General features: G+C 42.1%; 2 protein-coding genes, 1 long non-coding RNA gene and 1 pseudogene across 11 annotated transcripts; all 4 read left to right on the forward strand.

Moving 5' to 3' along the window:
- Positions 1-116919: 116919 nt before the first annotated feature.
- Positions 116920-215997, forward strand: PPP2R2A (protein phosphatase 2 regulatory subunit Balpha). Of its 5 annotated transcripts, none has more exons than XM_036315506.1 (10): positions 116920-117228; positions 119013-119087; positions 181450-181547; positions 196551-196716; positions 204574-204686; positions 205841-206018; positions 207260-207424; positions 209009-209178; positions 211326-211417; positions 215000-215997. In XM_036315506.1, exons 1-10 carry the CDS (start codon positions 117222-117224, stop codon positions 215277-215279), a joined length of 1344 nt encoding a protein of 447 aa, XP_036171399.1. In that variant the 5' UTR covers positions 116920-117221; the 3' UTR covers positions 215280-215997. The 5 variants fall into 5 exon arrangements, with proteins under 5 accessions (XP_036171399.1, XP_036171398.1, XP_036171400.1 ...); XM_036315505.1 differs by lacking the exon at positions 116920-117228 and adding an exon at positions 158296-158434; XM_036315507.1 differs by lacking the exons at positions 116920-117228; positions 119013-119087 and adding exons at positions 158305-158434; positions 159977-160045.
- Positions 215457-224487, forward strand: LOC118658570 (annotated as a pseudogene).
- A 12259-nt stretch (positions 224488-236746) lies between these two features.
- BNIP3L (BCL2 interacting protein 3 like) lies at positions 236747-268745 on the forward strand. 5 transcript variants are annotated; one of them, XM_036312273.1, is made up of 6 exons: positions 236747-236927; positions 249735-249918; positions 254991-255063; positions 263788-263891; positions 264011-264160; positions 265087-266013. In XM_036312273.1, exons 1-6 carry the CDS (start codon positions 236828-236830, stop codon positions 265295-265297), a joined length of 822 nt encoding a protein of 273 aa, XP_036168166.1. In that variant the 5' UTR covers positions 236747-236827; the 3' UTR covers positions 265298-266013. The 5 variants fall into 5 exon arrangements, with proteins under 5 accessions (XP_036168166.1, XP_036168171.1, XP_036168167.1 ...); XM_036312278.1 differs by lacking the exon at positions 265087-266013 and adding an exon at positions 266037-268745 and having other exon boundaries at positions 236754-236927; XM_036312274.1 differs by lacking the exon at positions 236747-236927 and adding an exon at positions 248872-249012 and having other exon boundaries at positions 263769-263891.
- Positions 268746-278482: 9737 nt separating this feature from the next.
- Positions 278483-279928, forward strand: LOC118659039. Its single transcript, XR_004968438.1, has 2 exons — positions 278483-279208; positions 279679-279928. It is a non-coding gene; the product is annotated as an uncharacterized LOC118659039 (long non-coding RNA).
- Positions 279929-288358: the final 8430 nt, after the last annotated feature.

A 288358-nucleotide genomic window follows, 5' to 3' on the forward strand; every position in this document is an offset into this window, starting at 1 on the left:
ATAAGGAGGCATTACATCAGCAATTAACTCTCAAATGGTTCAGGAAAAGCAAGTTCTTTGTACAATGTTTCCAACTTTTCTGTGAACTTGCTTTTGTTTAAAACAAAGAAAAAATGTACTTGAAGGTTGATCTTATATTCTTTCTATACTACTCTAAAAACAAGTGAAGGCAAGAGAGTGACTGTGTTTTATAAAGATTCAAATAGAAAAGTGTTCATTTTATCTCTGACATGATACACTGCCATTATTTTGAAAATGCACTTCAGTGGAATACTTCATGCCTTGCAGATAGACACTGGACATACATGGTATAACAGATATGCTTGGATGCCTAGTGACACGATCACATGGACTCCTCTGTTCAGGTCTCTGCTGGATTTCCTCACACAGTCAAGCTCAGGCATTTTGCAGGATCAATGTGTTTGTTTCTGAAGTAGCATCTGACATCATCTTATGGCTCCTTCAACAGGCTACCAGCTGTGTGAGCCTCCCACAGAACCACAAAGTGTATTAACTAGCAACAGAAGGAAAGGGAAGAGAAAGGAAAATGTAAAGAAGAGTTTAATTTCATTTTACTGATTTTGGCCAAATTATAACATCATGCCATATGGTGTATATGTGATGGTGTTGGATCTGGAAAAAGCAAGTGGAGCTAAAGGAAAACAGATGGGAGATGATAAAAATGGGAGATTGTCACCTAAGTAAAGGAATCAGGGAAAAATGAATGCTCACTGGGGGATAATACTGAGATAAGATGTAGAACAACCAATCCCTCGTCAGGCCTTAGTCCACAGCCTCCTGTCCCTGATCCCCCCCCCCCCCCACACACACACACACACATGCCACAGCCCTAGACAGAGGCCCTCTCCAGTGCTCACCTGCCCACTGTGATTATGTGTTATATCCAACAATGTTCCTTGGTCCAAAACACATTCCTTAGACCCCTTGCTCAAGGTATAAAAGTCCACTAAAAGAGTAATTCCATCCACTAGATCACTGTGTTTCTAAAAGTGTTTTTTTTTCTTTTAACGTGTAGATATACACATATAGGAAGAGTACTGATGTAAGACTATTTGTCAAGTCACCTTACTATGAATCAGTTTATAATATAACTTCTGCAGGACAGCGGCCTGCAATCAATCAGGTCTGAGAGAAAAAGGAAAGGTGAATCCCATCTCCTGAGAGCAGAGACTAGTTCAGGCATCCATTCTTTCTCATTCTCTCTTTTTCAGCAACTATGCTCTGCTCCGCCCCCTCCATACACCAAGGGTCAGGGAAAAGCACCATTTCACCAGGATCCTCTGCGTTTTCCAAATCTTAACTTATTCTCTTTCTCCCATCTGGATTTCCCATCCTGCCCACAATTCTCAATTCAGCCAAGATTTTATTTGTCCTTTAAGATTCAACTAAAATGGCCCTGGCAGGGTGGCTCAATTGTTTGGAGTGTGATCCCTTACACCAAAAGGTTGCAGGTTCCATACCTGGTCAGGGCACATGCCTATGTTGCAGGTTTAATGCCCAGAATGGGATGCAATCGGTCCATGTTTATCTCTCTCTTTCCCTTCCTCTCTCTCTAAAAATCAATAAAAACATGTCCTTGGGCCCTGCCAGTGTGGCTCAGTTGTTGAGCCTTGACCTATGCACCAAGAAGTCACTGATTCCCAGTCAGGACACATGCCTGGGTTGCAGGTTCAGTCCCTAGTAGGGGGTGTGAAAGAGGCAGCCAATTGATGTTTCTCTCTCATTGATGCTTATATTTCTCTCTCTCTCTCCCTTCCTCTCTCTAAAAATCAATAAAAATATATATTTAAAATAACATGTCCTCAGGTGAGGATTAAAAATAAATAAATAAATACATACATACATAGAAGAAAGATTCAACTAAAATGTCACTTATGCAATGAAGTCTTCTGTCATCCTCCCACCTACTTCCCTATCTCTTTTTTGCACCTGTCTTTTAACACTTTGTTCTGGCATTTACTTGAATATTTGCCAATGCTATTTCTATCTTGTAAACTACTTTAGTGTGTGCCTCATGTCTTGCTCCTCAGCCGGTCCACCTCCTGCTACACTGCCTGGAACATACAGTGTTTCATAAATGTTTGCTGAATTGAATAGACTCAGTTAATGAGACCTTTGATTTCCCGGGGTCTTATTTACACATTCTTTTTACACCACCAAGTAGGAAGGCATTAAATAAAAAATGCATGGGAACAAGTACCTTCGTGCAGTAAAATACGTTTCAAAAACATTCATTAAAAGGCATTTCCCATTAAAAGGAAAGAAGAGAGCCCAGGGCAGTAACTCCATCCTCACATACCTCATTAGTTAAAATGCATACACTTTTGTGCCATGGATTTGAAAGTCATGAACTTGAAAATCAGTTCCCCTTAGCTTTGTGAGCTCTGAATTGTGTTTCCTTCCCCATTTGCTTAACATCAATGACACCCAGAACAAAGCCAGGAAGGGCTCTGCGGGGGGTCCCATGATGTTATCAGTGGCTGCAAGGGAACCAACGTGGGAGCCTGAACTGGGGCCCGAGAAGAAAGCACATTTTAAAGGACTGAATTTATCACTCTTATTTGTTATTTGAACCTGGCTCTGAAAAGTTTGATTCTGTATTGAAGAGACTCTTAAACAAGTACACTAGAATTTACAAATCTCAACAAGTCCTCTCCTCTGACATCTTTATGCCCAGTCCATTGCCATTGCTATTTCTCACCATATATTTGGAATTTCTCCTTGGGATTACCTCTGATTTGAGTCATCCAAGACTTTCTTTTGAACCTGAAATGGCATCTTCAAGTTGAGTCACTCACCTCCTTTTACCAAACTTTTCTTCAAATGACTTGGAGCTGATTTTAGAAATGAAACCTGCTCTAAAACGACACAGAGTTATAATCACTGAGGTTATGTAAGAGAATGTGCCTCTGAAACTGACGTTTGCAGCAACAGTCACCTCTGGAACGAGCATCACGGGTGCCAAGCTGGTGCTGTAAGAGAGGACGTCATTCTGATATGCCAAATTCTGGCTCCTGCCCTTCATCTATGGAATGGAAATGGTAGTCCATCTGTAAAACAACAATGACCTATGTGTTAACTGTCTTATGTGGTAATCATTTTGCAATATATACATGTATCAAATCATCACATTATACACCTTAAAGGTATACTCTGTTAAGTGTTAATTATATCTTCACGAAGCTGGAAAAAAATAAAGTGAGATTATAGAAAAAAATGATCTACAGGATTAAATAAGGAGAATATGGAAAAGAGCAGAGCATCATATTCATTCATTTACTCGCTCAACTTGCTTTATTAAGCCCTGGCCCTAAGGAGTGGGCAGGGGTGGAGGATACAGATGTGTGGATTCAGTTCTTGTCTCTCAGCGAATGCATTCTGGTTGGGGTGAGAGACACAGATCATTTCCATATTTTTTTAATGCTTTCAAAGAAACTTGCACAGAGGAGCCGGGGGAGCAAATGGGAAGGGAACTGACCCTGGATGTAGCTATTGTGTGTGTGGACAAGCACAAGATAAGCAGGTGGACTTTTGGAATAGGAAAAACCCACTATGTAACTATGCATACTGGTTTGCTTTAAGGCAAATCACTCTGCACCATCCTCATCCCAGGTTAAAACATCCCAGCACCCAGAAAGGCTATATGTAATTTATCTAGAGCGTAGCAGAGGATAACATGAGAGTCCATTCAAAGTGTGACGTAACTAATAAAACATGTCACCATTCTATTTAATCTGGGACACTGTAAAACATCTCAAGTTTTCACCTTCATAGAAACAAAGAACAAAGGTAAAGAATGACTGCCTCGCTAAGTGAAATAAGCCAGTCAATGAAGGAAAAATACCACACGATCTCACTCATTTATGGATAATAAAGACCATTCTAAACTGATGAGCAAAAATAGATACAGAGGCAGAGCAGCATCAAACAGACTGTCAAACTACAGCGGGAAGGCTGGGGAGAGTTGGGGGGCAGGATGGAGGGGTAAGAGATCAACCGAAGGACTTGTATGAATGCATATAAGCATAACCAATGGACACAAGACACTGGGGGGTAGGGGAGGCTGGGGGAATGTCAAGGGGAGAAAAAAAAAAGGAGACCTATGTAATACTCTTTGTAATACTTTAAATAAATAAATAAATAAATAAATAAATAAATAAATAAATAAATAAAAGAGAAAAGAAAAACAGTATAAAAGCTGGAGAACTAAAAAAAAAAAGAATGACTGCCTCCCACCAGGATCTGCCACTGCGGGGTTAGACTCCGTCCCCCTCCCCAGTCCAGCTGTTTTGATTTGTAACCTTTGGGCGAGGAGTTGTGCTGTCTGAAAGTGAGGCCTGTCTCCACCCTCTAGTTGTGCTTCCTAACGGGGAACTGCCAGCAGCCCTCCCTGCCCTGCCGTGGTGCCTCCTCCTTCTACAGTAGTGCTCGCTGTCCTGGACTCTAGTCCAGAATCAATCCCACAACTCCCCTTGGCCCAAACTAGGAGCCTTCAGTCATTTCACCGTTAGTCTGGCACCCATCTGGTCCTTGTTCTCATGCCTGGACTCTGGACTTTCTCTCTCTCATCTAACCACCAACTCATAACACACTTAGCAGGTAACGGTTCAGTGAGACCAGTATTGTATTGCCTTACAATCTTACAGATAAAAAATTCCAGGTTCATAAGAAGTAAAAATATCATCCAAGATCCCACAGTTAGAAAGCTATGAAACAGAGGTTGGAACACAGACGTATGTCACTCCAAATACCCTGCTTTCTCCTCTCTTCCACCCGGCCAGTAACTCATCCCTAGACTCCTGACTGCATTGTCTCACCTGCCTGGCCCCTATGTGCCTCCTCTGTAAAAGGAAGAGACCCTATCAATACTTCTAGAGTGATTGTTATGTGATATGCTCATGTTCACAGTAAATACTGTGGGCAAAGGTGGGGAAGTCCACAGCCAAGGACATTTGAGAAAATGGATTTAAACAAAGACCAGCTTATTTATCTCTTTCAGGACTTCTCAGAGCCTTTAACATAACGACACGTTTTAGGAACCACAGTCTTATTTCCCTTTCTTGACTAGGGAGCACCGCTTTCCTCGGATCCCCAGTGCTCCTTGGAACCACATAGGGAAACACTGTCCTGGATGCTACACAAGAGGCGCCCAGTTCCTATATCCAGTGCCTGGACCCCAGAGCCTCTGATTCTCGCTCTAATACTGCACAGTTGTAAAGAACTCTCGGGAAGATGGCTCCACAATGCTTCTTCGTGGCCTACACTGAAGTGCGAGAGGATCTGTTAAGCTAATTAATGGACTCAAGAATTCCTCAGTTAGTACAAATGTAAACTAGTCCATGTCCTCAGTGAGGGCCAGAGCGAAAGGGGAGCCACAGCTGCAAAGCTCTGTCTGCAAGGCCCTTTCCCTTCCCACAGGCCCCAGGGGTTCCCGGCACTGTTTATTCTGCCCAGTGATTTCTCCCCAAGCACTTAGACTTGGATTCATTTCCATAAACTTGAAGCTGCTATTTTGGGATTTGCTTTTGTTACTCTAAATTGATTTAGCTCACAGTGGACTACACTCTGCTGCATCTTTCTAAAAGGAGAGCTGCCCATTTATCTGGATTTGGCCCAAGTACAGTGCTTTCTGGATGGTGGGAGCTGGACTGGAAGGTTTATGCAGGTTCTTCAAAGCCTAGAGTCCATGATTCACTGATGAAAAATTAGGGAATCACAAAATCTAAGGAGAAAATTAGGGAATCGAGGAATCCTAGACTTTGAAAGGAGAAGGGAGGGGAGGGGAAGGGAGGGGAGGAGAAAGATAACAACTCCATTTCTCTTCCTTCCCATTGCTTAATGCTTCCTATCCCCTCTGTATTTTTAAAAGGTAAAGTTTCTGACGTTGTTAAAGACAGGGTGGCTGAGCAGCAAAATGGGCATCCCTGTTTTCATGGTTAAGAAGCTACTCAAACGTGCCCCTGGTTTTCTACAAACGGACAAGTCACAACAATTTGGTCTGTTTCCTCAACTATAAACTGGGATAGTCTCTCTAGCAATTTCTTCCATCCCCAATTGCCCCAAAGATGAATTTAATCCTATAAAATCACTTTGAACACTTCAGTGAAAGGAGCTGCACAAACAAAAGACTTAATTATAGAGCTGCTGGTAAAACAGTTACTTCATTCTGACCACAGTGAACCCAGACTAGATATTTTATTAGATTTTGCTGCTCTGTTTAACCACCATATAATATATGACACTTCCTGTTTCCCACTGAAAGGACCTAGGGCTCCTTGGAGAAGGAGCTGATGGCAGATCTGGAACATTCTGTCACAACAAGGTGGCAGGAAAGTTAACAAAGGCTGTGAGAGTCATTTCAAAAGGACCACAGGATAAACCAAAATGGGACCATTGAAGATAAAAAGAACAAGGATTGAAAATATCAACATGCTTAAATTTATCAGCTTATAAAATATTTTTAAAATTTAATTCATGAACAACAAATTCATTTTTATAACTATCATGAGGTTTCACACATGTATACATTTGTCAAAACTCATTAAATTGCACATTTTAAATACATGCAGTTTATGTCATTTATTCCTCAATAAAGCTATATTAATCTAATTGGTTACTATTGAATGATGCTAAAAACTAACTCATTATTTTAAAATCAAGCAAATAAAAGAAGAGAATCAAACATTTCTCTTTCCAACCCAAACTATACTTATCATTTCAAGCTATTGAAATATTTATGAATGAAAATGTATGATACCTGAGATATGCATCAAAATAACATGGGAGGGTAAAGAAGGTAAAACAAGATTGGCCATGAGTTCATAGTTGGATAGGAGCCACATTGATGTTCATTATACTGTTCTCCCCACTTTTGTACATGTTTACTATATTCCATAATGAAAAGTGGTTTTAAAAACTAATAGTCTGTATATCCTCTTGGCAAGTTAGCTAACTCTCCATCATACCCTTACCCAGTGAAGAAATGTGTGCAATAACATCAAATCCTTGGGGCTGTTCATGTCTATTAATATTTAGAAAATAATTTGAGGGCTTGGCCAGTGTGGCTCAGTGGTTGAGCATCAACCTGTGAACCAGGAGGTCCAGGTTCAATTCTGGGTCAGGGCACATGCCTGGATTTCTGGCTTGATCCCCATGGGGCAGTGTGCAGGAGGCAGCCAATCAATAATTTTTTCTCATCATTGATGTTTCTATCTCTCTCTCCCTCTCTCTTCCTCTCTGAAATCAATTTTTAAAAAACAACAGAGAGAGAGAGAGAGAGAGAGAGATCATTAAAAAATACTTTGAGGTTTCAAGATGAAAAATTCCACATGGTTGTAAGGTATTATTACCATATCAGAATTAAATAAATTACATAGTAAATTTGGAAATCCAAATCTGATCACCACCTAACTCAAGATTTAGGTTATGTGAAGAATGAGCTTCCTGAGAAATACCCATAAAGGACCAATGATCAAAGACTGATTCAAAAGTCAGTCATTCCCATATAAGACACCCTTTTAAGCAGAACAAATCTGAGGCAAAATTACTAGTAAAATTAAGTTCACTTTAGTGTCTCTCATCTTCCTATTCAACATGCATCTTCTACCTCTCCTATTCCCTCTTCTATGCTTCTAATTAGGCCATGCTAGACCTGAACACCCAAAATTACCATGCCAATCGAGACTTCATTTATTCATTCATTTTATTCTATAACATGTATTGAGTGTCTACTCTGTGCTGAGAATACAAATATGAATAAAGCTCATCCTGGAGGAGCTCAGGGCAGGAAAACATCTAATAAATCATTTCAGTGCAACCACATGAGGTGTGGACAAAGTGGAAGCAGAACAGAGGGAGGTACTGGCTGTCTGTGGGAGGAGCTGGGAAAGTGTTACCAGAACAATGGCACTTAATCTGCCTTGTGAAGGGCAAACAGGAGCTCACAGGAAGTCAAAGGAAACAGGCATTCAAGATGTATTAGACAGGGTTCTCCAGAGAAACAGAACCAGTAGGATATTATGGAGATACAGTGGGGCCTTGACTTACGAGTTTAATTCGTTCTGTGACCCAGCTCGTAACTCAAATTACTCGTATGTCAAATCAAAAGTGAACGAGTGAGACACGTGATGCTGGGCTGATGTTGTGGCGTTCACTCTGACGTTCGCTGTGCCAACTAGCGGTGGGGTATCTGAAGCTGGCTCATAACCCGAATTTTAGCTCGCAACTCAAAGCAAAAAATAGGCCGAGAGACGACTCGTATCTCAAAAAACTCGTTAGTCAGGACACTCGTAAGTCAAGGCCCCACTGTACATGGAAGAGGAGATTTATTATAGGAACTGGAGGCCCAGAAGTCCCATGACCCGCCCTCTATAATCTGGAGAACCAGAAAAGCTAGTGGTGTAATTCAGTGTGAGTCCAAAAGCCCAAGAACCAGGACAGGAGAAGTTGGAGACCCCAGCTCAAGAGAGCAAATTCACTCTTTCTTATGACTTTGTTCTATTCAGACCCTCAAAGAATTGGCTGATGCCTACCCACATTAGGGAGGGCAATCAATTTTACTCAGCTCACTAATTCAAATACTAATCTCTCGGGGAAAACTCTCACACCCTCACAGTCTAGACCAGAAATAATATATTACCAGCTATCTGGACATCCCACAGTCCAGTCACATTGACACATAAAGTTAACCACCACACAAGACTGAGGGAGTGACACAATCAGAGCCATTACAGGCCTGGAGACATCTTGCTTGTGGGTAAAGAAGATAGTTTGAGCCTGGCTGGTGTGGCTCAGTGGATTGAACATCATCCCATGGATCAAGAGGTCCCAGGTTCGATTCCCGGTCAGGGACATGCCCAGGTTGCAGGACCGATTCCAGTAAGGGGTGCGCAGGAGGAGCAACCGATGAGTCTCTCTCATCGATGTGTCTCTCTCATCAGTGTTTCTATCTCTCCCTCTCCCTTCCTCTCTATCTAAAAATCAATTTTAAAAAAACATACTTAAAGAAGATAGTTTGAAAAGCTGGGTAGAGTCAGGTCTTGAAGAGCCCTGTACACTGTGATGGGACCTTGAACTTTTTTCTTAGGAAAGAAATGCCTTGTTCAGATCTGTGTGAGGACTGAATGCTTACTTATCTTTTGGCCATATGCGACCACAAATGGGCTTGTTCTATCTTATAACCTTAGTTCCCAGGACAAATTTAGACCTTTGCAAGGGTCAGACTTAAAATTAGTATTTTCTTTTCTTTTTTATTTTCAGACATAAGCTACAAACAATGCTTTGGAAATGAGCCTGAGGAAGAAAAAATATAAAAGACTCTTTTGCCTAAAATAGGTCCAGGCTGGCAACGTGAGTTAATGTTAACCTTCATCCCCACTTCAGAACTCTGGCTGTTCCTCCTCATAACTGTCCCTGGACAGAAACTTAGAGGTCAGAGTCATGTTCAGGCATAGTATTAAGATTCCTGCACAAAGGAAAAGAGAAAAATGTAGGCCCCAAGCCTCTTGACAGGAAGGTAAAGGGAGCTTGCTTTAAAAGAGGAGGGACCTGCATCCTCATTGTGGGAGGTGAGTCAGGGGAAGATCATTGGTGCAGCACAGAGCTGAATTTCCCCAAGCAGCTTCCTTCCTTCCTCATGGGAACTTGGTCTGAGTCAGTGACAAAGGAGACTGGACATCAGAAAATCAGGACTACCACTGGGAGTTTGCAGAGTCCTCAACTCTGAGAAAGCTCAGGGGCCGCACTGCTCACTGCCAGCAGGGAGGAAGTCTCAGTTGGAAAGGCCCCCTTTGCTTGGGTGGAGAAAACGCCAACGCTCAGGGAGTAGGTTTTCAGGGGCCAAATAATAGCGGTGATTTAGGGCAGGCAAGGACTTGTAAAGAGCCTAGGGACCCCAGCCTTCTAGCTGGACCTTTGAGAGTCACCGTGGATTTGGAGGACATAATTATCCAGCATGCCAGTGGATGAGAAGCAGCTTCTAGGGGCCAGGTTGTGAGTCTATGGAGAGCTGATAAAGTCCCAGAGAAAACAGTGGGGAGTTCCACCCTGTGGATGGGATTTCCTGCCTCTGCATCACAGACTCCTGACGGGAGTCCTTTTGGATGTTCCCAATGCTGGGCCCCGGCTGGAGTGTGGATCACATTAACGCCAGCTCAGAGCTTGTTGGATTGTTGACATTTTTCATTCCTCTAATAATGCCACATTGCTTAAACTCACTCTTTCTCCACCAGACCCTTCTGCCTTTGGTTTCATCTCACTGTCCAACCTTAGTATTTGAAACTGCTTTAGAGAGAGATGATGTGATCCTGGGTATACCATACATGTGGCAAGTTTTGTTTTACCTAAAATAATCTATTTGGTCCTTTGACATAACTTGATTCTTATTTTCTTTCTTTCTTTTTTTTTTAAATATATTTTATTGATTTTTTACAGAGAGAAAGGGAGAGAGATAGAGAGTTAGAAACATCGATGAGAGAGAAACATCGATCAGCTGACTCCTGCACACCCCCCAGTGGGGATGTGCCCGCAACCCAGGTACATGCCCTTGACCGGAATCGAACCTGGGACCTTTCAGTCCACAGGCCGACGCTCTATCCACTGAGCCAAACCGGTTTCGGCTATTTTCTTTATTTTTCATACTCCTTATCATAGACATTTTGAGAATGTGTAACCTTATTAATTTATTAGCAATTACTAGCCATGGATAATTCATTCTTTTTTTTTTTCTGTTGTTCCATCATCGACAGCCTGTTATCTACTACCACTATAGCTTAGGGTTTGTTGGTGAAAACAACATTGTGCATGTGACTGGTTTGGATATTTTCATTGGTTGAATCTATCTGTGGTCCAATTGTCTTAAACATCAATCAGTGATACACAGCAGGCATGATAATCATTCATAAATTAGTCATGATGCACAAGGCTTACATCTTACATCTCATAGTATCTTTAAAAATTCTGCTGTAAATATACTGGCATGTTATATCTATCTGTGTTTTTTTATTTTTAATAAAATAAAGTCAAAATGTTGTGTGGTTTTTAAGTTGGATGGGAATTGAATAAGTACCTTATGTGTACAAGCAACTGTTTTTTTTTTCCTACATTGGTCTATGTTAGAAATACATATGGCTCCAGGATTTGGAATTCCATATTTAAGTTGCTTTAGTACACAACAACCTTGGAAAAGTGTTACTGAAGTAGTGCTTTAAAGCACTCCTCGGGGCCCCCTGAGGCTGTAGGGCACAGCTGAGCCTCCCCTGTGTTAATTTTGCTTCTTCCCATAGTTTTGACACAGTGAGCCCTGCTTAACAGACATACTGAACACTAACCTCTTTCTCAGTACTTGCTTCCTAGAAAACCCAAGCTACACCTCCCTCACTCACCCCTCTTTTTCCTACAGTTCTTCCAGAACTTTCTCACTCCTCATAACAAAATTTTCTGTTCATTTCTTTGGCATAGCTAATTAGCTGACTTTGAGTCACACCTGACCCTGGCCACAGAGGCCCTGAGTTCCATTTTTTCACAATCAAGTTGCCCCATCAAGGTCTTTGTTAAAGAGACTGCTGTCTCCCCTAGGAATTCTAAGCTCAAATATTAAACAATGATTTATTTCCCTCTTCACTCAAGGAGGAGGTATGTGAAATAGGAGAATGCTTCCACCTGGCATCCAGGCCCCACCCTGCCTCCACATCAGCCTGTGTCCAGCCTTGTCCCCCTGACAGCCGGTCTCTGCTTTCTCAGCCAGTCAGGTCACTCTTCCACTTCATTCCCCACTCACCTGTTCACCTGTTTTTATGCTGCTTCTGTCCTCAGACCCTCTTCCTCTGCCTTCTTCTCCTACCTCCCCACAGCTGGCTGCTGCACTCCCTCCTTGCAGATGCAGCCCTGCCCCAGCTCTGGAACTTATCCATACAGGCCAAATTCCATGGGCTAGGGATGTTCAGGGCTAAAAAGACCACACCTGCCAGTGCTTCATCGTGTGCCTGAGTTCTTAGGATGAAGCTATACTCCCCATCCCTCATCCCCAGTTCCTGCTTAAGGTTCAAAGACTTGAAAGTGGAGTCTCAAAAAAGTATTTGTACACCCCAGGTTCACAGCAGCATTGTTCACAATAGCCAAACGTGGAAGCAACCCAGGTGTCCATCAACAGAGGAATGGATAAACAAAACATGGTATGCAATATACACACAATGCAATATTAGTCAACCTTACAAAGGAAGGAAATTCTGACACCTGCCACAACATGAATGATTGTTGAGGACATGATGCTAAGTGAAGTAAGCCAGTCACAAAAAGACAAATACTGAGACCCCAGCCCTGTTATACCTATTGCCAAGTCCTGGGCCAGGGTGTGGACTGTGGCAGTGTCTCCTGAAGCAAGACTTGCCAGATCCCCTTGCACTGCCTGCCTGCTTAATTGTCAAGTGGGACTGCTTCCTACATCCTCCATGCCCACTCCTCATCTACATTGCATACTGCTGTCCCTGAGATGCTGTCTTCAGACTCCTTAGTTAAGCCTACAGCCAGGCTTCCAATGTGGACCCCCCCAGGAAAAAAATCACAAGTGAAGACTGTTTCCTCCCTTTGTGCACTGCTGGTGGGAATGTAAACTGATACAGTCATTATGGAAAACAGTATGAAGGTTCTTCAAAAAATTAAAAATAGAACTACCATATGACCCAGCAATTCCAATTCTGTGTATGTATCCAAAAGAAATGAAATCAGTATCTCGAAGAGATATCTGCATTCCCATGTTCATTGCAGCATTATTCGCAGTAGTTAAGACATAAAAACAACCTAAGTGTTCATCAATAGACGAATGGATAAAGAAATTGTGGTATATATATCCTATATAATAAAGCAGTGATATGCAAATTGACCGTCACACCCTCGCACAAGATGGCCACCACCATGTGGTCACAAGATGGCCAGCAGGGGAGAGCAGTTAGGGGAGGGCAGTTGGGGGTGACCAGGCCTGCAGGGGAGGGAGGGCAGTTGGGGGGACCAGGCCTGCAGGGGAGGGCAGTTAGGGGTGACCGGGCCTGCAGGGGAGGGCAGTTGGGGGGGACCAGGCCTGCAGGGGAGGGCAGTTAGGGGTGAACAGGCCAGCAGGAGAGGGCAGTTAGGGGTGACCAGGCCAGCAGGGGAGGGCAGTTGGGGGTGAAATAAGGTAGGCAGGGGAGGGCAGTTGGGGTCAATTGGGCCCTCAGGGGAGCAGTTAGGTGTCAATCAGGCTGGCAGGGGAGTGGTTAGGGGGTGATCAGGCTGGCAGGCAGAAGTGGTTAGGGGCAATCAGGCAGGCAGGCAGGCAGACAGGCAAGCAGTTGGGAGCCAGCAGTCCCAGATTATGAGAGGGATGTCCGACTGCCAGTTTAGGCCCAATCCCACAGGAATTTTGTGCACCAGGCCTCTAGTACAATAAAATATTACTCAAACTTTAAAAAGTGGAAATCCTGCTATTTGTAACAACATAGATCAACCTGAAGGACATTACACTAAGTGAAATAAGCCAGACATAGAAAGAAAAACACTGTATGATCTCACTTATGTCACACTCACTGCCCAGCTGGTGTGGCTCAGTGGTTGAGCATCAACCTATGAACTAAGATGTCACAGTTCAATTCCCAGTCATGGCACATGCTTGGGTTGTGGGCTTGATCCCCAGTAGGGGCCATGCAGGAGGCAGCTGATCAATGATTCTCTCTCATCATTGATGTTTCTCTTTTTAAAAAAAATTTTTTTTTTTATTTCAGAGAAGAAGGGAGAGGGAGAAAGAGATAGAAACACCAATGATGAGAATCATTGATCGACTGCCTCTTGCATGCTCCCCACTGGGGATTGAGCCTGAAACCCAGGTATGTGCTCTGACTAGAATCAAACCCTGGACCTTCAGTCCACAGGCTGACACTCTATTCACTGAGCCAAACTGGCTAGGGCTGTTGATGTTTCTATCTCTCTCTCCCTCTCCCTTCCTCTCTGAAATCAATAAAAATATTTTAAAAAGTAAAATAGTCACACTCATAGAGGCAGAAGTAGAATGGTGGTTGCCAAGGGCTAGAGGGAGGGAGAACTGGGGAGATGTTGGTCAAGGGTAGCAAAGTTTTAGTTATGTAAGATGAATAAGTTCTGTATCTAGTGTACAGCATGGTGCTATGCTTAACAACACTGTTTTGAGTACTTGAAATTTGCTAAGCAGGTGGATATGAAGTGTTTTCACCACATTTGTGTGAAAAGCAACTATGTGAAGTGATGGATATGTTGATTAGTGTGGTTGTGGTGATCATTTTATAATGTATATGGACATCAAAACATCAAGTTACATACCTTAAACATATACAGTTTTTATTTATCGACTATACCTCAATAAAATTAGGAGGTGGGGGAGGAGAAGGACTGTTTCCTCTCCCTAAATTGACTTTCTTCCTTCTGTTCCAAACTTACCCATCTTTTCTTGACTGCCCTCCCACAAAAATATCTCCTCTCAACTCCTCCTATGATTAAAAGCAGAACCACAATTTAGTACATAATTACATCCTTCCTTTATTTGCTCTCTGCCTTGTGTGCATCACATCCCACCAACCAATTTGTCAACTCATTAAGTGCAGAGACTGAGTCTCTCTACAATACTGTGTTCATATTAGGCTGACTCGTCCATTAAATCATCAGATATTTCAGTGACTACCATGTCCCCAGCATTGTTGTTCTAGATACTGAGATACAGAAGGTGACTTGGCAAAAAATAACACTACCCCTGCTCTGGGGAAGACATTCAGATAATCACACAAATCAATGCAAAATTACACCAGAGAGCCACTATGGGAAACAATATGGTGGTTTCTCAAAAAAAACTAGTAATAGAATTACCATATGATCCAGCAATTGCACGTCTAAGTTCAAAAAATTGAAAGTGGAGTCTCAAAAAGGCATTTGTGCACCCAGGTTCACAGCAGCATTGTTCACAATAGCCAAATGTGGAAGCAACCCAGGTATCCACCAACAGAGGAATGGATAAACAAAACATGGCATGAGTATGCACACAATGAGATATTAATCAACCTTACAAAGGAAGGAAATTCTGACACATGCCACAACATGGATGAATGTTGAGGACATGATGCTAAGTGAAGTAAGCCAGTCACAAAAAGACAAATACTGTGTGATTCTACGTATATGACCAGAGTAAGTCAAATTCGTAGAGACAGGAAGTAAAACGAGGGTTGCCAGGGGCTGGGAGGAGGGGCAAATGGGGAGTTAGTGTTTGATGGGGACAGAGTTTCCATTTTGCAAGATGAAAAGAATTCTGCAGATGGATGGTGGGGATGGTTGCACAGCAATGTGAATGCACGTACTGCCGCTGAACTGATCTGGTTAAGATGATCTACTGTATGTTATGTATACTTTAGCACAATTAAAAATAATTTTTAAAATAACAAACAAAATTACACCAGAGATAAGAGCAACAAAGGCAAGTCAAGGCTGCCTGGAGTAAGCTGAGCATTGAAGGATAAATGGGGGCCGTCAGGGTCAGTGGGTGCCTCTGTCCACCCCCCCCCCCGCACCCACCCCCCACCACCACCACCATACACACACACCGCTAAGGTCATCAGCTTGCACAGAGCTCTGGGCTCACTCAGGAGCCTGCTTCACTCAGGTACAGGAACTATGTATAGAAGTAAGTAAAGGAGTCTTCTACACAACATCCTGTAATGATACCCATGATACATGGCTTGCCCTTCAGGTTTTGTTCTATTTTGCTTTTCAAGGACTAAACCAGTGGCTGTTGAATGTTACTACACACAAGATTCATCAAAGAAGCTGGTTAAATTCAGATTCCTAGACCTTAACTGCCTAACATTTTGAGTCAGTAGGTTTGGGTGAGCCCAGACATATGTATTTTAAATAATGTAGCCCCTCCAAGTGCCTCTAAAGAAAACCACCTGGAGACCACACTTTTGTGAGATACTGACCTGTATTCCTATTGACTTTATAAGCCTACAGTTCCATTATTATAAATTTGCCATTCAATTCTAAGGTTAGGAACTGTAGCAACTTATTTCAGAATGGCCTCGCCATCCAAAGAAAATAAATAGCACCCATCCAAAGAAAATAAATAGCACAGGTAAATTTATATATTCACACAGTGCTTATATTTCAAGCTACTCTGCAGACAAAGTTACCCTCTACAACTTTCTGGGAAGCAAGAAAACATTAGAATGCCCATTCTATAAATTGTTATATGAAGGCAGGCACAAGGCAGCAATATAACTAATCCAAAAGACAGGCGCTTGCATGAAGTATGGCTCGGACCACCCTGCTGTGCTCCAGCCCACCGGTTCCTTAGGCTTTAATTCCCTAGAGGAAAGGCTGTCGAAACCACTTACTTAGAGGCATGCATAGGTACTGTTTACAGGCTCATTAGCCCAAGCTACTAAAATGTGTTCCCAGCAACTATGATTAGATCAACACTGGCACGTTCAGCACTCCTTCATCCTGAAGCCATTATTTTCCAATTTCCCTGCAATGATGATCATAGTTGACCTGTGACTCCGAGGATGTCTACGGAAGAAATCCTGCTCAATCATCAAAGGAAGATTATGCTGTTCCATGTGGTGTCACCATGAAGTACACTTAACTGAATCTTATTTATCTGACAGTGTTATGAGGTATTATTAAATAGCATGTTTGTTATAAACCCAAGGATGCCATTGCCCAGTCACGGCAGACAGTGGTCCGCCTGGCCCTCCGTGCTACTGAATGACATTGTTCGTTTCACTGGGCTCTAGATGGAACTGAATGTAAGGTGGAATGAAAACTCAGGGTTTGGAACCAAGAAGGTTCTGATAATAAGAATGGGCCCTTTTTTGTTTGTTTGTTTTATCCCTATCTTTTACTTTTGCAGAATACCCATTAACCGGATGTATTTACTTCCTACTCTTTCTCAGACATTCAAAGACATTCAATGGCTTGACCTCCATTTTAGTACTCAACATTTCTTACTATGTTATTTGTGTCTTATTTCCCTGGTGAGTCAAGAAACAACTGTGAAACAAAAATTTTAACTTCCACAGCTGAAAAGTCTTTTTAAAAGAAAGGGTCTATTAGGCCATTGCTAGAAAAAGAAGGAGAAGGAAGGAGAAGGAGAAGGAGAAGGAGAAGGAGAAGGAGAAGGAGGAGGAGGAGGAGGAGGAGGAGGAGGAGGAGGAGGAGGAGGAGAGGAGGAGGAGGAGGAGGAGGAGGAGGAGGAGGAGGAGGAGAAGGAGAAGGAGAAGGAGAAGGAGAAGGAGAAGGAGAAGAAGAAGAAGAAGAAGAAGAAGAAGAAGAAGAAGAAGAAGAAGAAGAAGAAGAAGAAGAAGAAGAAGAAGAAGAAGGAGAAGAAGGAGAGGAAGAAGAAGAAGAAGTGCAGGCTTGGGCATAGAGCCTACCACATGAGCAGTATGGCCAGGTAGGAAAGAGAACTCGTCCATCAGGCATTTTGCAAGAGTTTGTATATGTCAAGTTTGGGGAGAAAGATGTAAGCCATCTTGAAAGGATTCACATTAACTAATAGACAAAGAGGATGGGAGAAGATGAAGGGGGCGGGGGCTGGGATCTGCCCAGGGGAGTAGGAAAGCTCCTGTATAAACAAAAAACAGAGGCTCCTGGGTTCCCACAGTGCCTGGCTATTGATAACTCTTAGGAGTTATCAATAAATATGAACAGTTTTTTATTTTGATGATCAGTGGGAAAGCAAGCAGGTCCGTAGACTGATAAAGAAAGTTGACCTCTGTTGTTATGTGCCACTAAATGGACTCTAACTCCTGGAAACCCATGAATGAGTGCTGTCAAATGAGTGTTCACTGTCCTGTCCTCAGCAGCCAGCCGGCGCCTGCAGAATCACGTCTATGGCTTCTTTTGTGAAGTCAATCCATCTCAGATGTGGTCTTCCTCTTTCCCTGCAGCCTTCTACTTTTCTGGCATTCGTGTCTCTTCCAAAGAACCCTGCCTTCTCAAGAGGTGCCAAAGTACGACAGCTTCAGTTTTGTCATTTTTCCCTCCAGCAACGTTTCATGCTTAATTTGCCGTAAGACCTACTACTGATGGATCTTTCTGGCGGTTCAGGGGTTCAGGGGTTCAGGGCATCCACGGAGCTCTCCTCCAACACCATATTTCAAATGAATCCATGATTTTCCTATCAGCTCTTTTCACTGTCCAGCCTTCCCACCCAGATGTCGTACTTGCAGATGTAGTACTTGGGAACATGAATTGAACTTACAGGGCCCCAAAGATGCATTTAGGGAGCGAGTCTTCCCACATTGCCAGGAGATAAGGTTAACGAGATGAAGTTGGTAACGTGAGACCTGGTTTTTAGCTTTTGTGATGGTAATGAATCGGAAGTCCTGTGCAGGAATCCGGTCCAGGAGCTGGAGCTGGATTGGCCAGGCGGGTCAGGGCAGGGCCGCGGTGCTAGCCTGCTGAGCTCCGTAGGGGGCAGTGTGCTCGCGGCGAGGCGGCGGAGGCGGGCGTGGCCGTCCGGCGCCGGCGCCCAGCCAGACCCGACACCCGGGAAAAGGGGGCTCTGCCCGGTCCAGACTGCATTCAGCCTCCCATCCCCTGGCCTCCCTTCGCCTCCCGCCTGCGGTGCTGGAACTCGGATTGGCACAGGGTCGTCTGCAATCAAAGTGCGGCGTGGGAAAGCCTCAGCCGAGTTTGTCACACCATTGCCTACCCCTCGCTCTCAGAACGGATTCTTTCATTTGTTTTTACTTCAAGTACCTGATCCTGTGGTCAGTCATCCCTTCTCGGTCCTGAGAAAAGCATTCTGCCAGGGATGGGTTTAAAGGAAGGGTGGTGTGGCTTTAAGACCCGAATCAGGCGGATTCTATCTCAGCGTGTTTGTCGCACTGAATAAAGGCTTTGCTCACCCCACCCCCGCCTCCACCCCAACAAGCCGAGTGGAGGCTAACAGGGTGATTTACACCCTCGGGGCACTCCGCAAATTCCCCCCTGGCACCTCTGAAAAGAAGCTACTTCCGAGGCTAAGGGTACCATTGCCTGGAGCGCATATTAACGCATCCTTTGAAGAAGGCAGAGGGCTGAGGTCCTAAGCATCAGCCAGTCTTATGAAAAGAGCACGGACAATGGGGTCCTGGGTTCAAGTTCCCTCCCTACCATTTACAGTAAGTTACTCAGCTCTTCTGAGTCCCAGTCTACGTACCAATGGCCCTACCTCAAGGGTGTAAGGTTAGCAGTGCCATGCCCAGCCCGTTAGGAGCTGGTGCCAAAGAAAAAAATCACTAACACAGATATTCTGCCTTTATTTAAAACCTGGATATGTTTCTCATCATTGACTTTTTGCATTAATTTTTATTTTGTTGCATTGAAATGTTATGTGTCTTGATTACGAAGTTGGGGTGGGATTTTAGCACCCTCCCCTTAAATTGGACTGAAGTGAGCTCCTCAGTGGCCTCATCCTAGTCAACGGCCCTGAGGGTTAGATAAAGTAACGTACAGGGTGGGGTACAAGTAGATTTACAGTTGTTGGTGTGGAAAATAATATGATAATTACTAAATAATAAGAATAAACTGTGTTTCCCATACTCGCTACTGTAAACCTACTTTTGCCCCACCCTGTGTGTAAACATACCAAGAACCCATAGGCTTGCAGTAGTACTTGCCAAAGGAATGTGTGGGGAGTCGGGCTGGGTTTGGGGGCTGGGGGCCACGTGAACACAGTGCTGGGGCTGAACACTGCACTGGACCCTTTTACACAGTCTCCTGTTTAACACCTGCAACAACTCTGAGCTCAGTGCTAATTTCCCATCCTCATCGGTGACCTCAAAAGTACATAACTGAGTGTTTGTAAGAAAATGACGCTCCTGGTCCTCGGAGGGCTTGGGTTTGCAGGCCCCATAGCCACGATGCGTCTGCTCTGAGTCATTTGAATTCTCTCCTGGCTGCTCCTTTCCCCACGCAGCCACTGTGAGGGAGGCAGCGAGCAGCTTGGCACGCAGGAGGTGGGGGCAGGGAGCACAGTGTGCTCTTTAGGGGCACCCAGGGGCAGCCGGAGGACCCCTGTGTCGGGGGTGAGAAGAGGGGGATTCACAGGAGCTCATTTCAGGTGCTGTGCTAGCACATTTGTGAGCCAAATACTTTCAAAAATTGGTCACCCGCTGTCTTAGGGGGTAAGAAGAGAGGGTGAGATGAGAGGAAGGGGGAAAACTCATCATCGGTGTAATGGACTCACTGACGTTCTTTACAATTGTTTTCTTTGTGGAAAATAAAATACTACTATTAAGATTCAACTCCTAAAAGAATAACGCCAACATTATTTGTAATCTTGAAAAAACTTGGAGTACAGTAGTTAAAAATATAACTGCTTGATATGTCTTATACATAAGCTATGTCTGCTGAACAGAACTGGTCTTAAAGTAGAATAAAATCAAGTGGAATGCATGGTGTGCTTGCTTGCTTCCAACAGTTTGAATTTAATTCGACTAGTGGGTTGGTAAGGGCCTATTTAAAACAACTTCCACTTCAACTGTTCACACCATCGTCTCCCGTTCTTGTTTCTTTATTCTCTATGACTCTCCTCTGGGAGAAAGAAATCACTGCGTTCTCCTGTGTCAGGGCCTGTGTCAGGGGTTCCCCATGTTGTATCTAATTTAATGCTAAAATGGTGCTGTGAACTAGACATTCATATCATCATTTTAAGGATGAAGACAACAGCTCAAGTTCACCCGGAATCTAATGGCTACACCAGGGCTTAGCCAGGCCTTCTGGTGCTAACCCTTCTCCCTAGCCTCTCACCCCAATCACCATCTTAAATCCTGACTTCAATTCTGTCATAGCCCATAACTACATAAGTAGATAATGGGTGTTCTGCAAAATGTTCTGACCTTGAATTTGCCACACCCCGCTGCTTATTATTTTACTAATCTTCATTTTATTGTATGGCAGGTAAGAGGGGAACATTCATTCTTGAGGTGAGAGTCCTCTCTGTAATCATTAAATGAATGAAGAGGTCCAGGTCCCACAGAGCCCTGGTGTGGAAGCGGTTATCCCCTCCTTAGAGCTGCTCCTGAGCCAGAGGAAGTGCTCTGGTCCTGCTGATGGCAGTGACTACCCAGGGACTGAGCACACGATGACCAGGGCAACACTCCACAGTTCAGAGGGCAGTTTTCACAAGAGCTCCGTGCACCTATGTGAAGAAAAAGACCATGAGTGTGTAGGAGGGAGAATGATCTAATTTATTCTTTCGTTTTAGCCTACAATGGAAAACCTTAGCGACATCACTTCTCTTCCCCTCAGTTAAAATGTCAAGATATTAATGACAGTTTCTGTGTAGAGTGGGAGAAACACAAAAGGTAAAACAGTATGTGCCTTCCCCGGAGCAGAAGAGGTGAGAGAGATTGCAAAATTCCAGCCTCCCTTTCCTCCTTTGTGTTAGAACCTCAGATTTCATTTCCCAGCCTTTCTCGCAGGGGCCGTGTGCCTAAGAAGTGTTGTGTGGGACTTGGGAAAGCCTTTTTATTTGTGTTTATTTATTTTAGAAAAGACTTTTTTATTTTTTAAGAAAAAAATAATGCTCTTTTCTTCTCCCCACTCCTCCATCTTGCTGCCTGAAATGGATGTGATGACTGGGCCATTAGGAGCCAGCATGGACCAAGACGCCACCACAGGGCAGGACCTGGAAGTTGGCACGAGCTTTGGTGGTTTTGTGGAGCTAATCACATGAGTCCTGGAATGCCTGACTCTAACCTTCTACACGAATAAGAAGTGGAATTTTATTTTATCTGAGACTAAATTGAGGGAGGGGAGATGTGTGGGGACGAGTGTTTCTACTTTATGCAGATAAACCTAGTCCTAACTGATAGAGAATTTATGTTGAAACAACATAATCTTATTTTACTGGGAACTTGTTTTGCTCAATGCATAGGAAGAGATCGTGGCCAGAGGAGAAGAGTTGTGTCGTGAGTCACATCTTTCCTGCATTATTAAAATGCCACATTCATTCCAGAGGCCAGAGCAGTTGACTGCTAAATGCATACTTGCTGTGCATTATTAATGGGCCAGGCCCAGGAAAACTGCCCTGGGAAGTCCTGCCCTTCCTGTTTCACGGTAACTTAGTGAACCAAATTAGGGTGTTAGCAACGTTTCAGAAGCCCCGCCCCCATAGCCTCCCCTGCACTGCAGGAGAGAAGTGTGATAATCAGCTGTCACCGGCCCTGATGAGAGGATTGAGTGACATTAACACATGCCAAGCTTTCATGTCTTGAGCCTCTCTTAAACTTTAAACCAGCCTGGCAATAGGTACAGTTGTCCTCAGTTTATACATGTGTAACCTGAAATGCACAGAGATGAACCATCTGACCCTTAGACACACAGTCAGTACTAGTAAACACTTGGGATACTGCTCAGTAAATGTATGGTGAATGAGTAGATAAAAGCCCATGCTCTGTTCACTACCTTGTTGAGCATAAATGTAAATGACAGCTGTCCATGCAAAAAGCTGACCTGTAACATCCTCATTTCTAAACATCTTGGGAATGAATGAATAATGAATATGTGCTGGGGTCCAACCCCAGCAGGTCCAGGGGTCCCCAAAGGTGTGGACGGAGTCGGCGAAGAAGGAACGACACGGAGACAGCGTTCAGTTGATCAGCAGCCTAGCCAGGATCTCTAGCCAAGTTCTGGTCAGGATCTCCAGCCAGGTTCTGTGTCCATGTTCTCTTGCTAGGTTCTCCAGCCAGGTTCTCCAGGTTCTCCAGCCAGGTTCTGTAGCCATGTTCCCTCGCTAGGTTCTCCAGCCAGGTTCTGTCCAGGTTCTCCAGCCAGGTTCAGTAGCCAGGTTCTAGTCAGGTTCTCTTGCCATGTTCTATCCAGGTTCTGTAGCCAGGTTCTGTCTCTAGGTTCTTCAGCCATGTTCTCTCGCTAGGTTCTGTCTCTAGGTTCTGTGGCCAGTTTCTGTCCAGGATCTTTTGCCATGTTCTCTCGCTAGGTTCTGTCTCTAGGTTCTGTGGCCAGTTTCTGTCCAGGATCTTTTGCCATGTTCTCTCCAGCAAAGTTCTTCTGTCTCTAGGTTCTGTGTAGGTTCTGAGTCTAGGTTCTGTGTCTAGGTTCTGTGTCTAGGTTCTGTGTCCTGTTGTCTTGTTACATCTGTATTTATACCAGTTGATTCCAATCCTATCAATCCCTATTCCAAAGGTTAGGGTGTTTCTTATCTCCATTCCAGGGAGTAAAGATTATGTAGCTTAAGCATGATTGTTCGTAGTTAAAGTGATTAATTACCCGCCTGGCACTTAGTTAAGGGGTTTTATTCCCTCCCTAACTTCAGGGGAAAATCCCTACCTGGGGAAACAACCTTTCTCAGAGAGGTGACCTTGGTTAAAACACATAGTGCCAAGAAGGTGAGCAAACATATTAAGAACAGTATGCCATATATGCCAGGTCCCTTGAAACAGCAAGAATGGACCGGCTCCCGGCAAATGTGGGTATTTCTCTGGAGCCAAAATTGGAAGAGAAGATTTATCTGCTCTGGACTCCACACATGTATCAATCAATCCACTGACCAACCTTCTAGATTCCGCTACTGCTTCGCAGGTTCTTCCTGTGCTTGACCGTGGGCTAACCATGGTGCCAGGCACCAGGGGAAAGCAAAAGCATGAGACACACCCTTTTGCCTTCAGGGGTTTGCTGGCAAGAACAAAGCCTCAACCAGTGGACACTTTGGCTTTTAGACACAATTTCACTGCGTGATGTGTGGCCTTAAGCCAGTCACACAGTCACTGGGCCTCGAGTGACTAATCCATAAATAAGGCTTTTATTCAACAAATACAGGGGCTTGGCACTATGCATGGAGGATGCAGAGAGAAAAGATGCAGTACTTTCCTTTAAGGGCCTGAGTCCTATGAAGGAACTCAAAGATAAACATGATATAATGGTGTGGTTAATGAATTACATGCTGTCCTTTTCCTGAAGTCCCTAATTTGGGGTGCATGGAACTACTCCAGCCCAACTCAGAAGTATGAGTGCAGGTGCTTTTCTCTGTCTTTCCCCCACCCCCTGGCACTGCCATCCTACTGGATTGCCAGTCGTCTGGGGATTTATGAATCTTCGGGTGTTGCAGGTGGTGTCCTTGCAAGCACCCTAATGCTCGTGGCACTTCATGGTGCTCCCAGAGTGGCTCTTCCCCTGCCCCTGCCAGCACTTGAGTCCCTCTCCTGCTGCTGTTTCCCAAAACCACCAGGGTTTCTACCCACAGCCAGTCAGTCCTCACTCCCCAAAGCCCCAAATTGACTTCTGTTTTTAAAATGATAGGTTTCCCTATCATTAGGACAAAATCCAAACCTTCGGTAACACAAAATGGAGAATCCAGATTTTAGAAACAGATGGTCTTTCTTCCCAGTGAGGGAGAGAAAACCATTTTACTCAGGTTGGAATGGTTCCAGTAAAGACTTGCCACTCCAGATAACATTCCAACTAAGGGTTCAGGACGATGACTTATCCCAGATAATCAGCACCACCGAACATTTTTTTGAACATTTCCAGCACTGTGTGCCAGGTACTGAGCTAAATGCTTTACAGCTAAGCACTTTAATCCTCCCTCTAGCAAGCCTACAATAGAATCTAATATCAGCTGCATTTTACAGATGAGAAAACAGAGGCACCAAGAGTCACGTAACTTTCCCAAGGTTAAATTGAGTTGAGTCCAGCTCTTCTCACTCGAGAGCCCACACCTCTAACCACTGTTTCAGGTTAGACTGTGACCCTTCTATCTATTGCTTTGAGGATCCCACCAGATATGGCCCTTTGTTTACAATATCCTCCTGTCACCTCTTAGTCTAATCAGGTCCTGCTTACCCCTGGGCCTCAGATTGCATTAGTCAGCTACCGCTGCTGTAACAGAATACCTCAGACTGGATGGGTTAAACAAAGAAATTTATGTTCTCACAGTGCTGGACTCTTGAAGTCCAAGATCAAAGTGTTGGCAGGTTGGGTTTCTCCTGAGGCCTCTCTCCTTGTCTCCCAGAGAGCCACCTTCTCTGTGTCTTCACATGGTCTTTCTTCTGTGTGTCCATCCCTGGTGTCTCCGCTTTGTGGTCAAATTCCCTCTTGTTATAAGGACACAAGTTGGATTGAATTAGGGCCCACCCTAATGCCTCATTTTGCCTTAATCGCCTCTCTAAAGGCCTGATCTCCAAATATAGTCACATTCTATTTTTTTTTTTTAATTAAATCTTTATTGTTCAGATTATTACATTTGTTCCTCTTTTTTTCCCCCCCATAACTCCCCTCCTCCCAGTTCCCACCCCACCCTCCACCCTCACTCCCTACCCACTGTCCTCATCCATAGGTGCACGATTTTTGTCCAGTCTCTTCCCGCATCTCCCACACCCCTTTCCCCCCCAGGAATAGTCAGTCCATTCCCTTTCTATGTCCCTGATTCTATTATAATCAACAGTTCATTCTGTTCATCAGATTATTTATTCACTTGATTCTTAGATTCACTTGTTGATAGATGCATATTTGTTGTTCATAATTTGTATCTTTACCTTTTTCTTCCTCTTCCTCTTCTTAAAGGATACCTTTCAGCATTTCATATAATCCTGGTTTGGTGGTGATGAACTCCTTTAGCTTTTCCTTATCTGTGAAGCTCTTTATCTGACCTTCAATTCTGAATGATAGCTTTGCTGGATAAAGTAATCTTGGTTGTAGGTTCTTGGTATTCATCACTTTGAATATTTCTTGCCACTCCCTTCTGGCCTGCAAAGTTTCTGTTGAGAAATCAGCTGACAGTCGTATGGGTATTCCCTTGTAGGTAACTGAGTTTCTTTCTCTTGCTGTTTTTAAGATTCTCTCTTTATCTTTTGCTCTTGGCATTTTAATTATGATGTGTCTTGGTGTGGTCCTCTTTGGATTCCTTTTGTTTGGGGTTCTCCACGCTTCTTGGACCTGTAAGTCCATTTCTTTCACCAGGTGGGGGAAGTTTTCTGTCATTATTTCTTCAAATAGGTTTTCAATATCTTTCTCTCTCTCATCTTCTGGCACCTCTATAATTCTGATGTTGGTACGCTTGAAGCTGTCCCAGAGGCTCCTTACACTATCCTCGCATTTTGGGATTCTTTTTTCATTTTGCTTTTCCGGTTGGGTGTTTTTTGCTTCCTCGCATTTCAAATCATTGACTTGATTCTTGCGCTCCTCTGGTCTGCTGTCGGGAGTCTGTATAATATTCGTTGTTTCAGTCCGTGTATGCTTAATTTCTAGTTGGTTCCCCAATATAAGATCGAGGGTCTTATTAGTTTTCTTGTAGATCTCATTAAGTTTATCGGCGGCTTCTAAACAGTTCTTGAGAGACCTTAAAAGTGTGGTTCTGAACTCTATATCTTCCATTGACAATTTTGTCCTGTTTCTTTGTCTCCGCATTTTGTTATGCTTCCTTGGTGCACCCCCTAGTGGTCTTTGTTCCCAGTCTTATAGTTAAATCTTGATTGTTATAGCTAATTCCAGGGAGGGTTTGACCTCCAGGCCAAGTGGCTATGAGAATCAGCTGTGTCAGCAGTGAGAGAACTTCTGTCCTCTAGGGAGGTGCTAATCTGGCGTTTGCCTGAGGCTATCCGGCAAATGCCTGTGTGCAGGGCTTGGGCGGGGCGGGTCGCACAGGATCAACAGGGTGGGCCGGAGAGAGCAGTTATGGCGGCTCTCAGTCCTGTCCCCAGGGGCTCTGCCTCTCTGAGTCCCAGCACCCGCTGCAAAGCTCAGAGAGAAAGCTGCACTCGCTCTGACCGAAGCCAGACAGTCCCGCTTCTCCCGTTTGAGTCTGGGTCGCTAAAGACTCGCCCGGATCTGGAGCTCCGAGTCTGCGACTCCCTCCCGATTGAAAACGCAAACCGCGCCCTCCGCCGCCAGCCCGCTCCGCGCACTCCGCACCTCAGAATTTGACTTCAACACTGCGCCTCCTCTGAGTGTCCGTATGCGTTTCTCTTTCCTCCTAGTTGTAGGACTTGCACTCAGCCAGCGTTCCTGTGGTTCTGGGTGATGTCCCTTCCGTTTTTTGGTTTCACTTTTGAAGTAGTTGTTCAGAGCAGCAAACTCCGGCGTTAACCTATGCCGCCATCTTGGTTCTCCCAAATATAGTCACATTCTGAGGTTCAGGGAGTTAACCTGACACATGAATTTGGGATGGAGGGAACACAATTTATCCCATACACAGATTAAATGTCATTTCCCAATGTAAGTCTTCTGTGAGCTCCTGGGTAAGTTAGTTCCTCCTATTACACGCTCCCATAGTGCCCTATACATATTCCTGCTAGCAGTCGGAACTACTATAATGAATTAGTTAAATGACTATTTGTTCGATATCTATTTCCCCCAAGAGATGTAAGTTCCAGCAGAGAAGGGATCGTGTCTGTCTTGTCCTCTCTGTATCCCCATATTGAAGCACAGTGCCTGGCCCCTGGTGGGTACTGTCTTAGTCTGTCCAGGCTGCTATGACAGAAAAACCACAGACTGAGTGGCTTGAACAATAGACATTTCTCACCATGCTGGAGGCCCAAAGTCCAAGATCATGGTTCTTGTTAAGGGCTGTCTTCCTGATTTTCAGATGGCAGCCTTCCTACTGTATCCTCCCATAGTAAAGGCTCTCTCTCATGTCACTTTTTCTAAGGACACTAATTCTATTCATGGAGGCTCCATCTTAATCATTTCATCTAAACGTCATTACCGCCAAATACCGTCATATTGGGGATTAGGGTTTCAACTTGTAGGGCAGGAGACACAAACATTTAGTCCATTGCATGCACTCAATAAAGACTTTTTACAGTATAATGCTGGCTGGTGTGGCTCAGTGGTTGTGCGTTGACCTATGAACCAGGAGGTCACGGTTGATTCCTGATCAGGGCACATGCCCAAGTTGTGGGCTCAATACCCAGTGGGGAGTGTGCCGGAAAGAGGGAGTGAGCAGTGATTCTCATCATTGATGTTTCTATCTCTCTCTTCCACTCCCTTCCTCTCTGAAATCAATAAAAATATGTTTTTAAACAAGTACAGTGTGGAATAAGATGATTTTTTTATTGTAAACCATCATGAAACTTCTAGCTTTTATTAGGATCTTTTACAAAATGAAAGAATATTAGAGCTAGATGATCCTGGGAATTATTTCATTTCCTTACAATAAAGAAACCATTGCCAGCAAAAAAATCCTTAGGAAAACTGACACCATTGTGGGCAGAAGCTTTGCTTAGCTTTCCTTTTCTTTTAAAGCAATGTTGGAATCAGCTCATACTGGCTCAGGGGAGCTGATTTTTATATCTTCAGGAATTTTTCAGGTCAACTGTTAAACATAGCCATTATTAAAACTTAAATTTTATAAATTGTGATTCAGCAAATGCAATTAAAAACAAAGGAAATACTAACAATTCATCACTTCCTAGTTATTTAACTGTATTGGTTAAGGGCTGAGTTGTGCCCACTCCCAAGCTCATGTGTTAAGTCCTACCACCTCGGAATGTGACTGTATTTGGAGACAGAATCTTTAAAGAGGTGACTGAGTTAAAAATGGGTCTTTCCGATGGACCTGATCCAACCTGACAGGTGTCCTTGGGAGAAGAGGAAGCCTGCACACACAGAGACACCGGGATGCACACCTGCACAGAAAAACAGGACAACCCTGTGAAGAGGCAGCAAGAGGGTGGCCACCTGCAGGCCCAGGAGAGAGACCCCTTTACCTTGGACCCCTCGCCTCCAGAACGGCGAGAAAATAAATGATTGTTTTGTAAGCCTCCCAGTCTACGGTATTTTATTATGGCAGCCCAAGCAAACTAACACATTATATTATTTCTATAATCTTTTTTCCTGCACTTAAAGGTACGTTGTTGAAAAATTCAAGTGTAAAATCCATTACCTGCCGTTATTACATCAATATTTAAAAATACACGTTGTTAACCAAAAGTTTAATATTCAAAAACTGAAAATAAAAAAGGACATGATTTACAAATACACAAAAATGCATGCCTGCTCTCACAATGATAGCTACTGGAAGAATGAGGCCTTTAACATGCCACTTCCATTCCAACTGCCTCTTTCCTGCGTGTTGGTAACAGCAGGGGTCTGAGGAGAGCTTCTGCGGTCAAGGTCACATTCCTCTCAGCCTCCCTGCCAGCCTGTAGCTGATAATGCTGTAGCTTTGATGCTTTTTCATTCCTTCACTCTGGTAGCAAACTGTGGCAGGTCTCCCACTTCCACCCCACCAACCATTTCCATCACCCTTTTCTAAAAAGTCTTTGTTGTCACTGCAACCCAGGAAGAGGTGGTTGGCCCAAGCCCAAGCCATGGAGAGGGACAGCAGCTGGTCCAGGCAGCCTCCACTGTCAGGCGGGTGGTGGCAGCGGGGCAGGTGGCGCAGGGTGACTTCCATGCGGGGCTGGCCGAGTAGGAGTGGAACTGCTCCGTGAAGTCGGTCACCTGTACTCCCGCCCCACCTCAAACCAACTCCTCCACCTCTGTCACGACCTGGCCACGTCCCCCACAGAGGGCCAGACCCACCCACCGCCTTTCCTAGTTTCCATAATTTTAAGATTATTGGCTCCTACTGTATCGTCTGGTGGAAATACTCTGGGCTGAGATGCTGTGCTATTGCTTGTGACATCACGTTGGTAGCTTGAAACCCACCATTGTGGGAAAGTTTACACCACAGAAATTGGCAAACAGTATAAACCAGAGCTCCCCACCCCCTTAAAGTCTGTGTGGCACACGTAGCAGCACACCGCTGCTTTTATGGTACAAGGAAAGGATGGTGGGAAGGAGGGACTGAATAGAGAAATGTAAGAATTGTTTTGACTTTTATTTTCATTTACTCATTCACTTCAACAGTCTCTGCTAGTGTCCTTCCCAATATCCATCTCTGCTTCTTCCTTCCTTACCAGTATTACCTTGACTTTGTTTAAGAAAATACCACCCTCAACTAAAAACATTTGCCTTCCCAAATGCCCCCGCAGCTGAGAGGATTCTCCGCTCTAAGTGCATTTCTAAGTGCTTTATCTGCACGCTCGCTGCATGAAGCTGAAAACCACTGACTTTAGGTGTAGCATACAAGCCCTAGGGATGGAGGAGGCATCCAAAACTCCACAAATGAACCATGCTCTGAATATTCACAAATCATCTTAGCCAAGTGTCCAATCTCAGTTTTCAAGAATTAGAAACACTATAAAAATCAAAAACTTTTAAATGAAAGATGAGATAGAAGTTGGAATTTGTAATATTCACTTAAAGGAGATCAATTTCTCATGCTCTTATGCAACTATAAAGCCAAGGCAAACATACACATTAAGTCCAAACCAAGATACAAAAGCAATAATATTTAAATTAGCATTATCTATAATAATAAGAGGGTAATATGCTCATTAGACAGGACGTCCTTCTGGACAACCTTCTGGACAAAGCCTTGGCAGCGGGGGCCGAGACAGAGGCAGCTGCCACCGTGGCAGGGGCCGAGCCCCTTGCACAAATTTTGTGCATCGGGCCTCTAATTAATGTAATATGCTACATCATGTTTTGCTACATTTACTCACCTGTTTTTAAATAAGTTAACACTCTTATTTAAAAATAAGACCCTGAAGCCTGAAGTCCAGCTCTTTAGTTTGTTGAGACTTTCGTAATAGTAAGGCAGAGCACCTCTATTTGCATAGGATGTTGTACAAAATGGCATTCTGAATTTCAAAGCTCTGTTTGCTAGTTCAAATAATCCAACCCCAAGCTAAACCAAAACTTTGCCAGTGGGCAACCTTCAATGCCAATTCCATGCGGTGCCATTTGATCTCTGCAAAGCAGTTTTGTTCACTTGAATGTGAAGTTAACACTGCAGCTTTATTGAAATCTGCACATAATAAGTCTCTAATCCAATTATTATTGGAATTGGTTACAGAAAATTTCTTCATGGCACATGCAGCCCCACACTTAGAGCTAATGAACTGTTGCCAAGCGGGTATGTCCAATGACAGACTCCACACGAATATCTAATTGCTCTGATAGTACAAGACTGATGTCCTGGCCCACAGCTTCTTGAGGACACAAGTGACTGTCTGAGTCACTCCCTACTTTCCCTATTTGAACTCCTGAAAACCCTGTAGTTATATGGACAGTATTTGAGGCAGTATATTGTAAATGGTTGGGACTGTACTCTGCAGTTAGAGGGCCTGGATTCAAATCTTAGCTTCGCATTGTACTTGCTGTGTGCTCTTTGGCAAGTTACTTAACTCCCTTTGCCTCAATCTTCTCATCTAAAATACTAAGAGCATAAGCTTCATAAAGTTGCTGCAAGGATTACATGAGAGAATATACCTAGGATGGCTCAGTAAAGCTGCTGTTATTTTTGTTGTCAGTGTTCAGTTTTGCTTGCTATGAATTCAGTCTTAAACACAAATTCAAATGTGGACACTTCTGATGATGGAACTTGAGCACCAGCACCTTCCTGAAGCCTTTCCTTATATACTCCTGTATTGCATACAATTTACCACTGTCCCCTGAGTCCAACTGCGTTCTGTGCAGTCTTCTGTCATTGAATATGTAAATGTCAATTGCCTTCCTCTGTTGGTCTCCATCAGCTAGACCAGTGGTCAGCAAACTGCGGCTCGCGAGCCACATGTGGCTCTTTGGCCCCTTGAGTGTGGCCACGAAGTTTCAATCTCACTGTACATGTGTGCCCACATGTGGTATTTTGTGGAAGAGCCACACTCAAGGGGCTGCAGTTTGCCAACCACTGAGCTAGACCATAGTTTCCTACTGTCAGATGAATCCTGACCAGTGTTTGTATTCCAGTGTCTGACACATTGTCTAGGATAGAGTTGCCCTGGGTAAATTCTGAAAGAGTGCAGAGGAAGGAGGAGGAGGGGGAGAAAAAGGAGGAGGAGGATGAAAGAGGAAGAGGAAAGAGGGGGAGGGGGGGGAGGATTAGGAGAAAAGAGGAGGAAGGAGGAGGAAGAGAAGCTGGAAGAGGAGGAGCAGCAGCAGAAGAAGAAGGAGGAGGAACTCCTACACCTCCAGCCTTTCCAGGGAGATTTATATTTTGAAGGGAATCCAAACCTTGTAAATAAGTCACTGATTGTGGCCTAGTAGCTGCACCTGCAGGGAAGGGGCCGCCTGGGGGAGGACTGGGCACAGCACAGGAGGTATGCTGAAGCCCCCTGGCCTTGGCTCCCAAGAGCTGATTACTCTCTACTCGTCCAAACTCATTCTCAACTGGGGAACTTGAAATCAGCCACAGTTGGGGAGCACCTTTACCACTGAAACTTTCTCAGGGGCCAACTTTCCCAGCACACCACCAGCAACGAGGTTCTCTGTGACTCTGAAAGCAATGAAATTTTACACACCAAGTAACAGGAGACTGTGTGGGGCACAGAGGGACTCTGAAAGCAGAGACACCAGCTGCCCAGGCTGAGGCTGGTCCTGGGCGAGTGCCAGCCCTCTGCGTCTGAGAGCTCACAGCCACATCTAGGGCCACACCTTATCATCCTCATCAAAGGCACCCTGGAAGCATCCATGGGATTTCTGTCTTGTTATACTGATTGCTCCTAATCTGTGTAAAGTAAGCTAGTAATAATCATGTTAATGGTTCTCCAGTCATAAAACCAAACAATCGAATGAACTATTTGCTTAATATTTTAATGAGAGAATGTGCACGTGACCATGCAGCTTGGTGCCAGTTACATTTCTATTTATATGGAGACCGGGGACAATTAGAACATTTATCTCACTTAGTCACTAGTCACCCTTCCCCCCAACTTTCCCCTCCCTCTTCCCAAAAGAAATGAAAAAAACGTTTTCATTATGAACTGCTATCTGTTGGTGAAAGCAGCTATTTTTAAAAAATGATGTCATAGCGTCTAGAATGCTACATTGTTCTGCTTTCAGAAAACACTCAATGGATCTTTAGTTCTAGCTGTTTCCACATGTTAAGTGAACACTAAGTAACCTCCCCTTCTCATCTCATATCTTCTTTTAATTATTTTCAGAAGTCATTTGACACTTAGGTTACTTCTGTAAGTTTATATTTTCCCTATCCTTTGAACAATATATGTTTTCATATGTTGTATATGCATATACCCATCTCACTCCTTTATAGACTTCAAATTACCATCTTTATAACTCCAACTCAGAAGAATATTCCTGTTATGTAAGCATATACTTGTATATTTAAGCAAAATTTGCTTGTTCTACAAAACTTCTATAAGTCTCAAATGTTATGCCCAGAATTCAAGATCCCCAAGAAACCACGCCAGGGAGCCGGTCCAATGCAAAAGCAGAAGGTCCTTTATTGAGTTAGCTAACCCGACCTGGGCCTCCAGTCGACGCAGCAACCGGAAACCGAGTGCCACCCATGAGAAAATCAGGGCTTTAATAGTGAGGGGAGGGGAACTGACTGTGGGCCCTGCCGATTGGCCAGGCGCAAGTCAGGCCTTGTTACACAGGATGTGGTCATCTCTATGGCGCGCACATCCCTTGCTTGTCATTGGTTAGTTAAAAGAAATCCCGGGCGTGGCCAGCAGGGGCCTGGGCTTCCGGGAAGAAGGCACTCTTCTGAGCACATGGCCTCTGCCCCAACATGGAGGATCCAGGGTAAGATGGAGGGCATAGCCCTCGCCCTTTCATCAAACACTGAATTATTTTCTATAAGATCTTTCAGGGACTTTTAAAAAGTTCTTTTTTACAAAACAATAAAAAGAATAACCTCTTCAATGAAGAAGGAGGAGGAGGAGGAAGAAGAGGAGGAGGAGACAGCACTAATGTTTATTATTTCCCGGCATAAAATTGGAAAACTGCTTTTAAATATCTGTTTTCTAGCTATAGTCCTTCAAACAATGAGAAAATAAATAGCTTTTGCAAGAATAATGTTTTACATGAGAAAAATAAACTTCAAGCTTATCCTTAGCTGAGAAAATAATCTCCATGTGTTGAATGAGTGTGACCCACGTGGCATGTTTAACATGCAGGGACTCTGGTAGGGAGACTCCAGTAATGCGCCTATTATAGGCATGAACTACTGGTAAATTGAATTAGTGCTGGGACAGGGATGCAGGGATATCCTAGGAAACTCACAAGCCAGCCCATTAACCTGGCCTGAATCCTCTCCAATGTACTTCAGTTTTGATTGACCACCACACTTCTTACCCCGGTCCCACCACCTTCCAACTACACACACACCTACACTCCCTTTCTTCCAAACCATTTACTGTACCTTCTGGCATCCCCTCCGCAGTTAACATGATTTTCTGCGTGTGCACGCTGTCCTCTTATTTGAGTGGCTTCCCAGCTCCTGGCTTTCAGGAAAACCTAGGTGTCTCCAAGTCTCTCCTAAGTGCTGTGCTCATCCTGCCACACCCTGAGGACCCGGAATCCAGAGAGACTGGGTCCTCACTAGCTTCCGTAGCTCTCAAATCATTATTCCCTCACTTTTGCATAAAAATTCCTGCCTGTGCCATCTACCCCCACTTACTGACATCATCTACCCACTTCCCAGTTATTCCTGTTCATTCAAGACCTAGCCTGTGACTCACAGTCTTTCTTTAAGCTGAGTTCTGCCTTTATTTGGATAACTTCACTATATATTCAGATAACGTGGCTGACACCTGTTTCTTGGGCTTCTCAGCTTCAGTGTGCATCACTTCTAGTCCACTTCAAACATCCATTTGCCAGGAAGCCACAACTGTTCAACCTCTGAAATGCGCAATTTAAACATTCTACTCTCCTTTCTCATCTCCCATTTTCAGTCCCTGTGTTGTTATCTATTGCAACAAAACCAATTACCCCAAAACTTGGCTGCTTAAGACAATCTATAATAATAAAAGCATAATATGCTAATTAGACCAGACGTCCTTCCGGATGACCTTCTGGATGAAGCCGGGGCTGTGAGGGAAGCCTAGGTCCTGGGTGCCAGAGGGAAGCCAGTGCCAGCAGCCAGGGGAAGGAAGGCCTACTCTTGCACAAATTTCGTACATCAGGCCTCTAGTAAAAATATATTAATTCACACAGTTTCTGATGTCAGAAATCTAAGAGCAGTTTAGCTGGGTGGTTTTGGCTCAAGGTCTCTCAGCAGGTAGCAGCCAAGATGCCCCACAAAGCTGGAGGATCTTCTTCCTTCCTAGATAGCTCACTTATACACTGGGAGAGTTCATGAGGGTTGTTGGCAGGAGCCATGGTTCCTTACCAAGTGGCACTCTCCATATGGATTCTCCAGCATCCTCAAGACATGGCAACTAAGTTCCCCAGAGCAAGCCATCCAAGAGAGAGGTGCCTTTTATAATGTAATACCTTCTGCTTTTTTCCTATATGTTGGAAGGAAATCTTTAGATCAGTGGATTCCAACATGGGGCACACACCCTACATGGGGGCAATTTTATTTTTAAGGGGGGAAATTTGAGAATGAGTTATTAACAGTGAATTTTTTGTATTTCTTATGGTTCAAGGGGCCTCATATACAATATCTACACTAATAAAAGACAAAGATGCTAATTGACTGTACCTTTGCTATGCCCATCAGCCAATCCGAAGAGTATGTAAATTAACCCAACAAAGATGGCTGTTAAATTTGCATACTGCAGGTGGGGCGGGCAGCGCAAGACGCTGCCCGCCGGATCCGGGCCTCTGATCTGTGACCTGGGGATGCAGGGCAAGCAGCGCCAGACGCCACCCGCAGGGTCCTGGCCTCTGATCCATGACCAGGGGAGGCGGGGCAGGCAGCGCTAGACACCACCCACGGGGTCCCGGCCCCAGATTGGGACAGGGGAGGCAGGGTTGGTGATGCCAGATGCTGCCCGCGGGATCCTGGCCTCTGATCTGTGACCCGGGGAGGCGGGGCAGGCAGCGCTAGACACCGCCCACGGGGTCCGGGCCCCAGATTGGGACAGGGGAGGCAGGGTTGGCAATGCCAGATGCTGCCCGCAGGATCCGGGCCTCTGATCTGTGACCTGGGGAGACTGCTAGAGGGCACAGGCCAGGCTGAGGGACCCCCCCCCCCTGAGTGCACAAATTTTTGTGCACCAGGCCTCTAGTTTATCCTATCTAATAATAGACAAACATGGTAATTGACCGTACCTTCACTACGACTCCCATTGGCTAATCAGCACAATATGCAAATTAGCCACCAACAAAGATGGCGGCTAATTTGCATGCTGCAGGCAGATCCTGCTGCGCTGCCCCACCTGGGGCTGGCTGCATTGCGATCCCTAGCCACCACCCTCCCAGGGCGGGAATTGGGCCTGCCATCTGCGACGGGGGAGCGGCCCTAAGCCAGCAGGTGGTTATCTCCCGAGGGGTCTCAGAGGGTGAGAGGGCAAAGGTTGGGCTGAGGGACCCCCCCTTCCAGTGCACAAATTATTGTGCACCGGGCTTCTAGTATATATATAAAAGCCTAAGCGACCGAATGATCAAATGACTGAATGACCAGTCGATTGGTCGCTATGATGCACACTAACCACCAGGGGGCAGAACTCAATGGTAGTCAGTGAGCTCCCACAGCAGGAGCACTGCTCAGCTGACCAACCCATCCCAGTGGCCCATCAGCCTGGCGGCAGCCACTCCCTCCCTCAGTAGTCCTGCAGCTCCAATCTCCAGAGAACGGGCCAAGCACCAATGGACCGGTGCCACTGGCACAATCCCGACAGCAGTGCCTGCCTCCTGGAAGTTGGCCTCAGGCACCGCAGTCCCTCCCTAGAGGCTCTGCAAGGAAGAAATAATATAAAAGTGGCCACCAGGTGGCTCCTGACAACCGGCGCGAACGTCAGTGGGACGATCCAGATCCCAGGCTGGCAAGGGCGTCCCACTGCCAGCCTGGAGGGCCGATCACATCCCAGCCCCCCCACCCCTCGGGATGGGCACCAGACACAGTGTTCGTGGCTGGCGAGCACTGCAGCGGGACAAGCCTCTCCTGATCAGGACTGCTGAGCATGAGCCTGCAGCAGGCACAGCGGGGCTGGGTTGAGCACGAGCAGCAAACAGAAGCAGCAGGTGCATTGGACTGCCGGTTTCGGCCCAATCCCCACAGGCCACCTCGAGGGACCTCACCTGTGCATGAATTCGTGCACCGGGCCTCTAGAATAAATATATATTGTGACATATTTATGCATTTCAGTTCTCTATTAGATGTTTTGAAACTTTATTTGCTATTTTTTCATATCACTTCATATTATTATTATTTTAACAACTTCTTAGTGATTTATTCCTCAGTGATTCAACTGTCCTTCTGTTCTTTTATTTTTCTCTTTCTGTGCCAAGTTTGTTTGGACCAAGTTAATGGCCTTTTAGGCTTCCTCCACATGAATAGGAGTTCACTTTTTGAATAATAAGAATTATATGTCACAGGGGGCATCAGGATTTTAGAGATGCTTAGGTGGGACATGGCCAAAAAAAGGTTGGGAACCACTGCTTTAGATCCAGCCCATACCGAAGAAGGGGGGGCTTAGGCTCCCCCTTTTGAAAAGCATGCCAAAGAATTTGTAGACATATTTTAAGTTATCAGTGTTCTTTTCTTTTTATTCCCAGTATACCTTTTCTTTGATTCACTGATATTTTAACCCCTTGAAATTTCTAATTTCTCTATCAGCCCCATTCCATTTTCACTTCCTACCACTTGTATTCTAGACCTCATCTGGTCAACCAGTTCACCTAGTCTCTTGCCAATCGTCTCATTCCTTTGTCTTACTGCTCCGACCTAAAGGTGGGGGAAAGCTTTGATTCAAACCAACCGTGTACCTGACTCCATCACGCAGATAGTTGAGTGCTGATGGAGTCATCACATACATGACATGCCTCCCAGGTTCAGCTGGTCCTCAACACAACACAGTATTCCTTCTGTTACCCATTGCCTTCAAACCTCCTTCAACACCATGAATCAGGTTCATTTCTGAAGACTTTGCACAGGGCCTCTCCTCCTCCTCCCCCTCCATCTAAATCACACATAGCCCCTGTTCTTGCCCTTCCCCTCCAGATACAGTGGAAGAAGTGAAGAAGTGTTTTATCTAAGACCCAACCTTCCAAGTAATAGACAGTCAAGCAAATGTCTTAAATAAATGACAAAAGGGACCTGAACTCTGTATCAGAACCCTCCCACACCTCAGCAACCTTACTGCATTTCTAATCTCCTCTCTTTCCTGTATCTTCACCTTCCCCACACCGGCTCATTCCCACCAGCATTCATACATGCCCAAGTCCCCTGTCTTACAGAAATAGCCTCCCCTTATAGCCCACATCCTCCTCAGATGAACACTCTGCTAATCATCATACTTGCTTTCTTTCATTTCTGGAACCCACTCAACACACTACTAAGATGGCTCTTGCCAAGGTCACTTCAGTGGTGCTAACACCATCTGCTCACCTCCTCATCTTCCTCAAGGTCCTCCCAGCATTGATACATGTGGCCACGCATCCCTAAAAAGGCTCCCTTCCCCATGTCTTCACATTTCCAACCACTGCTGTAGTCAGGCTCCTCTTCCATAGGCTTGTGAAAGTTGAAATTCCTCAGAGTTTGCCTATAGCCAGACTTCTTAACCTACACAGCTTATCCACTTCCGTGATTCTAAACACCATCTATAAACTGATAAATTATAGGTCTATATTCTTAGCTTATATTTCTCTCCTGAGCTTCTGTCTTAGAACTTCAACTGCTGCTGGAGCAGCTCATGATGCCCATCAGACACATTGTCTTGGGTATCCCATAGCAACACAGAAGCTATATGCGAAGTGATTAAAGAAAGAGCTTGATGGATAGGTGGTAGGCAGTTAGACAGACAAGCAGAGCAAGGACAATGAGCCAAGTACAGAAGGTCACCAGGGTGGAAAGCCCCAGGTACCTAGCAAAGGACAAAATGTAGGGTGGGACCTTGGCCCAAGGGTGACCTTTCCTCCCCCAGCATATAGCTGGTCATGTGTTTTGAACCCCCTGACCTTTCCTCCCTAGAAATAACATCTAGGTCTCATTGTATTTCAGCTCCAGCCCCAGAAGAGTGATAAAACCAGCCTCAGCTGACCTCAGGACCAGCTGCATTGAAAAATGACCTCCTGCCCTGGGGCCAGCCAATCAATGAGCGGAGACCTACACCCTGAGAGAACACACCTGGAAAACTGCTGAATATTCTATTGAGATCTTCCCCTGAGGTTTTCCTTAAAAACTCCACCCTTATAACCCTTAGGACAGGTTGGGGAGAACCAAGATGGCAGTGTAGGTAAACACCAGTATTCACTGCCTCCCACACCATACAAAATGACAACTAAAATACAGAACAACCATCATTCAGAACCACCTAGAATCTTGCTGAATGGAAGTCCTACAACCAGGAAAGTAAAGAAGAAAGTACATTGAAACTATTAGGAGGGAGGGAGGGAGAAAACTGGCTGATCTGATACCCACATGAAGCATTTTTTGTTTTGTTTTTAATTGGGAGAGATATTGCCACTGTGGAGGCCGCTCATGAGGAACAAGGGGTCCAAGGTCCACACCAGACCCTCATCCCAAGGTACCAGATCTGGGAAGAGAAGTCCCCATGACTTCAGGCTGTAAAAACCAGTGGGGATTGTGGCTGAGTGACATGGAGGCTGCTGGAGACCCAGGCAGTTCCTCTTAAAGGGCTGGTGCATGAACTTACTCAGACTCAATCCCTCTCAGCTTCAGTGCTGGGAAGCAGCTTTGCAGGATCCATGGACATATGGGAAGGAATTGAATTGTCTGGCATCAGGGAAAAAACTTGGGGGTGGCTTTCTCCCAGAGAGGGGTGCTCACAGGGGTCATTGTTCCTCTCCCATCACAGAGCTGACTGGCAGCCATATCTGAGTTTCCATCAGCCTGGCTCACATTGTTCAATCCACCCTGGTGATTTCCTGGGATCCCCACCCCATCCAATTTTCAGACCCACCCAAGCTGTTTGCAGCGGCTTTTCCATATGAATGGCATGTCCTGGCTCAGGCTTCAGATTTTTCTAAAATCTCTCAAGCAAGCAGCAGCTGGTCTTAGCATGCCACATACCTATTAATAAGGGCCCCCAAACCTGGCAGTAGCACCACTGGCCTTGCTTCACAGCTTGGCCTCATCTGGGCACTTCCAAGCTCAATATAAGTAGCAGCCATCTGCAGATCACTCTGTAGCTCTTGATGGGTGGCCCCAGGCAATGGCTGACTTTGCACCTCCTCAGAGGCCCCAGAGCCAGTGTACCTGGTGTACAGCTTCAGATCATAACAGATTACAACTCTACACATCCATGAGTGACACACTCAAGGGGCAGACTCAGTGAGCACCAAAGCCCCACTGAAGCAAGATGTTCTCCATAGGGATATCTTCTGCACAGTAGCTCTTCCACTATAGTTGAAGCTGGTCCTCACAGCCAATTGGCCTGGAGGTCAATTCCTCCCAGTGAGACCAACAGCAATCAAGGCTCAAATACAACATGACTGTGCACACAGCCCACAAAGGTACACACCTGGAATGCCCAGCTCAAGTGAGTGGGGAGGCTGAGTCGCTGGGCCCTACAGAACACCTGCTACCCAAGGCCACTTTACCAATTCTAGGAGACATAGCAGCTATGCCTAATATATAGAAACAAACACAGGGAAGCAGCCAAAATGCAGAGACAAAGAAACATGTCACAAATGAAAGAACAGAAAAAAAGCTCCAGAAAAAGAATTAAATGAAATGGAAACAAGCAAACTACTGGATACAGAATTCCAAACAGTGGTTATAAGGTTGCTCAAGGATCTTAATGAGACTTCAAGGGACTTAGTGAGACTTTCAATGATCTAAGTGAGAATGTCAAAGACATGAAAAAAGATCAGTCAGAAATTAAGCATACACTACTTGATATAAAGAATAATTTACAGGGACTCCACAATAGAGTAGAGGATCCCCAAAATCAAATCAATGATTTGGAATATGAGGAAGCAGACATCACCCAATCAGAAGAGCAAAAAGAAAAAATAATCCAAAAATATGAAGGTAGTGTAAGGCAAGCATGTCAAACTCAAAGGCTAACATGGGCCAAATAAACAAGGTTTAAGTTTATGTGGGTTGCAAAAAAAACCAAACACTTCAATTTTCATAGAAATGTAGGTTTATTTTGATAGAGACATGTTGAATACAAAGGGCTGAAATAAATGAGTAGTCATTAAAATAATAGAACATTTTAATAAAAATTAATATTTTCTTCTTGAATATTAACTTACCAGACACTGAATAACTGCACAAATTAATAAGCATAATGCAAATAAACCTATTTTTCTTGTTTTATGAAAATGAAATATTTCCTGTTGTGCACACCACAAGTCAATCCAAGACCAATGATGTGGCAATTGGCTGCTAAAATATTCGCTACTAGGATTAGTGGAGAGAAATGGTGTGCGTGCCTGCATGTAAGGCACATAAGAGAAATGAATGCAGCACGATTATAGTAATCAGTCAGTAGCAAATGTTGTAGTTTGTTATTAATGATTATGTATAACAGGGTATTATAAAAATTAAGCTATGACACTTTTATTAAAATGGTTTTTACATGCCGTTATATTGGCTGGGCCACAAAAATATTTGTTATGGGCCATATGCGGCCTGCTTGCTGCGAGTTTGACATGCTTGGTATAAGGAGCCTCTGGGATGACTTCAAGCATACCAACATTTGCATTATGGGGTTACCAGAGAGAGAGCAAGATATTGAAAACCTATTTAAAGAGATAATGACAGAAAACTTCCCCTATCTGGTGAAGAAATAGATTTACAAGTCCAGGTAGCATAGAGAGTCCCAAACAAGAGGAACCCAAAGAGGCCCACACCAAGACACATCATAATTAAAATCCCAAAGGTTAAAGACAAAGAGAATCTTAAAAGCAGTGAGAGAAAGCAGTTAGTTACTTACAAGGGACTGCCTATACAAGGGTACTCTTTAAGGAGAGGAAAAAGGAGAAGGAGAAAGAGAAGGAGAAGGAGGAGGAGGAGGAGGAGGAGGAGGAGGAGGAGGAGGAGGAGGAGGAGAAGAGGAGGAGAAGAAGAAGAAGAAGAAGAAGAAGAAGAAGAAGAAGAAGAAGAAGAAGAAGAAGAAGAAATATATTATTTATGCTGAAGGTAGAACCACTGGCGTAGAAGAAGCAACAGGAGAGCGTAGTCTGGGCTGCTTTGGATCACTGGGAAGTCAGAGAAAAGGGGACCTTGGAGACAGGGTCCGGAGGTTAGCCCAGGACAAGCTGCCACTGCCCATTGCTCCCCTGGTTGCAAGTCTCATGGGGTCCCTTAGATGTTAGGGATACGTGCCTGTAGGCCAGTGGTTTTCAACCTTCCTAATGCCACGACCCTTTAATACAGTTCCTCATGTGGTGGTGACCCCCAACCATAAAATTATTTTCGTTGCTATTTCTTAACTGTAATTTTGCTACTGTTATGAATTATAATGTAAATATCTGATATGCAGGATGTATTTTCATTGTTACAAATTGAACATAATTAAAATATAGTGATTAATCACAAAAACAATATGTAATTATATATGTGTTTTCCAATGGTCTTAGGCGACCCCTGTGAAAGGGTCGTTCGACCCCCAAAAGGGTCACGACCTGTCACAGGTTGAGAACCGTTCTGTAGGGGAAGGAGAGGGACAAGAGAATAGCACGGGTGTGCTCCCTGGAGGGAGAATGTACTGGAATTACTTTTTCTACCTCTATGATTTACCAAATAAATATTCTCTTACAGTTTGGGTCTTGGCTCTGAATTCTTTCCTAGTCAGAACCCAAGTACTAAGGTTGCTGAACCCAAGTTTGGTCGGATCCCACCAGTCAGACACCTGGTGCCATTCCCGCTGCCCATAACAGTTCTAACAGGAAAAAACAAACAAGAGTTCTAGCATAAACTGTTCTGGTTGAAATTGAAAGGGCGAGGGCTGCGCCCTCCATCTTGCCCTGAATCCTCCATGTTGGGGCAGCAGCCACGTGCTCAGCAGGCACCTTCTTCCCGGAAGCCCAAGCCTCTGCTAGCCACGCCCAGGATTTCTTTAAACTAACCAATGACAATCAAGGGACGTGTGCGTCATGGATATGACCACATCCTGTGTAACAAGACCCGACTTGCACCTGGCCAATCAGCAGGGCCCACAGTCATCTCTCCTCCCCTCACTCCACCCCTCTATTAAAACCCCTTTTTTCTCACGGGGCTGGCACTCTCGTCTCGCCATTTTGTCGGTGGAGGCTGGGAGCGAGACCCGGGTCTATAATAATAAAAACTCTCTGCTTTTGCATTGGATTTGGCTGGCTCCCTGTTGGTCTATCGGGAATCTTGAAATCTGGGCATAACAGAAATAGGAATTTTAGGGGTGAAATACAGATTTAGGGAATTGGAGGTCCATGCAGAAAACACACAGGGCTACAGGGCTGGAAGAGGGTATATTTCCATAACACAAGAGATCTGGGAGAAGTTACACTTCCATAAGACAAGGAAGAGACAACAGTTACATTTACATAAGACAGGGGAACTGGGAGTAGCCAAAAGGTCTATATTTACAAAATAAAGAAGAAGGAAGAAAGCCCAGAAGGAATAGGAGAACAATGAGGGAGGGGGGGGTCTCCCATGTCCCAAGTGACCTTTGAGCTCAAGAGTTACTATAGTAACCAAATCAAAGAGAATACTGACCAATCAGAGGGGATATCAGGGCACAGGAACTACAGCCTTTATAAACAGGTGGGACTGTTTCCCCCTCTCCACATGGGAGTCTGCTGTGAAATTCTTTCCCCTTCCCCACATAAGAGTCTTTACTTGTTTTTTTAATAAATCTCTACCTTTGCTATACCATCTTCAGTCCATGGATTTATTCTTTGACTCCGACAGACAAAGATTCTGGGAAACACCCTGTGTTCCAGTCCAAAAATCACTTATCATAGTGTTAATCGTGCCACTTAGTATCTGTGGAGTTTTGATAAATTACTTAATCTCTCAGAACCTCAGTCTTTTTATCTATAAAATGGGGGTGGTGGGGGTGGAGAGAGGGTAATAACAGCCTAATTAGGTATCTGAATAAATCAATTCATGTAAAGTTCTTGGCATGTTCCTGGCATATGGTACTAGAGATAAAAATGTGAGTTATTGTGAGGATTAAATGGCACAATACATCTATAACACAAGGCTCACAGTAAGTGTTGACTAAATATTACCGGGTATCACATTCCAACCTGAATTTATCTCCCCAGCCCTCTCTATATCACTCTAACAGGTCAGCTCCTCCTCCAGCATTTCCTCTCTCAGCAAACAGGGCCTTTATCTCCCATTTCCCTGCTCCCCAAGCAATCACCAAGTTCTAGCTGTGACAATGTATTACTCCCTTTCTAGCCAGCCCACTTCTTCCGTCCATCCCTGTTTCCATCCCTTCATTGTCTCCTCCCTGGATTACCGTAAAACCTCCCACCTGGTCCCTCTGCCTCTGGTCCTGCCCCTGGCCAATCAATTATTCACACCGCAGCCAGAGTGATCAGTCCAAGAAGCACAACGAATCCTGTAATTTCCCTGAGGACTTTGCATCAGCCTCAGGCCGAAGTCCAGTGCTCTTAATTGGATTACAAAGCCAGTTAGAGTGTAAACTTTGCTTTCCTCTTCAGAGTCAACTCCCAAACTCACATTCCTTTCAGTTTCTCTGCTTTCTCTGGCCTCTGCATCCTGCACATTCTTCTAAAACCTCCTACCTGGCCCACCATCTCCTGCTTCTCCTTTAGCTCTTATCTTGGATGACATTGAAACTGGACAACCAATGGGTTCGGGCTGCCTGTCACTACTTGAGCCAATTAAGCAGCAATAGGGTTGAATCATATACGAGCATTTATTCTAATACTGCCGGCAGGATGGAAGAGCAGCAGGTCATCCACAAAAATCTGCTCTGCAACCCCCCATAAGCCAGCTGCTTATATTGGGCCGGACAAAGATTACATGGGAAGTAGGCAAAAGGAATAAGAATTGGTATACAAAATAGGTATCTCAGGCACGGGGAAGTAGGCGATGCGGCCTGGGGCTAGACTCCATTGTTTGGGCAATCAGGTTGTTAATCTTCCTATGATAATAGACAGCTCTTGAATGAGAATGGACCGAATTTCAGGGTTGACTCCCAGGTCCAAGTTTAACTCCCAGGTTCCAGGGGTGTACAACTCCCAGCCAGGTTAGAATGTTCTTTGTTTAATCAGAATAAGGCAATCATGATTAACAGAGCCTGATTAATATTTCTTTTAACTATAACTGGCCCCCAATATTCTATTTTTGCCGCTAACAACATCTCCTCCAGGAAGTTTATCTGACTGTCCCCAAACTAGACTAGGTGTCTGTCCCAATTTGCTCTCCTAGAACCATGCAGACTCTCCAAAGTTACAATTATTACCTATACTAATAATAGCCTAGGTGACCTCACGCCCTCATATTGTCACAAGATGGCCGCGCCCACAGCAAAGGCAGGGCCCTGCGGCAGCTCCATGCTGTGAGGCCTGGGGGTCCTGCGGCTCTGAGCGGCATGGAGGAGGCTGGTCCTGGCGTCTCCGCCACCTCACGCGGAGCAGGTGGGTATCGGCAGGGGAGGGCAGTTGTGGTCGATCAGGCCAGCAAGGGAGCAGTTAGGGGGCGATCAGGCTGGCAGGCAGAAGCGGTTAGGGGCAATTAGGCAGGCAGGCAAGCAAGCAGTTAGGAGCCAGCAGTCCCGGATTATGAGAGGGATGTCCCCTGAGGAATCCCAGATTGGAGAGGGTGCAGGCCGGCTGAGGGACTCGCCCACCTCCGCCCCCCCCCCCCCCCCCCCCCCCCCCGTCCGCCCATCCCGTGAGGGAGACCAAGAAATTTCGAAGAGGCACAGTGTCTTTAATACACCATTGACATGTGGAGCTACCTTGTACCTGCTCACTAAAGCCTAGTATGCACATTCCTTCCTAAATTGTTGTGCAGGTAGCTGGCAATCAGTCATGGTGAGCATTTACACCGTGAAAATTGGCAAACCTTTCAAATCAGGGCTTTGTTTTTTAAATAAGAGCCGGGTTGTTAAGCATTTCTTAGCATGCCATTTAGTGTACCCCACCTCCAACCGCACTGTAGGAGAAATGCAGATACCAGTATTTGCCCTTTAATAATAAGCGTAAGCATAGAGGGCCATTAAGTGTAACCCAGGGAGAGATCACCGCGGCTCAGTTTCAGGGAAAATCTATTTGGAAGAGGGCCTCTTAAGGGAGGAACTGAGTCAAAGTTGCATAATAGAGAAAAAGAGAGGACAGAGTGGGGAAAAGGGATGATTGATGGGCAAGACTGACTTGTGTTACAGAAAACCTCCACCACGCAAACACCAAACTGACACTGAATTCAGCGTCTCACGGGGTGGGATGGGATGCTTTCCAAAATAAAACTAAAATTATCTTGTCTTTCACACCCCCACCTGAATTATTCCTAGCTCTCTGAAAGCTTTGCAAACCTTGACGAACATGGTCCGCATGTATCTTTAGGAAGAGAATGTTCAGCATCTGTTTGATTGGAGTTCTCTGAATTTTTCTCCAGGGAAACAAAAGCGGGTGCTTCTAGTTATTTAACTAGAAAGCTCACTGTCCAGGTTCTTTTTCCACCTCTGTAGCTGCTTTGCTTGGTACCATCAGGCAAGTTATCTCAATGCTCAATTTCCCCACTTTAAAATTATCAATTCACATTCTTCACTCATTGGTAGATAAACAATATCATCTTTGGGAAATATTCCCAGCTCTTTTAAGAAAGACGCAAACAATTATATGCTTATGAGAAATGAAATAACATTATTTTTATTCCAAATATGAATATATACATCCTTGAAAAGCTCAAAAGGGAGAGAAACCCCTATTAAATGTTTCTGTTGCCAGGGAAGCCTTATTCTCTCCAGGTCTCCTCCTCCAGGTCATACATTTACAAACGGGGTTCCCACATTAGGCTGTGGTTAATCTGGCCTCCCATCACCAGTTCAGTGTATTAGGCTCCCAAGTAGTAGAAATTTAAGGAGTGAAGGGGATGTCCAGGTCAGATGCCATGTTCAGCATCCCGTTCATGCTCTCTCAAATCCTCTCACTTCCCCAGCATCATTCTTCTTCGGTGACACTCCAGCCCGGGATGTGCCCAGCAATTTGTTTTGTTTTGACTTACACTGATGCCTCAGACACCATGGGAGAAAAAGCACTCAAGTTGGCACTATTTGGGAAAGACAGATAAAAATACTCTGTGGCCCTTTAAATTCTGGATTACCAACATCAAACGGGCATTCAAGACCGATTCAACAGGGTTACTATGCTCTTCTGGCCTCCTCAGCACAAAAACTATGTCATACCTTTCTACAACTCTCTTTATCCTCAGTTAATAATCATCTTAGTCAGTTTGAGCTGCTTTAGCAAAAATACCATAAACTGGTGACTTAAACAGCAAACATTTTTGTTGTTGTTGTTATTTGACTATGGGTTTATTTCTTTTTAAAAATCAATTTATTGAGGTGATATTGGTTAATATGATTCTATAGGTTTCAAGTGTACAATTCTATGATACATGATCTGTATATTGTATTTTATGCCCACCACCCAAAGTTGGATCTTCTTCTGCACCATATATTCGACTCCCTTTACTCTTTACTACCCCTCAGCAATCATATTTTTCTCACAGTTTTGGAGGCTAAGAAGTTCAAAGATCAAGGTACTGGCAGATTCTGTGTTTTGTTGTTGTTTTATATAAGAAGTCACCCCTCCTCGATAAGTCTAGAACTCACCTGACACCATACAGAGTTGTTACAATATCATTGACTGTACTAGAGGCCCGGTCCACGGATTTGTGCACTGCTGGGGTTTCTTGGCCTGGCCTGCGGGGATTGGGCCAAAACTGGCTCTCTGACATCCCCTGAGGGGTCCCAGATTGCAAGAGGATGGCAGGCCAGAACAAGGGACCCCACAGGTGCACAATCAGGGCCAGGGAAGGACTGCGGGAGGGCTGCAGGGCGTGCCAGGCCTGTCTCGCCCAGTCCCAATTGACCGGACCCCAGCAGCAAGCTAACCTACTGGTGGGAGCGTCTTCCCTCTGGTGGCCAGTGCACGTCATAGTGACTGGTCGAACAGTCCAATGTTCGGACACTTAGCATATTAGGTTTTCATTATATAGGATTCCCTTTGCTGTACTTTATATCCCATAACTATGTTGTAACTGCCAATTGGTACTTCTTAATCCCTCCCAATTCTGTGTTTGGTGAGAGACTTCCTGGTTGGTAGATGGCTTCCTTCTGGCTGTGTCCTCACATGGTGAGGAGAGAGAAAGGAAGCAGGTTCTCTCTTATTTCTTCTTTAAAGGCACTAATCCCTGCATGAGGGCTCCACCCTCAGGACCTATCACCTCCCAAAGGCCTCACCTCCTAATATCATCACAGGGGGGTTAAGCTTCCATTTATGGCTTCCCAGAAGATACATCCAGTCCCTAGCATTAGCCTTGCATTTAATTCCTAATTTATAACATAGAAGTCACAGACAAAACTTTCCCACCACTAAATTCACAAACCTACCTGCCACTACATCCATTTATTTTCATTCTTCTTGCAAAGAAGAGTCCCTTCTCTCAGAACCTAGTTCCTTCAGGTAAATCCCCTCTCATTTTTTAAGGACCTCAGACTATTGTTTATCACCTCCCTTCCCTTAACCTCTAATCTCTTCTTTAGATTTGATTATTCCTGTAAGACCCTAACATGTGCTAGTAACTGCTATCTTTCATTTTAAATTTTTTTTGTTTTGAAAATAAGTGTGGAAATGTGTGTGTACAGTATGTGTATGAAAGGAGGAAGTGTTACCAGAAAGGAAACCTGGCCCTGAGCAGGTCTGCCTAGGGCCGGCAGGTAGTGTGTGGGTTTTTGACTTCGTGCAGGAAAAATTTCACATGAGTCCAGGTGAGTTTTAGAGGCTGTTTATTAAAGCTGGGGACAGTGAGACAAGAAAGGGCTGGGAAAATGAGCCTAGGCTAGTCTGCTTGGCTCACTAAGAAGTCAGAGAAAAGGGGGCATTGGGGACAGGTTCAGGGGTTTGTCTGGGACAAACTGCTGCTGCTCATTGCTCCCCTGGTTGCAAGCCTTATGGGGTCCCTTAGAGTTTAGGAGATGCACACCTGTGTGGAAAGAAGTGGGGGGAGGCATGGGAGTGCTCCCAGGAAGGAGCACACGAGGGCTGGACCTTCGTTTTGAGGAGTTTAAAAGACTGAGTGTTTAGGGGAGGTCTTAGGGAAGGCTCTCAGTAGAATATTCATCAGCTTTATGCTGATGTACCACAATGAGGTTTAGTCTCTTAACTTCCTCTGTCCTTGGATGTGGTTGTCATATGGCACTAAATGGATTTCTGCTGTCTCCTTGAGTAAGGTGATTTAAGCTATTTACTCTCTAGTTGGGGAGGAGAAGTGCAAACCGTTTATTCTTGTGTCCCTGGTTTAGAGAAAATAGGGTTTACTAGATGGCTGCAAACTGGTTGGCATGTAGGTATTCTAAATGGCTGTAAACTGCTATTTAACTCTCTGTCTCACTTTTCCTATTTCGCTTGTCCTGGATTACTGGCCTGTCTCAGAAGGAAAGAAGAGAGAGAGAGAGAGAGAGAGAGAGAGAGAGAGAGCTCATGTGGCAAAATATTAAAAGTCGTTGGCTCTGTCAAACAAAATGATCAAGTTACTTGCAGGGGAGGGAAGTCAGGCTGACCTCAAAGTTCTCCACAGCAACAGTCAATGCCAGAAGGTTGTGGCGAAATACGTAAAAGATCTTCAAGGGGAAAAAGTCTTACCCAAGGATTTTATATCCAGCCAAATTATCTTTCAACTGCAAACATTAGAAATAGTCTTGAACATAACAGAATTCAAGGAATATCAATTTTATAAACCTTTCCTTGAGGAAATGACCAGAGGTTGAGTATCAGCCAACTAAGAGATAATTGAGAAATTATGGGGAAAAGATTGGCAGCAAGCTTTGGATACATTTACTGTAGATTAAAACTAAAATAATTCTACACAGTAGAGTAATTGAAAGGAATGTAAAAATTATGTGTCCTGACAATACATAAAAAGGACAAATACGTGTCCTTTTTTATTTATAAAACTAGAGGCCCGATGCATGTTATTTGTGCAAGGGGCTCGGCCCTCGCAGAAGCCCCACCCCCAACCCACTGGTCCTTCCAGAAAGTCATTCCTCCATCTGGTCTAATTAGCATATTATCTCTTTATTATATAGGATTTACCATATCTTGTAAATCGGTACATTCAGCAGCCATCTCAGTTGTGTTTGTTTGTTTTATAGAGAGAAAGGGAGAGGAAGAGAGAGATAGAAACTTCAATGATGACAGAAAATCATTGATTGACTGCCTCCTGGATGCCCCCTACAGAGGACCGAGCCCACAACCTGGGCATGTGCCCTGACCCAGAATCAAACGGTAACCTCCTGGTTCATGGGTCAATGCTCAGCCACCAAGCTACACCGGCTGGGCATCGGCTGTGTTTAATTCATGACGCAGATGTGACTAAATGTGTCTGAAAGCTGCTGGGAGTGGACCCAGGGCTGGGCCTAGGGTGAGGCAAGTGAGGCACTTGCCTTGGGCACAGAATTTACAGGGGCCCCAAAAACTCAGAAATCAAGATAAATCCCATTTTAATATAATATTTTTAAAAGTAAAAATTAATTTTAAAACCTCATGATGAACAAAACATCACAGCTTTAAATAAAGACAAGATCCAAACCAGTACTTTCATGACCCTGCCTTACTCACCTTACCCCAATTCTAATGTTAGTTCCAATAAAACTTGATTTATAAAACCAGGCAGCTAACCTATGGGCCATAATTTTCTGCTACTTTTAAAAATGTTAAGCTCAATTACTGAAGCTTTTGGTGCCTCCTTAAATTTTTCCTCACCCTAATACCAGCCCTGGGGGGACCCTTTACCATTATCAAGAGGACCTGGTAAGGAGCCTCCAGGAAGTGAGTAGAGGTGGGTATGTTTGTTTGAAGATAAGGGACTAGCCTTGGAGAGGAAGGGCACTTCTGAGCTCAGCACAGAGTCTGTCACTCAGATTGTTGCTTTGCCTGATTGATTTAAGTACCCCTCCTTTTTGGTTCCCTCGCATCCTACATACACTTTGAAGTTGTATATTCATGTATTACACTACACTGAAACTGCTATTTATTTATAAGCTGTATGTTCTTGGAAGGCCAGATTGTACTTTTTATCCTCAGTTCTAGAGCCTGAACTATAGTAGATGTAATGGGGTGCCTGGGGATTCAGAAGTTAACATTTAACACATGTAATAATAGCTGCCAAACAGTGCGCTGAACAAACTCAACTCCATCTAAAAGCCCTCAGTTGCAGAGCTGTGGTTGTTCTTGCGTGGAGGGGGTAAGAGAAGATGAAATGAATAAATATGCAAAGCATTCAAAGGGCTTTTGGGTGGCTAAAAAATAGATTGAGATCTCAATTCTTTTCTTTTTGAAGTTCAGCATTATTAGAAACTCCATGATGAAGTTAATGCTGGCAGGAAAATCCATGGTTGGCATGGCACAACCATGGGGCAAAAAACTGATCTGGTGGTCTGGATCTACACTCCTGGGGGAGGGCTGGTGCCTAGAAGGGTGGCTAATGCTGTGAAACACCTCCAGATCCAACCTCCTTGGCAACCGGATCAAGCTTTGGAATAAATGCCTAAGTGTGTAAGTGTGGATTAAAAGAGCTCTAAACTTAGAGTCCAAAATTGAGGCACAACTACCGCTAATGGAAGTGTCTACACAAACAAAATTATCAAGTCACTTAAAGGGGAAAGAAGCTTTTCTTTTTTCATCAACATAATAGATGAACATCTGTAGGTGTGAGTGGGACCAGTTTAACAGCAACAGCAAGACTGTGAAAGAAACAACATCAGTGGGACACGGATTCAACTACTGTTCTCTCTGCCTGGCAGAACTAGGACTAGCCAAGCATTTTGGACTGAGCAGGGGTAGCTGATGCTTTTAGAGTTCATTCAGCCCACTGTTTGGCAGCTTTTATTACATGTATTAAATGTTAAGTTCTGAATCCCCAGGCACCCCATTACATCTCCCTCAGAGATGCCTCAAGAGGGAGGAGATGTACTTCCTGCTAAGTTGAGCGTCTGGGATCCTGAATGATTGATTGAAAAAAGAGCAGAGATGTGATCACGTTTGCACACACAAACTGCTGACCCAGGTTGTACTAGCTTCAGTTGATATTTGATAAAAACTTGATGAATGGATGCATGTTGTAATCTCTTCTGCCCCATTGCCTGGGCCCACCCTTTACCCTAGGATACCAGGTAATTAGGAGAGAAGTGACTAGATGATGAGAAGGAAGGAGAAGGTCACTTGGAACTGTTGATTATATCAACCAGCTGCTAGCTTCCCTTAGATGAAAAGTTCTTACCTTTTTCCAGTAGAGACTATATACATACATACCATATTTCCTCAAATCAGCAGATATTTATTGTGCAAAGTACACCTTGCTCCAAAAATTTTGCCTATTGAAGTGTTCTAAAATTCTTTCTTAGCCATGCTTCATTACTATGCAGGATGAATCATAGATCTGCATCTCTCTGTGGTATCAAGTAAAGAGGTCACAGTAGAATAGAGCCCATAATATCTAGATTGTCTTCCTTGTTTAGACACATAAGGTCCTTTTCACAACCACTAATATTCCTGGTACTGTAAATATATAAGGATCATAGAGGCATAGATCCAGGTTTTATGGAGCCTCAAGCTTATACAATGTAGGGGGCCTTCTTTCAGAGAAAAAGTATAGAACTAAAATTAGATGTGAAAATGAATATTTAATCAAAATGGGAAATAAAGCACAATAAACAGCAATTTTTAAAAGCTGATACATCTAGAAAAGCTGACCCCAAAATCCAGAGAGGGTAATACAATATTTTCTATCTATTTGCTGCCTAATAGCCCTCTATAGCACACTTTCCCTACATTTTTTTACTATGTTTTCTTTGATCACTTCTTTATCTGGCAATGATTTGATAATATAATTTGTAGATAGAATAGAAATTTAAGTCCCTCTTTTATTCTAACATGGCTTTTAAAATTTGTTGTGTGTTTGTGTTTTAAACATATTTTTTAATTGATTTCAGAGAGGAGGGGAGAGGGAGAGAAACATAGAAACATCAATGATGAAGGGCCTCCTACACGCCCCCTACTGGAGATGAGCCCACAACCCAGGCATGTGCCCTGACTGGGAATCCAACCGTGACCTCCTGGTTCATAGGTTGATGCTCAACCACTGAGCCACATCAGCCGGCCAAAATTTGTTGTTTTTTAATCATTAATAATTCTTACCACACCTGGATGTTCAGCAATAACTTAAGTACACATGGAAGTAACTGTGAACCACATAAACATATCCCATTAAACTGAGATTAAATGTATCCACAAATCAAGTTCCTTTTCACTGAATCCCCCCAAATGCCCATGGCCATTCCAACACCACCAACGCAGAGGGAAACGTGACAGAGAGCAAGACCAATGGAATGAACAGCAGTCCTATTTGACTATGCCTGAAATGTCTTGCTTTTGAAAATCTTACTAAAGCGTCTGGCCATGTGAACACTTGTCTCCACAGAGTCTTAGAAGAGGACAGAGCAAGTGAGAGGCCCTGAGACTTCAGCTTTGTCACCTGACTGTAAATCTTCCTCTGTGGTTCTGTTAGGCCCCTTGCCTTCTCCAGGTCTTGATGCTGTTCTCTAAGAGTTCTCTTAGAGACTCTTTTGCTGCCAATTGGACCTACAGTCGATTTATTCACTGACCTCATTTTCCCCACATCCCTGGCCCAGGTTCTGCAAAGGGGGCCCCTTCTTTGTCCCTGTTTTGTATCTCACTCTTCCCCCCCCCCCCGCCCCCATTGATTTTTAGAGACAAAGGGAGGGAGGGAAGGAGGGAGGGAGGGAGGGAAACATTGATCTGAGAGAGACACATCGATTGGTTGCCTCCCATATGCACCCCAACCAGGGCCTGGGAATGAACCTGTAACCCAGGTACATGCTCTTGACTGGGAATCAACCCCAATACCCTTCAGTGCATGGGCCAATGCTCAAACCACTGAGAACACTGGCCAGCACTGTGTCTCACTCTTGAGAGTTCTTTTTTCCTGAGCCTAGAGTTCTCACCTTTAACCTGAGCATGATAGTGGGTCCACTTTCCTTCAGAAAGGCCTGTGGTTCTAACATAACCAATGGACACAGACACTGGGGCAGTGGGGGCTTGCCCTGGGTGGCAATGGCTGCAGTGGGGGAGGTATCAACTTGGGGAAAAGGAGACATATGTAAAACTTTAGACAATAAAAAAAATTTTTTTTAAGGAAAGGCCAAAAAAAAGAAAAGAAAAGAAAGGCCTGTGGGTCCAGGATGATCACAGATCTCCTGGGGGACTCATGGCCAGCTGCTGCAGATTCTTCCATCAGTTAGTTATACTTGGCTTGCTACATTAGGACCCAATTGCCTCTTCTTGGAAATGCTTTGAACTATTGTTCAAATCTAACTGGAGCATGCCCATACTCTTTGGGCTTTGTGCCTTGGACTCAAGTCCTCGTAGCTGGTCCTCAGGTGTCCCCAAACATAAATCCTGTGCTGGCCCAGTTTCTGAGCCAGTCACAACTGATGAGACAAATGGTTTACATAACCTCAGCTCTACTCCACTTCCCACCCTCCCTTAGGAAAGAGAGGATATTAAGTCACCTTTCCCACCCTCCTCAACTCACTTGCAACTTTGCTTCCAACATACTTCATTGTTTCAGTCCAATAGACCCATTACTCAAAGATTTCCTAATTATGACACTCAACATATTAATTAATAACATTCAACTCGTATCTTCTCAAATTTTCTGCAATATACAAATTATTGATCACTCCTTCTTCTAAAAAATTTCCCTTGGTTTCCATACTAACTGCATCCTCACCTATCTCTCTATTTCTCAGCTTTCTTCCCTAGTTTCTTTTTCTAATTATTGCTTAAATTTAGACTTCCCCCTTGGTCTGCTTTTTGGTCCTCTTCTTCTTCCAAACAACATCCCTTAGTTGTAACTACAATCTCTAGAGATGAGTCTTAAATTTAATCTGTGGCTCTGGTGTTTCTCCCCATCTCCAGACTGCATTTTCCTAGTGCTTTTTAGACATCCCACATGCACATCCTGCATAGTTTTAAAATCCACTCACAAAAACTGAACTCCTCAAATAACAACAAACCCCACAGAAATACAAAGGATTGTTAAAAAAAAAAATACTGTGAACAACTCTATTCCAACAAACTGGACAACCTAGAGGAAATGGACATATTCCTAAAAAAAATACAAACTTCCAAAACTCAGTCAGGAAGAATCTAAAAATCTCAATAGGCTGATAACTATGGAGGAAAAGATAAGATGCAAAAAAATGAAACTAGACCACCAACTTACACCATACACAAAAATAAACTCAAAATGGATGAAGGACTTAAACATAAGACAGGAAACCATAAAAATACTAGAGGAATCCACAGGCAGCAAAATCTCAGACATATGCCAATGCAATATCTTCACTGATACAGCTCCTAGGGCAATGGAAGCTAAAGAGAAAATAAACAAATGGGACTACATCAAAATAAAAAGCTTCTGTACAGCAAAAGAAACCATCAACAAGACAACAAGAAAGTGCACTGCATGGAAGAACATATTTGCCAATGTTATCTCCGATAGGGGTTTAATCTCCAACATTTACAGGGAACTCATTCAACTTAACAAAAGAAAAATAAACAACCCAATCAAAAAATGGGCAACAGATCTAAATAGATACTTTTCGAAAAAGGACATAAGGAAGGCCAAGAGATATTGAAAACATGCTCAAAGTCACTAATCATCTGAGAGATGCAAATCAAAATGACAATGTGGTACCATCTCACACCTGTCAGAATGGCTATCATCAACAAATCAATAAACAGCAGGCGAGGATGCAGAGAAAAAGAAACCCTCATGCACTGCTGGTGGGAATGCAGACTGGTGCAGCCACTGTGGAGAACAGTATGGAGTTTCCCCAAAAAACTAAAAATGGAACTCCCATTTGACCCAGTGATCCCACTTCTAGGAATATATCCCAAGAAACTAGAAACACCAATCAGAAAGAATATATGCACTCCTATGTTCATAGCAGCACAATTTACCATAGCTAAGATTTGGAAACAGCCTAGGTGGCCATCAGCAGATGAGTGGATTAGAAAACTGTGGTACATCTACACAATGGAATACTATGCTGCAGTAAAAAAAAAAAAAAAAAGGAATTCTTACCATTGCAACAGCTTCGATAAACCTGGAGAGCATTATGCTAAGCGAAATAACCTAGTCAGAGAAAAATAGATATCATATGATCTCACTCAGTTTTGAATATAATGAACAACATAAACTGATGAACAAAAACAGATACAGAGACAGGGAAGCATCGATCACCAGGGGTGGGCAAACTTTTTGACTCGAGGGCCACAATGGGTTCTTAAACTGGACCGGAGGGCTGGAACAAAAGCATGGATGGAGTGTTTGTGTGAACTAATATAAATTCAAAGTAAACATCATTACATAAAAGGGTACGGTCTTTTTGTTTGTTTGTTTTATTCATTTCAAACTGGCCGGATCCGGCCCACGGGCCATAGTTTGCCCACGGCTGGATCAGACTGTCAAACCTCAGAAGGAAGGTAGGGGAGGGAGGGGGTAAGGGGGAGAGGTCAACCAAAGGACTTGTATGCATGCATATAAGCCTAACCAATAGACACAGACACATATGTAATACCTTAATCAATACAGAAAAATAAATAAAGCTGAACTCATCATTTTCCCCCAGCCTAACACGCACCCTGGGCTGAAATCTCTTATTTTCTCTCTCCTTCTTTAATAGCTCCTCTGCCGCTCAAACCCATGCCTGCCCATTCAGTTTCCTCCAGGCCATTAGTTCCTTTCATGCAGACTTTCACAGTGGTCCCCTAATTGATTTCCCTGTCTCCAAGTGTTCCTCAGTTTAATTTTTCCTTTATGCTGTTGACTTTCATTTTTCTCTTCTTTTCTTTTTAAATATAATTTTATTGATTTTCTAGAGGAAGGGAAAAGGAGGAGAGAAAGATGAGAGATTTCAATAATGAGAGAGAATCATTGATCAGATGCCTCCTGCATGCCTCACATTGGGGATCAAGCCTGAAACCTGGGCATGTGCCCTGACCAGGAATCAAACCATGACATCCTGGTTCATAGGTCCATGCTCAACCACTGAACCACACTAGCCAAGTGACTTTCATTTTCCTGCAACACAAAAATCTGTGTTGCAGAAAAATGCGTGTCACTTTCCTTTTCAAAAAAACTTTCATTCTTAACAAAAAAAGTTCAGACTCCTGGATGTGGCCGAACATCTTGATAATATGCCCCAACTTAACTTGCCTGACTTGTCTCCCCCATGCATATCAGGATCCAGTCACTTAACTACTCTGACCCTCCCCATGCCTTGCCCTTGCTGTTTCATCAGCTCCATGCTCCCCGTCTCCTCCCAACCCATCCTCGCATCCTTCAGACCAGCGGTTCTCAACCTGTGGGTCGCGACCCCTTTGGGGGTTGAACGACCCTTTCACAGGGGTCGCCTAAGACCATCGGAAAACACATATATAATTACATATTGTTTTTGTGATTAATCACTATGCTTTCATTATGTTCAATTTGTAACAATGAAATTGGGGGTCACCACAACATGAGGAACTGTCTTAAAGGGTCGTGGCATTAGGAAGGTTGAGAACCACTGCTTCAGACCAACCAATCTTCTTAATTTGAAAGAATCACCCTCTCCTTAGGGCCACTGCATTGGTCCAGAATGATGTCAATTTGAATGATTGTCGTATGGTTCATACATATTTAGATGGAGACCACTCTTCCCCCATGAAACAGAGAGATTTCCAACTCATTTTTCTCCATTCTTGGCACTAGGCCTCTGCTCAGTAAACTCATGGCTATTGTGGAGGCTGTGGTTTAGAATCCTTGGGGACAGTGTGACTCGCTGAGGCATGGACAAGCAGCTCCATCGGTAGCTAGGGCCTTGGGTTTGCCTTCAAATAGACCCAGGTTCCAATCCAAATTAAATCCTTCATTTATGTTATGACTTTGGAAAAATTCCTTACCTACTTCTGATCTGAGTTTCCTCATCAGTAAAACTGGAATAATTGTAACTTTTAAAAGATTCAATGACATAACCGGCACAAGAGTGTGTGGACCTAATTGACTCTCAAATATTGATTGGGCAGTCTCCTGCTGTCTCTGCCAAGCCCACCTTGATTTTTGGTTTTTGGCTTTTTTGTTTGTTTGTTTTTTAACCTGGAAAGATACCATAGTTCAAATAATTACTTTGGAATGAAAAACTTCAAAAATCTTTAAAAGTTTGCAGTAAGGAATAAAACTAGTAGCTAACACAGTAAGGTGATAAGTACTATAAAACCTTTATTATAGTGCTCACCACATTGTATTATAATAATTTATTGGCTGTGTCTCTCCCATGAACTTCTCAAAGAACAAGGCTGTGACCTTTCATCCCTAGCACCCAGCACAATGCTTGGCATGGAGAGATCATTTAACCTACGTTTATCAGCAATTTAGAGAGCAATTTCACAATCTTTCACAAATTAAATTGCACATACCCTTTGACCTAAGTATACTATTTCTAGGAATATATTTTACAGATATGATAGCAAAAGTGTGCAAACAAAAGTCCAAAAAATGCAATTTGAAGTATTGCTCATAGTAGCAAACAAAGGAAACAAATAAAAAAAAAACCTCAAGTGTCCAGAATAAATAAATAAATACATGCACACCAAGGAACACTATGTAACATTACAAACTATGAAGTAGATTTCCAGGTACTGGTATGGAAAGGTGTTCCGTGTATATATATAGATATATAGATATATATAGATAAAAGACCAGCAAGTAGTTAACATATAAATGCGAGAAGTCTGTCAGAGGCTGATAGACTTTGATATTCAGCAAGGGCTGAGAATCAGCATTGTATTACCCTGCTGCTGGCTGAAGGGCTGAAGGCAATCCCCTAACCTGATAATCCTTTATTGTTTACCAAACATTACCATTGATGTCTGTTTGTTTTGCTAAACAGAAAACGTATATTTTAGTAAATAAAAAGCTATGGGTCCGGAGATTCAGGGAGCCACTCCACTAGAGAGTAGGTCTCTGTCTGGCTCCCTCCAATAATTTCTAAATTTATATTTCTTGTCTAGTATAGCCATTTGTTCATCAGCCCCTTCTCCAGATCCTGAAACCTCACTGCAAAAGGTTGTGACAGGCTAACATGCAAAGTGTCCCCTTGGGAGTTCGACCAGGAGACCGGGAGTTCGATCACTCACTATGACGTGTGCTGACCACCAGGAGGGGTGGTGCAGAATGAAGGAAGGCCCCAGCCAGCAGCCGGAAAGCCCCTATCAGCCCTGATTATTGGCCAGGCCTAGGGACATACCCGTGCACAAATTTTGTGCACCGGGCCTCTAGTCATTAAATAAAAAAAAGCCATTTCCAGGCCAAGAGTGGCTCAGTTGGTTGTGTCATCCTGTGCATCAAAGGGTGTTGATTCAAGCCCCAGCCAGGGCACATACCTGGGTTGGGGGTTCAATCCCTGGTTGGGGCACCATACAAAAGACAACTGATCAATGCTTCTCTCTCTCTCTCTCTCTCTCTCTCTCTCTCTCCCTCTCTCTCAAACATATATATACAGAAACTCACACAGATGCAACGCAAGTACACAAAGGCTTGTGTGTGCAGGAACAATTTCTTTTCTTTTTTTAAAAATATTTTTACTGAGGTCAGCCAGGGTGGCTCAGTGATCGAAATCAATATATATAGTTGATTTTGGAAAGAGAGGAAGGGAGAGGGAGAGAGAGAAAAAAACACCGATGTGAAAGAGAAACACTGATCAATTGCCTCCCATACACATCCCAACCTGGAATGGAAACCACAACTTGAATTTGTCTCCTGACCAGCAACCCAACTGGTGACTTCTTGGTATACAGGTGGATGGTCAACCAATGGAACCACACCAGCCATGGTGCAAGAACAATTTTTTGAACAATATACAGGAAACTGTTTATAGTGGCAACCTTTACAGGTTGGGATTAAGAGAAAGAGGAAAAATTTTCATGCTCACCATTTACCCTCCAATACAATTTGAACTGTTAACAATGCACAGGAAGTAATTTTAAAATTTTAATAATAAAATAAATAAGTATCTGTTGGATAGTTTTACTTTGAGCTTGTCTGCGTTGAATTTGGTTATTATTTTCCATCAGCAGGATAAAGAAACTGATGGGGAGGCTCTTCTCTTTCCCCTTGATGTGAGTTCAAAGACCATAGGAGCAATTTCCGGGACATTTGGTTGCACAGCAGGCATCTCTGGCAGTTTAGCAATGTCACTAAGAGCTGCAGATGCATTTATAATCCCATCCTGAAGAGTGGACTGTGGCATGTCTTCCATGATCAATTACAGCCCCATCTTACACTTGGTTAGCGGAAAGCACATCCTCCCCAGGACAAAAGGGAGAATGGAGAAAATCAGCTTTGCAAACTGTCTCTGCAGACTTCACACTCTTTCCCTGGAAGTCATGTGGCTGCCTTAACAGTTGTCCCAAGGCTGGCACTACATGCAGGAGAGGGATCTATAGCAACAAATGGTGGTGATTAATTTTAAGCTGTCATGGAAAATGCTTTTGCACTTTAATGTCAGAGAACTGTATAATTATTATAGGTCTGATCTTCCCTCGACGAAGCTGTGTTTGCTCCCAGGATACAAAATGAACACAGACAGCTTTCTGGTTGGCTCCCAGGATCATCTATGAAAAGACAAAAGGAGGGCTGCCAAACCAGCCAGGACCTCCTGGGACCCTCAGAGGGAGTGTCACGCTCTCATCCACCAGCCTGCCTCCCTGTCCCAGCCTGGAAGCAGCTCTAACTATTCCCCTCTGACCTTATGGTTGTCCAGAATAATCCCAATTTGCCTCTTGGGCCATTTGAAAATCCCAGATAGTAGTGGACACCCCAGAAGAGAAAGGCATGGAGAAGGTCAAGATTCATTACAGAGAAAAGAAGTCAAGGACAGTGCAGAAACAGGTGCAGAAGAGGCCAAGTTCACCAGCACACAGAGGTCTTTAAGGTCTGTGCCATCGGAGTCTGAATCAGAAACAAAAGCTATTCCTCTACTTACTTTTATGCCTAATCACTCCTCACTTCCCACTAAACACAGGCAGAAAGGAGAGAGGGAAAGAGGGGGGGGGAGAGAGAGAGAGAGAGAGAGAGAGAGAGAGAGAGAGAGAGAGAGAGAAAGGAGGGGTCATGAAAATTGGCTAGCTTGTGCATTTCAGTAAAATATCTGCCAGCAAATTAGAACAAAGAGCTGTCAGTTTTTAAAATCATGCAATTCATTAAGGGAACAAACAAAATATACTTAGCCTAAAATAACATTTACCAAGAGGCAGGATTGATTTGTGGAGCTACAACAGATCTAGGAACTAGAAGAGAGTAAAAGGACAGAGAATCAGAGCATTTACATTATGACAATATAGCAAACCTCTTTAAAAGCTTACATAAGATCATCATATTAATAAGAATTAACTAGTATTTATTGAGATTTTGGCCTGTGCCAGGCCAGGCACTTTATAAAGTTGTTATCTGTAATCCTACAACATGGTAAATATAGTCATTCTCATTTTTCTGATCAGAAATCTAAGAATCAGAGAGCTCGCTAAGAGCACACAAGTAAGTGCTCAATGAGTACTGCTCTGTCTGTCTGTCTGTCTGCCTGTCTGTCCACCAGATAGGTTGCTTCCCGGTATGCACTGTCAAGAGCGATACAGGTTGTGGCTAAACAGTCTACATTCTAAGCTAGTCTTGGATTTAGATTTTTCTTTTCATTACATCTTTATTCAACCCTTGATAGAACAGAAGTCTTAATATAAGTGTTTTAAAAGGGTGATCCTTGAAGGTATTCAAATACTGGGTACAATAAGCCAATTGGAGAAACCGATTTGAGCCCGTAAATCAAGAAATATTTTATATTTCGTGTTAGAGTTTGATGGCAGGGGGCTAAGAGCCAATCTCGCTTAAATTATATACTACAGTATCTATGCTGATTCCTGTCCAGTGGATGAATAACATCTTATGTACCCTCTCTGATTAGCTCTCTCCCCTGGGCTCCAGATCATACAGCCAATGCCATTTAGATGCCCCAATGGTACATCCAGTTTATCATGTCCAGAACTGAACCCAGCATTTTCCCCAGACACTCCTCCTTGTTTTCCATCTGAGTGAATAGCTCCTCCAAACTCCCTAGGGCCGCAGGTAGTAACTGGGGTGAGATTCCTAACCTCCCATCCCTATCTCTGACACTCACCAAGACATGTTCATTTTGTTCCTTCATGTCTCAGCTGTGTCCACTCCTCTCTACCCACATGACTACAGCCTGAGGTTAGGGTACCATATGTTCCTCCCACTAATGCAGCCTCCTCCAAACCAAACTCACTCTTTTCAGCCTTGCCCTATCCCAACCAACCTCCATATTGAGTCCAGAGAAAAGGTTGCAGAGAACAAATCCAATGATGGCACTTCCCTGCTTAAAATTGAATGGCCTCCTTGTTGCCACCAGATTTTTTAACAGCTTCATCAGATATAATTTACATATCATACAACTTACTCATTTAAAGTGTACGGTTCCATGGTTTTAATCTATTAGCAGAGATGTACAATCATCACCACAATGAGTTGTAGAACATCTTCATATAGCCAATGCCATTTAGATGCCCAAAAAGAAACCTAAATACATTAGAAGTTGCTCCTCATTTCTCACTAACCCCCTTCAGCAGCTGACCATCAATAATTTACTTTCTGTCTCTATGAATTTGCCTATTCTTCCCTTTTATATAAGTGGAGTCATACAATATGTGGTCTTTTAGAAATAATTTATTTCATTTAGCTTAATGTTTTCAAGGTTCATCCATATTGTAGCATGTGCCAGTACTTCATTTCTTTTTATGCCAGAATAGTATTCCATCGTATGCACATACCACGTTTAGTTTATCTATTCATCAGCTGATTCCACTTTTTTGCTATTATAAATAATTCTACTATAAACATTCACATCCAGTCTTTGTATGGATATACTTCTTTGTTTCTCTGGTCTGGACTTGAGTGGATTTGCTGGGTTTAACTTTTTCAAAACTTTAACCTTTTTTCTTTAACATTCACCTGCGGATATGTTTTTTATTGATTTGAGAGAGAGGGGAAGAGAGAGAGAGAGAGAGAAACATTCATGTGAGAGAGAAACTGATCAGTTGCCTCTAGTACACATCCCGACTGGGACTCAAACCTACAACTTGCATATGTTCCCTGAGCAGAAATCAAACCCACAACCTTTTGGTGTATGGGATGACGCTCCAACCAACTGAGCCACACCGACCAGGGATTAACTTTCACTTTTAAGAAACTGCCAAGCTGTTTTCTAAAGTCACTGCATCACCCTCAGATACTTTAGATCCAAGTTGTTTAACATGGTTTACAAAGCCCTTTCAATCTGGTTGCAGCCTGCCTACCTTGCCACCTTTATCTCCAACTACTGAGTTTGTTTGTTGTTGTTTTTAAACTCAGTCTGTATACAGTACTTTAATTGTGCCCAATTTAGCAGTCCCCTCCCCCTCCAATTCCCTGTCTCATTTGGGCTTTTGTAAGCACTGTTTCCCACGCTTGGACTCCTCCTCCCCGGGCTTATACCCCCTCGTCCTCAGACCTCAGTTTCCATGACACCTCTCCCCTAACCCCCAACAAGACTGGCCTTGCTCTGCTGCTCCTTCGTGTGTGCCCTGAATTTGCTGCTCTAACAACACTGACACACTACATTGTCACTGCCTGTTTGCTGGTTTTGATGCTTTACTAAACTACAAGTTCCCTGAGGGTAAGGATTATATTTTTTTCCTCTACCTAGAGCAGTTCCTGGTATCTTGGAGGTTCCCAGTAAATGTTTGCTAAATGTATAAGCTCCTGGCACATAGTGGGTGGTCACTCCTCTTCCCCGACAGAGTAAAGCTGTGGTGCAGTGGTCCCAAACCCTTTTCCCAAAGGACAACATTCACACACCATCGTGGAAATGCACAGCCTGATTTTAAAAATAAAACATTTGTAGTTCCTTCCTAATTCTGTTTTGCTCAGGCTAATAATAAAATGAGCTGGCATTTCTTGGGTATATATCAACTGACAGTAGAGGGAGCCAAGCCAAGAATGTGTTAGGTGGTGGCGGGTAGGAATCTGCCTGCGATTAAAAATAGGCTGTGTGTAATCATGAAGAATTGAAAATTACTCAAGTGATCAACAATTGGGAAATAATTAAATAAATTTATTTATTAGATAGATAGACAGAAAGATAGAGGAATAATACTGCTGTCAAAATTATAAATATGGAAAGGTCTGTTCAAAATAATCCTAAACATAAAATTAGAACACCAACTAGAATATACACATTGAATACAAGTATGTGACACTGTGTATGAACAATGAGCAGAAAAAGTCATGTCATAGAACCATATTAATAGTGGGCGCTTTACAGTGAAATTTATAATTTTGTTTTTTCAATATTTTCTAGCCTTTGTTGTAAAATTCCTTAACAAATAATTGCCATGTACTATTTGCAAATTTTGAATTTTGTGTAATTGAACCTACTGAGCTTTTTGTAAGGTACCTAAAGGCACCGTTTATAATGTGTTGGGTATATATGATGCACTGTAATCTCTACTTTAAATATATATGTATGTATATGTATACATGTTTATACCTGGGTGGGTGGATGTCTTTTATAGTGCTCTTTGTGAAGGCAAAATATTTCACTTGGTTATTGAACCTTTCCTACAGTACTTGACATGCAAGCACTAAGGTATTATCCCCCCCTTCAGCAATTAGCTGTATTCACAAGCTGAAACTGAGATTTATGAGGTGCCTTGCTTAAGGTTACATAGCTAGCAAGGATCAGAACCAAGATTCAAACCCAGGTGAACCTTAATTCTCCCTTGAAACCCACGCCAGAACGGGCTGCAAGGACTCACTTCAAGCACTCAGGATCTGCCAAGTTCTTTGCTAAGGCACCTTACTCAGCATCCTGCACCATAAGATGATCAGGTAGTAGTTGTTCAAAGAATCGATGGATGGGTGAGATTTTAACAGGTCAACACTGATCAGCAAAAATTCTTGGTACACTCTGTGGTGTCAGTATTCATCAGAACTTCACTACTACTTTAACTTTTCCTCTACAAGAATTTCATGCACTGGTTTATTCATTCAGCAATTAATTATTTGGCAACTACTATGTGTATGCTATGTTAGTAGCTTAAGGAGTTATAGAAATAAGATATTCTTGCCTTTAGTAAACTTATATCTACTACGAGAATGAGGTTTATATAAAAAATTACTATAATTCCTGGCAGAATATGAAATTAAGAGAAGATAAACAATGTTCAGAGTCCAAAGAAGAGAGAAATAATGCTTAGTTGAAAGAATAGAGGCAAGCTGTATGGAAATGTGGTATTTTAGTAGGGCCTTGAATGACAGGTATAATTTCACAAGAAGAGATGGGGGAGGACATTTCAGGAGGAGCAAGGCATTTTAACAAAGGCATGAGGTAAAAACTTTCACAAAAACGAGGATCTAAAAAAGACTCAGTTTCCTTAGAGAAATACATTTCTGCTAAAATGTGTTATCTTTTTCCACAGTCACTTTTTTCCAATCTCTCTGTCTAAAGTGAAATAGATGGTGCTTCAGTCATTTCATCTCTGCAGCCCTAGCTATGTACTAATATACTCTAAGGACTGGTCTGTTAATTTCCTCTTTTATGAACGAGGGAGCAAGTATTATTAGCCCAGCTGTACAGCCTAGTGTAAAACAAAGGTGCAGAGCGACTGGAACTTTCTCAAGGTCACAGGATGAGTCAGCTGGAAAGAAACCCTAGAGCAATGCTGGGCTGCTCCAAAGGAGGCTGCAGGGGCCTGTCTGCGTGAAGGGACAGTGTGTTCCCACCAATACCTTCTGCATTCATGCAGTGTCTTTTTCCTGGGAGCTCAGCATGCCCTCAGACATTTTTAATTAGTTCTCTCAGCACCACTGTGGCCAAAGCAGAATAAAATGTTTACATTTTTTTTCCTTAAATAGACAAACTAAAGTCCACAGGCTATCCTAAACAGTTCATCAAATACCAAGTATATGTGTTAGGGTCAAGCCAACAATTGATCCAAGATCTCTTTGGCTCTTGTGTTGGGACTGAAGACTCATGAGAGAGGTGGTGGGTTGAAGTGGGGCCAGCATGTTAAGACTCGAATTCTGATTTCAGCTCTGTTACTCACCTACAGTTTAATCTTGGGCAATAGTTCAACCTCTTTGAACCTCAGTTTCCTCATCCATAAAATGGAAAGAACATGATATATTTGTATCTGTCTTCAACACAAATTTTTAAATGCAAAGAAAAATATCTAGGAAATGCCCATAAATCCATTAAAAGTGGTTACTTTTGAGGAGGGAAAGTGGAACTGATCAGTTTTTATATCTACGCAATGTACTTCTGTTTCATTTGGAGCTGGTTATAACAACCTAGGCAAACAAAGAAAATATAAAAATGACAGCAATCTCATAAATCACCATGTAAAAAGGGCCTAGCACACTGATTGCCAAATCCCACCTTTTCAATAAACGTTAGTTTCATATTTAAAAATTAATCATTATGCCCTGTGGTGAAAAAGAGGTGAACTATAGGGCAGAAAATCAAACAACAATAAGAGAATAACACAAAGTTTCTAATCAGGAGCTAAATTCCTTGGGAGATAATAAATGGCGAAAAAAGAGCATTGGCCCTGACTTTGAAAAACAGATCTTGTTTTGGAGACAGTGCCTAGGTCAGTGAGGTAGGTTGTCCCAGATCCTGCAAAGCCTTTTGAGCCTTTTATTCTTTTTTTTTCCTTATTCTTTTTGGTGTTGGTGGTGGTGTGGTTTGGTATTTTGTTTGTTTTTTCATGTTGTTTTCAGATTGGTCTTATTCTGTCTTTTTTGTTCTTCAGCACCTGTATAACAGTTAGCAAGATATGAGTGGGGTTGAGCCTCACAGTCAGCCAGCCTGAGGGCTGAGCCCACCCACAAAGGGGACAACAGCTACCAAGGCTCAATTACTGTAGGAGAGCCCACATCAGCCACACAAAGGACATTCATAGAGCACCCAGCTCAGAAGATCAAGTAGACTATACCACTGGGTCCCACAAGACACCCACTACAAAAGGCCACCCTACCAAGACTGGGAGATTTTGCAGTCTTATACAATATATAGAAACAAACACAAAGAAACAGCAAAAAATGGGAAAACAAATAAATAGGCCCCAAATGAAAGAGCAGGAGGAATCTCCAGAAAAAGAGCTAAATAAAATGGAAGCAAGAAAGTTATCAGAAACAGAGTATAAAATAATGGTTTTAAGAATGCTCAACAGCATGAAAAGGCACATAGTAACCATGAAAAACAGTCAGAAATGAAGAATGTACTAGAAAGCTGAAATAAAGAATGTACTAGAAGGAATACACAGTAGGTTAGTGAAGGCAGAGATGCAAATCATCAAATTAGAAGACAAGGTAGAAAAAAAATCACTGAATCAGGGCAGCAAAAAGAAAAAATAATCAAAAATTATGATGATAGCCCAGCTGGTGTGGCTCAGTGATTGAGCATCAGCCCATGAACCAAGAGGTCATGGTTGCCTTCCCAGTCAGGGCACATGCCTGGGTTTCAAGCTTGATCCTCAATGATGATTCTCTCCCATCAATGACGTTTCTATCTCTCCCTCTCCCTTCCTTTCTCTGAAATAAATAAAAACATATTTTTAAAAATCATTATGATAGTTTAAGGGATCATTAGGACAACATGAAATGTAACAACATCTCATCATCAGGGTAGTAGGGGCAAGGGAGGGGAGAAAGTGAGCAAGAGAAGCTGTTTGAATAAGTAATGACAGAAAATGTCCATAATCTGATGAAGGAAAAAGTCATGCAAGTTCAGTAAGCACAGAGAGCCCCAATCAAAATGAACACAAAGAGACCCATATCAAGGCACATCATAATTAAAATAACAAAGATTAAAGACAAAGAGAGAATCTTAGGGGCAGCAAGACAGAGACAGTCAGTTACCTACAAGGGAGCTCCCATAAGGCTGTCAGATGATTTCTCAACAGAAACACAACAGGCCAGAGGGGAATGGCATGAAGTATTCAAAGTAATGAATAGCTAGGACCTGAACCCAAGACTACTCTATCCAGCAAGGCTATCATTCAAAATTGAAGGTGAGGTAAAGAGCTTCCCAGACACGCCCCCCCGCCCCCCCCAAAAAAAGAGGCTAAAGAAATTTATTACCACCAGACCATCATTGCAAGAAATGTTAAAGGATCTGCTGCAAGAAGAAGAAGAGAGAGAGGGAGAGGAATATAGGCATAAAGAATTAAAAATAGCAATAAATAAATACCTATCAATAATAACCTTAAATGTAAATGGGTTAAATGCTCCAATCAAAAGACATAGGGTAGTTGAATGGATTAAAAAAAAAATGACCCACATATGTGCTGTCTATAAGAGATCTCAGAACAAAATACTCACACAGGATGAAAGTGAAGGGATGGAAAAAAATTTTTCCAGGCTAATAAAAACAAAAAACAAACAAACAAAAAACTGGGTTTACAATTCTTATATGGTGGAACCTCAGTTCTGAAACTTAATTCATTCTGGAAGGCTGTTCATAAAGTGATTTGTTCGAAACCCTAGTTAGCAGTAAACGGACTCCTGGAGTCTCCTTTGTGGGCTGAGAGAATGCTTTTTGTCATGCTGATGTATCAGCATGATAGGGTTGTCAGGTAGAAAACTGAAGTTTTGTTTCACAACCAAGACATTTTTTTCATGAACAGCGAGGTTGAGAACCGAATTGTTCGAGATGGGAGACATTTGAGAACTGAGGTTTGACTAATTCTTTTTATAAAAATATATTTTTATTAATTTCAGAGAGGAAGGGAGAGGGAGTAAGAGGTAGAAACACCAATAATGAGAGAGAATCATTGATTGGCTGCCTCCTGCATACCCCCCACTGGAGATTGAGCCCATGTCTCAGGCACATGCCCTGAAAAGGAATCAAACCGTGACCTCCTGGTTTACAGGCCAATGCTCAATTACTGAGCCATGCCAGCTGGGCAAGGTTTGACTAAATTCTGACAAAATTCACCTCAAAATAAAGGCCATAACAAAAAACAAAGAAGCATACCACATAATACTAAAGGGATTGATCCAACAAGAGTATTTAACCCTAGTAAACATATATGCACCCAATATAGGTGCACCTAAATATCTATAATAATAAAAGCGTAATATGCTAATTAGATCAAACTTACTTCCTTCCAGACAAAGCCGCAGCAGGCGGGAGCAGAGGCAGAGGCGGCAGAGGCCCCTGGCCACGGCAGCAGCAGGTGGGGGCCGGGGTCAAGACCCTTGCATGAATTTTGTGCATCAGGCCTCTAGTATAAAATAAACTCCTGGAGGACTTTAAAGGAGAGATGACAGCAATATAGTCATAGCAGGGGACTTTAACACCCTACTGACATCACTGGATAGATCTTCCAGACAAAAAGTCAATAAGAAAACAGCAACCTTAAATGACACACTAGATCAGATGGATTTAATTGATATTTACAGAGCATTTCATCCCATTGCAGCAGATATACATTCTTCTCAAGTGCATATGGAATATTCTCAAATATAGAACACATGAGAGGTCATAAAATAAGTCTTTTTTTAAAAAACCTATCTTTATTGATTTCAGAGAGGAAGGGATAGGAAGAGAGAGATAGAAACATCAATGATGAGAGAGAATCATTGATCAGCTGCCTCCTGTACAATCCAGGGATTGAGCCCACACCCCGGGCATATGTCCTGACCAGGAATCAAACCATGACCTTCTGGTTCATAGCTCAATGCCCAACCACTGAACCACTGAACCACCACAGCCAAAATAAGTCTTAATAAGTTCAAGAAGATTGAAATCATATCCGACATCTTCTCAGATCACAATAACATGAAACTAGAAATCGACTACAATAATAAAAACCTGCAAAACATTAAAACTCATGAATACTAAATAGCATGTTATTAAGCAATGAATGGGTTACAAATGAGATCAAGGAAGAAATAAAAAATAACCTGGAAAAAATTCAAATAGACACACAACCACCCAAATCTATGGGACATAGTGAAAGTAGTCCTGAGGGGGTCTACAGCATTACATAGCATTACAGGCCTACCTCAAGGAAAAAGAAAAAGTTTAAATAAAAAATATAACTCTACAACTAAAATAATTAGAAATAGAACAACAAGAAAAGCCCAGAATAAATAGAAGGAAGGACATAAAGATCAGAATGGAAATAAATGACATAGAGACTAAAAAAAAAAATCAATAAAACCAAGAGCTGATTCTTTGAAAAGATAAGATTGATGAACCTTTAGCCAGACTCATAAACAAAGAGAGGACCCAAATAAATAAAATCAGAAATAAAAGGATAGAAGGAACAACTGACACCATAGAAATACAAAGGATTGTAAGAAAATGCCAACAAGCTGGATAACCTGGATGAAATGGACAAATTCCTAGAAAAATACCATCTTCCAAAACTGAATCAGGAAGAACCAGAAAACCTGAATAGGCCAATGACAACTGATGAAATTGGAGCAGTAATATAAAAACCTTTCAGAAAACAAAAGTCCTGGACCGGATAAATTTACAGCCAAGCTGTACCAAACACTCAAAGAACTAACATCTGTCCTCCTCAAACTATTCCAGAAAATTCAAGAGGAGAGAAGACTTCCAAGCTCTTTTTATGAAGCCAGCATTATCCTAACTCCAAAGCAAGATAAAGGCACTTTATCACACATCAAGACCAAGTGGGTTTTATTCTGGGGATGCAGGGCTGGTACAATATTCGCAAATCCATGAATGTGATACATCACATAAACAAAATGAAGGATAAAAATCACATGATCATATGAATAGAAGCAGAAAAAGCATTTGACAAAATCCAGCACACATCTTATAAAAATTCTCAGCAAAGTGGGAATAGAGGAGTAAAGGCCATATATGAAAAAACTATAGCCAACATCATACTCAATGGGCAAAACTAAAAGTGTTTCCTTTAATTTCAGGGACAAGACAGATGTCCACTTTCACCACGCTTATTCAACATAGTACTAAAAGTCCTACTCACAGCAATCAGACAAGAAGAAGAAATAAAATGCATCCAAATTGGAAAGGAGAAAGTAAAACTGTCATTATTCACATAAAATATGATATTTTACACAGAAAACCCTAAAGACTCCACCAAAAAAAATTGCTGGATTTAATAAATGAATTCAGCAAAGTAGCAGGATACAAAATTAACATCCAGAAATTGATGGAATTTTCATACACCAATAATGAACGCTTGGAAAGAGAAACTATATATATATAGTTTCTCTATATATATACAAAGGATTTCTATGGTGTCAGTTGTCAGCAGTCAGACATCCCTCTTACAATCCGGGACTGCTGGCTCCTCACTGCTCGCCTGCCTGCCTGATTGCCCCTAACCACTTCTGCTTGCCAGCCTGATCACCCCCTAACCACTCCCCTGCCAGCCTGATCACACCCAACTGCCTTCCCCTGCCAGCCTGGTGGCCCCTAACTACTGTCCCCTGCCAGCCCAATCACCCCAACTGCCCTCTCCTGCCAGCCCGATTACCCCCAACTGCCCTCCCTTGCCAACCCAATTGCCCCCAACTGTCCTCCCTGCCAGCCTGTTTGCCTTTAAACTGTCCTCCCCTGAAGGCCTGGTCACCCCCAACTGCCCTCCCCTGCCAGACTGGTCGCCCCTAGCTGCCCTCCCCTGCAGGCCTGTTCACCTCTAACTGCCCTCCCCTGCTGGCCTGGTCACCCCCAACTGCCTTCCCCTGCCAGCCTGGTCGCCCCTAACTGCCCTCCTCTGCAGTCCTGGTCTCCCCCAACTGCTCTTCCCTGCCAGCCTGGTCGCCCACAATTACCCTCCCCTGCTGGCCATCTTGTGGCGGCCATCTTATGACCACATGGGGACAGTCATCTTGTGTGAGGGTGTGATGGTCAATTTGTAATATTACCTCTTTATTATAGAGGATATATCCCACTTACTATTACAACAACAACAAAAAGATACCTAGGAATAAAATTAACCAAGAGGTAAAACACCTGTACTCAGAAAGCTATAGGACATTGAAAAAATAAATAGAGGAAGAAACAAACAAGTGGAAGCATGTACTGTGCTCATGGATTGGAAGAATCAGCACCATTAAAATGTCCCTACTACCCAAAGCAACCTATAGATTCAACACAATCCTCATTAAAACACCAACAGCATATTGCACAGATCTAGAACAAATATTCCAAAAAATGTATACGGAACAAAAAAAAGACCCCAAGTAGCCTTTGTGGGCCTCAGTTTCCTTACCTGTAAATGGTGATAATAATTCTCACCTCCTAGATTTACCATGAGGAACATGTAAAGTGCTTTAGAAGGCACTGAATCTTACATACAGTGTGAGCCACAGAAATAAATGCACACCTTTAAAACTCCTAGTTTGCCTGCTTCTGACAGATTGTCCCATAGGGCATCAATAGGACCACATCAGGGGACCTCCTAAACTGTTTGGCCATAAATTGTTCTTTTAAGAATATTTGTATTGGCCCTGGCTGGTTTGGCACAGTGGATAGAGCATCAGCCTGTGTACTGAAAGTTCCCTGGTTCAATTCCCGGTTGGGGCACATGCCTGGGTTGTGGACTCAATCCCCCGTGGGGGGCATGTAGGAGGCAGCTGATCAATGATTCTGTCTCATCATTGATGTTTCTATCTCTCTCTCCCTATCCCTTCCTCTCTGAAATCAATAACAAATATATGATATATATATTATATATCCATATAAAAGAATATTTGTATTATATACTTGAAAACTGCTATAAATATAGAGCTTTAATGGTCTCACCATAACAAAATGGTAATTGTATGAGGTAAAGGATGTGTTAACTCACCTTATTTTGGTAAACATTTTGCAATATATATGTACACCATACTGTCACATGGTACACTTGAATCTTACACAATGTTATATGTCCATTATCTCTCAATAAAGCTGAGAAAAATATTTTAACAGAAATAAAGCCATGAAGCACATTGAAAATCAGCCAAAGTGGGTGGACCTTTCAATCTTCCTGATCAAGACAGGCTTTTCAAGCCCACAGGTCAAGTGCTGGCCTCGGTGAGCTGGTGCTGTCTGGACGACTGTGCTTACTCTGCTGAAGCCTTCAGTAGCAGATGTGTTTGAAGAGCCATGAACGTAGCCATGGTGGAGGGGAGCTGCTTACTCTCTTCCGGCCTTCGTAGTTCTGGTTCAAAGAATTTTCCCTGTGTGGGCATCGAGCCTGCATGCCCTGTTTGGTAGCTCTGGGTATTTCTAAAGGAAGCTCTAAAACGAGATGATGTTTGTCCGCTTCATATCAGAGACTTGGCTTCCTAAACCTGTTTCTTCCTCTGAAATGAAGCAGCTTACTGACTTAAATGAGACACTGTATGGCACAGTGCTTTGCAAACTAGGAATAAGCCATCGGAAGAAAACACACAAGAGGAGACCCGAGGTCCCAAACACTAGAACTGCAGGATCAATTTTCTTGTCTAAAGAAAGACTTAATGAAAACTTTCCCAAAACTCAGAGGAAAAGGAATATTCTGGTTTTGAACTTCACAGATTTATCTACCCAATATCTCTCACTCTTTCTGTTTTTAAACTCAATTTTTTTCTCTTTCTATGTTGGTTCAGCACTTCAGCCTGTGTTTCTTTGTTTTAATAATTTCCCCCACCCTTCCTCCTCTTCTCTTTGCCACTCTGGGCATTTCCAGGCCCCAGGTGGGCATTTTTCTTCTGCCCTGTGAGATGGTGGAGCATCTTTCTCAGAGAAAGCAGAAGGAGAAGGCAGTGGCAGGTCTGTCCAGGCTCTCTTGCTAATTCCATCTCTTAATGATACCAGAGAAGACACTGACATTTTCTAGGAAATCTTGTCTTCTCTCCTTTATTGAGGATCCCAGGGTGTGAGACACTGTGCTAAGTCTTTTGCCTTCAGTCTTGCTTAAATCCTTACAACAGTCTTGGAGAGAAGACTTTTTATCTATTTCACAGATCAGAAAGCTAAAAGTCTAAGTAAGAACATATATGACTTGTTCAAAGTCACAAGCTAATTAATGACAGAGGTGGGATTCAAATTCAGGTGCATGCGACATGGAAGCCTTTAAGCCACTGGACTGCTCTGCCTCCTGTCCTGCTAAAACATTTACATGTCCTGGAGCAAATCAGACCCCAGGAAGCAGGCTGTCGTCCACCCACCTGAAACACTTTCTATCTCAAGAAAACCCTGGCTAACTCCTGCCTGCCCTTCAAGACTCAGTTCAGAGGATGCCTTTGCTGAGAAAGCCTCGCTGACATCCCCAGGCTGACTGCAAGGCTCTCTAGGTTCCCACAGCCCTAACACATTTTTATATTTCAATTGTTGGTTTACTTCTGGGTCACCCTCACCACAATGTGAGCAGCATACATTCCCAGTGCCTACCTGGTGCCTTGTACTAGAACATAGTTGACCCTCAGTATTTGTCTGTTGAATTAATAAATGGATTAACGTATAATCTTTTTTTTTTTAATATATTTTATTGATTTTTCACAGAGAGGAAGGGAGAGAGATAGAGAGTTAGAAACATCGATGAGAGAGGAACATCGATCAGCTGCCTCCTGCACATCTCCCACTGGGGGATGTGCCCGCAACCCAGGTACATGCCCTTGACCGGAATCGAACCTGGGACCTTTCAGTCCGCAAGCCGACGCTCTATCCACTGAGCCAAACCGGTTTCGGCAACATATAATCTTATATAATAAAACCCTAATATGCAAATTGACCAAACGATCGAACAATGGGTCACTACGATACACACTGACCACCAGGGGTCAGACGCTCAATGCAGGAGCTGCCCCCTGGTGGTCAGTGTACTCCCACAGGGGAGCACTGCTCAGCCAGAAGCCGGGTTCACGGCTGGTGGGCGGTAAGGAGTGAGGGGTCCCAGACTGCGAGAGCCCAGGTCTGCAAGAGGAATGTCTGACTGCCAGCAGGCAGACATCCCCCAAGTGGTTCCAGACTGCGAGAGGGCGCAGGCTGGGCTGAGGGACCCCTCCCAGTGCACGATTTTTGTGCACCAGGCCTCTAGTGAATACATAAACAGTAAGAAAAGCTACAACCAAAACAACCCAACCCCGTTTCTTATAGTAAACCTTCAATTTCACAGACCCTGATTTAACAAACTTCAGATCTAATGGACAAAATTTCCGGTCCGTATGTCACATGTGAAAATTAACCCCTGTTAATTTTAAAATGCCTTTAACCAAGATTTGCTTATAATTAAATTAACAGGGGTTTTTTTTGTTATTAATTCACTGTTATTTTTAACAAATTTTAGCGAATAGGCCATATATTGGAAAAAATTGTACTAATTTTGCTAACATAAGTAAATATTACATATCTGCAACTATCTACATATTTAAATCCAGGAATCGCCACTAAGACAGAGAATTATTAGCACGTGATCACACCTCATAGCCTGGTGATTGGTTCTGTTGTCATGCGGCCTGACTTTCTGCAGCAGTTTTAACACACTCTGGCTGATGTTCCCACCTGCGCTAAGCCCCGCCCCAGGCATGGGCATTTGTTTATTCTCAGTGACTGGTGAATGCATACATTTACTAGACTAATTCAGTATAAATTTCAAATTACTGTAATATATACAGAAAACTCCTGTGAAATTACACTTTTTGTACATACTTAGTTTTAATCACACAAAGGCAAGCCTCAGATGGTGCTGCCCAGCTGACACCCAAGATGCAGGAAAGCCTCAGATGGTGGCTGCCTGCCACCCAGGTCTGGCTTGAGGAGCAGGCAAGCCTTGGATGGCAGCTGCCCTGCCGCCCAGGGTCACCCGAGGCTCAGGTAACCAGGGCCAGCTGAGGCTTGCGCTGCTGGCAGTGGCAGCAGCAGAGGTGTGATGGGGCATCACCTTCCCCTGATCTCCGGGTAGCCTCCCACCCCGGAGGGCTCCCGGACTGTGAGAGTGGGCAGGCCAGGCTGAGGGACCTCCCCTCCAGTGCATGAATTATCATGCACTGGGCCTCTAGTTCTTTATAAAGAAAGGTATTACAAGAACAGAAATGAGAATGGGAGGCTCAAAAACCATGTCATATGAGAAATGTTTCAAGAACCTGAGAATGTTCACCAGGAAAGGTGAAGAGAAAAGAGGGGAGAAAACCTGGGGGTGAGAGTTGGGAGACTGGCTGTGTGGAGAAAGGGATTAGAGGTACTCTGTAACTCCCAGAAAGCTGAACTAGCTAAAATGGATGAAGATTACCATTTACTCTGAGAAGTAGGGAGCCACCCAACACTGGAAGGGTTTAAGCCTGGGCCAGATTTCTGTTATTGGGCATTGCAGGTTTTTAAACAATGGATGAGGGCATCGAGTATAAGGACTTGAAGGCCCTTTTTCACCCTAAGTGTATATGGTTATACTAGTGGCCCAGTGCACGAATTCGTGCACACTGAAAGGAAATTAATTAGAAATATTTTCATATCGCTAGTCACCCTTTATCTATAATTGAAATGTCAACCAAATTCTCAATCAACAATGACAGATCAAAACACACACATGCAATTGGCGCCAGTGAGAGCTTTATATATATCGCACATGCGCGAGTCAACTTAGCCTTTTATATATATAGAATAAACTTGCTTAGTTAGACCTGCTTTCTGATTTAGCTAAACTTTTTCCAGCCCAGTGAAGCACCCCAACTTCTTTTTCAGGTAATTGTTAGCAACACAGCAGTAAATATCAACACAAAGCAGATTATTATTGTAGATCACACAGGGAGAACAAAGGGTAAAATATTTAACTGCAGCAGTATTTGACTATATTCTGTGCAGTGAGAAAACCTGAAGTCATTTTCAAGGTCCACCATTTCTAACTTCTTTTCAGTCAGGTCAAGTTTCTAAACTTTCTAAATCTCCATTTTCCGGCTAATGAAAAGAAAATAGGATTCCACCGAGTCTCCTATCTACCTACTCCAGGACTTCTGTGAGGATCAAATGAGATGAGGCATGGGAAAACGCTTCACAGACATTTGGGTAAAGTGAAAAATGTTTCCACCTGGCTATAAAGCAAATTGTGTTTCTGGGCTTAAGAAACTGCAAGGAGACTAGTCTCCAGGGAGAGGAAGCTGGGCGTTGCTACATGACATCATTACCCGGCACCCACAGCCAATGTTTTGGGGCTAGGCTGGGCTGGTCTGTGGGCCACATTTTACACCATGGAGTCTCAGCAGCTTCGGCTGCGATTTGGTGGGGTGCCGCTCTGGGGTGGTGGCGGGACCTGTGTCCCACTTGGGGGAAGCCGAGTACTGCTTTGTGGGCACCAGGTCTGCAGTGCCGTTTCTCTGTAAATGGCCAGTGCAAGTCACAGCAGCTCCTGCATTGAGTGTCTGCCCTCTGGTGGTCAGTATGCATAATAATGAACGGTTGGGTGGTCAGACACTTAGCATATTCACCTTTTATATATATAGATAAATTTGGTAAAAATGTGGGCTTGCCCCATACATTACGAGAACTGAGTTAATACACCAGACTTTTGCCCCTTTTCTTCCCAAAAAGCCTGACTACAAAATTCAGCAACTAGAAGGAGGAACTGGATGCCAGGAGTTAATGCTACCTTCTTTTCCCCAGTATTTTATTTCTTTACAATACCTAGAGGTTGAGGCTCAGTTCTGTTGTACCTTTGAAGCTTAAAGGACTTAAGTTCTATCCTTGGCTTGGCAAACAGAAGCCTCATCAGTAGAACTCTGAGCTTCCTTTCTAGTTTTACTTCAATGTTCCCCCCAACAAGCCATTTGTTCCAGACAAACTGGCCAACTTAGAGCCCCCAAATACCTTTGACATTTTCCATTCTGCATCTTTTTTTTAAAATATATATTTTTATTGATTTCAGAGAGGAAGAGAGGGAAAGAAATAGAAACATCAATGATGAGAAAGAATCATAAATAGGCTGCCTCTTGCACAGCCTATCAGCCTGCAACCCGGGTATGTGCCTTGACTGGGTATCAAACCATGATCTCCTAGTTCATAGGTCCATGCTCAACCACTGAGCCACACCGGTGGGCTCTGCATCTTTCTTTAGATCACTCACCCTGCATGAATGCCATGCTCTGATCCTCACACTTGCCTAAGCCCCAAGCTGCCCACAGGCCTACGTCCAATTGCTTCCTGCTACTCCCCCACAGGTGAGATGGTTGTAGAGGTGTGCCATGGAGTGTCTCACTGGGGGCTGTGCACCAGCAAAGGCCAAAGCTGGCCAGTGGGAGGCCCAGGGGTGGACCGAGAAGTGGGAACTGGGAACCCCAAATAGGTCAAAGCCATGGGCATGTTGCCTTTGACACAGGATTAGGGGACCCAAACAGAACGTTGATCTCAGTTGGCTTTTTTTCCCCCAGAGTTTTAATTTATATATTTTATATGTAATATTTTAAGTCAATCCTCAAACAGACTAAGATTATATTATCACTGTTTACGTAGTTTTCTTAATTTTTGGCAAGCTGGGGGGGGGGCGGGAGGGGAGTGGTTAATTATTATTTCTCAGTCGAAGTATTTTAGAAATCAATTTATGGCTTAAGCATTCCCTAAAAGGTAGCCTCTTGGCCTTGGAAGGTTTCTATTTTCAAACTTAACAGTATAAATTGAAAATGACGAGATCAGATCCGGGGAGTTTTCACAATTAAAACTGTTACTTAAAAAATCAGTTTATACTTGTCATAAGCATTAATCTATGGTCTATCTATAAACTTTGCCTTCTTATTTTAAGACCGCTTTATAAAGACATATTAGGCACAAAGCCCATGTACAATAAACATCTAATAAGCTGAAGAAAATTGATCCATGCCATTTTTAAAAACCAAACCCACTATTGCTTTCCAGCCTTTGGTGACATGATTAAATAGCTTATCATATTTAAGTTGATTATGTCCTTAAAAAAATACAGTTGTATCATTTGGAGGAGAGACTGCATCAATTTCAGGTCCAATTCCTGGAAATTTCTCCGTAATCAACATGTGATAACCAAGGTCCATGAATTGTCTTTTCTCATCTCAACTCCAATATTGTTCGTCCACACAGAGGTAGGTTTTGTAGAGTAGATTAAAAACAGCAGCATCAATCTTTTCTCGGAGTCAGGGAAGCTTAGACAATGTGTGCTCTTGCACGCCTCACACTGAGGATCGAGCCCACAACCTGGGCATGTGCCCTTGACCGGAATTGAACCCAGGACCTTTCAATCCCCAGGCTGATGCTCCATCCACTGAGCAAACTAGCTAGGGCTTGGCTGTGCTTTTTAAATCGCTGATTAACCAGTACTTGTCATCTTGATTTTTAAAAAAATATATTTTTATTGATTTCAGAGAGGAAGCGGGAGGGAGAGAGAGATAGAAACATCAATGATGGGAGAGAATCATTGATTGGCTGCCTCCTGCACGCCCCACACTGGGGATCAAGCCCGCAACCAGGGCATGTGCCCTGACTGGGAATCAAACCATTACCTCCTGGTTCATAGGTCGATGCTCAACCACTGAGCCGCGTCAGTTGGGCTTGTCATCTTTAAAAGGAAAAAACTGACTCCTGGCTCCAGTTATATAAACGGCCTGATAAGAAGCTTCCACCAGAGGAACCCATCTTTAAAGAAAAAGATTTCTCCTCCAATTGTAGTGATAGCATTGACACTCAAACTGGGACCATAGGTAGCTGGTTCCATAGTGTAAGGATGTGACATAAGATGGTGCTTTTATGAATCTCCACAGGGAGACTGAATGTCACATGTCCTGAGTAGGGAGTGAAATCTGATGGGGTCATCATAATGGTAGGGGGAACATAATAAATAGCCTTTGTATTTTTGGAATGAATAGGAACAAGATACATGCCTTCGATGTGTTTAATCCAGATTTCAGCCTCATCAAAATGCAAGTCTCCTCCAATGCCAGCTACAGGTCCATCTGCATGAGCAATGATTCCACTCTGCTATCGAAAGGACTGGAGTCCCTGTGAGTAAATTGTGTGAAATATATCATAATGTCATCCTCACTGGGATTAATGTGTCTGAGTTTTAGGAGGTCACATTACTCCACCCACACCATGTCAGGTGTGTAATTCTGGATTCTGTTGGTGACATGATGTTTCGTCCAGTCTGGCTTCCCCATCATTGTGCTGAACTGGTGAACACTGGGCACTCCTCATCAAGCTGTCATTGCCAGAGGAGATGCATCCAATGGCCTCCTCACATTTAGCCTCAAGAACTGCTGCATTTCCTGGATTTTCCCACTACAAAGTTCTTTCCATCTGTAGGCCACAGCACCTTCGTGCAACACCACATCCGTTTCTTCGGGACTTGCACTGTTAGGCACAGGAACAGCTCCAGAGCCTTAGGGACCAAAATTAGGAAAAGAAATTTCATTCCCAACTTCTCTTTAATAGTTTAACCCAGTTTACTCTGTACCTGTTCAGTATCCAGCTGACTTTTATTCCTGCCTTATGAATTTGCAGGTACTTCCACCCCTGCATTCCTGCATGTCTTTGACACCAGCTCTCACGGAGCACTCGCACCTCTAAATTTCATATTACTGGTACCTCCTATTTAATGATACCTTCTACCATTACTTACCTTTTCATAAAAATAAACTGACTTACCAACTGTATTGTAAGACCTTTGAGGGCACACAGGCCAACTTCAGTTTCCAGATTTATTATCATTATTGTTGTTTTATTTGCTCTTTATTTTATAGGCTGGCATCTCCATTCCACCACCCACTATCTCCTTTGATTCTGAATCTTCAAGTTTAGAGCAAAAATGTATTCAGGAGTGCATTCATATGAAAATGAAGAGAGGAACATAGTTACTGTTCAGCCAGAAGGAGAAGAAGCCTCGGCATTTAGGATCAAGGTTCACAAATGATTGCATCTCAGATAAGTACCTCAGATCAAACCTGACTGATTGGTTAAAATTCAGACTCTGTGTATCTATAAATAAATATCTAGCCTGGCCAGTATAGCTCAGTGGTTGAGTGTTGACCTATGAACCAGGAGGTCATGGTTTGATTCTCAGTCAAGGCACATGCCTGGGTTGTGGGCTTAGTCCCCACTGGGGGCATGCAGGAGGCAGCTGATTGATGTTTATCTCTCATCATTGATGTTTCTATCTCTCTCTCCCTCTCCCTTCCTCTCTTTGAAATCAATAAGAACATATTTAAATGCGTGTCTAGAACTTGTAGGCTTTTCGTTTTTGTTCTTAAAGCAAACAAATGCTATTGGAAGGAGTACAGCCTATGTATAAAAGGTTCCTTCATAATGAAAGGACTTAATTAAAAACATTTTCCTGGAAGTCATTCCATACTCTGTGAGTGCTGTAACTGTTATTTGTCTTGCCCACTGAATGGGCAGCAGCTGAACTTTTCATACAAGTAGGAGGACCACAAGCATGTTCACAAATAACCCAGCACAACTGGAAGTTGTTTTGTTTTTATATATATATTTTATTGATTTTTACAGAGAGAAAGGGAGAGGGATAGAGAGTTAGAAACATCGATGAGAGAGAAACATCGATTCAGCTGCCTTCTGCACACTCCCTGCTGGGAATGTGGCCGCAACCAAGGTACATGCCCTTGACCGGAATCGAACCTGGGACCCTTCAGTCTGCAGGCCAACGCTCTATCCACTGAGCCAAACTGGTCAGGGCACAACTGGAAGTTGTTAATACCACCTAGTACATAGACATCTGCCATAGAAGTCCTAGAGAGGGAAGATTGTTTTATCTTGTATTCTTGCTTTGGGCATAGAACTGTGTATAAAGGGGCATTGGAAGTTATTTAGCCCAAACTCCCAACAAATTCTGGGATTCTCTTTTACGTTTGGCCCCTGTTTGACCACTCCCAGTGCTGTTAGATCAGTACTGTGAGGCAGTCCCGTCCATTGCTGCACAGTTCTGGGGCAAGGAAACTTCCCATGGGAGATGAGGATCTTCTCCCCTTCCATCTGCTTCCTTCATTGAGTGTAGTGTCTCAAACGGCCAAGGCAGGTCCCACCCGACAGGGCACAAAACACACATGTGGGGGTTATATCACTGACTAGCAAAACCCATGCTGGAATTTGCACTATACGGTGTCCTCTTCTTTATTTCTTTTTCATGTTATTTCAGAAAAGTTAATTTTAGAGAGTTGCATAATTGTTAAACTTATGGGGGACTTAAAAATTAATCTAGACCATGAATTCTCAACGTAGATAAAAATAAACTTACTCTTTTTATGTAAAAAGCACAGATGTACATACAGTACATAAACAGATAGACAGTATATCTGGTTATATTAAAATGTTATGGGAAAGAGCAATTAAGAAAAAATATTCTTGAGAGAACCAAGATGGCGACATAGGTTAACGCCGGAGTTTGCTGCCTTGAACAACTACTTCAAAAGTGAAACTAAAAAATGGATCGGACATCACCCAGAACCACAGAAACACTGGCTGAGTGGAAGTCCTACAACTAGGAGGAAAGAGAAACGCATGCGGACACTCAGAGGAGGCGCAGTGCTGAAGTCAAATTCTGAGGTGCGGAGTGCGCGGAGCGGGCTGGCGGCGGAAGGCGCGGTTGGCGTTTTCAATCGGGAGGGAGTCGCAGACTCTGAGCTCCAGATACAGGCGAGTCTTTAGGGACCCAGACTCAAACGGGAGAAGCGGGACTGTCTGGCTTCGGTCAGAGCGAGTGCAGCTTTCTCTCCGAGCTTTGCAGCGGGTGCTGGGACTCAGAGAGGCAGAGCCCCTGGGGACAGGACTGAGAGCCGCCATAACTGCTCTACCCAGCCCACCCTGTTGATCCTGTTCGACCCAAGCCCTGCACAGAGGCATTTGCCGGATAGCCTCAGGCAAAGGCTAGATTAGCACCTCCCTAGAGGACAGAAGTTCTCTCACTGCAGACACAGCTGATTCTCATAGCCACTTGGCCTGGAGGTCAAACCCTCCCTAGTATTAGCTACAACAACCAAGGTTTAACTATAAGACTGCGCACAAAGACCACTAGGGGGTGCACCAAGGAAGCATAACAAAATGCGGAGAAAAAGAAACAGGACAAAATTGTCAATGGAAGATATAGAGTTCAGAACCACACTTTTAAGGTCTCTCAAGAACTGTTTAGAAGCCGCCGATAAACTTAATGAGATCTACAAGAAAACTAATGAGACCCTCGATGTTATATTGGGGAACCAACTAGAAATTAAGCATACACGGACTGAAATAAAGAATATTATACAGACTCCCGACAGCAGACCAGAGGAGCGCAAGAATCAAGTCAATGATTTGAAATGCGAGGAAGCAAAAAACACCCAACCGGAAAAGCAAAATGAAAAAAGAATCCAAAAATGCAAGGATAGTGTAAGGAGCCTCTGGGATAGCTTCAAGCGTACCAACATCAGAATTATAGGGGTGCCAGAAGATGAGAGAGACCAAGATATTGAAAACCTATTTGAAGAAATAATGACAGAAAACTTCCCCCACCTGGTGAAAGAAATGGACTTACAGGTCCAAGAAGCACGGAGAACCCCAAACAAAAGGAATCCAAAGAGGACCACACCAAGACACATCATAATTAAAATGCCAAGAGCAAAAGATAAAGAGAGAATCCTAAAAACAGCAAGAGAAAGAAACTCAGTTACCTACAAGGGAATACCCATACGACTGTCAGCTGATTTCTCAACAAAAACTTTGCAGGCCAGAAGGGAGTGGCAAGAAATATTCAAAGTGATGAATACCAAGAACCTACAACCAAGATTACTTTATCCAGCAAAGCTATCATTCAGAATTGAAGGTCAGATAAAGAGCTTCACAGATAAGGAAAAGCTAAAGGAGTTCATCACCACCAAACCAGGATTATATGAAATGCTGAAAGGTATCCTTTAAGAAGAGGAAGAGGAAGAAAAAGGTAAAGATACAAATTATGAACAACAAATATGCATCTATCAACAAGTGAATCTAAGAATCAAGTGAATAAATAATCTGATGAACAAGTGAACTGGTGATTATAATAGAATCAGGGACATAGAAAGGGAATAGACTGGCTATTCTTGGGGGGGAAAGGGGTGTGGGAGATGCGGGAAGAGACTGGACAAAAATCGTGCACCTATGGATGAGGACAGTGGGTGGGGAGTGAGGGCGGAGGGTGGGGCGGGAACTGGGAGGAGGGGAGTTATGGGGGGGAAAAAGAGGAACAAATGTAATAATCTGAACAATAAAGATTCAATTAAAAAAAAAAAGAAAAAATATTCTTTAAAATGGCTCCTTAGAAAAGACATAATAAAAAAGAAATTGAGAAATTGATAAACCAGTATCTTCAGACCAATTAAATCAGAACCTATGAGGAGTGGGATCCAAGAAACTATTTACCATACATCCAATATTGAGAACCACTGACCTACACCAACCAGTTATTCATTGGGGCAATTGAGTACCGAAAAAGAGAAATAACTGTCAAGATGACCAAACTAGACAGAAATAGAGTCCTTCATGACTGCTATTCCAACATGTTTTCACTATGCCATGATATCTTTTTCAACTTTTGTTCTACAATTTTATTATGCTTTATTATTCAATTCAGTACATGTTTTTAAACCAATCTTTATCCTGATGGCTTGAGTAAAAGTTGAAAATGTACTAAATGCACATGGTTTTGCAAAATTCAAATATAAGAAGTATATTATGAAAACTAAGTTTCTATTTCTCAACCCTGACTCCAGTCTCCCAGTCACCAACCCCTCTTCCCCAGACACAGGCTCTGTGCCAAATGCCTGAATACCCATCCAACAAAATTCTGTGCCTCCTTCTATGGCTTTTAAATAATGAAGGTGTTTGATGATTAAGCAGAAAAGGATAGTGCTCAAATTAGGGCTCCTAAAGTTTTTACTTCTTTCTCCATTGTATCTTTCTTAAGGTTTGGTAACAAGTACATGCCCTTCTCCAGGAGTGAAAATAATGTCATTTTGAACAACACTGCAATTATACTTTCATTTTATACCCAACCTGCCAATACCGGAAATGTCCCAACTATAAAATAGGACCACAACAGGCTGTCTCATTGTTCTGTTATAAGGCAGCAGTATGGTAAGTTACCTAGCACTTCACAGAACAATTAGCTTATCAGAGGAGGAAAACGGCTTATCACAGATTTCCTTTAAAAAAAACTTTTGCTTTAAAAACAAATTGTTTTAAGCAAAAATTGATCAAAATTCTGTATAACTGATTTATTTGGTAAACTGTAAAAGCCATGGTGGTCTTTTTTTTTTCTTTTCTTTTCTTTTTTAAATTAAATCTTTATTGTTCAGATTATTACATTTGTTCCTCTTTTTTTCCCCATAACTCCCCTCCTCCCAGTTCCCGCCCCACCCTCCGCCCTCACTCCCCACACACTGTCCTCATCCATAGGTGCACGAGTTTTGTCCATTCTCTTCCCGCATTCCCTTTCTATGTTCCTGATTCTATTATAATCACCAGTTCATTCTGTTCATCAGATTATTTATTCACTTGATTCTTAGATTCACTTGTTGATAGATGCATATTTGTTTTTTGTTTGTTTGTTTTTTGTTTGTTTCTTTTTTAATTAAATCTTTATTGTTCAGATTATTACATTAGTTACTCTTTTTTCCCACCATAACTCCCCTCCACCCAGTTCCCTCCCCACCCACTGTCCTCATCCATAGGTGCACGATTATTGTCCAATCTCTTCCCTCACCCCACACCCGTCCCCCCCCCAAGAATAGTCCATTCACTTTCTATGTCCCTGATTATATTACAATCACCAGTTCATACTGTTCATCAGATTATTTATTACCTTGATTTTTAGATTCACTTGTTAATAGATGTGTATTTGTTGTTCATAATTTGTATCTTTACCTTTTTCTTCTTCTTCCTCTTCTTAAAGGATACCTTTCAGCATTTCATATAATACTGATTTGGTGGTGATGAACTCCTTTAGCTTTTTCTTATCTGTGAAGCTCTTTATCTGGCCTTCACTTCTGAATGATAGTTTTGCTGGATAAAGTAATCTTGGTTGTAGGTTCTTGGTATTCATCACTTTGAATATTTCTTGCCACTCCCTTCTGGCCTGCAAAGTTTTTGTTGAGAAATCAGCTGACAGTCGTATGGGTACTCCCTTGTAGGTAACTGAGTTTCTTTCTCTTGCTGCTTTTAAGATTCTCTCTTTATCTTTTGCTCTTGGCATTTTAATTATGATGTGTCTTGGTGTGGTCCTCTTTGGATTCCTTTTGTTTGGGGTTCTCTGTGCTTCTTGGACCCATAAGTCTATTTCTCTCACCACATAGGGGAAGTTTTCTGTCATTATTTCTTCAAATAGGTTTTCAATATCTTGCTCTCTCTCTTCTTCTGGCACCCCTATAATTCTGATGTTGGTACGCTCGAAGCTGTCCCAGAGGCTCCTTACACTATCTTCATATTTTCGGATTCTTTTTTCATTTTGCTTTTCCGGTTGGGTGTTTTTTGCTTCTTCGTATTTCAAATCTTTGACTTGATTCTTGCGCTCCTCTAGTCTGCTGTTGGGAGTCTGTATAATATTCTTTATTTCAGTCAGTGTATGCTTAATTTCTAGTTGGTTCTTTATCACAACATTGAGGGTCTCATTAGATTTCTTGAGGATCTCACTGCATTTATTGGCAGTTTTTAGAAAATTATTGAAAGACCTTAAAAGTGTGGTTTTGAGCTCTATATTTCTGACCTTTGCGTCCTGTTTCTTTGTCTCCGCATTTTTTTATGTTTTCTTGGTGCACCCCCTAGTGGTCTTTGTGCACAGTCTTGTTGTAGTTAAGCCTTGATTGTTGTAGGTAATACTAGAGGGGATTTGACCTCCAGGCCAAGTGGCTGTGAGAATCAGTTGTGTCTGCAGTGAGAGAACTTCTGTCCTCTGGGGAGGTGCTAATCTAGCCTTTGCCTGAGGCTCTCCGGCAAATGGCTCTGTGCAAGGCTTGGGCGGGGCCGTCCCAGCAGATCAACAGGGTGGGCTGAGAGAGCAGTTATGGCTGCTCTCAGGCCCGTCCCGGGGGCTCTGCCTCTCAGAGTCCCAGCAACCACTGCAAACCTCAGAGAGAAAGCTGCCTTCGAGTTGCGACTGAAGCCAGACAGTCCCACTTCTCCCATTTGAGTCTGGGTCCCTAGAGACTAGCCCAGATCTGGAGCTCAGTGTCTGAGACTCCCTCCCGATTGAAAACGACAACCGCGCCCTCCGCCGCCAGCCACCTCCGCACCTTAGTATTTGACTTCAGCACTGCGCCTCCTCTGAGTCTCGGTATGCTATTCTCTTTCCTCCTAGTTGTAGAACTTGCACTCAGCCAGCCTTCCTGTGGTTCTGGATGATCTCCGTTCCGTCTTTTAGTTGTATTTTTGAAGTCATGGTGGTCTTTTAAATGCACATGTTACTAGTATCTTTGTTGGATAATTTGGATAGCTTGATTATTGATTCCTCTCTTTTGTAATGAAATTTTTTAATAGAACATCTTTCTATCTCCTTATCAAGATATTCCTGATGTCCCAAAGTAACCTGAAACAGTGACAGGCAATCATCTATGGAATCTTATTCTAGGCTGATGACTAATCTCCAGAATTCTGCTGCTCTTCTCCACCCAGCCCCCATTCCACTTCTGCCCTAACAGGAGAAAACCATTTTTATTTCTTTGGGAAGATAAAGTTTTAAAACTGTTCTCTTGGTATTTATTCTTACCCAGAACATGCTGACATAGAAGTGATAACAGTTAAATTTAGAAAGTTCTTTCTCAAATCAAGGAATACTCCAGCTGAGAGGAAAAACAGAGCTCTAGCTCGTTATTTCACTTTACAGAGCGGAGAATTGAAGACGAGGGCAGTTAACGGGTTTGTCCAAGGTCATGTGGGCAAATGCACTCGTTTTTCTTAATCAATAGGTATTGGATATCTACCATGTGTGCAGCATGTCCCAAGCACTGGGGTAGAGCAGCGCATGGGCTCTCACTGGGGACATGAGTGACTGTGTCGGGGTGAGTTCTGCCCTCTCCCACAGCCCTCAGAGGATCAGCATGCAGAGAGATAAAAATAAGATAATTTCCAGGAAGATAGAGCTTCATTTTTTTTCCGTTCCTTCTGGCAAGTATCGAAGAACATTTGGGAGAACGCCAGGAATATGAATACGTTCTTATTCATAGCAATGATGCCACTGTCCCAGAGCCCATAGGACATGGGCCTCATGTGATTTTATAGATAGCCTTCCTGCAGTCATGCTCCCCATCTCTTGTGAATTGAGAGAGGGGGGCTAGACATGAATATGGTGCCCATAGGACATGAATGAGAAAGCCGGCCCACTCAGGATTGCAACCGAGACTTTACCTTCCCTACAGCAGTGTTGGAGCGAGTTCAGCTACAAACAGAACAGCCCAGCAATCTGACTTTCAACCAACCACTTACTTGCTTTTGAAATGTCTATTTATTTTAGCTTCATGACTTAACAGGAATAGTGTGAGGTAAGATGACATGAATCACTAAAAGCTTTTCAGATGGTGAAGTGCCAGCCTTGACAAGATAAATAAAACAAAGCATACAGACAGGCACAAGGCACAAACATGCACACATGCATATCCACACAGATACACACACACACACACACACACACACACGCACGCGCGCGCGCACACACACTGAAGCCAAAACTTCTTACAGAAATAAAATCTGACAATAGGAAACTTCACGGAACACTGACTCTGGAATATCTCTATGAATGAGAATTAATTTTGTTCAAAAAATTCAAATAGCCCAGCTGGTGGGGCTTAGTAGTGGTGTCAGCCCATGAACCAGGAGGTCATGGTTTGATTCTGGTTATGGGCTTGATCCCCAGTAGTGGGTGTGCAGGAGGCAGCCGGTTCATTATTCTCTCTCATCATTGACGTTTCTATCTCTCTCTCCCTCTCCCTTCCTCTCTCTGAAATCAATAAAAAACATATTTTTTAAAAATTTCAAATAGATGTGTTACAGGATGGAAGGGGAGCTTGTCTCCCCCAGATGCTGCTGGGGGTGGAGTTCTTCCAATACCCCAAGAAAAGGAATTTTCTGAGACTTGTAAGAGACGATGCAATATGTTAGAAAACTTTATTTCCATGGAAATATACCCCTGGGTTTCCAAAGTCCCATTTTCCTTAGTCCAGTCTTAAAAGAAGAGTAGCTGGGATTTCAGTAGAGCTAAAATCAGTCAGTGTCCAAAGTTTCCTTCCCATGTTGGAGCCATGTCCCGTCCTGCATCAGGCCATAGCATGAGCATGTGGGATCTGCAGGGCCACATGGCTATGAAGGAAACTCAGGCAGGAGCAGAACAAGAGAGCCCCACAAGCCAAAAGGAACCTATAGCGGGGATCAACAACAAGAACCAAGAGAGTGAACCCCAAGCAAATGGTCAGGCCACAAACTTATTTGTTTAGCGGATTATGTATTCCCAAATGTTTGAGCACTTGCAGTGGCCTCGCCCATTCTAGCCAACCATCTCTATCCCCAGGTGTGATTGACAAACAAGTATCTTTTCTATGTCACCCCAGTTTTACTGGGCTTGCATCTACCTTTCATTTGTCGGACCCCTTGGAAGTGCAAAGTTGCAGCTTCCTGGTGAAGCTGCCCAAATGACATGCCTATAATGTCTGGCCTTCCTCCTTTGCTCCTTTTATATTAATAACTAGATAATTATAATGATATGAGATGGATGGATCTCAAAGACATTATGCTAAGAAATAAGCCAGACATGAACAGACAAATACTGTAAAGTTTCACTGGCATGAAGTACTAGAGCAATCAGAGCCATAGAGAGAGAAAGTAGAATTATGGTGGTCAGGGTCTGGTGGAGAGTCAAATGAGCTTTTCTTTAATGGGTATAGAGTTTCAGTTTTGCAATATGAAAAAGTTATGGAGATTGGTTGCACAACACTGTAAATATCCTATATAATAAAAGCATAATAGGCAAATCGACCAAACAGCAGAACGACCTGTCACTATGATGCGCACTGACCACCAGGGGCAGACACTCAACACAGAAGCTGCCCCCTGGTGGTCAGTATGCTCACACAGGGGACCACTGCTCAGCTAGAAGCCAGGTTCACAGCTGCCTCTCCCACTTCTGCTGCAGGCGGATGGTAAGGAACAAGGGGTCCGGGACTGTGAGAGCCCCAGATTGCGAGAGGGATATCTGACTGCAGGCTTAGGCCTCCAGGGATGGGCCTAAGCTGCCAGGCAGACATCCCCCGAGGGGTCCCAGACTTCGAAAGGGCACAGGCTGGGTTGAGGGACCACTCCCTCCCGCCCCCCCCCCACCCCCCCACTTGCAGTGCACAAATCTCATGCACTGGGCCTCTAGTACTTAATACAGAACTGTGCTCTTAAAAATGGTTACAATAGTAAATTTTGTTATGTGTAGTTTTTCACAATTATAAAATTTTTTGAAATATAAAAGTAATACATGCTCTCTCTTTTTTTAAAAAAATCTTTATTGTTGAAAGTATTACATATGTCCCCTTTTTCCCCCATTGACCTCTCCCAGCCCAGGCCCAACCCCAACCCCAGGCCTTTACCACCCTATTGTCTGTGTTTTACATGCTCTCCATCAAGAATTTTCTATCATATATGAGGTATTACAAATAAGTGTCAGGGAGGAAACACCTTTCCTTTATGTTCATTTCTTGGGGCCTGTGAATTAAATTGACAAAAGCCAAATTAACAAGAGATAAGACAGTGTTTGTTTACATACTGGAAAGATCACAAGGACAGGAACTCTGTTTAATAACTTAAATTAGGGGCTTATCCACCTAACTTAATAGGGAAGACAGAGGAGGTGGGAAAAGGCTCCTGTGGGAGGAACAAATGAGTTTCTTTAGGAAAAACAAATGGAGTTTTAGGAGAACAAAATGGGAGATATGATAGTTTGTGATAATGTTTGATTATGCTGGTGAGTGGTCTTCTTCCTCTTCTTTGGGGCATGAAACTCCCCTGAAGAAGCGATTTATGGTAGTTTCTTTCTAGGTCTTCTTCTTGGGAGTGAAACTGCCCAGAAGAGTGGCAATTCTGATAGCCTTATTCCCAGCAGTTTCTGCTTTTCATCAGCGAAGGTGTGTGTGGGGTGGATGGGTTGGGGGGTGGGGGAGGGGGCGTCAGACAAAGCCTCTTCCTGCATCTGTTGACGATCAAATGTTTTCAACTCAAAATAAGTTTATGTCACTACGATATAATTTAGATTTCTTAGTAGTTGTTCTTTCAACTATTAAAGGAAATGTTGTTGTTATGCCCAGAATTCAAGATCCCCAAGAAACCATGCCAGGGAGTCAGTCCGATGCAAAAGCAGAAGGTCCTTTATTGAGTTAGCTAACCCGACCCGGGCCTCCAGTGGACGCAGCGACCAGAAACCGAGTGAGACCCGTGAGAATAGTGAGGGGAGGGGAGCTGGCTGTGGGCCCTGCCGATTGGCCAGGCGCAAGTCGGGTCTTGTTAAATCCTGGGCGTGGCCAGCAGGGGCCTGGGCTCGGGAAGAAGGCACTTTTCTGAGCACATGGCCTCTGCCCCATCACTGTTAATGTTTCCCAAAACTTTAATCAGTAATGCCAGACGAATCTCTTCCCTCCTGCAAGGGGCCCAAAATTTCATATGTATGTTATATGAAATATATGTAATTTGTGGGAAACTTACCTGTTGGTTCAATTTTAGACCACAAAAAGCTGAGGCTGAAAGCTCAAAAGATCTTTGAGATCACTTGTCCTTGGTGAGTGGCAGTGAAGTGAAAAACTGGGGGCTGTATGTTGGTACAAACGTGTGATTTTATGCCTGGGAGGCACCAACTGGGTGGCACTGAGGTTTTTATTTTACTTCTACATTTTAAAGCCAGAAGAAATTAAATTGATTCTTAGAACTCTATGTGCTTTACAGACTCACTGCAAGTATTTGGAATAAGCTGAAGGAGTTTTCTAGGCAGAGTTAGGAATCCTCAAAGCCTTGCTACTCAGTGTGGTCCTGGACCAGTTGCTTAAAAATGCAGAATCTCAGGCCCTAAACCTGCATTTCAACAAAATCCCCAGGGAATTCCTGAAAGGCTAGTTAGAAAGGCTAGTGGAGTTTTCAGTGAATCTTTTCTAAAGTCTGAGACCCCTCTGAGAGAGGGGGTAGAAAACTTCATGTGAAAGTTTTAAAACTTCATATGAAAATATGAAATGTCATCTCCATGGAATTCCTATGATAACAGGGATTGCCTCTGGAGGAGAGTTCTGTGAGAGAGAAACTGTCATGTCATACCCTTTGCACAGCTTGAATTCTTTCTGATAATGTGCCCAGATCTTTACCATGGTATTGTAATCATGAGCCTTTTCTAACCACCACATTTCAAAAGAACATTATAATTTGCAAAGTACTTTCATATACATGATTTCACAAATGCCCTGACCATCCTTACCAAGAAGTGATACATTCAGATAGTTGATGTTGAAGTATAGAAATAAAGATTATAAGCAAACATTGAAAATTAGAACCAGCCTGAGCCCATTTGACTCAGTGGATAGAGCCTGTGGATTGAAGGGTCCCAGGTTCAATTCCAGTCAAGGGCACATACCTTGGTTGTAGACTCAATCCCCGGCCCTGGTTGGGGCACATTCAGGAGGCAACCAACCGATGTGTCTGTCTATCTCTCCCCTCCTTTCCACTCTCCCTAAAAATCAATGGAGCCCGACCAGCATGGCTCAGTGGTTGAATGTCAACCTATAAACCAGAAGGTCACAGTTCAATTCTGGGTCAGGGCACATGCCCAAGTTACAGGCTCGATCCTCAATGTGGGACTTGCAGGAGGCAGCCAATCAATGATTCCCTCTCATCATTGATGTTTTTCTATCTCTCTCTCCTTCTCCCTTCCTCTCTCTGAAATAAATAGAAACATATTTTTTTTAAAAAAAGAAAGAAATGAGTTAATTTTTTTAAAAAATCAATGGAGAAATATCCTCAGATGAGGACTAACAAAATAAGTAAATAAATAAAATAAAGAGAGAGAGAGAAAATTAGAACCAAAAATAGGATCCAAGTGTTTAAAATATTTTATTGTGAAAAATTCCAAACATTTACAAGGTAAACACAATATTATAATAGACCCTCATATACCCATCACTCCCCAACCCCTACTCCATTATTTTATGTATTTTATATGTATATAAAGGTAACATTTACATACAATGAAATGCACAAATTTATCAGGATCCTTTTCCCCCTTAATTCCTATCTTGTTTGGCAAAAGACTGGCTCTATTGCCTCCCAAATGTAAATGCTATTGACGGATTTCCTTTTGTTTCCTACACTGAGTTGAATCATCCTTCCCTTGATTTAGGTTTAGATAGAAGAAGAGGAATGCCTTTTGTTCTCAGTCAGAAAGCATGGGGACATCAAGTCTGCTTGCTGCACTGTGACCTACTCACAAATGAAATCCACGGAGCACCCCTTCAAACCCTCCTCCTGGCCAAGAGTCCGAAGTCTCCTTCCAAAATGGAAACACAGAGGGTGCTCCATCCCTAGCTGCCTTGCAGCCCATCTGAATGCTCACCACTCTGAGTCAGCTCTCTGGGCCATCATAAATACAGTCAATGTTCACTGACTTAGTCCTACTACGTGCCAGGCATTGACTGTACTTGATTTCATCTCAAAGAGATCCAAACTCGGAAGACTCCCATTTCCCTTTAAAAGCTGGAAAAGAAAATATAAATGTGTCTTCCATCTCATTGCAGATGAGTCAGCAGAACAGGAAATTCTCCTTGCACAAGCCCTTCTGATCGCGTGGGTTGGGTGTGTGTGGTATCGAGCAAGGCCTGGGAAGGGAACCGGCTTCTCTCCTGGAACCACTTTGAAAGGTGAACAATGCAAGTTGGCCGGTGAGTTTAGAAGTGTTGACACACACCATGCCAATTAGAATTGTCCCAGCATGTTTTGGGGAAAGCTCAGCTGCTTCCAAATAAAGAACAGGGCAAATAAAGAAACTCTTTGTTGCCAAAATCTAGGTGGCTTCAGAATGCCAGGGGTTAGAGGAGTTACTGCCTGTGAAACTCAAGATGCACCTGAGTGGCAAGCCCACCTCTCAGGGCTGTTTGAGGAAAGAAGTGATTTAAAGTGGAGTTCATGGAGGGCCCTTAAATGCCACCAGAGCCCTAGTGGTGCATTAATGCACGTGTAGTGAATTACAGAATGAAGAACTGGGCTTTGGACATGTCAGCATGAGGAAACCACCTCTGGTCCAATCTCTGACGACACTGCAAAGCCCACTGAGGGGACTCAAGCTCTCATCTGGGTTCTGCTCCTAACCAGCTGGGGGATTTGTAATAAGGCTCCGTGGGTCCTAGTTTTCTCATCTGCAGAAAGACAGCTCTTCTAGTTCTAAATACTGTAGCCCCATTACACTAAAATTGGTTTAGCATGCATCCCACTTTTTCTTTTCCTTCCATTACTTTCTCAATGAGACAATGAGGGGGAAATAGCTGAGTATGGCTGTGAGTGAAACCAGGACACTTTGAAAAATTACTATTCTGTGGGAATTAGGCAGTGTGTGTGTGTGTGTGTGTGTGTGTGTCTGCACACATACATTTCTATTGGGTGGGGCTATGTAGAGGTTGGAAAGCACTGGGCCAGCTCTTAATGTTCCAGCTTTGTAGAAAAATAGATGCAGCAAAGATTGAGGAGTGAAATTTTGCATATGAGAAGGAGGGGGAAGGGGTAAATGTGCTGAGATTCCAGCACTGAATTAAAATAAGGATGAGGAAGCAGTTAGAAGGGTAGGCTGAGAATGAGCCAAGAAATAAAAATATGCTGGGCTTTTAAATAGGGTGTAGCCAGAGCCAGTTAAATCCTACTCTTCCACTCTGACTAGCCTCCTCCCTCACCCCACCCAGACCCATTCTAAATTCTTTCAAGGCTCGGATCCCTTCCCCTCCTCCCACGCAGAGAAACGACATAGGAGCCGGGAGGAAGTGACACATTTTCCTTCCCAAATGGAGCTGCCCCTGCAGCAGCCTCTTGGCATTCGTCAGCAGTCTTATCTCACGCTGGCCATCGCAAGGGGCCAGTTCCTCAAACAATGCTTTCCTCTGGCTGAACCCTGGGCAATGACTTGAACACCTAGGAAAGCTCCAAGCTCAGAGGTTCAAGGCACCGTGCATTGTTTAAGGTCCTTACGAATGCAATTTCCAGTCAATAGAAAAATGCAGAGGGTAGTGCTTAGAGCTCTGTTAGACCTGCTCAGGGACTGAGCCCAGACTCTGCACCTTGTGAACTGCAGGACCGCTGGGAAGTGAAGTAGGGGAATCTCAAGGTTAGTAGGCCTTGAGACCTCGGTTTGCATGACAGCTCTCTTACTTACTAGCTGTGTGATCTTTGCAAGTTACCCAGTCTCTCTGAACCTCTGTATCTGCCTCTATAAAAGGAGGGGGTGGATGGGATTTTGGGTTTGTTTTTTAAAATATTTTATAATATAGAGAGAGGAAGGTAGAAGGAGAGAGAGAGAAACATCAATGTGGGGATTGAGCCCACAACTTCAACCAACAACCTTCGATACATGGGATGATGCCCAACCAACTGAGCCACACCAGTCAGGGTGGAGAGATTGTTAATAATAATAATAAAAAAATGCTTCGAAGGCTTCAATGTGAATTTAATAAGGTTAGCAGATGTGAAGTGCCTGGAATATTGCAGATAAGTAAAGAAGTCCCTCCCATCTTGGACTACCCCATCCCCACCATGGTGTCCAACCCACACTATTACTTGCCTATCCCTAAAATGGCACCTTATATCAGTACCTCACCAGTGTAGCACTTAATTTTATGCAATTGTCTTGTAGTTTAGTCCTATGGGCTTCATTCTCTTAGTGATACCAAAAATGAAAATGGCATTCCAGTCTAACATCTCATTAGTAGCTCTCAAGTAACTGCTGTACTAGCAGAATAATAAAATTACCTGAAAATGGACAGTGAAGCTAAAAGCGTCATGGGTAAAAATAGCCTCTAGAGCAGGGGTGGGCAAACTTTTTGACTCGAGGGCCACAATGGGTTCTTAAACTGGACCGGAGGGCCGGAACAAAAGCATGGATGGAGTGTTTGTGTGAACTAATATAAATTCAAAGTAAACATCATTACATAAAAGGGTACGATCTTTTTTTTTTTTTTAGTTTTATTCATTTCAAACGGGCCGGATCCTGCCCGCGGGCCGTAGTTTGCTCACGGCTGCTCTAGAGTCTAGACCTTTCTGTTCCCACTGCTGATTTTGTCCTGCCTTGTGTATATTTGTACTATATAGGATTTATCTCACAGTGTGGTACTTACCTGTTTAAATACTTGTCTCTCACTAGGCTATAAGCTCCTGCAAGACAGGGACAATGTCTCTTTTATCTTTGTATTTCTAGAACTTAGCTTAACAAAATACATCGTAAGTACATAATAATTGTTTAATGAATTACTTTGAGCAAGCCATTGAACTATTAGATTTTAGTCTATTCTGTTCACTGATGTAGCTTTCAATTTTCTCTAAAGCCATCTTCAAGTGTTTGTGGAAGCATTCATAACCTTTTTTGGGGGCGGGAGGTAGTCTGTTATATAACTAGATGAGGTTGTGGGTAGAGGAGGGAAGTGGGTCTCTTTTGAACTGGACCAAATTCCCTCCCACTCAGTAGTCAGGGCATCTGCTAAGAAGCCAAGTAATTGAGGGAAGAGCCTAAGAGATTCAGCATCTCTTAGGAGGGAGGGCACGAGGGAGAGTCAGAAAGGTGTGCATAAAGAAATGCCAACCTGTGAGCAGGTACATAAACACAGTAGTGACAGTCAAGTGGGGATGGGACAATGAAGGTGCTGTGGTCACCGACTGAATGATACCAGTGTGTTTATAGTTATTCTTTGTTTTTCCTTTCTATTTTGATGAAAAAAATGTTGCTGTTTTTACATTGTTACTGAACAACAGCAAAAACATACGCTATTGCACAACATAAAGACCATTCAAGAAAACTTTTTAAAAAATCTCACCCCAAGATATGTTTATTGATTTTTGAGAGAGAGAGGGAGAGAGAGAGAGATTGATCAGTTGCCTCCCATACCCACTCTGACCAGGTATCAAACACTCAACCTTTTTGAGTGAAAACTCCAACAAACTTAGCCACTAGACCAAGGCTAGAATTAACTTTTACTTTTGACAGTTCTGTCATGTCTCTGACACAGAAACATTCAACTCCTCTGGGACGATGGTGTCACATGTGAGGGTATCACATGTCTGCCTTTCCATTCCCCTAGGCTTTGTATATGTCACTATGTAACTTCTGGTGCCAACACAGCAGACAAGATCAGCAATGCGGTTGCATGGTCCCCTTAGATGCTTTGTTTGGTGACAGAGGAGAGCATAACCTTCAACGCTGCTACCTATAGAGGTTCTGGATAGAGGTCTCCTGGTGAGTCACTGGCAAAGCAAGTGCAGGCCTTTGAGTTGCAGGAGACAGTTCAGAAATTATCAGTGATATTCCAAACTGCAAAGCTTTGGCTGATGAAGGAACATGAAAGAGACATGCACAAATACCATGGCACTTTCCATCAATTTTTATGATGGAGGCCATAGACATTTTAGATTTGGCCACAGTGACTTCTTTGGAAGGGCCAGAAGGTCATCTTGAAGGACATCCAATTTCTTCCTCCTTTGAGATCCAAAGCTGAAAGCCACCTCTCTAAGCATAACCTGGGGGGAGTGGCTCCTACGGTAGCCAGTAGGACTTGTATTTAGCATGGAATCATTCGAGTGTCAGCGATGGGGGTGGTAAAAAATGACATGTATTTTATGACTGCACATTTAGACTTTCTGCAGAGGGGTTCAATCCAATGACAAAGAAGACTCGGGATGATTCTTCATGTAAAACCAAAGCAGCCTGCTTGCCATCTTCAAGGTTTGTAGTAACCATCGGCCTTTCTTCAAACTCTTGTCTCCATGAGCACTTAGGAAAGAGGTCAAACATTTTCAGTGGCAACTTTTAAGTGAGTGGAAACTCTTGGTAAATAACCAGAAATAGAACACATTCCATTGTATCATACTTCAGTTCTCACAACTGTAGTATTGCCACCAGAATACATCCAATTGTATTGTAGTCACCCTAAATTTCTAGCCCACTAATAACAGTAAGGAGGATAAAAAGGAGCACTTACTTTGCAGCAGTGAAAGGTTTTCCAAACATTTATGACTAGATGTCCAGTTAGTCCTCTCATTTCTGTGACATTTAGTGAAGGGTGGACTGTGGACTCAGACTGCCTGGGTTTGAATCTCAGTTCTGTCGCTTACTAGCTATAAGACCTTGTTGAGTTACTCACATTCCCTGTGCTCCCATCTTCTTGCATGTAAAATGAAGATGATAGTACCTATCTCCTCGGGTTGTTGTGAGTTAACATATGTAAAAAATGAGTTAATATATGTCAAGGTCTGACTTAGATCAGTGTCTGGAGCTGCTAGTAAGTTCAAGGTAAATATTTGCTGCTTATGTTACTATTGCATTCCCTTCTGAAAGTTCACTTAGTACCAAGAGCAAAAACTGGCCACGCAGATGCTTTACATGACACCTCTGTTGGACCGAAGATATAGAATTAATCCCATTTCATCAGGGCTAGGACCTAATAAAAATACAATACTCTTTGTGAGTGATAGTTTCTTTAAACAGAGACACTGGGGAGAAACCAAGATGGCGGCATAGGTAAACACTGGAAATTGCTGCCTCCCACAACCATTTCAAAAATACAACTAAAAGACAAAACGGACATCACCCAGAACCACAGGAAAGCTAGCTAAGTGGAAATTCTACAACTAGAAGGAAAGAGAAAAGCACACTGAGAGTCAGAGGAGGTGTGGACGTGAAGTGCAGAGGTACGGAGGCACATGTGGAAAGGGCTGGCAACTGAGGACACGGTTGTCTTTTTCAATCAGGAGGGAGACACAAGCTCCTGACTGCTCTGAACTCCAGTTCTGGGCGAGTCTCTGGGGACCCAGACTCATACGGGGAGAAACTGGACTGTCTGGCATTGGGGGAACTCGAGGGCGGCTTTCTCTCAGAGGTGCTTGCAGCAATTACTGAGGGACACTGAGACCCGGGGGCTCTTAAGGCAGGACTCAGGAGCAGCGATAGCTGCTTGCTCCACCCTGTTGATCCCCTGTGACCCTGCCCCACCCAAGCTGTGTGCAGAGGCTTTTGCATATGAAAGGCCTGGCCCTTTGCAATCTGAAAATTACCAAACAAACTGCATCTGGGCCAGAGAGACCCAGAACTTCCAAAAGAAGGCCCAGGCCCCATAGCAGCTTGCATTGCTTCACAGCTGGGCCTCATCTGGGCACCTCCAAACCCCAAACAAAGAAGAGGAATCTGTAGATCTCTCCATAGCTCCTGCTGGGTAGCCTCAGGCAGAGGCTAAATTAGCACCTCCTTAGAGATCCAAGAGCCAGTGTACCCAGTGGTCAGAGTGGGACCATCCAGATTACAACTCCTCAGATCAATAAGGGACACACTCAGGGGCAGACTCAGTGAGCACCAAAGCCCCACTGAAGCAAGTCTTGCCCCAGAAGAGTGTCTCCAGCACAGAAGTTCTCCTACTGCAGACACAGCTGATTCTCACAACCAATTGGCCTGAAGGTCAATTCCTCCCAGTGATACCTACAACAATCAAGGCTTAACTACAACAAGACTGTGCACAAAGCCCACAAAGGGGTGCACCAAGAATGTCCACCTCAGGTAATTGGGGAGGCTGAGCCACTGGGCCCTATAGGACACCTAGCACACAAAGCCACTCTATCAACACAGGGAAGCATAAAAGATGCAGAGACAAAGAAACAGGTCACAAATGACAGAAATGGAGGAAAGCAAACTACTGGATATACAGTTCAAAACCACACTTAATAAGGTTTTTCAAGAATTTTCTAGAAACCGCCAATAAATGTAGTGAAACCCTCAATAAATCTAGTGAGACCCTTGAGGTTATGAAAAACGACCAACTAGAAATTAAGCATATGCTGACTGAAATAAAGAATATTATACAGAGTTCCAACAGTAAACTAGAGGATCACAAGAATCAAGTCAAGATTTGAAATACGAGGAAGCAAAAAACACCCAACCGGAAAAACAAAAAGAAAAAAGAATCCAAAAATATGAAGATAGTGTAAGGAGCCTCTGGGACAACTTCAAGTGTACCAACATCCGAATTAGGGGGTGCCAGAAGAAGAGAGAGAGCAAGATATTGAAACCCTATTTGAAGAAATAATGACAGAAAACTTCCCCTACTTGGTGAAAGAAATAGACTTACAAGTCCAGGAAGCACAGAGAACCCCAAACAAAAGGAATCCAAAGAAGACCACACCAAGACACATCATAATTAAAATGCCAAGAGCAAAAGACAAAGAGATACTCTTAAAAGCAGCAAGAGAGCCGAAACCGGTTTGGCTCAGTGGATAGAGCGTCGGCTTGCGGACTGAAAGGTCCCAGGTTCGATTCCGGTCAAGGGCATGTACCTGGGTTGCGGGCACGTACCTGGGTTGCGGGCACATCCCCAGTAGGAGATGTGTAGGAGGCAGCTGATCAATGTTTCTCTTTCATCGATGTTTCTAACTCTCTATCTCTCTCCCTTCCTCTCTGTAAAAAATCAATAAAATATATTTAAAAAAAAAAAAAAAAAAAAAAAAGCAGCAAGAGAAAAACAGTCAGTTACCTACAAGGGAGTACCCATACGACTGTCAGCTGATTTCTCAACAGAAACTATGCAGGCCAGAAAGGAGTGGCAAGAAATATTCAAAGTGATGAATAGCAAGAACCTACAACCAAGATTACTTTATCCAGCAAAGCTATCATTTAGAATTGAAGGTCAGATAAAGAGCTTCACAGATAAGAAAAAGCTAAAGGAGTTCATCACCGCCAAAACAGTATTATATGAAATGCTGAAAGGTATCCTTTAAGAAGAGGAAGAAGAAAAAAAAGGTAAAGATACAAATTATGAACAACAAATACACATCTATCAACAAGTGAATCTAAAAATCAAGTGAGCCGAAACCGGTTTGGCTCAGTGGATAGAGCGTCGGCCTGCAGACTGAAGGGTCCCAGGTTTGATTCCAGTCAAGGGCATGTACCTGGGTTGCAGGCACATCCCCAGTAGGAGATGTGCAGGAGGCAGCTGATCGATGTTTCTAGCTATCTATCTCTCTCCCTTCCTCTCTGTAAAAAATCAATAAAATATATTTTTAAAAAATAAAAATAAAAATCAAGTGAATAAATAATCTGATGAACAGAATAAACTGGTGAATATAATAGAAGCAGGGGCATAGAAAGGGAGTGGACTGACTATTCTCACGGGGGAAAAGGGGCGTGGGGGTGTGGGAATTGACTGGACAAAAATCATACACCTATGAATGAGGACAGACGGGGGGAGGTAAGGGCAGAGGGTGGGGTGGGAACCGGGTGGAGGGGAGCTATGGGGAGAAAAAAGAGGAACAACTGTAATAATCTGAACAATAAAGATTTAATTTAAAATAAAATACTGAATGTCAACTGTAAAAAAAAACACAAAACAAAAAACAAAACAGAGACACTAATTCCCAGGGGCTGACTTAAAGGGCCAATATTCTACCAACATAAAAATATTTACCATCCCAAATAAATCATCTCATATGGTCTTTTTCTTTCCAATAAATCGATGGTTCTTGATATTTTGGGTCATGGACTCCTTTAAAAATCTGATGAAAACAATGGGTTCTTTTCTTGGAATAGTGCACATTCACATATGAGTAGAATAGTTTGCAAGCAATGTCATGGGGTTTATTGATCTCCACTGAGGTTTTTCTGTTATAGACATGGGAGAATTAGAAAAAGGAAATTATGGACTGAATCTTCTTTCCAAAATTATTTGAGGCTCATCTCCATGGTGATCGCTTCAAATGCCACGTTCCAGGGCCACACCTTCATAAGACGAACCTTGGAATCTAATTACTTTTGCCATTATACTTTTAATTCCTCCTCTTGCAATGGTTCTCAGCTTTGGCCATATGTTAGAATCATATGTGAAGCTTTTAAAAATTCCAATGTGTGCCCAAGCCATACCCCAGATCAATTAAATCAGAATTTCTAGAGGGTGAGAGCAAGACATTAATAGTGTTTAAAGCTTGCAGATGATGTGGGTGCTCAACCAAGGTTGAGAAACACTCTTCGACTGGCTCTCCATAATTAAGAGAATGAATAATCCAGGTAATCTGGACATTCAAGCCCCTTAGAAACCCTGTATTTTCTGTATCTTTTCTGTGTGGAGTATAACATTTTCCTCTTTAAGTTAATAATTAGCTTGCACCTCACATCATTTAGTATGTCACCGAGAAATGTATTGTTCAACTGTCACATAAGAAAGACTTCATTTTAATCAGAGATTCTGATGGGGAGAAAAGGAAGCAGAAGCAAAAATAAAAGCTGCTCTGGATTATTAAACTCCATCCAATCGCCCAAGTATGCTTTACAAGAGCTGAAAACAAAGAGGAGGTGGTGGCCAAAAAAATTTTTTAAGCTGATTTTAAATAAGTAGATGATTCCATTAAATCTGCATGGGTGCAGAAGTCCAGGAATGAGGCAGAGACATCTAAGGAGTGATGTTCCTTTTATTGTAGGAAATGAAGGGTAAGGTGAAGGCTGAGTAGGTGGGATTAAGTAGGCAAAAAAAAAAAAAAAGTTTTTTCTATAGAGTCATAATTTTAGAGCTAGAAGAGAACACTGAGATACTCAAGCAGTATTTCTTTCATTGTATAGATGAGAAAGTAACCCAGGTTCGTGATGTCCAGGCCTGAGGTTTCAGCTGGTAGTGGCAAGGTCAGGCATGGGCCCAGGTCTCCTGAATTCAGAGTGTTCTCTCACCCTCCACTATGCCAGGCTGACGGGGGCTCCTATCGCCGAGAGACCAGGTGAGCAGAGGAAGCTAATGTAACTAATTACTAAGGTGACCGTCCACTTCCTCATCTAAACTTAGACACTCCTGAGAGTAAAACGGGGACATTAGGCAAACATGAATTTATTTCTCTTTAAATCCCATTTGCCATCTTTCTTGTGTCACCTTATTGATAATTCTACCATCAGTAATACTTCTGTGTGGACAGTGGTTTTTATAAACGTTTCAATGACCTTCAACTCAACTGTCAGCCCTTCTAGGTGAGAATGTCAAGTTGTCAATCAAAAGAAAAGTTGCCTGGTTCTAACTCCTGTTAATTTTCTTTTTCTTGTCTGTTATCTGGGTCCTAGCAATCCTGTAGGGCAACTCAGGGACTCCTGGGAGAGCAGTTTCGCAAACACACCTGTGGTGGGAGTGAGGTCTCACATGTGCATCCTGCACTTTGCTACCCACTTGCTTTCTGCGGAGTTTCTGTGTCAGAAGCCCGCACTCCTTAGGGAGCCTCTCTGAGTTAACTTCTCTCTTTCCCAGAGACAAAGTGTTGCTTCCCCCATGAACACACTATGTCTCCTTCCTTCATTAGGGTTCCTTTCTGAGAAGGCAACGCTTTGATTTCTGCAACTGTCTTGCTTGTTAAAAGACAGATCTGCCCTCTTTGCAGACGAGGCCCTGTTTGGTTAGGGCTGGATTTTTAAATACCCACTAAATATTGGTCAGGGACAATGATCAGTTAGTCAGTTTTCTGTAGGTGGTGTTCTTACCTTCTTGTGTTAAAAATTTATTTTTGGGGACCCACCAAGAACAGAGTGCCATTTCCTTACAGAAAGGGAATGCCGCCTCCAATTGGGCTAATCATATATCTCTCCTGCACCACGAAGGTTACAGACTCACAGATCCTCGGGAAGCCCCTTTATTATCTCTCTGTACTGATATTCAGTGATTCCTATGAAAAACTCTTGAGATTGGCTTTTGGAACTCCTTTCTAGTCAAGATTGGGACCAATCAGGAGCAGGACTCAGTCAAGGTGACACAATCTGTATAAAATATATAGATTTCAGTTATCAATACTTCAATGTTTACCCAACTGTTGCTGCTTCATCTTGAGATTTCCTAACATAGCTGGTTAATTCATTTATCTTAATTTAATAGCCTGCCAACCATTGGTATTCTTCAGTTTGCTGTTACTGTAGACCTTTGCTATATGAAAGAAACTTAAGCCCATTTATTCTTGGATATGTCAGGACTTTTGCTGCAACACTGTCTCCCAACTTTGTTGGAGCTTTTACTACCTTATCGTGTTGTCTTGATTTTCATTAGCTTCCCTACACAAAGCAGTGTTTTCTCCTGGATGAGTTGCTTGAGGCCATGAAGCTCACGTGACTAAAGAGGTTAACTTGTGAAGGCGGGTCCCTGTGCTGGATGGAAATCCTGAGGTTGGAAAGGCTCTGACAGAGAACGTAGTGGGACACTCAAGAGCACTTTCATGTGACCTTCAAAAGAATCACACATTTTTCCTTCTGCCACTTGGTGGGAATTGTGAACATTGCTGGGGTGGATAAGGTTAGATTGTGGAGGCGGGTACTTCAAATAGCATTTGCAGAGTGATGTCTCATCTAATTTCCCTTGCTGAAAGCAGTTTTGAAGTTCAACTTTTGTTGTAGTTTTATGACCTTCAGAATTAAGAAATTATTAAATTTCAATGTTTATTGCAAAACCACCGATGTGCCATGTCAGAGAGGTTTTTTTCATATCTATGAAGCATATGCCTGGTTGGATTCCCTGAGCTTTCAATTTTCTCTAAAGCCATCTTCAGGGGTTTGCGGAAGCATTCATAACCTTACTGGGGGGTAGTCTGTTCTAAAGATGGAGGTACAATCATACCAAGCCATATTTTGAGGCTTCAGTGAGAGTTTACATGTTCTACTCCAAAGGAAATTTTCCTTGGCCAATTACAGTTTGATTGTTTTTAAAATGTATGTGTTGAAGGACTTATCTTCTGTAAGTGCTCTGGATCACAGTACAGTACCAAGATAAACAGTAGAGAAATAATCAGCTTGGTGAGATAATGAAAAGAGCATTATCTAACTAGCTGGGTGACCTCAAAAATCAACCAGTGTTTAATAACAAATGCCTTAACCTCTTAGAACTCTGGTGTTTTCATTTATCTTATGAACATCTTTGAAACAATTTACATGACAAACAAGGCTAGTATACTGTCCCAATGTAAAATATTATTGTTGATTTTGTTGTCCTAATAATATTTTGCAATTTAAGATTTAAAACCTTAATTGTGGTAAAAACTAAAGTGGATAGGGCTTTGGCTCACTCAAAAATTTGGAGGGTGAGAACAGGAAGACCTACGTTGGCACCCCATCACTTCTGGGGCTCTCAGTGCTTAAGGCAGACTGAATCCCAAACTATGATTAGAATTTAGAAGTGCTGTTGTAGAGATAGGGCATTGTGAAGGTTGTGTCAATATCAAAGGTTATTTTCTGTATGGTTAAATGGCAAACTGTTTGTTGCTTTGGGGGCTTAGAAGCAACATGGATTGGACTTGGATATAATAGAATAGGATTCAATAATTAATATGAATGAACCCCTGGATTCTTTAATGTATCAGAACCAAAGGTTTATCCAAATAATTAGTGTGAAGCTGATGAATACAAAGACTGGTGGAGGCACATCAAAGGATCTAGTATTCAGGGTTGAGGGTTCCCTGGCTAAAAATGTGTGTAAGGAAGGAAATGTATGTAAGTAGGGCTCATGGAAGAACTGTGTCATCAGTACTGTCCATTAATCCAGTGGGATAATCAGGGACGTGCAGAATCTCCAGCCACAAGGCTTGGAAGAACCATTAGCACAAGAGAGTTTCTCATGACTTGCTGCAGAATGCCCTGACCTAGAGGGGGAGTGGGTAATGGCCAGATACAATAAACCTAATGTAATGGATGTCCACAATAAGCACAGAAAAAAATGCTTAAGTAAGTCCTAAAGTGCATTATCAGACATTGGAGCAGAGTTGTGGACTGACTTTTGGTGGGGGAATTATGGGAGCTATACAACTGGTTAGAAATGAGTAAGTAACAGCATTGAGCATGTCCAGCCAAACCTTATTGCAACTCAAAAACAACCTTGATTTGTAAGCATAGATTTCTTTTTATATTGGTTGGTCAGGCTTCATTAATTCTAACATGACAATTTTTTAAAAATATATATTTTATTAATTTTTTACAGAGAGAAAGGGAGAGGGATAGAGAGTTAGAAACATCCATGAGAAACATCCATCAGCTGCCTCCTGCGCACCCCCTACTGGGAATGTGCCCGAACCAAGGTACATGCCCTTGACCAGAATCGAACCTGGGACTCTTCAGTCCATAGGCTGACTGACGCTCTAGCCACTGAGCCAAACTGGTCAGGGCTAACATGACATTTTGCCATCTCAATAGAAATCAAGGTTCACATCCAAGGTACAGGCATATTTTAGCAAACATCCTAAAATTGAAAATCTATATATATAAAAGCCTAAATGACCATCGCAACTGAAGAGACTGCGTGGGGCAACCAGGCTGGCAGGGGGGTTAGTGAAGGGTGACCAGGCTGGCAGGGGGGTTAGTGAGGGGTGACCAGGCCGGCAGAGGGTGGCATTTAGGGGCAACCAAGCTGGCGGGGGGGGGGCAGTTGGGGGCAACCAGTTTGGCAGTGGGAGCAGTAAGGGGTGACCAGGCCTGCTGGGGGGGCAGGCCAGTAAGGGGCAACCAGGTCGTGGGCGGGGGGGGGGGCAGTTAGGGGCAATCAGGCAGGCAGGCAGGTGAGCAGTTAGGAACCAGTGGTCCCGGATTGTGAGAGGGATGTCCGACGGCCAGTTTAGGCCCGGCCGTCAGACATCCCCTGAGGGGTCCCCGATTGGAGAGGGTACAGACTGGGCTGAGAGGACCACCCCCTCCCCCCCCTGCATGAATTTTGTGCACTGGGCCTCTAGTGTAAAATAAAAAGTTCAGACTCATCATGGAGATGAGGGTCATCATAACTGGACCATGTCAATGGGAAGAAATGCTTCAGGGTAAAAATAAGCTGATTGGGAAGGAAAGCAGAGTATAATGGTAGGGCAGAGATTTGCTTATGTGGAAGTCCATAAATTCATGGGCAGTGATGTGCTGGCAATGGTTAACAACCAGTTGTTTTGCAGGGGGGGTGGGGGTGGGGGTGTTCAGGCTTTTGGGAGGGAGCACTGACTTCTAGTACTTGCTGATTTCTGGTTTATAAATATTCCCATTGTGGCCAATTTCAACCACACAGATACAATACATGTAAAGAACCTCAAGAGCATAGAAAATAGTAAAATGTAACGAAAATAATTAGGAAGTGATGAGATTTCAGAACTTATTACCTTTGCTTATAATATAAGCAATTAAATATGTTTTTAAAATTTAATTTTTAAAAATGGCTGTTTTTCAATAACCAGCTTGCAAAATTCCTAAAAATTTAACAGCCAGTTCTGAGAGCAATACAAGCTGGCTCCATCACACCACTTCCTGTGAGTGAAAGCAGAGCACCTTTAGGGAAAGATAAGAGGAGAAAGGCCCTGATGGCTTGTCTCAGTGATAATGGTTGACCTATAAACCCGGAGGTCATGGTTTGATTCCCCAATATGCAGGGGATATGCAGGAGGCAACCAATCAATGATTCTCTCTCATCATTGATGTTTCGATCTCTCTCCCTCTCTCTTCCTCTCTGAAATCAATAAAAATAATTTTTTTTAAAAGGAGAAAGCAATAGCAGTGAAATACATTTTAATTTGTGAAGAAATATGGATAAATTTTAGTTTAGACTCTTTTTCATTTAATACTTCAATACAGAATGGAAGTTGTTTTTTTAAATATATTTTTATTGATTTCAGAGAGGAAAAGAGAGAGAGAAAGAGAGATAGCTGATGAGAGAGAATCATCAATTGGCTGCGCCTGCACACCCCCTACTTGGGATGGAGCCCGAAACCCCCGCGGGAATCTAACCATGACCTCCTGGTTCAAAGTTTTATGCTCAACCACTGAGCAATACTGGCTGAACTAGAATGGAAGTTTTAAAGCTACGGCTGTATGAATACCGAAAGGCATGTTGCATAAGGAAATTAAGTATCCATTGTGAGAATTAGGCTAGTTAATGCCTAAAGTTCCTTCTAACCTTGAGCCTATACATTTCTGTGTTTAGGCATAAGACACATACCAGTGTCATAGCTAAACTCAAATGTCAGCTAAAAAACTACAGTGTGGCCCTAACCAGTTTGGCTCAGTGGATAGAGCGTCGGCCTGCAGACTGAATGGTCCCAGGTTTGATTCTGGTCAAGGGCATGTACCGTGGTTGCGGGCACATCCCCAGTAGGGGGTGTGCAGGAGGCAGCTGATCGATGTTTCTCTCACATCAATGTTTCTAACTCTCTATCCCTCTCCCTTCCTCTCTGTAAAAAATCAATAAAATATATTTAAAAAAAAAACTACAGTGTGGAAGTAGACTCATACTTCAAAAAACTTTATTTGGATAACAGTTTATCTATACTATAGGTTATTTATGATCAATAAGAGCACTGAAAATAGATTTCAGAGATAATGTTTAATTTCACAAAGTTTGCATTTTATCCCAAAGAGATATTCAGCTTATATATTTACAGACTTTACCTCCCATGAAAGCATAAAACAAGATTTTGGTTGCAATTTACAAACAGAAGGTATTGGCATGAATTTACTAATCTCTCCTCCATCTTTACATATGCACACTGTTAAATGACCAAAACAAAACGTTCCTGTTTTATGGTCAAACCAGGGATTAATTAACAGTTATAATGGACAACTTTTACTTTAATGTGGAAAATCTATAACATAGATTTTTGTCATCATGTTCTAATACCAGCATTAGAATAACTTTATAAATTAAGTTTATTCTTCCCCTTAATATATGTTGATTATACAATATTTAGAGAAACACAAATGTCAAAAGGAGAAAAAATTATCTATTGTGTCACTGCCAGGAACATTTCTGGGAACACCTTGGTACATTTCCTTCCTGTCTTTTTTGGCTCCATATATTTGGTTTATTTGTTGTACATACTGTGATCATATTGTATCTTCATTTTTTATATCCTGGTCCTAAAGCACAAGCAATTTCTTCTGTTTCTACAGTCATTTGACTACATAATAATCCACCTGGTGGATTCACTATAGTTTTTCTTAAACACCTGCTAGTGTAGGATTTTTGGTGATTTGAAAGTGAGTTCTACGCTTTGAATATTGTGGTGTGAATTGTCATTGTAATCAAGATTTTGCAGAGTTTTGGGAAACTGCCTTCCAGGCCAAGTCTGTAGATATGAAGAAAGTACATAAAAATATTCTTATAATTTTCCCCTGTAAAGCTCTTGAACCTGCTCCATATCAGAAAGCATGGGTATGGTTTGCCAATATTTTAAACTGTATCATTTTCTAATCAGGGACTTATTTTACCGTTGAGTTCATGATGTTTCCTAGACAAACCGTTCCCCACTCCCCATTCCTCCCACCCCCTAGTTCCAACTGCCGAGAACAGCGTTTCTCAACCTGTGGGTCGCGACCCCTTTGGGGGTCGAACGACCGTTCAGAGAGGTCGTCTACGACCATCAGAAAACACATATATAATTACATATTGTTTATGTGATTAATCACTATGCTTTAATTATGTTCAATTTGTAACAATGAAATTGGGGGTCACCACAACATGAGGAACTGTATTAAAGGGTCGCGGCATTAGGAAGGTTGAGAACCACTGGCCTAGAGGAAAGAAGCTTCTAAACAGTGTCACTTCTTTTTTTTTTTTTTTTTTTTTAATCTTTATTGTTCAGATTACTACAGATGTCCCTCTTTTCCCCACCATAGCTTCCCTCCACCCAGTTCCCACCCCACTCCAGGCCTTTGCCCCCCCACTGTCCTCATCCATAGATATAAGATCTTTGTCCAATCTCTTCCCGCCCCCCCACACCCCTTTCCCACCGAGAATTGTCAGTCCACTTCCTGTCATGCCCCTGATTCTATTACATTCACCAGTTTATTGTTCATCAGATTTTTTATTCATTTGATTTTTAGATTCACTTGTTGATAGATATGTATTTGTTGTCACTTTGTTGTTCATAATTTTTATTTTTACCTTTTTCTTCTTCTTCCTCTTCTTAAAGAATACCCTTCAGCATTTCAATAATATATATTTTATTGACTTTTTACAGAGAGGAAGGGAGAGGGATAGAGAGTTAGAAATATTGATGAGAAAGGAACATCGATCAGCTGCCTCCTGCACACCCCTCACTGGGGATATGCCCTCAACCAAGGTACATGCCCTTGACCAGAATTGAACCTGGGACCTTTCAGTCTGTAGGCCGACGCTCTATCCACTGAGCCAAACCAGTCAGGGTCTTTAGCTTTTTCTTGTCTGTGAAGCTCTTTATCTGACCTTCAATTCTAAATGATAGCTTTGCTGGGTAGAATAATCTTGGTTGTAGGTTCTTGCTATTAATCACTTTGAATATTTCTTGCCACTCCCTTCTGGCCTGTATAGTTACTGTTGAGAAATCAGCTGACAATCGTATGGGTACTCCCTTGTAGGTAACTAACTGTTTTTCTCTTGCTGCTTTTAAGATTCTCTCTTTGTCTTTTGCCCTTGGCATTTCAATTATGATGTGTCTTGGTGTGGTCTTCTTTGGATTCCTTTTGTTTGGGGTTCTCTGTGCTTCCTGGATTTGTAAGTCTAGTTCTTTCACCAGGTAGGGGAAGTTTTCTGTCATTATTTCTTCAAATAAGTTTTTAATATCTTGCTCTCTCTCTTCTTCTGGCACCCCCTAATTCGGATGTTGGTATGCTTGAAGTTGTCCCAGAGGCTCCTTACATTATCTTCATATTTTTGTATGCTTTGTTCCGTTTGCTTTTCCGGTTGGGTGTTTTTTGCTTCCTCGTATTTCAAATCTTTGACTTGATTCTTGGGATCCTCTAGTCCAGTGGTCAGCAAACTGTGGCCCCTTGAGTATGGCTCTTCCACAAAATACCACGTGCGGGCGCGCACGTACAGTGCGATTGAAACTTCATGGCTACACTCAAGGGGCCAAAGAACCGCATGTGGCTCACGAGCTGCAGTTTGCTGACTACTGCTCTAGTCTACTGTTGAATCTCTGTATATTATTCTTTATTTCAGTCAGTGTATGCTTAATTTCTGACTGGTCCTTTTCCATTTTTTTTTTTTTTGGCATTCTCACTAAGATCCTTGAAGGTCTCACTAAGTTACTCGGAGGTTTCTAGAAGATTCTTGAGTAACCTTACAACTATGGTTTTGACCTCTATATCCAGTATTTTGCTTTCTTCCATTTCTTTCATTTGTGACATGTTTCTTTGTCTCCTCATTTTGGCTGCTTCCCTATGTTTGTTTCTGTGTATTAGGTAGCTGCTAAGTCTCCTTGAATTGATAACATGGCCTTGTGTAATAGGTGTCCTATAGGGCCCAGTGGCTCAGCCTCCTCAATCACCTGAGGTGGACATTTGTGGGCTGTGTGCACAGTCTTGTTGTAGTTGAGCCTTGATTGCTGTTGGTGTCACTGGGAGGAATTGACCTCCAGGCCAATTGGCTGTGGGGACCAGCTGTGACTACAGTGGATAGCTCCTCTGCAGGAAAAATCCTTATGGAGCAAGACTTGCTTCAGTGGGGCTTTGGTGCTCACTGAGTCTGCCCCTTGAGTGTGTCACTTATAGATGTGAAGAGTTGTAATCTGGTATGATCTCACACTGACCACTGGGTACACTGGCTCTTGGATCTCTAAGGAGGTGCAAAGTCAACCACTGCCTGGGGCCAGCCAGCAGGAGCTACAGAAAGATCAACAGATTCCTCTTCGAGCCAAAACTGGTTTGACTCAGTGGATAGAACGTCAGCCTGCGGACTGAAAGGTCCCAGGTTCGATTCCGGTCAAGGGCATGTACCTGGGTTGCAGGCACATCTCCAGTAGGAGATGTGCAGGAGGCGGCTGATCGATGTTTCTCTCTCATCGATGTTTCTAACTCTCTATCTCTCTCCCTTCCTCTCTGTAAAAAATCAATAAAATATATTTAAAAAACAAAAAAAAACAAAAAAGATTCCTCTTCTTTGTATTGGGTTTAGCAGTGCCCAGAGGAAGCCCAACTGTGAAGCAAGGCAGGCTGCTGCTGCCAGCCTTGGGCCTTCTTTTGATAGCTTTGGGGCTCCCTGACCCAGCTGCTGCCTGTTTGACAGGTTTTAGGCTGAGAGAGGACAGGCCATTCATATGCAAAAGCCACTGGGGTTGTAAATTGGGTGGGGCGGGGTCTCAGGGAATCACCAAGGTGGAGCAAAAAACAATGGCTGCCAGTCAGCCCTGCACCAGAGAGGTCCCAGCGCAGGAACAATGACCGCTGCAAGCACCTCCATCTGAAAGAAAGCTGCCCTCGCATCCTGCCCCAATGCCAGACAGTCCAGTTTCTCCCCGTATGTGTCTGGGTCCCCCAGAGTCTCACCCGGAACTGGAGTTCAGAGCAAGCGGGAGCTTGTATCTCCCTCCCGATTAAAAAAGCAGCACACCCGGGTGCCAGCCTGTTCCACGCCTCCGCACCTACCAGTCTCAATGTGCTTTCTCCTTTACCTCTCTGGTTGTAGTACTTCCACTCAGCCTGCTTTCCCACGGTTCTGGATAATAGCTGTTCTATCTTTTAGTTGTAATTTTGATGTGGTTGTGAGAGGCAGCAAGTACAGGTGTTTACCTATGCTGCCATCTTGGTTCTCTCCAACAGTGTCACTTCTTATTCAGTAGAGGAAGGTTGTGTTTATCTAACTTCAAGGAAAAAGAACAACTTTCAAGTGATTCTTCTCTCATCATCCTATATAATAAAACCTTAATATGCAAATCGACAAACGGCAGAACAACCTGTCACTATGACGCACATTGACCACCAGGGGGCAAATGCTCAACATAAGAGCTGCCCCCTGATGGCTAGTGCATTCCCACAGGGGGAGCAACGCTCAGCCAGAAGCCAGGCTCACGGCTGGCAAGCACAGCTGTGGCGGTGGGAGCCTCTCTTGCCTCTATTCTGCTGGCAAGATTGTGGGTGTCATTGGTGCCGCCCAGCTCGGACTGGAAGTAGAACACTTCCAGGACTTATAGATTCTCCAGGACTTCTCCAGGAAAACCCAAAGCCAGTTTTCCTCCTGTGTGCCTAAGTTAAACTCAGTTCTGCAGGGAGCATGTTACATGTGGCCAGGTGTTGAAGTTTGGCTAGCAGCTCACATAAAAAAATGCTTTCATGAAAGCAGGTGGATTATGTGAATGAGAGAACAGTGCCCTATAGAATTGTCTTGTATAGTATGTATTCAGGGACAAAGGAACAGTTAGAAATAGTTGAGATGAATCTATCTATAAGCAACTTACATATTTAACCAACTATGGCCTAACTAATATAGATCAGAATGACCAACATAATTTGTAAAAAGCCTCTTTCTTCCAGGGATAAGAAGCATGAGTAAAAACATTTATGATATGGCAAGCTTTAAGGAGCCAACATTCCACTGGTTTTCTTCCCAAGCCAGAGAGAGATTTATTCATTCATCCATTAATCCAACAAATTATGTGACTGATGATATGAGGACATACTTCCTATCCTCAAAGAACTCAGTCTAATAACAGACACATATTTAGATAATTTAAACATAATCTAGGAACAGAGAAGCATATTAAATTTATTGAGAATATTTAGGAAGGGCACCCAGCTCAGGGTAAGGTGAGTAGAGAATGGAAAAAAATATCCGTGGCCCAGCTGGTGTAGCTCAGTGGTTGAGCACTGACCTATGAACCAGGAGTCCCAGTTCAATTCTGTCAGTGCACATGCCTGGGTTCCTCTTTGAAATCAATAAAAATATATTTTAAAATAAATAAAGAGCAAATTTTTTGTTGTTAATCCTCCCCTGAGGATAATTTTCCATTGATTTTTAGAGAGAGCAGCAAGAAGGGGGAGAGTCAGAGAGAAACATCAATGTGAGAGAGACACATTGATTGGTTTCCTCGCACACATGCACCAACCAGGTCATGTGCCCATGACCTGAATTGAACCCGGGACCCTTCAGTCCACGGGCTCTCTCTCTACTGAACCAAACTGGCTATGGTAGAGCAAAATATTTTTTTAAAAATCAGGGAAGCCTTCCTGAAGGCAGTTACATCTAAATTGTTTTTGAAAGAACTATTTACTGGCTGAGGAAAGAAGAATGGAATTGGCAGAATGTTGGGTGGGGTGGGTGAGTGGATGGTGATGTTCCTAGCAGAGAAACAGCATCAGTCAAGGTGGAGAGGATGTGGTATCAAGACTTGTATTCTGGCAGTGCTTGTTTGAAATGCTTATTGTATACTGTAAAAATGTCAAGTAGGCAGTAGAGGTGTGTGTGTCTACAGTTCAGGGGGAGGGGGGAGGACAGAGCTGGAGATCTAGATTTGGCAGCCACTGGTAAATACAAGGCATTTGCATCTGTAAATATCTGGAAATGGTATATGCGGTTGTCTGGAAGAGTGAGAAGGGGGTCCAGGACAGAGGCCAAGAAGACAGATCATGCTAATATTTAGAGGGTGATCTGGGAGGAGAAGCCAACAAGGGGAACAGAGTAATGGCTAAAAAGGTTGGAAGGAAACCAATCATGGGTCAAGGGAAAAAAAGGGTCTCAATGGGGATTTGGTGATCAGCCATTTCAAATGCCTTTGGGAAGTAGAGAAAGATAAAACCAAAGAAGCACCTGTAACCATGAGATTTGGTAACATGGAGATTGTTAATAACCTTGACAGAAACCCTTTCAGTTAAGTGGTAGGGACAGAAGCCTTAGTGCAGAGGATAGAAGACAGAATGTAAGATAAGGAAGGGGAGATAGACAAAAGCAACCCTTGCCTCTGGGCTAGTGGGTATGCTGGCCTCTCTTCCTAAGAGCCATTCAGAAGAAAGGGAGGCAGTTTATGGTGTGCTGAAATGACTGCTCAGGGCCAAAAGTGCCGGGTCACTTGTATCTGGGTCCCAGACCTTTGATTATTAGACCCATCTCAGCTCATCTCATGACTCTATACAATGTTCTTAGAAAAGTACTCAGGACATTGTCTGTGCTATAGGAACTTTTGTTATAATTATCACAGTTTTAGGCAAGCTTTAATGGCTTCTAAGAACAAATAATTTATGTAGACCAAATCATTTTTCAGGATGTGTGAAGATTCAAATCTTACATATGGCAAAAACTGAAGCCTAAGAAAAATGATTTGCACATTGGGGTGCAAGTCCCCAGTTTAATGGTCTGTTTTCTCTCTCTTCTCTCTTCTCTCTTCTCTGAGTTCTGGTTAAGGTGGGAAGCCCTCACTAGTGAAAAGGAAAAGAAATAGTAAAGACATATGTAGAGAAGTACATTTATGAAATCAACCAAAATAGAAATACAGCAGTGTGCATTTAAATTTTATAGCTGTTTGTACAGGTAGCTGAAAGATGAGGTACAGGGTGGATTTTTAATTTTGGTTTGTCCATCGGTAAAGTGAAAATTCTTAATGTAGAAATGGAGGAATAATAACACAATGGTGCAGCTGTCCCATCGCGGAGGAATTCTGAAACTTGTTGTACAATTCCACTTTCTGGAGATGAAGAATAAGATAGAAAGTGGAAATGATGTACAGGAGGTGTAAATACTGTAAACTTACCTTGCTCTCCAAATGCCTTATCACTCACTTCAACCTTAAGGTCAAATTCTGGGTATTTTTGCAGGTGTTTTTCATGCGGAACATGTGGACATCTATCTTATAGGAGTATTGTGGAGATTGACATGTAAATGTACAGTATTGTGACTGCATCACTAATACATCTTTCAATGACGTGCACATCCCTTCTTGGCTGATGGATGACTGGTTTCCGGTTTATTTTTTTCTTACACCTCTTAACTCCATTGAAGATGCTTTCAGTACACATCTAATCATAACCGCAGTTAACATTTATCATGCACTCAAATTAAGTCATTTAACCTTTGAAACAGTCCTATAAGGTAGAAAGAATTAGCATCATCTCATGTGTGGAGTATTTGGCGGCCTGGCTCTTAGCCACTGTTTCTACGCTTTTAGCTGGACAGAGCTAGGCCACCATATTCTGCTACTAGCAAACTCAGTTTGCTGTTTAGAAACCACACTCCAGAGCTTCCAGGCGCCGAGGGCTCCCGCCGCAGTTTCCGGTCACCCACATGGAACAGCTCGGCTGCGTCCTTCCCAGCTCCGCGAGCTCTCACCTTAGCTAAGCAGAGTTCGCACCACGGTCCCTTTCCCCCCACCGGCCCCAGGACTAACCCACAGGGTCACTATTTTAAGTAGCAAAACGGGTATTCGCTAAAAAGACACGGGCCCGCCCGAATCCCTGCGAGCGAGGACTTCATGGGGACAGCTGCGCCGCCAGGGCCCGGCACGGCGCGAGGGCTGGGGACCGGGGGAGCTGGGCCGAGAAGAGCGGGGCCGAGGAGGGCGCACCGGGCTCCCCAGCGCGCGGGCCGGGGCGCGGCACAGGATGGTGGGACCAGGCGGCCCCGCGGAGAGGAAGGGGCGGGGCCAGGAGGCCGCCCGGCCGCTCCCCGCCTCGCCCCGCCTCCGGCCCCGCCCGGAGGTCCCGCCCCCGATGACGTCACTGCCCAGGCCAGCCGGCGCCATTTTGAAAGTGGAGTCGCCTGCTCCTGCTGCCGCCGCCGCCGTCGCTGTCGTAGCTGCCGCCGCTGCTGCAGGAGGAAGAGCAAGAACGGGGAAGCCCCTGAGTGAAACCCACCATCCTGCTGGCTCGTCTGCCCGCCCCTCCTTCCTTCTCCCCCGACCCCCGACCCCGACCCCCACAGGTGCCATCCGCCGCCATCCGCCCTCTCTACCCCCCCATCCCCAGGTGAGGGGGGTGAGTTCAGGAAGCGGAGACCCCGAGGCACCCAGCAGGGTCACCATTTGCAGCGCAACATGGCAGGTAAAGGAGAAATCACCCTCGGCCACTGACAAGGCTCCGCTTCCTTTCTCCTCCCTCCGTCACCCCCTAGCGACCGCTGAGCCTCTCGGAGAGCCGCGGGCGCCTCGGGTTTCGGGGAACTGGTCAAGTGGGGTGCGGTGTCGGGGGCGGGGGGGCTCTGCGCGGCCAGTGGTCGCTGTGATGTCGAATCGGCGTTTCACTGAGGGCTGCGCCTCGGCATGGATGGGGGTGGGGTGCGCGCCGGCGAGCTGCGGGGTGAGGCGTGGGTGGGGCGGGGTGGGGGCGCGGGCAGATTTGTCCCTCCTGCTCCGGAGCCGGGTGTGACCTCCGTGCCGCCCTCTCCCCGGACTTTTTGGCGGATCTTTCTTCATTTAATTACTGTTTCCCCCCTTGATGCAAGCCTTCTTGGGTGTCTATATACAAATATATTTTGCACTGAGAAGGAAAAGTGCTTTACAAGTTAAAATGCAATGTGCTCCCCTCCCCCGGTAGGCACGTACATTTTGAGACTATTCACCTGAGTATTTTTGTGTCGAACCATCTCCTTTTCGTTTCTTACCCTTGACGTCCAAAGAGTGCAAGGCCTTTAATACAGCAAGTTGCATGAAAAATGTGATTTCAACTTTCCGTTTTGCATGTTAGCTTTTGTGCAGATGTCCTTTTCCCAAAGGGGTTTCAATTGAGTTAAAATAGTTGTGGAGTTCAGGGATATAAATAGCCAAGAGAGAAGAGATTTAGGTAAAAGCTTGGAAGGGGGGATGATGCATCGGGAAAAACAGGATTGAATATTTAGCAAAGAATAGATGTGAAGGAAGAGGGAGGTAATTGCTTCGAGGATTCCTTTTGTACATTTTGGTGTGGCTGAATATCTCCATCTAGTAGGCTTGATTCTAGACCGAGGTTCAGTTTCTCCATAGATCCAGGACGTTTCCTCTTCAGTATGCAGACCTGAAATAGAAGCATTCAGGGACCAAACCAGTTTTCTTGGCTTATTTCAATATTTAGATAGATAATTAAACCTTTGGAAGAGTTAACAGGTTGGATTGACTTATGGTTTGCTATAAACAAGTTGCTCTTTGAATTATTAGTAACATTAAAATTGTTTTGCACAAGATGATGACAAATTAGCAAAATTAATTCTTTGCAAGGTCCCTTGGGATCTGAGGGGTAAGGCAAAACTGAAGAGAGGCAAAACAGGCTTCCTTTGAGAATCTTCTCACCAGCTTTTTTCCTCTGGAGCCAGTGATTTTGCGGCAGTTCAGTGCAAGAAGTGGGTGGTGAGTGTTGTGTTTGCTCTATGTGCGCTTTGGTGATAGGGTTCATACTCGATCGTTCATTACTCCTCACCCAGGCAGTGATGTTCCTTGAAGTTTTCTACTCGTTCCATGTTTTATGGTAGTTTAACCTTACTGATTCTTCTGCAGACTTTTTGCACACTTAAAGAAAAACTAACTTTGGCTATTTGCTTTTTTTCTTACATTTAAGCAAGACCTACCAGTCCGTATTTGAGGGGAAGGGAAAATGGAAGGGAACTTTTGAACACATGTACAATGGTAATGACAGTACATGGCCTTTTAATTTTTCATACCCAGATCTCTTTTTTCCTAAAGCAGCACCAACTACTGGGGACTAACCCTTTCCCAATTAGTGCTCTGGGGGGGTGGTTATGTATGTGGGCAGTACTAGGCTATTCTATTAGTATCATGCCAACCGTGGATACCATCTCAATGTTTAGTAAACATGAACAGAACTCAGTTTTAACCGGTATGTGTTCTTTTTTCCAGGAGCTGGAGGAGGGAATGATATTCAGTGGTGTTTTTCTCAGGTGAAAGGAGCAGTGGATGATGATGTAGCAGAAGGTAAGAAAGCATTTACTAACGCAAATTTTGAATACAGAATCTTCAAAATCTTGATTACGGAGGATTTCTTTGTAGATGAGTCTGTTATATAGGAACGTTTTGTGTTGTCCAAGCAACGGAAGAACATTTTCCAGAAAATAGTCTTAAATCTTTCATTCTTTAGGCCTCATTATTAATTTTCCATGAATTAAACGAAAGGAGCAGGAGATGATATATCAAACACCATCAAAAGAGAAATCCAGGGTCTATGTGATAAAGGTTTCCTTGTGTAAATTCCACAGATAAGTAAATGGTGATGCATTTTCATGTTGTACATCGTTTTTAGGTAATTAAGGTGAAATAGGTGCCATCAACATTCAGCTCAGAAAGCATCTTGACAGTATCTTGTATTTTAGAGGGAAGCTTTTTAGTTGTGTTTTGTTTGGTTTTTTTAACTTGCCTACTTTGAGAGAGTGGTGTTGATTAGCATATTCAGTGAAGAAATGTTGGCTCAAATGATTCATTTTATTGTCTTATAAGGATTAATTTAGGTGGATAAAAATAACAGTGCTATGGACATATAACATGTCTTCTAGGGAGGTTATTGTGCAGTTAAAAGCTGGATTTGATCAGTTGAAGTAATAGTATAATATTAGTTTTTTCCTCCAAATTTGTTTATTAGTGTATTTCAAAAGTGTGAAGTTTTGAAACTTTGAGATGTGTAGGAGACATTATTTCCCAAAAGTAGTTACATTATTTTATTCAGCAATATTATTTTTAAAGTTCGAATTTTAATATAATAGTATTCTATCTTGAATGACAGTAGGAATTTTCCAACAAAACTCAGATAAATTAAAACATGTACTTTTAAGCCCTGGCTGGGGAGCTCGGTTAGAGCATTGTTCCGATCCGCCAAAGGTGCAGGTTTTATCCCTGGTCAGGGCACATACAAGAAGCAACCATTGAGGCAACAAGTTGATGTTTCCCTTTCTCTCTCTCTAATAATAAATTTAAAAATGTACTTTTAATTTTTAAAAATGTCTTGTGAAAGTTTATAAATCAACTTTCTCAAGATTATATTGTCTTCATATTAAGACCCTGTTTCTGACTTAGAATACTGTTGTTTTGAGGATTTTTTCATGTTATGGTAGGATAATGGCTTTGTGTTTAGCCAGTAGAATACTTGGATATGTCAGTGTCATTTTTAATGCACTGTCTGATCAGAGTTTGGTGAGTCCTGTGGGGAGCCAACTGGCATACATTATACTTGTGATACTTTACAGGACACACTCACATTTCTTCTTTTGAATCCTCATCTGTTTTTCAGATGAGAAACCAGAATCTTAAAGAAGTTAAGAGACTCATTTATGTTCACACAAATAAGGCAAATCAAGGTTTTCTGGTGAAACCTTTTGGTGTTAGACTTGTTTAGAGAAATAAATTCTAAGTTCCAGGGAGGAGTCATGTGTTACTCATTTTGTAACTTTATTACCTGTTGAATAGTAGGCACTCAAATACTGGATCATAGCTCTATGCTGTTGTGTAATACTCACTAAGTTATGAAAGTGCTGTATACTTGAAAAACATTCCTTGGTTGATTTATTTCCATTTATTCCTTTTATCAGAGATCTGTTGGGGGGTGGGGGGGGGCTCCTGAAATCTGAGCACTGGGGCCACGACGTGTCTAGAACACAGCCCTGCCCCAAAGGAGCTCATAGTTTACTTGTTAAATGGTGGGCAGAAAGACTACATGGGTGTTTTTTGTTTCCTCATTTATTTTTTAAAATAGAAAATGTCCAAAATTCCAGGAGTATATGAGGGGGTGCCATAAGAAAATGCAGTTGAGGTTTATATGCTATTTTAGACAAAGGAGAATGGGGGGTGGGGGGCTGGGATTTCAAAGGGAAAATAGGCAGTTTACAGGTAGATGGGAGAGTGAACATGTAAAATTCTTTCTGAGCCACTCAAAAACAGCGGTACCCAGAGGGAAGTGCAATAAACAGGCTTTACTAGGAATCTCTCTGCATGCCACATTTAGTTTATATTATGATGCTAAGGTGACCCTTCTTTTAAGCAGGGTTTTCTATTGAATTCCTTTAGGCAGGTAGAGGGAGGGTCAAAGGTTCTCTTTGATTCTTCTTTTTCCTAACAACCAGCCCAAAATCAATACCCTAAAAGGCATATTTTGGGGTGGCAAAACTTTGGTCCCCTTTGCCCTGCCTTTGAAACTTGGAATAAAAAGTTTCACATTCCAGAAGCTAAGTTGGTGGGTTGCTCCTTTTTTATTTAACCAACCAGTTCAGTTAAACTTTTGTGTCTCATTTCATGAAGCGTTGGTGCAGATGAGCTCCCAAATTAGGCACGTGGATTTTATTTAATCAAGAGAAATTCATAATTCCAGACTGAACTAAATGATTGTGATATGTATGATGGATCAGTTGTTCTCTTCTGCTGATACTTAGTAGCTTCATTTTGCTACTGATTTATTGCATATTTTTCTGAGATTGTTAAACATTACTTTAGCATACAGTATATTCCTAGCATTAACATGCTGAGGCTTAATATGTATATTTTAATAAAAATATGATTTGTTCTAGTATCTATGTCTATACAAATGTAATAATTTTCAATTTTCAACTTACACTCTTTTAATGGGTATTTTTGCATACTATACTATGCATATCATAGTCTATTGTGTTTGCTAAGGGAAGATTTGCTTTACTGAAATGAAATAAGATTAATACATTGGCCCCCTTGGTTTGTACTAATCTCCAAACAGGTTACATTTAGCTCAATCTTTAGCTTTGCCTATTTTCTGTTAATTATATAGCCCAGGTTCTTTCCCATCAAAGGCACCAAATTGTCTCTTTCCCCTCCTACTTGTAGTTGGCTATCATGGCATACCATTTTTACTTCTGTAATGTTATAATCTTTCCATACTCACTTTCACCTTAATACAGGTTCTCAATATCTCTCATCAGGTTTGGATTTAACTTCCCAAATGATTTCCTGCTTCTTGTGTTGTTTTCTTCTAAGTCAGCGGTTCTCAACCCGTGGGTCGCGACCCCTTTGGGGGTCGAACGGCCCTTTCACAGGGGTCGCCTAAGAACATCAAAAAATACATATATAATTACATATTGTTTTCGTGATTAATCACTATGCTTTATTTATGTTCAATTTGTAACAATGAAAATACATCCTGCATATCAGATATTTACATTACGATTCATAACAGTAGCAAAATTACAGTTATGAAGTAGCAACGAAAATAATTTTATGGTTGGGGGTCACCACAACATGAGGAACTGTATTAAAGGGTCGCGGCATTAGGAAGGTTGAGAACCACTGTTCTAAGTTAACCTTAAATGTGTTCCCAGTGTTATTTTCTTTAGAAATCTTCAGTGGTCATTGTATCCATAGGATTTTAAATTACTTTCAGATATTTCAGTCTAGAATATGAAACCCTGCACCACTATGGCCTCTACCTCTCTAAGTTGATTAGCTAATATGGTTTACAGTACAGCTAAATGGATACTGTTCTTCAAACAAATCCTATACACTTTTGGGTCTTTATGTTGTGCTGTCACTCCTCCCACAATCTTCCTTCATAACATTTTGTGTGTGTGTGTGTATAATATATATATATATGTATATTTAGTACCTCAAACCTCTACTGTGATACTTATTGTAGCTTAGTGCAGGACTAATGTGTCTTTGTACTCTACACTGGCCTATATAAAAACTGCTGTGCATAGAACAATGCCTGGCACACAGTAGGTGTTCAGTATTTGTTGAGTGAAGGAATATAAATGTTACTATTATTATGAGGTTATGCAGGGGGAAGACAACAGGTGAAAGGTAGGCTGATGAGATCTTTCTGGTCATGATGGATTTATTTACTTGGTAGGATTTATAATGGGATTGATAACATACAACAGTATAATAGAAGTCAGGAGAACTTGGGGTTTTATCCTAATGACAGATTAGTATATATCACTTTAGATAAACTCTCCACTGGGTCCAGTTTATTTCATTTTAAGATTACAAGACTGGATTGTTCCTTCTAATCTTGTTAATTCTCAAAGGTGTCCAGGAAAGAAACAGTTAAATTGATTGAGATGCTGGACTCTCTGGGAGCCTTAATCCTATATAATAAAAGTCCAGGGACCATAAGAGTAATGACTGGAACAACCGCTCGACCAGTCACCATGAGGTGCATTGACCATCTCTTGGTCCCTCTCCTCCCCAAACCCCGCCCACAGGTGAATGGGGAACCATGGCATGGTGAAGCGGGTGGGTGGTGGCGGAGCTGGCGAGAATGCGGAATGGCTGACCTCTTGGTCCCTCCCCCACGGGCTCACAGGCTCCAATGGATCAGTGATGGTCAACAGGGGAACCTGGGTCGGTAGCGGGAGGACCGGGCTGGCTGTCAGGCTGTTGTGATCCCCAGCTCATCCCAGGCTGCTCAGGGGCTCAGTCCGTCGGGAAAGCGGGTGCCAGTGACTTAACCTCCATACGTGTGCACTGGGCCGGCCACTGATGGGGTGCGCTGCCTGCTCAGGGCCGCTCATGCAGGCACCGCCGCCGCCGCTGCTGCTGGGGCTTGCAGTGCTGATGGAAGCTGCGGGGGCGTGCCTGCGACCTACCTGCTACGTGCACTGGGTCTCTAAAGATAAGTCTACTGAACTTAGTTACTCAAGGCTTAGAATTTTCATTAATTTACTACTTGATATTGTTAAATATTAAGTACTTTTTATGATTTTCATTTTAACGTAAGTATAATTTTCCTTAGCTTCATACTTGATACTCTTAAACTTTTTTTCATAGGAAATTATTTAAGAATGTGATTTTATTGCATGAAGCCTGTTTTTATGATCCTTTGATCCAAATGCAGTGCATCTTTTCAACACTTGGCTTCCTGTTTATTTTTGGTAGGATTAAGACGTTTATGGATGGTTCTTAGGAAAATAATTTTCAATGGTAGAGTGAAAGTACCCCCCCCAAATAAGGACATAAATAAAATTTTGAGAAACAACTAATCTTTGGGGTTTCACATAATATTTAATGGTTTTAAATCCATTCTATATGTAATGCTACATGTTTTTTTAGAGGAGAATGCATGTTAGATTTAGGCACTCAATTAGCAGAAAAAAAAGTGGTAGATTTGTTGTTTGCAGATTTCAAATATTGGCACACTAGAGGCCCAGTGCATGGATTCGTCCAGGGCATGCCTGACCCGTGTCGCCCGTCCAGATTGGGTCCATCTCGCCCAGTTCCTACTGGTTGGAGCGTCTGCCCCCCCCTGGTGGTCAGTGCATGTCATAGCGGCTGGTCGACCAGTTGAATGAACGGTGGACACTTAGCATATTAGGCTTTTATTATATAGGATTAGCTATATTCCAAACCTAATGACCCATAGCAATGGTCTTATTTAACATTTTTACCTTATATCCCATGAGATGCTCCTCCTTTCTTTTAAGTACTAACTTAATGCAGTACAATCACTTGGAGTAATGTAAATTTGCACATAAAGTAACATGAATAACCATATTTACCTGATATTAGGCAGTATCTGTGTCTTCTTTTTAAGATATTAATTTTCTTATTCCTTTATTGATAAAAATATAAGATAATGGCTTTGAAAGAGTTTTAGCTGACATTTTGTCTCAGGTTATTAAAATAAACAAAAACCAAAAATTAAACTTACTTATTTCTTTTTTTTTTTTTTCTTTTTAAATATATAATTTTGGTTTTTTTAAAAAATATATTTTATTGATTTTTTACAGAGAGGAAGGGAGAGAGATAGAGAGTTAGAAACATCGATGAGAGAGAAACATTGATCAGCTGCCTCCTGCACATCTCTCACTGGGGATGTGCCCGCAACCAAGGTACATGCCCCTGACCGGAATCGAACCTGGGACCCTTCAGTCCGCAGGCCAACGCTCTATCCACTGAGCCAAACCGGTTTTGGCTACTTACTTATTTCTTAATACTTTCTTCTAGTGAACTAAAATTTAAGCTTCTTAAAACTTATGGAGTAAGCAGCATGATGAAAGTTTGTTTGAAGCAAAGAATTAATTTTATTAGTAAAAAGGTCCCCATATTTTATGTATTTGCACACATATATTGCCTAGTTTAGTTGAGTTGCAAGAAGAAAGGTAAACTATATTTTAAGTTTCTTATGCTAATAAGTCGGAAAATTGAAGGGTTGGAGATAGATGTCTTAGTTAATATCCTCAACAATAATCTCCCTTACCTTAGGTGGTAATGGAAATTATAATTGAGTAATCAAGAGTCAGCAAGTTTCTTTCTTAGTAGAAGGAAAGGCCTGGTAATATGTAAAATACATTTCTTGTAGATAATTGAATTTAATTATCACTATATAGTCAGTATCAGGAAGAAATGGCATGGCCGTCTTAATTACAGCAGCCAGCATTTATTTAGTGCTTAACTAGGTATTGTTTCAGGTGTCTTATGTACAGGGTGTTCCCCCCCACCCCCCAAAATGTATATACTACTAAGCTGGTAGCCCAATTGTTGATGTTTCTTTCTTTCTTTTTTTTAATTGTATTGATTTCAGAGAGGAAGGGAGAGGGAGAGAGTTAGGAACATCAATGATGAGAGAGAATCATTGATCGGCTGCTTCCTGTATGCCCCACACTGGGGGAATTGAGCCTGCAACCCAGGCATGTGCCCTGACCAGAAATTGACCTATGACCTCCAGGTTCATCAGTGCTCAACCACTGAGCCACAGTGACTGGATGGGCTGATGTTTCTTTTGAGGTTTAACCCATTGGAATTAGTAAGATTTAAAGTGTGTACATATACATTTTTTTTGGAGGACACCCTATATGTTCATTAATCTTCACAAAAACTCCATGAAATAAGTAGACATTGTTGTTTTTATTTTTTCTTTCCCCTCATCTTTTTTTTAAATCCTCACCCAAGGATATGTTTAGAAAGAGGAAGGGAGAGAGAAATATTGATGTGAGAGAAACTTCCATCAGTTGCCTCCTGTATGAGCCCTGACCGGAACTCAAACCTGCAACCTTTGGTTTACTGGGACAACGATCCAATAAACTAAGCCACTCGGCCAGGGCAACACTGTTGTTTTTCCATATTACAGATTAGAAACTGGTCTAGGACGATTAATTTAGTAACTGTGTGTTCTTGAGCAGGTGGTAGAGCTGGGATTCTTAACCTGAAACCTTTTAGTTTCCCTAATGTAATTCTATTTTTTCAAAATTCTAGCTACTTCTTTTAGTTCAGGTGAAATTGTTTGAGGTTGTTAGAATGTGACTTGCTTATAATAAACTTTGTTTATAGCGCCTAGTAGATTATTACTGTTTTGAAGTAAATTTGCAGGCCTGCATTTTCTGCTGATGGAATTCTTTAGCTCGAAAGTGCTATAAATGGGCAATAGGGGCTTTGTGAACCTTCTGAAGTTGTATGTAAAATTGTATTGCGTGTGCTTGTTCGTATGTGCACTTTTCTGGTCAGAGAGGGTCCATAACCATTGTTAAAACAGCTACGTATCATTTACTGCGTTTCAAAGTGTGGTCTGGGCAACCCTTCAATTCTTTCAAAAAGCTTATCAAGTCGAAAGTATTTTCATAATAACAAAAATGAATTTGCACCAATGGTACAAAAGCAACTTAGGTAAATCTGCTGGCGCCTTTACATGAGTTAAGGTTTTGGCACCAAACAATACCAGTAAGTAGTCATGGTCATCTTCCATCACCATGTATCAGCAGTTTAAAAATGCCAATTTTACTTAAGAATGTTCTTGATGAAACAGTAAAAATTATTAATTTTATTATATCTTGACTGGAATACATGTCTGTTTTTGTGTGACAAAATGAGAAGTATACCTAAAGCACTTCTTCCATGGGCCAGAGTACAGTGGTTTTCTGGAGGAAAAGCATTGGTGTAAGTAATTATTATTTGAGTTTCAAGCTGAATTATCTGCTCTTTTCACTGAGCATTATTTTTACTAGTAGAAACTACTGATAAATTCTGGTTATTGAGACTTGGATGTTTGGCAGACATTTTTCTCAGATGAACAATGAATCTTTTGCCTCAATGGACAGTATTTGTTACCCTTGGTAAATTTTGAGTTTTCAAGCAAAAATTAGAATTTTAGAAATTGGTATCTGCCATCCTGAACTTGATAACTTCCCAGTACCTAAAGATTTTTTGGATGAGATCAGTAAAGATATTAATGACTGCGATTTTTGATATTGTGTAGTGAAATGTGCCAGCCTTTGGGAGGTCTGTGTAACTGAATCAGTATTTTACCTGTGATGTTTAAACATCATGCCTAATCCCGACCGGTGTGGCTCAGTGGTTGAGCGTCAACCTATGAACCAGGAGTTCATGGTTCGATTCCCAGTCAGGGCACATGCGGGCTCCATTTCCAGTGTGGGGAGTGCAGGAGGCAGCTGATCAACGATTCTCATCATTGATGTTTCTATCTCTCTCTCCTTCTCCCTTCCTCTCTGAAATCAATAAAAATATATTTAAAAAAAAACCATCATGCATAAGTAAAAGTGCAAATTGGAACATTGGATTTTAATGTAACAAACAGTGAATAGGGTTTCAGATACCACAAACCTTTAAGAAACTACCACATATTGAGTTTTGGTGTAATATCAAAAAGAGATATTCATAACTATCTGCAAAGCCTATTAAAATACTCCTCTCTTTCCAACTATATACCTATGTGAGGCTGGATTTTCTTCATATACTTAACCAATACAACAAGAGTAGTATGTTGAATGAGGAAGCAATTAAGAGAATCTAGGCATCTTATGTTAAATCAGGCATTAGAGACACTTGCAGAAATGTAAAATGCCATTTTTCTTACTAATTTATTTTGGGAGGCAGTAGTTATTTTTCATAAATTTGCTAATGTATAAGGCTTATCATTAATATTTTTCAAATGAATAAATATTTTAAAGTTTAAAAGACTCATGAACCTCGAGATAAGCGATCAGAATGGTGCATGAATGTCTTAAAGCTTTCCTGTGACTTGAGGTTTCAGCTTGCTGTTCTTTAGATACCAAATCAGATCAGTCTTAAACTCTTTCATCTGGTGATCTTGGTGAAGAAAGGATACTTTCAGGACTTTAAAATATGTGTTTTTAAATTTAACTGTCCCTGAGATTAAATACCAGTACATATTTGCCAAAATACTTGAGCTCTAAAAGTTTTCCAGGGCATTTTCCACTCTACTTAAGTCCAGCTATCATTAGCAGTTAATGTATGATTGCTGAACTCCTCAGAGCCTAGTCTAGTGCAATTCTGGGTTGGCCGCCTGGTCATTAGAAAATAATTGGTGCCCTTGGCATTGTGTTTTGAGCCCAACATGTTGAAGTTTGATATGCTGTTTTATTCCCGAAAGAAAGGCATAAAATACGCATAACAACTTTCTATTTCCCAACTCTTTTAACTAGGAGAAGGAAGAAAAGGAGAAGAAACTGTATTTTTCTTTAAATTCTAATTTAAAGTACAACATAATTCTATTTTAAAATAGTTGCTGAATTTCCCATTCTTAGAATGCAATATCAACTATTTGTTGCTTGGTATTTTCAGTATTTTTGTGGCTATTTTCTGTCCTTAAAAAATTTGTGAAAGTATTTAGGACTTTTAAAACTTGATGTGGCAATTTTCTTTCCAGGTTCAAACATTGGGTTTATTTAAAAAGAAAGCTAATCTATTATATTAAGTAACTAGTTTTAGTTAATATTAGCAGTAGTTGATTAAAATGCCATCTAGATCTTTGCCAGTGGCATATGTGGAATCCTTAGCAAATCATTGAATGCTTCTATATACCATGTTGTGCTCCCTTAATTGTAGTTTCTATTGGTTGACTTCCTTGAATGTTCAGATGTCAACTGGAGTCTCTGCATGGTCTTTGTCCAGTTCAAGGGGAATCGTGGACCAACCAATGACCCTGTTTAAGAACCTCAGCTTTAATGTAAAATTTTGCCTATGGTTTTATGCCTACTGAAATCTGGAGGAGTCAAGGATATTTTTATATGGTAATGATAAATTTTAGTCCATTAAAAAGATACTGTTTCTTAGGAATCCTCTTAATATTTTTAAAAAAATATTTATATTAACTTTTTAGAGAGAGAGAGAATGATGCAAGAGTAGAAAAATCAATCGGCTGCCTCCTGCATCCCCAGCAGGGATGGAGCCAAAACCCAGTCCTGTGCTTTGACCAGGAATTGAACCAACAACAGGATGACACCCAACCAACTGAGACACACCAACAGGGCTTCTTAATACTTCTTTATTGTGATGTAATATTAGAGGGATGAATCTTCTCTAAGATGTTGGACTTATGACTTTAGTGTATTCCCTTGGTAAAATTTTTTTTAAATTACAAATTACTGTCGCTTTAATTATAGGCACAAATATTAGAGAAATATATTAGATTTTGAACCAGTTGCCCCTTTTGAATTTCATTTAGAAGGAATCTAAATTCTTCTTCAGTAGTCTGTATTAAGAGAAAAACCAAAGTAGGTAATAGGTGTTGGTAGGCAATTTTTAAACATTTTCTAAAGATCTGGAATTTGCCATTGTAGAGATTCAGGTCTGCTTCGTTTGAAAGGAGAAATAGAACCTTTTTTAGTGTTACCCTTTTCCCCAGCTTCCCGGAGTTAACAGTTTTATGAGCCTGGAGTAGATCTGTTTCTAAGATCGCATAAGAGGAAATTTTAATATTTTCTATTGGTTGATAGACAGCGAAGGCTCTTTTGCAACACACACAGGCTGTTGTAGGCAATAAATAGTTCATGTCAAATTATTTAGGGATGGGATGCAACATGTAAAATGGTTATTATAGAAACTCGTAGTAGAGATGGGATTGCCCTTAGGTTTTATTTTCCTTTGACATTAAAAAGAATTATTTTTTTCCTAGCAGCAGAACTAATTCTTCCAGGGAAATACTTTCTAGCTCCCTATTTAATGCATTTTTATTGTAAAATAAACACTTGACATAAAGTTTACCATCTTAGCTATTTTAAGTTATAGTTCAGTCGGGTATTAGCTATATTCATACTGTTATAAAACATATCTTTAGAACTTTCTCATCTTGTAAAACTGGAACTGGACCCATTAAAAGCCTCCCCATTCTGTCTTCCCCTGAGTCCTTGGTTTCTACCACTCTGCTTTTTGTTTCCATGAATTTGACTAATTTAGATAACTCATGCAAGTGGAATCTTACAGCATTTGTTTTTTTGTGATTGGATTTCATGTCCTCAAGATATATCCATGTTGTAGCATGTGACAGGACTTTCTTTTTAAGATGGTATGTATGTACTATATTTTGTTTTATCTGTTCCTCTGTTGATGGACATTTAGGTTGCTTCCACCTCTTGCTGTGTGCTCCTTGTCATTTTATATATAGCAGGGGTTCTGTGAGAAGGAACAGCTAAAGTACTTCCTATAAGTGATTGGTGGTAGACAGAAAGAGCCCTAGGCAGAATATGAAAGTATCATATTAGAAGACATTAAAGAACACAGATTGGTACTTCTGTGAGACAAATCTATTATCCTAGATTAACAGTTTGAAAATTAGAACTGGATTACTTTATTTTGTAGGCTATTCCAGGATAAAATTAGGCAAAATCCAAAATTTTGACCAAAGTTTCACCTCATTTGTTTTGCAGTTTCTGGTTTAAAAAATAAAAGGAACCCATAGATTTTATAAGTCACTTTCCCTTACTATAAAACTCTGTATTGATAATAAAGACAGCCAGTATATTGTTTGATGTGTGTTTTTTTTAATTAAGCAAAGTCTTCAGCGTTATAGGAAAACTTGATAACTGCATTGCATTTCTTTGTAATGAAATTATTATTTTTTTAAAATATATTTTATTGATTTTTTACAGAGAGGAAGGGAGAGAGAGAGAGAGTTAGAAACATTGATGAGAGAGAAACATCGATCAGCTGCCTCCTGCACATCTCCCACTGGGGATATGCCCGCAACCCAGGTACATGCCCTTGAGCGGAATTGAACCTGGGACCTTTCAGTCTGCAGACCGACGCTCTATCCACTGAGCCAAACCGGTTTCGGCAGAGTAATGAAATTATTGATAAGGAATGATCAAGGTTGCATTTCTTCCTTTGAGGTAGAGATTATTGTCATTTTGTGAACGAGGACACTGAAACTCATTGAAGTTGAGCAATTTAAGTTATTATTATGAGTTAATAAAACTATTCTGTCCTTAGGACTCCCACATTGCTTCTATACGGTTAAATTTCAAACTATCTCATTAAATCTAAATCTCTGGTTCTCGTGGGATGGGTGGAGCTAAGGCAAGGCCTTATTCATCCATAGTCAACTAGTGTATGTTGAGTGCCTAGCACTATGGAGAATGTGAAGGAAATAAAAAGATATGCTTTCTTCATTTTAGGTATATTAAAGAGGTCAATTTTATTAAAATTAAGCATTTTCTATAACACTTGGTGGCTTTTGGTATTAATCTGTTCATATTACTAGGAGATCCTTGGCTAATCTCATGCAAAAATTTTACAGTTAATGCCAGAATGTGAGTGGTAAATTACTTTCTTTCTTCCAAGTTGATGTTGAGATGTGCTGTAGGGGAGGTAAATGAAAAAATCATACCTCAAGTCTTTCTAAGACATAATTAGGTCTTTTAATGGTTTCAAATGATTGTGAGTTGAATTTATTGGTACATATTATTAGAGATTTCTCTGGGTAAATGTTTGTAGTAATTTACAAGCCTTTTTCTCTCTCTTCTCTGTATGCTATTTCAAAACTTTTGTTTCCCAATTCCTTAAAAAGTTAAACATAAATTTACCATCTATACCAGGGGTGGGCAAACTTTTTGACTCGAGGGCCACAATGGGTTCTTAAACTGGACCGGAGGGCCGGAACAAAAGCATGGATGGAGTGTTTGTGTGAACTAATATAAATTCAAAGTAAACATCATTACATAAAAGGGTACGGTCTTTTTTTTCAATAGTTTTATTCATTTCAAATGGGCCGGATCCTGCCCGCGGGCCGTAGTTTGCCCACGGCTGATCTATACTAATAAAAGGGTAATATGCTAATTAGGGCGGACGTCTATTCTAACAAAGCCACAGTGGCCGTGAGGCCTGGGGCTCAGGCAGCTGTGGGCTCAGGCAGCCTTGAGCCCCGGCGACTGCAAGGCCCGGGACTCAGGGAGCCGTGAGCCCTGGCGGCCAGCAGTGACAGCAGCAGTGGGTGATGGGGGTGGCGCCTTCCCCTGATCAGCCCGGTCACCTCCCGCAGACCAGGCCTAAGCCATCAGTAGGACATCCCCTGAGGTCTTCCGGACTTGTGAGAGGGGGCAAGCCGGGCTGAGGGACACCCCCCTCCCCCAGTGCACGAATTTTCGTGCACCGGGCCTCTAGTGTAAGAATTGACAATGTATTCACAAAAACTTGTACACAAAAGTTTATAACATTTTTTGTAATAGTCGAAAAGTGGAAACAAACCAAATGTCTGTCAGTTGATGATGTATTTGAAAAAGATTGTGTAGTCCGTCCAGAGTGACTCAGCGGTTGAGCGTCCACCCATGAACAAGGAGGTCACAGTTTGATTCCTGGTCAGGGCACATGCCTGGGTTGCGGCCTCGATCCTCAGTAGGGGGCATGCCGGAGGCAGCTGATGAATGAAGTTTCTTATCAATGTTTCTATCTCTTCCTCTCCCTTCCTCTCTCTAAAAATCAATATAAACTTTTTTTTTTTTTAAAGTTGTGTAGACCTGGCTGGGTGGTTCCTTGGTTAGAGTGTCAGCCTGTGTACCAAAGGGTTCGATTTTCGTTAAGGGCATGCTCCTGGGTTGCAGGTTCGATCCCTGGCCCCGGTTGGTGTTCGTGTGGGAGGCAACCAGTCTATGTGTGTCTCTCTCACATTGATGTTTCTCTTTCTACTCCCCCCTTCCACTCTCCAAAAATCAATGGAAAAAGTATCCTGGAGTGAGGATTTAATATTGTTAAATCAAAAAAAAGATTGTGTGTTCATATAATGGATAATATGCAGTCATAGAAAGGAATGAAGCACTGACTGATACACACTGCAACATGGATGAAGTTTGAAAACATCATGCAAAGTGAAGAAGGCAGTCACAAAAGACTATATATTATATGATTCCATTAACTTACCAGACACTGAATAACCACAAATTAATAAGTGTAACACAAATAAATCGATTTTTCTTGTTCTCCGAAAGCGAAATATTTCCTGTTGCACACACCAAACAAGTCAGTCCAAGACTAATGACGTGGCATTCGGCTGCTAAAATATTCGCTGCTGGTATTAGTGGAGAGAAATGGTGCACCTGTGCATAAGGCGTGTAAGGGAAAATGAATGCAACACAGTTATAGTAATCAGTCATTAGCGAACATTGTAGTTTGTTATTAATAATTATGTATAACAGGATATTGTAAAAATTAAATTACAAAATTTTTATTAAAACATTTCTTACATACTGTTCTATTGACTGGGCTGCAAAAATATTCGTTGTGGGTTGTGAGTTTGATGTGCTTGCTCTACATCTATCAAGAATAATTGGGGCCCTAACTGGTTTGGCTCAGTGGATAGAGCGTCGGCCTGCGAACTGAGGGGTCCCAGGTTTGATTCCGGTCAAGGGCATGTACCTTGGTTGTGAGCACATCCCCGGTGGGGGGCGTGCAGGAGGCAGCTGATTGATCTCTCTCATCGATGTTTCTAACTCTCTATCCCTCTCTCTTCTCTGTAAAAAAAATCAATAAAATATATTTAAAAGAAGGAAAAAAAAGAATAATTGGGAAATGAGCGGGGACTTTGAACATGCAATAGTGCTCAAAGCATCCTTTGCTATTAGTTTAATTTTCCCTTAGAATGTAGGAGTGGAGTTTGGGAGCATTTGAAGGTCTAATCTCAGGAAAATCCCATAAAGGTATTGACCCTTAACTGCTAAGGCTCTAAAAAGCCCTGCCCTCATTCCCCTTTGTTGCCTAAGGCAACATTGTAAATACAATATTCTTTTACATTATAAGTATTTTCTTATTACACTTTCCTCCACAGTTTAGCTGATGATCTGAATCCTTTACCAAATTTTGAGTAGGATGAGGAATATATGTAGAGCCCATAAAAAATTCTACAAGAGTCCAAAGAGAAAGCAAATTTTACTGTAGTAATGAGGACCCTTTTTTCTCTTGATTCCTTATTTAGAAGTGTGCAATATTGTTGTTTTTAAAAATATGTTTTTATTGATTTCAGAGAGAGGAAGGGAGAGGGAGAGATAATGAAACATCAATGATGAGAATCATTGATCGGCTGTCTCCTGCATTCCCCCTACTGGGGATCAAGCCCACAGCCAGAGAATGTGCCTTGACCAGGAATCGAACTGTGACCTCCTGGGTCATGGGTCTGTGCTCAACCACTGAGACACACTGGCCAGACTGCAGTTTTGTTTTGTCAAAGGAATTGTATTAGACCGATACCAGTACTTCTGGAGCTTTTGAATTTCCAGGGAATCTTGTCAAAATGCAGATTATGATTCTTCTTGCAGGCATCTAGGTCTGGGGTGGAGCCTGTGATTTTGCATTTTTAACCATTTACATGATGCCCATGGTGCTGCTGCTGCTCTGTGGTCTGCAGTCTGCACTTGGAAGGACAGGCAAGGTAGCTTTTAGTCTTTTTTATTTTATTTTTATTTTTTAAAAATATTTTATTGATTTTTTACAGAGAGGAAGGGAAAGGGATAGAGAGAGTCAAAAACGTCGATGAGAGAGAAACATCAATCAGCTGCCTCCTGCACACTCCCTACTGGGTATGTGCCCCCAACCAAGGTACATGCCCTTGACCTGAATCGAACCTGGGACCCTTGAGTCCGCAGGCCGATGCTCCATCCACTGAGCTAAACCGGTTAGGGCAGCTTTTAGTCTTTTTTAGAGAAAGGGGCAACAGGTAGGGTAGTACCTTAATTTCTTTACTGAGTATCCATTGTGCTATTCTCACATCAGTTAACATTTCAGTAAATGAATAAACACCTCCTAGGGAGCTTTGGCCTAACTGTTAAAGGAGTAGCTTCCATCATAGCATTATATGTTAGCTATCCCTAATTGTAGATTAAATTTGTGTTTGTATTTCAAGTTTAGCTCAGATCTTACTAAATGAAAAGCTTTTCTTCTGCTAGTAATTTGCCTTTTTAAAGCAGATTGTCCCTCAGTGCTGTAAAAAGGATGAATTTAGGGAATGAAATCTTAACTTCATAATTGGTGGTTTCATAACATCTAGCACAGGTTTTTAATAAGTATAAATGAGTAACCTTTTAATTTTTATGTTTGTGATTTTGTTTGCTTCATTAGCCTTGAAGTACCTTTTTATTCTCCAATCAGAATTTCTCTCCCTCCCCAGCTACTTAATTTTAGTTTTGTTTTAGGTCGATTTTGATTTTATCTGCATAGCTCATGCACAAGTTAATAGTTTCAAAATGCTTGTGAGGAAAATTGTTTTATGTCCTCTTACATATCCTCAACTTGTGTCTCTTTTCCCAAACTTTTTTGTTCTTCTAGTATTTATTTTCCTACTTCCAAACATTATGCTCATAAAGCTGTTTCTTTATCAGTTTACATCCTCACATATAAATGGTAGCTAAGAATTGAGCTCTATCCTGCTCCTCCTCCTGCTCCTCCCCTGTTTTCTCAATCTTTTTATACCATTAATATTATTTGAACCAATGTTCAGAGTTGTAGCAGTCTGAATAACTCCTCCTCTCTCAAGATAGCCACGTCCAATCCTGAGAACTAGTGAATATTACCTAGTATGGCAAAGGGACTGGAGGTATAATTAAAGGCTTTTGAGATGGATTTATTTAGGATTATCTTCTTAGGCTTAAGTGTAATCACAAGGTTCCTTATAAAGAAAAAATAGGAGATAAGACCTAAATGGGAAGTAGTAGATGTGACACCAGAAGCAAGAGGCTGGCATGATGAAAGGACAGGGTTGCACAAGCCAAGGAATTCAGGAGGCCAGAAGCTTAAAAAAAAAAAAAGGAAGAAAGAAAGACATGGAAAGAGATTTTCCCCTGGAGTTTCTAGAAGTAGCTTGCTTAGCTGACACCTTTAATCCTGTAAACCTGACTTTGGACTTCTGGCTTCCAGAACTGTAAAAGAATTTGTGTTGTGTTAAACCACCAAACTTGTGGTAATTTGTTACAGTAGCCATAGGAGACTAATGCAGTGGAACCTTGGTTTTCGAACTGAATTTGTTCTGGAAGGCTGTTTGAGAAACAATTTGTTCGACAACCGAATCAGTTTTTCCCATTAGAAATAATGTAAATTGAATTAATTTGTTCCAGACCTCCCCTCCCCCATGATTCCTGTTTTAGTTTTTCTTAAATGCAGTACATGTTTAATGCACTGTTTATAAACAAACACTTTTCTTAAATTTATCGAACCACCTCCTACTAGCCTTAATTCAGCCTCTGTTCCAGGGGTGTCTTTTAGGAAGTCAGCATGCTTTTTCACTTATGGTGGCCTCCGAAATGCTGTCACCAGCTAACTGCTTTTCATTTGTCCAGTTCAGAAGTTTTTCTACCTCTTCAATTGCCTGTGATCATTGTTTCTTTCACACCCTTAGCAACATTAGCACTCTTGATGGTCTCTGTATGTTTTAAAATTGTCCTAATTATCCATTTCTCTAGCAACAAAAGCAGAAAACACACACAAAAATATTCACAGCACAATTTCCTGAGATGTAAGTAAGGCAGGGTTTAGCTGTAAACTGACTTTACTGGTCCACTCTCTCCTTTTTTTGTGGTGGGAGAGAAGCTTTTTGTCAAGCTGATGTATCAGCATGAAAGGGTTGTCAGGTGGAGAACAAACATTAAAACAGACTTTTCATGAATAACTTGGTCGAGAACCCTATTGTTCGAGGTGGGAGATGTTCGAGAACTGAGATTTGATTGTCTAAGAGTAGGCATTTATTATGTCCATATAAATCATGTTCACGGCTATAAATTGTTTTCTCTAGAGTTAATAATTTTATCTTTTTTTTTCACTTTTTGGTTTTTTATTCACTCTATCTTACATTTCTGCACTTTTCAATGTAATTTTCTCCATGATCAAAAGAATCAGATAATCTATTAGTTTATCATCTCCCTTCATCCATACTCAAGTTCTCCATCGTGATATTTCAGTCTGGAATGATTTCCTTCATTTTCTGTGAATCTATCACCAAATCATCCTCAAGTCTGTCAGTATATTGAAGCACATCATATATTCTATTAGTTTTACTTTTCCCTTGAGTTCTATCCCTTCCATATTCCTTCAGCCTGGCCTATATGTTTTCTAATTTTATTGTGTGGCTCTTGTCCTTGGATTTTCCTTTGTTATTAGCATTTTCACATCACCATCATGGGAATTCTTTTTGCCTCTTCTTTGTTGGCTCTCCTTGTCTGGGATCCTGTTACCAGAAGGGGGACCTGGCCCTGAGCAGGCCTGCCTAGGGCCGACCTGTAGTGTGTGGGTTCCTGGCTTCATGAAGGAAAAATTTCACAACATGAGTCTAGATCAGGGGTGGGCAAACTTTTTGACTTGAGGACCACAATGGGTTCTTAAACTGGACCGGTGGGCCGGAACAAAAGCATGGATGGAGTGTTTGTGTGAACTAATATAAATTCAAAGTAAACATCATTATATAAAAGGGTACGGTCTTTTTTTTTTTTTTTTTTTTTTTTTTTTAGTTTTACTCATTTCAAACGGGCCCACGGCTGGTCTAGATGAATTTTAGAGGGTGTTAAAGTTGGGGACAGTGAAACAAGAAAGGCTGGGGAAATGAGCCTAGGCTGGTCTGCTTTTGCTCACTAAGAAGTCAAAGAAAAAGGGGCCTTGAGGACACAGGTTAAGGGGAGTTGCACAGGATGAACTACCATTGCCCATTGCTGTCCTGGTTGCAAGTCTCGTGGGTTCCCTTAGAGTAAAGGAGATGCATGCTAGTGGGCGAGAGAGGGTTAGGAGGCATGGGCGTGTGCTGGACCTTCATTTAAAGGGGTTTTAAAGGTTGGGTGTACCCAGCCAGTGTGGCTCAGTAGTTGTCAACCTATGAACTAGGAGGTTACAGTTCAATTCCCAGTCTAGACACATACCTGTGTTGGCAGTGGGGGGCATGCAGGAAACAGCCAATCAGTGATTCTTTATCATCATTGATGTTCCTATCTCCCTCTCCCTTCCTCTCAGAAATCAATAAAATCCTATATAATAAAGAGGTGATGTGCAAATTGATCCTCACACCATAACGCCGTCTCAAGATGGCAGCAGGGGTGGGGCTGGCAGCTGCTCCGCCCGGCTTCCTTCGGCCCTGTGTGCGCACCGCAGGGGCAGGGCATAAGGGCAGCACTCCAAAACTCGGGGCCATCCCGCAGCACACCGGCCATGCAGGGCAGGACTTCGGGACTCAGGGCGGTCCCATGGTGCCGGGGGGTGGGAGGGGTGTCCCGGGTCTTGCGTGATTTCTCATGACGGATCACTAGTGTAGGTAGGTAGGTAGGTAGGTAGGTAGGTAGGTAGGTAGGTAGAATGAATCACAGTCTTAAAAATAAAAAAATATTTAGGGGGAGGTCTTAAGGGAAGATCTCAATAGAGTATTCATCAGCTTTATGCTGATGTATAAAAATGAGGTTTATTCTGTTAACTTTAGCTGTCTTTGGGAGTGGTTGGCAAATGGCACTAATTGAATTCCTGCTATCTGTCTCCCTGAGTAAGGTGATTTAAGCTATTTACTCTCTGGTTGGGGAGAAGTGCAAATCATTTACTCTTTTTAAATGTCCCTGGTTTAGTGAAGATATGAGTTACTAGATGGCTGCAAACTGCTGTTTAACTGTCTGGTCTCCGTTTCCCTATATCACATGTCCTGGCTTACTGGCCTGTCTCAATCCCATCCATGTATTTTTCTTTCTTGGTTTACTCCCTCATTTACTGGTGCACAGCATCCAGTATTTCGTGAAAGGAGTGAATGCATGGGTGGTACAGCTTTGAGACCATGCCTATTTGGAAAAGATACCTTTATTCTATTTTCACACTACAGTAAAACCTCAATATAACTGACCAATTCAGGTGAGGAGGTGTCCATTAAAACTGAAAGTTAGTTATATAATAATAAAGGTAGGTTTAATTAAGTATATATGAAAAGTTTAATTTCACAGAAGTTTACTGAATTGGTCTAGTAAATGCTTGAATTCACCAGTTATTTCCAGTAAACAAATGTACATGGCTGGGGCCTAACTCAGTGCATTAAAACTGCTACAGAAAGTCACAGAACCAATTACTGCGAGAGGTGTGATCACATGCTTATCATTCGCTGTTTTAGTGTGACTCTTGGATTTAGACTATAGTTGTAGATAGGTAATATTTATTTACGTGTGCAAAATTGTCAAAAATGACAGTGAGTTAATAACAAAAAAAATGTTAATTTAATTATAAGCAAATCTTAGCTAAAAGCACTTTAAAATTAACAGGAAGTTAATTTTCACATGTGACATATGGACCAGAAAATTTGTCCATTAAATCAAGGCCCACAAAATCGAGGGTTTACTGTAACAAGTTGGCTAGTTATTGGAAATCATTTTTCCTCAGAATTTGTAAGGTGTGTCCACTGTGGCATTGGAGAAGCCTGATCACTATTTTTTTCTCTCTAAAATGATAACGCCTTATATTTTGTCCTGCTTTCTGGGACAGTTTCTCCATTTTGTTTCCAACTATGTCACTGACCTTTTGCTTTCAATTACTATATTTTTAAAAGCTTCCCCCACTCCCCTTTGGAGTATTTCTTTTCTTTCTTTTCTTTTTTTTTTTTAACCCCTGTTTTATAAATGGAGTATCTTTGAGAAAATTAATTTTATTAAAAATTTTGGCATTCCATTTCCTTTGAATTTTTCTGTTCTTGTGTTAGTAGACTGCAGTATCTGGCCATCCCTGGTTGTCTAGGGATGAAGTGCTGAAAAGCATTATCTGGCTAAGCTAATAATCTGTTGGGCTTTACTGAGCAGGGGACTCGCACTGTCTCAATGTGAGAAGGAACTTCCAGTGTCCTGTCTCAGAAGGTGTGTATGGGAGATGTCATCCTCAAGCCTGCGTGCTCTGCCCACGTTCTGGGAGTCAGGAAGATAGGTGAACAACTCACTGTTCAGTATGTATCTTTTCACTTACTATTGCTTTCAGTTAGGTACATACTTCACTGATAACCTTCTCTGGTTCAATTTCTTCAGAAAGTAAAGGTAGTTAGTTTTCTTCCTCAGAGTGGGGCTTCTTTACATCTTTGGTAGATGTTTCAACCAGTATCCCTTTTTTGAATCCCATGCCTCGTGGTGGACCTTTTCCTGACCTTTTGCAGGATCTTCAGGGTGAATTTGCTTGCCTCTATTTGGCAGTTTCTTCCATATGGTCTTAGGTTTCAAGTTCCTTTATTCTGCTAAGTTACCTCCTTACATTTTCCAGCACATTTGTCCTTGAGTTCCTTCTGCAACTGCCTTGCATGTTCCCTTTATTCTTATTGTCTTTAACAGTTTTTATTCACTTACTGTCATTTTTAGTGGGATCTGGAAGGGAGAGATAAATGAATGTTTTAAAGCTCCATGTTTAACAAGTGTTATCAACAAAATGATTATAGTTCTGTTTCCTTTATGTCTCAAAACACGTGGTAATTACTTTCTCTGCCATGGAAAAGGAAAATTCACAGGATTGTTTTCTTAGATCTAAATTATAATGTATGCTATAGTTTTATTATTTTAATTGATGTCCCCCATCCACCCCCCCTTTCTTTCCCCCTCCACCCAGCCCCTGCTCCATGCCTTCCCCACACTGTTGTCTGTATCCATGGGCTGGGCATATATGCCTATATGTTTTTTGGTTAATCTTTTCCTGTCCCCTCTCCCTTCTGAAATCTGTCAGTCTATTCCCTGCATCTGGACCTATTTTGTTTGTCAATTTATTTTGTTCATTAGATTCCGCATATAAAGTGAGATTATGTAGTATTTGTCTTTCTGTGCTATAATGTTTAATACACCAAACCTTGTTAAATTGTGTAATTCTTTTCCTCAATTACAGCAAAAAATGAGGAAATTTTAAATAAAGCCACTAACTTGCTTTTCAAATCTAAATTTTAGGCATTAAGGAGTCAGCCAAAAGCAGTGAGACTTTAAAAAAAAAATTTATTATTAAATTTTGAAATGTATTCTGATTTATTAAACTCTACATGAACTGAGTCTTTACTGCTGTGTATTCAACTATAGCAGTGTCTGATATATATAGTAGATGCTCATAAAAAATTTGTTCATGTTTAAAATGTCAGAGAAAGCTTTAACTTTATTAGAAATGAAGGAGTTTCAGTTTACTCTTAAAATCACTTTTAGTTAATTCAAATGCTTGTCCCATAGTAAAGACATTTATAAATTAAATGTAAGCTTACAGTCAGTTACTGATTGCAGGGCAGCTAAGATCATAATATTCTATTGGGAATGTCATTTATTCCTGAAACCAAGACATAGAATTAAGGGAGTAGTAATAGGAGCACTCATCTCCTGATGTTAATAACATAGCATTAGTATGCTTAATACGATGCCGCCTCTTCTACCTCTTTGATATTTTCATTCTCTCCCTTGCTTAGTAGTAGCTCAAGCTACAAGGGCTTTCTTGGTGGTCCAGGAATACATGCTGTCTTGTTCTTACCGAGGACTTGAAACTTACCCTTTTTAACCTGGAATATATTTTACCCAGGGTTTTGCATGGTCTTGATTACCCTGTGTAAATTAAATGATTGCCCTTCCAATCCCAAAGTGTACTCAGTGTATATGCTTTTTTGCTCTTATTCAATACCCTTATTATTACTTAAAATAATATTGTTTATTATTTGCTTGCTTCTTTTAGGCTCCATCTCAAAGTTTGAGTTTCACTCATGAAGGGATAAACTGTTCATTCTGTTCTACCACTTTATTCTTAGCATCTTGAATGGTTTCAGGCACTTAATAGTATCTGACACTTAGTCGGCTTTTTGTAATTTTTTGTTGAATTGGTAGATAAATCGTACAAGGTGTTTTCACATATCATCCCATTTTAAAATATTTGAAAGTTCCATTTTTTTATTTTACTAAATGTACACATTTTTTTAAAAAAGGAAATAGAGTAAGCTAAAGAAGTTTAATAACACAAATCGTTCTTCCCAGTTTTGTGAATCAATAAAATAAGGCCCAGAGAAGTACCCAGCAACACACAAGCTATTGATACAGGCCACACTACTGTAAAAGTCCCAAATATACAGTGGTTCCCAAAATTAAAAGCTTATTTCTCTCATGTAACCCAGTGGTATAGAGGAATCTGAAGTGGATAAGCTACTTTTGTCCCAGGTTTCTTCTCTCTTGTTGTTAACCTTTCCATAGAATATTGCTGTTGTCTGCATGGTCAGGTCTGGCTCATCTGTGTTCAGCTTATGGGAGAGAGACAGAGAAGGAGGGCAAGTAGGTTCTTTTTAAGAAAGTGACATGGAAATTTTACTCATATCCCCTTGTTCAAAACTTGTCACAGAATAGTAACAGTTAAAAATCTTCAACTTGGGTGTAATTATGTCTTGTTTGATGGGGGATGGAAAAGGCTTACATCTCCTTTTTAAGAGGCATGAATGCTCCTCCCCCAATTATGAATGCTCTATATATCCTGGTTAGAATAGGGGAGATTATTAGGCTGAGTGATCATTTGGGAAAAACAAGCCACCTTAGATCTTGTTTTTGGTGCTGGCTAGGTAAGAAAAGGCAAGTCTGACATTTTTTTTCGTTATAGGTGGATTTGTGGTTTTAGGACTAAGCTAAATATGAAATGAGGTCAGGCAGATAATATTAGATCTATACAATGAAATATGTCTGCTGGAGGCAGGAGCCAGGGGGTTTCTGTGAAAGGCATTGCAGCCCTTTAAAAAGAAACCGAAGGAAGAGAGTCTCTTGTTTTGCTACAGTTATGAGAATATATGGAGCTGCTGTATTCCCTTCTTCTGTTCCTCTATTTTCTGACTCATTTTGAACATTGTTAAGCCCGTAAAGAAGTTGAAAAATAAATATGACTATTTTTTTATATTCACCAATTATAAACATTTGCCACATTTTCTTTATCTCTTCTCTTATATACACATCTGCACTCATGCCCCCAGATCTTTTGGAAAGTAGGTTGGAAACAGCATATGGTTCTTTACCCCTAAATAACCCACTCAGCCTTTATCACTTTGAACAAGAATACTCTTTTGTATGACCACAATATCATTATAATACCCAAGAAATATAGCATTAATTCAGAAATGTTCTTTATTATTTTAAATATATTTTTATTGATTTCGGAGAAGAAGGGAAAGGGATAGAAACATCAATGATGAGAGAATCATTGATTGGCTGCCTCCTGCACACCCCCTACTGGGGATCCAGCCCACAACCTGGGCATGTGCCCTTCACCGGAATCGAACTTGGGGACCCTTCAGTCCACAGGCTGACACTCTATCCACTGAGACAAACCGGCTAGGGCCAGAAATGTTCTTTTTAAAACAGTTCGTATTTAAACTTCTTCAACTGCCTCAAAAACTGTCCTTAAAATATTTTTTCAATCTGGGATCCAGTCAGCATTTGGCTAATTTTGAAGAGTGAAGGCTTGTTATCCTAATACATAAAAACCCTGGGTCAAAACGACCAGTAACGACTGAGGCTAGACCAACTGGAAGTCAGTTCTGCTGTCAGCGCTGGGTTGCCTAGCACTGACTGCTGAGGGGGCTGCAAATCAGGGCCAGAGAGAGGCCTGAAGAGAGAAGCAGAGACTGGTCCCTTGCCTCTGTGGCAGCTTTTGATCAGCACTTGCCTCTCTCTTTCTCTCCCAGTCTGGCCAGCAGCCAAGCCTCCATTTTTCTCCAGGCCTCAGCTGGGGCTGCTGATCAGCCCCGCCTTTCTGATCAGGCCCCTTAATAGGCCCAGAGACGCTGACTGGCATAGAAACTGACCAATCAGAACCAAATCTGGGTGAAGTGTGAGGAACCAGTGACTGCCTAGAAGGCGGAGCTTTTGATGCTGACTGGCATAGAAACCGACCAATCAGCCCTAACCGGTTTGGCTCAGTGGATGGAGCATCGGCCTGGGGACTCAAGGGTTCTGGGCTTGATTCCAGTCAAGGGCGTGTGCCTTGGTTGTGGGCACATACCCAGTGGGGAGTGTGCAGGAGGCGGCTGATCAGTGTTTCTCTCTCATTGATGTTTCTAACTCTCTATCCCTCTCTATTCCTCTCTGTAAAAAATCAATAATCCTATCTAATAAAAGAGAAACATGGTAATTAGCGTACGACAGCTACCCGTCCCAGTGGCTAATCAGGGCGATATGCAAATTAACTGCCAGCCAAGATGGTGGCAGGCAGCCAGGCAGCTGACACAAACAGGGAGGCTTGCTTGCTTCAGTGATGGAGGGAGCCAAGCTTCCTCGCCTGCCTTGCTGGCCTCTCAGCTGCACTCTAAGCAACATTGTAACAAATATAGAAGCTAAACAAAACCCTGGGCTTCAGCCAGCAGGACCACAACATTGTTTCAAATACTGAAGGTAAACAAAGGCCAGAAACCTGCTTTCAGCAGCGGAGGTCTCATAGCTGGAGCCGAGCCTCAGAGCTAAAGCTGGGCCAGAATTAAAAAAAAGGAATAAAGGACAGGTTGGGAGCTTCAGTCACCCGCCAGCCTGAAAATGGCCCTCAGCCCCTCACCCAGGCTGGCCAGGCACCCCAGTGGGGATCCCCACCCTAAAGGGTGTGTGACCAGATGCAAACAGCCATCATCCCTTCACCCAGGCTGGCCAGACACCCAAGTGGGACCCCCACCCTGATCCAGGACACCGTTCAGGGCAAACCAGCCAGCTCCCACCTGAGCACCAGGGTTCTATCCTATATAGTAAAAGGGTAATATGCCTCTCAGCACCGGGATCAGCGAGGCCTCCCAGCACCGGGATCAGTGTGACAGGGGGCAGCGACCAAACCCCCTGATCGTCCTGCGTCTCTGTGTGTGACAGGGGGCGTGGCCATAACCTTCCTATCCGCCCTGCTCTGTTCCTGACAGGGGGGAGCTACTCAACCCCCTGATCAGCCCTGCTCTGTGTGTGACAGGGTGCGGCGCCCCAACCCCCTGATGGGCCCTGCTCTGTGCGTGACAGGGGGGAGCTCCCCAACCCCCTGATGGGCCCTGCTCTGTGCATGACAGGGGTGAGCTCCTCAACCCACTGATCAGCCCTGCTCTGTGTGTGACGGGGTACAGAGCCCCAACCCCCCTGATGGGCCCTGCTCTTTGCGTGATAGGGGGCAGCGCCCCAACCCCCTGATCGGCCCTGCTCTGTGCGTAACAGGGGGTGGCGCCACAACCTCCCCATCGACCCTGCCTTGAGTGTGACAGGGGGCGGTGCCCCAACCCCCCAATCGGCCCTACCCTGAGCGTGACTGAGGGTGGCATCGCAACCTCCCGATCCGCCCTGCTCTGTGCATGACGGGGTGGCGCCCCAATCCCCCAATCGGCCCTGCTCTGAGCCCGACCAGGGGCTGCACCTAGGGATTAGGCCTGCCCTCTGCCACCCGGGAGCAGGCCTAAGCCAGCAGGTCGTTATCTCCCGAGGGGTCCCAGACTGCGAGAGGACACAGGCCGCACTGAGGGGCGCCCCCCCCCCGAGTGCACAAACTTTTGTGCACCTGTCCTCTAGTCCTATCTAATAAAAGAGAAACATGGTAATTAGCGTACGACCGCTACCCTTCCCATTGGTTAATCAGGGTGAAATGCAAATTAACTGCCAGCCAAGATGGCGGCCGGCAGCCAGGCAGCTGGAAGCGAACATGAGTGCTTCAGTGACGGAGGACTCCAACGTTCCCCGCCTGCCTTGCCGGCCTCTGAGCTTGCAGTTTAAGAAACATTGTAATAAATATAGAAGCTAAACAAAACCCCTGAAACCTGCTTTCAGCGGGCCAGGATCTCAGAGCTGGAGTTATACATTGTTTCGATTATAGAACCCAAACAAACCAGATACCTGCTTTCAGCAGCAGAGGCCTCAGAGCTGCAGCCAGAGCTAAAGCTGGCCCAGAATAAAAAGAAAAAAAGGAGCAGTTGGGAGCTTCAGTCGGCCTGAAAACAGCCCTCAGTCCCTTACCCAGACTGGCCAGGCACCCCAGTGGGGACCCCCACCCTGAAGGGTGTGTGACCAGCTGCAAACAGCCATCATCCCCTCACCCAGGCTGCCCAGGCACCCCAGTGGGGACCCCAACCCTGATCCAGGACACCCTTCAGGGCAAACCAGCCAGCCCCACCCATGCACCAGGCCTCTATCCTATATAGTAAAAGGGTAATATGCCTCCCAGCACTGGGATCAGTGGAGCCGCGAGGCCTCCCGGCACCAGGATCAGCATGACAGGGGGCAGCGCCCAAACCCCCTGATCTCCCTGCGACTCTGTGTTTGACAGAGGGCGGGGCCACAACCTCCCTATCCGCCCTGCTCTGTTCCTGACAGGGGAAGGCGCCCCAACCCCCGATCAGCCCTGCGGCTCTGTGTGTGACAGGGTGTGGCGCCTCAACCCCCTGATTGGCCCTGCTCTGTGTGTGACAGGGTGCGGCGCCCCAACCCCCCTCCCCGGTCCCCCCACGGGCCCTGCTCTGTGCGTGACAGGAGGCAGTGCCCCAACCCCCTGATTGGCCCTGCTCTGTGCGTGACGGGGTGGTGCCGCAACCTCCCCATCGACCCTGCCTTGAGTGTGACAGGGGGCGGTTCCCCAACCCCCCAATCGGCCCTACCCTGAGCATGACTGAGGGTTGCATCGCAACCTCCCAATCCACCCTGCTCTGTGCATGACAGGGGGCAGCGCCCCAAGTCCCCAATCGGCCCTGCTCTGAGCCCGACCAGGGACTGCACCTAGGGATTGGTCCTGCCCTCTGCCACCTGGGAGCAGGCCTAAGCCAGCAGGTCGTTATCTCTGGAGGGGTCCCAGACTGCGAGAGGGCACAGGCCGGGCTGAGGGACCCCCCCCCTCCCCCCCGAGTGCATGTGCACCAGGCCTCTAGTTTGTATATATTTAGAGAAATGTCTTTTCAAGTTTTTTGCCTAATTTTAAATTGTTGTTGTGTAGTTGTAGGAATTCTTTATATATTCTGGATATTAACTCGGTATCAAATACATGATTTGCACATATTTTATCCTCATTTCATGGGTTACCTTTTTACTCTGTTGGTTGTATTCTTTGATGCACAAAATTTTTGAATTTTGTTGAATTTCGATTTATTTTTTTCTTTTGTTGCTTTTTTTTTCAGTATTATATTCAAGAAGTGGTTGCCAAATCCAACTTCTTTGTCACGAAGCTTTTTTCTTGTGTTTTCTTCTAAAACTTTTATAGTTTTAGGTCTTTAATCCATTTAGAGTTAATTGTTTATAGATAGTATAAGGTGAAGCTCCAACTTCATTCTTCAGCATGTGGACATCATTTTGATCCTTTGAGATTCCATATGAATTTTAGGATGGATTTTATATTTGTATTTTTAATTTCTTTTAGCAGTGTTTTATAGTTTTCAGTGTATAAGACTCATCTCAAGATTATTCCTAAATATTTTATTTATTTTGATGCTGTTGTAAAAGAAATTGTTTACTAATTTTGTTTTCCAATTGTTCATTGCTAATGTGTAGACATGCAACTGATTTTTGTGTGTTGATTTTGTATCCTACAACTTTGTTGAGATACCAAGTAATTTTATTCCTTAAGTGAAGTGCTAGAATGTTTGAAAATTCCTTTTCTTTGACTAAGAACATATCATCTAGAAATCTGATAAGATACAGGATTACTTCCAGCACACTGTATCTGTACAGGATGGCTGCTTGTGTAGGTTAGATCCCGTGTAGAGTATATGTTGGCCTTGTGTCTGCTTAACACATTTGTGTTAAGTCCCTTATTTTTGTTTCTTTCCTATTCATCCACAGAGTACAAAACGACTGAATTCCAGTTATCCGGTAGTCTATATACTTACTCTCTACTAGAGTATCAGATCAAAAAATATGATAGCGGCTGGTTTAGTTTTTGTTGATTCTCCCTTATGCTCTTTATTAGTGTCCTAAAGAAATAGGGTGAAAAAATTTACTTCATGGAATTGAGGATGTGGTAGAGAGTAATATAGTATAGGAACATATTTTTCATTATTAAACAAAGAATGTATACTTTGGTTTATGAGTTAGAATACTGTTGGGTATTCTGTTAGAATACTGTTTGGGTATTGTGACTAAAGATTTTGTCTTCAATTAAGTATTATGTCCATTTTGCAATGCTACGTGCCCACTGCTGTGCTGGGCACGTAGTTGTAGGGGCATCTTTACAACCATGTATGATTAGTTCATCCTTCTAAGCAGCTGTGTGTCTGGTTCCTTTTAAGATTGGATGTACATTGTTAAGTGTTTCTAGGTTTACTAATTTTTGTAATTAGTCACATTTCAAACTGAAGTAAGTTTGAAGACATTGCATTTTCTTAAAAATTTGTAAAATTTAGTTACTTAAATTACTTATTCTGGGAATTGATGATGTAGATTAAAACACCTTTGTTTTATCTAACAATAAAATTGAATTATATGGCTAGGAAAACCAACAAGGATTTTCTGTCATTTATTAAAATAGACGCTTTTAAAAGATGTATGAAGTGCTTTCCTTTTAAAAAAAAATAGCTATGTTGACTTATGGTGGAGGGTGATGATCTAATAAACCCATGTGCTAAAACAAATAGACACACTGAAATAACCAACAAGCATAATGGGGAGAGTTCAGTCTCCTTGGAAACCTGGAAGGGTGCCATAACTAAACTAAAAAGAATTTGCAGGAAACAGTACAAATGAGAAACATAGTGAGGTAAGCCCTTACTGGCTGACTTGGTGTTGATTTATGCGATTGAAAAGCCCTCCTGGAATGTGAGTAAAGGGACCTACCTTGAGCAACTAGAGCTAGAATTGAAGCATGGTCCGTATTTTGTACTTGGAAGCAGAGATTAAAAACTGAATGATTCAGAATGGTCTTGCCAAGGGAAATATGACCCGTGAAGAGAGGCTGGCTACTCATGGTTGCAGGAGAGACTAATGAAGCACAAAGTTGAAACTCCCTTCTCCAAAGCTGCCTTCTTTGGCCTGCAATCCTGCTGCCTGATTTCATATTGCTGAATCTGTAAGCTGACCGAGTAAGTGTGCAGATATCCTCTGTGGTGTTCCCCAGTACTTTGCCTCTTAATATTCATGTTCTTGAGTGTAATTCCCTCCCTTTTGAGTCTAGCTGGACCTGGTGACTTGCTTCTGCAAGTATGGTAAAGTGATGAGATGTCGCTTTTGAGGTTAGGTTACAAAAAATGCTTTTGGCTTCTGTGTTGGGCTACCCACTCATTTGCTCTGAGGGAAACCATCTTCCATTTTATGAGCTTGCCTGGAGCTCATGTGGCAAGGAGCTAGTGTTTTTGGCCAACAGCCAGTGGAGACGTGGTGCCTGCCAGCAGCTGTGTGCGTGAGCTTGAATTGCAAGCAGATTCTTTCACCAACAAGTTTTGAGATGACAGAGGCCTTGGCTCATATATTGACGCAACCTTGTGAGAGACCCTGAGCTAAATGCACCCAGCTAAGCCACACTCAAATTCTTGATCCACAGAAACTAAGATAATACATGTTTGTTGTTTCAACTGCTAAATTTGGGGTTCTCTGTTAGGCAGCTATTGAGAACTAATACAGGAAGTAAAAAATGTAATCATCTCCCCTTTTGAAAAAAGATTTGAATTTGGTTCTTAATTTCTTTTCTGATTGAACCCAATACAATTTAATCTATAATAATAAAAGGGTAATATGCTAATTAGACCGGATGTATTCCTGGCAAAGCTGGGCTGGAGGGAAGCCAGCCCAAGTCCGGGTGCCTACTGGCGGCCAGAGGAGGGAAGCTGATGCCGGCAGCTGGGGGAAGGAAGGCCTACTCTTGCACGAATTTTCATGCATCAGGCCTCTAGTATTTCATAAACATAGAATTCTTTAAACATAGTATTCTTAAAAGATAGGCACATATAGGCTTAGTAATCTGAAAGATGATCAGTGTGAGCAAGTGATTTCCTGTGCAACAGACTTATTGCAACAAACAAGAAAATTGAAATTTAAAGAACAACTAATTAATCTCAAGGAGACTCTTGAGTATTTGAAGAAAAATTCAGAGGGCAGGAAGGAATTCTTAAGTGTAATTTGTAATTCTTAACTACTGACTCCTTGGGGGCTCTAGAAATATTCCCACAATTCAGAGGAAATAAGATGAAAATTAAAGACAAAAATACAAGAAACACAAAGAGTAGATCCAGTATGTAATAAAAGTTTAGAGTAAGAGGTCAGTGGAAATTTATAAAAGATAAAGTCAGAGAAATAGTAAAAAATTTCTAGAGCTAGAGAACAGATCAAAAGGGCTCATGGAATATAGTTAACATATATTGAACACTTATTATGTGCCAATTATTTAGCAAGTTGAAGCTCATTTAACTTCCATGTGGTAGGACCTGTTAATATTCTCTTGCAAGTAACTAATGTGCACACCAAGCAAAATAAATGAGATCTATACCAAATAGCTTAGTGGAATTTTAAATTTTAGGCTATAGAAATAAATAGTATAGACATCCAGATAAGAAACAGGTTACTTAGATAGGAAGGTATATCAGATAAGCATTGCCTCTGTACTGTCCAGATAATGGTAGCCACTAGTCATGTGTAGTTATTAAATTAAAATAGTTCATTTCCTCAGTTTAAATGTGCAAAATTTAAGTACTTAGTAAAAAGCTACATGTGGCTAGAGGCTGCCATGTTTGGGCAATGCAGAATAAAACATTTCTGTTATCACAATGTTCTGTTGGATGGTGTGATAAAAAGACAGTAGAGTAGCACCTAGAAAACTGAGAGGAAAACTGTTTTAACCTAAGACTCTTAAATTGATTGAAATTATCCTTCACATAGGCAGGGCAATAAACTGGCATTTTTCAGGCTTGTAATGACTCAAGTATATCACTCGAGTACTTCTCTTGAAAAAAATACTACTCAGTACACTTAGCCCACTAAGAAGTCAGCAACTCAGAAGCATGATAAGTCAGCTGCACAGTCCTGTTTTGTTTAACCGTCTGTTTTCCAGCATAACCAAAGGCATAAATCAGTGGTTCTCAACCTTCCTAATGCCGCGACCCTTTAATACAGTTCCTCATGTTGTGGTGACCCCCAACCATAAAATTATTTTCGTTGCTATCGTAATGTAAATATCTGATATGCAGGATGTATTTTCATTGTTACAAATTGAACATAATTAAAGCATAGTGATTAATCACAAAAACAATATGTAATTATATATGTGTTTTCTGATGGTCTTAGGCGACCCCTGTGAAAGGGTCGTTCGATCCCCAAAGGGGTCGCGACCCACAGGTTGAGAACTGCTGGCATAAATAAAGGAAAATCTTTATGGGTGGCACATATAAAGAGGATGCTCTTTAGAAGCCTAACTGCAGACTGTCAGAACATTTGATTTCAACCTAGGCAACGCAACTCCAAAGCTGCTGCTTCTCACAACTATAAAATAAAGCCACAGAAAACACGTTTTATTTTAAGAATACTGAAACCACTTTGTTGTTGCCAAATCCAAGTTTAATTCTCAGCCCTCACTTTACTTGATCTTTATACACTTTTTTTTTTTTAATGCACTTTTTGACACAGTTCCTCACTCCTTCTTTTAGATACACTTGTCTTTGCCTGGTTTCCAGAAAAGTTCTTCCTACCTCACCAGTAGTTCTTGCACGATCTCCTTTCTTAGCTGGTTCCTCCTCAGTGCTCAGTGTGGGACAGCCTCAAGCACCTCTTCTTTTTTATCTGTAATCACACACTAGGAAATCATGTTTAGTCTTTAAGTGCCTTCTATTAGCTGATGATACTCTAATTCTATCCCATCTTCCTTCCCTAAACTGCTATGAAATCTATCTTGCTGCCTGTATGACCTTTGTACTTGTATGTCTGCTTGAAATCAACACCAAAGATGTGGAAATGGAACTTTTGGCTCCTATCTTACCCCAACGCTCCTCTTTTCTGGTGTATCTCTCCCCAGTAAATGGCACTGTCTTTCCTCCATAGATAGGGCTTGGTTCTAAAAAGCTTGGAATCATCTTCTGATCATCAGCAAGTTAGTTCTAGCAGTGCTATCTTTGGAATGTATTTTGTATTCATCCGTTCTTCTATGGCTGCCACCTGAATTCAGACCATTGTTACCTTTTACTTAGGCTACTGCAATAACTTAGAAACAGTTCTCTCATTTTTGCACTGTATTCACACAACAGATAATCACTTTTAACACATAAATTAGAAACACTCCAGTGGCTTCTTTTTTTTTTTAATATATTTTATTGATTTTTTTTTTACAGAGAGGAAGAGAGAGGGAATAGAGAGTTGGAAACATTGATGAGAGAGAAACATCGATCAGCTGCTTCCTGAACACCCCCTACTGGGGATGTGCACACAACCAAGGTACATGCCCTTGACCGGAATCGAACCTGGGACCCTTCAGTCCACAGGCCGACGCTCTATCCACTGAGCCAAACCGGTCAGGGCTCCAGTGGCTTCTTACATTCACATAACAAATCCACAGTTCTTCCACCATGGCCTACAAGGCTGTATGTGGTCTGGCCTCTACTGAATGTTCTATCTCCTCTACCACCTTGTTCTGCATTAGTCTTACCAGGTTTAGCAGATTCATTTCAACTTCCGTCTTCTCCTGGGAATACTTTTTCTTTATAAGTTTGGATGACTTATTCCCTGCTCATTTTGGTTCTTGCCCAAGTCACTTCAGAGAGGCTGTCTCTGACCACCATATCTGAAGTACTGCCCCCTACCACCACCATTACTTCCTGTTTTCTTATTGATCTATCTTTTTACTAGAGGTCTGGTGCATGAAAATTTGTGCGGGGGTGGGGGGGGTGCGGAATCCCACAGCCTGGCCTGTACCCTCTGTGTCTGGGAGCCCTCGGGATGTCCGACTGACGGCTTAAGCCGCAGCCTGGCGTCCGTCTGCAGAAAGCGACCAGGCGGGTCCATCAGAGGACGGTGGCTGGCGAGCGGCCAGCCCTGCACCCCACCCCCCACCATCAGTCCCTTCCTCTGCCCGCTGGCACATGCCTTGGCTGGTCTAGCACTGCCTGCTCACTGGCCCTCCCCCTGCCGACCAGTCTTTCTGCCATTTGGTCAATTTGCATACTAGTATTACGCTTTTATTATATAGGACTAGTGGCCCGGTGCACAAAATTCGTGCACGAGAGGAGGGTGTCCCTCAGCCCAGCCTGCACCCTCTCCAATCTCGGACCCTTTGGGGGATGTCGACTGCTGGTTTAGGCCTGATCCCAGGATGTCTGACTGCCGGGATCAGGCCTAAACCGGCAGTTGGACATCCCTTTCACAATCCTGGACCGCTGTCTCCTAACCACTCACCCGCGTGCCTGCCTGATTGCCCCTAACTGCTTCAGCCTGCCAGCCTGATCACCCCCTAACAGCTCCCCTGCCGGCCTGATCATCCCCAACTGCCCTCCCCTGCTGGCCAGATCACCCCCAAGGCTTTTATTAGTATAGATATGACCCTTCACAGAAAATTTCACTAACCCTGCTTTACAATAAGGGATTGACGATTGACTCATTGGGGCCAGGCACCAAGATTTCCTTTCTTTGAATAGTGGAGGGAATAATTATCTTGTCTATCTTGTTGCCCTGAACATCAAATGAGATAATGACTTAGAAAAGCATAAAAGCACCATATAAAGACAACTGTCTTTTTCATATACTGAAAAGCCAATAAAGTGGTAAAATGAAAAACACTATTTTTATTCTCCCCCTGCCTTCCTTTACAGCCTTTATTTAAACTTTGAAATTTAGAAAAGTTTCACTCCTATTTTCATTTCTTTACATTCAATATTATTTTGTATTAGTTTCAGGTTTATTAGTTACAGAATAGTGGTTAGACAACCATATACTTTACAAAGTGTTTCCTGATACTTCCAGTACCCACCTGGCTTCATACCGTCATTACAACACTGTTGACGCTATTCCCTATTTAAGTGACAATAGGTTTATAGGTTCCTTTCAATCTTTCTTTTGTGTTGCTTGCCCTTCCTTTTCTTTCTCACTTCTTCCCTCATTTTCTTTATATAGTATCTCAATTGGCCCTCAAAGCTCAGTGAAGGTACTGGGACACGCTAACACATTTTACAGAGCAGGAAACTGAGGCCAATTCCAGTTGGCTATGGAACTGGACTCCTCGCGCAGGAGCCCTCACAGCCGGCTCTCCGCCTTCCCTAAGGGACAGCCGCAGGGCAAACAGAACAAACCTCCCTGTGAGGCTTCCAAGCCTCATTCTCCAGCACCTCTTCATCATGGATGTTCCACATTCTTTCCTCTCCCCCGCCCCACCCCATTCTTTACTGCCTCTCTTCTGGGGAGCAGGTTGTAGGCTTGCACTCACTGTGCAGGTGTGCACCCCTATGGGGCGGGGCGGGAACTGGGGGCGGGGCGGGCGCAGGCTTGTTTTTGGGCCAAGGTGGGAGCAGGAGTCCTGGCCTCTCAAAGTGTGTAGGCTGCAGCGAGGCCCGGTCAGCGCCGGGAGCTTCACCAAACCGCCGCAGTGGGGTACCCAGCAGTGAGGCGCTCCTCCACTGAGGTGGCGCCACCCCTCCACCCCCGCCTCAGGGCTGCGAGTCAGCGCCCCTCCGCCTGCAGTCATCGCCTCTTGTTTCTCGCCTATTGGGGCCAATACAGAACCTCACTCTCTGCAGGCAAGGCAGATCCCCACCCGCCAGCAACCTGCCCAGGCCTGAGCCCTCTCCAGTGCACCCCACCTTGGCGCCGCTCTGCGCCCCTTGGGCCGCCTGCCTCCTGGCCAGCCGCTTCCCCAAAGCCATGGCGCTTGCCCAGGATTGCCCATCAGGTGGAGGCCTGTCTGCGCGCCTGCAGACCCCATGGCCGCGGCTCCTGGCAACCACTTTGCCAAAGGTTCCTCTACCTTCAGGCTCTCTCCTCAGACCCCCGGGAGCTTGGCTCCCACGGCCCAGCCCTTCCGTGGCTCCCTGCAGCCCCGCTCAACTCAGCTCTCCTGCTGCCCACCTGTCAGGAAGCTGCCAGTAGCCTTGCTGCGGGCAGTGTGGTTCTGGGGCAGGGGCTGGGGTGTGGGGAGCAGCTCCAGTAAAGTTTAGTAAACCCCAGGCCCCCAGCCCCTCCTTGAGCGGAGCCCAGGGCAGGCTGGGGCCTGGGTCCAAACACTGCAGCTGTGGAGGCCCCGCTGCCCAGGGCCACACACAGGGGTCCCGGCTGGGGGCGTGGTTTAGGCGGCTGTTTGAGCCACCAAGCCCCCCGCCACTCAGGGCCACTCACTGGGGTCCTGGCTGGCGTTGGGGCTTAGGCGCCATATGGGCCGGACATCAGCTCGAGCTGGCCCTCCCTGCCTGCAGTATGCAAATTAGCCGCCATCTTGGCTGGCCGTTAATTTGCATATCGCCCTGATTAGCCAATGGGAAAGGTAGTGGGTGTATGGCTAATTACCATGTTTCTCTTTTATTAGATAGGATAGTACTTAGCACTACCCAATACATTTTATATTTATGATTCATTGTTGTAAAATGCCCCATCACTAGAATATAAAATCCATGAGGGCAGGGACTTTTTTTTCTATTTTATTTAGTCTTGTATCCCTAAAACCTAGAAATACTAGCATGATCTAGAGCAATGATGGCAAACCTTTTGAGCTCGGTGTATCAGCATTTTGAAAAACCCTAACTTAACTCTGATGCCATATCACATATAGAAATTTTTTGATATTTGCAACCATAGTAAAACAAAGACTTATATTTATGATATTTATTTTATATATTTAAATGCCATTTAACAGAAAAATCAACCAAAAAAATGAGTTCGCGTGTCATAGGTTCGCCATCACTGATCTAGAGTGGCAGGGATGTAATAAATGGATTTGTTGAAGGAATGACTCTCGTGAATGAACAAAACAACAAAAATATACAAGATTTATAAAAAATTAGAGACCAATTTTTAGAATTAGAGAAATAAACTGTTCAAGTAAGTGGGGGAAAAAAAAAACCTGAATGTTTAATTCTCTTTTTCAGTGAGATTCATGAAAGAAATTGCATCTTTGAAAATGGAATCATATTAAAATAATTTTAAATCATTTGAAAAAACATGATTACAATAGTTTAAAATGGAAACATGAATTGCAGTGTAAATACCATTTAAAACAAGATAAGAAAATTATCATCTTGAGCAAACTAGGCTACAAGAACCAAGAGGAAAGGATACAAAAATGAAAAAGATGAACAAAAGGAATTTTCCTTAAATTTATTTTTCTGTAATACCTATATCATGTATTTCTATGGTTAAGAGTTTTGGTGAAAGCAGTCATGATATAATCTTTTGTATTTAGCCAATGGATATTGTTGGTTTTTTAAAATATATTTTTATTGATCTCAGAGAGGAAGGGAGAGGGAGAAATAGAAACATCAATGATGAGAGAGAATCATTGATTGGCTGCCTTCTGCACACCCGCTACTGGGGATTGAGTCCATAATCCAGGCATATGCCCTTGACCGGAATCAAACTCAGGACCCTTGAGTCTACAGGCCAACGCTCTATCCACTGAGCCAAACTGGGTAGGGCTGGATATTGGGTTTTTTTTGTAACCTGAAATTATACCTGCCATTTAGATGATGTTAAATAATACTTAATGTAAGGTAAATATTTATTTACCAATGGTATCAAGTACCAGCATGAAGACCTGGATGTTATTACTTTCATCTTTAGAGCTCCACACCATATCAATTATCGTCTTACTTTATATACTTCATAGGTGTATTTTCAAATCTGTACACTTTGTTCTCTTTTGCCTTTATGCTTTTGTTTCTTCCTCTGTTAAATGGATATATTAATACAACCAGTTTTATAGGTTTCTTGAGAGGATTACATATCTTCCATACTGTAAATGCATTTTAAATGTTGACTAATGATGATAATATTGTTACTGTACTTTATTGGATTAGATCACTATCATTGTGTGCCAGGATTTCTAGAGTAGCTCATATTGGTCTCCATACTTCCCCCTGCTTACCCATCTTCCAGTTCCCAATCCTCTTCACTTGACGCTGAGTAATCTAAGAGCATATCTAATTGGATTGCTCATATTTAAAACTCCCTAATGGACTCCATTTTGCTATTGGGATCAAGTTGATGAAATTTCTGTAACATACTTTAAAGAACTATAGCCTCTTTCTCTTAATATTCTGCCCCCTTTTACCCAGTTAATAGGTGAGCTGGAGGAATCCTATCAGAAAACAAACTTGAATTGGGTGTGAATCTGTCAAGACAAACAGACAGTGAAGTGCTTTCTGGTTCTTGAGCATGGCCCAAACAATCCTAGTTTATAATGATTTTAGGCAGATATTGTTAACCAGATAGCCATTCTTGCTACAAAATTTGCTTAATAACGCATGCATAGATGTGCAGGAGCTTATGTAGTACTATTTCTTTGTATAATCTCCATGAGAAATTGCAATATAAGGCAATTTAATGCAGTGATTTGCTTTGTGAAATTATGAGCCAATTAAAAATTGGTGAACATCTAACCAAGATGGTGAACTTTAGTTTTAGAATGATTCATTTAAAGCTTCTCTTTTTAACATTATATATAACACTAGAGGCCCACTGCATGAAATTAGTGCAAGGGATGGGGGGGTCCCTCAGCCTGACCTACACCCTCTTGTAATCTGGGACCCCTCAGGGGATGTTGAACTGCCAGTTTAGGCCCAATCCTGCAGGGAAGGCCCAATCTCGCAGGAATCCCTACGGGATCGGGCCTAAACCAACAGTCGGACATCCCTTTCGCAATCCAGGATTGCTGCCTCCTAACTGCCTGAATGCCTGATCGCCCCTAACCACTCACCTGCCTGCCTGATGACCCCTAACTGCCTCTGCCTTGGCCCCTGCCACCGCAGCTTCATCCGGAATGACAGCCAGAAGGTCATTCGGCTGTCGTGTCTAATTAGCATATTATGCTTTTATTATTATAGAAGATTAATGCACCAAGGGTTGTTTGTTAAGATCACAACCTTTAGACTAAATGTATTAGCAACTATTTATCTTTCTGTTCTTTGTTGCAGGAGGGTATGGTTCCATTCCATTTTATCCATACATGGTATCAGATTATCCGGGAACAAGTTAAAAAGAAGGGAGACTGGTTCCAGAACACATCTCTGGAAATTACCCTATGGACCCTGACTCTCATGGCAACATTACAATGTAGGTTCTGTATGAGCATCTATAGCCAGTGAGTGGTCTTTGCTGAGCTTATCACATAACATGTTCCCGTTCTGAGTCAGAGGTTTAGAAAAGGTTATAAAGGGCCATTAGCACTTACTTCGTTGTGGGAAATTATGGTATAATCGAGGTGATATTTTGCTAATAGACATAGGGGTGCAGAATCCTCTCCTGAACAATCTGGCTTCAACCTGAGGCCTTTTTGGTGTCTATGCAGGAAAAAAAAAAGGTATCTGTAACACTGTGCCTTTAGTTTGGGCTTTAGCCTCAGGTTGCAGTGATCTAAGTTGGAGCATGTGGAGAACTTGTTATCTAGGCTAAATTGACTTGAATAGCCTAGAAACAAGTGAAGTTAAATGCTTGTTTCTACTTTGCAACAAGGCCCAAACCCTAGCCAGTGTCATCTGCTTATCAATGCATCTAACCATGTGCCTCATATAAGGCTCATATCTTTGTATTTATTTATGTTTAGCAACTCCATCAGGTATTTAAAGATGAGGAAACTGAGCCTTTAAGGGACTGAGTTACTTCCTCAGAGTCATACATAGACAGGTGAAGTGGAGGTTTGGCAGTCTGATTTGTCGTCATTTCCTGTACAACTTCCCTACAGATGTGGCCCCAAAAATGTGCTACAGCTGTGTATGGTAATGATCCCTCTGTCCTTGGCGGTGGGTGCCTGAATGGGAGTTTAACTTGACTAGAGTTTCTAGGCAAACATGAACCAGCCTCATCTTAGCATTATACTAGTGAGCCATACAAATCTCTACCTTCCCTATGTGCGCCCTGATATGGGGAAGGCAGATTCATTGGCCTGCTACCCAGAAAGTACCAAGAGTCAGCAAGAGGGAGCATTTGCCTCCAAATGCCTAAAGCTATCCTCTTTTCAAGATACCTAATCTATGCCAAGTGGGAAAGAGAATGAATGTTTGAAGAGTCACAGGAGTCTGGAAGGGAGAGAAGAAATGGTTGGGGCCTTCTTCACTGCTGAGGAGCAATAAATTCCTAAAGGGATGGCACACATTTAACTTACTCTTCACAGTGCTGTAATAAAATGTTCTTAATTTTAAATATACCACGTTTGTAGGAGAAGTCCTGATCTTTGGGAAAAGTAACAAGAACTTTGAGCTCCCTCTAGAGGTCAACAGTGATAAAAGAGCATTATAGTTTATCTATAGGGAAATAACTATACTTAAGTCTACCCTACTCCTTTCACAAGAAACTAACATTTTATAGATGCTTTTTTCAGGAAGGTATTTTCTTATATTGGGGAGTAATTAATTACCTTGGAGAAGAAATTTGGCTTGATCATATTCTAATTAGTTATGTTGAGCCAATCCTGAAGTTTGCCATATAGACTATATATTGAACTAATAAAGGAGAAAAGATCATGAAAATTGATCATGTCCAAACAAAATAGCATGCTTCTTAATGGGAGCCCTGAATCTGAAACAAACTAGATTAAAATGAGAATTTCTGTGCTATGGTGTGCCAGAATGTTTTGACAGCAGTCCTTGCCTTTAACAGAGATAAAGGTGATCAGTATACCTGCAATGTTCTCACCCTCACCTCCCCAACATCTGAAAGAAAAGCACAGTGAGTACCAGAAGATTCATATGAAATCCAACTTGCAGGGATATGGGAAAACTTCTAAGAAAGCTAACACATAAAGTTTCTTAACTTTTAAGTACCCTAGTTTACCAAGTGAGAAATTATTCCAGGACAGAAATCTTAGTCGCAGTCAGATTGCTTCTCTTCAGAACTCACTGAGAGAGTTCAATTCTTAAAAACTTAGTATATAACTATAAAATGAAAGAAATAATTTAATATGTGGTAACATTGAGAATATATGAAAGTTACATGTTTTTAAAAAGTTGCAGAAGTTTCAAGAAACAGAAGGATGGGAGCATGTCAAAGGAACCCAAGAATCAATCTGAAAAAGCTCTCAATAGCCAAATCTGGAACAATTTGAGCAACACATTAAGTTACATTTGTGTTTGAAATAAATATCCATGAGTTTATACTGATAAATGATTGGACAAATAAATGGGGGAGGGGGAGATAAATTTCCCATACAGAAGAACTCCAAATTCATGTAGATATTCGGGGCGGTGGGGCGGGCGGGGGTGGGGGGAGCTTAATACTCTCCCTACCCTCATCCCTTGAATGTGGGCTGTACTTAGTGACCTCCTTTCAGGATACCTTCTGTGGGAGCAGGTAACGTTACAGTTTTTCCACATCCTAGCAAACTGTACCTTGGCCAGATTGTCAATAAGTCATATTGATAGATGTGATAAGAATGACATTTCACCTTGATCTTCCTACCACCAAGTCAAAATTATAGTGTGGTCATGAGAAAAACACCTGACAATAACAAATTGAGAGACATATCACAAAGTACGTACCTGACCAAGTACTCTTCAGAACTGTCAAGATCATCAAAAACAAGAAAAGTCTGAGGAACTCTCAGACCAGACCAGTGGTTCTCAACCTTCCTAATGCCGCGACCCTTTAATACAGTTCCTCATGTTGTGGTGACCCCCAACCATAAAATTATTTTTGTTGCTACTTCATAACTGTAATTTTGCTACTGTTATGAATTGTAATGTAAATATCTGATATGCAGGATGTATTTTCATTGTTACAAATGGAACATAATTAAAGCATAGTGATTAATCACAGAAAACAATATGTAATTATGTATGTGTTTTCTGATGGTCTTAGGCGACCCCTGTAAAAGGGTCGTTCAACCTCCAAAGGGGCCGTGACCCACAGGTTGAGAACCGTTGAACTAGAGGAAGCTAAAGAGACATGATTACTACATGGACTGTGGGATTCCTGGATGAACCCTGAAACTGAACAAGGATACTAGGGGGAAAACTAGTGGAATCTGAATAAAGTGTGGAGTTTAGTTAACAATAATATTCTATTGTTTGTTCCTTGATCATGATAAATGTACCTTAGAAATGTAAGATGTAAACAATAGAAGAAACTAGGGAAGTATACAGCACTTTCTGTAATATCTTTGGAACTCTGAAAGTCTAAAATGCTAAAATAAATTTACAGAAAACAAACAGATTCTTCTCAGCTCCTTTATATAAGTTTTGTTCAGTGATGTTTAAAAAATGGGGAGTTTTTCTTAGATGTATATACATTATCACTTGCAATTAAGTAGTTTCTGACTTTTATATATAAAGGATGGGCAAGATCCCATCTCGTAAACATGAAATCTCCAGTACCATGGTTTAGGGCTGTAACTGTGGTGTGACAAGCTGAGCAGAAAGTACCATGCTTCACTGTCTCAGTTCTATTCTGATCTCATAATTGATTGGCTAGTAACTTACTGAAAGTATCTTGCATTAAATCACTATTTTTATGAATTCCAGGTTTAAAAGAAGTAAATCTGAGACTCATTTTTGTCAGGGTGTGATGTCTAGCGGAGATTCATGGTCATGGATAGAGTTACACAACATTAGCAATAAATTGTCATTTCAGGTCCTCGGTTTTCCATGTTGGAAGTTTTCTAATAAAAGCATGTTGTTTTCCCCCAGTTGTTACTGTGGTTTTTTTCCTCCCCCAGTAGTTTAGAGTTTATTTAAATACCTGAACATATGTTGTATATGCTCTATGAAAGAGAAGTTCTCTGAAGAGAGAGATTGCCTTAATTTATGTTTCTTTGCAAATGAGATATTTGAAGTTCATAAAATTAATTGACTTAGTAGTACTCTTGATCAAATTAATACTTAAATAGAGTTGAGACTACATCTCCAGTTACCTTGTTGCACTTGCTGATGGGTAATAAAGAGCCAACCAAGGCTTGTAGAAAAAGGGGTAAAAAGAGAGAAGGATTTCAGGGAAAATTAGAGCAAAATGTGAAAGGAATATTGGCAGAATTAGAACATTTGATGTTTCTCTTATATTCTCTAACACTTTAGACTAGAGGTCGGCAAACTGCAGCCCCTTGAGTGTGGCTCTTCCACAAAATACCACATGCGGGTACACACGTGCAGTGTGATTGAAACTTCATGGCCACACTCAAGGGACCAAAGAGCCACATGTGGCTTGTGAGCCGCAGTTTGTCAACAATTGCTTTAGATAATTTAAAGACATTAGTGAGCATCTTTATATCTTATTTTTTTTGGATTATTTCAGGGGGATCACTTCTGGAACTGACAAAGTTCCAAGGGAATGACTACTTTGTGGCTTTTTATACAAATTATGAAATTCTTTTCCAAAGTAGTATGTATATCTACAATATAGTCAAATATCAGTTTTTTGAACAATTTGTATTTTTCCTGTAGCTTATGAGATAGAAAATAGTGTTATATTAAATTTGATTTGGCTATTTCCTTACATTTTACCAGTATTCTTTTGTGAATTGTCTTCCTGTGTTCTATGAACTGTGTTTAGAAATACAAGTATTTTTCCTACTTGTCTTCAGTTATTGTGTAAAAATTGCATTTTTAAAAAATGCATCTATAGACATTATCCTTCTGGTGTATTACTACTGTTACAGAAATGTATGACTTTAAACCCCCCCCCCCCTTTTCTTGCCCCTTTAATGGCCAACATATAAAAGGGCTGAAAGAATTGGGAGAAGAGGAAAAGGCGGTATTATAGGCAAGGTAGACAATACACCTAACTAAACGAGGCATGAAGGTGAGCGTAAGTATTTATATGGTAGGTGTAAAACATTTAACCTTCCTAGAGAATTTGGTGAATGCTATAGTACTAGAAAGTAATATTGGGGGAAATTGAATGCCAGGATTGCCCAAAATCTTATGGTATTCCTTAGGGCAGTGGTTCTCAACCTTCTGGCTTTTTAAATACAGTTCCTCATGTGGTGACCCAACCATAAAATTATTTTCGTTGCTACTTCATAACTGTAAAGTTGCTACAGTTATGAATCGTAATGTAAATAATCTGATATGCAGGGTGGTCTTAGGCGACCCCTGTGAAAGGGTCGTTCAACCACCAAAGGGGTTGTGACCCATAGGTTGAGAACCACTGCCTTAGGGGAAGGCATTGTATAACCAGTAAGTAAAACATCAAATTAGGAAGCAGTGATATAGTGACTACCACATTCAAGATAAAAAGTTCCATCACTTTAAAAAGTTTCCTGTTACTTTCTTTGAAGTCCACCTCTGTCCCACCTTTACTCCCTAGCAACCACTGATCTGTCCCTTTCCCAGAATGTCAGATAAATGGAATTATATGGTATGTAGCCTTTTGAATTTGGCTCCTTTTATTTATTATAATGCATTTTGAGTTTTATCCATGTTATTGCTTGTATCAGTAGTTCTTTTTATCGCTGAGTGATGTTTCATTATGTGGTTATACCACTTTTTGTTTAGTCCTCAGTTGAGGATTGCTTGTGTTGTGTCTAGTTTTTGGCAGTTATGAATAAAGCTGCTATGAACATTTGCGTTCAGATTTTTGTGTGGACATAAGTTTTCATTTGACTTGGGTAAATATCTAGTAATGAGATTTTGGGATCACATGGTGTTTGTTTTAACTATATAAGAAACTGCCAAACTTTTTTTTCTCTCCCTAAAGTGGGTGTGCCTTGTTACAGTCATACCAGCTTATGTGAGGAGTTCCCATTGCTCAATATCATCAGTACTAGGGGCTGTCATTTTTTAAAAAACTTAGTCATTTGAATGGTGTGTAGTGGTATCTTGTTACTTTCTTTACCTTGTAGAAATTCATTTATTGCCAGTTTTCATGTTATTATCATGCTAATGATATTAAGCTTATGTTACTTGGTCTCCCTGTCTAAATTCTAATTTCATGATGTGTCAGTGTTATACAAATACAATCAAACACACTTTGTAACTTTTGTTTTAAACTCATTGATATAAGGTAGACAACATTTTTTCTCAATACAAATGTGTTATTTTTGTACTGAGCATGTGAAATACACATGGAAAACGTTTGGAAGGATATGTCTATCCTATCTAATAATAGACAAACATGGTAATTAACCGTACCTCTGGCACGCTTCCCATTGGCTAATCAGAGCGATATGCAAATTAACTGCCAACCAAGATGGCGGCCGGCAGCCAGGCAGTTGACGCGAACATGAGGCTTGCTTGCTCCAGTGATGGAGGAAGCCAAGGTTCCCCGCCTGCCGCTGCCGGCCTCTGAGCTGCACTCTAAGAAACAATGTTGCAATTATAGAAGCTAAACAAACCCCAGAAACCTGCTTTCAGCCAGCCGGCCTCAGACCTGGAGCTGCAACAGTGTTTCAATTATAGAAGCCAAACAAACCCAGATACCTGCTTTCAGCAGCAGAGGTCTCAGAGCTGGAGCCGAGCATCAGAGCTAAAGCCGGCTCTCAGTTCCAGTGACAGCCATAGAAGGTAAATAAATCCCAGAATAAAAAAAGAAAGAAAAAAGGGAGAGGTTGGGAGCTTCAGTCACCCGTCAGCCTGAAAACGGCCCTCAGCCCCTCATCCAGGCTGGTCAGGCACCCAAGCGGGACCCCCACCTGTGCACCAGGCCTCTATCCTATATAGTAAAAGGGTAATATGCAAACTGACCCTAACAGCAGAATGACTGGGAATGACTGGTCACTATGACACACACTGACCACCAGGGGGCAGACGCTCAATGCAGGAGCTGCCCTCTGGTGGTCAGGGCACTCTCACATGGGGAGCTCTGCTCAGCCACAAGCCAGGCTGATGGCTGCCAGTACAGCGGTGGTGGTGGGAGCCTCTCCTGCTTCCTCAGCAGCGCTAAAGATGTCCGACTGCAGTTTAGGCCTGCTCCTCACTGGCAAGTGGACATCCCCCAAGGGCTGCCGGGCTGCCAGAGGTATGTCTGATTGCCATGTTAGGCCCAATCCCCTGGGGAGCAGGCCTAAGCCAGCAGGTGGTCATCCCCTGAGGGGTCCCAGACTGCGAGAAGGCACAGGCCGAGCTGAGGGGCCCCCTCCTCCCCAAGTGCACAAATTTTTGTGCACCGGGCCTCTAGTATATATATAAAAGTCCAAGCAACCGTTACAACAGAATGACCGGTCAACCAGTCACTATGACACACACTGACCACCAGAGGGCAGACGCTCAATACAGGAGCTGCCCCCTGGTTGTCAGTGCACTCCAATAGCAGGAGCACCACTCAGCCAGAAGCCAGGCTCATGGCTGGCAAGCATTGCGGTGGCAGCATGAGCCTCTCCCGCCTCTGCAGCAGTGCTACTGAGTGGCAGCGGTAGGTGCAGCAGTGCCTGGATGAGTGGGAGCGGTGCCCGACCTCGGCCCGGGCTCCTCCTTGGCTGCCTGCCTCTTAGCGCACTGCTACATTCCTCATACCCCATTAGCCTGCAGTTACAATCTTCAGAGAACAGTTGAAGTGCGGACCTCAGAGTACCCAGGACGAGCCTGATATCATCGCCAGGCTCCTGGAACTCAGCCTTGGGCATCAAGATCAAATCTCATCCCTTACCGATTGCCCCAGAGCTACAGAGGAAGGCAGCAATATAACAGTGGCCACAAGGTGGCGACTGACAGGGTAAGAGTAAAGAGATGGATCTGAAGGGTGAGGGTGTGGGCAACAGAGCCCCCAACCCCCAAGATCCCTAATTTTGTATTGTTCACCTTGGAGTGTCTCTTATCCGGCTCTGAGCAGTGGAAAGCATCCAGCATGGCCCAAGACATCCACTGGGGACCTCCCAGCTGGCAAGGTGTGACCCTGGCCATAGAAAGGATATTTGGAAATACTTTTTCAGGAAGCTGCAGGGAGGAGGACAGATGCCCCACACGACTTCCCGGCAGCTCACAGGGACCTGGAAACTCCCTGGGCACGTGGGTGCGGGCTCCCAATTTCCTTTCAATGTGCATGAATCCGTGCACTGGGCCACTAGTACTAAAATAACCATAGTTCTCTCAGAAGTGGGGTTCACTTGCAAGATAATCTTTTTTTATAAAGTAGTTTACTTGTAGAATTTTTAAAAGTAAAATTAATTTTAATTATTCCTTTAATCTGGGATTGATTTTGTAGAAATCACATATATAAATACATCTGATGTATATTTTGCAGTTTACATGAGTTTGCTAAAATTCATTTATTTATGGTTATGTTATCTCGGTGGTATTTCAAATTTTTTATTTCAATTTTTATAAGTTGGTTAGCTTATAGTGATCATTGTATCTTTTTTACAAAAACAATGCTATTTTAAATATTACATAGTTTCCTATAAATCTTTTTAAGGTTTTTTTTTTTTTAATTTTATTTTATTGCTTAAAGTATTACAAAGAGTATTACATATGTCTCTTTTTTTTCTCCCCTTGACCTTCCCCTGGCCTCCCCTACCCCCCAGTGTCTTTTTTAAGGTATTTTTATTGTGATACTGATTTTTTTCTTTGCCCTTAAGATTACCAAGTGGTTGATTAGAACCAATAGTTATTATTCTTAAGCTAATTTTATTGTGGATAGGGAATGTGATTTTTAAATTATCAGTTACTTTTTTCAAGTATCCCATCTCCATCCCAAATATCCCTTTCCCTGCCTTTTTTATTTTTTATGGAGAAGGATATGTCAATCTTCTATTATAATTATGACTAGAGGCCAGGTGCATGAAATTTGTGCAAGGGGCTTGGCTCTTGCAGCCCCGGCTTCATCCAGAAGGATGTCCAGTCTAATTAGCATATTCTGCTTTTATTATTATAGATTTTTGTCAACTCCTCTCTTCCTAGTAAAAATCTTTGAGCATATTTATGAATTTTGTATCTTTACCTTACTTTTTATTATTACATGTAAAATAAACTCTTGTCCTATTAAATTCATTTTGACTTAATTTTGCCAATGATTTGCCATTTACTAGTAATGGACCAAGCATGCTAGCTATTTGGCAGTTTGCAGGACAATCGTGAGGAAAGAAAAAAATTGTCCCTTGATCTGCATGACTCAGAATATTCTCCCAAATGATCACAGTAGTGAAAAAAAACTTATTTTATCTTCTAAGGCTAAAACTAAACTTTTTTTTTTATTAGGTTTGTTTTGTTTTGTTTTGCATGAGTTTAATGTGCAAACTTAAGTTTACTGTGTGTAAATCAAGGGAAGATTGTGCTGTGAAATATTGAAATTTTACAAAGAATTTTTCATTATTTTGCAGTCACATCACCAGTGCAAGGCTTATTGATGTTTTTGAATTGCCACTTGATTTGATTATTCTACTTACAGTGCCATTATGCTTGAGTACTTACATACTTAATTTTTTCAAATATTGCCCACCTTTTTTCATGGTACTGCATTGACACATATGTTAGAACACTTGATACTATCCTGCAAGTCATTTTTCTTTTTACACCCCTTTGCTTCTTTTTTAAAAATTATTCCATTACTAGGCCTTCACAGTTACTGATCTTGGCTACTGCACTGCCTCTTCTATTAATCCCATCCATTGTATCTTTTTAAATTTAATTTTATTTTTCAATTACAGTTCACATACATTATAATATAGTTTCAAGTGCACAGCCCAGTAATTAGAAATTACATAACTTACTAAGTGATCATCCCACTAAATCTTATAACCATCTAACACCATACATAGTTATTAGAATATTAGAGGCCTGGGGCATGAAAATTTGTACACGTGGGGTCCCTCAGCCTTGCCTGTGTGCTCTCATAGTCTGGGGACCCCTTGGGGGGTGTCCACCTGCTGGCTTAGGCCAGCTACCTGGGGGATTGGGCCTAAGTTGGCAGGCATCTCTCTGGCAGCCCAGGAGCCCTCGGGGCATGTCCAACTGACAGCTTGAGCGGGCCTAAGCTGCAGTCGGACATCCTTAGTGTTAACGAGGAGGCGGGAGAGAGGCCCGGCTTGTGGCTGAGCGGAGCTTCCCTTGTGAGAGCGCACTGACCAGCAGGGGGTAGCTCCTGCCTTGAGCGTCTGCCCTTTGGTGGTCAGTGCATGGCAAAGCGACAGGTTGTTCCACTCATTCCACCGTTGGGGTCAATTTGCATTTTACCCTTTTATTATATAGGATTGTATAGGATTAGAGGCCTGGTGCATGAAATTCATGCAAGGGTAGGCCCTCGCAGCCCCTGCTTCATCCAGAAGGTCGTCTGGACAGTCATTCTGCTATTTGGCCGTTCGGTTGATTTGCATATTATTCTTTTATTATTATAGACTAGAGGCCCAGTGCACAAAAATTTGTGCACTGGGGGGGCAGTCCCTCAGCCCGGCCTGTGCCCTCTTGCAGTCTGGGACCCCTCGGGGTATGACCACCTGCTGGCTTAGGCCCGCTCCCCAGGGGATTGGGCCTAACATGGCAATCAGACATACCTCTGGAAGCCCAGCAGACCTAAGCTGCAGTCGGACATCCTTAGCACTGCTGAGGAAGCAGGAGAGGCTCCCACCACCACCGCTGTACTGGCAGCCATCAGCCTGGCGTGTGGCTGAGCAGAGCTCCCCCTGTGGGAGCGCACTGACCACCAGGGGGCAGCTCCTGCATTGAGCGTCTGCCCCCTGGTGGTCAGTGTGTGTCATAGTGACCAGTCATTCCCAGTCATTCTGCTGTTAGGGTCAGTTTGCATATTACCCTTTTATTATATAGGATAGAGACCTGGTGCCCTGGTGACTGGTTTGCCCTGAAGGGTGTTCCGGACCAGGGTGTGGGTCCCGCTAGGGTGCCTGGCCAGCCTGGATGAGGGGCTGATGGCTGTTTGCAGCTGGTCACACCCCCTTCAGGGTGGGGGTCCCCACTGAGGTGCCTGGCCAGTCTGGGTGAGGGGCTGATGGCCGTTTTCAGGCTGGCCAAGCATAAGATCCCAGCCTCTCCTTTTTTTCTTTTATTCTGGGATTTATGTACCTTCTATAATTGAAACTTTGTTGCCTTCAGTGGAGCTGAGAGCTGGCTCCTGCTCGCTCCAGCTCCGTGGCCACGGCCGGCTGAAAGCAGGTATCTGGGGTTTATTTACCTTGTATAATTGCAACATTGTTGCTTTTGAGTGGAGCTGAGAGCCAGGCAGGCTTCCTCCATCACTGGAACAAGCAAGCCTCCTGTTCGCTTCAGCTCCATGGCTGCCGGCCGCCATCTTGGTTGGGTTAATTTGCATACAGTTTCTCTGATTGGCTGGTGGATGTGGCTTAAGGCATAGCGAAGGTATGGTCAATTTGCATGTTTGTCTTTTATTAGATTAGATTGACTATATTCCCTATACTGTACTTTACTTCCCTATGACTATTCTGTAACAACCAATTTGTACTTAATCCCTTTACTCCTTATACCCATTCCTTCAACTGCCCTCCCCTCTGGCAACCATCAAAATGTTCTCTATATCTGTGAGTCTCTTTATGTTCTGCTTGTTCCTTTGTTTTTTAGATTCAATTGTTAATAGATATGTATTGATTGCCATTTTCTTGTTCATTTTTTTTTTTTTCCTTTTCATTAAGAAGACGACTAACATTTCATATAATACTGATTTGGTGGTCACGAACTCCTTTAACTTTTCCTTCTCTGGGAAGCTCTTTATCTGTCCTTAGATGCTGAATAATAGCTTTGCTAGTACTAGAGTACTAGTCTTGGTTGTAGGTCCTTGCTGTTCATCACTTTGAATATTTCTTGCCAATCCCTCTGGCCTGCAAAGTTTCTGTTGAGAAATCAGTTGACAGTCTAATGGGAGCTCCCTTGTATGTAACTAACTGCTTTTCTCTTGCTACTTTAAGATTCTCTCTGTCTTTAACCTTTGACATTTTAATTATGATGTGTCTTGGTGTTGGCCTCTTTGTGTTTATCTTTGGATTTAAAATTTTTTATTTATTTATTTTTTTGCTGTTGTGATTGGGTGTGTTTTACTTCTTTATATATTACAAATTGCTGATTTGATTCTCGGTTTCATCTACTACTGATTCCCTGTAAATTATTCTTTGTTTTAGTTAGTGTATCCTTCATTTCTGTCTGGTCCTTTTTTATATTGTTGATTTTTCTCACTAAATTAATTGAGCATCCTTATAACCGATGTTTTGAACTCCGCATCTAGTAGATTGCTTGTATCCTTTTGGTTTAGTTCTTTTTCTGGAGTTTTGTTCTGTTCTTTCATTTGGGACATGTTTCTTTGTCTCCTCATTTTGGCAGCCTCCCTGTGTTTGTTTCTATGTATTAGGTAGAGCTGCTATGTCTCCCAGGCTTGGTAGAGTGTCCAAATGTAATAGGTGTTATATAGTGTCTAGTAGCCCAGCCTTTCTGCTCACCCAAGCTGGGCACTTGAGGTGTGGGTTGAGCACACCTTCTTCCTCTTGTAGTTGAGCCTTGATTGAAATCAGCACGTCAGTGGGAGGGATTTACCCCCAGTTTGATCAGCTGCAAGGATCAACTGGCTGTGACCACTGACCACCAAGCACTGATGACTGCAGAGCATCGGCTGTGCAGAGGCTAACTCCAGAGCAGGACTTACTTCAGTGGAGCTCTGGTGCCTGCTGAGTCCGTCACTTAAGTGTGTCACTTGTGGAGGTGGTTGGGTGGTGGTGCTTCAAAATGGTCTGAAGCTGTCCACTGGGTGCACTGGTTCTGGGTCCTCCTAGGAAGTGTAGGCCAAGGTAGGCTGCTGCCTATGTTCTGCCTGGGGCCACTGGGCATGAGCTACCAAGCCATCTGTAGGTGGCTGCTACTTGTGCTGGCTTTGAGGTTCTCAGGCGAAGCCAAGCTGCAAACCAGGGCTGGCTGCATATCTTTTCATTTTAGATAGTATGTTTTCATTTTTAGATATTCCTTCTTTATCTTCCATTTCTCATCATGTTCATGATTTATTCTATGTTCTTGAGCATATGGAACATATTTACAACAGCTATTGTCCCTTGTCTGCTCAGACCTTTATTATTTCTGTTTTCTGGCTCTGTTTCTGTTGATTTAGTTTTCTTCTGGTTATAGGTCATATTTTTCTGCTTCTTTACATTCCTGGTGATTTTAGATTGGATTCAGACATTGTGAATTTACATTGTTGAGTGTTGGATTTTGTTCTAGCACATAGTTAAGTTACTTGAGATTAATTTGATCCTTTTAAAGTTTGCTTTTAAGTTTTGTTAGGACAGATTGAGTCTTCAGTGCTGAATAGCCCTACTACTAAGATGATACTCTTGGGAGGACTCTACCTGATGCCTCATTGAATGAGATTTCTCGATTCCGGCTGGTGGGACCCTTAACTATTCTGAGCCCTCATAAGCTTTCTGTTGGTTCTTTTCCTAGGCGTGGTGGAGTGTCAACCATATATCCTCAGATCTATCAACCAAAGATGCTTAAGTGAACCCTATTTAAATCCCTTGAACTTTCTCTACTTCTACACATTCTAGCCGCTTTGTCTTTTCCTAACCCTCTGTTTCTGTCTCCACAAGTCATTGAGATTGCTACTTGGTGCTTGGATTCTTCCTGACTCATACATTGGCCAGGCAGTAAACTGGGGCAAACACAGTGCTCACTTTCTTTCTCTACTCCAAGGATTCATAGCCCTTATACTCCATGTTGCCCATTGTTTTGTTTGTTTCCTAGTCATTCACAGTAAGAGAATGAATCCAGATTGTCTTATTCCTTAATGGCAGGAAGCAGAAGGCCAATTATAGATTTTTAATTTTTACTTGTGTCTTTCACTTCAGTCTTAAAAGAAGAAGTGCCAAGTTACTGCACATTTTTATTGGGTTCTTTCATGTATATCTTTGTTTATACAGTTAGTTTTAGTGTTCTTTGTTTTTACTGAAATGGAATTAAAAGGAGAGGAAACTAATTATCTGGTAGAGTTTCGTGTAAATCAAATATTAATTGTAAAAAGATAATGTTCAGTATACCACACTGGTAATTGCTCTTGTAGCAAGTCTTTGTAGACACTTGCTCTTTTATCACCAGAGCAGGCTTTTTGTTGTTGTTAATCCATATTATATATATAAAATCAACAGGAAAAATATCCTCAGGTAAGGATTAACAACAACAAAAAGCCTGCTCTGGTGATAAAAGAGCAAGTGTCTACAAAGACTTGCTACAAGAGCAATTACCAGTGTGGGGGGTGTGTGTGTGTGTGTGTGTGTGTGTGTGTGTGTGTGTGTGTTTTGTTTTTGTTTTTATGTTTTTTACAGAGAGGAAGGGAGAGGGATAGAGAGTTAGAAACATCGATCAGCTGCCTCCTGCACACTCCCTACTTGGATGTGCCCGAAACCAAGGTACATGCCCTTGTCCGGAATCGAGCCTGGGAGTCTGCAGGCCGACGCTCTATCCACTGAGCCGAACCGTTTAGGGTCCTGTTGATTTTTTAAATATATATATATTTTATTGATTTTTTTTACAGAGAGGAGGGGAGAGAGACAGAGCCAGAAACATCGATCAGCTGCCTCCCACACACCCCCTACTGGGGATGTGCCTGCAACCAAGGTACATGCCCTTGACCAGAATCGAACCTGGGACCCTTTAGTCTGCAGGCCAACACTCTATCCACCGAGCCAAATCGGCCAGGGTGTCCTGTTGATTTTTTTGAGAAACACATTGATTGATTGTCTCCTGCATGCACCCTGAATGGGGCCAGGAATCGAGCCTGTGACCCTTCCGTGCGTGGGCTGGCACTTTAACTACTCAACAACACAGGCCAGGGCCAGAGCAGTCCCTTTTGAGATAATATTCAGAATGCAGAGTTTTAAGTAAGAATGGTTAATCATAGAATTTATGTAAACCTCAAAATTATATTAAGATTCATGCTGTCTTGTTTCACACAAGGCAGATAATGTCCAAATTTTTAGAGTTATTTGCTGCAGTACTGTTTATAGTATTTTATGAGTTTCAACCTTTAAAGTTTTCTTCTATGTTATTTAGCTTTAAAGCCTAGTCATATTGAGACAAAGAAAAGAATCAGATTTGTTAGCATCCAGTGGATGCTTATTAACTATTTTAAGTGGAACTTTGAGGTATCTATAATTCAGGTGGTTAAAAATGCATAGGGAATTCCTCCCAGTTGATTTCTCCCTCTTTTATTTAAAAAAGGAGTGAGCATCTTTATGTATATACTCAGTCTGTATGTGTTATAATTCATTTTGTAATTCTTTAATTTGCTTTATGATATTCCTTTGGTTTTCTTAAACATTTACTAAATCCTTTCTTGGTTAACTATTCATCTGTTGTGATTATATTCCACTTTCTTATAAGCCTCTTAGGGATAGACTTCAGAATGTAGATCACCAAGTTACTTGCATGTAGTGAGTGCTGAAAAAATACAGGGACATTAGTAGTCATTAGTGGTCATTAGTAAATATGTGAAATCGATGTAGTTTGACCCTTCTATTGAACACAGGCATTTTGGCAACGAAAAAGAGGCAGTCAATTGAGCACTTGCACATTATTGCTCTAATCATCATTCAGTGACTTAGAGAATTCTGTGCTGCCACCTTATTCATATGATTGTTCATACCTGCTAAATATGAATCCTGTCTCTGACACTTGGTAGAGGTGTGATAGCCAAGTTACTTAAACTCTCAGTGCTTCACTATATTCTTGTATAAATTTAAAATATCTGTGTTATTGTAAGGATTAAATGATAATATATGTAAATGCTCACTTAGCACAGTGCTTGACACATTATAGTTGTACATATCTGTGTGTAGAGTGTGTACTTTGACATTAGTTGGTTATGTCTCTGTATCCACAAAAACCATATTTGTTATTTTAATGTTAATATATAAAGCAAGAGTTGATAACATTTTCTTGAAGGGCCAGATAGTAAGAACTTTCAATCTGTCCCAACTATTCAACAAAGTAAACAGGCATAGTTGGATTCCAATAAAACATTACTTATAAAAACAACTGGAGGGTCCATAGTTTTTCAATCTGTATACTAGAGGTTACTTTTAAATTTTTAAGTCATTTTTATTTTTCAATTACAGTTGACATATTATTATATAGTGATCATCCTGATAAATCTCACATCCATCTTAGAGGTTACTTTTACATTTCTTAATTATTGAATGTTTGAAATGTGCTTAGCTTTTTTTTATTATAGGGATAATACAGCCATAACCATTTCTGTTCTAATTTTAATTGGTTTCTTTCAAATTATTTATTTGGGCCATAGTCCCAAAATGGAATTATAAAGTCAATCAATAGCCCTATAAATTTCCTCACAATGCAAGCATTGAAGTATTTAGTGAATGTCATAACTAATACTAATTTGGTGACTTGTTTATTACTACCATTTATATATACTATTTAATTGTCTCTCATCTGATTTTTATGCTGAGTGTGTTACATTTTTGAACCTTTAGCTATCTAATTATGTCCTATTCTGTTTATAATGTTATAGCACATAAGAAATAGAGAAAGTAACCAAAAGGGAATGGTGTGATATGCCCTATGAAGTGAAAACAGACCAGCAAGATGTAGTGCTGTCATCATTCCCACCACCAACTACCATTCCACCTCCAAAAGCAAGCAATTATTTCACCTTAGGATGAAAGTCAGGTGCTGACAGTTTAGAAAGAGGGGTAGGAAGAAATAAGAATTCCATTTTACATAACACATGATAAATTCCTTGGTTTTTATTAATAGTATATATAATTTAACAACAAAGGTCAAAAGCATTGAGAAAGAGAGAGAGAGATCAATGATGAGAGAATCATTGATTGGCTGCCTCCTGTATGCCCCCTACTGGGAATCAAGCCTGGAACCTGGGCATGTGCCCCCCTGACTGGAATCAAACCTGGGACCCTTCAGTCCGCAGGCTGATGCTCTATCCACAGAGCCAGACCAGCTAGGGCTGTGTTCAGTTTTCTTACCAATATGTATTTTTAATAAATCTTTGTTCAGATTATTACAGTTGTTCCTCTTTTTCCCCCCACAGCTCCCCTCCACCCGGTTCCCACCCTACCTCCTACCCTTACCCCCCCCCCCTCACTGTCCTCATCCATAGGTGTACAATTTTTGTCCAGTCTCTTCCTGCACCCGCAACACCTTCTTCCTCCTGAGAATTGTCAGTCCACTCCCTTTCTATGCCCCTGATTCAATTCTATTCACCAGTTTATTCTGTTCATCAGATTTTTTATTCACTTGATTTTTAGATCCACTTGTTGATGTATTTGTTGTCACTTTGTTGTTCATAATTTTTATCTTTACCTTTTTCTTCTTCCTCCTCTTCTTAAAGAATACCCTTCAGCATTTCATATAGTTTGACAGTGATGAACTCCTTTAGCTTTTTCTTATGTGTGAAGCTCTTTATCTGACCTTCAATTCTAAATGATAGCTTTGCTGGGTAGAGTAATCTTTGTTGTAGGTTCTTGGCATTCATCACGTTGAATATTTCTTGCCACTCCCTTCTGGCCTGCATGGTTTCTGTTGAGAAATCAGCTGACAGTCGTAGCTGATTTGTAGTCCCTTGTAGGTAACTGACTGTTTTTCTCTTGCTGCTATTAAGATTCTCTCTTTGTCTTTTGCTCTTGGCATTTTAATTATGATTTGTCTTGGTGTGGTTCTCTTTGGATTCCTTTTGTTTGGGGTTCTCTGTGCTTCCTGGACTTGTAAGTCTATTTCTTTCACCAGGTAGGGGAAGATTTCTGTCATTTCTTCAAATAGGTTTTCAGTATCTTGCTCTCTCTCTCTTCTTCTGGCACCCCCATAATTCGGATGTGGGTACGCTTGAAGTTGTCCCAGAGGCTCCTTACACTATCTTCATATTTTTGGATTCTTTGTTCCTTCTGCTTTTCCGGTTGGGTGTTTTTTGCCTCTTCATATTTCAAATCTTTGACTTGATTCTTGGGATCCTCTAGTCTGCTGTTGGGTCTCTGTATATTATTCTTTATTTCTGTCAGTGTATGCTTAATTTCTAATTGGTCCTTTTTCATATCCTTGAGGGTCTCACTATATTTCTTTGAGGTTTCTAGAAGATTCTTGAGTAAGCTTATAACCGTGGTTTTGAACTCTATATCCAGTAGTTTTCTTTCCTCCATTTCTTTCATTTGTGATTTGTTTCTTTGTCTCTGCGTTTTGGCTGCTTCCCTGTGTTGATAGAGTGGCTTTGTGTGCTAGGTGTCCTATAGGGCCCAGTGGCTCAGCCTCCCTAATTACCTGAGGTGGAGACTCTTGGTGCACCCCTTTGTGGGCTTTGTGCACAGTCTTGTTGTAGTTAAGCCTTGATTGCTGTTGGTATCACTGGGAGGAATTGACCTCCAGGCTGATTGGCTGCGAGGACCAGTTGTGTCTACAATGGAAGAACTTCTGTATTGGAGACACCCTTATGAGACAGGACTTGCTTCAGTGGGGCTTTGGCGCTCACTGAGTCTGCCCCTGAGTGTGTCTCTTATGGATGTGAAGAGTTGTATTCTGGATGGTCTCACTCTGACCACTGGATAGACTGGCTCTTGGATCTCCAAGGAGTTGCAAAGTCAGCCACTGCCTGAGGTCACACAGCAGGAGCTACAGAGAGATCTCCAGATACCTCCTCTTTGTTTGGGGTTTGGAGGTGCCCAGATGAGGCTCAGCTGTGAAGTAGTGCAGGCTGCTGACAGCCTTAATCCTTCTTTTGGAAGCTCTGGGGTTCTCTGACCCAGCTGCTGTCTGACAGGTTTTTAGGCAGAGAAAGGCCAAGCCATTCCTATGCAAAGCCTCTGCACACAGCTTGGGTGGGGTTGTAAATTGGGTGGGGCGGGGTCTCAGGGAATCACCAGGGCGGAGCAAATAGCAATGGTTGCCCTTCAGCCCTGCCCCTATAGGTCCCTGGGTCTCTGTGTCCCACGGCCCAATGCAAGAACAATGAACGCTGTGAGCACCTCTGTGAGAAAGCCGCCCTCATGTTGCGGCCCGCATGAGTCTGGGTCCCCAGATTCTCACCCGTAACTAGAGTTCAGAGCAGTCACTAGCTTGTATCTCCCTCCCGATTGAAAAAGACAACAGCATGCCCAGCTGCCAGCCCCTTTTGCGCGCGTCTGTACCTCTGCACTTCTGCACCTCCTACCCGCTCAGTGCGCTTTTCTCTTTCCTTCTAGTTGTAGAATTTCCACTTAGCCAGCCTTCCCGTGGTTCTGGATGATGTTCGTTTTTTCTTTTAGTTGTAGTTTTAATGTGGTTTTGCACTGCAGCAAGTTCAGGTGTTTACCTATGCCGCCATCTTGGTTGTCTTTTCTTACCAATATTTGAGCATTCCTTTTAAATACTGCCTTTACGTTACACACTTTAGAAGTCATTGTGTATCAAACATTGCTATGATGATTTAATTCACAGTAGCGCAGTTGACTACTGTTCCAAAAGGGAGCCCTTTCCTTTTATTATATTAAAATGTTCTTTTCAAAGATTAACACAGGCATTTTTTTCATTGTAAAATAACATTTTTATTGATCATAAGAAAGATTCTTGGTTTTCTTTAAAAGAAGTGTCTTGTTCTTTGTTGCTATTTGTTGTTGAATACATTTTAAACATTGATTATTTAGGAAATATAAAAGTAACCTCTAAGCCCCGCCTGGTTTGGCTCAGTGGATAGAGTGTTGGCCTGCAGAGTGAAGGGTCCTGGGTTCGATTCCGGTCAAGGGCACATGCTCGGGTTGGAAGCTCTATCCCCAGTGTTGAGGGGTGCAGGAGGTAGCCAATCAATGATTCTCTCTCATCATTGATGTTTCAATCTCCCTCCCTCTCTCCCTTCCTCTCTGAAACCAATAAAAATATATATACATGTAACCTCTAAGATGTGTGTGAGAACATGACCCATTGTTGTGTTATACTGGACCATGCCTGGAGTTTGGTATTATGGCTCTACCAGGTTGATGTCTCTGCCTTTTAAAAGTATGTTATAGTTACTTTAATTTCAAGAGTAAAATGTTTTTCAGTATTTGTAATTTTAATTAGTAGTTTGTTCTAAAACTCTAGTATACAGGATTCTAAATTTTCATGAAATACATTTATATTTCGGCTTGCTTCTCCAGAGAGAGAGAGAGAGAGACAGTGAGAGAGAGAGAGAGAGAGAGAATGGGAATGGGAATGGGAATGGGAATGAATGTGTGTGTTACCCAGAGTGCATTGCTAAAAGGTACAAAATTCTCTCTTAGTTTTAGCATTCTGGGCTTTTCAATAAAAGTAATTGTTCACCTGAAATGTTTTAGACATAGGCCAGCAGTTCTCAACCTGTGAGTCGTGACTCCTTTGGGAGTTGAACGACCCTTTCACAGGGTCACCTAAGACCATCGGAAAACACATATATAATTACATATTGTTTTTGTGATTAATCACTATGCTTTAATTATGTTCAGTTTGTAACAATGAAATTGAGGGTCACCACAACATGAGGAACTGTATTAAAGGGTCGAGGCGTTAGGAAGGTTGAGAACCACTGACCTAGGCTGTCCAGTGTGGGTGGCCCTAGACACAATTTGACTAAAACATCCAGGAACCACTGTGGCTCGTGATTACAGTGCAGATTCAGAAAGTTCTGTTGAACAGCACTGTTGTAGACTTTCTGCAATCATTACTCGAAATGTTTTTAATGATATAGGAATCAGAGCATTAGAAGAATATTTTCTAGAAATAGGTTTATTCCTATTTTCAAAACCATAACACCTTAACCTTGTCTGGGTGTGCCATAATGTGGGAGCACAAGTTTTAGAGTCATGCTTCCTTACGTTTTGCACATCATGGCACGCTGATAAACAGGTAGCTCATAGCTGGAGATCACAGGTTTGGGTGCTCTGCAGAATCCAGGCAAATTTGGCACACCAGTATGCAGTAGCACATACAGTTCAAAGCTCGTTTCATAGTGGTCTCCGTAATTCATTCCTGGATGTTTTTTATGAACTATAAATACTATTTGATTTTGTTCTCCCTTTTATTCATCCTTTTTATATGTCTTATTCCAAGTGAGGCCTTCTGAGATCTTGACATTTTACAACTCAGAAAAACTTTCAAAGCATAGTTTTATGTTCAAATTAGCTCCTTTATTTGATGAGTTAGCCAAAGAAACATCAATGTTGTAAGGAAATTAGCCTAGTTGGACTTAGAAGGGAAAGAATGGTGTCTGAGGAATTTGAATTTAAAGATACTTTTGCCGAAACCGGTTTGGCTCAGTGGATAGAGCGTCGGCCTGCGGACTGAAAGGTCCCAGGTTCGATTCCGGTCAAGGGCATGTACCTGGGTTGCGGGCACATCCCCAGTAGGAGATGTGCAGGAGGCAGCTGATCGATGTTTCTCTCTCATCGATGTTTCTAACTCTCTATCTCTCTCCCTTCCTCTCTGTAAAAAATCAATAAAATATATATTTAATAAAAAAATAAAGATACTTTTTACTATGTATGATTTTTACCTCATTCCCTGATTTTAGAACCTAACCTCCTAATGTTGTTAATTCCTACTTATTTTCTCTCTCCAGCTGTACTCTATTGTGCTTTAAGTGAAGGAACTAGGTATGCTTGTAATGCTTTATTATATTCACTATATGAGTCAGTGCAGTACAGAGCACCTACTAGATCGACTTTTAAGTACTAGTTGATATTTGGCTTTATAGAGTAGTCCAGTACATTGTTTTACACCGTTGTGTCACATATGTATGCAGTGTAAACAGTAAACATTATTTATTCCTAATACTACTGACTGGTGGGCTGTCTGGGCTAACATTTTTAACCTGGAAGTGAGATGCTGTCCAGACCCTATGAAATTGTATGCATATTTTTGTGTGCATTTAAATTTGTACAATTTCTTGGGAGAGCATGTGTAACTTTCATTAGGTTCTCAGAGTTTCAGAAAGGTAAAATGCCTTGGACCTAGACAATGGAAAAAGCAAAGAAAGCTTTCCAAAATCAAGCTGGGCTTGGAAAAATCACTAAAAAAAAAGAAAATTGTAAAATGCAATGCTGGACAGATTATTGATAAGATCTATTGGTCAGTACATTTTTAGGGACATAGTGTTCTTTATAAAGTTGCATTATTAAATTCTTTTTTGTTAATCCTCACCTGAGGTTATTTTCCCATTGATTTTTAGAGAGAGTGAAAGGCGGGGAGGAGAGAAACACACATAGATTGGTTGCCTCCCGCATGAGCCTCGACCCCCATGAGCATTGATCCAGGGCCAGGATCCAGCATGCCTTTGACTGGAATGGAAACTGGGATCCTTCAGTCCATGGGCTTGTGCTCTGTCCACTGAGCCAAACAGGCTAGGGCTGTTAAAATCTTATGTAGACCAGAAAATAACCCCTTTCTTGTAGAAAAAGTTGACTTATTTGTTTAAAATGATGGAGTCTTCCCTAATGAGGCATAATGCTAACAAGAAGAACTTGTTAGTAACAGTGGTGAGTGGTACAGTGTATTGCTTTATCTTAATACCCAATTCTGTAACTTAGATTTTTTTTCTTTAGGAAAATAGCTCTGGTGTCAAAAAGCAAGGAAAAAACCCTGATAATTTTATTTAAACTTGACTGTGAAGTTAGCACCAACTTTGGGTGCAGTGTGTCTGATTCTAGTGCCCCTGCAGTGTATGGGAGCCACAGAAGAGCTGTGCATACTGAAGGTGCATATAGCAAAAAGCATATCTGCATAAGTGTGTTCTGTTTGCACATTTTTGTTTGAGAGGCCATAATTTGAGTTTATGAATTTATGGCTTAAAATTTCATCTGAAATTATTTTTACATTTAAATATTTTTCCCATTTTAATTATATCTGCCTTAATTTTAGAGTGCATCTTTGGGTTTGCATAAAAGAGCTTATCAAAAGTATATAAGAAAGAAAATTAGCAAGATGATTATTAATGTTTAATGGTGCTATCATAGAATGTTTCACAAGTTGTTGATTTCATTACATTTGTGAATGTTATGAAATATTAATAAACCACTTTTATTACTTGTTGTGTTCCTGTTTATTAAAATAGTGTGTCATATTGGTTTATTCTGGGGAGAATTTTTTTTTGATGAACCAAAATATTTATGAAAGAACTTTAGATTTATTTTATTTCTGATGGCAGGTTGTATGTATAGACTTGGAATATGTTAGGGAAAGCATGCAAAGTTCTAAAACTCTAGGGAGTTGGGAGAGAAAAACTAATGCCTATTTTTGTTTGTTTCAATTATACAGCAGATATAATTTCTACAGTAGAATTTAATCATTCTGGAGAATTACTAGCAACAGGAGATAAAGGTGGTAGAGTTGTCATCTTTCAACAGGAGCAGGAGGTAAGTGTTTTAAAGTTATAACATAAATTTCAGTTTGCTCTTGGGACTGGAGCTTCTATTGCACTAGAGAATTTTCATCAGAGGGTATTGGCAGTTTTTAAAAGAAATGTCTGTTTATTGAGATGATTAGCCCATGTATACTGTTTCTCTTAGCTTTGTGTGTGTACGTGTGTGTGCTTTAATTTTTAAACAATGCTTTAATTGTGAAAAGATTTGTTGGGGAAAAGGGGTGGGGAGTGGTGGAGTAATCCAAGATATTAACTGGTTTTGAAGCTTTGGCCCTCTTAATTTTTCTTTTAAAACTCCATAAAGCAAAATTGCTTTGACCTCCTCTCACTGCTTAGTTTACTTTGTGTAGTTGGGCGTGGGAGGCCAGCTTAAAGAAAAAGTCGCTCAATTATTTTTATGTCAGTCCATACTGATACTGTTATTCTGATTTAAATATAAAGGTTTACATGACAGTTGCATGTATATAAGCTCAGTACCCCTTTTAAAATGGAATTGATTTGAAAATTATTTTCCTTTTCTCTTTGAAGAAAGGAATTTCTCATTGCAGAATCGGCAATTAAAGTGGTTTTTTGTTGTGTGTACAAAAGTTAGGCACACTTCTAAATCTGATCGATAGATTTCTCACTAAAATTTTATCTAAACAAAATTTGTCACACTAGATTTTCCTGACTCTCTTTCTCCATTTGTAGATCAAAATTAAACCTTTAAAATTATTTTTTATACATCCTGCCCTTCTCTACCTATAATATATTTTAAAATAGTTAAGAATAATGTGGGTTATGTACAAGGTTTTACAAATAGATGTCTAAATTTATAACACAGAGTTAGGTTTTAAAGGATTGTGAAATTCCTTAAATAAGCAAAGAATCTAGTAATAATACTACTACTTTGCACTTCTATAGCGCCTTTGACCTGAGGATCTCAAAGTGCTTTACAAATACTAATGAATTAATCCTCACAACACCCCAGTGAGGTAGGTAATTTAATTTTAAAAGAAATGATTAATAGTGTCTGATTAGAAGATGCACATACACTAAGTATGTCTCCTTTTATTTATTATTTTTGGTTGGAAGAAAATAAGACTCAAGGTTTTCTTGACAAAGAATATCCTTGTGGGAATGGGGATGCAAAATCAGTTTTCTGTTCCTATTTTCAAGCAGCTAAAAATTTGACCATAAGAATCTTGAAATACTTGGTTGAAACGCAACCTTACAGATTATTACAATTTCAGTGTGTTTACAAATGAGAGGCAAGGTATTTTAAGAGATCACTTGATTACTTAGTGGTAGAACTAACAACTAGAACCCAAAATTTCTGATGTGTCATCTTTTCAATGCTCTTCGAGAACAAAAATATGAATGTTAATTTTGCTGTTCAGAATTTACAGCTGCCTTTCCCATAGGCATTCTCTGCCCTTTAATTTTTTACTGAAATTCAGTGACTTTTCTATACTTTTTTGTTTTTAAAGAAAGGTGTTTTGAGAAAAACATTTAAAATTAACTTTGCTTCTTAAAAGTTACATCTTGCTTACATTGAGGGTTTCTGAGAGTCTACATTTTTAATGAGGGCCTTACGTTACTTTAAAATCTAAGTTGTTAATTTAAAACTAATTTAGAAATATTTTGCTTGAATGAGGTCATTTTCACCAATAGAAGGTGGTTTGTTATTAAAGTAAAAATTAAATGTGAAAAAAAATGACTCATTTAATGGAGGAGATTTATTTTAATAGGGATTCAATAAATGTAGTCAAAGCAATGCTTAATATTTTCCTAAAGGCTGTCAGTAATATATTGAATTGGAATTAAAGATCTAACATGGAGTTACTGAATCTGCTACACATTTTACTTATATCGGATAATATGGCCAACATTTCCTGTGATTCTTTACTGAAGTTTCATTGAAGAATCTAAAGCACTCATATTTAAAATATTTAAGAAGGCATTAGCAAAGTGACTGACATTTTTAACACTAGATTGCCCAAGGAAGTCATTTTGAGTGCTTTTTAATTTCAATTAGAAAAACAATTATGTATATAAGGACACAATGTCTTAGAATTTTGTGACTTTTTGTACAACATATAAATGCGTTTATTAATAATTGTAGTTACCTCCCCCTCCTTCGTTTCTGGTATATATATGTGTGTTATACCTATATTGCCCAAAAGCAGTCATTTTGACTGCTTGGGGAAATTTTAACTCTTATTATTGAATTGAGTAAATTTCTTATATGACCAGTTCGGCTCTGTATTGAAATAACAGTTTTCATTTTTTTTCGATTACCGTCACATGATAACATACAAGTACATGATAAATTGTCGATACTTGATAAGTTGCAGTTGCTCAATAAGCTAAACTAGTACTTGTTATTCGAATCTTTATGCAGTGATACTTGTTCTAATAAGTTGTTTATTTTATTTCTTTTGCGCCCTAAATTCATGAAAGAAATGTCGAATAGAAGTGAGTTACTGGAAAAGCTAAGGAACATAAGTGAAGAGTGCTCTGATATTATTCTTTCACAATGCAGTCATCTTGACTGCTTTTGGGCAATATAGGTATATACTAAATTTCAGTCTTTCTAGTGTTAAAGGGACACTGGTAGGAAAAAGGGACTTCCTTTTTCATGTATCTAGCATCGTTAACTGCATTTAAGAATTCAAGATAAGATTCATTATCTAGAATTTTGAATTAGTAGTATGTCTTTTGAGAATTACTTAGTATAAATATCATTGTATTTTTTACGTGATAGATTAAATAATGATGATGATAATAATTGAATTTCCCACCCCGGAACTTGATCTTATTAGCATTAATTTGGTGCATTTTACCTAATTTATTTTCTACATTTTTAAGCCTTCTCGTATACTGGAGTTTCTGATAATAGTCTTGTCATCAGCAAAATCAACACCTACATCATTGAGTATAAACGTAGGTACCGTACACTTCTGGAGGCACCTTTATTTCAGTACCTAACATATTTATATTATATTTTATGAATTTGTATGTGTGTGTGTGTGTGTGTGTGTGTGTGTAAAATAGTGTTGCATTTTGAAGAGGAGAACTTAGAGATGGTCAAAAATTTGGCTCAATTTCTAGATAAATCCCAGGAAAAGTTTATAATACAAGCTCTGGAATTAGAATTTGGTTCTCTAAATTTCAGTTCAGCTTCTTCTGACAACCACAGCTGTGATGGTACATTCCAGGATACACACTAGTACCTGTCCAGTGAATACATCTTAGTCTATGATAATGATGCTGCTGCTGTTTGCAAAACACAATGGCATTTGCACTATTGTGGCTTTATCCTCTCTCCTTCAGCTTCCAGTTTGGCAGGTTTCCTTGCAAAACTTCACATGACTGGAGACCATTTATTGTTCACTCTTTTTGTTGTCCTCAGTTATTTAAGAGAAAGTCATACAGTAGCATCAGTGAACCTGGCACATCACATCTTTAACCCACTGTTCTGTCTCACTTCTTTTACTCTTCAGACATTGCAGGTCCCCTTCCTATAATCCCATGGGGTATCTTCTTGCTGCCTGTATCCCCCAATGAGAGAATCCCAGTAATCATTAGAGGATCTTGATTCAGTTTAAATATATTTCAGCCTGGTGATACTGTGTCATTTAATAGTATTTTCATAACTAATATGATTGAGTAGTTTTTGTTGGACAGAATCTCTGTAATAGAAGCAGGGCATATAGGGAAGTTAAAGCACAAGGGTAAAATTATTTCCATGAGGCATCACACGCCACCACATGGTCAGTAAGGGTCCAGAATTCAATACCATTTATAAAAAGGGTTTGATTTAGTTTGCTATTTATTTAAGTGAAAGAGAAGACCTGATTTAAGGTGATGTAGCATCATTCACATAACATAGTACTTACTGTGTGCAATCAGAGTAGCAAATTGAGACATGTCAGTGGGGAATGGTTGAAGGGATCGAGGTATAGCCAGAAAAACCTATGAAGAGTCTTAATATTTAGGGATTTGTGTGTAAAGAAGAGATTAGTTCGTGTATGGAAATAAATACATAAGGGTTGGATGCCTGTCAGGAAGAAAGAATACACACGTTCAAAAAAATATCACCATGGTTTCTTTCAAATCAAAATATCTATAAAATAAGGTTCTTTTCTTAGCTACTAGGCCTTTTCTATTCTTTTCATTCACACTCTAATCTGCTGTGCTTTTCAGAGTATAAAATGTCAGAATCACCTGGGGCATGTATTTAAAATGTAGATTCCTAAACTGCACCTCAAAACCACTAAACCAGAATTTCTGGAGCCTCAAGACTCCCAACACTTTTACTTTTTTTAAAAGTCCTTTAGGGATTTCACTTTATAAAATATATAAAATTAAAATGGTCTGTATTCCAATACCAGGATAATGATAAAAGCTCCAAAATGCAGTTTTAAGTTTATATCATCTAAAAATAATTTTAAGTATTTTTGCCAAGATAGATCGTGCATATAGAAAAATGCACAGAATTATAGGTATACAGTTACATGAATTTTCACAAAACAAACACTTGTGTAACTTTCCCTTGAATCAAGAAATGGGATCTTGCTCTAGCCGTTTTGGCTCAGTGGATAGAGTCTACCTGCGGACCAAAGGGTCCTGGGTTCAATTCCTGTTATGGGCACATACCTTGGTTGCAGGCTCCTCCCCAGCCCAGTCTCTGGTGAGGGCTTGAGCAGGAGGCAACCAATCATTGTGTGTTTCTGTCACATCAATGTTTCTCTTTGTCTTTAACGTTCTCTTCCACTCTCCCTAAAAATCAATGGAAAAATATCCTCAGGTGAGGATTAACCAAAAAGGGGCAATGGGGGGAGATAATACTGTGGCATTCTGAATAATAATAAAAGTTATTCTTATTTTTTGGTCTGTTTCGAATTTATATGGGGTTCTTAACCTTTTTTGTGCCATTGATTCCCTTCAGTGGCCTTATAAATTCTATGGACTTCTCAGAATGTTTTAATTGCATGAAATACATAGGATTATGAAGGAAATCATATTGAAATATGTTCTCCAATGTATTATAAGTATTGTGTTTTTTATGCTGGAATGTGATTTTTAAAACATGTCATTTCTGTAGTGACAAAGTCACAGGTGTTGCTAATACTGTGGTTTGTTGCCTCCATCCATAATTGGAAGAAGTGCTGAATTGCAGCTAGAGGTTAGTGAAAATAAATGTGTTAATTTCCACTGCATCCAAGTTCACAAAATCCCTGAGAGTTTGCATAGTTTATGGGCCCCGAATCTACAACCCCTGATAATGCAATCACTATCCTCCTATATAATAAAAGAGAAACATGTAAATTTACCCTCCCTCCTCTACACTCACCAGCCAATCAGGAGAGTATGCAAATTAACCCGACAAAGATGGAGGGTTAATTTGCAGGCACTGAGCGGCCTGGGTCCCGGGAACATCCTCGGGACCCAGGCCGCTCCTAGCCTATAGGCCCTGAGCAGTCAGGCTCCCAGAACGCCCCCGGCCACTCCGGGCCTAAGGGCACAGGCGCCAAGCGGATGTTCCCATCCTGTGGCCGCGTGCTCGTGCGCTGGCACCAGGCAGCGGCCTGGGTCCACGCCCCCCAGCCCGGCGCCCATCACGGAGCAAACAGGCCAGGCCAGGCCTCCCCATGATCCCAGGTGAAGAAGCCGCTCCGCTGACCAGCCTGTGCTATGGACCTGTTCAGGTGGGTGGCGTGGAGTCCGGGGCCTCTAGCCTGCAGTCATGGGAAGTCTCCCTCTCCCCAGAGTTAGGAGCACCAGCCCAGGTCCACCCAGCGGCCAGGTCCTGACTGTGGGGGTGAGTTCCTGCAGACTGGGGTTTGATCCCTAGGCATTAGAAGTAGGAGACCAGTGCCTTTGTTATTGCTGTGTGTCCGGGTTTTAATTGGACAAATGCCTGGCAGTCCCAGGTGCCAGCTTAGCAAAATCTTTTAGGAGGAGAATTCTGTCTGGGTTTCCTCAAATTCCCTCAGCCACTACTCACCCCTCTGTAAAGGCACAGAACAAGTAAGGCCCCTTAAATAAAAATCAGAGGTCTCCAGCAACGGTCAGTTGGACTGGATGGCATTTGAGTATTTATCTAGGCACCATGACAGGGAACACACAAGCTCAAGTCATGATCTCTGCCCTTAAATAATTCACAGTCTTATTAGAGCGAGTGGATGATAAAAGCGCAGTAATGACATCAGTATGTAAGGCAACAATACAGAGAGGAACAGAGGCAATTGCTAGGATGATTTTCCAACAATTAGTACTAAGAGTATGTGCTGTGAATTAAATTAAAAAAAATATGTGTGGAAGTAGCTGCTTCATGCGTATGGGATCTTTTCCTATCTTAAAGGAAACTGAGTTCCATGTGAACTGTGTAATATGCTATGATATCTGAGGCACAGGACAAGGGAGGCCCTAAGTGTACTATGCTTTGATATTTGAGTCATTCTTTTTTCAATGTGATTTATTTCTGCACGCCTCAGTTTTGTAATAGTTAAATTACTAGAATAATACATCTTGCTATAAAATATTACTAGAAGATCAAATGATCAAGTGACATTGTTATTTTCTATAAATGAACAGTCTCTGGTATGCTAAAGTGATAGGTATTAATAGAAATATTCAGATAGGGAGACGTATAGGCTTGATTACAAGTGAGGCTTACTATCACACCCCGAATTTATTGCTTAAAAAAAAAAGCAGGGAGCCAACTAGAAACTGAACCAAATATAAGCCATTGAAGGGCAAATGTAAATTGGATAAGCTTCGCTATTACAAGAGCAAGAAGAAAAAATTAAGATGCAAGAATGAGTAGCACATGTATCCACTCTAAGTTGCTGTTAAAGAAAAAGAATGATATACTGTGAAAATACTTAATACAGATTGTAAAGAGATTTGTTCAAAGAGGATTCCCTAGAGTAGGTTGTATTTCAGTTAATTTTTTTAAATGTGAAAAGGTTAGCTAGATAAGAAAAAGGTGTAGGGGTCCTGAATTGCAGAGAGTGCAGGCGGGGCTGAGGGACCCTCCAACCCTGTGCACGAATTTCGTGCACCAGGCCTCTAGTTTATCTATAAAGAAACTGGGGGGACCAGACAACAGATGAACTCATCTAAAGTCTTTACAGTTAACAAAGAGGTAATCCCTTACTCTACAACCCACATGTCCTAATTTTCTGCCCCCATAGCTTTCCCATTCTTAACCTGGGCATAGCAACAACAGTTTATCTGCCAAGGCCCCTAAATCTTACTTAATCTTCACAGGAAAATGATGATTGCAATCTAAGTCTTCACTTACTATCTTATGTCTCTGTTTACTACAAACTTATAAATGAATTGAGATTTAGAGAAGGATAACTTTTCTAATATCACACACCCAGTCAATTGGGTAAAAATTAATACTGTATAAATTGGGATGAATACCCACAATACTGGATATTGTTTAATCAATGAAAAAAAATCTTAACTGCTCTAAGTAATAAGCCCGAAATTATATAAATCGCACAGAAAAAAATCAGTTTTATTTCTTTATAGCAATGAGGAAAGAACTTGAATTCTGGCTTTCCCAGAATTTATGAGAAGCACCTGGTAACTTCATCTTGACAAACCCAAGACTGCTGGCTTTACTGGTTAAACAGTGGGATGAGATAGACTGCACTCTTTCCCTCTCATCCCTGCTGCTTTAACAACTTCAGGATGATTTGCACTAAGTAGTCTCTAGTTAGTGGAAAGTTGTATTAGGATTCCTTTCCTGCTCCTCTCCTGCATTCTTTTGTGAGAAAGAGGGGTTTTAAGCGCTTTGATTTCAAGATAAGACCCTACTAAAAGCACCCTGCAAAGCTTTTTGGCTTTATTTTTCTGTCTCAGTTTCCTATTCCTCCTGCTCTGAAATTTTCCTAGCTTGTCACTACCCTGTAACAAAATCCTTCTCATTCCCCTTCTCAGTCCATAATTTCTCCTTCCTCTCCTTATAAGCCTGTCTTCTGACACTTAATTTGGCCTAAAGTTTTAGAGCCTCTTAGAAATTTGGAATCATATAGTATTTTGTTTCTGGCCCTTTTGATCAGTGTTATGTTTGTGTAGACATAAGTTGCTCACTTTCATTCCTAGAAATGTTCTTTTGTGTTACTACTATACCACAATTTATCCATTGTGTTGTAGATGCAAACACTTTGGTTGTTTCATTTATGACTGTCAAGCTGCTGTGAACATTTTTGATGATGTGTTTTTTGGTGTACATAGGTATGCATGGAATTACTGTATCATGGGGTAGGGTATTCATTTTTAGGAGACAGCACAGTAAAAAGTGGTTCTGTCCATTTTATTTTCATGCACAATATGTGAAATTTCCAGCTGTTTTACATCTTTGCCAATGTTTTGTATTGTCACTTATTTTAAAATTTCAAACATTTTGGAGGTTATAAGTGCATCTTATTGTGGTTTTAATTTTTACTTTTTTTCAGTTTTTGAATATGAACTCTTTGTTAGTTATATTTATTTGAAGTGTCTTCCATTTTATGACTTGGCCTTTTCATTTTTCTGAATGGTATGTAATTTGACAAATCGAGGTTATTAATATTAATACAATACAATGTATCAGTGCTTTCCTTAGGTTTACTGCCTTTTCTGTCCTGTATAAGAAATATTCTCTACCCCAAGGTCCAGGGATATATATATTCCCATTATCTTTTAGAGCTGTGCTTTTCTAGTAGTCACTAGCTCCACTGGCTATTTAAATTTTAATAAATTAAAGTTTACTTTCTTAGTCACAGTAGCCACCTTTTAGGTGCTCAAGCAACCACATGTGGCTAGTGACTATCATTTTAGACATCACAGATACAGGCTATTATCATCATTGCAGAAAGCTGTCTTTGACAGTGTCCTAAAACCCAATTATTGAACATTTCACATTTATATTTGATTTACCTGGCATCAGTTTACATGAGTAGGTTGAGATAGTAGGGGTCAAGATTTATTTTGTTACATATGAATAGCCAGTTCACTGAAAATCATTCAATGATAAGACCATCCTTGCTCAACAGTGCCACCTTTACCATAATTCAGGCTTGTTTCTGGGTTTTCTGTTCCATTGTTATATTTGTCAATCCATGTGTGAATACCACTCTGTCTTCATTACTTTGCTTTTAAAGTGACATAGTATCCCTTTATATATTTATAGATTATTTTTGCATCTGTGTTGAAATGTGTAATTTTGTTTTTGTGTACTGTGTTTTTAATGTATATGAAGAAGCCTGTGCCTCAGTTCATTGAGCCCTACTTTTTTTCAATAAGAACTGTGTTTTCAAGATCCTCCTGTCTTGCTATGTGTGCATCTAACCCATTCCTTCTCATTTCTGCACCGTACTCCATTTACCAGATTAACTCCAACCTCTCTTTACCATATCAGCACCACCATTTATTCATTCTTTTTGTTGTAATTTTTGTGCATGTAGAAAATCTTCGTTGAATGTCTGTTATATGCCCGACACTATCACGTGTTAGGGATAAAACACTTCTTTTTTATAGATAGTTTTTTTCTTTTTTCTTTTTTTTTTTTTAATATATTTTATTGATTTTTCACAGAGAGGAAGGGAGAGAGATAGAGAGAGTTAGAAACATCGATGAGAGAGAAACATCGATCAGCTGCCTCTTGCACATCCCCCACCGGGGATGTGCCCGCAACCCAGGTACATGCCCTTGACCGGAATCGAACCCGGGACCTCTCAGTCCGCAGGCTGACGCTCTAGCCACTGAGCCAAACCGGTTTTGGCAGGGATAAAACACTTCTATATTTATTCTAGAAAATTTCACATAAATAGATTGTGTGGTTAATAAAAAAGACCCCTTCTTAGTGATTACAATGCCAAGCTAAGAAAAAAGGGAGGTGCAAAGAATTGTGCAAGAAAACCCAAATATGAGGCATTTTAGAATGTATCACAAGTCTCTAGTTGTAGGAGAGTTTTTAGAATAAAAACAAAAAAGCCTTCTTTGACTTTGATGCATTCTTGTTCGAATGGCACAGTGTTAAAGACATGAGATTATGCTCACTATACTTAGTTCATACTGAGAACAACACTGTCATGGTCATTATAATGTGAACACCCCTCCCCAACTTTTAGGAGAGATCCTACTGCTGGACATAGGTCCAGCTCTCTGTAGTCCACTAAGTCAGTTACCATTCGTGCATCTGTTTTATGGTCTCTTCCATTTGTGATGGCTGCTGTCATCTCTGCTGTTAGTCTTTTATCTTGTCAATTTGTCTTTAAAAATCCTTTTTACTGTAATTTTAGCAGATTGTCAGGAGAGAGTGAATGTTAATACATGAGCCCAGCGTAGAAGTTTTAACCATTAGATGTAATTTTTTCCTTGTGTGTTAGTTTTTTTTCCTGCTACAAAGAAACTTCTTGCACTCCGTTGACATTGCCAAGCACCTCTATGATTTTGTTTAGATCCATGTAGTTATTCCTGATTCTTTAGTATTATGTTCTCTTTCTGTTTTAGGAAATATTTTCATAAGTTTGTGCTTTTCTTTACTTTTCATCAAATAAAGCTTGACCTGTGTAGACCCAGTTTTTAAATATAGAATGGTTATGTGCTTGCCCTTGGCTCTTTATATTGCCTACCTGATTTATATGGACCTTAATTTCTGCTTTGGGCTAAAGTTTCACATACATAAGTTGCTTGAAGGTAGAGATTCTGTGTCATTAAATCTGTAGCTCTAGGTAGGACCTAATGTACGTAGACTAGTTTCTTGCTAAATATAAAGCACAATATTCATATTAAAAATTGAATTGCTGCCCTAACCGGTTTGGCTCAGTGGATAGAGCGTCGGCCTGTGGACTGAAAGGTCCCAGGTTCGATTCCGGTCAAGGGCATGTACCTTGGTTGCGGTCACATCCCCAGTTGGGGGTGTGCAGAAGGCAGCTGATCGATGTTTCTCTCTCATCGATGTTTCTAACTCTCTATCCCTTTCCCTTCCTCTCTGTGAAAAATCACTAAAATATATTTTTTAAAAAATTGAATTGCTATTGTAGTTTCTTGGAGAGTAACGTGACTAACCTTTTGAGACTGAGTGAGTAATTAGAGGTGGGAGATTTCTGGAATTTCTTTTAAAATGGTTTTAGTGTATGCATATATAATGAATTGGGTTATCTAATTTGGTATGAGGTTATGGTAATGAGATTAAGGTTCTTTTTAAAATTTTTACACCTTTCATACACACTGCATTCTTTTTAAAAAATTTGTTTAACTTATTTATTTTAGAGGGAGAGAGAGAGACATCAGTTTGCTGTTCCACTCATGTCTGCATGTATTGGTTGCTTATTGGATGTGCCCTGACTGGGGGGTCAAACCTATAACCTTGGCGCATCAGAACAACATTCTAACTATCTGGCCAAGGCTGCTCTGCATTCCTAATATTGACAAATCCACTCAATAACAATTGGTATTGCTATCAGAGGGTCCAGATAGAATTGTAACCATGAATGATCAATACAAATAATGAAGCTACTAGAAAAAACAACCCAAAACATATGCCTCCAGGGTGTGATGACAAATAAGTTTTCTTTTTATATGGAGATTAGTAACTAATGGGCTATTCTTATTAACAAGTAGTGTTAAACATTTTATCTGAAAATTCACTTTTATTTTTAAATCGTTGACTAATAATATCTTTTCAATGGTTTTTCCATAGGTTCTTTTTTGAACTAGACTTTCAATGTTTTTTATGGAAAGATTTTGGATCATGATGATAGGTTAAAAGATAAAATTCTGAACAGTTAGAATTCTCACTTTTGCTAAGGTATTAGTGTTAACTAAAGAAGTTCACAAGTAGTCCCTTTATCTAATAACTTAAAACTATGTTCACACTCACTAATAGTAAATGAAATAAATTACCAGTGTGTGCTATGCTCGTAATATAAGAAGGCTAATTTCAGGATGGTAAGCAGTTGTTAATGGGGCTGTGGGGTGAGGTTTGCTGGATAACTCTGAATGTATATTTAATGACTATTAGAGCTTTATAACTCTAGTCTTGGATGGGAGGTGGGGTCAAATGGTGCAGTGAAATTACCTAAAGACAGGCAGGAGAAAGAGAAAGGAAGAGGACAATATGTCATCTATACTAATAAAAGGGTAATATGCTAATTAGACCGGATAGACAGGACGGCTTTCCTGACAAAGCCATATCCCAGGCAAAGCTGCCCTGGGTCCCGGGTGCCTACAGCCGGCCAGAGGGAGAGAAGCCCGGGTGCGGGGCTGAGGCAGAGGCGGTTAGGGGTAATCAGGCAGGCAGTTAGGGGCCATCAGGCAGGCAAGTACTTAGGGGCAATCAGGCAGGCAAGCAGTTAGGAGCCAGCAATCCTGGACTGTGAGAGGGATGTTGCGGGATCGGGCCTAAACCGGCAGTGGGACATCCCCTGAGGCGTCCTGGATTGCAAGAGGGTGCAGGCCGGGCTGAGGGAAATCACTCCCCCACCCCCACCCCCCCACCCCCACCCCGCACAAATTTTGTGCACTGGGCCTCTAGTCCAGATAATAGTAAAAACGTAATATGCTAATTATACTGGACGTCCTTCCAGATGATCTTCCGGACAAAGCCAGGGCTGTGAGGGCCAAGGTAGAGGCGGCCGCCACAGCAGGCAGGAACCAAGCCCCTTGCATGAATTTTGTGCATCGGGCCTCTAGTATATACATAAAAGCCTAAGTGACTGAACAACCAAATGATTGGTCGACCAGTCGCTATGACGCACACTGGCCACCAGGGGACAGATGTTCAACTCACAGGATCGGGCTGCCTCCTGTCGGGATCGGACCAAAACTGGCTATCCAAGGGACCCCATTCGTGCACCGGGCCTCTAGTATTAAATAACTGATTGAGACTTGACTCTAAAGTGGGCAGAGAAAGGAGGTGTGCCTCAGTCAGCTGTTTCTTTTTTTTTTAAAGAAGACAAATGGTCTATTACAGCAAAACAGTAACACTGTATTGTAGGGTTACATGTAGAAGCAAATTGTATGTAAATTATAGAACAAACGCTAGGAGGAAGCAAATTAAAGTGTACTGCCCTGCCAGTGTGGCTCATTGGTTGCGCATTCACTATGAACCAGGAGGTCATGGTTCGATTCTTGGCCAGGGCACATGCCCAGGTTTCGGGCTCGATCCCCAGTAAGGGGCATGCAGGAGGCAGCCAATCAACAGTTCTCTCTCATCATTTTTTTTTTAAATATATTTTTTGTTGATTTCAGAGAGGAAGGGAGAGAGAGAGAATCACCAATGATGAGAGAGAATCATTGATTGGCTGCCTCCTGCATGCCCCCCACTGGGGACTGAGCCCACAACCCTGGCATGTGCCCTTGACCAGAATGGAACTTGGGGCCCTTCAGTCGGCAGGCCGACACTCTATCCACTGAGCCAAACCGACCAGGGCATCATCATTGATGTTTCTAGCTCCCTCTCCCTTCCTCTCTCCGAAATCAATTAAAATAAATAAAATGTACTGTAGGTTAGTCAGGCTGTGATAAAGATGTAGGTGGTAAACCTTATAAGCCAATATTAGACACAACAAAATAATAAAAAATACCAAATAAAAAGACAAAATAGAAGAGGTATCCATGAGATCACAATAAAATTAAAACTGAATAGGAGAGAAAGGAGTTCTTAATATAAAAAGCCAGCTAATAATTGTAGAAACAAGAAGAAACATTTTTTAAAATTACCATTTACAATTACTCTAGCAATAATTGTTTCAGTAAGAATTATGGATGAATGGTAGAACTAGTCAGTGAAAGTTTTAGAATAGTCTATAGTGTCAAAGTATCTCCCTCAAGATAATTACTCATTACAAAGAGAAAAATACTAACTTTCCAGTGGACACACCTCATAGACACTACCTGAAACAAGAAAAGTTAACATCACCAGTGCTAGGTCACATCAGCATCATCACCTGCCTCCTTATATGCACTGGGATAAATACAACATCCCTTTTGTGATATTCCAGCCCCAAAGTGCTGAACTTGTATTTAATAATGGGGACATCAGACAGATCCAAATAAAGGAACTATGCAAAATAAACTGCTCAGTGCTTCTGAAAAATGTCAGTGTCATAAAATACTAAGACAGACCCAGAAACTATTACCAACTAAAGAGATATGGCAACTGAATGTAAGGTATGATGCTGGCTTTTCTGTTGTAAAAAGACATGGGGACTATTGGAAAAACCTGAATATTTGATAACTGGATTGTGGTACTACAAGAGACTAGAGAATGACTTTGTTTTTAAGGAGAGGATATAAAGGGCGGAGGGAGAGAAGGAAACACGAAAAATGAAATGGGAAGAGAAATGGGTGAGAACAAGAAAGCAGATGGTAAAGGGAGAAAGGCAGAAAGAGGGGGGATAATTAAGGAGAGAAAGGGGGAAAGGAGGAAGGGAGGAGAAAGATGAAAGCCATGTGTAAAGAAAGGGCAATAAAATGTTAATGCAGTAAATGTTTACAGAATTTGGGTGCAGGATCTGGTATGGTAAAGAACTCGGCCTTGCCCAAAGACAGTAATTGTTTTTGCCTTCACCTTCTTGAAGGCCAACTGTCGTACCTGATTGGACTATCTTTGTTTAGGATAGGAGCTATCTACCAGCTGTTTCTGGCAAGCTTTTCTCATTTAATCTTTACTTTTTAAATGGGCACCCGTATTAAGGATGCTCAGTGTTTTTATCAGTTTAAGTCAATGCTATTTAAAATATAATAGTAAATTAATAATCAAATTGATCCATAATTCAGAGTCACTTTTCCTTATAAATTGGGCTTAATCATTATACTTTATTTAGCTTTTCCTCTTTTTTCTTTTCCTTGAAAGCCTTTAAATATTTTTTTAAAACAGAATATAATTGTATATGAGATACAGGTAATGAATTAACCAGAACCTGCAAGATCTATTGGAACTGATAAGTTTACTATTTTGATATCTTTCTCAACAGTGGTCCGAATATTTTTGTTTCCATTTTAGAACAAAATCCAGTCTCATAGCAGAGGAGAATATAATGTTTACAGCACCTTTCAGAGCCATGAACCAGAGTTTGACTACTTGAAAAGTTTAGAAATAGAAGAAAAGATCAACAAAATTAGGTGGTTACCCCAGAAAAATGCTGCTCAGTTTTTGTTGTCTACCAATGGTAAGTGTAAATTTTGTTTCATGTGCTTTGTATGTACACATACTCTGTAGGATACGTTTCCCATTTCAAAGAGGAGTAGTTAAGAGATACTTACAAATAGACATTTGGAAATATTTCTTCCCCACATAGAATATAAACTCTTCTTTTATGTTTTCCCTTTTTTATTTGCATTTAGTTTTTAAATACTATGAAAGAGATTTTCAGGTGTCAAGTTTCTTTTTGCATGCACACACATTTTGTAGTGAAAAGAATGGACTGATTCTCTTTATGCCATTTCATGGCTTAGTCTTAGGCAGGTTACTAATGCTGAGTCAAATTTTTCTCACCTGCAAAGTGGAGATAGTAATATCTGTATTATCATATTGTTATGAGTAGCAAATGTGATAACTCCTAATGTACATAATACATGCTCAGTAAATGTTAATTTCCTTTCTTCCCTTCCTTCTTTTTAAGTGTGCCCAAACTCTCCAAAGAGTATTTCAAACTGTAAATTCAAAATGCTCTGTCAAAAGTTGGTCTCCATTCAAGGATATTCTCTAGGAGGGCACTCTTCGTACTCGATCTAGTCCAGCAAGGACACAAACTGGAATTGACACACTGCCTTCTTCCCACCATCCTCATTGCTAGAAGAAGTTGCTTTCTTACTGTCAGGAAAAGTTTTTAAGTGAGGGTTAGAATTGTGTGGTGACTCTAGCAGAATTTAAATTCCTTTATGACAAGTTAAGAATTGGGTCATTTTTTGTAGTTCTAAATTTTTTTTTCATATAAGTTGTTGTGACTTGGTTTAGCTTTTGGAATCAGGGGTTTGAAGAGACATTAAATTGACTGAGAGATCCTTCCAGATTCTGGGTAGCCATAGTCGGTAAAAATTTAGATTAAAACTTTTTTGAGGCTGGCACGAGGGTTGGGAAAACCTCATATTTTCTCAGATCTTCACTGTTGAATAAAAGCAGATTTTTCGCACCTAGATCTTACCATTCTTTGCCATTCACAGAATGTATACTCAGGTGATTTCTGGGGTAACACAGTGGAAAATACTGAATTCTCCCTTCATCCAGTTTAGGTCTCATCACCCTCTGTATCTAGTTCTTTGAAATGCATTTGCCACTCTCTGACACTATAGATGTGTGCTTCCTGTAGCCCAATTTTTTTTTTTTTTTTTGAGTCATCAGGTGTTTCCTAAGCAGCCCTTAACACTTGTAACCTCTACCCCTCTCTTTACACAAACTGCATTCCTCTCTCTGATTATTAAAAGAAAAATAAATAGAAATAATGATTTAAAGCTCATAACTTATAGCGTCATAGATTGAGGTACGGTGTATACTCATGTCATATATTGGTTTCTAATTTGGTTCAGTTTTAATTTATGTGGTAAACTAAATTATTTCAAATAGCATTTCAGATACTGCTTTTTCTTTGACATCAAATAATGCTATAAACTATATAATTTTACCATTATATAGTTTCTACTTTTGGAAGTAAATGTTCTAGGGAAGTGTATTGTTATATATTTTATTTACTGGAGAGAGAGAAAGAGAGAGAGGGAGGTTTTGTTTTTAAATATATTTTTATTGATTTCAGAGAAGAGAGAGGGAGAGAGAGGTTGATGGTCAGCAGTAAGCAACACTGACTGAGCTAGAATATTTATTCTTAATAATTTGCCAGTTTACTTCTTAGTGGCGATATCGTGTTTTTTTTGTTTTGTTTTTTTAATAAAGGGGAATTTTTAACATATAGGCTGAGATAGAATAGTGTAATGAAGATTTACATATCCTCCACCCAGCTTCAATAATTCTTAGTTCATAGCTAATTTTGCTTCTCAGATCTTTCTTCCCCTCTCAGTATTATTTGAAAGCAAATTCCATTTTGATTTAATTATGGATTGAATCTTAAATAGCTTTCAATTCCCAGCTTATGGTCATGTGTCTTCCTTGCAGGCTTTCTTGTACTTCTGTGGCTTGAAATAACAAGGCAGTGTATAACCAAATGAGCCTTTCTAGTTACTAAACTCTACAAAGGCTCAATACAAGGAGAAACACTGGGAATTCCAGTGGTTAGGTCGGGATATGTGAATCTATGTAGTACTTTTCTGTAGACAAATCAAAGTGTCTCCCAAATAGGTTTACTATGTAAATTTGAAAAATCATTGATTAATACTAGGTGTACCGATTAATAATGCAGATTTTTTTCAATAGATGGAGTTACACATATGTTGATATATATGCGATTTGATATGTATGCTATTTTGACAACAAGTTCAAAACTTCATATGTCAAATTTGCTGAAGGTGTTAACATCATAGATATTTTTACGCTTAAAAATGTCAAATTTTATGCCAAAAAAAGAGCATTTGCAGGAAATTATAATTCATTATTTTGAAGAAAAGTGTTGCTGAATACTTGGGGAAGCTTATGGTGAACATGCTCCATCTCAAGATACTTGTGAACGCTGGTTTAAACTCTTTAAAGTAATGATTTGTCTCTGCCTGATGATTTGTCTGCCCATACAAATGTGAAAGACAAAGAATGTCCAGGTCAACTGAATAAGTTTGAAGACCAACAGTTACAAGCATTATTGGTTGAAGATGTGTGTCAAACTCAAAAACAACTTGCAGAAAGATTAAACGATGCTCAGCAATTTCTGATCATTTACAAGCAATGGGAACGATTTTAAAGGAAGGAAAATGGGTTCCACATCAACTGAACGAAAGATGAATGGAAAACCAAAAAGTCATCAGTAAAATGTTGCTTCAATGGCATGAAAGAAAGTCTTTTTTGCATTGAATTGTGACTGGCGATCAAAAGTGGATTTATTTTGAGAATCCCAAATGCACAAAATCATGAGTTGTTCCAGGTCAACCATCAACATTGACTGCAAGGCCAAATCACTTCGGAAAGAAGACAATGGTCAATGTTTGTTGGGATCAGGAAGGTGTGGTGTATTATGAGCTTCTAAAACCAGGTGAAACCATTAATACTGATTGCTACCAACAACAAATAATCAATTTGAACCATGCTTTGATTGTGAAATGACCAAAATGTTCCAGAAGACATGGCAAAGTAATTTTGCTTCATGATGATCCACCATCACACATTTCAAAACCAGTTAAAGACACATTAAAAGATCTTGCCTGGGAAGCATTAACCCACCTGCTGTATTCACTAGACCTTACTCCTTAAGATTACCATTTGTTCCGATCAATGACACATGCACTTTCTGAGCAGCATTTCAAAACATACGAAGAAGTAGAAAATTGGGTCTCTGAATGGTTTGCCTCAAAACAAAGTTCTATTGGGACTTTTATCCACAAATTACCTGAAAGATGGGGAAATGGGTAGCTAGCGATGGACATTACTTTGAATAAAGCACTTTTGATGTTTCTCTTGAAATTATTGTGTTTTCTTTGATTATAAAATTCGCTATTATTAACCGGTATACCTAGCAAAGTTAAAGGGCACTTTATAGATTACACAATGAATCATAGGTTTTTGTCTATTTGTTGTTGATGGTGGTGTTAATGAATACTAAATAAAATACAGGTATTTTAGGGCTGCCTTTATTTTTTATTTTTGTATGCTATAAAAGTAGAGTCCCATGTGGAAGGATAGAACAAGAATGGGAATTTTACAAACTGCTGTGTCTGGGAATGGTGGGGTAAAAATAAGGATGGGAGGAGTAGGATTTGAGCTATATCTGAAAAGTGTTATTCTTTAAAAAGAGAAAGCAATTAAGGGGAAATTTCAATATCTATTAAATCTGAGTAATACCTTTACAATATTTTGTTTAGTTTTCTCTGTGAAATAAAAATAATACCTCCTTCCACAGAATGTGTAATAAAAGGGTCTTGATACTCACAAAAAGACTAGAGGCCTGATGCACGAAATTCATGCAAGAGTAGGCCTTCCTTCCCCCGGCTGCTGGCACTGGCTTCCAGTCTGGCACCCAGTACCTGGGCTTTCCTCGCAGCCCCGGCTTCGTCTGAAAGGATGTCTGGTCTAATTAATATATTACACTTTTATTATTATAGACTAGAGGCCTAATGCATGAAATTTATGCAAGAGTAGGCCTTCCTTCCCCTGGCTACCGGGACCTGTGCTTCCCTCGCAGCCTCAGCTTCATCCGGAAGGTTGTCAGGAAGGATGCCCGGTCTAATTAGCATATCCATGTGGAAGGATAGAATAAGAATGGGAATCTTACAAACTGCTGTGTCTGGGAATGGTGGGGTAAAAATAAGGATGGGAGGTTTAAGTTTATAGTCATCTCTTATAACTTTAATTCACTTGATGTTTCCTCAATATTTTATTCTCTTTCTTTTACCTTCTTTCCCCTTCCTTGGAATTCTCCTCGATTCCTTCGCATTACAAAAAGGTCTAACTTTAATCTGTTGACCATGGATAGATGGGTCTTGAATATAAGAATGGTAGTTCACTCATAAATAAATTTCTTTTTAACAGCTTGTTAATAAGATTTTTTATCTTGTTTAAAGCTGCATTCCCACAAGAGGAAGCTTGGTAGCCTGGTTTTACCTGTCCTAACCCTCTGCTTATGGCCAGAGATACACATGGACCTTTGGACTTCTTGAATACTTCTTTTCTTAGGTTTGACAGTTTAGGGAATCACCATAGAGCAATAGCTCTTAAATTTTTGGAAGTAACATATCTTTGAGAATCTTACAATCCCTTCACAGAAAAGTTGCATATAAAAGCACAAAATCTTGCATGCACTTTTATGGAGTTGATCAGTATCTCCATCTATAGGCCAAGACCTCCAGATTAAAAAGTCACTTCCAAAGAACATATAAGTGAAAAAATATTTTTAATTTTAAATTAGACTTGTTAAAACATTATTTTATATCCAGCCTGCCTTATCCCCAAGCACGGCACTGAAATTGTGTAGTATTTCTGTATCCTGTCCTATGTTTATGCTACTTGAAAAAATGTTTTACCCTCTTATGTCACAAATTTTATCACTTTAAAATTTTTGAAGTTTAATTTGTTTTTCAAAAGATATTTACCTGATTTTTCATAACTTTTAGTATTTTTTTCTGATAGCACTATTGGGAACCACAAACTAATTTCATCTCATTTGAAAGTTTGATAAGTATATTGTAATTTTTTATCTGGATTTCTAAGGTAGATGAATTTGAACAGGCCATAAGACAGTCATGGTGGGCATCCTCATCATCTTTTTTAAAATTTATTTTTAATATGTTTATATTGATTTCAGAGATGAAGAAGAGGGGTAGAGATAGAAACATTCATGATGAGAGAGAATCATTGATTGGCTGCCTCCTGCACACCTCACACTGGGGATTGAGCCCACAACCCAAGCATGTGTCTTGACCAGGAATTGAACCATGACCTCCTGGTTCAGAGGTCGATGCTCAACCACTGAGCCATGCCAGTTGGGCCATCCTCATCATCTTTAGATGATAATTTCTCCCAAAATATAGAATTTAGGCTTGACTCATTTATATTACATATTTGGAAATGAAGTATTCTAAAGTATATAATGATGTATCTAAATTATATAAATTAAATAGCACATAGAAAACACACATAACTGAATTGCAAATAACTAGAAACATGATTACATAGGGTTTAGATGAAACATTAGTAGAGTTAGCTGGGTTTTTTGTTTTGTTTTGTTTTGTTTTCCTATTTAGACTTCATCTTTGCAGAGGGCATCCACGGGAGCAGCTGGCATGCTTTTCGCCACCAGACAAGAGAGAGGTGGCCAGGCTAGAGGAGTCCCTGCATGCCTTTATATACTATTTTTAAAATTACATTATGCTCATTTGCTTATGAAAGACCATTAAGAATGTGATAGTCTTATATGAATGCAATTTTAGAATAACAAAGTATTAAACAAATATGCATGCATCCATAGTGATATAAAGAAATTTGAACAAATAAGCGAGAGAGAAGGGACGCTTCTTATAGGAGAACTAGAGGTCCGGCACATGAAATTTGTGCATAGGTATGGTCCCTAGGCTTGGCCTGCAATCAGGGCCATCTTCCCTGGCTGCCCACAGCCAGCCCCACCCCTGGCTCCCCATTCACCATCAGGCAGTCAGAGCCTGCCGACCAGGGAAAGGGACCAGAGGTGGTCAGTGTGCCTCATAGTGACTGGTTGAGCGGTCGTTCTGGTCGTTCCAGGTTCTGGTCATTCCACCGTTAGGGTCAATTTGCATGTTACCCTTTTATTATATAGGATAGGATTACAAATAGTATGTGAATGGATACTTATTCCTACAAGAAGTGTAACTTAATTCTCCCTTTGAGTGTAGACTGAACTTAGTGACTCACTTCCAAAGAATAGAGTATGGGAAGGGGAAAAATAGTAATTGCAGTGGAAAAACTTGGTACATACTGCCTTAACCAAGTGATTAAAGCAGAAAAGTCCTGTTGACACTATGTTTGCCTTCACTTTACTCTGGTGCTCTTCCTAAAAACCCATGATTCCATTCTGATCATAAGAAAACAGCCAACCGCCGAAACCGGTTTGGCTCAGTGGGTAGAGTGTCGGCCTGCGGACTGAAAGGTCCCAGGTTCGATTCCGGTCAAGGGCATGTACCTTGGTTGCGGGCACATCCCCAGTAGGGGGTGTGCAGGAGGCCGCTGGTCGATGTTTCTAACTCTCTTATCTCTCTCCTTTCCTCTCTGTAAAAAAAAACTCAATAAAATATATTTAAGAGAAGAAAAAAAAAAGAAAGAAAGAAAACAGCCAACCTATCCTTTTGAGGGACATCCTACAAAATATCTCACCACTGCTCAGCACTGTATGAAAAATAAAGTCTGAGGAATTGTTAAAGTTGGAGAGACTAAAACTTGATAACTAAAGTGTTGTTTGGATCCTGGGTGGGGTCCTAAAATAGAAAAGGAAAGTTAGTAGAAAACCTGGTGGAATCTGAGTGAAGTCAGGAGTTTGGTTAGTAGGAATGTACCAGTACAACGTTAATTTCTTAGTTTAGCAAATGTACCAGGTTGCTTAAGATGTTGACATTAGAAGAAACTGGGTGAATGGTGTATGGAAACATGTGCTGTCTTTGTAATTTCTCTGGAAATCAACTTAATTCCAAAATAAAATTTTTAAAAAAAATATTATAGATTCTTGATGCATAAGAATTTTGTCTTGAAGGACTTGAATCAGTCAGATTTGCCTACTTATGAATTGCTAATACAATGGGGAAATACAGATTTAAACAGGTGGCCAGGCCTGTAAAGGAATTTGTGGGATCTGCTAGTAGTAGTTAGGCTATCTTAACCATTTTTGTTGGTTGTTCTCTTTTGAAAACTAAGTATTGAGCATATATAGATATATGTTTTTATGTGTGTATAGACATATATGTATTTATATACCCATATAACTTTTTCCCCTCTGGCTTTATTTGGTTTTAAACAGTAAGGACCTGGCTATGACTTGACTGTAATAGCAAATGGAATTTTATGAATTTGATTAACATAAAAGTGCAATATCTATACTGTTTTTCCCAGGTAATAAATTTGTGGGTTTTTTTGTTTTATCAGATAAGAGATTTTATTCTTGGGATCTTTTCGTTCCTTTTTTTTAAATCCTTACCTGAGGTTATGCTTTATGGATTTTAGAGAGAAAGGAAGGGAGAGAGAGACAGAGACAGATATTGATTGGTTGCCTCCTGTATGTGCCAACTGGGGATTGAACCCACAGCCTTTTGGTGTACAGGGTAATGCTCCAACCAACTGAGCCACCTGGCCAGGGCATTCTTGGTATCTTTTTAGATGAAATATGAAATGGCATGTTTATATATACCTTAAAAGTGTTTTTCTCCTATATGTATTACTCCTTTTTTGAGGACTTTATTCATTCTCTCCCCAGATAAAACTATAAAATTATGGAAAATCAGTGAAAGGGACAAAAGACCAGAAGGGTATAACTTGAAAGAGGAAGATGGAAGGTATAGAGATCCTACTACAGTCACTACACTACGAGTAAGTACATAAGAAAAAATTATTCTAATTCTCATGAATAGTGCTTTTGTATGTATGCGTGGGTTTTAAATATTTTTATTGATTTTTACTGAGAGGGGGTAGAGAGGAAGAGAAACATCAAAGTGAGAGGGGAACATTGATCGAGGGGATCAAGCCCGAAACCCCGGCATGTGCCCTTTTGGTGCACGAGACAACACCCAACCAACTGAGCCAAACCAGCATTTTGTATTCATATTACATATTCTAGATCCTGAGCAGAACTTAAATAGGAATAATTACAATTGCCCTGTCCCAACAATTCTGTAACTAGATAAGACACTTAAAACTCTCATTTCAAACAGAGCCTGACCTACATAGAGTCACACTGTTGCCATGGGCAGAACCAGGATTCTACACAAGACTGTTATGTTCTGTGCCACGTTCTCCACCACTCTTGTAGTTTGAATATCAACTATTACAAACTTAATTTTCAAGATTAATTTTCTTGGGAGATGAAAAAACTAGAAATGGACCAAATCTTGTTGCAGCTAAAAAAAACAAAAACAAAAAAAACCAAAAACCAAGAATCAGACACACTGGCCTAATTTCCTTTTTAACCACTTTAATTTAAATCATAAACATCTATTAGCTTTGCAAGTCTTTGTTAATCCTCACCTGAGGATATTTTTCCACTGATTTTTTAGGGAGAATAGAAGAGAGAGGGAAAGACAGAGAGAAACATCGATGTGATAGAAGCACACATCGACTGGTTGCCTCCTGCACAAGCCCCAGCCAGGGCCTGGCTCAGGGAGCCTGCCACCAAGGTATGTGCCCTTGACTGGAATCGAACCCGGGACCCTTTGATCTGCAGGCTGATGCTCTATTCACTGGGCCAAACCAGCTAGGGCTGCAAGTCTTTTAAGCAAAAGATTGGAACTAGGAAGAATGGCAAATTCTAGTAGTATTGCTACCTGTAAAAGAAGATAAATTAGATTGTTCATTTTACTCATTTCAGTACTTCAGAAGATCAATATCAGTTACTTTTTAAACTAAATTTGTGTAATGTACTGTTTTATAGTTCCTCAAAAACTGTAGAAATGAGGTGCTATGAATCTTAGGTGCTATTGTAAACAATGAACATTTTATAATGACTTTTTCATGTGTCTTGTTGACAGGTGCCAGTCTTTAGGCCCATGGATTTAATGGTTGAGGCCAGTCCACGAAGAATATTTGCCAATGCTCATACATATCACATCAACTCAATTTCCATTAATAGTGATTATGAAACATATTTATCTGCAGATGATTTGAGGATTAATCTTTGGCATCTGGAAATTACAGATAGGAGTTTTAGTATCCATTTGGTTTCTCTCTCGTTTTGGGGGGGGGGGGGGGTTAATAAAGTCAATATAAATGTTTCTCCAAATCCTACTTTCATTGTTTATATTCTGAAAATTCTGTGTACAAACAAGTATGTGATATATAAACATATATACCTGGCACTCATATATACTGTCTGTGTGTATATATATATATATATATATATATATAGAGAGAGAGAGAGAGAGAGAGAGAGAGAGAGAGAGAGAGAGAGAGAAAGAGATGTATACAAATATACTCGTTTTTAAATATGTTTTAAAAGTAAAATGTTAGCTATATGGAATTACACATTTGAAATGGGTGAATTGTATGTATGTGAATTAGATTTCCATAAAGCTATTTCGTTTGTGTTTTTTTTTTTAAGGTAAAATGTTAGCAGCTTTTACTACTATTTATAAATTTCTAAGTACATATCATTTGAAAAAATTAACACTTTACTATAATTCATAATCTGTTAATAGAGTATAAAAGAGCCAGTTTTCCTATACCTTTACCGGTCTAGCTAGTAAAAATCCTCTTTTGTTGTTTTGATTAGCATTTCTTTTATCATGAGTAAATGAACATTTTTTTCATATTTGTATATTTATTTTCTAATTTTTTTCATTAGATTTGCATGTTTTGTTGTTTTTCTTTGTTTTGTTTTGGTTTTAATATATTTTTATTTATTTCAGAGAGGAAAGGAGAGGGAAAGAAAGCTAGAAACATCAATGATGAGAGAGAATCATTCATCAGCTGCCTCCTGCACACCCCACACTGTGATTGAGCCCAAAACCAGGAATTGAACCTCGACCTCCTGGTTCATGGGTCACTGAACCATCTCTGGGTTGTTTTTAAAGCACTTTTTTATGTTAAGTAAATCAGCTCCATCCTTTGTGGTGCAAATAGTTTTCCCTTTTTTGCTTCCCTTGAAGAGTTTTGTTCTGTTATCTTGTGTTTGGAATGTACACTAAATTTCTTAATATTTAGGAAGATAAACTTATATCAGTCCTATTCTTTATGGCTTCTGGGATTTGTATCATGGTCAGAAAAACAGACCTCTGCATTCTAAAATGATTTAAAATTTGCCCATGTTTTCTTCTAAGAATTTTTTTTGTAGGCATTAAAGGGATCAAATAAGGTCTGTAATGCAATTCAGAATATTTGTGCTTTGAAAAATGTAAAATCATATTTGCCCTTTTTTCTAAGTGGAAATTCCTTAATAAAATGCTATCCAGATATTGTGGATATCAAGCCTGCCAACATGGAAGAGTTAACAGAGGTGATTACAGCAGCAGAGTTCCATCCAAATAGCTGTAACACGTTTGTATACAGCAGCAGTAAAGGCACTATTCGGTTATGTGACATGAGGGCATCTGCCCTCTGTGATAGGCATTCTAAACGTAAGTTATTTTCATCTTTTAAAAAAAAATGTTAACATTTTTTGTTTGTCTAAAAATCTTTAGCCTCTGACGTGGTAATCACATGTACATAGGTTTACAAGTCTTAGTTAAACCTATATGCCCAGGGCTACCTATACCCTTTGGAAAGCTGACTCTACATGAGGCATCGTAGGTTATTCTACTAGAAAAACATGGAAGGCTTTATCAGGGCATGTCTGTTGATATCCTAGTGGAGATATATGCCTAAGCAACTGTTAGGACCCAACGACCGGTGGACCAGTCACTATGATGTGCACTGATCAACAGGGGGCAGACACTCAACTCAGCAGCTGCTCCCTGGTGGTCAGTGCAATCCCACAGCCAACCTCTTGTGGCCCCCAGCTGCCCCCCATGCCCCCCCCACCAGCCAGCCAACCTCCTGCAATCCTTCCCCACTGCCGCTGGCCAGGCCGAAGGACCCGACTGGTGCACAAATTCATGCACTGAGCCTCTAATGCAGTGGTTCTCAACCTTCCTAATGCCGCAACCCTTTAATACAGTTCCTCATGTTGTGGTGACCCCCAACCATAAAATTATTTTCGTTGCTACTTCATAACTGTAATTTTGCTACTGTTATGAATCGTAATGTAAATATCTTATATGCAGGACATATTTTCATTTTTACAAATTGAACATAATTAAAGCATAGTGATTAATCACAAAAATAATATGTAATTATATATGTTTTCCAATGGTCTTAGGCGACCCCTGTGAAAGGGTCTTGTGACCCACAGGTTGGTGACCCACAGGTTGAGAAACACTGCTCTAATGTGTATATATATTTATTCATTTTTAAAATTGATTTCAGAGGGGGGAGAGAGAGAAATATCATTGATGAGAAAGAATCATTCAACAGCTGCCTCCTGCATGCCCCCCCCCCTCCACTAGGGATCGAACCCAGGACCCTTTAGTCCGCCAGCCGACGCTCTATTCACTGAGCCAAACCAGTCAGGGCCCAGTGGATATATTTTTAATGGACTGTTACTGTTTGAGAACTTGGGGTGATGTTCTCCAACCCTATATTCAGGTAGAGCAATTCCTTTTCTTCTTTCCTATCTCAAGCTTCCTATTTCTTCTAAGAAGTGGTTTCCTTTGCTTTAAAAAGAAGTCTAAAAAGCACTGGGTTTTAAATAACAGGTTGCAGTAATTTTACCTGGCCAGTAAAAAATAAAATGCTGGTATGAATTTGAATGGTAAGAGGGTATTTTTTTGTGCTGACAACACAGGCAAAGTTAGTGAGGTATATGCAGAACCTACAAACGTGGGGCACTGAAGTCAGAAGCCCTGGGTAAGTCTGGTTCTGCCAAATTAGCTGTGGGCTCTGGAAGTATAAATCTCTCACATCTTTAGTTGTAGAATTTATCTCATAAGAAACTTCTAGGGAGATTATCTTATAGCCAGAGAGTTGTCAGTTTTTATTAGGCTGCCATTTTTAGCTGCCTCTTAGGAAATTTGTGAATTGTTTCAACAAATGCTTTGTGCAAGCCAGAAGATTATACAAATTGCCCTTTTTTTCTTTTTTCTTTTGTTTTTGCTTGTTTTTAGTGTTTGAAGAACCTGAAGATCCCAGTAATAGGTCTTTCTTTTCTGAAATCATCTCCTCTATTTCTGATGTAAAATTCAGCCATAGTGGTCGATATATGATGACTAGAGACTACTTGTCAGTTAAAATTTGGGACTTAAATATGGAAAACAGGCCTGTGGAAACATATCAGGTATTTGCAATTTTTTCTTTCAATGATCATACACCCTATTTACTTTGAAGTTTTTATAGAGAAGGATTTTGTATTTTGTGTTAATCCTAACACAGTGTGTGTTCACAGTGAGGCTTTGATCCATGTGTATTATGCTTTTCCTTATGTTAAATTTATATATATTTTTATAGGCGTTACAGTAGTTTTGCTGTTAAAGTGTGATTATGTTACTGGTTTGGTTCATTATTGATAATGGTTTTCCCTGCTTCTGTCTATATTTAAAGTGAGGAGGGAAGAGCACTCTTTTAAGGTCTCGGGGTGGGAGGGAGGATTGGGAAGAGTGGTCAGTCTTAGTAGAGTTGTCCCCGTTGAAATATGTGCAGTAGTAGCTGAACTAGAGAGCTTAGCTTTGGCATGCCAGGTAAAAGGGACTGACATTCTACCTTTGTCTTTAGACTAAAGGAAAAGGCCTTGAAAGCCCAGCAGACAGCTTTAGCAGTTGTCTGTCTCTTGTGGGATGTTAGTTCTGGATTCTCTTCTTGTCAGCCAGCCACTACCATTGATCCCTAGCCTGCTGCTCTTCTAGAAAAGAGAATGAAGATGTGTAGAGCCAAGAACAGGGAGGGCATCAGATACCTATGTTAAGTCCTAGGTCACTAGAGTATAGAAAACACTTAACGCTGCTTTAGGAATACAGACTTGATAAATTTGCCTTACGTTGTATATTATCAGTAAAATTAGAATGGTATTTCTCAAACTTTTTAATCCTGTTTGACAAACCTAAACCACTAAATAGTTTCCTTCATGGTATTTGAAATTTCCAAATACATGTTACATTGAAGCAAAAGTAAAGGGATACAATATTGCCACAGTTTCAAATTGCATCTGTATAACTGCCAAGATTCTGATTGGTCTCCTAGTGATCCTCACCATTACTACCCCATTCCCTTTGAGAATAACTGATTTGAACCTTAACTTCATACTCATAAATTGTTTTTGAGAAACCCTGTATGTGCATTTTAAAACTTTGCTGAATTGTTATGATTTACCTAATTTTACCTGAATGTCAGTTTTCCTCCCTATGCTGAGTTAGATTAGTGATTGAGAATAGTGTCACATCATACTCAAACGTAGCATATGCAGATCGAGCTGTTGGTAGGTGGTAAATTTGGCATCTTGCTAAGCTGTGTGTTATTGAAAGGTAATTGTGATTTTATTCATTTTTCACTTTTAACCTTGACCCTACATGAATTGCAATTCCTCCAGGTTAACAAATTTTTACTTAATGTCACATACATGTGGCCTGAATCATTTCACTGTACTTAAAGTTAAGATGACTTTATGTTATTTCATAAATAATAGAGAATTCTAACATTTAGAAAGTACCTACTCCTTTCTGTCATCACTAGTGGTTAAGGTTCTTTTTTTCCTTCTGATCGCAAGAATTATTTGAAATTTTCCTTTGTAATTTAACAATGTTAATTAAATGTATCATTTATCAGGATACTTTTTAAATACTAGATTCATTTATTTAGAATTATATATTTTTTAAAAGGTATATTTTCATTAGCTCTTGATATTATATAAGTAATGTCAAGTGGAACCAAATTTTTCAATGATGCATACATACAGTAACCATATAATTTATCACCAAACTGAGGGATGATCATGCTGTGCATAACATACATACTTAATTATAATGTAGGCTTTAGTTATTTATGCCCAGAAAATTATATTTTAAAAGGAAGTAAAGCACAGTATTGAGTGTTTTAAAATCAGCAATTAATAGACTGAAAGACAAGTGTTAGCATATTCAAATATTGCTGTAATAGTCTTTTGTCTCTTATCGGTGTCATTTTCAAATGTTTTCTGGTCTAAATATTTTAGTTGAGCTTATAGAGTACATGTTCCATGCCCAGAGGGTAGTTTCTCTATTGTTAAAAAGAAAATGTGTGTTCATTGAAGGGGACTCATATGTTTGTAAATGGATTAAATAAATGCTTTTATTGTTACTAAGGGGATCAAATTTTAATAAGATTGACAGATATATGTATGTGTCTACATATGCCTTTTTAAAAAAAATAATACTTACTAAATCAGTTTTCTAAATTTAATCAGTAAATCTTGAGGTGTAAACTAAGAATATATATATTTATGTTTTTCCCCAGGTGCATGAATACCTCAGAAGTAAACTTTGTTCTCTGTATGAAAATGACTGCATATTTGACAAATTTGAATGTTGTTGGAATGGTTCTGATAGGTAATTGATTTTAATTTGAATTTATTCAAATGTTATTTTATCTTTTAAAATAATCCACTGTATGAATATAGTTTTGTTTATTCATTCACCAGTTGAAGGACATTTGGGTCATTTTCAACTTTTGGCTATTTGCGTGAAAGTTTTGTTTAACTATTTTTTTTAATACTTTGGGTAATGTTCCAAACACCTTTTCTTTTTTTATTGATTTCAGAGAGAGAAAGAGAGAGAGAGAGAGAGAGAGAGAGAGAGAGAGAGAGAGAGAGAGAAACATCAGTGATGAGAATCATTAATCGGCTTCCTCCTGCATGCCCCTCACTGAGGATTGAGCCGGCAACCCTGGCATGTGCCCTGACCGGGAGTCGAACCATGTCCTTCTAGTTCATAGGTCAACACTCAACCACTGAGCCATGCCAACTGGACCAAATGTAATTTTATAAGAGCAGCAGTTTTCAGCCTTTTTCATCTCCTGGCACACATAAACTAATTACCAGAATTCTATGGCACACCAAAAAATATTTTTTTGCCAATCTGATAAAAAAAAAAATACTTATTCATTCACACCAGCTGGCTGTTGTTGTGTTGGCTGCTGTTGTTTTTTTATTTGATAGTCTAAGGCCGTGGTCGGTAAACCGTGGCTTGCGAGCCACATGCGGCTCTTTGGCCCCTTGAGTGTGGCTCTTCCACAAAATACCACGTGCGGGCGCGCACATACAGTGTGATTGAAACTTCGTGGCCCATGCACAGAAGTTGGTATTTTGTGGAAGAGCCATGCTCAAGGGGCCAAAGAGCCGCAAGTGGCTGCCAAGCCGCAGTTTGCCGACCATTGGTCTAAGGGAAAAGAGGTCAGTGACCCTGACTAAATAGTCAGGTACTGCATATTTTAAAAATTCTTGTGGCACATAGGTTGAAAATTGCTGCATTAGAGGAAAGAAATGTGCTGTTTCATCATTCCTCCTAGTATGGTTGTCATGTTTACTAAAAATATGGCCAACTTTTTTAGATTGACATGAATTACAAATTCTAACTTGATTTCCCCTTTCCCCCAGAGTTTCCTTGAAATAAATTTAATAATTTTGTAGCAGTACTGGCTGATAAAAATTAAACATTGTGTCACTAGTAAATGCGAAAGTATACAAAATTCTAGATATTGTAAATTGTTTAAATATCTTAAAAATTTCCCTTTTATGAGCCAGATCAATCATAAGTTTGACATGCCAGCAGTTAAAATGTTGACATTTCAGTTTGATTTGTTACTATATTAAACTTTTTAGAAATACTTAGGGCCTTGGCCAGGTAGCTCAGTTGGTTAGAGCATTGTCCCAATACACCAAGGTTGCAGGTTTGATCCTAGTCAAGGCATATACAAGAATCAACTCATTGGTGGGATAAGAAACATTTGTAATATCTTATTTAATAAAAGGGGAAAAATTAAAAAAAAAATAGCTGTGAAAAAAATCAATCAATGAATGTATAAACAAGTGGAACGACAAATCTGTTTTTTTCTCACTCTTTCCCTCCCTCTCTCCGTCCTCCCCCTTCCTCTTGCTCTCCTTCATAATGACAGGGCAACAGAAAAATTCTCATTGATGCACTACTTTCATCTAATCCACAGATTCCATTAAAATTTTTCTAGTTCTCAATCATGTCCTCTCTAGCAAAAAAAAAGGGGGGGGGGCGGGGGGGTCACTATCAAATCCAAAAGCATATGTGACATTTGGTTGTCCTATCTCGTTAGTCTCCTTTAATCTGGAATAGTTCTTTATTCTTTTCTCATCTTTCAAAATCTTGGCATTTTTGAAAACACAGGCCAGTTATTTTACAGAAAGTTTCCTTTTAAAAAAAATTATATTATTGATTTATTTCAGAGATGAAGGGAGAGGGAGAGAGAGATAGAAACATCAATGATGAGGGAAATAATTGATTGGCTGCCTCCTTTATGCCCCCTACTGGGGATTGAGCCCACAACCCCAGCATGTGCCCTTGACCAGAATCAAACCCAGGACTCTTCATTCAGTCTGCAGGCTGATGCTCTATTCACTGAGCCAAACCAGCCAGAGCCAGAAAGCTTCTTAATTTGAGTGTTGTCTAGTGTTTCCTCGTGATTAGATTCACAAAACATGGGGATGCCAGTTTAATTACATTCATCGTTTGAAAGAAATACCATTTTATTACCTTTAGGTACATGCACCAACATGAGTGCGATTAAAATGTTATCAGTTGTTCTTTGGGAGGGATTGACTTTACTAAGTAGATGGCAGTCTTTTGCATTCAATATATGACCTGTTTGGTGTATAATAAATGGGTAATATCCAAATTGACCCTAACAGCAGAATGACCGGTCGCTATGACACACACTGACCACCAGGGGGCAGATGCTCAATGCAGGAGCTGCTCCCTGGTGGTCAGTGCGCTTCCACAGCAGGGCTGCCACTGCTCAGCCAGAAGCTGGCTCATGGCTGGCCAGCAGCAGTGGCAGGAGCCTGTCCCGCCTCTGCGGTAGTGCTAAGAATGTCCGGCTAAGGGCTTATGCCCGATGCCCCCAGGGAGCAGGCCTAATCTGGCAGGTAGACATCCCCAGAGGGCTCCCAGGCTGCCAGAGGGATATCTGACTGCCAGCTTAGGCACGATCCCTGGGGGGAGCGGGCCTAAGCAGGCAGGTGGACATCCCCGAGGGGTCCTGAACTGCGAGAGCGTGCAGGCCGGGCTGAGGGACCCCCCAACCCCCACCCCCACCCCGAGTGCACGCATTTTCGTGCACCAGGCCTCTAGTATTTGTAATAAGAGTTGTTTCCAAGCATTACTTTAAGCAGTTTCTTGGTATCCTATAATCTTATTTACAATTATAATTTAAGTTATGTGGGAAGGATGTGGTATTAATAATAGCACCAGACCCTTTGCAAATTAATGGTTTCAAACATGTGAGGTTTTGCTTACTGGAATACTTGGTAAATGTTGAGGAGCAGTGATGGATGGCAAGTAGGATTGTTGTCCAAAAATTTGCTTAAAATGTATTGTGTTATAAGTTAATTTTTTTTTGTTAATAAACATTGTATATGCTACTTTCTGAATATTCCCAGAAGCAGGTTTTCTGTAAGCATCATAAGATGTGATTATCCAAACTAGATAATGTCTTGGGGACAAATTAAATAGCTTACAACTTAAATCATAAGGAAAGCATTGGTTTCTAATGAACAGCTGTATACCATTCATTTTTCTTTTTTGGTTTTAGAACCTGTGAGTCCCCTAGTTGGTATTTCTAGAAGTTGGCTGGTCAGGTTGATCACATAAGTTGATAGTTGCAAAAATACTCAACAAAGATAATACTACTAAGAAGCTTTACATAGGATGCTTTCAGCTTTGGTGATAGTTTTGGTATTCATGAGAAGGAGTAATTAAAAGAAAAGATTAACTAGCACTATATTTCTGGGTTGGTGTCAGCGGCCTTCACCCTAAAATTAAAATCTGCTTAAAGTAGCTGCTGTTTTCTGGTAAAGCACCAGGCTAGGTTCATCCCTGAATCATTTTACTGAAAACAAACTTTGTAGGCACTTATTTGACTGAATGTTCTGTCTACTTTTACAGTGTTGTCATGACTGGATCTTACAATAATTTCTTCAGAATGTTTGACAGGAACACAAAGCGAGACATAACCCTCGAAGCATCACGAGAAAACAATAAACCTCGCACGGTTCTGAAGCCACGCAAAGTCTGTGCAAGTGGCAAGAGAAAGAAGGATGAAATAAGTGTTGACAGTCTAGACTTCAACAAGAAAATACTTCACACAGCCTGGCACCCCAAGGAAAATATCATTGCTGTAGCGACTACAAACAATCTGTATATATTTCAAGACAAAGTGAATTAGGGTTGGCATTCCTAGCAGAAGAGCCCACTTCCTGCTTAGTTGAGATAGTTGAATCTAGCATTTGTACCTAAAAAGAGAGAGAGGTCCATTGTGGCGCCCCCTTCCAGTGTTTGACAATGTGCCATTCAACAACACTTTTTTATAGCTACATGGAGAAAGCTCTGTGGATTCATCACTATGGTGTTCTCCATGTCTGCTAGCCATTTAGGTAAGGATAGGGCACTTTTAATTTAAATGACTTCTTGCACCATCTTGCCTAATGGACTAGATTGGACTGTGTCAACATTGATTTACTCCACTTTTTATGCCTTCCATTGTGATGATGTCAAACACAGTGAAAGCCTCAGTCATGCTTATGGGATTTAATTGTGTATCCTCATTACTGTATCATTTGTGGGGTACACCCCGCCACCCTTTTTTAAATTAAATACAGCTCATTCTTACTGTGGCTTGTAGCATTCCTCCTCTTCTGGCCTCCTGGACTCTTCCCTTCATGTCTCTTACCCTTGCCCCTCCACCCAGTCTTGGTGGTGGTATATTAAAAAAAGAAAGAACGAAAGCACACAAAATGAGTCAGTTTGGGGTCAGTGGTAAAGGGGGGTATATATTGCGAACAAATGTTTTAACAGTTGGCTGTAATCACTCCTTGCCGTGTCTGGCACTGAAAATAAGGGGAAAAAAATACTACTACTGAATAAAAGTGACAAAGAATGGTGAATCTGGTTTTCTTTTTATTTTTAATCTACCTCTTTAAGCCAGTATTTTGTGTCATAACTTTTGGGCGAAATGAAAGGAGTTTTCATTGTTGTTTTGGTATTTTTGTTAATTATTTTTAACAAGTGTTCTTTTACAAGGAATCAGAGAGGTATTGGTTCTGTATGAACATGTTTTGGATATATATTGGTATTACTAAGGACTTCACAACCTAAAAATGCTATTAGAGATTTTTTTTTTTACTGTGGTTATAAGGGTATTGGATCTGTTGTATCTACACTTATCTGTTAATGAGATTGTAAATAGGAACCAAATTTGTAGTTTCATTTCAAAAGACTTTTTACAGTACTTAATTTCATTTTTGCCTTACTAAATACTTAACAAGTAAAAATCTTTTTGACATTCAATCATAAAACATAACACAAAACTATCCTCAAGTGATTATAGATAAAATTGACACTGCACTAAATATTTTTTTTGTATCTTACTGATATCAAATCTGAATGAAATGTACTTTGTCACAGATGTTTTTTTCTCTATTTTTGGTTTTCCAAAGCTATTAATATTAAAGACAAACTTTAAAGATACAGTGTTCGAAAAGTGCTTAATGGACTCCAACAGCTGCCTCAAAAGTTTAGTAATCTGTATATTGACTACATTTCCCTAAGTGGTGATACCTTATCCAAAGATGAAGAGTACCCCTATTTTATATAGGTAGAATGTACCTTTGTCAGTCTTGCAGAAGCTTTAATGGAGAACAAATGGACTTTATTTTTAAAAGATAAATTGAGTAGGCATTTATATTATTAAAGAATAGTATGCTTTGCTTGAGCAGTAATATAACCTTGAATCTTAGAGGACTCAGTGCTTCTATATATGTCCACTACCTATTGTTCTATTCTCATTAATGAAAAATGATTAAGCAATTTGACCATAACTTCCTCTACACTTATACAAATATTATGTCTTGTAAGTTAACATTTTTAGCACACAGGAGGAATTTTATGTAATAAAATTACTGTATCTTTTGGACTTAACAAATTTGAATTTGTATTTAAATACATTGATTATATGTCTAATCATTCTTAAAATAATGGCACTTTTACTAATTTATTTGGGGATCTTGGGTGCATTCGTAATTTGTGTTACTGGTTCTTCACACTTGGAAGTGGGCTATTCTCCTGCCACTGGTATCAAACGCTGATACTCTGTCTCTGAGCAGGCAATTTTCCAGATCTTTTTGGAAGTTTGTTTCCCTAAAGTTTGGGTGTAGATCTTGGGATAAAACGTCAAACAGCTCTTGGAATTTTTTAAATTTAGCAGTAGCTATAATGATTCTCATTCATGACACTAAAGGTTAGTTTTTTTATATTTAAGGGAAACATTGCTAAAATTAAAATGCCTCTATAAAGGAATGCTATATTATAAATTATTGTAACAATATTCTTAACTCAATTTCTAATTTCTTTGGTGTAGCAAACTATAAGCCCAGCCACTCATGGTCATGGTTAATCTTTTTATTAATAAAAATTATACTTAGAATAAACTTAGTCTTGTCAACTTGCTTGTATTCTATTCTCTTGATACCTACAAACATATTCTACTTTTGTCATAACCTTTTTAAAAAATAATATGAAAACTCATTCTGTTAATCTCCTTTGATCTTTCTTTAGTGGCTGGGCATTAGTTACTTTATAAGTCTGTATATCAATATGTTTTTATATAACTACTGGATATTAATCTTTTTTTGTGAAGCTGTTAGTCTTGGAATAAAAGAAATACATTTTTCCTTTCAAATTAAGTGAGGATTTTTCCGTTTACAGTTATTTCTAAAGAAAACTAGAAATGAAAACGTTTTTCATAGAAAATTATATGTGAAAGCTAAAACTGATAAAAGTATTTTTAGTGAAATATTTTTAGGGAACATTGCTTCAGTGTGCTTTTTTCTACCATTTACAGTAAATTCAAGTGGAGATAATAATGTTCACTTTAGAAAGAACAAAATCAAGTTCTCCCTCAACCCCCAAAGAAAAGGTAATCCAGATTCAAGTCATTTTTCTTTAGTATTCGGGAACTTGAGTATCTGTTCAAATGGTTGATAATTTAATTGTGTATGTGTTACCATGGTTAAAAATGTTTTTTACATGCCGCCCCTCCCCCCGCCCCCCAAGCTTGGAAACTGACCCTACTTCATTGTGTAATTATGCATATGAAGTTAAGACATTATAAATCAATTTAGTATAACTCAAATGTTTGGTGCATTTACAAAATCATGGGGTGTTCTCAAATGCTGGAGATATTTTTTAAGTGTAATGATCAATTGAATTTTTTCTACTTGACATTTCATTGCATAGTGGTATTAGACTTTGTATCCTATAAGAATTAAGAAACACCCACTTTATCAGCTTAAATAATCTATATATATAAAAGCCTAAGTGACCCTTATGACCAAACGACTGGAATGACCAGTCACTATGACACACACTGGTCACCAGGGGGCAGGCACTCAATGCAGGAGCTGCCCCCTGATGGTCAGTGTGCTCCCACAGCAGGAGCACCGCTCAGCCAGAAGCCAGGCTCATGGCTGGCATGCACAGCTGTGGAGGCGGGAGCGACAGCAGTGGCGGCAGGTGCAGTGGGGACAGGGTGAATGGGAGCAGAGCGGCGCCTGGCCCCATCCCTTCTATCCCATAAGCCTGCAGTTACAGTCTGGAAAACGGTTGAAGTGTGGCCACTGGGCTCCTGGAACTCTGCCTGGAGCATCAAAATCAAATCTCATCCGTTACCTATTGCCCATAGAGCTACAGAGGAAGGCAGCAATATAACAGTGGTCACAAGATGGCAACTGACAATCGGTAAAAATCAGAGATGGGTAGGAAGGGTGGGGGCATGGGCAACAGAGCATCCCGCCCCTTCCTCCCCCCCCCCCCCCAAGATTCCCAACTTTGTGGTGTTCACCTTGGAGCATCTCTTATCCAGCTCCGAGCTGTGCAAAGTATTCAGCACGGCCCAAGGGGACCTTCCCGCCTGCAAGGCGTGACCCAGCCGCAAAAGGGACATTTGGAAATACTTTTTCAGGAAGCTGCAGGGAGAAGGACAGATGCCCCACACGACTTCCTGGTGGCTCACAGGGATGTGGAAACTCCCTCGGCATGCGGGTGCGGGCTCCTGATTTCCTTTCAATGTGCATGAATCTGTGCACCGGGCCACTAGTAACATATAAAAGGCCCTCCTAACACAGTCCCTAACAAACAAGGCACTACAAAGATTAGTTTCCTCCAAAAGGAATTTGGTGACCTAAACTGGCATAATGGGAAAAGCTAGTATTTGTAGTTTTTAATGTTTTACACGTTAATTACCATTATGTGAACAGCAACAAGTTATTTGAGGACTTTCCCACTAGGGGGCAATAGTCAAGCCTTCAGCATTTACCAGGTATGGAGAACAAACAGGTTGTTTCCTGGAAGAACTTCATAATTAAAAACAAAATTGGGAAATAAATAGGAAATCCAAAACATTTATGCCCAAATAACATGACCCTGGAGTGAGAACCCAAGTGTCAATATGATGTCATATTTTAATGCAGAAGCAGCAAAAATGAATTGGAAGTTTTGGGCTGCCCTTTCTTTCAATCAGAGATTACTCAGGCTGCCTACCCCTTTGCAAAATCAGATCCTTATTAGCTTTCTCCTTTAAGAACAAGAATTTCATGTTGCATATTTATGCTAATATAGCTTAGAACTGTCAATTCCTTTTAAAACTTATGTGGTCTGAATACATGTTCAGAAAGTACCAAAAAAAAAACATCACCAGTTATCTAATTCAGAACCACCATTCATATTTGCGTATTTTTTATTCTCTTGTGAGTATACATTTTTAATGGAATTGTGTATACAGTTTAATGTCCTGTTTCTCCACAACTGTATTTTGAGCAGTTTCCTATATCAAATATTTTCTTTAAGCAAGATTTTCTTCTAGCCTCACATTTATGGATCATCTGTTATTTAGCCAGTCCCTGTTGTCAAGACTGATTTTTGTTTTCATTTTTGCAAGTTTAAGCATTGGAGTAGTAAACATGCATGCCAGTTGTGATGTGTAAGATTTTTAGGTGACATTCCTAGAAATAAAGTCAGATTTCCCTTCAAAATATGGAAGTTGCATCACAAGTGCAACGGGGTTTTGAATGTCTTTTCATTGTAAGGTTGATGAGATGCCATGGGAAATTAGCCTATGGTAAAACTGGTGTTGTTATATGTCATTTCACTGTGGGCCCAAAAACCTATCAACACATATATGGTGTTACCCATATATTCACACTCACTTATGGACAAAATCACATGTTTTACCTTTGTCAATATGAAAAATTTGAAAATACCCCAGTTTGTTTTTTCATATTTCTAACCAGATATTAATATGTATAATCTGAATACAGACCTTTACCAGATAAGTGCTTTATAAGTATTTTCTCCCAGTCTGAGGCTTGTCCTTCATTCTCTTAACAGCTTTTTTTTTATATATATATATATTTTTTATTGATTAAGATATTACATATGTGTCCTTGTCCCCACGTTACCCTCTACCCCCCACCCCCCCACCCCCGCTCATGCCCTCACCCCCCCGTTGTCCATGTCCATTGGTTAGGCCTATATGCTTGCATATAAGTCCTTTGGTTGATCTTTCCCCCTTACCCCCACCCTCCCCTACCTTCCCTCCAAGTCCCGACAGTCCAATCAATGCCTCTCCGTCTCTGGATCAGTCCTTGTTCATCAGCTTATGTTGTTCATTATATTCCACAAATGAGTGAGATCCTGTGGTATTTATCCGCTCTCAAGTTCCATCCATGCTGTGGCAAATGGTAAGAGTTCCTTTTTCTTCTTCCTCTTCTTAAAGAATACCTTTCAGCATTTCATATAATGCTGGTTTGGTGGTGATGAACTCCTTTAGCTTTTTCTTATCCGTGAAGCTCTTTATCTGACCTTCTATTCTGAATGATAGCTTTGCTGGATAAAGTAATCTTGGTTGCAGGTTCTTGCTATTCATCACTTTGAATATTTCTTGCCAGTCTCTTCTGGCCTGCATGGTTTCTGTTGAGAAATCAGCTGACAGTCGTATGGGTACTCCCTTGTAGGTAACTGACTGTCTTTCTCTTGCTGCTTTTAAGATTCTCTCTTTATCTTTTGCTCTTGGCATTTTAATTATGATGTGTCTTGGTGTGGTCCTCCTTGGATTCCTTTTGTTTGGGGTTCTCTGCGCTTCCTGGACTTGTAAGTCCATTTCTTTCACCAGGTAGGGGAAGTTTTCTGTCATTATTTCTTCAAAAAGGTTTTCAATATCTTGCCCTCTCTCTCCTTCTGGTACCCCTATAATTCTGATGTTGGTACGCTTGAAGTTGTCCCAGAGGTTCCTTACACTATCTTCATATTTTTGGAATCTCTTTTCTTTTTTCTTTTTCGGTTGGGTATTTTTTGTTTCTTTGTATTTCAAATCTTTGACTTGATTCTTGGGATCCTCTTTTCTGCTGCTGGATCTCTGTAAATTATTCTTTATTTCAGTCAGTGTATGCTTAATTTCTAGTTGGTCCTTTTTCATGTCCTCCATGGTCTCCCTATACTTATTGAGGGATTCATTAAATTTATCGGCGGTTTCCATAAAATTCTTGAAAAACCTTATAACCGTGGCCTTAAACTCTATATCCAATCGTTTGCTTTCCTCCATTTCTGCCATTTGTGACCTGTTTCTTTGTCTCCGCATTTTGGCAGCTTCCCTGTGTTGATAGAGTGGCCCTGTGCGCCAGGTGTCCTGTAGGGCCCAGTAGCTCAGCCTCCCCAGTTACCTGGGGTGGACACTCTTGGTGCACTCTTGGTGCCTTGGTTGTTGTAGAATTAACAGCTTTTTGAAAAGCAGAAATTCTAAATTCACAAAGTCCACTTTACCAACTTTTTCTTTAATGCCTTTTCTTTAATGCATTATGCTTATCTAAGAAATCTGCCTAACTTAAAGTGATAATAAAAGTTTAATAGTATTCAGTTGTTACATTTAGGGCTGGGATCCATTTGAATATATCATATAAAATTATGCATCATTTTCCTATGCACCTTTGTCAAAACATCAGTTGACACTTAAGTCTCTGAACTATTCCATTAGTTGGTGCTTTCACCCAGCCTGGATTGCCTCGATTACTTTAGCTTTACATAAGCAAGTAATCCAACCTTTTTTTTCTTCAAAATTGTCTTGCTATTTTAGTTCCTTGGCCTTTTCATAGACGTTTTAGAAACAGCCTGTTAACAAGAAAACAAATGCCAACTTTGATTTTGATGATGATTGCATTGAATCCATAAACCAGTTCAGGGAGAGTGGACATCTTAATATTTGTCCTGCAATCCATGAGTACAGCATATTGCTCCATTGATGCAGGTCTTTGATTTCTTTTATCAGTGTTTTGTTTTTTTAGCACAAAAATTTCAGTTCTTGCACAAAAATTGTTAGTATCTCAAAGTTTATGTGTTGCTATTACTGTGTTATTTTAAAATTTCAATTTCCAGTTCATGCATAATATATTTTTAAAAATATTTTTTTATCGATTTCAGAGAGAAAGGGAGAGATAGAAACATCAATGATGAGAATCATCGATCAGCTGCCTCCTGCATGCCCCCCCTAGGGATTGAGCCCACAACCCAGGCATGTGCCCTGACCAGGAATTGAACCATGACCTCCTGGTTCATAGGTCAATGCTCAACAGCTGAGCCACACCAGCCAGGCGATTTTTGTTTATTGACCTTATATCCTGACTCCTTGACAAATTAACTTACGTATATCTTTTAAAAGTTTTCTGCTTAGTCATGTTATCAAATTATTATCCTATATAATAAAAGGCTTATATGCAAATAGACTGAACAGCAGAACGACTGGTCCCTATGATGCGCACTGCAGTGGCCTACCAGCCCAATCTACCGCGACTGCCCCCCCCCCCAACCACAGGCAGCCCCTCCCCACAGCTGGCCATGCCCCCAATTGCCCCCCGCCCCTCAGGCATTGAACGTCTGCCTCCCCCAAGGCCACTTGGTCTCCACAAGGCGAGGCCGCTCCAGTGGGTGAGCTGCACCCATATCTATATCGCCCTGGACAAGACGGCCTGCAAGATCAACCTGGCCAAGTTCACCCGCGACAAGTGCTCCACCCTCATCGTGACTCACCTGGCAGCCAGAGCCTGGACGTCCTCTGCTGGACAACGTCAACTTCAGCTTCCCAGCCAAGGGCAAGCTCTTCCTACACCAGTGGGTGGTGTGGCCCGGGCTGGCGGAAGCGGCACAGCCTACTCCTTGGTGGCCCCAGATGAGCTCCCCTACCTGCTGGACCTGCACCTGTTCCAGGGCCGTGCCCTCACCCTCTCCCGCCCCCACGAGGAGCCCTCAGGTACGGTCGGCGTGGACGGCTGCTGGGCCGGGTGCCACAGAGCGTGGTGGACGGCGAGGCCTGCGGCCTGCGGAACACCCTGGAGGCGTCCCTGGAGCTGCGGGGCCTGCGCCGCGTGGCCGACAACGCCCAGCAGCAGTCCGTGTGCTTGCGGCCGGCGCCTTCGCCAGAGTCCATCAAGCGGGCCAAGGAGCTGGACCTCCCGGGGCTGGGCCTGCACCTCCTCTTCAGCTCGAGCTTCGAGGTGGAGGAGCTGCAGCGGCTGAGGCTGGTGGACAGCATCAAGCAATACCGCTCAGGGCGACCATCTTTGAGATCAACGCCTCCAGCCGCGACCTGAGCAGCCGGGTGATGCGGGCCACGCGGCAGGACTGCAAGGCCATCGCCAGCAGGGCGGGCAGGAGCGCCAGGAGGGCCTGGCTGGCCCAGCCCAGAGCTGCCCAGCACGGCAGGTGGAGCAGCCTGGGGGCGGGGAGGGGGGAGGAGGAGGGGGAGGGGGAGGGGGAGGGGGGGAGGGGGAGAGCACGGAGGACGTCTTCACAGAGGCCGTGGGCTGGAAACGGCAGCAGCCAGGACCTGAGCGGGGAGCCAAGAGGCGGAAGGAGGAGGCCCGGCCGCTGGACCAGGATTTCTATGTCCCCGATCGGCCCAAGGACTTGGACAGTGAACGGGGCCTGAGCGTTGGTGAGGACAGGGCACCTTTGAGCAGCAGGTGGGACTGTCCTGGAGCTGTCCTGGACCTGATGGGGGACGAGGCCCAGATCCTGACCAGGGACCGGCAGCAGCTCAAGTGGGACTGGAAGAAGAAGCGGTTTGTGGGACAGTCAGGACAGGAGGACAAGAAGATCAAGACAGAAAGTGGTCCCTACATCAGCAGCTCCTACAAGCGGGACCTCTACCAGAAGTGGAAGCAGAAACAGAAAATCGCCATACACTCAACGCCTCAGCCCCAGCGGCCGCCAGCAGTCGGCCCCATCCCCTGGGGGCACGTGCAGGAGGCAACCCATTGATGTGTCTTTCTCACATCCATGTTTCTCTGTCTCTCGCCTTCCCTTCAACTCTAAAAATCAATGAAAAATGTGCTCAGGTGATTAACAACAAAAAAATATGCATATGTACACATATATACATGAATATTGGGGGCCTGTGGGGTGGGGCCCCACAGGTACACAAATGTCATGCACCGGGACTTTAGTTGAAATAATGAATGTTTTCTTTCTAGTCTTTCCAATTTCCTTTTCCAGTGCCTTTGATGTATTTCTTTTTTCTTGTCCTGCTGCACTGGTTAGACCTTCCAATGATGGTGCAAGGAGCTGTGAGATGAGACACAGTCTTCCCTCGTCACCCATATTATGGGGCAACATTCAGCATTTTACCATTAAGTGTGTTTGTTGCAGGATTTTTGTAGATGGCCTTTGTCAGGTTGAGTAAATTCTTTTAATCCTATCTTTTTAGAGTTATTGATCATGAACAGATGTTGGATTTTGTCAGCTCTTTTTTCTGTATCTATTGAAATGATCATGTAGTTTTCCTTCATAATGTCGATATGGTGAATTACATTGAATTTCGATTGTGGGATCAGGCTTGCATTCCCAGAATATTACTGGATTCTTTCACTAGTATTTTATTATTTTGCATCATTGTTCATGAATGATACTGATCTCCAGTTTATCTTTTTTTAATGTGAAATGTTCTATTTTCCATACATACACATATGTATGGTTTCCATTTTTTTAATTTTTATTTTATTTTGTGTTAATTCTCACCTGAGTGGAAGAGAGAGGGAAAGACAGAGAGAAACATCTATGTGAGAGAAACACATCGATTGGTTTCCTCCTGCATGAGCCCTGGCCAGGACCTGGCTGGGAGGACCCTGCAACCAAGGTACATGCCCTTGATCAGACTCGAACCCAGACTCTTTGGTCTGCAGGCTGACATTCCATCCACTGAGCCAAACTGGGCAGGGCTATATTTTTATTGATGTTAGAGGGGAAGGGAGAGAGAAATATCAGTGATGAGAGAGAATCATTGATAGGCTGCCTACTGTATGCCCCATACTAGGGATCTAGCCCACAATCCCGGCGTATGTCCTTGACCGGAATGGAACCCGGGACCCTTCAGTCCACAGGCTGACACTCTACCCACCAAGCCAAACCAGATATGGCTCTATTTTATCTCTTAAAGTCATTGTCTGGTCATTGTAATATTGACTTTATAAAATGAGTTTCCCTCCTCTATTTTGGAAGAATGTGGGTAGAATTTATATCATTTCCTCCTTAAATAGTGGGTAGAATTCACCAGTGATGCCATTTGGCCTTTATTGGAAATTTTTATCTGAATTCAATTTTTAAATAGATATAGAATATGCAGATTATCTATTTCTTCCTAAATGAGGTTTGCCAGTTTGTCTTTCAAGTAAATTGTCCATTTCATCTAAGTTGTCAGATTTAGGAACATTCTTTTATAAACTTTTGTCTTAGTCTGGTCAGGCTGCTATAGCAAAATACCATAGACTTTTTGTTTGTTTGTTTTGTGGTCAAGCCAAAGAGTTAATTTCATTTATGGTTAGGAAATCCTCCAACCTAAAATGAGAAAAAGGGATTTTATATTCACTTTTTACATGTAATGCTTTTAATATGAACTAAGGCCCGATGCACGAAATTCATGCAAGGGGCTCGGCCCTCACAGCCCCGGCTTCGTCCATAAGGTCGTTCGGCTGTCCAGTCTAATTAGCATATTACGCTTCTATTACTATAGATAATGGAACTGAATTTCCCGTAAGAAGTGCACGGATATGTAGTTCAGGAGAATTTCTTTTCTTTAATGGAAGCAGTATCTGTGGGGCTTGGCAGTAGAGTTCCCCTCACAGCACTTCAATTTTGAGTGCAGACTGCATCCCAGCAGTCACCACTGCCCCAGGTCAGCACAGAGAAGCCTGTCCCCAGCGATACACATTCAGAGAGCACTGCAGCCCTTCCGTTCCAGCCTGAGGTCTCCAGAGCACACTGCTGTCAGTTCTCTGGACAGCCTCAGACCCCGTGCAAGAACACAGGTCCCCAGGCGCGACCTTAAGTATGAGGTGCGACTGCCGCTTCTTCACTAAAAGCTTCCTGTGGCAGTGTGGAGCCAGCCTGTCCCTGTACTTTGGAAATATTTTCAGGTTGTAATGATGTAAACATAGGTAAGTTTTATTTCTACCAATTCAATGCCAGAGAGAGCACTTTATGCCAGACAGTGTCATTGGAACCAAAAATAAATTCCCAAAGTTAAAATTTTGAAGCCTCAGTTCTCCACCCTCCCCATGTTTTTGTGTGAATACCACAGCGTTTCTTAATCTGACCACTATTCCAATATCCAATATCTCAAACCACATTGCCATGACCATTGCCTATGTTCCTTTTTCTCTCCACCTTGATTTCTTCTTCCTACCGATCCTCGGGCCACCTTTCACTCCTTCCTGACAGTCACTCTTATGGTGATCTACACCCCGCCCCCCTCCCCTGTTTCTCAATATTTCCAATTCAACTCACATCCCTGTTCATGGAGTGGCACTGACAGCTTTGATGCTCTACTTATGACTCTGCTGGAAGGAAGCAGGGGAAGGACTTGTGGATGGTATATAGTCTACAGTAGTGTACAGTAATGTTCTAGGCTGTCACATTCACCCACCCCTCACTCACCAACTCACCCAGAGCTTCCTGTCCTGTAAGTTCCATTCATGATAAGTGCCCTACACAGGTGTAGCATTTTTCAATCTTTTATACCATAACTGTACTACCTTTTCTATGTTTAGATACACAAATACTACTCACTGTTACAGCTGCCTACAGTATCCACTACAGTAACATGCTGTACAGGCTTGTAGCTTAGAAGCAATAGGCTATACCATGTAGTCTGGGCTATATCACATGGGTTTGTGTAAGTGCACTCTGAATGCTGAGCATGCCAAATTTCTGATTACCATAGGCTGTCTCCTTTAAGTCTTAGTCAAATGTCTGCTCCTCAGAGAGCTTTCCCCAGACTAAAGCTAGTTCACTCCCCTTAAGTCTCAATCACCAACCCCAGGCCTTTTCTTTTCTTCATGGCACTTGTTACTAGCTGACGTTGTGTCAATCATTCATTTCAAAATTATCTGTATAACGAATGAAACAGGAAGAAAGAGGCCTTGTCTGACATTTTTTTAAAATATATTTTATTGATTTTTTACAGAGAGGAAGGGAGAGGGATAGAGACTCAGAAACATCAATGAGAGAAACATCAATCAGCTGCCTCCTGCACACTCCCCACTGGGGACGTGCCTGCAACTAAGGTATGTGCCCTTGACCGGAATCGAACCTGGGACCCTTGAGTCCGCAGGCCAACACTCTATCCACTGAGCCAAACCGGCTAGGGCTTGTCTGACTTAACTTTCTTTAACTGCAGTGGTCTGGATTCCAAAACATGCCTGGCACTTAATAAATGCACAAAGAATATTTTATTGACTGACTGAATAAATACATGCTGGCTTTTTTTTTTTTTTAGTAAATCTTTATTGTTCAGATTATTACATTTGTTCCTCTTTTTTCCCCCCATAGCTCCCCTCCACCCAGTTCCCACCCCACCCTCTGCCCTTACCCCCCCACTGTCCTCATCCCTAGGTGCACAATTTTTGTCCAGTCTCTTCCCGCATCTCCCACACCCCTTTCCCCACCAAGAATAGTGAGTCCATTCCCTTTCTATGTCCCTGATTCTATTATAATCACCAGTTCATTCTGTTCATCAGATTATTTATTCACTTGATTCTTAGATTCACTTGATAGATGCATATTTGTCGTTCATAATTAGTATCTTTACCTTTTTCTTCTTCTTCCTCTTCTTAAAGGATACCTTTCAGCATTTCATATAATCCTGGTTTGGTGGTGATGAACTCCTTTAGCTTTTCCTTATCTGTGAAGCTCTTTATCTGACCTTCAATTCTGAATGATAGCTTTGCTGGATAAAGTAATCTTGGTTGTAGGTTCTTGGTATTCATCACTTTGAATATTTCTTGCCACTCCCTTCTGGCCTGCAAAGTTTCTGTTGAGAAATCAGCTGACAGTCGTATGGGTACTCCCTTGTAGGTAACTGAGTTTCTTTCTCTTGCTGCTTTTAAGATTCTCTCTTTGTCTTTTGCTCTTGGCATTTTAATTATGATGTGTCTTGGTGTGGTCCTCTTTGGATTCCTTTTGTTTGGGGTTCTCTGCGCTTCCTGGACTTGTAAGTCTATTTCTTTCACCAGGTTAGGGGAAGTTTTCTGTCATTATTTCTTCAAATAGGTTTTCAATATCTTGGTCTCTCTCATCTTCTGGCACCCCTATAATTCTGATGTTGGTACGCTTGAAGCTGTCCCAGAGGCTCCTTACACTATCTTCGTATTTTCAGATTCTTTTTTCATTTTGCTTTTCTGGTTGGGTGTTTTTTGCTTCTTTGTATTTCAAATCTTTGCCTTGATTCTTGCACTCCTCTGGTCTGCTGTTGGGAGTCTGTATAATATTCGTTATTTCAGTCCGTGTATGCTTAATTTCTAGTTGGTTCTTTATCACAACATCGAGGGTCTCATTAGATTTCTTGAGGATCTCAATAACTTTACTGGCGGCTTCTAGACAGTTCTTGAGAGACCTTAAAAGTGTGGTTCTGAACTCAATATCCTCCATTGACAGTTTTATCCTGTTTCTTTGTCTCCGCATTTTTTATGCTTTCTTGGTGCACCCCCTAGTGGTCTTTGTGCGCAGTCTTGTTGTAGTTAAGCCTTGATTGTTGTAGTTAATACTAGGGGGAATTTGACCTCCAGGCCAACTGGCTGTCACATGCTGGCTTTTTAAAAAATATATTTTATTGATTTTTTACAGAGAGAAAGGGAGAGGGAGAGAGTAGAGGGTTAGAAACATCGATGAGAGAGAAACATCGATTCAGCTGCCTTTTGCACGCCCCCTACTGGGAATGTGCCCACAACCCAGGTACATGCCCTTGACTGGACTCGAATCTGGGACCCTTGAGTCCGCAGGCTGACTCTCTATCCACTGAGCCAAACCGGTTAGGGCCATGCCGGCTTTTTTATCAGTTCTCTGGAACCTTGTCCAAGATACAATTCCTTATAGGTAAAATGGCACTAATAATGATACTTAACTCATAAGGTTGTAATGGGATCAATTGGGGAACATATGTAAAATACCTAGCAGAGTCCCTGGCACTAAACAGTAGCTGTTATGATGTTGGCATTTAAAATATATATATATATTTTTAATTGATTTTAGAGAGGAAGGGAGAGGGAGAGATAGAAACGTCAATGAAAGAGAATCATTGATCGGCTGTCTCCTGCATGCCCCACACTGGGGATTGAGCCTGCAACCCAGGCACATTCCCTGACCAGGAATTGAACTGTGACCTCCTGGTTCATAGGTCAACACTCAACCACTGAGCCATGCTGGCCAGGCTGATGTTGGCATTTTTAATGATGATGTAATATTTTGTAATACATTCATTAAAGGAAATTTTCACTGCATGTAAATTCTAGGTTGACTTTTATACTTCTAGCAATTGAGAGATACCAGTATTTTCTGTCTTCCATCGTTTCCAGTAAGAAGTCTGCTGTATTCTTATCTTTGCCTATAAATTACATTGTTTTTTGTTGTAGCTTTTGTTTTTCTCTATATCATTGTCACCCCTCTCCATTTGGCAATGATACATCTGATAAAGGGTTAATATCAAAAATATATAAGGAACTCATACATCTTAACAAAAGGAACACAGTCCAATAAAAAAAATGGGCAAAGGACCTAAATAGACACTTCTCCAAAGTGGACATAGAGGCATATGAAAAAATGCTCAAAGTTACTGATCATCAGAGAGGTGCAAATTAAAATGACAATGAGGTATCACCTCACACCTGTCAGAATGGCTACCATCAACAAATCAACAAATGACAAGTGCTGGCGAGGATGTGGTGAAAAGGGAACCCTAGTACACTGCTGGTGGGAATGCAGACTGGTGCAGCCATTATGGAAAACAGTACGGAGTTTCCTCAAAATATTAAATATGGATCTGCCATTTGATCCAGTGATCCCACTTCTAGGAATATATCCTAAAAAACCCTAAACACCAATAAGAAAAAATATATGCACCTCTATGTGCATTAGCAGCATTATTTACAATAGCTAAGATCTGGAAACAGCCCAAGTGCCCATCAGTAGATGAGTGGATAAAAAAGCTGTGGTACATCTACACAATGGAATACTATGCAGCAGTAAAAAAGAAGAATCTCTTACCCTTTGAGACAGCATGGAAGGCCCTGGAGAGTATTATGCTGAGCAAAATAAGCCAGTGAGAGAAAGACAAGTATCACATGATCTCTCATATATGGAATCTAAGTAACAAACTAAACTGATGAACAGAAAGGATCCAGAGTCATAGAAGCATGGAACACAGTGTGGAATCTCGGAGAGAAGGTGGAGGAGGTTGGGTGGATGGGAGGTGATCAACCAAAGAACTTGTGTGTGTGTGTGTGTGTGTGTGTGTGTGTGTGTGTGTGTGCATAACCCATGGACACAGATCTGGGGCGGGAAGTGGGGGCAGACCTAAGGTAGGGGGTACAGGGGCTGGCCTGAGGAGGTTGATGGGGGAAAAAGTATATGTAATACTTTCAACAATATAGATATTAAAAAAAAATCCCAAACAAGAGAATGACTACATATTTTAGTGGAAATTCTGGACAATGACAATAAAATTTGTAGTATGTTAACAACAGAATGTAAAGGAAGAAATATCTAATAAGAGGCATTAGTTCAAAAGTTGTAAACTCATTCATTTCTTATATCTAATCAATGTATCATTTTGATCTCTTAATTTAAAAGTAAATTATATTAAAGCAGGATATATAATAAATTCATCTTCTATTGCTTCCAAGCAAATCACCACAAACTTAGAGGGTTAAAAGAACACAAACTTATTATTTCACAGTTCTGTAGGTCAGAAGTCCAGTGGTCTTGGCTGGTTTCTCTCCTTCAAATTTCACAATGATGAAATAAAAATCATTGATCATCTGGGAAAGAAAGGGTGGGGCAAAAGGGAGAAATTAAAAAGGGCACTAGGGCCCTGACTGGTTTGGCTCAATGGATAGAGCGTCGGCCTGCAGACTCAAGGGTCCCAGGTTCGATTCTGGTCAAGGGCATGTACCTTGGTTGCGGGCACATCCCCCAGTAGGGAGTGTGCAGGAGGCAGCTGATCAATGTTTCTCTTTCATCAATGTTTCTAACTCTCTATATCCCTCTCCCTTCCTCTCTGTAAAAAAATCAATAAAATATATAAAAAGGGCACTAGGGAAATGTTGGTGATGATGGATATGTTCACTATCTTGATTGTGGTGGTGGTTTCACAATGTACACACATAGTCCAAGGTTGTCAAATTGTGTATTTAGAAATATGTGGTTTGTTGTATGTCAATTATTGTGGGGGGAAAGGATGTTTCAAGTAAAAATTCCACAGCCAACAGGCCAATCTTCCAACAGGCCAACCTTTTAGAAATGCATTATCTTAGGAATGCTATCCTCCGAAAAGTTCAGCTAGCCAGAATAATTGCATAAATTGTGGCAATGGGACCATAATGAGCAGAGAATATATAACTACAGAATTGAAACTAAAACAATGATGTAATGTTGTAGATTACTTTATTGTTCCCAATTCTTCATCCTCCCAGAATCTATTCTTTTTGCAAATTCACTTTGCAGGTGTCTATCTGACTTGCTTTGGCCAATAGAATGCGCATGAAATGATAGTTCAGAGCTGCATTTACTCATTCTTTTCAAGCTTCTTTCACCACAGTGAGAGGAACATGCTCTGATCAACCCATGGTCCAAACAGGATGACTGACAGCGGAGCAGAACTGGACCACCTTTCACTTTGAAACTAAATACATCTGAGCAAAGTCTATATTAACTATCCTTCAGATGCATGAGAGAGAATTAGTGTTTCTTGTTTAAGGCAATGAGTTGGGGTGGTTTGCTATGCAGCATGACTGTGGCAATTGTTATAGGATACATACATTATGATATATAAACTCTAATAATGTTGAAATTAATAATTAACAAAAGTTGGTTATGGTGGGGAAAAGGGAGAAAAGAGACAGGGCAAGATATGCTATCTTATGTAAACTCATCAAATTTATCATATTAAGTTGATGAGTCAAGTGACAGATATACAACTCTATCTAAAACTACAAAAGTAAATATTGAGTATGATCAACTAAAAATTAGGTAGGTAGTTGTGGGAAAGGTGGAAGAAGAGGACTTATACTAATTTCATTATTGCTCCTTTCTGGGCATTAAAAGAAACTGTCTAAAGAAATACAGATTAGTCCTAGCCAGTTTTTCTCAGTGGATAGAGCGTCAGCCTATGGACTGAAGGGTCCCAGGTTCAATTCCAGTCAAAAGCATGTACCTGGGTTGCAGGCTCCATCCCTGGCCGTGGTTGGGGCACTTGCAGGAGGCAACCAGTCAATGTGTCTCTCTCACATCGATGTTTCTCTCTCTCTGTCTCTCCCCGTTCCTTCCACTCTCTTGAAAACTCAATGGAAAAATATCCTCAGGTGAGGATTAATAAAAAACAAAACAAAGAAATAGATATTAGCCCTAACCAGTTTCTCAGTGGTTAGAACATAGTCCTGTGGACTGAAAGGTCCTGGGGTCGATTCTGGTCAAGAGCATGTACCTGAGGCCCTAGCTCAGTGGTCAGCAAACTCATTCGCCAACAGAGCCACATATCAACAGTACAACGATTGAAATTTCTTTTGAGAGCCAAATTTTTTAAACTTAAACTATATAGGTAGGTACATTGTTATTAACTTAATTAGGGTACTCCTAAGGCTTAGGAAGAGCCACACTCAAGGGGCCAAAGAGCCGCATGTGGCTCACGAGCCACAGTTTGCCGACCACGGCCCTACCTGGTTTGGCTCAGTGGATAGAGTGTTGGCCTCTGGACTGAAGGGTCCCAGGTTCAATTCTGGTCAAGGACACATGCCCAGGTTGTGGGTTCGATCCCCAGTAGTGGGTGTGCAAGAGGCAGCTAGCTGATCAATGGTTCTCTCTCATCACTGAAGTTTCTATCTCTCTCTCTCCCTCTCTCTTCCTCTCTGAAATCAATATATATCAAGCCTGATACCCTGAACATAGAAGCTATATACCTTCTTTTCAAATACTCTTGGAACATTCCCCCAAAGGAACCATATATTAGTCCTCAGAGAAAAAGTAAGAATCTCTAAACCAGAAATAATACAAAAATACACTATGGCCAGGGAAAATTCTTTTTTTTTTTTTTTCCCCCCAGGGAAAATTCTTAAATCCTATCTAATAAAGAGGGAATATGCTAATTGACCCTCATGCCATCACAAAGACGGTGGCGCCCACAGCCAATAAGGAGGGAATATGCTGATTGCCCCACCCTTAAATATGGCGGTGCCCACAGCCAATAGGAGGGAATATGCTAATTGGCTGCCCTTCAAAGATGGCAGCGCCCACAGCCACAAGATGGCCAGCAGGGGAGGGCAGTTGGGGCAACCGGATCGGCAGGGGAGCAGCTAGGCGTCGATCAGGCTGGCAGGGGAGTGGTTAGGGGATGATCAGGCAGGCAAGCAGAAGCAGTTAGGGGCAGGCAGGCAGGCGAGTGGTTGGGAGCCAGCAGTCCCAGATTGTGAGAGGGATGTGCGGGAGGGATCGGGCCTAAACCTACAATTGGACATCCCCCAAGGGGTCCCAGATTGGAGAAGGTGCAGGCTGGGCTGAGGGACACCCCCTCCCCCAGTGCATGAATTTCATGCACTGGGCCTCTAGTGTCCAAATAATTAAAGAAAGAATGAAAAAAGCATCAAATATAAGAAGTTAGGAAAAGATGAGGAGTGATGGCTAATGAGAAAAGGGTTTATTTTTTGGGTGACAAAAGTGTTCCAAAATTAGATTGTGCTGATAGCTTAATGACTCTGAATATAATAAAAGCACTGAATTGTGATTAATTTTATAGTAGGAGAATTATATCTCAATGAAGCTGTTAAAAAGAGTTAAGAATAATACAGTTAGGAAGAAGCAATCAGATTTGAGTCAATATAATAGATAAACCATTAGGTAATATAATCAAGAAAAAAATGGAGGACAAATAACACAAAATAAGACATAAAGGTAACATCCTACAGAAACAAAACTAACCTCCCTAAAAACACTAGGTCTGTATGTTTCCTTAGGGGAACCAATCCTTAAAATGTAATTTTAATTTAACTTCATCTACTTAAGACTATAGAAAAGGAAACTTTCTAATATTTTTAATAAAGTGACCATAAGATTATACAAAACTCAAAAAAATCTAAGAAATGTTTTTGCCCCAGCTGGTTTGGCTCAGTGGATAGAGCATCGGCCTGTGGACTGAAGGGTCCCAGGTTCGATTCCAGGTCAGGGCACATACCTGGGTTTCCGGCTGGATCCCCAGTAGGGGGCGTGCAGGAGGCAGCCAATCAATGATTCTCTCTCATCATTGATGTTTCTATTGCTCTCTCCCTCTCCCTTCCTCTCTAAAATCAATAAAATATATTTAAAAAAAAGAAACGTTTAAGACATTTTTCAAAAAGCAACTTTTTTAAAAAATATATATTTTATTGATTTTTTACAGAGAGGAAGGGAGAGGGATAGAGAGTTAGAAACATCGATGGGAGAGAAACATCGATCAGTCGTCTCCTGCACATCTCCCACTGGGGATGTGCCCACAACCCAGGTACATGCCCTTGACGGGAATCGAAACTGGGACCCCTCAGTCCGCAGGCCGACGCTCTATCCACTGAGCCAAACCGGTTTCGGCTCAAAAAGCAACTTTTAAAAGAAAAACAGTAAAAGGATATCATAGTCTGAATGGGAAAACATCTTTGTAAATATGCCAGTTATTCCCCTGATTAATCTACTAATTGAAAACATTTCCAACCAAAATCTTAAAAGAATATGCAATGAGATTTGACAAATCAGTCCTCTTTAAAAATGTTTTAGTATGAAGTTTTTCAAATATATACAAAAATAGTAAGACTAGTTTAATATATTCATCACCTAGCTTCAATAATTACCAACATATGGTCAATCTTGGACAAGTCCATTTTATAGTTGCAAAGTAATTAGGAAAATTTTCAAAAAGACAAATGAGAAGACACTTGCTCTAGTATTTATCTAACAAAACTACTGTAGAGAGTCCTTGAACAGACTCACATTTTTGTGGGAATTTAGAAGGCTATAAAACCCAATTTCATCGGTGTGGAAAAGGATGATTAAAAATTAATATTATTGGATCAACTGATTACTCAATTAGGAAGACGGAAGTTAAGTAATTTACAACACAACAAAAATAAATTTCAAAATTGAATTAAGGTCGAAGTAGAAAAATTAAACCTCTAAGAAAATTAGAAAAACTTACAAGCAATAAATTCACAATCTCGGTGTGAGGTTACTTCCAAGTCATATAAAAATAATCGAGTTGATCACGTGAAGTTTTTAAACGCCTGCAGAGTAATACAAAGTAAAAAAGTGACCGCCGGAGAGGAACGCGAGCCACGCGTAAACCAGAGCGAGGGCAGGGCAGGCGCAGCGGCCGGCGACGGCGGGGGGGGAGGGGGTGCGGGGGGGAGGGGGGTGCGGGTGGGGGGCGCCTCATGTGCGCAGGGGAGCGGGCCCGCGCCCGGGGACAGGCTTTCCGTGTCAAGTCCCAGAAGTGAGTTTGGCGACGGGATCTGGGTGATTATTTTCTTCTCGATGTTTCCCTGAAATTTTCCATTTCTTTTTTCACAATGATCGCGTGTAACGTTTGTAATTAAAACTGTTGAAACTCTTGAACAACTGAAAGTCTGGTCTGCCTGATGCTGCTCAGGTTTTACCAGCTTTATTTCAGGTTGATGACAGGGAGGCACTGGGTCTTTTCTCCCTTTGCCAGGAGCATCACCTCTGACAGAAGTGAGGCCTCGCCGACGTGAACACGGAAATGAACGCTCACGGATGGATAAAACAATGTTGATCCGTGGGTGTGGGAGACGTGGGAGCCGGCACAGGAGCACCTCGCGCTTCCTCATTGCACGCTTCCACCGCATCCCGGTTCCAGCCGCGTAACTCACCGCCCGCCGCCGCCAGACTCGCAGGAACGCATTCCCGGTGCGCGCATCAGCGTGCCTCCGGGTCTCCACGTCCGCGTCCGCCGGGAACGCCCCGCGCCGCCCCGCCTCGCGCCGCCCCTGCTGGAGGTGTTGTCGTCACGTGGCCGGGCGGGCTCTGACGTCAAGGGCGGGGAGGGACTGCGCAGGAGCAGAAAAGGGGGCGGGGGACTCGGCTTGTTGTGTTGCTGTCCGAGAGCCGGAGGCAGTCCGCTGCGGCCACCGCTCCTCCAGCCGCCCGACAATGTCGTCTCATTTAGTAGAGCAGCCACCGCCCCTGCACAACAACAACAACAACTGCGAGGAAGGGGAGTCGCCTGTGCCCCCGCCAGCCGGCCTCAACAGTAAGCGCCGGGCGGGCGGGCTGCCTCAGGAGATGGGGGAGGAGGAGCCGCGCCGGCCCGCGGGGGGGTGGGGGGAGGCGGGAGGAGAAGGCAGCCCATTGGTCCAGGTCGAGCCTGTGCGGGTGACTGACAGCTCCCGTCACCTGTCAGGATGAGGCGCTGCTGCCTTCCTCTGGACCGGGTCTTCCCTTTCTCCTGGGTCTTGGGGTCGGGGGCTGCTGGGGTTCGCTGTTGGGGAGGACAATGGGTGGGAAGAGTGGGGGGACGAGCCGGTTCCACCTGTGGTGGACCCTGAGCGGAGCCTGTCGGGGGGCATGGAGGGGCGGGCCTTGGGCGCCCGGCGGGTGGGCGGAGCGGGCGGCGGGGGGACGTGGGCCGGGATGGGGACGTGCGGCGGGGACGCCGGGGGATGGACGCGGGCCGCCGGCGGGGGGCGGAGGCGGCCGCGGGACGGTGGGAAGTCGGTGTGCTGCGGGCTGCGGCCGGGGGACCCCGCCTCGCTGGGGGGGACCCGCCTCGCTGGGGCGGCCTGCGTCCGGGGTTGGGAACGTGAGCCCTCCGGTTGCGTTCCTTTGTTACCACAGGCTGGTTAGGAAAATCATTTAGTAATTTAGTGGTTACTTGTATCACGTTGCGGGGGGAGGAAGCTATGCTACTTTTTTTTTTTTTTAGATGTTTCAGAGTTGCTCAAGTGATACGTATTTTTTTAACGATAGGCTTGTGTGGCCTATAAACCTGTTTATGAACAAACACCCCCTTGAACCATACAGGATTGCACACATCACGGAGTCTGGGGCAATGAATTTTCAGAAACGGTTAAAAACAGATTGGCACACAGGGCGGTTGAAAGTTCATGGCAGATTGAATTGCGACCGGCGACAGTCGCTTCTCAGGACATCCTGGCGCTCAGACATCTGGTCCTGCGGCGATTCCCGGGTGCCTGTAAAGCTCGGGGTCCTGGGAGGTTTTGCCTAATCTTCCTGTAGTTCCTTTCATAAAAGAGGCGGTCGGGACAGTTAGCATATGCCCGACGAAATGGTTTAGAAATCATTTGGATGCTCGAATGACATTTGAAAGCACTGCAGCATCTTTCATAAGAGGGCGGTGTACCCGTGTGGCCTGAAAATTATTTTAGGGAAGAGAGTTCCTGTCCTCCCAAGATGGGGACAGAACTTGAGTATTTTGAAATGTTTTCATTGCTTATTGCTGCTGCTTCATCTTTTTGTGGATAAATTCCTTAAATGTTGACTTTTAAAAACGTTTAACTGTCTTATGGTCTGGAATATAAGACATCATTTCCTACAGTAAATTAGTATTAATTTAAGAGTCCATTAGTGTTATTTGCTTTACATATTAATATGCATTTTAAAATTATTTACCCGTGTTTAGCATACTCTTAGAAGCATGGGATTTTAGAATGGGAAGAGGTTTTATTTTTTTATTTTTTTATTTTTTTTAATATATTTTTTATTGATTAAGATATTACATATGTGTCCTTGTCCCCACGTTACCCTCTACCCCCCCCCCCCCTCATGCCCTCACCCCCCCATTGTCCATGTCCATTGATTAGGCCTATATGCTTGCATATAAGTCCTTTGGTTGATCTTTCCCCCTTACCCCCACCCTCCCCTACCTTCCCTCCAAGTCCCGACAGTCCAATCAATGCCTCTCCGTCTCTGGATCAGTCCTTGTTCATCAGCTTATGTTGTTCATTATATTCCACAAATGAGTGAGATCATGTGGTATTTATCCGCTCTCCAGTTCCATCCATGCTGTGGCAAATGGTAAGAGTTCCTTTTTCTTCTTCGAAGAGGTTTTATTTTAAAATTTTTCTTTTTCTTTTTTTTTATTTTTTATCTTTATTGTTGAAAGTATTACAGATGCCTCCCTTTCCCCCCCATTAACTCCCCCCCCCCGCACCCCCTCCCCCCCAGACCCCTTCATCACACTGTTGTCTGTGTCCATGAATGCATGTAAGTTCTTTGGTTAATCTCTCCCCACCCAACTCCTAAAGTTTTATTTTTCAATTACAATTTACATTTAATATTATTTTGTATTAGTTCCAGGTTTACAGTATAGGAGTTAACAATCATATACTTTACGAAGTGTGGGAGGAAGCTTTAGAGATGACTGTCACTGTTATTTACTAGGAAAGAAATCCGTCTAGAGCAGTGTGTTGTCCCAGTTCACACCTGGCTAGGGCCTAGAGCTGAAGTGTTTACTTTCATCCCATCTAGTGCTCGTTCCAGGACACTTCTTTTCAGTGGCCCAGATGGTATGCTTCTTATTCTCTCAGTATGTTATTCCATCTAATATAATGTACGGAGGTGACCTGACCATCTTGTCTCTTTTTAGTATCTGTTTTTAGTTGTACTCTGTTTTCCTATAATGCCTTTATTAGCTATTTGGCTAGTATGTGTACATGATTTCACAGGAAGCAAAGGAATTGTAATTTTCCTTTGACCATTTAACAAAAATAAAAATTTAAAAAATGGGGTTGAGCTATATGTGATTGTTTATCCCTGTGTCAGACAGACCTATGAGATATTTGATGATGTTGGCCAAGCAGTTGCTGCTACGTTTATGTTAGCTGTTAAGAAATGGAAGAACACGCAGCCTGTGTTTGATATCAGAATGTTGCATTGGGAAAGCTGCTAGATAGAAAGCATTTTATTTGGGGTAGGGTGAGCTTTTAAATTACTGAAAAGCTTTTAGGCAGTGCCATATTTAATTACTCCCCTCTTGCCTTTTACTCTGTTTTTTAGCTCATTATACAATACTGAACGGAGCAAAACAAGAAGCCTTATTGAGTCCTTCAAATGATTTTGGGCACTGGGCAAAGCAACTTATCCAGACATCTAATATGTACTATCCAAATCGCTGATAAGTTGAAGTTCTTTGTCGGGTAAAGTTGCACAACTATGAAAAACAGGAGATGAACTCATGGTACAGATTATCTCTGGCTTGGGATTTTATCTTTAGTTCAGGGGGTCAAAGCAGAGTTTTAATAGCAAATTATTGAAATACCAGAGGCCCAGTGCACTGGTAGGGTCCCTAGTGGCTGCCGGCGGGGCCTCCCTCCCTTCCTCTGGCTGGCCCCACCCCTGGTCGAACTCCAGGACAACTCCCGGTCGAGGGGACAATTTGCGTACTACACTTTTATTATATAGGATTTGAAATAATGAAACATTTCTCTGATATATATTTTTTAGTTTACCACCATAGGAAGACTGTTCACTTTCACTTCATATTAGTGGACAAATATCTGAACAGCTTTCAAAGTTAAAAGATTCTTTTCCCATTTCTAGTTGTTAGTTTTATTCTTAAGAAAACTACTAAGTTACTTAAGAATATTTGTATAGGGCATTTATGTCATAAAAATCAGGAGGTAATAAAAGGAAAATCAAGCCCAGGCCGGTTTGGGTCAGTGGATAGAGAATCAGCCTGTGGACTGAAGGGTCCCGGGTTCAATTCTGGTCAGGGGCACGTGCCTGGGTTGTGGGCTCGGTCCCCAGTAGGGGGTGTGCAGGAGGCAGCTGATCAGTGGTTCTCTCTCATCATTGATGTTTCTATCGCTCTTTCCCTCTCCCTTCCTCTCTGAAATCAATAAAGATATTTTTTTTTTTTTAAAAAAAGGAAACTTGAGATAGCAGTATAATTCTTATTGTTTAATGTAGGAAGTACAGCCCCCCCTTTTTTTTCTTTTTAAACATTTTCAGCCATAATGTTCTTCCTTCCCCAGTATTGCAAGAAAGCTTTGTGAAACTTCACTGCCTTGTAATACTGTTTTGAATACAAAAGTAACTAGTGTGTAAGTACCTCCTTACATACTAGTTACTGACTTTGTTTCATAAGAATATCAGTGATTATTCATGATCTGAATTCTAGCATCAGGTACTTGAAATAAAATAAAGGCTTTAAGGAAAGAGGATAAGACGTAATGAAATGGGTCACACCCCTGTTTAGGGTCAGGGTGGAGTCTTGAAAACTTGAGGGAAAATTTAGAAATAGTACTCTTCTTCCTTCTCTCTCCTCTCCCTCACCCCTAACTCTTCCACTTCCCTCTTGCTTGAGGATTGAACTGGTGATTATATATAAAAAGCTAATATGCTAAGTGTCCGTCCGACCGGTAGCTATGACGTGCACTGACCACCAGGGTGCAGACGCTCAACGCAGGAGCTGCCGTGGCACGCACTGGCCATTTACAGAGAAATGGCACTGTGGACCTGGCGCCCATAAAGCAACACTCAGCTTACCCCAAGGGGGATCACAGGTGCCACCACCACCATGGAGCAACACCCCACCAAATCTCAGCCGACGCTGCCGAGACCCCCAAATGTATGTGAAGCGTTTTCCCATGCCTCATCTCATCTGATCCTCACAGAAGTCCTGGAGTGGGTAGATAGGAGACTCAGTGGAATCCTATTTTGTTTGCATTCGCTGGAAAAGAGACTTAGAAAGCTTAGAAACTTGACTTGACTGAAAAGAAGTTAGAAATGGTGGACCTTGAAAATGACTTCAGGTTTTCTCACTGCACAGAATGTAGTCAAACACTGCTGCAGTTAAATATTTAACCCTTTGTTCTCCCTGCGTGATCTACAATAATAATCTGCTCTGTGTTGATATTTACTGCTATGTTGCTGACAATTACCTGAAAGAGAAGTTGGGGTACTTCACTGGGCTGGAAAAAGCTTAGCCAAATCAGAAAGCAGGTCTAATTAAGCAAGTTTATTCTATAACTATAAAAGGCTAAGTTGACTCGCACATGTGTGATACATATAAAGCTCTCGCTGGTACCAGTCGCATGCGTGTGTTTCAATCTGTCATTGTCGATTGTGAATTTGGTTGACATTTCTATTATAGAGAAAGGGTGAATAGTGACCTACTATTCCTATCTAATAAAGAGGGAATCTGCTAATTGACCCTCACGCTGTCGCAAAGATGGCGGTGCCCACAGCCAATAAGGAGGGAACATGCTAATTGACTGCCTCACCCTCAAAGGTGGTGGCGCCCACAGCCACAGGATGGTGGTGCCCAGTCCCCTCAGCCCCAGTGGGGCAGCAGGCGTGTGGCAAGGCTGGGCCCGCTCCCAGGTGGGCCCGGTCACTCTGCGTGCCTGCCTCCAGAGTCCCCCAGTCCCCTCAGCCTCCAGGGCCAGCCCGAGGGGTAGGCAAGCCTCGGATGGCGGCTGCCCAGCTGCCCAGGGTCACCCGAGGCTTAGGTAACCAGGCTGGCTGAGGCTTGCGCTGCCGGCAGTGGCAGCAGCAGAGGTGTGATGGGGCGTCGCCTTCCCCTGATCACCTGGTTGCCTCCCACCCCTGAGGGCTCCCGTACTGTGAGAGTGGGCAGGCCGGGCTGAGGGACCCACCCCCCAGTGCATGAATTTTCATGCACCAGGCCTCTATTCTATATCTATATATCTATATATCTATATCTATATATATATCTATATATATAAAAGCCTAAGTGACTGTTACGACCAGTCAACCGAATGAACAGTTGACCAGTCGCTATGACATGCACTGACCACCAAGGGACAGACGCTTCTGCAGGAGCTGCCCTCTGGTGGTCAGTGTGCTCCCATAGCCAACCTCCCGCAGCTGGCCAACCTTCTGCAGTCCCTCTCTCCAGCCAGCCCTGATCGTGATCGCTGGCCAGGCCGAGGGACCCCACCCATGCACGAATTCATGCACTGGGCCTCTAATATAAAAATAAAGATGTAATATGCAAATGAGGTCGGGACTCTGTAACGGTCACGATCCGCTCAGGAGGAGGGGCTGGGTGCGGCCCCGAGCCCAAGAGAACAACACGCAGGCGCGGCCTGGAGACTGAGAGAACAACACAGAGGGGCGCCTGCTCTGAGCCTCCGCAGCGCGGCTGGGGGCAGGCCCCCAGTGGACACACACACACGGGGTGCCTGCTCCGAGCCTCTGACGCAGCTGGGGGCAGGCCCCCAGTGGATGCACACACACACGGGGCGCCTGCTCTGAGCCTCCTCAGTGCAGCTGGGGGCAGGTCCCCAGCAGACACACACACACACACTCACAGGGCGCCTGCTCCGAGCCTCCGCAGCCAGACTGCGGCTTAGGCCCACAGGGAGTGGGCCTAAGCCGTCAGTACGTCATCCCCTGAGGGCTCCCGGACTGTGAGAGGGGGCAGGCTGGGCTGAGGGACCCCACCCCCCAGTGCACGAATTTTGTGCACCGGGCCTCTAGTATATATATAAAAGGCTAATATGCAAAGTATCCCCTCGGGAGTTTGACCAGGAGTTCAGTCACTTGCTATGATATGTGCTCACCACTGGGGGTGTGGCACGGAACGAAGGAAGGCCCCAGCCAGCAGCCAGGGAAGGAAGGCACCAGCTTGCAGCTGGGGAAGGAAGGCTCCTGCCAGCAGCCAGAAGGCTCTGATTGGCCCTGATCACTGGCCAGGCTTAGGTACCCTACCCATGCATGAATTTCGTGTACCGGCCCTCTAGTATTAATATATTTCTTCTAATTAATTTCCTTTCGATACGCACGAATTTGTGCAGCAGGCCACTAGTAAAACTATAAAGAGTATATACAACATACAGTTGTGAATGTAATCACAATAACTGGACCAGCCTTCATGATGTACTGTATTAGAGAATGTAGAAGCATGCTTCTCTGAATTTCTTAGCCATTTTCAAGAACTTAAAATAGAAAAAATTCATTGTATTATGTATATGTACAATCTGGCATAAGAGAACAGTTTTCAATTTGTAAATAGGCTTTTAATGTAACAGCCTGCAGTTTTTAAGTTTAAAGATTATTAGGAAGAGAATTCACTCAGATTTTTTTCTGCTTTCTATTGTTTGGACAGCACAGTCCTCATATCTTGCCTTGTTTCCTTTCTAGGTAAAAAGGGACTTAGTGAGGATTGGTAGAGTTAGAACATGAAGAAACTCTGAGCTGTAAACCAGAAATGAACCAGATAATGAGAAAAAGACGTGTAGTTCATCTGTTGAGAAAGATAAATTTGCTTTTTCCCCATTTTTCTCAAATGATGAAGCTGATATGTAGCCTCTTAATGAATATCTGTGTGCATAACTTTCTCTGCAGTACTGATTTTTTTTTTCCATAGATGATATTTCTGGAAGAGAATTATTGAGTTAAAGATCATCTACCATTTTAAGGCCCTTAATATATATTGCCAGATTACCCTCCATGAAGCCTTGGTTTTAATAACAATATTGGAAACAATACTTTGGGTAATGGTTGACCATTGCCATTTAGAGAAGTATGGTGTATCTTTATGATGGGGTGTAAAGCAGTTGTTTAAAAGAATGAAGTAAGGTAATATACATTGACATTGAAAGACATCAGCAAGTTGTTAGGTAGCAAATGCTACTTTCAGAAAAATATGCATAGTATGATTCCATATATAAAATTCTGGAAGTTTACATAGGAATGTTTTAAAACTGGTTTCCTTTGGGATAGGGATGTGAAATCGGGATGAGAGGTATTAATTTTTACTTTATGTACTGATGTTTGCATTTTCAAGAAACATTTTGTAATAAATATTTTTTAAAAGATAAAGTATAATTATAATATTACTTAACACTTACTACGTACCAGTAACCTTTCCTATTTTTAATGTATTTTATTCATTTCATCCCCCTAATGATATTATGAGGTAGATACAATTATTATCCCTGTTTTACAGATGAGAAAACTGGCAAGTGTTGGGTTTAACAGCTGTACTAGTAAGTGATAGAGTTGGAGTCTGGCTTCAGTCTGTGCTCTTAACCACTATATTAATATATGTCAAGGAAATATTGTGTTCCTTAAGTAGAAATGCTTTCAGTTATGCTGAGTGTTAAGGCGATTAGAGAGATTACTTTTACTAAGTTTTTCTAGGTATGTCTCCCCAAGTTCCTAGATTATGATTGCTTACATATTTTTAATATAGGAAGTAGAATTTAGATATTGGTGTGGAAATCCTTCAAAAAAGTAAGGTCCAGAAAACCTGATATTGTTACACCCTTTTTTCTCTTTGATCAGCTACTTCAAATGAACATTAATTGTATTTTAGGGAACACTGGCTTCCACAGAGACCCATCTGGAACTCCTGGTTATTTAGTTTTGCCTCTGCCAGAGCAGCTCCGGCCTTTTATTTGTTTTTGTTAATTGTACACATTGGGATTCTGTACAAGAACTGGTTCTAAAATAAGTTTGAAAATCCCAGAAACAGTGAAAGCAGAAAAATAACAACACAAAAAACAACCAACAGTTTATCATATACCTCTCTCTTGCTCTGCCTCTCTTTCCAGTTAAAATATTTTGCCGAACTCTAAATTTAGTGATGCATTTGGCATATTTCTTAACTCCAGAGGCATTCCAAATATTTAGTTAAATATTCAGTGTTAAATCTGCCTTAGCTTTGCTAGTTGAATTTGTTAACCCATGTTGAGTTCTATCTAGTCTGTGTACATTTTTATGCACACATAGAATAAGACCATGGAAACGCCATGTAACTGTGTTGCTTGGCAATATAGTCCCAAAGAATTAGTAATAATTATGGAACTGTGACAACCCTAGGACTGCCTCAGAGGGAAAGGAAGGAAAAGATCACTTCTTTTTTTTTTTTAATATATATATTTTATTGATTTTTTTACAGAGAGGAAGGGAGAGGGATGGAGTTAGAAACATCAATGAGAAAGAAACATCGGTCAGCTGCCTCCTGCACACCCCCTACTGGGGATGTGCCTGCAACCAAGGTACATGCCCTTGACTGGAATCGAACCTGGGACCCCTCAGTCCACAGGCCGATGCTCCATCCACTGAGCCAAACCAGTTAGGGCAAGATCACTTCTTTTTTATTTAGCAAACACTGTTCTAAGTAATTTACAAGTGTAAACTCTTCTTTATTGATTTCAGGTAGAGAGAGAGAAACATTGATATGTTGTTCCACTTATTTATGCATTCAATGGTTGATTCTTGTATGTGCCCTGACTAGGATTGAACCCATAATCTTGGTGTATAGGGATGACTGAGCTACCAGCCTAGGGACAAATATAAACTCTTTTAACTAGTGTGTAACTGAGCAGCTACTGTTTAGTAGACACTTTACCTATCCTATCTAATAAAAGAGAAACATGGTAATTAGCATACGACCGCTACCCTTCCCATTGGCTAATCAGGGCGATATGCAAATTAACTGCCAGCCAAGATGGTGGCCGGCAGCCAGGCAGCTTAAAGTGAACATGAGGCTTGCTTGCTTCAGTGATGGAGGACTCCAACGTTCCCTGCCTGTCGCTGCCAGCCTCTGAGCTGCAACTCTAAGAACTATGTTACAAATATAGAAGCTAAACAAAACCCCAGAAACCTGCTTTAGTCCATCAGGCTTCAGCCAGCAGGATCGCAACGTCATTTCAAATACAGAAGATAAACAAAGGCCAGAAAACTGCTTTCAGCAGTGGAGGCCTAAGAGCTGGAGCCAAGCCTCAGAGCTAAAGCTGGCCCAGAATTAAAAAAAAAGAAAAAAAGGAGCGGTTGGGAGCTTCAGTCACTCGCCAGCCTGAAAACAGCTCTCAGCCCCTCACCGAGACTGGCCAGGCACCCCAGTGGGGACCCCCACCCTGAAGGGTGTGTGAGCAGCTGCAAACAGCCATCATCCCCTCACCCAGGCTGGCCAGGCACCCCAGTGGGGACCCCCACTCTGATCCAGGACACCCTTCAGGGCAAACCAGCCGGCCCCAACCCGTGCACCAGGCCTCTACCCTATATAGTAAAAGGGTAATATGCCTCCCAGCACCGGGATCAGCGGAGCTGAGAGGCCTCCCGGCACCGGGATCAGTGTGACAGGGGGCAGCGCCCAAACCCCCTAATCGTCCTGTGGCTCTGTGTGTGACAGGGGGTGGGGCCACAACCTCCCTATCCCCTCTGCTCTGTTTGTGACAGGGGAAGGCGCCCCAACCCCCTGATCAGCCCTGCTCTGTGCCTGATAGGGGGAGCTCCCCAACCCCATGATTGCCCTGCGGCTCTGTGTGTGACAGGGTGCGGCGCCCCAACCCCCCACCATGGGCCCTGCTCTGTGTGTGACGGGGTAGAGCCATAACCTCCCCATTGGCCTTGTCTTGAGTGTGAGAGTGGCTGCGCCCCAACCCCCTGATCGGCCCTGCTCTGTGGGTGATAGAGGGCAGCGCCCCCACCCCCTGATCCGCCCTGCTCTGTTACAGGGGGCGGTGCCCCAACTCCCCTACCGGCCCTACTCTGTGAGTGACAGGGGGGAGCTTTCCAACCCCCTGATGGGCCCTGCTCTGTGCGTGACAGGGAACGGAGCCCCAACCCCCCTGATGGGTCCTGCTCTGCGCGTGACAGGGGGCAGCACCCCAACCCCCTGATTGGCCCTGCTCTGTGCGTGACAGGGTGTGGCGCCGCAACCTCCCCATCGACCCTGCCTTGAGTGTGACGGGGCGGTGCCCCAACCCCCCAATCGGCCCTACCCTGAGCGTGACTGAGGGTGGCATCGCAACCTCCCAATCCACCCTGCTCTTTGCATGATGGGGCGGCGCCCCAACTCCCCAATCGGCCCTGCTCTGAGCCTGACCAGGGGCTGCACCTAGGGATTGGGCCTGCCCTCTGCCACCCGGGAGCGGGCCTAAGCCAGCAGGTCGTTATCTCCCGATGGGTCCCAGACTGCGAGAGGGCACAGGCCGGGCTGAGGGACCCCTCCCCCCCACCCCCGAGTGCACAAATTTTTGTGCACCGGGCCTCTAGTTCTAATATATAAAAAGCCAGGGGCTGTTACAACCAGACTGATGACCGAACAGCAGGCTGCATGGAGCGACAAGGCCGGCAGGGGGGTTAGTGAGGGACGACCAAACGACTGAACAGCAGGCTGTGTGGGGTGACCAGGTTGGCAGGGGGAGCAGTTGGGGGCGACCAGGCCAGCTGGGAGGCAGTTGGGGGCGACCAGGCCGGCGGGGGAGGGGGCAGTTGGGAGTGAACAGGCGGCAAGGGGAGGCAGTTAGGGGCAATCAGGCTGGCAGGCAGAGGCAGTTAGGGGTGATCAAGCTGGCAGGGGCAGCAGTTGGGGATGATCAGGCAGGCAGATGAGTAGTTAGGAGCCAGTGATCCCACATCGTGAGAGGGATGTCCCGGATTGGAGAGGGTGCAGGCTGGGCTGAGGGGACACCCCCCCCCCCTGCACGAATTTTGTGTACTGGGCCTCTAGTCTATAATAATAAAAGTGTAATATGCTAATTATACCGGACGACCTTCTGGACAACACCGGGATTGTGAGGGAAGCCCGGGTCCCGGGTGCCAGAGGGAAGCTGGTGCCGGCAGCTGGAGGAAGGAAGGCCTACTCTTGCATGAATTTCATGCATTGGGCCTCTAGTGTTTCTATATTTCATCATCACAGTAGCCCTGGGAGGTAGATACTATGTTATTATCATCTCTGTTTTACAAATGAGGAAATTTAAGGTCAGACAGTCAGATACTAGTAGATAGTAAGGGGTGGAGTCATATTTCTAATCAGGTATGCCTTTGAGCTTTCCCTTCACATCAGGATGATGTTGAGTGCACTTCTAGATCTGGAATAGTCTTCACCTCATTTAGAGTGCCTTTAGGGTTTGAACCTTATTTAGGTGATTGTTCTGATTTGCTGATAGAATACTGTTTAGCCACAAAACTCTCTCTAATGCTTTTGCTGGGAGTTTAAAGCAATGGCCCCATCAACCTGCGTGGTGATGATTTCCAAAACAAAGTTTATTGTAAGGAATGGAAATTACAGGAGAAAAAATACATTACTATCTCTTTTTTTGTGAAGTTAGCTTATTGGCTACTGTTGTCAATTCTTGTTAAAATTAAAACACCTTAATGTGTTCAGCAAACTGATTAAGCCAAGAAATATTTTTAGGCCTATCTACATTACCAAGGCCACGTATATCCCCTTTTCTGTGGCTCCGCCCCCTTCGACTGTTCCCCTGAGAAAACTTTTCAGTGTTGCCTGTAGCAGACGAACAGTTATTTCTCCCCCCTAACCAGTGAGGCTTAGTGAAAAATCTAGAAGGTAGTAACTCGTGCAAGAGAAGAGAGAAGAGACAAGTTCTTACAAGGTATGTTTAGTGCATAAAGGAGAAAGTATAGAAGGTATGAGATACAAAGGAAAAAAAGAAACTAATTTGTGGGATAGAGGGGCAGCTTTTTTTCACATTTTGTTAGCACTATCGCCTGATTTAGTTAGAGCTAGCTGCATTAATTTTGTGCTCCCGATCTGTACACAAGTTGAGACTTTTATGATTGCATTTAAGTTGCTTCTCTAGGAGCTTCTCAATTGTTTGTGCTAATTAGGACATAGTTGTTAACTTATTTACTAGATGATCTTTATGAAACTGTCATATATTGATGTTATTTGTGGAGAGGATACAACTAAATAGCTGAGGTAGACTATGGAAAAGATGTAAACTAAAATATTAAAGGTAAATAGCCTGTCTAGATATAAAGTAGCTATTTTTTTAAAAAGCAACCTAAAAATTTCCAGTAGTGTTTATTGTATATAAACAGCTTTCACCAGAAAGAAAATTGGCTGAAGGACACATTTACTAGTTTTAGAGGTCAACTTTTCTAATTTGGTTGATTGCATGAGCTGCTTCAAGAACAAAACTATATAGATTTCTAAACTTTTATTGCTCCTTGTTTAGCTGTCTCAGAATATGTTTTGCGTTTGGTTTGAGGCAAATAAGACTTCTTATCTGAATTCAGCATATTCACATCTGTGTGCACATGACAGATTTCAGTTCTGCTTTGCTTAATTTAAGTTATCTGACTTGTCCAACAGGTTCTTGGGTGGAGTTACCCATGAACAGCAGCAATGGTAATGATAATGGCAATGGGAAAAATGGGGGACTGGAGCACGTCCCTTCCTCATCCTCTATCCACAATGGAGACATGGAGAAGATTCTTTTGGATGCACAACATGAATCAGGACAGAGTAGTTCAAGAGGCAGTTCTCACTGTGACAGGTAAGTGAGATCCTTGTTTTGGTAGAATTCAGAAAACAGATGGGTTACAAAGTTAATTCCCATTAGGAAAAAATAAATGGGAAAATATGACAGCCGATTTATTACAGCATGTGTATTTGAAATCAGACAGCTAATTGACAGGTGCCCACTGTTTTTCCCTATATTAAGGCAGTTCCTTATCAGACTGTATCATATTTAGATGGTTATCATTTTAAAAGTCAGTGGCATACCCTGGCCGGTGTGGCTTAATTGGTTGGGCATCATCCCATGTACTGAGAGGTTGCCGGTTCGATTCCCGGTCAGGACACATGCCTGGGTTGTGGGCTTGATCCGTGGGGGTGGGGGGGGGGGGTGATGCAGGAGGTGGCTGATTGATGTTTCTCTCTCTCTCTCCCCCTTTCTTCTCTCTCTGGAAATTAGTTTAAAAAGTCTTTTTAAAAAGTCAATGGCATAAATGTTTACTTATAAAATTAATCTAACTTTCTCCCATTTTCTTTTATCTTTTGTGTCCCTGTTTCACAGATCACATTCTGCCTTGACTATAGTTATCTCTGTGTATATCTGTCCTCCCTTCTAGATGGGAGGCTCCAGAAGGCTGGGGTCGTGTTCCATCTCCTTTGTTCTTTCACAGTGATGGTGCTGGCGTGTAGCAGACACTTAGTAAATGTTTGCGTCACAGGAACTGCAAGGTGGTTCAAGTTAGAACAGTATTTGCACGGTGGGAGCACCAGCCAAGTCTGTAAAGACAGTTAATTTTGAAGGCCATTCTGTTTATCTGAGGAAATTTTATTTTAGACCTCATTTTTCTCTAAGTTAGAGAAATTAATTCCACGGATTAAGGACTTTTTATGGTGAAACAAGAATATAGAGGAAGGTATATGTAGAATGAAACTGAGCTGTTAGTTTATTTTCAGTATAAGCATCTCTGTTTTTCAGAGGAACTAGATAATTCAGTGACACACTGGTATCATGTAACAATTCTTAGATCAGTGACAGCCATACTTATAGCACTGTGGGGCACTGGATGATCTTCTGGTTAATGAACTGGTATCAGCAATGTAGAAAATGCAAATGCCCAGCAAAAGATTAAAGAACATTTAAAAATGTAAACAGTGGGCCCTAGGTAGGTAGTTCAGTTGGTTAGAACATTGTCCTTATACGCTCAGGTTGCAGGGTCAATCCCTAGTCAGGGCACATACAGGAATCACCAATGAATGCATAAATAGAACAAGTCGATGTTTCTCTCTCTCTCTCTCTCCCGGTCTCTCTCCAAAAAGAAAGAAATAAAAAATTTAAAAAATATATAAACAATGATTATCTTTAGGGGATGGAATTACAGATTTTTCTTCTTCTGAATATATTTGTACTTTGTAAAAATTGTGTGTGTAACAGGTATTATTACTTATAAAAAAAAAAGTATAAAAGGATTAATTGAGGTAAATCATGTTTTGAAGTTCCTGTGTGTCTTATGACCCACTGATGTTACCAAGGCAGCAGAGGATTGGTTTGCTGTCTCTGTGGCACAGTGTGCACCCCCACCACCCTGTCTCATCTCTGACTTGCCCCTGTGCTTTTAAAGAGCCTGGGATGGCTCTAGTCAGGAAGCAACAGGAGAGCAGAGAGCTCTTTTCTGAGCAGCTTGCCTTTGATTCCAGTCGCGACAGCATTAGTGTGTCTTTCAGAATGAAGTTTATATTGTACAGGCATACCTTAGAGATATTGCAGGTTTGGTTCCAGATCATCGCAATAAAGCTAGTATCTCAATAAAGCCAGTCGTACTAGTAATTCTTTTGCTGGTGGAGGGTCTAGCACAAAAAATAAAATATAAATGTATTACATGCATCTCATGGAACTCCCTGATAGTTTCTGTAGTTCTTGCTTATTGTGGCCCTGTCGATAGGCTTTAGTATCCATCAAGGGGGTGACCCTTGGTCATTGGCACCAGTGTGTTCCTTCATCTGTTGTTCACTGTGCTGTCATTGAGCAGGAAACAGGTCACCTGCTTGCCTCTCTGGTCATCTTATTTCATTTACTAGAGGCCCGGTGCATGAAATTCATGCATGAGTAGGGTCCCTCGGACTGGCCAGTGATCAGGGCTGATCTGCAGGGCGACTGGTGGGGCGATTGGAAGGCCTCTGCTGGCACCCACCTTGGCTGGCCTGGCGCCCCCCATTTACCAGCCCTGCTCCCTGCCACCGACGCTGGGGGCAGCTCCTGCGTTGAGCATCTGCCCCCTGGTGGTCAGTACGCATCATAGCGACCGGTCATTCTGCCCATCATTCTGCTGATCAGTCGATTTGCACATTAGGCTTTTATTATATAGGATGATTGCAGTTATACTTGTGATTAAATATGAAGTCACCTTTGCATGATTGTGTTTCACTTGGGTTTCTAAACATGTGAAGTGAGGGGTGGCAAATGCTTTTTAACACTTTTCTGTCCCTCAGCTTATGTATCTACAGGCTCTGGGTTACTGGCCATCTTTCCGAGGAGGCCTGGAACTCTAGCTCAGTAATACTTTTGGGATATCTGACTAACACCCTTTAACATTTAAAAGAGTCTTCATAATTCATGTCATTTGAATTGTCATGCATCTCTCCATTTGAAGTTGTTAAGGAATATTTCTTATAGGTGGGAAAGTTTTAGGATTTTTGGGTATTGGTACCAAAGCTAATTTATATATACTTTGAGTTTTAAAATGATTCCATAGATATGTTTTGTCACTGTGGTGGTTGTTAGAAGATAACCCCTATGTGTTTTGCTTTGTGTTCCACCCTGTTGTAGGAGTTTTCAACCTACATGCTAGATTCACCCAGGGAGCTTTTAAAAATACCAGTGCACAGACCTGGAGGTTCTCATCCTGTTGCCAGGGGAGGGATAGAAACATGAGAACATTTTAAAGTCTCTCCAGCTAATCTTAACAGGACAGGATTGAGGCTCTAATGCATTCCAAATTGTTAGGAGTGGTAAGCAGTTCATCAGTGAAATGTTTAGTATTTTTTGAGTGAGATGGGGCCAACGGTAAAGAAGAGCATGGAAGCAGAGCAGGGCTTCTGTCGAATTCTCGACTGTCATGCGCAGCCTCGACCTAGTGATGGCTGTGTAAAGCTGGCCCTTACCTTGGCCTTTGGCTGTGAACCCAGCAGAGTTATGAGCATTATGACAATAACGGGAGACAACAAGAGCACCTTGCTCTCCTCAATTCCTGTGCCGTAGCTTGAGATTTCTACTTCAAGGCAAACATTTCTAAATACATTAATACGTTTGTTTGATACAGATGCAGCTTTTTTCTTATTTTCATTTAAGAATCTCCTGTGTCTAGGCTTAATCAGTCTGGTATATTTCTGGTGATCTTACTTATTTTTGAGTCAGTCTAACCAACAACTCTATATATTAACATTGTACACATGCTCATGACAACTTTAATAGTTAATATTTATTCCTTTGTGCAAGTTAAGCCCAGAGCATTTTTCATCCCTGTGTGAATTTAGATTTGGGGACGAGGTATTGTAGTGAAAGACCTAGAGACTTGCTGTGTAATTGCACAAGGGATCGTGGATAAAGCTAAGAATAGAACTTAGTACCTTATATTCATCCATTGTACGAGGTATAATTCATGATCACGTGTTTTTGTCTAAAAATTCATCTGTAAATTTTTGTAGTTCTGGGACTAAATTTTGTATTTTTCATTAAAGGTTATATATTCATATGTATACATATATATGACTATATATATGCTTATCTAATGAATATGCTTACCTAATTCACTGAACTATCTCAAAGCAAATATTTCTGAAATAAGTAGAATAGTAATTCTCCTTTTTAAAAATATATTTTTATTGATTTCAGAGAGGAAGAGAGATGGGGGCAGATAGAAAGAGAAATGATGAGAGGGAATTGTTGATCAGCTGCCTCCTGCATGCCCCCTCCTGGGGATCAAGCCAGCAGCCTGGACATGTGCCTGACTGGGAATTGAACCATGACCTCCAGGTTCATAGGTCGGACACTCAACCACTGAGTCACATCATTCATCTCTGTGCTTCTTTACATTCATAAATATTATTAGGGACCTCAAAGCTTTTGTTTATGTGGGCATTATATTTTGGTATTTACTATATTAGAAATTAAAACTGAGAAAAAAATGTATTCATTCAATAATAATAAACCATTATATTTTAACATAATTAACTTTTTAAAATGGAAAGTAACTATTTTCCATAAGCAAAAAAATTAGGACTAGTGGCACTGTTTTACATTTTTGCAAATCTCTCTAATACATGACTTAATAGAAAGCAATTGGATTCTCATCTGCTTTTGCATTCTATCTGTTATAATATCACACATGAGGTCTTTGGAAAATTTCACTATACATTCATGAGAGAGTGAGAATGAAAATGGCAAATTAATCTAATAGTATTATGAAAGCAGTTTTAACCTCAAATACCCTTTGAATAAGTCTTTGAAAACTGTTTTCACACTTTGAGAACTGCTGCTTATGAAATATTTAATGATGAAGGAACGTTGAGAAAAAGAATTCAAATGAGGTCTCTGAATTTAAAGATCATTTTACCTTTATTGGGAAAAAAGTAAAAATAAAATGTGACAGTCTTGTGTCTGTATGTAATTTCCTTTGCAAAGTTTTCATTGTAAAGAAATGTATCACCACTGAAAAATTCCAGAACATTTTGGAAGTAAAAGTGCTCAATTTCATGTTTTCTTTTATGGGGTTACTAGTAGTCCTGCGCACGAATCCATGCGCCAGCGGAATGCTTGCCTTGTTCTGGGAGTGACGACGCAAGCGTTCCTCCACCCTCTGCCCCCCCCCCCCCCCGGGGACTCCGGTGGGGCTGAGATGACTGGGCGCTGCCATCATGTGGCTATGGGCATGACCATCTTTGTGACAGAGTGACTTAATTTGCATATTACCCTTTTATTAGATAGGATTGTATACTTCTGATTTGCTGCTTTTCAAAGCCATACTACTGTAACTTTCAATTTTCTAATTTCCAGTAGAGGCTAATTTATTTGACAAAATGGAATGAAAACTAATGGCTCAATTCTTTTTCTTCTAGCCCTTCCCCACAAGAAGATGGGCAAATTATGTTTGATGTGGAAATGCACACCAGCAGGGACCATAGCTCTCAGGTGTGTATGTGTGTTTGTGTGGGTGTGATAATTTATTTTTATGATTTACAAGAAATAACTAGGGAAAATACAAGCCTCCAAATATGTTGAGCTAAAATATTTTAAAGAATAAGCAGACTTGCCCTAGCTGGTTTGGCTCAGTGGATAGAGCATTGGCCTGCGGTCTGAAGGGTCCCGGGTTCAATTCCAGTCAAGGGCACATGCCCGAGTTGCGGGCTCGATTCCCAGTAGGCAGGAGGCAGCCAATCAATAATTCTGTCTCATCATTGATGTTTCTATCTCTCCCCTCTCTCCCTTCTTCTCTGAAATCAATAAAAATATATTTAAAAAAAATAAGACTTTAAAAAAATAGTTTGAAGCTGTTTTAAGTTACTCAGTTTTCTGATTTTAGAATTCACTGAAGATGATAAAGTCCTTGTTGTGCTCCTTTACAACTGAAACTCTGGGGACAACACCCTAAAAGACTTGGAAAATTCTTGTCTATGATGTATCATTTCAGTATTCCAGGCTAGTTTCTGGAATTTATAAATAGAAAACCAAGCTATATCTTATTTAAGGTCACAAAATAAATAAAAAGAAAGGTTATTGTAGAACCAGGTATTCTGTGTCCAAAATGAAAGCAATGACTTTTAAGGTGAATTTCAACAGCTAGGGAAAAATTGATCTAAATTACATAGGTTCCTTAAGTTAAAGAAGATAAATGCAGTTCAGTAGGAGTTGACATTGTTGGAAATATAGATGGATATAGTATTGGAAGCTTATAAAGGTTTACATTATAAAATTTATGATCTATAATAATCCTATATAATGAAAGCCTAATATGCTAAGTGTCTGATCGTCCATTCAACCAATCAAAGCGTAATATGCTAATGATATGCTAAAACCACTCAGCTGTTCGCTATGACGTGCACTGACCACCAGGGGGCAGATGTTCCGACCAGTAGGTTAGCTTGCTGCTGGGGTTCGGCCGATTGGGACTGAGCAAGACAGGACGGACACGCCCTGGAGCCCTCTCTCGGCCCCTCCCCCTGGCTGGCCCCAACACCCTGATTGGGGGCGGAGCCAGCCAGCCAACTGCCTGTGGCCCCTTTCTCCGGCTGGCCCCACCCCTGATGGACCCTCATCGGGGTGAGCCAACCGGACCTCACCTGTGCACAAATTCATGCATCGGGCCTCTAGTAAAAGTATATGCTAATTAGACCAGACGTCCCTTCCGGACGACCTTCTGGACAAAGCTGGGGCTGTGAGGGAAGCCCGGCTCCTGGGTGTCTGCTGGTGGCCGGAAGGAAGGCTGGGTTCCGGGTGCCGGAGGGAAGCCGGTGCTGGCAGCCGGGGGAAGGGAGGCCTACTCTTGCACGAATTTCATGCATTGGGCCTCTAGTAAGTAAATAATTGTTAGCAATTTAGAATGTTCATAGCCAACCCTAACTTAATTGATACGTCAAGTCACCTAAAAGTGTCGTTGTTTAAATTTTTGAGGAAGGAATCATTGTCCTTTTCTCTTGTGTTAAGGTGTCTGAAGAATATATGTTAAATGAATGTTTAAATAAAGTCTAATAAGAACTTTGTGGGGTTCTCACTGTACAATGTCTTAAACCTTTGCACTAGAAATGTTTGCATGTTGTCTGGGATCCACCTAGCATTCTTTGTGAAAGAAGACTGCACGGTTTCTTCCTTCCTTGACTATGCTGTATTTGTGCTGTTCTCTGAAACTTAGGAAACCTCTGGAATTGGATACAAATTTATGATGAACTCTATTCTGCAGAAAAGCTTATGTAGAAGCAAGGCTTTCATATAGGAAGATGTCTGATTGGATTTGTTGAATTGCTGGCTTTTGTATGTCTCTTGGCCATATGCAGTAAACTATAACAATGAAGAGGAAAGTCTGTGAAGTTTCCACGGCAGACATGTGCTAAGAAATCCCAAGATAGAGAAATGAAGTTAATTCTTTGCTGTAGTCTGTTGCTAGGAAATGTTTTCCATCCATAATGTCTTTTGTACAGATATGTTGAAAACTAGATTAGCATTTTCCAAATGTGTTTTGCGGAACATTTGCTCAATGGAAAGCTCCATAAGGTAGTTCTGAAGTCAAGTAAGTGGAAAATAATGCAGACCTGGGCTTCCTCACCCTCACACACCATTAGTCACAGCAGGTGGTAGCATATAAAAGGCTCTGACAGTTCCTGCAGTAAAGAAATCTGTATTTCCCAATTATTTAGTTGCCCTTAGATCTCCCTTACCCTCCACATACACTTTTTCCCTCTAATAATCTACCTGACAACCTAATGGAACGCTGTGATAAGTGCTCTCTTGCTTGGCTCATGGAGTAGCTGGTGTACAGTTAGGCTTAACTAACAATTGAATTTAAGTGGACTCTAGAGTTGAAAATGTAAGACTTTTGGCCTCTGTGTCAGGTTATCATAGCATTGCTAGTGTGATCCCTGTTCAGAAACAAGGACCTAAAAGAACTTTGGTTCTCATCAAGCCCTGGGTAAGCAATATTACTAATCAGATCAGTCAGTTTAAACAGAGTATCTTTTAGAGTAAGACTTTTAGTGAGGGAAATATCAATGGTACTATTTATTTAAACTTTCAAAAGGCCATTTAAACTTTTTAAAAAAATATATTTTTATTAATTTCAGAGAAGAAGGGAGAGGGAGAGAGAGATAGAAGCATCAGTAATGAGAGAGAATCATTGATTGACTGTCTCTTGCGTGCCACTCATTGGGGGTCAACAGGGGCATGTGCCCTGACTGGGAATTGAACAGTGACCTCCTGGTTCATAGGTCGATGCTCAACCACTGAGTCACTCTGGCCGAGCTAAGTTTTTTTCTTGAATTGCAGAAGTGATAATTTAAAATTAATCACTTTAGGGCTTGGGAGGGCGGATTTTTTTTTTTTTTTTTCATGAATGAGAAGCAAGTTTAGGGTTAGGAAACAGTTAAAAACAGTTAACAGAAGACTATTATGGTACTTGCTCTTACTAAATATTTTTATATGTCTATATGAGGAATATGACATTTTTAGCCCTTTCTCAGGAGAAAGGAAAGGTATATTAGATATATTATTGGTGCTAAATTTATTTTTTTAAATTTTTCCCACATTTAATGTTCTCAGTGCAGTGAAAGAGGTGCTATTGTATCCATGAACAAATGGGAAAGGTGAGGCTTTGTCTTAATTAAGCTACTTATCTAAGATTATAAAGCAAGTAAGTGATAGAGCCAGATTGAAACCAGGGCTGCCTGAGCCTCTGACCCCTGTTTCTTCTACTACAATAAGTCAATGAATGGGATTGATTTCAGGAGAGCGCACAAGGTCTTGAGAATGAGCTAAAACATGTCTGGTGACTTACAGTATGAGGAAGCCCAAGGTGTAATGCTTTTAGGCAAAAGGTCATTCAAACTATACTTCTAGGATGATAATCCTTAAGAGTCTCACTTTTGTAGCAGAAAATGGACCATAGATTATCTCTCTTTTTTTTTTTTTTTTTAAAAACATTTTATTGATTTTTCACAGAGAGGAAGGGAGAGAGATAGAGAGTTATTAACATCGATGAGAAAGGAACATTGATCAGCTGCCTCCTGCACACCTCCTACTGGGGATGTGCCCGCAACCATGGTACATGCCCTTGGCCGGAATCGAACCTGGGACCTTCCAGTCCGCAGGCTGACGCTCTATCCACTGAGCCAAACCAGTTAGGGCCATAGATTATCTCTTGAAGGCATTTTTGGAGTGTGTTTCTGGGACCAAAGAGGCCTACCCAGTGTTGGGTATCTTTGGAATATGATAGAAACTGAAATTGTCTTCCCTTTTCCCTTTTGTAAACTGATTTACTTGAACATGGACCCCACAGTATGCAGTTTACTATCCATGCTTAGAGACCTAAAAACTTGAGGTGAGCCAGAGAAGGACAGTGTAAGTGAATAGAAGGGAAGGGCCTTCCACCTGAGGACAGGCCAACATGATCATAATCTGCTACTTGAATAGGTGTAGAGAGAGGGTTATTGATTCGGTTGAAAGCATGACTTTTATTTAATTAGAATAAGTGCATTTTTACCATATTCTGGAATTCTCAGAGTTGGAAGACAATTAAAATCTAAAACTGGAAAATTTAAGATGACTGGAAGGAAGCAGAGGTCTGGTACTAAGTGAGGAGAGCTGGATGGAGAGCTTAGGATCCCGATTTTAAACTCATCTGAGAGAAAAGTACATCTTCTTTTTAAAAAGTAGAACAAAACACTTTATTACATTTTCATTGTCCCAGAAAGGATGAAATACTACTTTGTTTACAAATTTAAGCCTAAAACCTTTAAAAATATATTTTATTGATTTTTACGGAGAGGGATAGAGAATTAGAAACATTGATGAGAGAGAAACACTGATCAGCTGCCTCCTGCACACCTCCTACTGGGGATGTGCCTGCAACCAAGGTACATGCCCTTGACCAAAATCGAACCTGGGACCTTTCAGTCTGCAGGCTGACGCTCTATCCACTGAGCCAAACCAGTTAGGGCTAAGCCTAAAACCTTTGAGCAGTTTTAGAGAGACATGTGAGATCAAAGTTGGAAAGGTAACAGGAAAGACCTGCAGGGTGTTGAATATAGTCAGACATTGTGTGTACATGAACTGATCTATAAATAAATTGTAATAATTTATGTTTTTTTATTTGTAATTTTTTAGATTTACTCTAAAGAGCCAACTCATGATTCTGAGTAATCTCAGTACCCAGTGGAAAAGCTTAGTCCTAAAGGCTACATTGTGTTATCCAGTGGAATTTGCTATCTGGCTGAACAAAATAAGAATGATACTACAGAGTAGCAAAGCTCCACAGGGATTTTTGGCTTGATAATGAAAGGGACTATCTGTGTCTAGAGAGTATCTGAAGCTACCTTCCCCAGGCAGCTATTCCACAGAGAACTACACCTGTCAAAAAGAATCACAGCGCCCTAATTGGTTTGCCTCAGCAGATAGAGCGTCGGCCTGCGGACTGAAGGGTCCCAGGTTCGATTCTGGTCAAGGGCATGTACCTTGGTTGTGGACACATCCCCAGTGGGGAGTGTGCAGGAGGCAGCTGGTCGATGTTTCTCTCTCATCGATGTTTCTAATTCTCTATCCCTCTTCCCTCCTCTCTGTAAAAAATCAATAAAATATATTAAAAAAAAAAAGAATCACAGGGATATGTCATGTTCTGCATTGCATAACTGCTGATGGATAAGAATGAAAGCTTTGGTCAAAGACAACCCCGTTTAAACAAAATAGCAAATCAAAAACAATCCTTAGCTTTGAGATCCTTTGGTTTGAGGTCATAGCATCACATTCCCTAAAAGTGACCAAATAGTGCTGTGTCATTTTTAGAAATGTCTCATTCCTGTGGGTTCTGATGAAAGAAGCTTTTGGAAAATTTGATTGCTCTTGGCCAGAAAAATTTAGATTATTATTAAAGAGAAAAGAGTTTTCTTTTTCATTTTTTTATATGAAAGATGGCAAATTCTGACTCAGTATAAAATAACGTATTCCAAAAAAACTTCTAGCTTAAGTAGTTGAATAAACCTGGGGAAGTGTTTGGATCGTGACTTGTCTAGAAAAGTATAATCTTCAGGGAGTGAAATCTAATGCTGAGGAGTGGAGGCTCTAGAGACATTTTGCCTGGGTCTGGATTCTGGACCTGCTGCTTACTGCTTAGGAACCTTAGGCAGTTACTGAACTTATATCTCAGTTTCCTCATGTATAAAAATGGAATATTAATAGTTCCTATTTTTATAGGTTGTTGCAAGGTAAAAGTTAATACATGGAAAGTGCTTAGAATCACTTGTCTCTCAATATATGCTTAATATATACTACTACTAGAGGCCCAGTGCACAAAATTTGTGCACGGAGTGTGGGGAGGTCCCTCAGCCCGGCCTGCACCCTCTCCAATCCAGGACCCTTTGGGGGATGATCAACTGCCTCTCACAATCCGGGACCACTGGTTCCTAACCTCTCACCTGCCTGCCTGATCACTTCTAACCTCTCTGCCTGCCTTCCTGATCGTCCCTAACACCTCTGCCTGCCTGCCTGATCTCCCCTAACTGCTCCCCTACCGGCCTGATCACCCCTAACTGCTTCCCTGCTGGCCTGATCGCCCCTAACTGCCTCTGCCTCACCCTGCACCCGGGACCCAGGCTTCCCTCCCTCAGGCCGGCCACAGGCATCCAGGACGGCTTCGCCTGGGCTGGCTGCAGACGCAGGCACTGGCACCCAGGACCGTGGGGTGGGCGGCTTGTCCCTCTGCCAGGCCGCAGCCTGGCTGGTCCCATTCCTCTCTCCCCAGTGTTTAGTGTCTGAGCTGTTACGGCGTGAGGGTGTGAGGGTGTGATGACCATTTGCATATTAGCTCTTTATTATATAGGACTAGAGGCCCGGTGCACAAAAATTTGTGCACTTGGGGGGAGGGGGGTGCCTCAGCCCGGCCTGTGCCCTCTCGCAGTCTGGGACCCCTCGGGAGATAACAACCTGCTGGCTTAGGCCTGCTCCCGGGTGGCAGAGGGCAGGCCCAATCCCTAGGTGCAGCCCCTGGTCGGGCTCAGAGCAGGGCCGATTGGGGAGTTGGGGCGCCACCCCCTGTCATGCACAGAGCAGGGCGGATTGGGAGGTTGCGATGCCACCCTCAGTCACGCTCAGGGTAGGGCTGATTGGGGGGTTGGGGCACTGCCCTCTGTCACACTCAAGGCAGGGTCGATGGGGAGGTTGCAGCACCACCCCCTGTCACGCACAGAGCAGGGCCGATCAGGGGGGTTGGGGCTCCGTACCCTGTCACGCACAGAGCAGGGCCAATCGGGTTGGGGAGCTCCCCCCTGTCATGAACAGAGCAGGGCCCATCAGGGGGTTGGGGAGCTCCCCCCTGTCACGCACAGAGCAGGGCCGATCAGGGGGTTGAGGAGCTCCCCCCTGTCACTCACAGAGTAGGGCTGATAGGGGAGTTGGGGCACCGCCCCCTGTCACACACAGAGCAGGGCGGATCAAGGAGTTGGGGCGCTGCACCCTGTCACACTCAGGGCAGGGCCGATGGGGAGGTTATGGCTCTACCCCATCACACACAGAGCAGGGCCCGTGGGGGGCGGTTGGGGCGCCGACCTCTATCACCCACAGAGCAGGGCCGATCAGGGGGTTGGGGCGCTGCCATTGTCACACACAGGGCAGGGCCGATGGGGAGGTTATGGCTCTACCCCGTCACACACAGAGCAGGGCCCGTGGGATGGGGTTGGGGCGCCGCACCCTGTCACACACAGAGAGGGGCTGATCAGGGGGTTGGGGCGCCGCACCCTGTCACACACAGAGCCACAGGGCGATCAGGGGGCTGGGGAGCTCCCCCCTATCAGGCACAGAGCAGGGCTGATCAGGGGGTTGGGGCGCCTTCCCCTGTCACGAACAGAGCAGGGCAGATAGGGAGGTTGTGGCCCTGCCCCCTGTCACACACAGAGCTGCAGGGCGATCAGGGGGTTTGGGCGCTGCCCCCTGTCACTCTGATCCCGGTGCCGGGAGGCCTCGCGGCTTCGCTGATCCCGGTGCTGGGAGGCATATTACCCTTTTACTATATAGGATAGAGGCCTGGTGCACGGGTGGGGGCCGGCTGGTTTGCCCTGAAGGGTGTCCTGGATCAGGGTGGGGGTCCCGCTTGGGTGCCTGGCCAGCCTGGATGAGGGGCTGATGGCTGTTTGCAGCTGGTCACACCCCCTTCAGTGTGAGGGTCCCCACTGGGGTGCCTGGCCAGTCTGGGTGAGGGGCTGAGGGCTGTTTTTAGGCTGGCGGGTGACTGAAGCTCCCAACCGCTCCTTTTTTTCTTTTTTTTTTTTTTATTCTGGGCCAGCTTTAGCTTTGAGGCTTGGCTCCAGCTCTTAGGCCTCCACTGCTGAAAGCAGGTATCTGGTTTGTTTGGGTTCTGTAATCGAAACACTGTTTCAACTCCAGCTCTGAGATCCCAGCTGGCTGAAAGCAGGTTTCTGGAGTTTGTTTAGATCCTATATTTGTAACAATGTTTCAAACTGTAAGCTCAGAGGTCGGCAGCGGCAGGCGGGGAACGTTGGCTTCCTCTGTCACTGAAGCAAGCAAGCCTCATGTTCGCTTCAATCTGCCTGGCTGCCGGCCGCCGTCTTGGCTGGCAGTTAATTTGCATATCGCCCTGATTAGCCAATGGGAAGGGTAGCGGAGGTATGGCTAATTACCATGTTTCTCATTTATTAGATAGGATTATTTGTTTCCTCATCAAGTCTCCAAGTTATTTATTTTCTCATCATTTAATATTTGTTAGCATGTACTTTTTTGATATGTTCCCTTTTATTTTTAATTATGAAAAGTTTTAAACACATACAAAAGTAAAGTGGGTATTACATTGGACCTTCATATAAGCATCACCCAGTTTCAATAATTATTAACATTTTCCACACTTTAGATAGCATATCCTCAAATATGCTTTTTTCAGTTTCACTTTTTATTGAGGCTTCATTGATGTTTCAGGTTCATGTTTTATGCTTAGATATAAAAAACAGTGAAACTCACTCAAGTTCTTTTTAAGACATTAAATACTCTGATTTTCGATTATTTTGTCAGCCTTTTTAGAAAAATGGCATGTTTCTTACATAAAAAGACTGATTTATAGTCTTATGATTTTCTGTCTAGATTTGTCTTTTGTTGGAAGAACCGGTCTTTCTTTTTGTCTTTTTTGAAAGTTTGAATTCTCCTTTACAGTCAGAAGAAGAAGTTGTAGAAGGCGAGAGAGAAGTTGATGCTTTGAAGAAAAGTGTAGACTGGGTGTCCGACTGGTCCAGTAGGCCTGAAAATATTCCCCCGAAGTAAGTTCTCACATGTTTTTCAGTGGATACAGTGCCTGTATATGCAGTGGACCTGCTAGTTCCCAAGGTACTTTTAGCAAATGCATTTCTGATCCCTACTTCTGCATTTCTTCCCCCAGGGAGTTCCACTTCAGGCACCCTAAACGTTCTGTTTCTTTAAGCATGAGGAAAAGTGGAGCCATGAAGAAGGGGGGCATTTTCTCTGCGGAATTTCTTAAGGTGTTCATTCCATCTCTCTTCCTTTCTCATGTTTTGGCTTTGGGGCTAGGGTAAGTACTGGTCAATTCATAACAGTTTGGAGTTTTTTTTTCCTGCTCATTTTATCCTCATATTTTATTTCCAGATGAAAGAAATACATGTGAAAGTTGTTTGTATTGTTTTGCTTTTAAAGTTTTAGTGCAAATAGGGTGTGAGTTTAAAAGAATTACTAAGGTTGGTATACTTATAAGCATTTTTTCTTATTTGAAAAATAGGTTCATATTAATTTCCAAAGTGATCATTTTTTAAAAATATATTTGTATTGATTTCAGAGAGGAAGGGAGAGAGAAAGAGAGATAGAAACATCAGTGATGAGAGTGAATCATTGATCAGCTGCCTCCTGCATGCCCCACACTGGGATCGAGCCCACAACCCGGGCATGTGCCTTTGACTGGAATCGAACCTGGGGCCCTTCAGTCTGTGGGCTGACGCTATATCCACTGAGCCAAACGGGTTAAGGCCAAAGTGATCATTTTAAGTGTTCTCATCTATGACTGATTTTTTCTTTTTTGGGTTTTGTTGTTGCTTATAAATTACTCAAGATGATTTAAATCTTTAATCTTCAGTGTGTAAATTTGGGGGCTGATGGGAACTTTTTTCATCCCAGCTGGGACAATACACCATTTTATTGTATAGTCCTTGAGTAAAACTGGTAAGTTGTTTGAGGATATTGTTGTTGTTTTTTCTTTTTGTAGCATTTTTATTTATTATTCTAAAATTAATCCCACATTTACCTATAATTCATTAATTTTTCAGGCATGTCTTTTAAATTCTTTTTTTTTCTTGATTTGAATAATTGAGGAAATAGATTTTGAAAGATTTTAGGAGTTAAACACTAGCTGTTAATTATTTTCCAAGACATAACTTTTATTCTCTTTAAGCATGTCCAGTGGGTCACTTTCTCTTTATAATAATCAAAAGTCACATCATCCCTTAGGTCCCCTTTAAGGAGCTCAGCATACCAGAGAGATGTTCATAGTCATGACCATGGAAACGTGCATGGCTTTTCCACACACCCTTTTGTCTTTCTGAGTGCATGGTCTGCTTTTGAGGACAGTGATCACATCAGCACAGGAAGGTGTTTGTGGAGGAAGGGAGTGTGTGCATGTTGTATGGGATTGGTGTGGGGGCAGGGGTTGATGAGTTGAAATTCCCCCACAGCATTGACTGCGCAGTAGTTCATTTGCCTTCAAGGGGTTGGTTTTTGTACCCTGTAGTATCTCTTACTTTCATGAACCCAGACTATTTCTCTTGCTGGCCTAAGTGTAACTGTTGTTATAGGTGAATGTAGAAAAAAGAATTTTAAATAGTTGGCAGTGCCTGGCGGGGGGAGGTGGGGACTAATTCCATATTTTCTTTAACTTCCCTTCTGCTTATGTTATTTAAGGGCAAAATATTTGCTCTGCATAGAAAAGTAATATTAGGCTCTTAAGCCTTAAGATTTAAACTGTTAGTAAGAGCCCTCTTAAAGTAAAGCACTGGCAGCTTTATAATTTGATATATTACTATATTTTGTATCTGAAGGGTCAATCTATAAAAAAAGTGGAATTTTTTTGTCTCCACGAAGGAGTAATCCAAAGGAGGTTGGCTCTGCTTTGCTCTGAGATGGCCTGTTCCCTCAGCTCTCCTTTGTCTGGTCACTGCCCCTGTGCTGACCAGGCCTGCCTAATGGGTTAAAACGTAATCGTATTAAACCAGTTTGGCTGGCAGGAGACTAGTTTTAGTAAGTCAGTGAGGATTTCAGGGAGGGCGCTAGGGAACTGGGCACTTAGACTTTTTGAGCCGTTTATAAGGACTGAAAGGTTGGTGGTTACTAGAGTTGAGCCTGTGGAAGCGCTGGTGCAGAGCTGCCGCAACCCGTGAACATGTGCGCTTGTTTCCTTTCAGCATCTATATTGGAAAGCGACTGAGCACATCTTCTGCCAGCACCTACTGAAGGCCAGGAGCCCCGGGAACGCGTGTGCCCTGTGAAGTGGTGTATTGTCACAGTAGTTTATTTGAACTTGAGACCCTTGTAAGCATGACCCAACCTACAGTCCTATTTTTACATATCCAAGCTCCAGTAACTCTCAAATTCAGTATTTTATTCAAACTCTGTTGAGGCATTTTACTAACCTCATTCTCTTTGGGCCTGTAAGACTTTAGAATTTCCTAACAGAGTTTACTGTTGTTTAGAAATTTGCAAGGGCTTCTTTTCCGCAAATGCCACCAGCAGATAATAATTTTGTCAATAATGCTATTATCTCCTTTTAGTGCCACCAGACTTAGACCAGAATCACTCATGGTATAAATTTTACTCTCTCAAGATGACTACCATCTCGCTCATAAAACAAGATAAGACTAGCAAATGACATAAAAGCTTTGTTTTGTTTTTCAAGAAAAAGGCAAGCTTCCTTAAGCTTGAATTTATAGTTATTAAAAAAGGAAACAAGAAAAACAAACAAACACGCAAGACACAAGAAAAAAATACCTTGGGCAATAAAAATTTATTTTAAACCAGCTTTGTCTAAACCTCCTAATGGCACCTTTTAATTTGTAGGACACGGTCTATGGGTATGAAATAGAATAAGAACTAAAATACATCAGCAGATTTTAATACTAGTAGGTTGTAATGCTGTCTTTTCTATGGTGTAGAATCTTTATTTCTGATAAGGAACGTCTCAGGCCTAGAAATATGAAATTGCTTTTGGGATTTGTGTGTGTTTTGGGTATTTTTGTGTTTATTAGCTGCATGTGAATTTTTCATGACTTTCTTTAAATTTAAAAAAAAAGTTTTTTTTCTAAGAAGAGACTTTGGAATGAGGTCCAGTTTGCGGTATAAATATTGGCATATTGTTTCAGGAAGATCACGCACACTCGGAAGCCTTTAAACTCCACAGGTAATTGTTTCCGAGTTACTCCAAGCACTTGTGCAGCTTTGAAAACAGACTTGGTTTGTGGGAACATTTGACACAGTTCTGAAAAGATGCCATTTGTTTTTTTCTGACCTCTCCTTTTTAATGTTTACTGTATAATCTTCCCACGGTGATTCCTGTGATCCTGCAGGCACTGGTCATTCTCTCTTGTAGTCATCTTTTCAGATACATTAAACTCCTCACGTTCCAGAACTCTCAACAACTTCCTTCAATGACATACTTTGTGTGTGTTTGTTTCTAAAATGTGAAGCTTTAGGACCAAATTGTTAGAAAGCATCAGGATTACCAGTTATTTCAAGTAGATTTATTGGGTTTCAAAACACATAGCATGACTCTGAAGGATACTATTATATGTTTTATATATAAATAATTACTGTTTATGATATAGACATTACTATTGAATATTTAGAGACCATTGTTAATTTTAAAACTAGCAACATACTCATTAAATAAAGTACATCAGGTTGACTTGAATAAAAACACTTTGACAACCAGGTTTGCCAGTTTGCAGAAACTAACTCTTCTCTCTCACATCAAGTTTTTAAAAATTTGTGTTGTAGTGGAAAATAACGTACCGAGTAACAAAAAAAATAATTTCTATCTTTTTTTTCAGGAATATAGCTAGCTATCTTTAAGAAAGAGATGATATATACAAAATAGTTTTCTGAATTATTTTACTTTATGTTTCTTTCTAGCAATGTATGCTAAATAATTTTGGACATCTTTTTATTATACCTTGTTTCTATGTTATTCTTAAACCTGGTAACACTTGATTTGCCTTCTGTAACCTATTTATTTCAAGTGTTCATATTTAAATTTCTTTGGGAAGAACAAAAATTTGATGATCCACTGATTTTGAAAGCCTGAATAAAATTGGAAAAGCTGGTAAAATTAAGAGAACTAAATAATTAAACTGCTATAATATACAATTTGGCATTATGGGAGGGAAAAGCAAAATTATTATTAAAATAAGACCAACTTTGTACAGGCACTGCATCGCTCTCTTTTGAAATTCAGTAACAGTTCTATCAGTATGATTGAACTTGGTATATTAATGATATTTTTTCAACATTGAAAATAAATTTAGTTTTGCCCTTTTTCTTAAAAATACCAGTGAAATTTTGTCCTGTTTATTACATGGTCACAGTAGAACTTCTATAAGGTGGAATCATGCAGTGTTTATTGGTAGCACTAGCTTACGGGACAGATATTTATGCTCCTCCCCAGATTTGTGTTGAACAGAAACAGATTATGTGATTGGAAAGGAGAATCCAACAATTAAGAGTTGACATTTTAAGAGTAATGTTTAAAAAGCTTTACACCTGTTTACAACTTGGAGATGAAAAGGCAGGCTTCGTTTTTCTACTGTGTGATAAAAACTGGCTTAAAATATTTATAAATAGAGTCAAGAGTGAAACTGTACAAACTTGCACATTGAAAAGTGCAACAAGTTACTTTGATTGCAGTACAAATATTTACTGTTCTAAAAATTGAAGACTTAGCCAGGCAGATGAATTTTTAAGTGAACCAGTTGTTGAAATTATTGGAATTAACTGAGCCAAAGTGATTCTGCATTCTTCATCTATTTAGTTAGCACTTTGTATCATTATATACCGTTTACAATACATGTATAACTTGTAGCTATAATCATTTGTGCCATTAAAGCTCTCACAAAACCGTTTCTGTTTGTGTACCATTTCTGTCATGTGTGTTGCCTGGGAGTTAGCGGAGATGGGAACAGTTATACCATTGAGTTCCTCAAGTCCTGGAGCCTGACTGTCCGAGCAAGCACTGCGGGAGGGAAGGCACTCCTGCCCGGGAGAGGCCTGCGCTTCGGAGCGGGCACCACACAGTGTGATGGTTGGAGAAGGGCATGAAGTGCGATGTGACCGGCATTCAGAGCTCTTATTCTGCCAGGGAGTGTCAGGACCTTATTCGTACAGGAGGTGACATATTGAGAGACAAATAAGTGCCCAACAGGTGCAAAAGGGAATGGAGAGCATAGCATGCCTGTGAAGGGAACTGCAGGGACTGGCATGTGAAAATACGTCCCAGAAATAGCATAAAGTTCAGTGTGGCTGGAAACACTGTGGAGAGGAGACTGAAAGTGTAATTTACTGCTGAACCAAATTGAAATGTATGTGGCCTCTAGAGTTGAGCTTACTTGTGTGTAGTCAGTGGAATGCCTTCGAGGAGCTTACTGAAAGCAGAGAATTGGTTAAAGACTTAAGTTTTAGACAGTTATGAAAGCGCGAAGGAAAGTGCAGAGGCAAGAGCCTTCCGTTCTGTAGGGAACGAAGAAGGGGCTGTGACCCTAGCGCGGGTATGTAGGCATGAGGCACGAAGCTAAGGGCAGTGGTGGGAAGATGACTAAGAGAGGAAGAAGGCATGTGTGCTCTTTTATGGTGGTGGGGGTTGGAGGAGAGCCTGAGTCATTATCGATGCCATTAACTGAGAAAGGACCGGAGAAGGAATCCTATCTAATAAAGAGGGATATGCTAATTGACTGCCCTGCCCTCAAAGATGGCGGTGCCCACAGCCAATAAGGAGGGAATATGCTAATTGCCCTGCCCTCAAAAATGGCGGCACCCACAGCCAATAAGGAGGGAATATGCTAATTGACTGCCCCACCCTCAAAGATGGAGGCACCCACAGCCAATAAGGAGGGAATATGCTAATTGACTGCCACACCCTCAAAGATGGCGGCACTCACAGTCACAAGATGGTGACGCCCAGTCCCCTCAGCCCCACCAGTGCGCCTGCCTCCGGAGTCCCCCAGTCCCCTCAGCTCCCCAGGGCCGCCTGAGGCTCAGGTCCAGGCCCGGCTGAGGCTTGCGCTCCTGGCAGTGGCAGCAGCAGAGGTGTGATGGGGCATCTCCTTCCCCTGATTGCCAGGTCGCCTCCTGCCCCTGAGGGCTCCCGGACTGTGAGGGGGGCAGGCCGGGCTGAGGGACCCCCTCCAGTGCATGGATTTTCATGCACCGGCCTCTAGTAGAGTGATGAGGAGAGAGAGTGAGTTTCTGTTTTGAATGCATTGAGCTGGTCTGAACAGAACCACTTCTTCTATAGAACCAGAACTCGGGAGAAAGGTCTGGAGTGGAAGTGAAACACTGAGACACACGCGTATATATTATACAGTATTTAAAGATTTAAACACGAGGAAAGAAGAAAGCTCAAATAGCAGTGAAGAGTTTAACATTTGAAGATAGAGCAGAGGAGAAGCAAAAAAAAAAAGTGAGTATTTTAGGAGAACCCCCCAAAGAGGAGGCGGCAATCAGTCCTGTCAAAGTTAGAGGTTAAGGGAAGTTTTTTAACTTGACAGTCGAATCACTGCCCATCTTTACAAGAGCATTTTCTGAGGGGACCTGGAGAAGATTATAATTAGGTTAATGAATGAGTAGCAAGTGAGCAAGTGTTGGCTTTTCTCAGTATAGAGACAAAGAAAGTGAGGGAGAGGATTTTAAAGAGAGATGGTAGGATCATTTGCTTATCTACACTAATCAAAGAGAAATATGTAAATTAAGAATCACTTTGCGACACCCACCAGCCAATCAGGAGTGAGTATGCAAATTAGTGGGACAAAGATGGAGTGGGTGAGAGGCTTGGCTTGCCCTTGGCGATGGAGGAAGCCAAGCTTCCTGCCCGCCCTGGCGGGCTGCTGAAGGAGGGGCCTGTGGGTGGTGGCTACGGAGCCGGCCCAAGCGCGTGGGAGGCTTGGGTCACTGGGGGCGACCCAAGCTTCCCACCCGCCCTGGCCGGCCGCTGAAGGAGGGGCCTGCAAACGGCCCTCAGCCCTTCACCCAGGTTGGCCATGCCACCATTGGGGTGAAGGTTCCTGCTGGGGAGCATGGCCAGCCTGAAAACAGTCCTCAGCCCCTTACCCAGGCTGGCCCAACCCCTCGCCCAGGCTGGCACCATCCCCAGTGGGGACCTCCACCCCAATGGGGGTGTGGCCAGCCTGCAAACCACCACAGGCCACTTGCCCAGGCTGCCCCGTAATCTGAGGGGTCCCAGATTGGAGAGGGTGCAGGCTGGGCTGAGGGACACCCCCCCCCGAATTTTGTGCACCGGGCCTCTAATGCTGGGATAAGAGAAAGGAGGAAGTTTGTAGGCTAAGGAGAGAGTGCAAAGGAAATGTTAAAGGTATGCCCAACAGATAAATAATGGAATGAGATTCTGGCAGGAGTAAGGTGTATTATGGACTCGGGGGACATTAATCTTGGAAAGGGGGAGAAGGACTTTTGGAGTCATTAAAAGTTAAAACCCAAACATTTATGGTAGGAAATGAAGCATCTAGGGTTTCTAAGTTTTTCTGAAATAATTCTGAAGTGTCAGTTTATATCCTGAAAATCACAGCTTCTAACTTCTACAATAATTAGTATTCTTGAAAATACTTGTCACATTCTCATGGTAGATCTGGCAAATAATGGAATCAGATCAGACACAGGCAGTGTTGTCAGTGTGCATGTTCTGTTACATTTGGCAACACTGATAACCCTTGTGTGAAGATAGATTTAAGCTTCAAGCTATCCATTGGGGCATCACTAACTTCAGCATCACGAATAAATCTGAAAAAGAAAATCCATACACTTCAACCATTTCGGAACGCTAATTTTTATATCTGCTTTTATAAATACTATAATGTTCCTGCCAAAGAATCCATATTTTGGGGGGTGTAATTCAAGTTCAAAATAGCATGAAAAAACTCAGTGCCAGTGGTTTCTTAAACTTTGCTGTTTTAGCTGTGTAATTTAATAAATCACTGTTTTAGATGAGGAGCAAGGCAGAAAAGGAATATGGAAACATTTGGCATGGACCAGACATTGACTTCTGTCTCTCACATTCTTTAGTTCTCACAGCAATTCATCTGAGGTAGTTGCTTTTTTGGTTTTACCGAAGAGAAAATCTAAGTTTAGTAAATGAATGAGGGAGGTCTCGCCTTCATTCTTCCTCCTAGAACAGCTTCTGAATCCTTTGGATTTAGTCAAACGTCCTTAACAGAATGCATGCTCCCTGGTGGCTGAGTCAACTTTTATTCTTTGATGGATGTGACTTTTTTTCTGGTGGGAAAAAAAATTGCACATTAATGCAGTGAACACAATTTTAAAGGAATTTCCAATATCAACTAATGCAGTGTGCCGCCACCACTTCTGCCCGAAGGAGAGGAGTGTGTCCCAACCTTTCCCTTCTGTGTTGCCAGTTCTTGCATCAAAATCTTCCCACAATGTGCCGATTGGGGGATTGCTCATGTCCTCCCTACAAGAGAGGCTGGGAGTGAGGGGGGCACGGTCTGCCCCTTCCTGCCCCTCCCACCAGGATTCATAAAGTGGTTAATTCTGCCAGCATAGAAAGTTCAAGTGCTGTGTCGCCAGAAGGAAAGATAAATATCTGCGACTGAACAAACACGGAACTTTCCGTCTAGCAGGGAGAGTAAACAGGATTGCACAGATTATTACGATACGTGTTAAGAGTAAAGAAAATTTGGGTAGCCTGTCGCATGGGGGTTTCAGTGTGAGGCAGCACAGGAAGTGGCCTTGGACCCAGCCCTGAGAGCGGAGAGGCAGGAAGCTGCAAGGGGAAAGGGTGGAGAACACTCTAGGCACGGGGAGCAGCAGCTGCTCAGAAGGTGAAAAAGAAAAACGTGCGAGGAGCTGAAAGCAGATCCGAGTGACGAGACAGCTGGGGAGAAGCTGGGCAGGCAGGCAGCAAACACTGGGCTGGCCTTGGAGGCCAAGCTAACGATTATGGGCTTCATTCCAAGAGTTTGGGAAAGTTACTGAAGAATTTTAAACAGAGGGCCAACAGGCATAATTTAAAAAATTTTTTTTTATTGATTTCATAGAGGCAGGGAGAGGGAACAAGAGATAGAAACATCAATGATAAGACTCATTGATCAGCTGCCTCTTGGAGGCCCCACACTGGGGATTGAACCCACAACCCGGGCATGTGCCCTGACGGAGTCAAACCGTGACCTTCTGGTTCACAGGTCTATGCTCAACCACTGAGCCACGCCAGTGGGGCAGGCATCTCTCTTTTAAACTCAAAAATCCGAGAAGGGCAAGAATGAAAGAGGAATGACCCATCAAGTTTGTGGTTGTGGAGATGGGGGGAAATTGGGATTTGAGAAATATCCAGGAAGTAACATCAGTAGGGTTAAATAAATGACGGGGTATGTCACCAAATGTGAAAAGGGCCACCCCTCGGTGGTTACAGGATGATGGTTCCGTTTCCTGACGGTGGCCTGTCTAGTGGTCCAGAATGAGATTACCAGGTAGACGTCAGACAAGGCCACTGGATAGATGAGTCTGGAACTCAGAGGAAAGAGCTGAGCTGCAGATAACAGATTTTGGTCTTAATCAGCAAAAGTACGGTGGATGAAGCGGTGGAATGGAGGAGGTAGTGTAGAGGGAGAGAGTGAAAGGGAAGGAAGTAGTCTAGAGAGAAGCCTAGAGAACCACACGGAAAGATGTGGACAGAGGAGAAGCTAAAAGGGGACGGACAGGGAGAGCCAGAGGGGAGGAGAGCCACGCATGGGGACTCTTCAGGGCCAGGTGTTATTTCAACACGTTTTGTCTTCCTTTCTGTTTAGCCTGTGATACCCGATTTCACCAATATGCTGGCCGCAGGAGACTGACGAGGTCCAAACGGAAAGTATAGTGTCAGTCACCGATGACTGACATGGCGCTTCACATGTTCAGGTCCATTTAAATGAGTATTACAGAGCATTGGCTGCTTTCATCAACATAGAAAATATTGACCAGAACCAAAGCCCGTTTAGAAGATTGTGGGGCCAGGCCAGGAAAGTGCTTTTGGAGTGAGAAGAGGAAGAACAGGGGCAGCCCTTACTAGATACTGTGGCCATGAAGGACAGGAGTGACACAGGATGATACCTGGGGGCAGAGTGGGGTGGGGATTTCTTCTAAAAGATGGAACAGATTTTGAGCATGTTTAAAAACTTAAGAGAAGGATCTAGTAGAGAAGTTGGAGATAAAGGAGGGCTGCAAGGTCGCAGTTTTGTTCCGTTCTTGTTTTGACATGCTAGTTCTTGTCACTTTTCAAGAGGTCTCACCGGCATCCTTGGCCTCCACACCCCTGATGCTCTGTGAGGCCGATGGATACTGCCCGCCGGACAGTTGTTCTGCGCATCATGATGTGTTTACTTTCAACACCATTAAACCAATAAATATTACTTGCAGAGTGATGTTTAAAGGCATGTTTGCAGCTACATCCAACACTTGGCAGTTACTCCTGGCATTGCGGGCACAGGCAGATTTGAGGGCACAGGCAGAGAGGTAAACGGGTCCTCATAATCCAGGGAGAAGCATTTGGGGTCCGTGTAGGTTCCTAAGGGACAAGAGTGGAGAATTGGACAGAGGCCATGGAAACTCTTTAGCTGAGAAGGATTTGGAATGTAAATCTCTTCTTCCCAAACCAAATCTCCAGTAAAATCTGCCTTGTTTGTCTCAAAGACTAAGTGGATTATTTTTGGGGCACTTGAAGAGATGAATTTTACAACTGGGTCAAATCTGCAATTCAACTCATTTGGGTAAATACAAAGCAAAATACCAAATAACTTATTTTTCCATTAAAAAATAGGCTTAAATGACATAAAATAAAACTTTTTAGTATACAGTTCTGGAAGTTTTTGGTGTGTTTTTTTAATCCTCACCTGAGGATATTTTTCCATTGACTTTTAAAGAGACAGGAAGGGAGAGGGAGAGTCAGAGAGAGAAAAATTGATGTGAGAGACACATTGATTGGTTGCCTCCTGTTTGTGCCCCAACCACGGCCGGAGATCGAGCCTGCATCTGAGGTACGTGCCCTTGACTGGAATTGAACCCAGGACCCTTCAGTCCACAGGCCGATGCTCTATCCACTGAGTCAAACAGGCCAGACCCAGTTCTGGGAGTTTTGGCAAATGTATACAGTTGTACAACCACCACCAAGAGCGAGATACAGAACAGTTTGAGCACCTGTCCCCCAAATTCCCACAATTTCATATTATTCATATTATTTTTTATATTAAGAACAAAATACTGAGGAAGACTGGAAACAGCCTCAATCAGAGACAGTTTAAGATGCTTAAGCCATCACCTGACAACATTGTTTAAACATTTTTTTTAAATGGTGTGGCATTGTAATTACAAATGTTGGACGTACTCGCAAACATGCTTTTATAAAAAAAAAACACTTTAAAGGCAATATTTATTGGCTTAAATGGTGGTGTAAGAAACTTGCTCCAACCTGTTTTAAGCAAATCAAATATTTTAAGTTTGATTAGTCTCTTTGAGACCAGAGGAGTGGGTTTTTTTTAAATTGTAGTAAAACACATAACATAAAATCTACCATCTTAACCACTTTTTAAAATACTATTTTTAGTAGACTTTATTTTTTAGAACAATTTTAGGGTCACAGCAGAATTGAGTGGAGGTAGAGAGATTTCCCGCATACCCCCCACCCCTGCACATGCATACTCTCCTCACTGCCAACACCCCCACCAGAGTAGAATATTTGTTACAGTTGATGAACCGATATTGACATATCATCACCCTAAGTCCATAGTTTACATAAGGGTCACTGTTGGTGTCATTCTATGAGTTTGGGCAAATGTATAATGATGTATCCACCATTATAATATCATTCAGAGTATTTCCCCTGCCTTAATAATGCTGTTTTTCACTTATTCATCCTTCCCTCCCTCCAATCCTTGACAACTGCTGATCTTTTTTTTTTTTAATTAAAAAAAAAAGTTATTACATTTTTGAGAGAGAGAGAGAGAGATCGACTGCCTCCCACATGCACCACGACAGGGAATCAAACCTGAAACCTGGGTATATGTCCTGACTGGGAATCCAACTCGCCACCTTTCGGTGTATGCGGTGACGCTCCAACCGAGGCACACTGTCCAGGCCCTGCTGATCTTACTGCCTTTTCCAGAATGCCATAACTGGAGTCATACTGTGGATAGCCTTTTTCAGATGGGCTTCTTTCACTTAGTAATATGCATTTAAGTTTCCTCCATGTCTTCTCATGGCTTCATAGCTCATTTTTTTAAATTGCTGAATGATATTTCATTTTCTAGATGTACCAGTTTATTTTACCTACTGAAGGAATCTGCCAAGTTGTGACAATTATGAATAAAGCTGCTATTTTTTAAAAAAAAGAAAATAATAAAGCTGCTATAAATATCTGTGTGCATGTTTTTGTGTGGAACTAAATTTTTTAACTCATCTGGGTAAATACCAAGGAGTGAAATTGCTGGATCACATGATAAAAGTGTGCTTAGTTGTAGGAAACTGTCACACTGTCTTCCAAAGTGGCTGTGCTGTTTTGCATTCCCACCAGCACTAAGTGACAGTTCCTGTTGTTCCACATTCTTGTCAGCATTTGCTGATGCCAGTGTTCTGGATTTTAGCCACTCTGATAGGTATAGACTGGTATCTTGTTGTTTTAATTTGTATTTCTGTGATGACATATGATATAGATCTTCTCATATGCCTATTTGCTATCTGTATCTCCTCTAGTGAGATGTCTATTAAGGTCTTTGGCCCATTTTTTAACCAGGTTTGTTTTCTTATTGTTGAATTTTAAGGGTTCTTTGAGTATTTTGGATAATAGTCCTTGATCAGATGAGCCTTTTGCAAATATTTGCTCCCAGTCTCTGGCTTATCTTTTCATTCTTTTGACATTGTCTTTCACAGAGCAGAAATTTTTAATTTTAATGAAGTCCACCTTATTAATTCTTTCTTTCAAGGATCATACCTATCTAAAAAGGCATCACCAGCCTGGCTGGTGTGGCTCAGTGGTTGAGTGTCGACCTATGAACCAGGAGGTCACCGTTTGATTCCCAATCAGGACACATGCCCGGGTTTCGGGCTTGATCCTTAGTAGGGGGCGTGCAGGAGGCAGCCAATCAATGATGCTCATCATTGATGTTTCTATCTCTCTCTCCCTTCCTCTCTAAAATCAATCAAATATATTTTAAAAAATTTAAAAAAAAAAGAAATGGAGGTGTTATCATATTAAGGAGGAGAATGAATCATTTAGGTAAGGATTCAGTTGTGCAACAAGTAAGTAATGGAGCCTGGATTTGAAGGAAGAGCGGGCTACTCGAAGCCATGGGCATTGGGTCCCTCTTGCACTCAATACTCTGCCTTTAAAATGAAAGTTAATTTCAACTGTGAATGCTTGGCTGCCATGGTAGCAGGGAGGTGGCAAGAGTTCATCTCTGGTAAGGACATAGCCTTTGGAAGGAGAGAGAGAGACCATAAAACAATGAAACATACTGCCTTGGGATGTCCAGAGTTTTATCCCTACTGTCTTTCTCCCTTTAAAAATAAATGAATCACACTCCTGAATATTTGTTTGTTTGTTTAACAAATCCCTGTTTCAGTGTCTTTGATTGAGGGACATGCAGTAGTTGTTTATTAGTGAGAGTTCTCCAGAGGAAACAGAACCAGTAGTAGATCTGTCTACCTACCTACCTACCTACCTACCTACCATCTATCTACCTACCTATCTAATCTTCCTTGCTACAAGGAATTGGCTCATGTGATTATGGAAGCTGAGAAGTCCCATGATTCGCCATCTGCAGGCTGGAGACCCAGCAGAGTGGGTGGTGAATCTTCAGTCTGAGGGCAGAAGACCAACGTACCAGCTTGAACACAGTCCAGCAGAGAGAGTAAATTCTCCCTTCTTCCACCTTTTTGTTCTATTCAGACCCTGATGGATTGGACAAGAGCCACCCACATTGGGGAGGGCAGTCTGCTTTCCTCAGTCTACCTACTCATGTTAATCTCATACACAAATGCCCTACAGACACACCAGAATCCTCTAACCAAATATCTGGGCACCCAGTAGCCTGATCAAGTTGAAACAAAATTACCCATCACAAGTCTTGTATGGATAAATGAAGAAAGTGTCCGGTTACAATTACAGTTCAGGGCCTGGAACTGGAAGCATACTGAGCTCAAAGTTGACATTAGCAGGTATTGACTCACTAGTTTTAGTTCCGGAAATGGCTTTAAAGGCAGGGCTTCCTACTGAACCTTGAGTTTAAGAGCTGGAAGTGCTTAAGTGTTGTGCTCAGATACATACAGCACTTATGGTGGTGGCCCAAGTGCCCTCGAATGAGCAGTTATGCACTATGCTAACAGTAAATTAACCTGTATTGATCCTCTCCATGTGCCAAACACATCTCAGCTCATTCCCTGTATCAATGCCTTTAATTACACGTGAGCCCCTAATTTGACATGAGGACCACACTGAGGCAGGTCCACGCAGACATCAAGAGGCAGAGCCAGGAATAAAACGTGTGCATGTTGGTCCAGAATGTGTGCTGTTAACCACCATGCTCCGGCCTCTGATTGACGTGCCTGAGAGCAGTGCATGGGCCCAAGAGGGCTTCGTGTCAGGCAGGACTTTCCCCAGGTCACCCCAGTTGGGACTCGAGAGGCCACTGTGGGCTGGGCGACTGGCTGGTGCTGGCCTCTATAGCCTTTTCCAATTGGACTCTTAACAGACCAGCCTAGTCTCTAAAAGGAAAAGGATCACATTCACTCTTGGAGTTTCATTGAAGGGGCCCCTGCATGAGTCAGGTGAGCCACTGGCTGGTGCTGTTCAAGAAAACGCAACGGATCCTTACTTTGGAAGCTCTCACCCCGCAATGCTTGGGAAATGAATCAGGAAAACTGGGGTTTTAATACCAGGAAAAGACTCAGTTTACTCCCCTCCAGGGACAAACAGGAAGCTGGCCTTTCTCTGCTTTCTTCCCCCACAGATTGACTGTGGAAGCCTTTCTATTTTCTTTTTTTCAGAATGAATCTGGGCATTTACTTCCCGTACTCCCATACATGTTTGGCCCCATCCATGGTTTACCCATCCATGGCATTTTCCTTTCATTTGTTAAAGGCACACTGGGGTTTTTGTTAGTTTGTTTGTTTCTGACCAAGGGACTAACTTTAGCGAAAGAAGAGGCTGGCTGTCAGATTTGCTAGCTCTGTTGGGGACCCCAATAACCAGAGTGGCGGCTTTATGAAACAGTGACCGTGGAATACACAGCTCCTGAGCCAGCTGGAAGACGGCAGCTTGAGAGCTTGGATTCCATTTATACTTACATCCAGCGATCCTGTCAATATCCTTCTCGTGAGTTTCTTTTCTGTTTAAACGAGCCAGTCAGTTTCTGTTGCTTGCAATTAAAAACACCAAGAATACAAAAATACCTCGTGTCATCTATAATATATATTACAGATGTATATATACATATTTTCTTTGTGTAAATTGGCCTCCGACACCAATAGCTTATGACTCTGAAGGCTGCCATCATTTCTAATATTTTTCCTATAGTACACAGGACTGTACTTTACACAGTGCAGGATACAGGTTGCAAACTTACAGATTCTGGATTATATCTGAACTGCATTTATTTTGAGCAATCGAAGTGTTTTTTAAAAATTGACTTAGTTGCCAACATTTAAAAATCGTAAGATTTCATATGCAATGCCCATTGGCACCTTCTCTTGAAAAACTTGAAGATCTAGCCATCTTAAACCCATATTCTGACAGTTTCCCTCTTATTTTTAATCCTCACCTGAGGACATTTTTATTGATTTTAGAGAAAGAGAAACTTCGATGTGACTGGGAATTGAACCTGCAACCTCTTGTGTATGGATACGCTCCTACCAACTAAGCCACATGTGCCAGGGCCCACAGCTTCCTTCTTTAAACAACACAGCCACTTCCATGTGACAAAGTCCTCACCTTGCCCACTCTACTTACTTTCATTACTTAACCGGACCCTGAAGGCATGCTTGTCACCCTTGGTGCTTAACTGAACGATACTGAATAAATTAAATTGGCAATTAATGCTTGTGTTTTACATTTTTCTTTTTTTTATTTTTCAGGTTAGTATTTATTTTTAATTTCTTAAAGTATTACAAAGAGTATTACACATGTCTCCTTTTTTTCCCCCCTTGACATTCCCCCAGCTTCCCCCACCCCGCACTGGGGGTGTCCATTAGTTATTCTCATATGCATGCATATAAATCCTTCGGTTGATCTTCTACACACCCCCCAACCCTCCCCAGGGTTCCCACTGTAGCTTGACAGTCTGCTCAATGCTGCTCTGCCTCTGTATCCATTTTTGTTCATCAGTCTATAATGGTCCTTATTATCCATAAATGAGTGAGTTCATATGGTATTTTTCTAAGCTTCCCAGGGGCCATCCCAGCCTCACAGGGGCCGTCCCAGCCTCACAGGGGCCGCCTCAACCTCACAGGGGCCGCCTCAACCTCACAGGGGCCGTTTCAACCTCACCAGGGCTGTTTCAACCTCACCGAGGCAGTCGCAACCTCACCGGGGCCGTCGCAACCTCACCGGGGCCGTCTCAGCCTCACTGGGGCCGTTTCAGCCTCACCGGGCCCATTTCAACCTCACCGGGCCTGATTTCAACCTCACCGGGGCCATCTCAACCCCACTGGGGCCATCCCACCCCCACCAGGGCCGTCCCAGCCTCTCCGGGGCCGCCTCTGCCTCACCGGGGGCCGTCCCGGCCTCTCAGGGGCCGTCCCGGCCCCACGGGGGCCATCTCAGCCTCACAGGGGCTGTCTCAGCAACACGAAGTTTGGCATTCTGTCCTTTGTTGGGCGTCTCCTTGCTGGACAAAATCTTCAGGCGTTCCTGGTGGCTGAATATCTGGTATGCTTGCTTGGATTTCATTTTCTACTAAGTACACAGATTGCCCTCTGCCGTCTCCCAGCGTCCCATGTGAGACTGGATCTGGTGGGCCTGCCTGTGCATTTGCTGGTACAGTGGTTCCACGTCGCCGGCCCAGCCGGGTCCAGCTCCAGCTTCCTCCAAATCTGCTTCTGCTTCTTGAGTGTGTCCCTTATGTATGCGAGGAGTTGAAATCTGCATTCTGCTGGGCTGGGCTGCAAAAACACCAGTGGTTCTCTTTGTTTCACTAGCACAGCTTGGGTGAGGATGTAAATTGAGTAGGGCGGGGTCACCGGGAATCACCAGGGCGGAGCAAGGGGCAATGGCATCTCCGTGACTCCTTTCCTCTCCGCGACTCCGCATCTCGCGTCCCGAGTGCCGGCAAGCAGCACCGCGAGACAGCCACTCTAGCTCTCCAGCCCATTGCAAAGCCGTCCCACCTCTCCCCGTAGAGGTCTGGGACCTCAGGATCCCACCCCAAACCAGCTCAGTGGATTTGAGAGTCTGCATCCCCTTCTGATTGAAAAAAACCACGCATCCAGTTGCAGCCAGCCTGGCATGCGACTCCGCACCTCTGTTCTTGGCGAATCACCAGGGCGGGGCCAAGGGCAATGGCGTCTCCATGACTCCTCGCCTCTACGCGATTCCTCACCTCTCTACAACTCCAGGTCCCTGTGTCCCTGAGTGCCGGCGGGCAGCTCCATGAGACAGCCACTCTTGCTCTCCAGCCCGTTGCAAGGCCATTCTGCCTCTCCCCATAGGAGTCTGGGAACTCAGAATTCTGCCCCAAACAAGCTCAGTGGATTCGAGAGTCTGCAGCCCCTTCCGATTGAAAAAAAATGCACATCCAGTTGCAGCCCGCCTGGCGCGCCACTCTGTACCTCCGTTCTTGGAGCCTCTGCACAACCTACTCAGTCTCAATGCTCTTCTTTCTTTCCTTCTAGTTGTAGAGCTTCCACTGGGCCAGCTTTCCCATGGTTCTGAATGATAACTGTTTGTTTTATAGTTGGTAGTCTCGATGTTGTTGTGGGAGGCAGCACGCACAGGTCTGTACCTTACGCTGCCATCTTGGTTCTCCCCATTTTCTTTCTTTTTAAAAAATATATTTTTATTGATTTCAGAGAAGAAGGGAGACAAAGAGAGAGACGGAAACATCAATGATGAAAGAGAATCATTGATTGGCTGCCTCCTGCACGCCCCCTACTGGGGATCGAGTCTGTAACCATGTGCCCTGACCTGGAATCAAATCAGGACCTTCTGGTTCATAGGTTGATGCTCAACCACTGAGCCAAGCTGGCTGGGCATTTCCTTTCTTTTTATTATTTTTAAAAATATTTATTGTTGGAAGTATTACAGATGTCCCTTCTCCTCCCCTTCCCCCATTGACCCCTTCTAGCCCATGCCCACATCCTGCTCCGGGCCTTCAACGCACTAAAGGCACACTGTTTTAGATCAAGTCCTTGGAAGCAGGACCAGAGGCAGATGTTCTTGTGAAAGTGACTTAAGACTGTTCTTCAGGAAAAAGCTGGAAGGGAGAGGGAAGCAGGACAGGGAGGAGGAAGGGCTGGGGCTGAGCAAGGATGTAGTCTCAGATAAAGTTTAGGAGAAGTTTTGGAACATAAACCACACTGCAGAGCTGAACCACCTCTAGGCAAGGGGTCAGCTTTGTATACTGTACCAATCAGTTCATGACTGGGGGCTCCCATCATGAGGTTCCTTCTCCAGAATGAGTGGCCGTGGGCAGCCTCCCACACGTGGCCTGGCAGTGGTTCTGAGAGAGCGCCACAGCTGCCACTTCACATGACTCAAGGTGACTATCAGAGTCTGACACCACTTCCTGACGTTTCTATTCCTCCCGTGCAGCACCATGCCAAACTCGTGGGCCGCTCCCCCTGGCAGGACTCTTCCACCCAACTAAGCAGTGTGGATAGAAGCAGCATCATGAAAGGGTTGGCGAGATAAGAGGTGGAGGCCTTCTTGCTTTTGTCCTGGCACATTGCACACCTGGCCTGATACTCAGCACACTTGTGTGGAAGATCAGAGGAGAGCAGGAGGAGAGCCTGGAAAACAGCTGGCGTGCAGGTGGGCAGAGTGACAGACCCGTGGGCACCATACCCAACAATGGCAGTGAATTCGTGATGAAACCAGGACTGGAATTTAGGTCTTGTGACTCCAGGCCAGGCTCTTCTACCTGCCTCCTCAGGGTGTTCTTGGTGTCTGCCCCTGGAGCTTATTGGTGCTGGATGGTGGTCATGGAGGGAGCCCATTAGTGAGGCTCTGTAGAGTGGAATGAGCCAGGGGAGGTGGGGCCTCTGCTGGTCTTGTGCCAGGACTGACCAGCAGACCCTGAATGATGGATGAATGGATTACTCTGACACACATTTCTGTGAAAGAGAGGGCTAAGGGACTGCCTGGCTAAAGGAACCAGACAGCCCTGTTCACCTGCCTCCTTAGGCTTTTATTGTAGCAATAGCTTGAACTAAAATTAACCTCTAGATCAGCCGTGGGCAAACTACGGCCCACGGGCCGGATCCGGCCCGTTTGAAATGAATAAAACTAAAAAAAAAAAAGACCATACCCTTTTATGTAAAGATGTTTACTTTGAATTTATATTAGTTCACACAAACACTCCATCCATGCTTTTGTTCCGGCCCTCTGGTTCAGTTTAAGAACCCATTGTGGCCCTCGAGTCAAAAAGTTTGCCCACCCCTGCTCTAGATACTATCAGCAGGGTAAGTATCCTTGAGAAAGCACATGCTTCTACAAGGTCATGTCTAAAGACTAAGCATAGAGATTCCAGTAAAACACCTGGGGGCTCGGACTTGTTTGGAAAAGTCAAGGCAGGGGCTGCCGCCTCCGGCAAGGTTCCCCTAAAGGCCCCTGACCTTTCGGAGAATCCTCCTTACAGACTTTCCAACCAAGTCCCATGCTTCCCCACAGTCCTGGACTGGGAAGGACAGGGAAGTAGATGCTGATCACATCATCTTCCTTTCAGAGAGAAGATAAAGGAAGCCAGAAAATTATGTTTTCATTTAATTGATATGGAACCGCTGCTAACAAATTAATAAGCCCTGTTTTTTTCTCATGGGCATCTTGGCATTAGGCATCTTCAGCCCAACTGCCGGGATCCACCTCCCCACTTCAATCAGCTGGAGCTGTGGTGGGAGGGATTCCCCCTGCAGCCACTGGGGCCATCTGGTTAGGGCACTGGTTGGTTGACACCCACCACTCGGTGGGGTTCAAACCTGTCCCTGCTGCCATGACCCCCAGGCTCAGGTGAGCCTTAGCTGCTCATATGCCTCAGAGGTACCACCTGGTTCTACTGCCAGCTGTGATGGTCCCATCATCCCACCTATGTTCTGCTTGGTACTTCAGTTCTGGTCTGGACCTGACATCATGCTGAGCTCTTGAACCATCCCCCCTGGCCAGGACTCTTCTATCCAACTAAGCAGCTGAGATTGCTGTATCATTGTCCCCGTGCCCTTTAGCACATCTGCCATCTGGAGCCTCCCACAGTGTGCCAGGTGGAGGCCTCCCCACCTTCCCAAGTTTGGACCTTTTTGCCCACTAGCTGGCTTACATCAATTCCTGGTGGCTCACCACAGCCCTAGCAGTGTACTGTGTTGTACTGTTTCTAATCCATACATGAGGCCAGCCCTACACTAGTATTTTCTTTCTGCTCTGACTGAGTCTGACCCTCTCTTCCATTTCACAACCATCCCGTGCCCTGCCGCTGCGCCTATCTGAATTATGTAGAAGTAACCTTACCTTGTTGCGGGACTCCTCCTTTGTATAAACCTTTCTTTTTTTTAAAATTAAATCTTTCTTGATCAGATTGTTACAGTTGTTCCTCTTTTTCCCCCCCATAGCTCCTCTCCACTCGGTTCCCACCCAACCCTCCGCCAACAACCCCCCCGCCCCTCCATAGGTGCACGATTATTGTCCAGTCTCTTCCTGCATCCCCCACACCCCTTTCCCCGCAAGAATAGTCAGTCCACTCCCTTTCTATGCCCCTGATTCTATTATAATCACCAGTTTATTCTGTTCATCAGATTATTTATTCACTTGATTCTTAGATTCACTTGTTGATAGATGTGTATTTGTTGTTCATAATTTGTATCTTTACCTTTTTCTTCTTCTTCCTCTTCTTAAAGGATACCTTTCAGCATTTCATATAATCCTGGTTTGGTGGTGATGAACTCCTTTAGCTTTTCCTTATCTGTGAAGCTCTTTATCTGAGCTTCAATTCTGAATGATAGCTTTTCTGGATAAAGTAATCTTGGTTGTAGGTTCTTGCTATTCATCACTTTGAATATTTCTTGCCACTCCCTTCTGGCCTGCAAAATTTCTGTTGAGAAATCAGCTGACAGTCGTATGGGTACTCCCTTGTAGGTAACTGACTTTCTTTCTCTTGCTGCTTTTAAGATTCTCTCTTTGTCTTTTGCTCTTGGCATTTTAATTATGATGTGTCTTGGTGTGGTCCTCTTTGGGTTCCTTTTGTTTGGGGTTCTCTGCGCGTCCTGGACTTGTAAGTCTATTTCTTTCACCAGGTAGGGGAAGTTTTCTGTCATTATTTCTTCAAATAGGTTTTCAATATCTTGCCCTCTCTCTTCTTCTGCCACCTCTATAATTCGGATGTTTGTGCGCTTGAAGCTGTCTCAGAGGCTCCTTACACTATCTTCGTGTTTTGGATTCTTTTTTCATTTTGCTTTTCCGGTTAGGTGTTTTTTGCTTCTTCGTATTTCAAATCTTTGACTTGATTCTTGCGATCCTCTAGTCTGCTGTTGGAACTCTGCATAATATCCTTTATTTCAGTCAGTGTATGCTTAATTTCTAGTTGGTCCTTTTTCATAACCTCGAGGGTCTCACTAGATTTCTTGAGGGTCTCACTGCATTTATTGGCGGTCTTACCAGACTTTTTGAGGGTCTTACTAAGTTTATCGGCAGTTTCTAGAAAGTTCTTGAAAAACCTTAAAAGTGTGGTTTTGAACTCTATATCCAGTAGTTTGCTTTCCTCCATTTCTGTCATTTGTGACCTGTTTCTTTGTCTTCACATTTTGGTTGCTTCCCTGTGTTGGTAGAGTGGCTTTGTGTGCTAGGTGTCCTATAGGGCCCAGTGGATCAGCCTCCCCAATTATCTGAGGTGGACACTCTTGGTGCACCCCTTTGTGGGCTTTGTGCACAGTCTTGTTGTAGTTAAGCCTTGATTGTTGTAGGTATCACTGGGAGGAATTGACCTCCAGGCCAATTGGCTGTGAGAATCAGCTGTGTCTACAGTGGGAGAACTTCTGTGCTGAAGACACCATTCTGGGGCAAGACTTGCTTCAGTGGGGCTTTGATGCTCACTGAGTCTGCCCCCTGCATGTGTTCCTTATGGATCTGAGGAGTTGTAATCTGGATGGTCCCACTCTGACCACTGGGTACACTGGCTCTTGGATCTCTAAGGAGGTGCTAATTTAGCCTCTGCCTGAGGCTACCCAGCAGGAGCTACAGAGAGATCTGCAGATTCCCCTTCCTTGTTTGGGGTTTGGAGGTGCCCAAGTGAGGCCCAGCTGTGAAGCAATGCAAGCTGCTGTGGGTCCTTGGGCCTTCTCTTGGAAGTTCTGGGTCTGTCTGGCCCAGCTGCAGTTTGTTAGGTAATGTTCAGATTGCAAAGGGCCAGGGCATTCATATGCAAAAGCTTCTGCCGCAGCTTGGGTGGGGCGGGGTCTTAGGGGATCAACAGGGCGGAGCAAGCAGCTATGTATGATCCTCAGCCCTGCCCTAAGGGGCCCCACATCTCAGTGTCCAGGTAATTGCTGCAAGCACCTCCGAGAGAAGGCCGCCCTCGAGTTCAGAGTTCTACCCGCTGCCAGACCATCCAGTCTCTCCCTGCATGAGTCCGGGTCCCCAGAGACTTCCCGGAACCAGAGTTCAGAGCAGTTGGGGGCTTGTGACTCCCTCCCGATTCAAAAAGACATCCACGTCCTCAGTCGCCAGCCCTTGCCGCGTGCGCCTCCGTACCTCTGCACTCCACCTCTGCAGCATCTCTGAGTCTCAGTGTGCTTTTCTCTTTCCTTCTAGTTGTAGAATTTCCACTCAGCCAACCTTCCTGTGGTTCTGGATGATGTCCGTTTTGTCTTTTAGTTGTATTTTTGATTTTGTTGTGGGAGGCAGCAATTTCCGGTGTTTACGTATGCCGCCATTTTGGTTTCTCTAAACCTTTCTTGAGAACCTGAAAGGCGCCAGGCACTATGACTTACTACGATAGGCAGTAGGGAGAAAAGGTTGAAAGAAACCTGATTGCTAATAATAAGGAATTCCAAACAAACCTAGGATTCTGTTAGAAACTTCATTGAGGTCTGAATATGTCAACTGGGCAAGACCTTTAAGTTCAGGTTGTGGGAAGAAAGGTTAACCTGGGAGAACCTCAGGTCTGAAGACTGCCTTACTGGTGGCTGCTTTAGCTTGAGTACAATTATCTTAAGAGACTGTATCATTATTTAATAATTTAGATAGTTTATATACCTCCTGTACATGGAGTTATCTGCTCAAGTTTCTCTTTGATCATGCTACTTTCTTAGCATAAAATCACCAGTAACTTGCCGTATCCTTGCCTTCAGGTGATCTAAACTTCTTGTCATGGCATTCGAGGCCCTTCCCAGATAAGCCCACTTATATTTCCAGCTGAATCTCCCTGTACTAAACTATTAGAGCCTTCCCCTACTAGCCTGGTTGATTGGCTGACAGCCAGACTGACATTTCATTCCTGCTGCTATACTGAGCTTTCCTTACTCCTACTCTGTGTGTCCAAATGTCCCTTGTACATCAAGGCTAACCCATAAGTCACATCCTAGAAGCCTTCCCAGGCCACACCAATCCTCTTTTCAATGAGTGATTCTCACCCTGGCCGGTTTCTCAGTGGTTAGAGCATTGGCCCATAGACCCAGGGATCGAGGGTTTGATTCCTGGTCAAGGGCACGTACCTGGGTTTCAGGCTCAATCCCCAGCCCTGGGTGGGAGGCAACCAGTCAATGTGTCTCTCTCACATTAATATTATTCTCTCTCTCTTTCTCCCCCTCCTCCCTCCCTTCCACTCTCTCTAAAAATCAATAGAAAAAATATCCTTGGGGAGAACCAAGATGGCGGCATAGGTTAACGCCGGAGTTTGCTGCTTTGAACAACTACTTCAAAAGTGAAACCAAAAAACGGAAGGGACATCACCCAGAACCACAGGAACGCTGGCTGAGTGGAAGTCCTACAACTAGGAGGAAAGAGAAACGCATACGGACACCCAGAGGAGGCACAGTGCTGAAGTCAAATTCTGAGGTGCGGAGTGCACGGAGCGGGCTGGCGGCGGAGGGCGCGGTTGGCGTTTTCAATCGGGAGGGAGTCGCAGACTCTGAGCTCCAGATCCGGGCGAGTCTCTAGGGACCCAGACTCAAATGGGAGAAGCGGGACTGTCTGGCTTCGGTCAGAGCGAGTGCAGCTTTCTCTCCGAGCTTTGCAGCGGGTGCTGGGACTCAGAGAGGCAGAGCCCCTGGGGACAGGACTGAGAGCCGCCATAACTGCTCTCTCCAGCCCACCCTGTTGATCCTGTGC

This window comes from Myotis myotis, unplaced genomic scaffold, assembly GCF_014108235.1.
Source record: "Myotis myotis isolate mMyoMyo1 unplaced genomic scaffold, mMyoMyo1.p scaffold_m19_p_6, whole genome shotgun sequence".
Classification (NCBI taxonomy): domain Eukaryota; kingdom Metazoa; phylum Chordata; class Mammalia; order Chiroptera; family Vespertilionidae; genus Myotis; species Myotis myotis.

Excerpts from the sequence above, each read along its gene's own strand:
- PPP2R2A (XM_036315505.1), top strand. The coding sequence starts at position 158,302 with ATGGTTCCATTCCATTTTATCCATACATGGTATCAGATTATCCGGGAA. Across the intron at positions 204,687-205,840 it reads CTACAGTCACTACACTACGA|GTGCCAGTCTTTAGGCCCAT; the intron begins GTAAGTACATAA and ends TCTTGTTGACAG. Across the intron at positions 206,019-207,259 it reads AATTACAGATAGGAGTTTTA|ATATTGTGGATATCAAGCCT; the intron begins GTATCCATTTGG and ends AATGCTATCCAG.
- BNIP3L (XM_036312273.1), top strand. The coding sequence starts at position 236,828 with ATGTCGTCTCATTTAGTAGAGCAGCCACCGCCCCTGCACAACAACAAC. Across the intron at positions 236,928-249,734 it reads CCCGCCAGCCGGCCTCAACA|GTTCTTGGGTGGAGTTACCC; the intron begins GTAAGCGCCGGG and ends CTTGTCCAACAG. Across the intron at positions 263,892-264,010 it reads CCTGAAAATATTCCCCCGAA|GGAGTTCCACTTCAGGCACC; the intron begins GTAAGTTCTCAC and ends TTCTTCCCCCAG.